At 37.1% G+C, this 243,657-nt stretch overlaps 7 protein-coding genes and 2 long non-coding RNA genes across 12 annotated transcripts; 5 read left to right on the forward strand and 4 right to left on the reverse strand.

Annotated features, from left to right (window-relative positions):
* Positions 1-2,541: 2,541 nt before the first annotated feature.
* On the forward strand, positions 2,542-26,247 carry cds1 (CDP-diacylglycerol synthase (phosphatidate cytidylyltransferase) 1). The gene is made up of 13 exons (XM_051894106.1): positions 2,542-3,004; positions 15,155-15,303; positions 16,732-16,828; positions 17,113-17,210; positions 17,604-17,743; positions 19,127-19,185; positions 20,725-20,807; positions 21,124-21,211; positions 21,332-21,400; positions 21,504-21,656; positions 23,332-23,451; positions 23,567-23,670; positions 24,041-26,247. The coding sequence occupies exons 1-13, from the start codon at positions 2,939-2,941 to the stop codon at positions 24,174-24,176; spliced, it is 1,362 nt and encodes a 453-aa protein (XP_051750066.1). The 5' UTR covers positions 2,542-2,938; the 3' UTR covers positions 24,177-26,247.
* tmem175 (transmembrane protein 175) lies at positions 26,075-31,875 on the reverse strand. Its single transcript, XM_051894105.1, has 10 exons — positions 31,575-31,875; positions 31,330-31,368; positions 30,930-31,027; positions 30,778-30,829; positions 30,622-30,657; positions 30,375-30,458; positions 30,117-30,281; positions 29,092-29,173; positions 28,342-28,477; positions 26,075-28,129 (listed from the first exon to the last, which is right to left on the reverse strand). The coding sequence occupies exons 1-10, from the start codon at positions 31,773-31,775 to the stop codon at positions 27,460-27,462; spliced, it is 1,563 nt and encodes a 520-aa protein (XP_051750065.1). The 5' UTR covers positions 31,776-31,875; the 3' UTR covers positions 26,075-27,459.
* A 4,854-nt stretch (positions 31,876-36,729) lies between these two features.
* Positions 36,730-42,845, forward strand: LOC127512928 (uncharacterized). Its single transcript, XR_007930283.1, has 3 exons — positions 36,730-37,042; positions 37,989-40,186; positions 40,772-42,845. It is a non-coding gene; the product is annotated as an uncharacterized LOC127512928 (long non-coding RNA).
* A 5,774-nt stretch (positions 42,846-48,619) lies between these two features.
* On the forward strand, positions 48,620-132,371 carry rasgef1ba (RasGEF domain family, member 1Ba). Of its 2 annotated transcripts, XM_051894028.1 has the most exons (16): positions 48,620-49,001; positions 63,521-63,568; positions 77,850-77,900; positions 116,068-116,250; positions 116,780-116,902; positions 117,061-117,198; positions 120,653-120,865; positions 121,024-121,098; positions 122,142-122,237; positions 122,552-122,654; positions 124,456-124,535; positions 125,938-126,033; positions 127,709-127,804; positions 128,048-128,171; positions 128,638-128,710; positions 130,798-132,371. In XM_051894028.1, exons 1-16 carry the CDS (start codon positions 48,933-48,935, stop codon positions 130,820-130,822), a joined length of 1,593 nt encoding a protein of 530 aa, XP_051749988.1. In that variant the 5' UTR covers positions 48,620-48,932; the 3' UTR covers positions 130,823-132,371. The 2 variants fall into 2 exon arrangements, with proteins under 2 accessions (XP_051749988.1, XP_051749989.1); XM_051894029.1 differs by lacking the exons at positions 48,620-49,001; positions 63,521-63,568; positions 77,850-77,900 and adding an exon at positions 111,883-112,154.
* LOC127512774 (uncharacterized) lies at positions 91,941-97,603 on the forward strand. Its single transcript, XR_007930256.1, has 3 exons — positions 91,941-93,102; positions 93,395-93,434; positions 94,156-97,603. It is a non-coding gene; the product is annotated as an uncharacterized LOC127512774 (long non-coding RNA).
* Positions 132,372-136,182: 3,811 nt separating the features above from the next.
* prkg2 (protein kinase cGMP-dependent 2) lies at positions 136,183-152,130 on the forward strand. Of its 2 annotated transcripts, XM_051895434.1 has the most exons (19): positions 136,183-136,310; positions 138,046-138,542; positions 139,789-139,955; positions 140,989-141,102; positions 141,776-141,881; positions 142,511-142,574; positions 143,934-144,011; positions 145,149-145,243; positions 145,477-145,545; positions 145,628-145,726; positions 146,392-146,545; positions 146,665-146,801; positions 147,089-147,178; positions 148,123-148,264; positions 148,337-148,500; positions 148,597-148,719; positions 148,833-148,895; positions 149,368-149,434; positions 150,278-152,130. In XM_051895434.1, exons 2-19 carry the CDS (start codon positions 138,061-138,063, stop codon positions 150,371-150,373), a joined length of 2,310 nt encoding a protein of 769 aa, XP_051751394.1. In that variant the 5' UTR covers positions 136,183-136,310; positions 138,046-138,060; the 3' UTR covers positions 150,374-152,130. The 2 variants fall into 2 exon arrangements, with proteins under 2 accessions (XP_051751394.1, XP_051751395.1); XM_051895435.1 differs by lacking the exon at positions 136,183-136,310 and having other exon boundaries at positions 137,655-138,542.
* A 1,152-nt stretch (positions 152,131-153,282) lies between these two features.
* On the reverse strand, positions 153,283-158,881 carry bmp3 (bone morphogenetic protein 3). 2 transcript variants are annotated; one of them, XM_051895436.1, is made up of 3 exons: positions 158,173-158,881; positions 156,037-156,935; positions 153,283-154,986 (listed from the first exon to the last, which is right to left on the reverse strand). In XM_051895436.1, the coding sequence occupies exons 1-3, from the start codon at positions 158,438-158,440 to the stop codon at positions 154,795-154,797; spliced, it is 1,359 nt and encodes a 452-aa protein (XP_051751396.1). In that variant the 5' UTR covers positions 158,441-158,881; the 3' UTR covers positions 153,283-154,794. The 2 variants fall into 2 exon arrangements, with proteins under 2 accessions (XP_051751396.1, XP_051751397.1); XM_051895437.1 differs by lacking the exon at positions 158,173-158,881 and adding an exon at positions 157,245-157,774.
* A 2,809-nt stretch (positions 158,882-161,690) lies between these two features.
* On the reverse strand, positions 161,691-221,214 carry cfap299 (cilia and flagella associated protein 299). Its single transcript, XM_051894992.1, has 6 exons — positions 221,049-221,214; positions 218,468-218,592; positions 196,631-196,721; positions 174,276-174,418; positions 165,472-165,601; positions 161,691-162,125 (listed from the first exon to the last, which is right to left on the reverse strand). Exons 1-6 carry the CDS (start codon positions 221,157-221,159, stop codon positions 161,997-161,999), a joined length of 729 nt encoding a protein of 242 aa, XP_051750952.1. The 5' UTR covers positions 221,160-221,214; the 3' UTR covers positions 161,691-161,996.
* Positions 221,215-222,967: 1,753 nt separating this feature from the next.
* fgf5 (fibroblast growth factor 5) lies at positions 222,968-232,721 on the reverse strand. Its single transcript, XM_051894993.1, has 3 exons — positions 232,328-232,721; positions 230,087-230,190; positions 222,968-223,942 (listed from the first exon to the last, which is right to left on the reverse strand). The coding sequence occupies exons 1-3, from the start codon at positions 232,542-232,544 to the stop codon at positions 223,580-223,582; spliced, it is 684 nt and encodes a 227-aa protein (XP_051750953.1). The 5' UTR covers positions 232,545-232,721; the 3' UTR covers positions 222,968-223,579.
* Positions 232,722-243,657: the final 10,936 nt, after the last annotated feature.

The raw sequence follows: 243,657 nt of genomic DNA on the forward strand, positions 1-243,657 counted from the left end.
CACATCTGCTATGGCACTTTATAATATCCTTTTTACTACAGTGTTAAAAATACAAATTAATTCATGTATATATGATCTAAAATACAATACAGCATCATGACATTTCTATTTGAATACACAAATTAATAAAAGTAAACTAAATTGCTGTTTTGTGTGTACACCAATGACCTACATAAATATACACCGATCAGGCATAACATTATGACCACCTTCCTAATATTGTGTTGGTCCTCCTTTTGCTGCCAAAACAGCCCTGACCCGTCGAGGCATGGACTCCACTAGACCCCTGAAGGTGTGCTGTGGTATCTGGCACAAGATGTTAGCACCAGATCTTAAGTGCGAGGTGGGGCCTTCATGGATCCGACTTGTTTGTTCAGCACATCCCACAGATGATCGATTGGATTGAGATCTGGGAAATTTGGAGGCCAAACTCATTGTTGTGCTCCTCAAACCATTCCTGAACCATTTTTACTTTGTGGCAGGACGCATTATCCTGCTGAAAGAGGCCACAGCCACCAAGGAATGCCATTTCCATGAAAGGATGTACATGGTCTGCAACAGTGCTTAGGTAGGTGGCACGTGTCAAAGTAACATCCACGTGGATGGCAGGAACCAATGTTTCCCAGCAGAACATCACACTGCCTCCGCCGGCTTGCCTTCTTCTCATAGTGCATCCTGGTGCCATGTGTTCCCCAGGTAAGCAATGCACACGCACTCGGCCATCCAAGATGTAAAAGAAAACGTGATTCATCAGACCAGGCCAACTTCTTCCATTGCTCCGTGGTCCAGTTCTGATGCTCACGTGCTTACTGTTGCCGCTTTTGGAGGTGGACAGGGGTCAGCATAGGCATCCTGACTGGTCTGTGGCTATGCAGCCCCATACGCAACAAACTGCCATGCACCGTGTATTCTGACACCTTTCTATCAGAACCAGCATTAACATCTTGAGCAATTTGAGCTACAGTAGCTCGTCTGTTGGATCAGACCACACAGGCCTTCACGTGCATCAATGAGCCTTGGCCGCCCATGACCCTTTTGATAGATACTGACCACTGCAGACCAGGAACACCCCACAAGAGCTGCAGTTTTGGAGATGCTCTGACCCAGTTGTCCAGCCATCACAATTCGGCCCTTGTCAAACTCGCTCAAATCCTTACGCTTGCCCATTTTTTCCTGCTTCTAACACATCAACTTTGATGACAAAATGTTCAATTGCTGCCTAATATATCCCACCCACTAACAGGTGCCTTGATGAAGAGATAATCAGTGTTATTCACTTCACCTGTCAGTGGTCATAATGTTATGCCTAATCGGTGTATATCTCTATTATAGATCAGTGGTGTACACAAACTCATAATGGTTGACATTGTAATAACTATAGCAAAGTTTTGGTAACTTGGCAGTAAACAAGATACATGAATGCCAGAAATTTAACCCGACTGATGTTTTTTTTTTTAAAGACACATTATCTTCTGGCACTGCTTTATCATCTGGGCCTATTTGGTTGGCAATATTGATTGAATTCGGATATGGATTTCACTTGTAAGTGAACTCTGTGTATATACAGATAAACAGTGAAAAGACGTATTCATTGTAGCGGCAATGTGTACATGGCCTAACTGCCATTACAAGACTAAAGTAAATATTACATTTCTTAGTATAACAGATCTTGCACTTTATTCATTCTGATCATTGATGAAAAAAAAAATCACCTCATCCAAACACTTGTGTAAAATATTGTGTAAAAAATAAAAGTATTGTAAAAGTATTGTGTAAAAATATTATGAGGACAATATTTCGCTTCTGTTCACTCTTCCAAGGGGTGAAGTTCAGAAGAAAACAAGATGGTTCCATGCTTAGAGGGTACCAGAGAAAGCTATATACAGCATAAGTGAGAGTACTGTAAATAATAAATAATGATCATTTGTTTCAAACCTGCATGATTTACTTTCTTTTGACTGTCTTAGTCATCATTCACTTTCACTATATGGGAAAAAGAGAGTGAAAGTGGCTGAGACTGTCATTTCATGTTAAACAAGAGAAAAGGGTTATACAAGTTTGGAACAACATGATGGTGAGTCAACGATGAGAACATTTTTACATGTGGATACATGTAACAGTAATCTTTCTATTTCTGCATGCAAGTTACAGAAGACTTTTTTTTATTAAGATCAATTTACATATTTTCTTGTATCATACAGGTAAAACAAGTTCTACAGACTACCTTTCTCAGAATAACAGATGTTTTTTATACATTTCTTATTTCTAGTAATTGCATTCAATGAGTCATAAAATATTTGTAGATCTCTACTGAAAAACTTAAAGGAGAACATAATAGACATTACTTTATATAAATGAAACTTCCCATGGGGAATTATTAACTTTAATGTGTTAATAATTATAGGAGAGCCAGTATACTGTAACAGTCCAAAAAAAAAAAAAAAAAGACTGTGTGGGAGTTTTAGGTTCAAGGTTACAAAAAGAGCATTGTGGTGAGATGTTTTGACTTCACAATATAGGCTACAAATGAACTCATAAGTTCATCATCAGGACGACTTCACATCATCAACAACATTCACAGAAAGTGTCCCATTTGGACTGTCGTAAGTTTGAGAAGTGAAGTGCGCTTAACTCCAACCGCAGAGTGGAGCAGTGTTTCCTCTTTATGTTGAGTCACTGAGTGAGTGAGTGAGAGAGGGAGAGAGAGAGAAAGAGGTTGGTCTGGTCTGTCACTTAACTAACAAAACAGCAGCATATCTGCGGGCATAAACAAATGCACGCAGGTTGTCTGTCCCTCCACCTGCCGCGGGAGACACTTTAATGGTCGCAGTCGGTTAAATTAACCGGATTACTGAGACTGACACGAACCCCGCTCTGCTTCATTTTAACGCGGACCTCCGACGATATCTATGTATAATTTAGACTGAAATAAGCAAAAATGACGGAGCTGCGACGGCGAGGAGGAGGAGGAGACCCTGACAGCACGGAAAACATCAGTGACAAGGTAATTTATGGAGCACACGTTCATTCAGGAGGCTTTATTTCTCTCAGTCGATTGCCAATGACCTTCTAGCTAATCAGCTAACGAACAACCAGTCAGACCGCTTCAACTTGACCAGATATTACACAAAAACAACTCGCTTAAGGTAATATTAGGATTATATGGGGTGACATTTGTGTTATGGTACTGTCCCTTTAATTTATTTTGTCTTTAAACTGTCGGTTGCCTCATATGAAGTTGCTGAGCCAAACACGCTGCAAAGCCAGAGAGTCAGTGACTGTGTCGCAAAACCTAGTGAGCTGCCTACCTAGAGAGCATTTTTGGCCATCATAGTCGCGTCTGGAACGTTCTGAGCATTTTGACCATCAAATAGGTACGTTTGTCATGCCCAAGGCAGCTCATTAGGGTTTGAGACACGGTTATCTGTCAGAGTCAGCTGGTGTGTCATACAGAGCTGTTTAATGTAATTTAAATTCGAGTTCAGAAACCATTTATTTAAAGAAGTAGTCCACACAAAAATAAAAATTGACGATTATCACCCTTATGTTGTTACAAACAAGCATGGAACACAAACGGAGAAGTTGGCAGAATCTCAGTCTCCACTCATTTTCATTGCTTCTTTCTTTAAATTGAAAGTGAATGGTGACTATCATCATCCTTTTTTTGTGAAAGAAATCGTGCAGATTTGAAAGGAGGTGAGGGCGAGTTAATGAGGACAGTTTTCATTTTTGGGGTGAATTGTTCTTCTAAGGTCAGCCAAGATCTTTGTTGCTGTTGTTGTTTTGTTTGAGCATCACTTTTCTGTATTCCGTTGTATATCAGAGAAACTGTAGTGTAAAAACATTTTATTACTGCAACCGTTTCAAATGACCAACATTAATTTATTGTGAAACATATTGGATGCCTTTGAATGTGTAACAGTAACAGGAATAAAGCTCCAGAGTGTTTTTGCAGGATAGTAAACTCATTATGCACTCTTGAGCTGAAAAATCAATTTAGTTTTAGAGGTACATATATTTAGTATACTGGGAAATATTTATTTAAGAGCTGAAAGATCAGTTTTGAGGCATGTGCTTTAGTTCAAATTGTATCTAACACAATCTATTTACAAAGTATGTTTGCTTATGGAGTATGCTCTTTGTGTATATGGTGTATGTATCTGGTTGGCTAGAGCCGTTTCCTCTTCTCTAAAATGATGTAGTGATGATGATGGCTGAGCGTTGGGGTTGGGGTCACATGTGACAACAAATCACTTGGTCTGTTGGTCACAGTGTGGAAAAGTTGAGAAGGGAGTAAATGGATGATTTGAGCTCATGACTCATGACTCCCTAATTACAGTTACAAATTTTTTTAGTCACAGACAAGGCTTTTGAATGAGATCTTTGTGTGAAGGCTTCCTGTCATGTCTTTGTACTCTCGAACTGTCTCACGAAGACCATATACTGTTTTCCCTGGAAATGTTTCCTATAAATGGGGGTGGGAAAATTAAGGGACCTAATTGTGATTGTGATAGTGATAGTATAGGGCCAAGAGCATCAAGGGTCTTCTTCAACCCAAAACTTTACATAAGAAAACCAAATTTGATAAATATATATTTATACTTATTTATTTCAATAATAATAATAATAATAATAATAATAATAATAATAAATAAGCATATAAAATTATTTAAATTACGTCAATAACATTATTTACAAGTATACAGTTATTATTTTACTTTGACTGAAAACAAAAGTTTTATTTTCTTAAAATGTTGTGACCAAGACTCTGGAGACTTCAGCGTATTCAGTGTTGATTATGCAGAAAATATTTTGAGCTTTTGTTTATTCACAAATACTTCTTCAAGGGCAACTGGTTTATCCTTTTATATGGAAATAAATGCCACAGATTTAGTCAAAGAAACACAAAGGCTCTGAAAGAACATTGTGTTTTTGTCCTGGAGACCACTGACCTCATAAGACTAACGCCGATGTCGCACAGGCCGAGCTGTCTGTCCATCTAGAGCCCCTCAGCCAGTTCTGTCAAGGTCAGTCTCTTTCCATCACTCATAGTAACTAGCAGTATTTACAGCCCTTCACTTTCACTGAGAGCTGAATCTCATGGTTTGCAGTTAATATCTTGTTTTCTTTTCCCTTAACTAAGAGAAGCATCATTAGCCTGAGTCTCTCTGGGCTTTAGCATGGTGCTCTGCTCAATGTACCTCTTCAGAAGTGTTTGGAGTTCAGTGGACCATCATAACCTCAGTGCAGCACGTCCTCCAGCCTGGCCTCAGCTGTAGTTTGACTCTCTTCTCATGTCCTACTTCTGCAATTTACCACAGAAAGCTGGTTACTCAGCATCTATTATAAACGCACAATTCGGTTTAGGCCTGGTAGTGTACATTATTATTATTATTAAACATTATTATGATTTCTTAGACTGAAATATATTACAATTGTAATACAGCTGCACTGTTAAATACAAAACTAATATTTCATAATAAGTTATTTTACACTACAGCAGTAAAATTACAAAAATTATGTCTTAATTTCTTTACTTGCAACAGTTAAACCCTCAAGGAGAACTGCAGGTTTACAAACGCTTCGCATTACAGTTAGTTCTCATTAGTTTGCTGCATTTGCCGCTCTTGAGCCACTGAAAACACCAAATCTCAGCTGACTATACTTATTTAATTCAAATACGGTACACACTGCGGTGTTTGTCAACTTGATGTTGGAGAGAAGACAGAATGAGAGAGCACAGCTGGTACCAGTGTATAAATTAGGGCTGTGTGCCGGCAACAAAGTCATGTTACAATATGTATCATGATACGGGTCAGTACTGAACAAAAATTCTAAGCAGAATTTAGTATAACAGCTGTTTATTGAACACTGCATACAGGGTTTTTGCTAACTATAGGCAGAGTAGGCAGTTGCCTAAGACCTCTGCAGTATGCACAGTAATAGGGCAAATACAATAGAGAATACAATAGATACAAATTAAACAATGCTGAATAAAGTTTTTCATGTAAGTCTATGTAACAGTGTTGTATTCAGCTAATAGCCTACTACAAAAATTGATTAAAGTAATCAGATGTAAACAAAGACTATAGATATAGAAAGACTGTTCACTTCTATTAGTTATGAATGGGAGAAACTGCAACGCACAATATAGCAGAATAGGTCCCACCTTCAAAGTAAAAGAGCCAATCGCTGATTGATAAAGTCATTGTGTCACTGCAGCTTCTGTTAGAAGCTCCGGTTCCTATAGAAACCTGAGACTCGCGCTTAGGACTGCACATGCGCATTGGCTCGTCTAGCCTGACAATAAGCTTTTTTAACTCTATTTGAGCATAAGAAACAACATTTATGGGACAGTTCATGTCAGATTTTGTTGCTGATTTGAAATGTTTTTTAATTGTGAGTTCGCCAAGCAGTTTTTGAGGTTTCAGGATTCCTCCATTCAAATAGATAGGACTTGGTCTTGGATGCCTGAAATAGCTGCCCCGAGGCGTTGCAAATATGGCCGCCAAGTGAACAGACTTTCCTCGAAAGGGACTTTGATGTAAATCCTCGCCAAGACGGCCATTTTGACATGTTTTTGTGTGTAATTGACCGTTTAGGTGTGCACCCATAGCTCTAAGTATACTTTGCTTGTTTATGTTTCGATACATTGTGCACAAAAAAGCCACCAGGGAAAAGCGCAAGATCTCTTTTGCAGCTTAATGCTCTTTTTGTTATTATTTTGCAGCAGACTTCACATTACAATAGTCACATTACAATTTTTGACTGATCTGGGGGACTTAAGTTTTATTTCCCAAACACTCCCCCATCTTCCATTGTTAGACCAAACAGGTAGTCTCACCCCAAACTCATGGCTTTGGCAGAGAGTATTTTGATTGGATAACACATGTGGGCCATAGTCATTTCTCAGGACACATCTTTCAGTTTAATCTGTCTGGTAATAGGGACATTTTATGTGTTGTATTCTTCAAACCTTATGCTGGTGAGCGACTGCTGGTATTTTTAGCAGTGTTTTTCTCCCATAATGCAACAGTGGACTAATTAGCACAGAATACAGTGCGCGATGCTGCTTTAGGAATTCTGCTGCATCCACTCGCCTTCATCCGCTTTTGACATCAGCAGTGAGTGAGCGTGTCCATTTTGGTATTTGCTGCAACAGTATGAATTCCTGATCAGACCGTTTTTTGCCACTGCTGTAAAGTATTTAAAGGGACAGTGAAAACTGGGCCAAGCTGTCAGTCATCCCTGGGAAAAAGTCTGCAGAAGATATCGTCCTTTACTGACACTTTATTTTCACCCTTGAAGCACTTCAGAGAGGATTTAATAGCCTGCTGAAGTGATGATTTGGCAGGTTATTTGGCATTTCCTCTGTTCATTGGTTATATGATCTGTCTGTTCAGCACGTTCTGTTACAGATACCGGCTCTGCATGTAGAAACTGAATATTTGTGTTTTGGTGTGTGCAAGGCCTTCTGGGGCGGAGCTGGACTGGGGCTTTTCCCTCGTTCTCTCTCGGGGATTAGTGTAGTCTCATTTATGGAGTAGCTAATCAGCAGGCTAGTCTTCTTATCCCCTCACTTTCAGGACTCTTGTAGGTAGGAGGATACATGTGCGGAGCACACAGCTCTCAAGGACACATACACAGCCATTTCTCCCTCCCTCTGGATTTTCTTCACTTGGATGAAATAAAAGAGTTCATTGCTGTGTAGAGACATACTCTAAAGTTCACAATGCAAAGCTGTCCCCAAGGCCATGCCAGACCTTTACTGAAACAAAAAAAACAAAAAACAAAAACAACAGGCAATTGAGAATTTGTTGCTGGCGTACAACAAGAGCGAATGTAATATTATTATTATTATTATTATTATTATTATTATTATTACTATTATTAATGTATTTTGAATATAATAATATTTTGAAAAGTTAAAATAATAAAATTACATTAATAATAGTAATACTTAATAATGAAATTAATAATAATAATTATTATTATTATTATAAAACCATATTGTGTTTTTAAAATTTAGTCTAATGTAGTTATTGTGTCAAACAACAGAAATAAAAGAATAACTAAAATTGGACACTTGAACAAAAATAATCTATAATCTGTATTGGTAACAAAATCTGTAATTTACAGTGATTTGATGCAGCAATACACTTTGACTAACATTATAAGTATACTTTAGGGAGCAAAATAAAACACTGACAATGTAAAATAGCCTATTTGAAAGTACTCTGGATGATTGGTTTTAAGAGCTGTAGGTATAGTGTCCTATTGACCTGTTGAGTGCCATTTAAAGGGTTAGTTCACCCAAAAATTAAATTCTGTCATTAATTACTTACCCTTGTGTCGTTCCAAGACCTTCGTTCATCTTCTGAACACAAATGAAGAATTTTTTTTTGATGAAATCTGAGAGCTTTCTGTCCCTTGATAGATGCAACGCAACTACCACTTTCAAGGTCCAGAAAGGTAGGAAAGATATCATTATAGTACTTCATGTGACTTCAGTGGTTTAACCTCAATTTTATGAAGCAACGCAAGTGCTTTGATCATGCAAAAAAACATAATTTACCACTTTATTTATGAAAATATTGATCTGCAACTGCAACACATGTGTGTTCAGGCTTGCTTCAACACAACGACGCATGTGCTTTGTGTTCATGCGAAAGCTGACGTTGCGTGAACACACTTTGGATGATATTATTTTGTACATAAAGTGGTTATGTTTTTTTTGCGCAAACAAAGCACTCGCGTCACTTCATAAAATTGAGGTCTTTCCTACCTTTCTGGACAATGAAAGTGGTAGTTGCGTTGGATCTCTGTAGAAGGACAGAAACCTCGGATTTCATTAAAAATATCTTAATTTGTGTTCTGAAGACGAACAAAGGTCTTACGGATGTGGAACAACACAAGGTGAGTAATTAATGACTGAATTTTCATTTTTGGGTGAACTAACCCTTTAAATAGTGAAAATATCAGTGCACATTCATAAACACTGATTCTTTTTCTTGAATGGACTGCAGTATGCTACTAGGCTGCCATTTAGTGTAACCCTCAGGATAATAATAGGTCCACTCATCTGGAGCATTAGGAAACTCTCTCTTCTCATCTGTCTATTGTCCTGACAGTGTATAAATGGGATAATGTTTCAGATTGTTGCCTTCAGTTTTCTTTTTTAGAAATAACTGTTTAAATTTCAAATTGCACAAAATCAGTTTGACTACACTGATGTAGCTGATAGCTGGAATGAGTGTTGCTCAGGTCTGTAAATTTCCATGAATGCTTTCTGGGGGCTTGAGTGTGCCCTCATTAAAAAGTTAGCAGAGGGTTTCTTTTACCACCCTTAATCTGAGCCTTGTTTCAGACATGAGTGACCTCTCTGCTCAACGCAACTTCCTCCCAATTACCTGCTCAGCACAGTTTTTACAGTCTTGGTCCAACGAGTTTGGCTAATTTTGGAAATTATACTGTGTTCGTCTTGTTCTTACATGGCCAAATTTGGTTGTCAGTAAGGGATTTGACAGAAATGCCACACAAAAGCTATGAATAACAGAGCCAACATAGACTCACAGGAGTTTGACTGGCATAAAGTCTGGAGCACATTGTAGCTTATTCAGGCCATAAACCACCTACATAGACCGGACAACAGTGTGTCTTTTATGTGACCTTTAGTGTTAGTTTCTGTAATTCATATTTATACATTTCACAGACACTTCTACCCAAAGCCTGTCCTTACATTGTGTTTAAAGTGTACAGTTCATGCGGTTCCTCTACTATTTGAATTACAGAAACACTTGTTGATGTTAAGATATATAATATGTGAAAACATTGTGGTCAGAATTTGTCATTTCAAAAATAAGTAGTAGCATATAGATGTGTGCCTGTGAAATAACCTTTATGTTAGAAGAGTAACATACCAGTAATGTTATTTTTTAGAGAGTTTGTGTAGGCCGTAGAGGAACATTATGGCTATGCAGTATTATATATATATATATATATATATTAACCTTTAAGGGTGTAACTTGTTTTCTATGGCCCTTTTTACATTTAGGTGCTGTAAACAAGCTGCTGAGTCTTTTTCTTTTTCTTTATTTATATTTTGTTTTCTAGTCTGAAAGGCGGATCAGCTACTTTGTAAACCACTCAGTGATCGCAGTGGTAGACTGTCGGCACAGCATTTAAATCCAGATTACAGATTTATTGCAGATTATGGGACAATTAAACATCAGGCTTGCTGGGATGAGGCCTGCTGATGCTGCAACCACATGTAGAGGCATACAAAGTTGCAATGATCGAACCTTGTTAGGCAGCAACATTCCCCTGTGATGATGTTATCCGTGAACATTAGGGCTGGGCATTGAGACAGATTTGACAAATAGATTTGATTCCTATTCACAAGCTCTTGATTTGATTTCAATTTGATCAGTATTGATTCATTTTGGATATATATCAGATACACATGTAAAATACAAAAGGAAAAAATCTTTCTCAACTGATGCTGTAAATAAAAGGAACCCTGTCAGTTGATATTACTATAAGATTAAAGGTTAAAATTAACAAATTAATAAATCTTGTAATAATCAACACTAAATTACAAACATTTAAATTGCACATAGTGTAGTTTTTATATTAACCTTTTAATGATATAATTATGTTGTTGAAATATAAACATTTGATAAATGCTGTGATAAAATTGACAGAATTTGAAAGCAGAGACTGTTTCATATCAAGAAGCAGTATGTAATATTAACTTATCCTATTTGTTCATAAAATTAAAAAGTAATCAGGTCAGGTCAGATCAAATCATAAAACAAAATGGCTAGAACTATTTTATATTTAAAAATCTGTAAATTTATATGTAAAAAGTCACTGAGTGACTGATTTGAAAAGTTAGTAATAAAATGTACAACAAAGTAACACATTACATAGAAAAAGTGTCCGGTCTTTTATTTTACATTTACACTCCAAGACTTAATGCACAGATTATTTGACGTACAGTATCAGATTGTTCTGTCAAGCGGATTTAATCACACATTTAAATACGGTGTTAATCCAGAAACTTTGCAATGTATAGTTAGCAGCATGAAAATTCATATTATATACAGAAAGCTATGGAATTATGTTTGTGTCTTTTTTTTTTTTTTTTATTCAATCAAACGTGTTTGAGAGCAAAAATAATTATATTGTAATTAAAAAAATAAAAGATTGCAAATAAAAAGTCTTCTTAAAGCTGTTTTAATCGCAAAAATAAAGTAATTGATAACAAAACTCTTTGCAGTGCGAATAAATGTTTGTTTATCTTTGTACAGTTTTCATTACACACGCACAAATTTGCACTCTGTTCTGCTGTCATTGTTAGTGACTCTAAAACCTTTGCTTGCGAGTTGAAACGTTTTGAATTCAAGTGAAGCTGCATTTTTGTGGCCGGTATCTAAGCACCACCATGAAAGACCTGTTTCTATCAGTCACACTCGCTTGGCACAATAATTTGGCCACACCCACTACGCGGTCCGGCCGTGAGTCAGCTCTGACAGAGAGAGTGGGTTGTATCATGGAGAGCAACACATGATTTTCTAATGCCATAAACCATTATAAGAACACTCTAAAGTGCATACAGCTAGATAACCAGTTAACTTTAAAAGATCTCTAGTGGCACAGGTTATTGTTGTTGTTTACCTTTAGGGCAGTAGCTTTGATATTTGACCACTGTTTATGATAAAAATGGTTAACCTTGACAGTAATTTTTAATTTCTGCCAGGAATACACATCAAACATGCAAAAGCATACCAGTAGTTATGGTATTTCAAATGTAATAACGAGACATCCATATTCAACCGCGTCTGCTCCATTTTATTTGTGATCGTACTAAACAACGTACATTAGGGCTTTGGTCCTAATTAAATCCATTAGAGTGTGCAGATTTCTGAAAGTTTTATAGCTTATTTTGCATCTGTTACCAGGTGCAATTATGTATAACAGGATGAATTTTGGCAAAATGAATCAACATAAAGCCATAACAAAAAAGTTTTGTTTTCTAGTAAGACATCTGATAATGTGGGTAAATGTATATTAGGATCAAAGGCACATGGCCAAGAAAGCCTGTTCCAAAAGGGCAGAAAGTGCAATAAACCAGCTGATATACTATCACCTGTGTAGAGTTTAAGAGATCATAAAAATACAGTGAAATAATCAAATTTTGGATGTTGTTAGGCCATTATAGTGTGTGTCATCAGCCACGGTCATATTTAATATGGCTGATAATATAAATAATATAATGTTAATGCAAATAATGATCAAAATTTATATTTCATTAGGGCATTAAAGGGTTAGTTTACCCAAAAATGAGAATTCTGTCATTAATTACTCACCTTCATGTTGCTCCAAACCCATTCATCTTCAGAACACAAATTAAGATATTTTTGGTGAAATCTGTGAGCTTTCTGGCCTCCGTTGCAACACAACGACCACTTTCAAGGCCCAGAAAGGCAGAAGACACATCGTTAAAATAGTCCATGTGACTACAGTGGTTCAACCTTAATGTTATGAAGCGACGAGAATACTTTTTGTGCGCAATAAACAAACAAAAATAACAACTTTATTCAGCAGTTTCTTCTCTTCCATTTCAGTCTCCTACGCAGTTGACGTAGTAAACACAGTGCAGTGCTTCCGGGTTCTAAGTCAGAACGCCGGCTCAGTATTGGCCGACGCTGTTTACATTAGCACTACAACGCGTGTGTGTGATGCTGACACAGGAGCTGGCCAATACTGAGCTGGTGTTCGGACGTAGAACACGGAACAAAATGATTCATCAAAATGAAGATTGATTAAAATCAAAAAATTGATATTGCTAACCCAGCCCTTGTGATCATGATGATTTATTCATCACTTCATAACCACAATCTGTTTGTTCAACTTTTCAAAGTTCCTCTTTTAGTACTTTCCCCACCACTTGATCCATTAGCTTCCTCTGCTACTGTTACCAGCCATATTTTATTCTGTTCTTTAGCTCGTAGTTGTGGTGTGTTAGCCAAGACAACAGTGAAATATGAGAAAGCAGCCTCTCTTCACCTTCCGAAGAGCAGACGGGTATCTTCAGTCTAATGTACTGCACCTACTCAGGTGCCATGTCCTCAAGCCCGATTGATTTTCCTCAGAGGCATTTGTGTAGCATTTGCATAAATGATGCTGGCTAATATCCCGTCTTCCATCGCTCTTCATTACTTTGACTGGTAAATCTGTGATTTCCATGAAGAGCTGCGTTTCATTGTGATTGCAAAAGACTACTGGTTTATGACATTGTGACTTGTGTGTTTTGTTTTTGTTTCGTCTAAGTGTCTGGCTGGTCTCTCACCTAGTGAGTGTTAGCGATGTGCAACACTACATATTTTCAATACCACAGGTGGGTTACCTGAACAATCAGTCGACTAATCAGTCTTTTGCTGTTTTCGGACATGTTTCTTAGTGGCAGTTTACGCGAGACTAGGGCTTCAACTAATGATTTTGAAACTATTAATAAACAAATATAGTGAAAGTATCTATGTAGGCTATGTTATACATTATTTGCAAAAAATGGTTAAAATATTTTAAACCAAAATACAACTGATAGCTTACCATTTTAGAGCAAAAGTTAAAATGACTAAATTAAAATTGATAATAAACAAACTTGTACAAGGTATGAGGAACACACACATTCACTCATTTGAACACAGAAATTATATTATGATACTCCAACAATAGTGTAACTGCTCGAATAAAAATATGATTACTTGTTACATATATAACTTTAAACCTACATTTAATCTCTAACATGAAATATTTTCAGCAAAATGTATATTTTAGTCAGAATTTGATCCGCAAATTGGAAAACATTTCTTACATTTACAGATAAGGATATAACCATAATTTGTAAGTTATGCACTGAGGAAAACATGCCCCAAAAGCATTAAACAGCAGATGCATCTGTCAAAGCACGCCAGGGTAAGCCTCGGTAAAACGTTTGAACCGTGAAGAATGAAGAAATATATAGCATTCTCATGTTTCAGACATCTTGGGTCGTGTACATTTCCTACAGCAGATCACTCTGTGTTTCGTTATTTTTTTCCATAAGCATTATGTCCATACAAATGTGTTATTCACTACTGTAAAGCGACGTGACTGTATGATCGATGAAAATTTGTTGTAGATTATTTTTTTTTATTATTTATTTATGATCGATTTAATCGTTTAGTTGTTGCAGCCCTTCGGCAGACATACAGAGAGACGTGTTTTTAAATGATTCTGAAGAAAGACATAAGAGGCAATCAAAGACTATTTAATACTCAAGACCGTTTACCCATATTGCTACGAATGGGAGAAACTGCAACATGCAATAAAGTGCTGGAGGGATGATCTATTTTTGTAGGATACCTGAAAGAATTTAGCACTTAGACTTCCATCGTCTTAAAGGTATAGTTCACCCAAAAATGAAAATTCTGTCATCATTTACTCCCCCTCAAGTTGTTCCAAACCTGTATAAATTTCTTTGTTCTGCTGAATGGTGCCACTTTGGGGCACCACTGACTTCCATAGTAGGAAAAAAAAATACTATGGAAGTCAATGGTGCCCCAGAACTGTTCAGTTTCCCACATTCTTCAAAATATCTTCCTTTGTGTTCAACAGAACAAAGAAATGTATACCGGTTTGGAACAACCGGAGGGTGAGTAAATGATGACGGAATTTTCATTTTTGGGTGAACTATCCCTTTAAAGTCAATGGGTTTTTGGTTAAATGTTGTAATAAGGTCTATGGTTAAGTTGACACAAGCTCAGGCTATTGTCACGTTTTATTCTATTTCATAAAATACATTAGTAATACCCCCTTGTGATGTTTTTTTTTTAAGCTTTTACTTGAAAAAGCATTGCTAACGAGTGGTTAAATGGGCCTACGGAGGTTGTCAGGGACCTCAAACGTCATTACAGGGAAAATGGTTTTAAAATAAAGACTGAAAGAGTTTTTGGAAGCTTAGTGATGGTGACTTTGAGGTAATTTGACCGATTGTATTTACACTTCAAAATTATAATTTAGCAAAATATAATTATCTGCCTTGGAGTAAGTGCATGAATTATCTACTTTATGTTTTTTTTCTAACTGTGTGTGTGTTTGCACTCTGCAGGAGGCAGATGGAGACGACAGGCTTGCTTTTCCAGGTGAGGGGGAAGGAGAAATGGAGGGCGACTCCAAAGCGGAAACACCAGACATGCCACCTTCCACAGATAACACTCCACAGTGTCTCAACAAAGCCCTGGAGGGCTTGTCATCTAGGTACCCAATGACACTGAGCTCATGAACAACTCCCCAAACAGTCTATGTCTGCATTATGTACCTGTACGTACGTTTAGGCCCCAGTACAATGCACACAGGCAACTATGAGTCTCTGAGATCTCACAAACTAGTTGAACCTGTTTTCCCTGGGAAAATAGGAAACCAGTGCACTAATATTCTCTAAAAACAATCCTTTCAACACATGAGGGATTTTTCAGTAAAATCAGTACCTTGTAAAAATGTATCCAGTTAATCTTTGACAGCAGACACGTAACCTTACAACACATCGTATTGTTCAGTTATTCACTTTGATTCTGATCAATAAGACAGACTCAAGTGATATTTGATATGCAGATGAGGTTAGGGGGTAGGTCAGGGGGGTAAGATGCTCCTAATCCTCATCAGTTCTGCTGCTCTGTTGGTGGGATTTGCTGCAGTCTCTTTAAAAGACCGCAGAGGCGCTGGTCCAACACAGGGCGACATGCCTGAATGCCGGCGCCTGGCTGCACTTTGTGATGATGCTGCACTTTTTCCCCTCTCCCTCCCCTTTCTCTTCCTCTCCATTGATAAATCTCCTCTCATTCTTTTCAACGGCATGCGTGAGTTGTGGCACCTGCAAACAGTTTATTACACTCTGGGCCAGAAAACGAAGAATTCACATCTCTCATGGAGCCTCATTTATTACATTTATGGCGCCATCAGCATAAATCGATCCCATTCGTTTTGTTCTTAGAAATCTCAGAACATCAAAAATACACCTTGAATGATCAACAGTGGAAGCTTAAATAAAACTGAAATCATTGTTTTGTTATACAATACATCATTCTGTTCGTGCCATTTCATTCAGTTTAACACACCTACATTTCAACAGTGGGGAAAACCACTGGGTCATCAGTTTAACATTTTACACAGCTTAAAGGGATAGTTCACCCAAAAATGAAAATTCTGTCGTCATTTACTCACCCTTAAGTTGTTCCAAATTTTGAGTTTCTTTCTTCTGTTCAACACAAAATAAGATATTTTGAAGAATGTTGGTAACCAGACAGTTGATGGTAGCCATTGACTTCCATAGTATTTTTTTCCTACAATGGAAATCAATGGCTACCATCAACTGTCTGGTTACCAACACTCTTCAAAATTGTGTTCAAGAGAAGAAAGAAACTCATACAGGTTTGGAACAACTTTAGGGTGAGTAAATGATGACAGAATTATCCTTTTTGGGTGAACTATCCCTGGCTGGATTTTAGTGGCTTTTATTTGTACCTTTAAAAGTGGGGATTTGCCAGCACTTATAAATGTATTTTTATTATACAAATCGTCTCAAAGGGTGTCCTACAAAACTGTTGATTCTGTAGTTTTGATTCAACTGTTGATTCCTCATTCAAATTGATTTTTATGATTTATAAAAATGTATCTCGATCTCGGCAGGTGGAAGAACTGGTGGATAAGAGGCATATTGTCAATGACAATGATCACTGGCTTCTTCCTCATCATCTATTTGGGACCCATTATGCTTATATTTGTGGTAAGTATGAGTACAAACCATATGTGTACCACAATTAATATGACTAACACACTGACCACTGGCTAGCCAGCATTTGTAGTTCCTAGACCAAGCATTTACACAACATCCTAGCTGCCCTCCCAAAAACCCTTTTGGGCCACATGATGTCATCTAGCTCATTTATAACCTCACCTGAACTGACATAATGTATATATTTTCAATTAAAAGTCACTACAATGATTTTAAAAAGACATTTGACTCTTACAACATTTATTAACCTACATTTTTGCAATTCTTTTTTATAGGTTATGGGTGTTCAAATCAAGTGTTTTCATGAAATTATAACCATTGGCTACAGAGTTTATCGTTCCTATGATCTGCCGTGGTTCAGGACTCTTAGCTGGTAAGTAAAATGCAAATAAGGCACCGGTTAAAGCTTCTCTTTCACCCCCTAACTCTCACTATCTCTCTAACCTTTCTCCCTTCTCACTGATTTGTGTACTTTACATTCATGTACAAACACTCAACTAGAAACAAACACACCCACACTCTCACGTTTTACCAGTCACCTTTTGTCATAGATAAAGTAGTGATTAACTGGACTTGAGCAAAGTGCACTTCCATGTTGGAACCTAGCATAAAGTACACCCCACCTGCAGGCTTTGTCCAAACAAAACAAGACGACAGCCAAGCAGAAGAAAGTGCCATGTATTGTTAAAAGCCAACACGGTTCTGTCAAATATGTGTCTTGCACTCAAATCATCAGATCTTGACACAAATGCACCTTGTATTTCAGGTACTTCTTGATTTGTGTGAACTACTTCTTTTATGGAGAGACAGTGGCTGATTATTTCGGCGCACTCGTCCAAAGGGAGGAGCCTTTGCAGTTCCTTGTGCGTTATCATCGGTTTATTTCTTTTGCACTGTATTTGGCAGGTGAGTGTAACCGAGAGCTCGCATAAAACACTCCAAGGAAACTATCAGAGACTTTTATGACTCTAGGTCAAAAGACAATAGTCCACAATTAGCTTTTTTGTATAATTTATTATTTACTGAATGATATTCAAAGCATTGTTTTTATGAAATGACTTCATGAGAGCTTGATTCTTGGTCACATTTACAAATGCTTCAACATGTGAATATGCTGCAAGCTATTGAGCTGCAGCTATGCTATTGTTCAAAGGTTTGGGGTCAGTAATTATATATATATATATATAATTTTTTTTTTTTTTTTTTTTTAAATAAATGAATACTTTAATCCAGCAAGGATACATTCAATTGATCAAGTGACAATAAACACATTTATAATGTTACAAAAGATTTTTATTTTAAATAAATTAAAGTTCTTGTGAACTTTCTATTAATCCAGGAATCCTGAAAAAAAAAAAAAAAACTGATTCCACAAAAATATTTAGCAGCACAACTGTTTTCATCATTGATAATAATTAGAAATGTTACTTGAGCACCAAATTAGCATATTAAAATGATTTCTGAAGGATCTTTGCCATCACAGGAATGAATTACATTTTAAAATATATTAAAATACAAAATAGTAATTTTAAACAGTAATAATATTGCACAATACCACTGATTTTACAGTATTTTGATCCAATAAATGCAGCCTTGGAGAGAACAAAAATCTTACCGACGCCAAACTTTTGAAAGGTAGTGTACAGTATATTCACAATATAGCACATCCTTGAGCGCCACAACTATTTGAGTAAAAAGTTGACAAGTGAACATTAATTTCAGAATGTCTTAATATTTGGCTTGGTGCCCTTCTGTTTTAATGACAGCATCACTCTGCAGGAAAAAAAATCATGAGTTCGGACCAGCTTAGGGCTGCGACAAAGTCACTGCAGCAAAATTAGATGTAAATGTGTGTACATATTTAGTACCAAAGGCGCATGTACCTCTGCCTCTGTTATGGCCATAAATGCACAGCATGTTGGCAGCTGTTGCAGGTCTCCACCACTGCAGTCATTTTTTTTCACTAAACCTGGCATTCTCTCCAACACCTTTTAATGGTTGTCATCAAGATCACTGTATAGTAGTGAGAGCCTTGAGTATAATTATATAAACCACAGTATACAGTATAAGGTATAACTCAGTGTGTTTGTTCTAGTATTTTGTGAATATGAAAACAAAATATGTCATAATGTTGTGTACTGCTGTCATAACAGTGATACAGAATCTTTCCAAAACAAAATTAAACTTATAATCACTCTATACTGACGAAAAACTGTTAATGCTTCTCTGCTGTCTGTCAATTTCTCCTGTATTTTAGGAAATTAACTGCATGTTATTTGCTTTTTACAGGTTTCTGCATGTTTGTACTGAGCTTAGTGAAGAAGCATTACCGCCTGCAGTTTTATATGGTGTGTATCAGTCATTTCTGTGCCAGAACTAAACTGTCCATTCCATTCACAGTCATGTGCACATCATATGCTGGACAATTAGATACTCGGTAGTCCCATGTCATGTCATATTATCGCATTTAAAATTATATTTCTGTATAGTTAGTTAATATTCAGATATGTTGGGTGTTGTGAAAGTATTTCAAATTATGTTACAATTATTTGTTGCATGATATACATTTATAGTGTGTGCAAGGCAGCATTTATATTACTTTTATTATTATCCGGTGCTGAAATAGGGGGTTTCATGTCCTTTAACGTACAAAATTTATACAAATGTTTTATTTGTTTATTTATTTATTTGTATTAGGTGCCCATTTAAAAAAAAAAAAAAAAACTATATACACTATTGTTCAAAAGTTTAGGGTTGATACGTTTTTTTAAAAATTTATTTATTATTTTTTTTAAATGTTTTAAAAAGAAGTCTCTTACGCTCACCAAGGCTGCATTTATTTGATAAAAATACAATAAAATCAGTAATGTTGTGAAATATTGTTACAACTATTTTCTGTTTTTAATATATTTTCATGTTCTTTGTTCAAAAAACAACACCTATTTGAAATATAAATATTTTTTAACATTATAAATGTCTCTATAGTTAATATGATCAGTTCAATGTCTCTTTGCTGAATCTTTTTATTTTTTATTATTATTTTTGTTAAAAATGTAACTGCAGTGATGATGCAATTGCAATATTTGCATACTGAATTTGTCTTCTTTTTTCTTGCATTTATTTGCATAATTAAATATGATTGGTGTTTTTATTGCACTCTAAAGATGGTGTCTCGTAAAGCCAACTGAAAACAAAATGCACACTTAGCATCATGACAGACAACCCCCAAGTCTAAATTGAAGCCTACCTAAAACATTAACACATTAATTATGTCTACCTAAGCCTACCTAAAACATTAAAACATTAATTAGTCATCTGCTGCCTTGCTAGCACTGATACTTTCTTCAGGACATGCAAACATACTTCTGATGTAAGTTTCTGGCTATTTATTAACCACAAACTTGAGTGTTGGGCTGCTGGGTTGAGTCCAGCCACAGCAGTTCAGGAACTCTAATAATAGGCATAAACTGTGACTTGCTTCACTCAAACTACTGATGTCATCAAAATGTCATTTTCTTCGTGTGGTAACACCCATAACATCTTCCATTGCCACTAGAAACACTTGGAAGCAACAAAATACTTTTTGTTCCAGCCAAGTTTGCTTTAACAATTAGTAGTCAAGCACTTAGATCAATTGTTTCTACTTTAGTTTGTTTTATTTGATAGCCTTAGTCTTCTAAATTAACATTTGAAAATTAAAATTGTCTATCAACATTTTACTAAATCATGTTGTGATTGTGTTTGTTTTAATATGTGCTGCATTATACTGTATATCATCATTGTTTTGGTGAATAGACAACATTTCAACCGTTCACTCTGAGTTTGTGTGTGTGTGTCTGTATGTGGGTGGCCATTGTGTGTGTGTTTGTTTGTGCTTGGCATTTCAGTTTGCTTGGACCCATGTGACCTTGTTGATTGTGGTGACTCAGTCACATCTGGTTATTCAGAACCTGTTTGAGGGAATGATCTGGTAAGCCCACCTGACCTGACAGACCTGTCTGAGGTTTCACCTCATTCCTACTTCAGTTTCTCAAGCTGCATTCCTGTGTTTCCTGATGTTCCACATGATAACATATCTGGCCGCTCAAGGGAGAGCAGAAGTACTCATTTCTGTTCATAATTGTTCATGTTTTAGTTAACTTTATCAATAGTTCTCTAAAAAAAGTAAATTAAATAAATTTGAACCTTCTTCTCTCCCTTGTTTCTTTATACTTTGTTGTTCACTGCATAGTATCTTCTCTCCCACAGTAAGTGTTTGTAAAATGAAACTATAATTTGTTCTCTAGGTTTATTGTTCCCATCTCTATTGTGATCTGTAATGACATCATGGCCTACCTGTTTGGTTTCTTTTTTGGAAGAACGCCACTGATTAAGGTGAACCTGTGATATTTACATGGTAGATGTTTTTGTCCCTTAATTTTCTAAAATGACAAGTACAATTTCCATGATTTCAATATGAATAATCTTGTCTCAAACCTTTTTGCACTCTGTCAGCTCTCCCCAAAGAAGACCTGGGAAGGTTTCATTGGGGGATTCTTTGCAACAGTGGTCTTCAGTTTCTTTGTAAGTCACCATTAGACTTGTAAACAACACCAACAACTGTCATACCAACACATAACCCTCATGATATGACAACTAAAACCTTGATGTCTTCCCCTTTTTCCAGTTTGCATACCTGCTGTCCCAGTACCAGTACTTTGTTTGTCCAGTGGAATACAATAGCGAGACAAACCGCTTTGCAGTAGAGTGTGAGCCCTCAAATCTGTTCATGATGCAGGAATACACACTTCCTGTAGTGGTACAGAATGCAGTTAGATGGGTGAGTACTGGACAGGGCAAAACTTCATACTATAACTGTTAATAAAGCTCTGCTTAAAGGGATATTTCAGCCAAAAATGAAAATTGTCATTACTTACTCACCCTCAAAGTGGTTTCAAATCTGTATGGGTTTCTTTCTTCTGTTGAACACAAAAGAAGATATTTTAAAGAATCTGGGTAACCAGACAGTGTCTTCCATAGTAGGGGAAAAAAAAAAAAATACTGTGGAAGTCAATGGGTGCTGTCAACTGTCTGGTTACCAACATTCTTTAAAATACACACTATATTGCCAAAAGTAATCCGTAGGGTTTAATATGGAGTTGGCCCACCCTTTGCAGCTATAACAGCCTCAACTTTTCTGGGAAGGCTTTCCGCAAGGTTTAGGAGTGTGTTTATGGGAATTTTTGACCATTCTTCTAGAAGCGCATTTGTGAGGTCAGGCAGTGATGTTTGCGAGAAGGCCTGGCTCGCAGTCTCTGCTCTAATTCATCCCAAAGGTGTTCTATCAGGTTGAGGTCAGGACTCTGTGCAGGCCAGTCAAGTTCCTCCACACCAAACTCGCTCATCCATGTCTTTATGGACCTTCCTTTGTGCACTGGTGCGCAGTCATGTTGGAACAGGTAGGGGCCATCCCCAAACTGTTCCCACAAAGTTGGGAGCATGAAATTGCCTAAATTGTCTTGGTATGCCGAAGCATTAAGAGTTCCTTTCACTGGAACTAAGGGGCCAACCAACCCCTGAAAAACAACCCCACACCATAATCCCCCCTCCACCAAACTTTACACTTGGCACAATGCAGTCAGGCAAGTACCGTTCTCTTGGCAACTGGCAAACCCAGACTCATCCATCGGATTGCCAGACAGAGAGCGTGATTCGTCACTCCGGAGAACACATCTCCACTGCTCTAGAGTCCAGTGGCGCCGTGCTTTACACCACTGCATCCGACGCTTTGCATTGCACTTGATGTAAGGCTTGGATGCAGCTGCTCGGCCATGGAAACCCACTCCATGAAACTCTCTACGCACTGTTCTTGAGCTAATCTGAAGGCCACACGAAGTTTGGAGGTCTGTAGCTATTGACTCTGCAGAAAGTTGGCGACTTCTGTGCACTGTGCGCCTCAGCATGCGCTGACCCCGCACTGTGATTTTACGTGGCCTACCACTCTGTGGCTGAGTTGCTGTTGTTCCCAATTGCTTACACTTTGTAATGAAACCACTGACAGTTGACCGTGGAATATTTAGTAGTCAGAAAATTTCACAAATGGACTTATTGCACATCACGGTACCACGCTTGAATTCACTGAGCTCCTGAGAGCAACCCATTCTTTCACAAATGTTTGTAGAAGCAGTCTGTATGCCTAGGTGCTTGATTTTATACACCTGTGGCCATGGAAGTGATTGGAATGCCTGAATTCAATGATTTGGAGGGGTGTCCCAATACTTTTGGCAATACAGTGTATCTTCTTTTGTGTTCAACTGAAGAAAGAAACTCATATAGGTTTGGAACAACATGAGGGTGAGTAAATGATGACAAAATGTTCGTTTTTGGGTGAACTATCATAATTATTAGGAGGGGTTGTTTTATTTCTGAATTCTTTGAAATGATAAAAAAACATGAATGTTACTAAATGATTATGTTGTATTGGCTGATGATCTGCTTCTTTCTTGTGTCTGCAGAAAACGGTGAACCTTTACCCATTTCAGATCCACAGTATTGCACTCTCTACTTTCGCCTCTCTGATCGGACCATTTGGTGGATTCTTTGCCAGTGGCTTCAAACGAGCTTTTAAGATCAAAGTTAGTTCACATCCAGCAGAAGTCACACATAAACCTTTGAATTTTTGTCTTTACACAGTCTTTACCTACTTTGAGTGACCGTTACACTGTGAGCTTGTGCTTTTTTATTTTGTAGGACTTTGCGGACACCATTCCTGGTCATGGTGGAATAATGGATCGTTTTGACTGTCAGTATCTGATGGCGACGTTCGTTCATGTTTACATAGCAAGTTTTATCAGGTGAGGAAGTCAGGTGATCTCTTAACATATTTGGTGCTTTTGAAAGAATATTACCTTTACAAATCCATAAAACAAATTAAACTGGAAGTATGACAATAAAATAATTGAATTAAACACATTTGAATTAAACACAGGATCCAGAATTAACAGACCAAGTGCCAAATGTGTGTAAACATTGGCTTTAGCCAACAAATAAAATAGATTTATTCATCAGTGGGCTGTTACTTTTATAATTACCTTCAACATAATACATGGGTTTAATCAAGCAATGATAGTCTGATCCTTCCTGATTTAAGTGACACAAGCAATTAAAAATCCTGTGATGAAGCATGTCTGACACTGTTTTGATGATCGTTTTTCTCTTCCCCAGGGGGCCGAACCCCAGTAAGGTCTTACAGCAATTGCTCGTCCTGCAACCAGAACAGCAACTCAGCATCTTCAATACACTGCGCAATCACTTGCGAGAAAGGGGCATGCTGCCCCCTGCTGTGGAGGAAGCCCAATGACGGACAACTCCACCATAGCAGACAAAAACAGTTCATGTCCTGTTGAACTCTGTAACCATTCACCCATGACTGTGATCACACGAGCACACTCCCAACCGACCGCAGGAGCTCCCGTACAATACGAGAGCGTGACGCCTGCTGCAAACCAAACTCTCACTTTTAACCCATTAGAGACTTAACAAATGCAGGAGGAAAATAACCACAAGAGGGTGACATTGTTCTCCTAACCAGATTCACTGTTTGGGAAATCAACATCAGAGGTCTTCCGATCAACAAACATGCAAAACAAAAGATTCAAGCACATGGTAAGTGAATGTATAGCACTACAAGAAAGGCGCTTCAGCAGAGCGACATCATTGTACTGTTTTTGATAGTGACTGTGGCCTGATATGAGCGTATGATTTGCTTTGCGAATGCAATAACTCATGGTGGTGACTTTAGGTTTTCGAGATGCCATCGTTCTCATGGTTAACATTGAAATGTGAGCTTAATTTATAACAGGGGTCCTGAACTCAAAGCATTAGAAAACGGAGTCTAAAACCGAAGCATGTCCGTAAGTCCTACTGTTACTGCTTTTTCCATTCCACATTACTGAGTGTGTTTGTGTGAGCGCTAGAATAACTCACTTGCGTGTGTACATATCATCATATGTATTATTGTACATAGATATGATATACTAGATCAAAAATAGAGAGAGATTAAACATTTATTAAAATAATATATAAGGCTTAACATATTCTATATTATAGTAAGTTATGAAAATGATATGCAAGAAGACCTCGACTTGTCTTATTTTCTTAAATACAGCATGACTAAACTTCTCTATGGGTGAAGAATAATTTGAGCCGGTTGTTTTTGGGGGAGAAACAGCCTTTTAGAGAAGGGGATTTGCTGTTCCCCTATGTGACCATTTGTTTATAAGTTGCACTGTATCTTCACGAGTCGAAAGATTCACTTTGAACTGTTTTCAATTTAGCTTTTAATATCAAAAGGCACTGGTGCTTTGAGCAGATATCCAATATTTGAAAAAATGTAAACGTGTTTAGATTCACAGAAAACTGTTAAATTGTTTATATGCTTTTTATTTTTTTTATTTTGTTTTTACAATATCTTCCCTGCGATATTGTTTTTAGCTGCTCTTGTTTTTTAAAATCCTGAATTTTCGTGTTAATTTGGTGAATTCTTTACCAAACAAATGTGTACCAAAGCACTGTCAATTTTGCTGTGAAAAACAAAACTAAAGAAATATCACACAACTAACATTGTCAAATGCTACAATAATAGCAATAATATCCTGCAACAGATTAATAAACCAATTGAATAAATTAGGTATTTATGGTAATTAAAGACCCTTAAATGAACAAAATTAATAATAAAGTTTACCTTTTTCAGGTTTTCAGTTCTTATTCAGGTTTTAACTTTTTTTCCCATAACCCTAATTGCACATCGGGGACTCAGTATAGTAGTTTTGGACCAGTTGTGTGTATTGTAAAACCTAAAAAAAAAAAAAAAAATAGTGATTGTGACCCCTTACCTTATTCATTCCTGTCTGCAATAGGTTTACATGTTTCTTTCCTTCTCACGTCTGCTGTCCTGTAGACAATTTGCAGTCATGTGAAAATCTTGTTTGTAGAAATTTGAATCCTATCAGACCAAAAAGAGAATGCATCTCCAGGTGGCTATAGCTTATTTTGTGGATGTCACAATTGTATTAGAAATGTAGTTTTTTTTTTTTTTTTTTGAGAGCTGCTGCACAATTTAAGTTATGTTACCCGATATATAATATTGTGCAAGCTTATACTGTTCAGTTTAGAAGAAAATGGGTTTAAAATTACTTATCACGGTTTGTGTTATTCATTGTTTTTAAAAAATGGGAACCATTATTTATGTCTGTTTGATTTTTTTTTTTTTAAATATAAATCTAAGTTTTATTTTAAGTAGATATTTACCAAAAGACAAAGTAACAAATTATGGGCAATACTGGGAAAAAGTAAGAATTATTATTATTATATGTTGTTATTATTAATAATGAAATGCTACACTTGGTGAATAAACTTCACTTTTGACCTACTCTCACTGTGGTCACATTTATTACATGATTTCAGTTTCCACCAAGAGTAAAGTATTTCTGCAAGCAGCAATTGAGAGTTTATTCTCAAAATTACATCTTTGTTTGTTGTTAAACAGTAACATTTTAACTGACAGCTGATTCAAAAAAACAAAAAACCAAAGCAGACTGCTTACAGACTGTTAGTCATCAACAACAACAACAATGAAAATGGCAATTAATATGTTCGACAAGTGCATTTTACATATAACATCTTGCAGTCAGTATGGTAATAACATTTATATAAAATACAAACAAAAAGTAAATCTCAAACACCACAAACAAAAAACAATCAAAACATCTTATAATGGCTTATGCATCTTGATTTTCATGATCTCTACATGCTCCATCCAGATCAGCCTTTAAAGTGCAACATTATTTTGTCTAAGGTGCATCACTGGTTTCATTGTCACATGAAATGAACAGATTTAGAGCATTACAAAACATTGACAGAGCATTCAACTCAACCTAATGCATGACGTTTTGGACGTTTATGCAGCTATATGAAGGATTTCTGCCACCAGAAGCAGCCGAGACCTGAATCACAGCTCCATCAGAATAGGAAGCCACCATTAAACCACAAAACCTAAAAAAAACAACACAATCCTACAGGCTGCAAATCTACTCTCCTCCCAACTCCAGCTCTTTATATGTGATCGTATTTACATCGCAAGAAGCTCAGTACAAAAGTCAAAATAATTAACTAATTAAAAAATGATAGTAATAAAACTATAGTAGTAACTAAAACCAACATAACATATCCTGGTCTTAAAATCTCTGTAGTTCTTTTTGTAGTTCTTACTGTTTGAATTAAGTGAAAACCTCACATTAAAATATGAACATAAAAACAAAGACAATGTTTTAGCATGCTAATAAAAACTGTAAGATGCTTAAAAACCTCTGTGCATTTCTGTAATTAGAAAAAAAAAAAAAAAAATCTCTTCCACATCCTACGACATTGAAGACTCATCATGATGAAGACCAAGCGCTTATCACACTACATCAATCATTTCCATTGTCTATTATGCTAAATGACTGGAGAGATCTGACCGATATGGATGCCTTATACAGCACAAAGCTGTCAGTTGCAGCATTAATTATAAACAATGGCGCTGGAAAGCTAGCCTAACCTTGATCTTAGGTCAAACATCAAGGTGTTTCTTTCTTCGTTCACTGCTAAGTCACTACATCGATAATAGGCAACTGTGAGTCCTCCTCCACTACTGGAACATTGTCCAAATCATTCCTTGCAGAACAGAAGAGCCATCTGAGTAGCGCCAGCGCCACACGGACCAGAAGCCTCAGTAAAAGAAAAGCGAACGGTACACCTATCTCCATCATGTGAAAGATGGACGCGCTGAAGCGGCTCAGGATGCAGGTAAGAAAGAAGGTCCCGAGTGCCACGCAGGGGTAGAGCGAGAGCTTGGCTAGCATAAAGGTGTGCTCTCGACCGCCATAGCGTACGTACGGGTGCAACGTCTCACGCTCTGTGAAAAGCGCCACCACCCATATCGCTAGCTGGAACAGACCGGCGAAGAAGATTATGACGCAGCTGATCTGCACGGCCTCCAGCTCATTGCGGGAGCCTCTGGGAAACTCGTGCGTGAGCTGGTAGGCGAGTGGCAGGCCACCCACGAAGGCTAGGGAGAACGTGTTGAAGAGGCCCATGAGGCGATTGGCCTTTATCACGTGCAGGAAGAGAGAGTGATGAACGAACCAAAGCAGCCCAACTGTGGCGAAGGAACCGAAGTAAGCCAGATACTCTGGGCCGTACTGCTGGAGCGCAGTAACAAGGCTGTTGTTGAACTCCTTTTTCACCATAGACGGATCAGGCACGTTGTCTTCACTGTGTAAGAAAACAGTTTATTAAGCTCTCAAATCTACTTTTGACATTAACAAAGCTTATGTTTAAAATCATGTGTCAAAGAGCAGCACAGTGCAACTTCATTTGATGCTGTCACACAACTAGTAGACTGTCCAATGGAGCAATGACAAAATCAGTGCTGCTGACTACATAGTAAACTGTCTTATTTCCTTTGGAGGATAGTAAATACAAACCAAATGTCTAAGATGAGCAGCGTAGCTACGATTGCGTACACCCCATCGCTGAACGCCTCCACTCGCTCTTTACTCAAAGGTTCATTGGGCTGATAGGTGTAGAAGAGCACTGAATCTGGACTGTCTTCCACCTGACCTGAGTTTATTGAGAAAGTGAAATAATGCAGATTACAAATTACATTACTGTTCAAAGGTTTGGGATCAGAGAGATGTTTTTAAAAGAAATTAATAATTTTATTTAGAATGCATTATATTGACCAAAAGTTACAGTAGACATTTATAATGTTACAAAAGATTTCTATTGCACATTTCTGTATATCAAAGAATCCTTAAAGTATATTAAACATAAATATTAAGTAGCACAGCTGTTTTTAAGACTAATGATAATAATAATAAGAAATGCCTCTTGAGCAGCAAATCAGCAAATTAGAATGATTTCTGAAGGATCATGTGACACTGAAGACTGGAGTAATGTTGCTGAAAATTCAGCTTTAACATCACAGGCAAGAGTTACATCTTAAAATGTGTAAATATAGAAAAAAGGTATTTTAAATTGTAATAATATTTCACAATACTACCGTTTTTACTGTATTTTTCAAATGAATGCAGCCTTTACTTCTTTCAAAAAAACAAAAAACAAACACTGAATCGCCCCCAAACGTTTGAACAGTAGTATGTACGAAAACAATGACAAAACACTTATCCCATGTAAGTATGAGAGAGTGAAGTGTTGTGACATGTTGCTCTCACCACCGATGGCTTTATTCCGGATCCATTTTAAACACCCAGAGATGTAGGGCAGGAATATGACAATAGCCAAAATGACGTAGGACTACCAAGGGAAAAATATATAAATAAAAATAATTAAACAGTCTATTTATAAATTGATATAAGGTTAAAAAAAAAAAAAAAGTAACACATTTTTATATACATATATATATACACATTATATATATATATCTTTGATGCAAAGCTGAATTTTTATCAGCCATTACTCTTCAGTCTTCAGTGTCACATGATCCTTCAGAAATCATTTTAATATGCTGATTTGATACTCAGTTATTATCAATGTTGAAAACAGTTGTGCTGCTTAATATTTTTTTGGAACCTGTGATACTTTTTTCAGGATTCAATGATGAATAAAAAGTTTATTCATATTAGGAATATTTTCTAACAATGTAAGTCTTTACTAAAACATCCTTGCTGAATAAAAGTATTAATTTCTTTCAAAGAAAGAAAGAAAAAGAAAAAAAAAACTACTGACCCAAAACTTTTGAACGGTAGTTCATATTGTTACAAGAGATTTCTATTTTAAATAATAAATACTGTTCTTTTTTAACTTTTTAATTCATCAAAGAATCCTGACAAATGTATCACACGTTATAAAAAAAAAAATATTAAGCAGCACAAATGTTTCCAACATTGATGATAAATCAGCATATTAGAATGATTTCTGAATGATCATGTGACACTGAAGACTGGAGTAATGATGCTGAAAATTCAGCTTTGCATCACAGAAATAAATTATATTTTGAAGTATATTAAAATAGAAACCATTATTTTAAATAATATTTCACAATATTAATTTGTTATTAATTAGTTTTTTTCTGTATTTTTTATCAAATAAATGCAGGCTTGGTGAGCATAAGAGACACATTAAAATATATATATATATATATATGTTTATTTATTATAAGTAAAATGTATTTGTTATCTCTAAAAAGACTTGCTGCCTTAGATCGTACTAATATACAGTTTAGGGTAAATTCACGTACCAATTGGAAGAAGATGACTGAAAAAATGCTGGCAAACAGGCACATGATAGGAACCTTCACGATGACTTTGAGGATGTGCTGCTTGTAATAAGCCTGATTCTCAGACATTTGGATCTGGTCATTGAGGAGGAAAGGACGGCTGAATCCATACAAGACAATCAAGCACTATGGACACACACACAAAAACATCATGGAGATGGCGTTATCTCAAAGCATCTTATGCTGGTTATGTTGTTCAGCACATGCAAACATTCTTACCTGAATTAAACCGATCACCATGACACAAGCACAGAAGAGGAGGATGCCAAGAATATAATTAGGGAATGTTGCCATGAGAGAGAACTATGAGAAGATAATGAATAAAGTAAACATTAAAAACAATAATGAACAGGCAGAGAGATCACTTTATTTCCCTTAAAAACATAGAAGAAGGCAAAACAGAAGTTCAACATCGTCTAATTGTGCTGAACTAAGCAATCTTTCAAACATGAGTGTAATGACTCACTGTGTATGGTAGAAAGGTTATAAGCATCATACATGCCTGAAATAGAATAGAAATGAGATGTTGAAAAGTCATTACACACTTTAAAAATGAATATTCAGTTACTTTACATTCATTATTCTCGTAAAGTTTAGGCAATGCTTTTGTTGGTGTTCTCACCAAGTTAAGCAGTGCAAGATTGTCATCAATGCGTTCAATGACTTGAAACAACCTGAAGACAAATACTTAAATGAGTTTTCTATGCAAATGAATAAAAGGAGCAGTTATATGAAGTTATTACTTGACAGACTGTAACGCTTGAATGTTCTCACCGGATATGTGCAGCCCAAGCAACAGTGACAATCAAAAAAGTCATCAAGTAGACAGCAACCTTGGTGGTGAGCAAAGCTTGAATACTCTGTTTCAGTTCCTGATTACAGAAAGATCATATCAGTTAGAAGATAAACATACAACAAAATGTTTTTCATTTGTATTTTGTCTTAAAGGAACGGTTCACCCTAAAATGATTTATACGCCCTCATGTTGATCTAAACCCATATGACTTTCTTACCTCTCTGGAGCACATATGTACAAGACACATTTTTATTTTTTGATGTTCCACAAAAGAAAGAAAGTCATTTTAGATCAACATGAGGGTTTGTGAATGATTACTGTATTTTCATTTTGGGGTTAACTGTCACTGTAAGGCTATATTATGACATGTAGTTTTACCTCATTATCCTGAAATTTTGTATGTGCAACAGGCAGTATCTGTGAACACAAAAATTCATGACACGTTTAGGACGTTCTCATAAACCAAGGGATTTTAAAGGGATCCCAGAGAACAGGTGATTTATGGAAAATGACAGCGGTTTGTCATTAACGATCTGTCATCTATCAGTTTAAATGTGCAATCGAGACAGCAAATTCAAGTCCCACCCTTTCTGTCTAAAGGCTCACTGTGAGGTTTTCCTCACCATTACAGTGGCGATGATAGAGATGAGCGCATCACTGTAGGCGAGCAGGCGGTGTGAGGACTGCGTGCTGCTGTGTCCGTCCCTCTCCGACGACGAGACGCTTTCCAGAAAGGAATGGGAGTGATTCCTCGGCGTCCGTCTCTTCTCCATCTCCTCGTCATCGTGGTGCTCGATTATTTCGCTTCCATCATTTTCTCCCATGACCGCGGCGGTGTGTGGTGTCACTGGACGGTGCAGGCATGAAGCCACAGTAGTTCTGTTTGCAAACACCGATGATTCACTATCAGCTGACCGGAAGTTGTCTGTTTCGTGAACGAATCGTTTATTTGATTCGGATCTTTTTAATGAAGTAATTGAACCGGTTCACAAATCCGGACTGAACAATTCGTTGATGTGTAGGACTCAGACGGACTGAGTGGTATTTTTTAATGATCAGAAAATCGATGTTTTTGAAGTGAACCTAGGATTTTACTGAAAGGGCGAAATGTAGGTTAGGTTATGTTCGCTTAGGTTACTTTAATAGCCAATTAATAGAAATGTCAGTATTGTTTAATGTAAATATTATATAATTATGTTTAGTTTCTAAATATATGTATAAAGCATAATATAAATGTATGCTTTTATTAACTAAATAGGGCGTGAAACAAACTGAACTTGAAATTGACGTAAAAGCACTGATCTATTTACGTAAATCAGTGCGTAAAAGCACCACTGAATCATTTTTGAACCGGTTCTTTTATTCGGACCTCGCATCACTAAAATGAATGGTGAATGAATCAAATAAAGAACTGCTTCCCGGGAAAAGTGTCGACTTCAATCCAGTTCAATTTCGCACAGTTATTTACTTTATATTAACCCATGATGTTTTTTAATTCATTACATCTTACACAAATAAGTAAAATTTATATAAAGGGAATATTAATATTAATGTAAAGTAAGTGACGCAAAATAGACGCACCCTTCTATGCGCATGTGCATTTCCTTACATTAAAGGCGAAGCGATCTTATTTGTATATCAAAGTACTATTTCTTTTTACAGTTTTTTTCTTTAATTTTCAAACAAAATGGCTTACCACTCAATGTGAATAAGCATGTAAAAAAATAATGTTACTATGTCAGATATGGTCAAAAATAGCATTAAATTTTAAGAATAAATTGAGGAAAGGCTATGGTTTCAAATGGATTTTAGCGCGTTTAATCGTCCTAGAATAGATGGTTTAATGGCTTGTTTTCACCATTGTTTTATGGTTTTACCTACAGTAGATAAAACTTCCAAATGAAATAAAATTGCAAAGTACCACTAGAGGGAGACAAAACTTTGTTTACTTTGATGGCAAAAAGGACTAACCTGACCGCCCTAGCCAGACCTTATAGACACCAAATCACAACAGCTAAATCACTGTGTTTGCAGTTTTTATAGCCAGTTTTATGTTTTTACCAATTCTTCATTACAATGGAGGCATCAGAATTTGCCTGCACTACTTGCATAGTAATTCTGCACTTTAAAGATTAATTTGACAATGTATGTTTTTGCATTGCCACAGTGTCACAGTAAGAATTCAGTGAAATCCAAATCACGAGGCACATCAAGGTAGGACTACATGGCATGCTCTTGTAACCCTGCTTATTTGAAAGATAGAAAAAAACAGAATAAGACAAGGGAGAAACAGTCTGTTTTATGATCCGTTTTATTCCCCGCAAATCAGCACAATCCCAAACAAAATATTGGGAGGCAGCAAGGGCTTCTTTTGTTTTTAATGGAATTTCAATCAAAGTGGCCAATTACAGAATGGAACAGTAACCTAGCAACTAGCAGTCAGTCATTCTCATTATCAAATAACTGTACAACCAAATATCACATTATACATGCTCATGCACACATGCACAAAGCATTTGTGTGAGAGAACACAAATTATTTTTTAACATTTTACATAAATAGGCCATAAGTCAATAAACCATTACAAAGAGGTAGAGTCTGAATAAATCATCTATTAATAATAAATTTGTTCTACTGAAAACCAATCAATTCCTGAACATATTCCAAAATTATAAGCGTGACCAAAGCGATATTTCCACAAAGACATCCATCCATCTGTCTGACTGTTGTAGTGTCTAATCTTCATCTCTATTCAAAATAAAGCTAATCAATTTAACCTGCATTGTAATTCTCTGTCGGCAGCTTATCCATCTGTTCCTCTAAGTAATTTGCCACCACTCAACAACAAGCTTATAATTTTTTACAAACATTATATATATTTATTTATTTTTAATTATTATGCATATATTCTGTCCCAAAATTAAATACAAAGCCTTTTCTAAGGAGACATCTGTTTACACCATTCATTTAAGTATAATGTTTATTCAGTACAAATTAAAGACCTTTCCAAAATCATTAAATGTTTCAATGCCTTTCTGTTGTTCTGCTTTTTGTTATTTAAGTAACTTATATATCTGACAGAGAATGAGGCATTTTTGCCATCTTAAAGAATGTACTTTTACATAAAATTCCAGTAGGCTTTTTTTCAGAGTTAAACATTGGGTTCAACTGCACTATATTGCCAAAAGTTTTGGGACGCCTGCCTTTACGTGCACATGAACTTTAATGACATCCCATTCTTAATCTGTAGGGTTTAATATGGAGTTGGCCCACCCTTTGCAGCTATTACAGCTTCAACTCTTCTGGGAAGGCTTTCCACAAGGTTTAGGAGTGTGTTTACGGGAATTTTTGACCATTCTTCTAGAAGCGCATTTGTGAGGTCAGGCAGTGATGTTGGCGAGAAGGCCTGGCTCGCAGTCTCTGCTCTAATTCATCCCAAAGGTGTTCTATCGGGTTGAGGTCAGGACTCTGTGCAGGCCAGTCAATCCCCCCTCCACCAAACTTTACACTTGGCACAATGCAGTCAGGCAAGTACCGTTCTCCTGGCAACCACCAAACCCAGACTCGTCCATCGGATTGCCAGACAGAGAAGCGTGATTGGTCACTCCAGAGAACACGTCTCCACTGCTCTAGAGTCCAGTGGCGCCGTGCTTTACACCACTGCATCCAACGCTTTGCATTGCACTTGGTGATGTAAGGCTTGGATGCAGCTGCTCGGCCATGGAAACCCATTCCACGAAGCTCTCTACGCACTGTTCTTGAGCTAATCTGAAGGCCACACGAAGTTTGGAGGTCTGTAGCTATTGACTCTGCAGAAAGTTGGCGACTTCTGCGCACTGTGCGCCTCAGCATGCGCTGACCCCGCTCTGTGATTTTACGAGGCCTACCACTCCGTGGCTGAGTTGCTGTTGTTCTCAATTGCTTACACTTTGTTATGAAACCACTGACAGTTGACCGTGGAATATTTAGTAGTGAGAAAATTTCACGAATGGACTTATTGCACAGGTGGCAACCTATCACGGTACCACGCTTGAATTCACTGAGCTCCTGAGAGCGACCCATTCTTTCACAAATGTTTGTAGAAGCAGCCTGTATGCCTAGGTGCTTGATTTTATACACCTGTGGACATGGAAGTGATTGAAACAGCTGAATTCAATGATTTGGAGGGGTGTCCCAATACTTTTGGCAATATAGTGTATGTAACTGTTAAACTGTTGTTCACATAGCTCCTTAACCTTTATTGCCATATTTAGCATCCCATTACATTGTGATGGCATGTTGTTTTTGTGCTATAACTCAACTGTGCAGCGTTACAACAGCACAACGCTATAATATCACTGAACATTGACATATTGTGGCATATGTTACAAAACTGCTTTCTGCAGTTGTGTACGGCAGTCAGTAAAAGTAGTCAAACTGTGAAGCACAATGTTGGAAACCTTATAGTGCATGTAAGACCTCAGCAATTCTTTACAACAGTGCAGGAGATGCATTGTTGTTTCTTTTCAAAATGGATTGTGAAGTGGATATGAGTTCTGTTCTGTTTGAGAGAATGATCAAGTGCAGATTAAAAACAACCTGACAGATGATAGGACAAATCTAAGACAGCTCAGAATGACATATAGCAAATTTATGAATGACAACCTTGATTGAAACAGATTTATTATTGCTATCTTTCCTTGTTGACGCCAAGGCCTCCTACTGTCCACAACAGTTTAAAGGCCCCAAAACCTCTCCAATTTGGTTTTCTTTTTTTTCTTGTGTGATTTAGTAGATAAGGATGGCAGATAAGGATATTTAACAATATTTTTACTTAGAATTTTTACCCAATACAATTTTTAGAGCTTTGCATATCTAGAAAAATTTAAGGGTTAAGTTAAGGGGGTTAAATAAATTAAGAAATATGTTGATTTTGATATTTTTAATGCTTGTTTTGTCTTATTTTAAGTTATTATGAGGCTCCCTAGTGGGCCTCAGCCCTTTGGTTGAGCACCAAAGTTTTTTTTATCTTGATACGTGAATTTGATTTTTATGTGATTCAGTGCAAAATTCAGTGCTAGTTGATATCCTGATCATTTTTTTTTTCTAAGCACATTTTACAAATTCCAAACCACAATCTTAATTCATCATTCATAAGTGATACATAAATGTTAAAGAGGGCTGGGAGTGAAAAATGCCCTGTATTCAGATGTGCATAATTACTATTAAGCAGGTTTTCTTTTACAGGTAAAATAGGCCAAAAATAAAAAAGATTTAACACACTGAAAAATTAACAATTATTAAATACCCACGAGAAGGCTGCAATACTATGCAATGAGCAAAATTAAGGTGTGACCATTGGACAAGAAATGCTCAATGGGGCAGCAGTGTCACAAAAAACAGGTTGAGAAGAAAATATTTTAACTGCAAAAGACTTTTAAGAATTAAGGTGAAGAATTAGAGGTGAAACCATTAGGAACCCTTTAGTCTCTAATGTGCCACCATTTTCATTATTGCATCCGTCTCATGGGCATTTAATAATTTTTGACTTTTCAGTGTTTTTGGCCCATTTTACCTGTAAAAGAAAACCTGCTTAACCTATTAGCGTTCCACTGTACCGCCCGTGGTACACATACCTTTCAAAAGAGACCAAAACCATGCATATACTCCAAATGGTTCAAGAACAGCAAGGGGTTAATAATTATGCACCTCAGAATATAAGGCTTTTTTCACTTCCAGCACTGGTTAACAATATATCACTTATAAATGATTACATACAAAATTAATAGTAGTTAAGATTGATGTGGTTTGGGATTGATAAAATGTGTTTGGAAAAATAATTTGATCAGAATATCAATTTACCTTATAATTATGAACACACTGTAAAGTATTAAGTGGTGCTTTTGGTATGGTTTGTGTGAATGCCTTGGTTTCTGTATCAACAGCAGCTGAAGAACAGAGCTGAGCCAAAATAGTCCCTCTGTCTCCTTCTGGAAGTACAGGTCAGCAGTTTTCATCCCTCCAGGATAACAACATGATGAGGTGTCATACACATCCGTGGGGTCTGAAACACAGGGACCGGATGCAAGGAAGATGCTGAGCTCTGTAGTAGGTCTGTATTCATTCATTTATTTGTGAATTTTCACTGCATTTGTTATTTAAGCCTGATCTTCTCAATGTCCCAGCCAGTAAAGAGTGTTGTTATTGTTAACTAAAACTATTAAAAAGGTGTTCGTTATTTGAAATAATGCTGTATTCTATTTAATATAAATGTTAAATAGAAAGTTGAAGTACTAAAAATACTAAAACTGTAATACAATACAATAATGGCACAATACTATAAGCACATAACAAAATTACTCAAATTAAAATGAAATCTGAAAATGTAAAAATAAAAGCAATTCAAAATATTATATTACCAGTTTGAATAAGTAAGTTTGCATATAACACTTACCAATACGTTTTCATATTTCAGCTGGATAAAAGCTATTCAAAATATTATATTACCTGTTTGCACATAAGTAAGTTTGCATATGACACTTATCAAATCCAATCCAGCTGAAATGAGTCACTCAGACTCGTCTGGAACGCACCACAAAACAATACCATTTCAAAAAAAATATATACTGTATACTTAAAAACGCTACTAATAACATTTATAGACTAGGTCATTAAAAAATAATGAGTGTTGTCAATGACAGTCTAAATTATTCTATTGATTTGGCATAGCCTATTAATCATCGTAAGAAAAAAGCCTACAAAACAAATTGAGACAAAGTAACAGCCGGTGCACTGATTACAGGGACTGTGTCTGTCTCTTGTCTATGTTAACTAATGCCAGCCCAACTTGTCTACCTGTCAAAACAGGAGTTAAAAACTATTTTTGTACATTCAACTAGAACCCGCAACCAGACATGTGTTCATATGTCACCAGCATATCAACGTACATCCCACATGTGTTTTTTTTCTAATAATAATCCCTGTTACATAATATTAAAGAGCATCCAGTGAGTGTTTTTGATTTCCTGAGAGATTAAAAAATCATTGTAATAACTTAGATTCATCTTCAATGAGAGTGACAGATTACAACAACATAATCCCTCCCTGATGACCCGAGGTCAGGCCTGCACTTCAACACACTAAGTTCAGGTTAGTTCATTTCACTATCACAACACTTGTGGAGGTTTACAGGATTAACATTGTATCCAGACCACAAGATGTAGAGCAAAATTGGACCGTTGCTTTAAAAAGTCAAAGTTTCCTCATTTGTTTTCTAATCCATCTCAACTAAGGTCTGAGGGAAGAATATAGTCATTTTATCCTTATAAACTGTTTTGAATGTGTCACTGGATCATTTGATCTCATGAAAGTGGACGGCCCTGTACAGTATCTTTCTCTCTGGTTTTTGAGAAAAGAAAATGTGCAGTAATCACGTGACCACATCAGACTGACCATCAAATGGAAGAAAACTTCTCGCTGTCCGCCATCAAATCTCATCCTGCTTTTCTGAGCCAGAGATGGGACAGAAGTAGGTCAGCATCACATCTACCTCCTCTCCTGTTAATCTGTAATTCGTAGAGTGGCTCTTAATTGCTCTTCAATCTTTACACGTCATGCAGGAGCAGCTGCAGAGGGAGGGGCTGCGGCGATGCTCTTTAAGGAGCACAGGCTGCATTAGCAGGCTAGGCAAATCCCTTTCTGTCTAAGTGAGCAGCAGAGATGGATTAGATCTGATCAGAGAGAGGCCAGCAGTGCAGAAACAGAATTAGAAAAGCTCAAGCCATAACAGAGGACCACAGTGCTGGAGAGGTAGCATCGCCATCTGACATATGACTAGGGGAATGTTAGGTTATTGATTTCAGTAATATTTTGTATTTGTCTGAGTAGATTGTGGAGTGACATTAGATATAGCAATCGCATAGACCTGTTAAGTAGAATCTACAAAATATTAACTTGGTTAACAACAAAAACAAAAACAACATAATTTAGTATGATTTATAAGCTGTTTTTTCTCATGGTAACCAAAAAATGCCCCCACAAAATAAAAAATGTCTGGTATTACTATTCTTGTGGGGAAATTTGGGCCCCACAATGTAGGGTTTATCAGGGTTATGCATACACGCATGTTTGTTTTGGTCTTTATTCTAGACTTGCTATAGACTTCTGTTGTTTTTATGCTGACATAATGGTATTTTCTATCCCCTAACCATACCCCAAAACCAAAAAGCATCATTGAGTATATTTTTATTAATTCATTTCCCTCATGGGGACCGTGGGCCGGTCCCCAGAATTTAGGTGATCTCAGGTTTTATTATCCTTGTGAGGCCATTTGGTCCACACAATGGAGGCTACATCTGTACACACTCATACATGTGTCGTCAGAATTATTGGCACCGTTGGTAAATATGATCAAAGGCGGCTGTGAAAATAAATCTGTATTGTTTATCCTTTTGATCTTTCATGCAAAAAATGAGCAAAAATCTAACCTGGTGCAGATTTATTTTCACAGGCTTCTTTGTTCATATTTACCAAGGGTGCCAATAATTCTCTCCACGACTGTATGTGTGTAGTACACTCTACTAATATTCACAAATCCAGTTTGGAGTTGTTAAGAGTTTTATTTATTTATTTATTAAAATAAGTCTCTTATGCTTATCGCTACTGGGAATGTTTAACTCAAAACTGAGAGGAATATACTGGGAATGTTTAACTCAAAACTGAGAGGAATACACAGGTCACACAACACAGCAACGTAAAACAATGATGTAATGGTATTAACATGCGTTAAAGCCCTTAATAATATGAAGAGTCCTGGGGAGTGAACACACACACATATGTTTGTTTCACTATATTAGTGAGGACCATTAAAAATGTCATAATATTTCACACGCACGCAGCACAGGTAAGAATTCAGGTTAGGCTTGTGAACAGGATAACGCTGGAGAGCAGGTAGCTCTAAGTATCATATGGGGTTGCTGGAGTACAGGTAAGTAATTTAGAAGATCACTGGAGATAAGGTTAGCATTTAACAAAGATGAATACGTTTTCCACATTGGAGACCAGACTTCAAACGAGCTCTGTTATCAGCCCCACAGTTGAAAATGAAACCATGTCCGTACCGGCTGGGCCAGATCAGCACGGAATGGACCAGTTAAGCAATGAGAACAGTTTGGCCCGATGGTGGAAAAGCAGCTGAAGACTGAGGAGTATGAGGGACTTATAAAGGAAGGCTGATTGGCGTGATAATGGGCTGCAGGTGAAAGTGAGCGCTCTGTGTGTGTCTGTGTGTGTCTGTGTGTGTGTGAGGAAGGAGAGCCTGGTTCTGTATGTCCGTGACAATGCTCAAGGCTGCATTTATATGATCAATTTAACTGTTTTCTATTTTAATATATTTTAAACTGTAATTTATTCCTGTGATGGCAAAGCTGAATTTTCAGCATCATTAGTCCAGTCGTCACAGTCACATGCATTCTAATGCGCTGATTTTCTCAAGAAACATTGAAACATTTTTCTTATTATTAGTTCAGGATTTGATTCTGGATTATTTGATGAATAGAATAAATGCTGTTAAAAAAAGATAGATCTTTTGTAACATTATAAAAGTCTTTACCATCTCTTTTGATCAATTTTATGTGTCCTTTCTGAATAAAAGTATTAATTTCATTTAAAACAACAGATATCACTTGACTTATAATTGTACACACCCATCTGTGGGAGACTTCATTTTGATAGATTTAATTAGTCGTGGTGAATTTTAAAAACCTTTAATCTAATACAATCAGTGGGATATTCTGTGGTTATAAGTTTCTCACTATTTTTCTTATCACTTTCCTCTGTGCAGCCTGTCAGTGGCATGAAGGCTCTGGTAGCAGAACCAGTAATAATTTCTGAACTGGGATACCACTGTCTCCAGAGGGTCCCACCGAGTCCTCAAAGCTCTGCTCAGAACGGTTCCAAATAACAGCCATGTAATCACCTGCGACCTGACCGGACTAGCAGAGCTCTTTCTATTTCCCCAGTTGTTTGAAGCTGTCAAGGCCTGGAGCTTTTAGAGCTTTTAGATGAGTGTGAGAAAAGGAGGGATAATCATTCTCTCCAGGGCTAGTGTACTTGAAATTCTGACTGTTGAGGAGCTGGTGGCAAATAGGAGCGCTGTCTGGAATGGGCCAGTAATTCATCATTAATCTGACTCAATCAAAAATGGAATGATGTGTGTAGTTTCTGACTGACTGTTTCACCACTATCCATGATAATGATCAGAAAACTTTGTCAGTATCTATTCTCAAGCATTTTAATACAATAATATTGAAAGGGGGTGTATCCTTCTAGGGAGATTCTCCATGCCATTGCTCTCTTGTTGTTTAAAGGCACAATTCTTTGTAAATATTTTCAATATTTTCTATATTTTAATAATATTTTCTTTGTTCAATGATAATATAAAGGCCAGTTAATTTACGTAGCACAAAATGTATTTAAAATATATTGCATAATATTTTTTTCTTACATTAATAAATGGGTCTGTTTACATGAAAAAGATCTGCCTTAATGTAAGCATGTCCCTTGCTAGGGTATTATTATATTTGGGGGTCCCTGCCATAAAAACGTTTAAAACCTAACTATAAACTATAAAAATTTCACAGTTTGGAGAGGTGTTTTCCTCTATTATGACCAATTGTTTGCATACTTATATCCCTGATTTCCTCCGCGGCATATCTTTGACATTATTCATTAATGCAGTGGAAGTATCCTTGCAGATGATGTGGGCTGCGAGTCTCTGAATTATTGAAATAAATTAAGATGCAGCACAGATGTGAAGTGTGCCGTATGTGTGTTTATCTTAGTGTGTGGACCAGGATGTGGGTATTTGGCTACATTAATATTAATAATGTTTTTCCCCTTCTTTCTCACACACACACCCTGCATTTCAGCTCACACATGCCTTATCGGTATGAAAGTGAAGATAAAAAAGCGTAGCTGCCAAAATTCATAGATAAAAAAGATCAAAGCCAAAAATACACATCACAGCTGACAGTGAACACTAAACTTCAGAAAAGCTCAAAGACGCTCTGCCCAGAGACTTCATTTGCCCCTTACATTCAGTCATATTTGTGTAACAGCTACAAGCTTGTCTTCACTTATTGCCTGAGTATGTGCCATCAGCATCCCTATAGTGGTGAATAGAGAACGAGAATTAAAGAGAGAGCAGTGTAAATTAAAGCTCATTTGCTAATGGTCCTATCCTCACCCTGAGAGCAGCTGGGGGCGGTAAATCAGGTGCTGCTGCACTGCAGCGTCATTGCTGCAGTCACCACTGCTTTATGGGCCTATCCGAATGCCAGTTTGGCACACGGCATATCCGCAACTGTGAGATAGAAAAAGAAAAGAACTGCCGTTGTAAGTGCCGGGCACTTTGCAGCATCATTAAGCATCTCAGCAGGATGTGAGGGATGAGAGAGAGAAAGCCGGAAAGAGAAGGATGCCTGAGTTCATCTCTACAATCTCCCACATGACAAGTTTTTACTGTCACATGCAGATGCAGGCCTTCAAAATTTCCTTTCATCTTTTTTTAACCCTCTTGAACTCATCTACCAAGAGATTTTATAGCAGGGGGTCAGTCTGTGTGCTGTGAGACATGATATCCTGCACCCTACAGCTGTGAGACCATATGGAGCATCTTCAGGGCACAACATGGAATCTGTCTAAAAGCCCTTTATTAAAATCACTGCCTTCTTATCAACTGCTAGGTGTAAAGAGTACCTGAAAACCATACTTGAGTAAAAGTACAGATACCTTACAGTGAAAATGACTCTATTTCAAGTTACAAGTCACCAATTCCAATACAACAGTACTGAAGTATTTTACTCTTACTGAATGTAAGCTCAAAGACGCTCTAGTGCTCAAACACCTAAGAGACATGCCAGTGAAAAACAAGGAACAGTTGATTTGTGAGGAGAACATTTAAAATAATGCAATAAATCAAGGTGGACACAGCCTTTTAAACGTCTACAAACGCTTAAGTGCTCAAAAAGGGCATAAGTAAACCAATATAATGGATAAATAAAATGTTACGTAAAATTAAATAGTCAAACCCTACTTGCATTGGACACTGGTTTTGGCCTCATCACGTCTCATATCTGAAACACCTGGGATTTCTTTGTTCTGTTGAACACAAAGGAAGATATTTTGAAGAAAGTTTGTAACCAGGCCGCTTTGGGGCACCATTGACTTCCATAGTAGGAAAAATAAATACTATGGAAGTCAATGGTGCCCAAGAACTGTTCAGTTTCCCACATTCTTCAAAATATCTTCCTTTGTGTTCAACAGAACAAAAAAAATCATACAGGTTTGGAACAACTTGAGGGTGAGTAAATGATGACAGAATTTTCATTTTTGGTTGAACTGTACCTTTAATGCACTCACATTCGCGTAAAGTAGCCATGTTGACAAGTTGGGGTGAGTGAAGCCCAAAGTACACTTCTCTTTTTACACGTAGGCGAGGGTCACACGCACCACCAGATTTTTGTAACCGCGCGTACATGTACACGCAGGTTGCACATGCGCATTTAAATTTCTTTTTTTGCATTTAAAAAGATAGAGATATTTTTGCAGTATTACTTTATCCACAAGGTGGTAACCGTGCCCAGACGGCGTCAATTCACAAGGTAGTCAAAGAAAAACTGCATAAACAGAACAGACCGGAATGCATGCAAGCTACAGCAATGATGGAGGCCTACATAGACGAGAGATTGTGTGAAGATGTTAGAAAGTTCCCTCATCTGTACAACTCTAGCATGAAAGAATATAAAGATGTTTACATGTGTAGTAACTCGTGGCGAGAGCTTGCTCAAAACCGTGCATGCGTCAAACTCCTGTGTTTGCGTACGACTCAACTGAAGTATACTTTGCAAGGCTGTGCTTTCGACTGTGCGTGTACACTAGCGTACGCGTAAAAAAAAAACAAAGTATACCCAGGGCTTAAGGGCAAAACGCGCAAGATAAAGTACTTTCAATGCCCTGTAGGGGGTGATTTCACTTCTTTTGTAGCAGAAATAAACTGCTGCAGAAAAAGTTAGGTGCCATGCAAAAGAGAGGTTGCGTCCGAAATCGCATACTCTCTTGGTCTTTATATTGTTTGTTCTTTCATTTATTTTTCTGTTCTTTTTGTTCGCTCCTTTTGTTAGTACTTATTTATAGAAAGTAATTACTTCACGACCGCTAAAAAAGTATGTTCTATATAGTATGAATGTGTGTAGTATGAATTTAATCTGGACATACTACATTTGCCATGTTTTCATTATCATGTGACCTACCAGAATCAGTTACGTCGCTTCACTGCCATTCATAAATCCTCTCCCGTGGCCTCATGGGATAGTAAAGTGTCCATCGTATGCACACTTCAGAATCTCGCCGGAAGTAGGAGGTCATCTGGGTACTTTTTGCCTACTCTTTAAAGAATACTTTGAATTTGGACATACTTATTTTGTCACATACTGTTTTTCGCCTACTATATAGTATGGAAGTATGCGATTTCGGATGCAGCCATTACAGATGTATTGGAGTAAAGAGTACATATACTTTTTCAAAAATATCTAGTAGAGAGTAAAAGTTGATAATATCTTCAATAATCAGTAAAACTTCAAAGTAGCCAAGAAGATACTTAAGTACTACAGTGACTAATTACATTTACTAAAATAGGTCTACTTTCCACCACTGTAAACTACAGTGTTTGGAATTGTGGTTGATCATTTCAGTCAAGCGACTTGAAATGAAGCTTAAAATGTTGAGCGGTTTAGTCAATGTTTGTGCATATGTGTTTGTGTAATTAGTCAGCGGCAGCCGGTTGAACAGCAGGCCACCTGCACATGAAAAGCAGAGGCACACCTGTCTCTACAGGGCCAGTTCCCTTCAGTGAGACCCACTAGAGTCAAATCCATGACACCGGAGACTCCACAGACAGGACGCACACTGATGAAAATGAAAGAGAATTGTTTTTTAGTGTATTTTGTTGTTTTCTTTGTCTGATGTTTTTAGTTTAGCTGTGTATTTAGGCTTGGTTCACAAACTACCAGGGGTTCATGAGGGAATTGCAGGGGGATTATGATTGAAATGCCAATGTTGAATTAAAGTTAATAAATAAATAAAGCAAATAAATAAATAAAAATGCTAATTTAAAAATACTGTGTAAAAATTTGATCGAAATAAGAAAAACAGAATCTTAAAATTCATATTTCGAAAGGTTAACTGACACATTATCCCACCTACTATACATACTTATATACATAAATACTTGAACATAAAGTTTTTTTTTTTTTTTTTTCATAAAAATATTTATATAGACTTATTGATTTATTACTTGTATAATATATATATATATATATATATATATATATTTATAAATAAATATCTGAACACAGAACAGCGCTTTTGACCAATGAGAATTCCAGCAGTATTCCAGAGAGTCGTGTAACAATGTACTATAACGTTATACAAATAAAACGAAAAAATTCAAAATCACAGTGTAATTGATGTTCTGAGGAAATGTGTGTTTCTAAGGAACAGTGCGATCTTGGTAATATCACAGTCAATGTCACGGGAAAGCAAATGCAGTATTACCATGGAGACCTCTTTCAGCTGCTTGGATACCAGAGAATTTAAAGCTGAGTACATGACAAAGCTTTCTGACAGTGAGTTGGATGCCTACCTCTGACACCACACACTAAAAAATATTCACACATCTACAGAAATAGGACAGGTTCATAAATACACAGATTTGTCAAATCCAACAGTCTTAAAAGTGTTTAACAAATGTTGATTATATCAGATTTATTATCTAAACATACAGCATATGATTGATAGCTGTTCAATATAAGACTGACAGGACGTCCTCACAGGTTTACAAAAATGCAACACTAATCCCTAACATCTGAGAATAAAAAACTCTCTCATCAGCTCATACATGCATATCCAAACAACAAAACTGAGGTCATGAAAGGTCACTGTTAACAGATGGGACCCTGTTAACCCAGGGTGTAAGAGTGAATGAAGGATTAGACGACATTAGATACCCCAGATCCCTTTACCTTTACAGTTCTGGGATGCAAAATGTAATTTATACCTGGAAATAAACAATTAGAATTACGAAAAAAAACTTAAAAGAAAGGGATGTTATGACCTATAACACATTTGATTAGCAAGAACTCAAAATAATAAACTTTATTAACTAAATCTTTTATGTTAATTGCTATCAAAATGTATGAGTTCGCTAACTCAGTCAAGTTAGGAGCAACATGCATGAGTACTACAAACTCAAAACTTGATAGCTCTGCTTACTTAAAATTGGGAACATCATAACTCAAAATGATGTAACTGATTACCTCAAATTTTTTGTTAGCCCAACTTATTCGGGTTTACAGTGTAATATAAATATTTCAGAATCTGCACTTTATTTGTGTCATTGATCATGTGACTGTACAGATATAATGTTTTTTCCTCCACTGAAGCACAAGATAACAAGATCATACTCAAATCATGCTGGAGAACATGATCATCAGCTTTTACACAAACTTGGGGAGTTCCTGCAGCTCAAGTGCTGCTGTCAATAAAACAGAAGGGAACAAACTGTAATAGATGTTAAGTGAAGGTTTTTTTCAGAGGTGCAGCAGCTCGAGCCTTAGGACATGTGATTCTGGATTTCTGACAGTGATGGCAAAACACAATTTGCATCAAATGTGCCTAATCACAGACCGCCAGCACTGCCACACACATGCTTATGACCACTGGGCAACCATTTGATTTGTGATTCTCAGTCACATTTGATAAACATTAAAGTGTGAATTATGATTTCATGCCAGGGACAGACTGAGTGCGAGTCTCTTTATCCTGCTGTTCTGTTTGCATTATGTATGTTCACCAGTCCATCAGTCAATGTTAAAATGCTCTGAACACATTTGGGAGCACATTTGATTTTAAGCAGGGTTTTTATACATTCAGGTCATCTCCAGGACATGAGGAAAGAAAGTCTCCAGAGACCCCAGCCACTCATGGACTGCTCTCGCTGCTTCCATCAGGCATCATGTCCCGCATCGGCAGGCTGTTGAATTACAACTTCAAATGGCATTATGACTGAACACCAGCCAACCTCTCAGCACCACACTCGAATAGTCACACTCCACTGTATAAATAATGCTATTTATTATCACCTCATCACAAACATTATTAACCTAATTACTGAATCATGCTCCATCTGTATAAATCGCCAATATTTATTCAGTAATTTGCCCATTGCATTCTACTTTGTTTTCTCTTAAAGAGAAAGTTAAATGAAAATTCTGCCATTCCAAATCTCTTTATTTTTCTTTTGTTTAACACAAAAAGGAGACATTTTAATAATGTAGGCTACTATTTGCCATTTTTCCATGCATCACAATAATTGGGGATTAGAGTATTTAGGCTTCAAAACTGACAGAAGAGGGCGGAGCTTTAACAGCTCGCTGCTCAACAACAAAGCTGGAGAGTCTCACACAGCCAAAATGATGATTTTTTCAGACACTGATGGAGAGACTCAGGAAGAAGTTACAACATTATAGAATGCATCTGGACGTTTCTGAGCAGTTAGACATTCCAGATTTCTATGACTTTATTTTTCTTTTGTTTAACACAAAATTTTTGCTATTTTTCCATGCGTTCACAATGATTGGGGATTAGAGTATTTAGGCTTCATAAAAGCACCATAAAAGTATCAAACAGCTTCTCAAATGGGAAAAAATGTAGGATGGGACTGGGACTTGATCTTGTCCATTGGGAATTGATTGGATCATTGTGGTTTGCTATGGTTGTGATCTCATGTGAGTGACAGGTTGTCCCGCCCTCGCGCCAGTAAACACTTCATTCAAGATGAGAAGAGATGTCACTGCAAGTGGGAGGTTATTTTGATTAAAGAATACAACATGCACATTAATTTATAAAAAAATAATGATGTGTACACGGATAAATCATTTATAAATAGGCTACTCCAATATTACATAGAAAAATAAGAATTGTCAATTTTAATTTCATAATGACTTTAAGTCATTAATCACGAATAAATTTCCCATCCAGTGAGTTGTTAACCGCTGTCTGACAGTGAGTTGAACCGAATTTTGAACGAATAATTCAGGGCTGCGTTTCTCAAAAGTATAGTGAGCTTGATTGTAGAGACCATTCGTGGCAAAGGTTGTAAAAGGTTGATCTACTTACTGGCTTAAGATGCTTTTGGGAAATGCAGCCCAGATCAATTCCCGTGTACGGATCGACTAATTAGGCTAGCTGAAAAGATTTGACTCTAAAGGACGATGCATACTTGCATAACTCATTGGACAAGGGAAAGGGGGCTCACCCATAAAAAAGCTCTCACTAAAATCAAATAATTTTGGACTCACTCCAAAATTGGCACTAATAAGCATGTCATCTAATCTAATATATGATCCTAAATAGGCCTATAACTTTTAACAGGTTTATAGCCTATCATTTGTGTGCTTTTCTCATAAGGCATGTGCTTTGAAGGCTTCGACGTGCAAGTGTGGTCTCGGTAAAACAGCAGCATTTGTGATAATGTCATACTAGTATTATAACAGCCAGAAAACTTCCTTTAGATTTCAGAAAGAAGCAACCTGTCGGAGCTTTACGTGTATCTGGCGTCCCCTCACCGGTCCCTCCCTCCTTCCCCTACACGAGGATTACAAGTGGCGTTCAATGAGCTCGACTCCACCGCGCTCGCGAGCGGCTGTATGCGGATACACGCGCTCTTCACTAGACAAAGACAATGAGCTGTCACACCTTTAAAATGACTCCTATGAGTTCAGAGTGAAAGAAATGCTGAAAGGAAAATCCAAGGAGCGAAAAATCGGTCTGTTGTGCTGTAGGAAACCGCTACTGGAACAAGACTACCTGTGGGCACTGTAGTGAGAGTAACAACAGCCAGCGGCGTTTTCAATCTACCGGTGAAACACACAACACATATTTATATGGCAAAGTTCCTCGCCGAGCTGCTGGGATGTACACTGCCCGAAAAAGGAGCATCTCCCATGTTCGAGGTGAGATTAAAGTCTGTTTCTTTTCATGTTACTAGTGTCAGTGTTAGACCAAGCTCTTTATTTTCTGAGATCTTTAAAGGTTTAATGTTACAGTGATTTGTGTTTGTTTACTTGCCGTTTAATTAAAAAAATGCATCTTGTAGTAATCTGGTTGTTTAAGCTATTAAAGCGATGCTCAGTTTAGTGGAGGCAGATTGGTCCTTGCACAGTTTGTTAATGCTGCTGCCACACAATGGGTGGCTCACCTGAGCAGTGAAAAATAATGGTTAAAGCATATATATTATATCACTTTTACCTAAACAAATAGCCTACATAAGAAGATTTTCATGTATAAAACTGTGTTCAGCTGGATCTGAAACCTAAATTGTTAAAAGTTAATGAAAGAAGTCATCCTTAATGTCCTTAAGAAGCTCCAGATTGTATTTGGGTCAGTGTGTCAGGGGAAATTGCACTTTTACTCAAAACAGCATATCTGGAAGCTCAAACACAACAAATGACGAGATGGATGGCATGAAATGTAGTTACTGAAGTCCAAAAGGTCCATTTAATAGTCAAAACAAAGCCTACCAACCAATATAACAAAATTCACTTTAAATCATGTATGAGCCTAATTGGACTATTGTTGTAATAATAAAAACTGCATGTTTTTTTGTTTAAAAGTGTGCTTTGTGTTGTGCTGCTTCTTCAACTGTGCAGTCAATGGATTATGAATTAGCACAAATACTTTGTATCCTGCCTTTGGTAAACCCCCACATATGCATGCACCTTGTGAGGGCAACACACTCCCTGTCTTGTGAAAATATGTTTGTTTGGATGGTTTGCTTGGATCATGTCAGCTGCTGCTTGGCTTGATTTACTTTATAATCCCCAGATCAAGCTATTTCAAATCAGTGTGTGTGAGCACCCGATGAATCTATGCTTTCAATTATCTCTCGAAATGTGTTGCTGATGGTCATAATCGGCCTGTAATGGCAGTACATTGAATGAAGAACAACTGCAGTACAGTGGTGTTGAGGGATTAGCGCACGGGCCGTTATATAAGAGAATATTCTGTTTGGATCTGCACAAAGCCATCAGATCAGCCTTTGCCTCTAATCTCATGATGCCTTTATTCCCCTGTGTTGCTGTTTATATTTTAAACACTCTGTGTATCTTTTGTCCTGTTGTTTTGCATTTCTCTTAATTGATCTTTAACTTAAGTCGTACATTTGATTAGGGAATGTTGTAAGAATAACCGGCCTACAGAGTTGTTTAGGTAGTTGGGTTTTGTCAAATTTAGGTTTAGGTCTGTTGAGTGCAGTTTGTTTTGGTTTGTTTGGCTTGTATGTGTTTTAGGTTAGTTTGGGTTAGAGCACTGGTTCTCAACCAGGGGGCCTCAGCAGACTTCAAGGGGGCCACAGGATGGCTAAATTTACCTCAATAATTATCATTTTTATTGAAAAACCAAAATCAGAATCTTGAATCTTATAGAATCACAAAATTATTCTAATAATAATCTTTTAATTTTGTTTAAAATAGATCAACACTCATAGTAGGCCTGTCACGATTTGGCTGATGAGTAATTGTCTGAAAAATAATTGGGGTTATGCTGATTAATTGCCAGTTTTAGGGCTTTGACGATTAATTGTCTGTTTTAGGGCTTTGTCATACAGTTTTGTGTGCTTCATTCATTAAATAATTGTGATATTTAATCCTTTGTAAGTTATCATTGTGCAGTGTAAGATTACAGTTAACACCTTTTAAATATTAAAAAAATGTATTCAGTTTAGTAAATGACTGAAACAATCACAACAAACTGGCCAATCACAGAAAAGGTGATTATACAGAGTATGAACTAATGGTCACTTTTTTTATTTGTGACCCTGGACCACAAAACCAGTCATAAGGGTCAATTTTTTTTAAGGGTCAAATTTATACATCATCTGAAAGCTGAATAAATAAGGATTGGACAATATTGTTAGGATTGGACAATATTTTGCAGAGATACAACTATTTTAAAATCTGAAGTTGTCCAAATGAAGTCCTTAGCAATGCATATTACTTACAAAAATAAAAACTGGCTATTGCTACAAATATACCTGTGCTACTTATGACTGGTTTTGTGGTCCAGGGTTACATTTGTTAAACATGATCCATAATCCACTAAATACACACTATTTCATTATAGAGAAAACAACATATTAATAAAAATATATAATCATAAACTATGACAAAAAATGGAGTGTAATTCATAGTTTCTGTTAATAAAAAGTTTTAAAACAAGTGGTGCTGTCATAATTTCCACAGAGATACTTTAGGAAATGTGGGGTGCCTTCAAGTAATGTGTTGGACAATGTGGGGCCTTCAGGTCAAAATGCTTGAGAGCCACTGGGTTAGAGAATAGTGGTTAGATTAGGTTTGGGTTTGTTGTATTGGTTGTTTTAAAGTTTACATGGTTTGTGGCTTACTTAGCTTTCTAAAAATGTTCAGTAAAAGAGTTGAAATGATTTGAGAAGGGTCAGATTGTGGTGTGGAGGGTGTAGGTGTTGAATGTTGAGTTGGCTCAGATCTGGTCCTCATTAGTGTCCTGTGGTCACTTGTTTGACACTCAGCATGAGATTGAGTCAGGCAAGGTGAGCACACATGAACACGCACAAACATCACACACACCCACACTTTACTCCCCCACATACATATGGCTGCTTGAATTATTATTATTATTTATCTAAAATCATATAGTTTGTCTAATTTGTACTTGCAAGGATCCTAACCTTATTTTGATACATTTTATAGCAAAGTTTTATCTTTTTTTAATTTGATTAAATCTAAATGTTGTTTTATTAATTTATCTGTTTTTATAGCATTTAAGCCCTTTTACATACATTTTTCCCCTCAAAGGAAACCTACTCAACACATTTTTATTGGAATCAAGCATTTGTGTTAAATTAATTTAAATTAATTTATTTATGAATTAATGATGTCCTCTTCCTGAAACAATATAGTATAGCCTAGGTCAAGATAACCAAATCACAAAATAAAATGCACCTCTGCTTCAAATATATATATAATCTGATATGCAGAGCCATGTGACTTTTTTTTTTTTTTTTTGTATTTATAAGCGTGTTTCTCTAAATCTAAAATCTAAATTTTAGTATTTATTCTACTCTAAAAATCGTTGGGTTGAAAATAACTGAATTCGAGTTATTTTGCAACCCACTGCTGGGTCAAATATGGACAAACCCAACTGTGGGTTATTTAAACCTAGCATGATGGGTTGTTCATTTAACTCAGCATAATGGGTTGATTTATGCTAGTTAATCTTTACAGAAATCTTATTTTACCTCATACATGGGTTCATTTTTTTTTTTCAGATTAACTTAAAGGATTAGTTCACTTTCAAATGAAAATTACCCCAAGCTTTACTCACTCTCAAGCCATTCTAGGTGTATATGACTTTCTTCTTTCTGATGAACACAATCAGAGATATATTAATAAATATCCTGACGCATCCGAGCTTTATAATGGCAGTGAGCAGGATCAACGAGTATGAGCTGAAGAAAGTGCCTCAATCCACATCTATCCATCATAAACATACTCCACACGGCTCCGGGGGGTTAATAAAGGCCTTCTGAAGTGAAGCGATGCGTTTGTGTAAAAAAAAAATGCATATTTAACAAGTTATTAAGTAAAATATCTAGCTTCCGCCAGACAGCCTTCTGTATTCAACTTATGAAAAAGACGGAACTGGCATCGCGTCAGTTAAGCTTTTTCCGTAAGTTGAATAGGGAAGGCGTAGGATGTAGCGTAAGCTTTTTGAACTGCGAGAGTTTTACACTTTCTTCGTAAGTACAGTACGGAAGGCGGTCTGGTGGAAGCTAGATATTTTACTTCATAACTTGTTAAATATGGATTTTTTTTTTTTTTTTTTTTTTTACACAAATGCATCGCTTAGCTTTCAAAGTGAACTACTTCTTTAACCCCCCGGAGCCGTGTGGAGTATGTTTATGATGGATGGATGTGAATGGAGGCATTTTCTTCAGATCATACTCGTTGATCCCGCTCTCTACCATTATAAAGCTCGGATGCGTCAGGATATTTATTAATATATCTCCGATTGTGTTCATCAGAAAGAAGAAAGTCATATACAGGATGGCTTGAGGGTGAGTAAAGCTTGGGGTAATTTTCATTTGAAAGTGAACTAATCCTTTAAATCATGTAAAAAATTGTAAAATACACTACACAACCACTGTGTGGCCCAACAGGCTCAACCAAGGACATGGGTAAAAAAAATAACCCAGTGTATTTTTGAATAGAAAGGGATTTTTTTTTTTTTACAGCAATAAAACAGTAGATGTACCGTACCATAATAAAAGGATTTCAACATTGTCATCCATGTATGATCTTGCCAAGGGCACCATGCAAATCAGGGCTGCCACTATATCTTTCAAACATTTTTCAGTTGTCTGAAAGATGTGTAGAGTAATAGCACCCAAACAAATGTCAACTTTATAAATGGATTTTGAGATATGGAGGGATGAGAAAGCAGAATCCCATCCTGAGAGGAGTTTTCATTTAGAGGGCATATGCTCTCAGCTTCACTCCTAATCAGAACCACGTCAGGATGTCAGTGTTCCCGACAGGCTATTTCATAGTGGACGCTGAAATGCTGCCAGCTAAAACTGAACCCATTTCTTCCCTTAAACTGACAATTGCTGGGTAATTGACTCTGTTGGTGTGAGCTTAGAAACGACTGGACCTTATGACAAGGATTTATGCTGCAATCTCTGTACTTTTATCCAGAAAGTCGCAGCTTTCTCTAAAGCTAAATCTAAAGCTGGTATCAATTAGCTTTAAACACACTTTATGTTCACTAGTTTGATATGCAAAATTACAAATGTAACTAAAAAACTAGTTCTCTCAAAGTGTTTTTTCCCCCAATTTCATTCATTCGAACAAGGCTAATAGACAACTTGATTGTTAATATAGGTTTTGATATAGTTTGTCATGAGCATTGAGCATGCATAGTCAAAGCATAGTGTTTATTTAAAGTTTTTGAATGTAACCTTTTTCACCTAGTGTTTCCACTGTGAGGCAGTGTTTAGAGAGGCAATTTCAAAAGAGAACCACTGTTTACCATTCAGTTTTGTGTGTGTCTTTTGTTGTTTTGACACTGAAATCTGCTTAATATGTTGGTTTCATGCAGAAGTGTCTAGAAGAAAACGTGCTGCTTCATCTTTATCAATTTAATGAAAAATTGCTAAAGAGAACAATTGGTCATGATTACTTCCTTTACAAAACCATACATGTAGAGATGAGTGTGATCAGTGCGGTTATTAGTTGAGTTCTCAAGGATATGGAGGTTACAGATAGATCAGCATAAACATGCAGGAAAGATGATGCCTTACCCATTCTCAGCCTGATCAGCATATTTCACTTGTAATTTCTGCATATATTTTAGGGATAACACAGGGACATTTACTGGAAAATAACAAGATTTCCAGATAGTGGAAGCAAGTGACCTTTAAGATATCAAAATGTTCACAAAACATCAGTAAGAAATGTTGCAGATTCAACAGAATATGCTGCTTATTATTTTTACAATGTCTGTAAAAAGGTTGTGAAAGATTGCACATTTTTCTATACACTCAAATGCTTCGATGAAACACTTCTGTGTGACTGATGTCAGTTTTATCATCTGTTTGGACAATAGACTGACATTTATGCTTGTTCCTGAGTGTTTTTTTTTTTTTTCTTTTTTTTTTTTTTAAAAGTTATATTTATGGGCTTTTTTGTGCCTTTATTCGGCGAGGACAGTAGAGAGCAGACAGGAAAGCACTGGGCGGAGAGAGGGGGTCGGGATCGGCAAAGGACCTCAAGACAGGAATCGAACTCGGGTCGCCGTGAACGCATTTGCGCCTTATGTCGGTGCACTAACCACTAGGCCATCTGCGCCGACTTGTTCCTGAGTGTTGACATTTTTCCTTGTCCCTCGGTCATCTTTAGAAAGAAATATAAGTTGTAGGATAGAAAGAGACGTAAAGCAGCTAGTTTTTAATGGATTTTCAGTTTGCAGCACAACAGGAAAGTGAAGGCCAGACCTTTGAAACATGCGACCTACCCACTCTTTCAGTCAAAAGTCTTTTGGTGGTAGGTAAATTCATAGACGATTCAATGTCCTTCAGCATTGAATGTGCTGTGTTCTATGGCTGGATAGCTGAAACTAGCATGTTTGTGTTTAAACATGGTTGACTCGCAGAAATAAAATGCATTGCAAAATAATGTGCAACGTAATGGCTTTCACTGGCCACAATCAGTCATGAGGTAACCACAAAACCTTTTTTTTTTCCTAAGCGGAAGGGAATATAGTTCATGCTGAGTAGTACAGAGTTGTGTGTATTTTGTTTTTTGTTTTTTTTCATTGTATTTTGTTGTTGTTGGTTCAGTTATGCATTTTGTCTGTGCTCCTTTACATATACAGCTGTCTGTATCACTATTGTCTTTTTCTATGGTGTATGTTTAAGTTAGAGATTAATTTGACCCTATTTCCTTTTTCACTGCCTTTATGCTGATATTTTTTTTTCTTTTTTTTGTCAAAAGCGTGTTGATAGTGCTACTATGTGCTATGCTATTGTTATCTTAAGTTCACCTAAAAATGAAACTTCTGTCATTTACCTTCATTCATGTAATAACAATTAGTATGACTTTCTTGCATGGAGCACAAGAGGAGTTATTTAGCAGAAAGTTATTTAACATAATAAAGTTATATAATATAATATATGTATTAAGTTGGTTAAATCAATGGATAAATCGACACAAGATCCAAGCAAAATTTTAAAGTATCACCAATCGTGAATTTCTCAGACCATGAAAACATACTTTATGTATTGTTAACAATTTATGGCTTCATTTACATGATTATTAAGTAACATTTGTTAGAAGCCATGTTTTAATGCAAATTATTCATAGCAGCTTTAAACCATTAAGGTTTACAATGCCATCATAATTGCATTTTTGAAAAATATGGAAATCTGTTCAGACAGTAATATGGCTTATAATAATTATAATCTTGATAACGGTTAATATAATGGTTTGAATTAAGTTTTTTTTTTTTTTTGTTATTATGTGCTTCCCATGTAAGAATGATTTCATTTTCATAAATGTATTCTCTGAGGTCTACGTTTGTCATACAGTATGTGCAGTTATTTTCTGCTGAAAGGGCTTTGAAGGCTTTATCTCTTTTTGTGCCTATTAGAGTTTTTAATTGACCTTCATTGACTCTTATCTGAGGCAATTTCCATTTTAATGACAAATTTTTGACTTTGGGGTAATGGATCCCTCTTTCTTGGGCATTATTGTGGCTTTTCACTTGAAGACATAAGCATACTGAGAAGAGAGTAGATATACCCAGTCCATTATTGTTTATTGATTGTTTCTTTTAAAATGTTTTTTTTTTTTTAAGCCGGTCCTTGTATGCTGATTATGATGATCATGATGATCAACCATTAACATCACAATTATTTCCAAAGCTACACAGAAATGGTTGTCTTCAGATGCTCTGACACACATTCAACACTTTTTTTTTTTTTTCTTTATTAATTTCCTCTTTCCTCTCACAGTGAATTAATTTGAAGGATTTTTTTCCCTGGGAAAACAGGGAAAGCCTCAGTTTTGTTTCCACAGCATAATCTCATCAAACAACGCTTCCCTTGGAGACCTTCTCCTCCCGATGCCATGTGTCAATCTTCTTTGTGTCTCGTTAGTCATGAACAAAGGCTCCGTTCAATCCACCTGCTGTTTGGAACAAGGAATCATCAGGCTCAAGGTCTCAAAAGAGAGACATGTCACTCACACATAACAAGCTAATCAGCAGAGATCTTGGCGGCGAATTAAGCGAAGGGACTTACAATGGAAAAGGTGCTTGCCAGAAAGATTTTTAATGAACGCTTGGTTGCCTGCATATTGTATCTAATGCCTCTTGTGCTTTCATAAGCAGCTGTGTTTCTAAATCATGGGAAGCTCCCTCAACCTAAATAATAAGAGGCTAATTTGCACAAACCTTGGTTAATTTGTATAAACTCTGTTTCAGTTGTTTCAAATGTGCCACAAGGGGGCTCTGTACATTTCTAAACCCCGTCCAAAGACCCACTTTAAAAAGTGGAAGTAATAAATTTAATATATATTTTAAATAATTTAATAAGATCCACAGTACAATTTGTTTATAAATATAAAACATCTGATTTTTTTGTACAAAGGGGTTCATTCACATGGTCAGTGTGAATTAACTTATTTTATTGGTGACCTAGAAATAATATGTAGTTAAATCTAAAAACTTTATGTCCAGGTTTCATTTAGATTCTGAATGCCAGATTTTCAATGTGCTTTCAGACCTTGTATATTGAAGACATGAATGATATTCTCTACCATCTTCAGTCATTCAGATTTCCATCTCTTAATGCGATTGTTTTTGAATATGCCTTAAACATGGCTTTTGTAATTATATGAAAGCTCCAATACTCCAGTGAGCCTTCAAAAGCAAGACTGGGGCAATAAAATATCATATTGGCTTTCTTTGAAAACCTTTCTCAAGATGTCAAGGTAATTTATCCTGAACTGTAAAAAAGAACCTCTACGTTATTCATTCCTTTTGTTTTATGAGGCATGTTCTCTGCATTAGCTGCCTGTCACACACTGTGAGAGAGGACTCGCAGCTGGGCGGGCCAGGGGTGAGCAGACACTGTCAGGACATCAGATGTTAGTGCACTGATGGGACCTCAGCCTGCCGTATCTCATCCCCATGACAGCCATGCACTCAGTCACCCTGGTGCTGATAAAATGGATGCCCGCTGGATGGAGCGGCTGCCTCTGTGCTATCCACACTTTTACTAGGCTCGACCGGCTGCCTTAGCCAAGGTCAGCGTTTTGTAAGTGCTCGTGTGTTGAAAAGAAGGGAACGGAAAGGGATGGCGTGTGATAATGTGGTAATATGCCTCTTGTTTAGACAGTTGAAATGCTTTAAAGAAAATATTTATATTAATTCTGTCAGCGAATTCCAAAAGTCCTCAGAAATACTCTGCATAGCTTTGTTTGACCCTGATGAAGAAACACTTTGGTATTTGATTGTCTACAAGTTTCTCCAAAGCAGCTATTGCTATGAAAGCATTATTATCAACAGTTTTGTTCCTTGAAATCTCTAAAGTTCCTCAAGTGAAAGTAGGGCGTATATACACTATTCAAAATTGATTCTTTTATGTAAGAAATTAATAGTATTAAATTGATCAGTACAGACATTTATAGTGTTACAAAAAATATTTTAAATAAATGCTGTTCGTTTGAAGTTTGTAATGATCAAAGAATCCTAAACAAAACTGTATCCACAAAAATATTTAGCAGCACAACTGTTTGCAACACTAATAATAATAAGAAATGTTTCTTGAGCACCAAATCAGTATGTTAGAATGAATTCTGAAGGATAATGTGACACTGAAGACTGGAGTAATGACTGCTGAAAACGTAAATTGTAATAATTGGCTATTTAACAATATTATTGTTTTTACTGTATTAAAATAAATGTTCAAAGTTTGGCAGGTTAACATGACCCAGTTAGCCTAATGGAAAGATACAATCTGGATCTAAAAGATGACAAATCGCCTATTTCTTGCCGAGAAACTACCATTGAGATGATTGGGAATGTTAATGGATAACTCTCTATGTATTACAGGCCTTGAATTAAAATAATGCAGTGATGTTATATAATTATCACTGTGCTAAAGAATTGAATGTTTACATTTTAAAGGAGCTGCATTTGTTCACACTGATCATTTGTGTGCTATAAAGGCAACAGCTTTTTGAGATATTTAGTCCACAAATACTATGAATTGTACTTAAACATTTGTTGTCTTGAGTAACAGCCACTGAACTATTACTCATGCTGCATTTGACTTTGCTTTTGAGAGAATTTGATTGTATTAATTACAGCACTTTATTGGGTTTCTTTGCCATTTACTGTAATGACATTCTGCTCATATATGCCCATTTGATCCTTGCCGTCCTTGACATTTGTGTCTTGCATATAGATGCTTTTACTTCATCATCTCAGTCTGGGGTTTGGTTTGATTGGCACTTGGCATTAAATGGGTTAATGATGTCAGCACCCCCTCCCAATCACACCTATTTAACGAAAATGTTTAAAACATAAGCTGAAGACTTCTTTCATACAGCCTTATTTGTCTTCTAGAGGTGCATTCAGTTTGATCTAATGTGGCGTGTTTTCTTTCCAGGGAGTACTGGGTAAAAAGCAGAGAAAAATGTTTGTATTGTTAGTGAAATTTTGCAATCGAATGCAAATGAAAATTTAATATGGATCAACGTCAGATTCAAAAATACTATTTATTATTTTAAATATCGACAAATCAAGTATTTGCATCAGAGTCTAAAGAATTCATAATTATTTTCAACTATTAAACTCACCACAGCCAGACAAAAAACAAAAAACAAACAAACAAAAAAACTTAGTGTTGACAATTGTGTTTTGGATATCACATATGTAATGCAGGAGCCCTTTCGATATATATATATATATATATATATATATATCCGCTGTATTGCTGTTCTAGATTCACCAACACCATTTTATCTCCTCTCCTCTCCTTTTACCAGAGATGTAAGATCAGAGACTAGTTGTCATCCACCATGTCCTTGAGATAGGCTGCTGCTCATTGGTTATCAAGTGTCTTTTGAATACCTAAAGCACAGCTTCTATAAGAAGGTGCATGAACAATGCTACACTGCAATACTGGAAAAAGTTTAAAAGGAAAGTAAGGTTTTGTTTTTTTTTTCTTTTTTTTTGCTCTTTTAGAAACTCTGTGCTGCCTTAGTAGTCAGTTGATTTTTGTCAGAGCTACTTGTCAGAGTTTTGACTTTCTTTAATCAAAGTTAAATTACTGTTCTTACAGTACAAAATATATATATAAAAAAAGATTGGTCATCATAACTGTAATGAACCTCAGAAGTGATTTGGACTGGTCTACGCTGGACTACATGGAGCATTAAACAAACAGAGCTCCTTATGGAAAGCAAATGGCACTCTACTCTCATTTGATTTCATTAGGGTTCACTGTTAGCATGTTGCTAAGCTAACAACACGATACTATAAGTGTTTGTTTTTATTTTCCTTTCAAACCAGTTCAGTGCACACCCTGCCTACATACTGAAATACTAGACACCTTAAAAGACCGCATTACTGTTTGTCGTGACCGGACTGATCCAGGATATTTCTGAACTCTGAACTGAATCCATGAAGTCTTATCTTTTCTTGAAAGGTGAATACTTGACTGAGTTGAAAATGAAATCGGCTCTGGGGCAAGATTTGAGGAAAAATTATGCTACTCTAAATTTAAAAATACATAGTGCACACAAATTTTGAGTGAAATTGTCATTAGATTGGATGATTTTTTAAAAATGCTTTCTGGTATTGAATACATTATCTTTATATTCAATATTGCTCTTGCATCATCCACTGTTTTTGACGGATTGTTTCCCTGAGCTTGGCGTATTCTGGAATTCTTCATGAAAGACACATGCGATGCTGCCTTATAATGTGGACAAAATGGGGCACCTTTTGTAACAGCCTTCATGTTAGGAGTTCTCTTATGATGTCTTAAAATAATGCCTAGGTAGGCAGCTTATATTTTTGAACAAAACTAACATGTATTATCCCCTGAATGCAGATATCAGTTGAAGCCTTCTGCACGTAATCACCCACGTTACCCAACTAGCAGTTAGCCACTGGGTAATCAGTCTTACTTTTAAGATTCAAATAAGACCAATCTAGGTTTTTATATAACTAACTTAACTTTCACCCAAAAATTAAATTTCTGTCATTAATTACTCACCCTCGTGTCGTTCCAAACCCGTAAGACCTTCGTTTATATATGGAACACAAATTCAGATATTTTTGATTAAATCCAAGTTTCTTTTTTATCCCTCATAGAAAGCAATATAATTACAGTAATTTAAGGTCAATTAAAAATTGATTAATTAATAATTAATCAATTAATCAATTGACTTTATTCAACAATTTCTTCTCTACCCTGTCAGTCTCCTTTGCTGTTTATGTTGTATAGACAGTGCAGAGCTTCCGTGTTCTACGTCAGAATGTCGACTCTGTATTGGCCAGCTCCGACGTCAGCATCATATGTATGCGTCCTGATGCTCATGTGAACAGCGTCGGCCAATACTGAGCTGGCGTTCGGACGTAACATGGAAACCCTGCACTGTTCACTGTGTCAACTGTGTACAAGACTAAAAGGGTAGAGAATAAATTGTTGAATAAAGTCGTTATTTTTGTTTTGTTTTTGCACACAAAGTATTCTCGTCGCTTCATAACATTAAGGTTGAACCCCTGTAGTCACGCTGACTATTTTAACAATGTCTTTAATACCTTTCTGGACCTTGAATGACGGTAATTACGTTGCTTTCTATGAAGGATAAAAAAACCAAAAAAAAAACTTGGATTTCATCAAAAATATCTTAATTTGTGTTCCGAAGATGAACAAAATTCTTACAGGTGTGGAACAACATGAGGGTGAGTAATAAATGACAAATTTCATTTTTGGGTGAACTAACCCTTTAAAGTTATGACCAGTCGTAAATAATAAAATTAGATGCTTACTTGACTACAGTAAAACTAGTCTAAGCATTTTGTGCAACGGCCCCTTTGGGCAACTGTAGACCTGGAGAACGCTCTGTGTCTTATGTCATAACCTTACCTCCCACACACACAAACACTCACATGCGTTACTTGGTGGAGGCGTTTAGCCTCTCAGGGAGCAGTCACAATGGACTGTGACAGATTCTGTAGACCAGCCCAAAAACGTGCACATAGCAGGCTGCTGTGGTAACTAGGCAACCGGGCTCCTTCATAATGAAGAACTCTTATGTGACGTGGTTTCTGTTTGCAATTGTCTGTCCTCTCTCATGATTTGTGCATGTGTTTCACTCTCAGATATTGAGTTTACTGATGAATTTACATGGGAAACAGTTTTCTGTGCTTTTGGATTGAAATGGCTTATTTTTCATTGTATCGTTTTAACTCTTATGGAAAGGTCCATCATCTTAAATGGTTTGGAGCAGGTGTTGTTACCCCAGGCCCTATGTTTTGTCTACATCAGCTGAATAAATTCTCTCTAGAGTCGCAAAATCAACAGGTAATTGCTTTGTTCCATGGAGAGTGTTGGTCTCTGCTTCAGGTCAGTGTTTAAATCTTAGATTTAGACATTTAATTGAGTGAGGTTATCAGAGTGGTTTGTGTGTGTGTGTGAGAGTATATGAGGTTATTTTTTGGTTCTGTGAGGAAGCATCATGATTTGAGTGAGCTAAGGTGTGTGTGTGTGTGTGTGTGTGTGTGTGTGTGTTTTAATACAGCTGGTGAAGTACGGGCTCTGAGCAGTGACAGACTCAACTTCAGACTCGTTTTGAGGCTTGTCTTTGGAATGAAAATCCAAGCTCATTTGCTTTCACACGTCATGTTTGAAATGTGGCATACATGTTTCAAAAAGAGCACCACATACTCAAAAAAAAGCTCCCACACACTTCTAAGGGTGGAATACTCTGGGATATGATTTTGCCCAAATTTGCCCTGATTAACATTCTGGGCGAGTCTACCAGAGTTGCTGAAAGTCAGAACAAGTCTGAAGATTTTGAGCAGCTGTAGTTGACTGATTTTCACAGAAAATCATGTAGTGAGATTCAGACTATCTAGTCGGAGGATATCAGTCATGTTTGAAATCCACACAACTGATTTTAGAACACTTACTGTTTTTGTTTGCTATGTGTCACCTAGCAATGAGGCACAAGTTTCTGTGTGAGTTTGTGATGTTCGGATCGACTAGATCGACTAGTCATTTACTGAATGATGCTCAGATTTTCCCCGTAACCATTTACAAAGTTGGCAAGTGCCTAGTGTCTGATCAGATTTGTGTATTCTAGCCTCTAGGAACATAAAAACACATAATAAAACATAAAAATATATATTGTTTTTTTCACGTTAGGTCTCATTTAATTTTTCTCAATTATTTTTAGATGAAATTTGTGAAATTGTGGTAATTTTTATACTCACTTGAGTATTGACAGGGAGTACCTATCAAATGTCTGGTTCCTTATGATTCAGAAACCATTTAGTTAAGGAGTTTAAAAAGCTGCGGACTTAAATTGTTATTTCCGTATCCATGTAAATCCATGTCCACTGCACAGAATATTGGATACTTTGTTAAATTCTCCTGGAATAAACTGTGCTGTCAAGTTTTGTAATGTTTTCTGTTCAGATGACCTTTGTGTGGTTGCCGTGTTTGATTTGTGTTAACAACTGTCATGCAGTTTATAATACTGTCTTCTACAAATATCAGTTCTGATTATATTCACTGAAGCTCTCTGAAACTTTTAGAGAGTGAGAAAGCAAAAATCTGAGTCTTTTAAGCTGTAGAAAAATGTGTCTCTGTGTGTGTACTAGAGCAATAAATTCTCTTTTTTTCCCCCCTCTACAGTGCAGGAGTCAGCCGCACATCGGACTGAGGCATGTCACCAAACAACGGGTATGTTTTCCATTTGTGTTTCTCCTCTGTTTGCCTGTGTTATGTCCTGTATGGAACCGGAAGTATTGATTTTGGAGCTTAAGCTGCAGTTACCCTGAGGAAGGAAACATCAATGATATTTTCCCGCAACTGCTTTTTGACAGTCAGACCTACAATACACCAAACATACTTTATATATATATATACGTGTGTAACATATACTGTAACACACGTCTGATTACTTGAATAGCATTGTGAACTTAAATAGTGTTTAATTTTAGGTGTAATATATATTAATATATCAATACATCATTTTCATAATGAATAATTAATAATAATATATTAATCCGATAGAGAGGTAGTTTTGCAATGGATCTCATTCACTAACTGTGCACATGCACATATTTTGCGTAAAATCTATGTACGAGCATTTTCATTCAGAAACGATGATTCATTAATTTTGTGCTAAAATTGAATCTAGATTTACAATACAGATTAGAACTATTGAAATGACACACTCAATACTAATTCATCAACAATAAAATGAGGATAAGAACAAATTTATGTGTGTACATACCTTTTGTAAATCTAAGTGAAATTGTGTGAGTGCTTTTTTGTGTAAAATTATTAGTGAATGATGCCCAATGTTTTGAAAAGCATCACAGAACCACACAAATACACTCTCAAATAATTCTGTCATCACTTACTCACCCTTATGTCATGTACAGTGGGTACGGAAAGTATTCAGACCCCCTTAAATTTTTCACTCTTTGTTATATTGCAGCCATTTGCTAAAATCATTTAAGTTCATTTTTTTTCCTCATTAATGTACACACAGCACCCCATATTGACAGAAAAACACAGAATTGTTGACATTTTTGCAGATTTATTAAAAAAGAAAAATTGAAATATCATATTGTCCTATGTATTCAGACCCTTTGCTGTGACACTCATATATTTAACTCAGGTGCTGTCCATTTCTTCTGATCATCCTTGAGATGGTTCTACACCTTCATTTGCGTCCAGCTGTGTTTGATTATACTGATTGGACTTGATTAGGAAAGCCACACACCTGTCTATACAAGACCTTAAAGCTCACAGTGCATGTCAGAGCAAATGAGAATCATGAGGTCAAAGGAACTGCCTGAAGAGCTCAGAGACAGAATTGTGGCAAGGCACAGATCTGGCCAAGGTTACAAAAAAATTTCTGCTGCACTTAAGGTTCCTAAGAGCACAGTGGCCTCCATAATCTTTAAATGGAAGATGTTTGGGATGACCAGAGCCCTTCCTAGAGCTGGCCGTCCGGCCAAACTGAGCTATCGGGGGAGAAGAGCCTTGGTGAGAGAGGTAAAGAAGAACCCAAAGATCACTGTGGCTGAGCTCCAGAGCTGCAGTCGGGAGATGGGAGAAAGTTGTAGAAAGTCAACCATCACTGCAGCCCTCCACCAGTCGGGGCTTTATGGCAGAGTGGCCCGACGGAAGCCTCTCCTCAGTGCAAGACACATGAAAGCCCGCATGGAGTTTGCTAAAGATGGTGAGAAATAAGATTCTCTGGTCTGATGAGACCAAGATAGAACTTTTTGGCCTTAATTCTAAGCGGTATGTGTGGAGAAAACCAGGCACTGCTCATCACCTGTCCAATACAGTCCCAACAGTGAAGCATGGTGGTGGCAGCATCATGCTGTGGGGGTGTTTTTCAGCTGCAGGGACAGGACGACTGGTTGCAATCGAGGGAAAGATGAATGCGGCCAAGTACAGGGATATCCTGGACGAAAACCTTCTCCAGAGTGCTCAGGACCTCAGACTGGGCCGAAGGTTTACCTTCCAACAAGACAATGACCCTAAGCACACAGCTAAAATAACGAAGGAGTGGCTTCACAACAACTCTGTGACTGTTCTTGAATGGCCCAGCCAGAGCCCTGACTTAAACCCAATTGAGCATCTCTGGAGAGACCTAAAAATGGCTGTCCACCAACATTTACCATCCAACCTGACAGAACTGGAGAGGATCTGCAAGGAGGAATGGCAGAGGATCCCCAAATCTAGGTGTGAAAAACTTGTTGCATCTTTCCCAAAAAGACTCATGGCTGTATTAGATCAAAAGGGTGCTTCTACTAAATACTGAGCAAAGGGTCTGAATACTTAGGACCATGTGATATTTCAGTTTTTCTTTTTTAATAAATCTGCAAAAATGTCAACAATTCTGTGTTTTTCTGTCGATATGGGGTGCTGTGTGTACATTAATGAGGAAAAAAAATGAACTTAAATGATTTTAGCAAATGGCTGCAATATAACAAAGAGTGAGAAATTTAAGGGGGTCTGAATACTTTCCGTACCCACTGTATGTATATATACGTGTGTGTATGTATGTATGTATGTGTATATATATATATATATATATATATATATATATATATATATATAATATATAAAAATCTTCATTAGTGTTTTGAGGATGAACAAAAGTGAGTTTGAAACGACATGAGGGTGAGTAAATGAAGACAGAATTTCCATTTTTGGGTAACACAATCTTTAGGCTGGAATAAGAGTATTTTAATATAGAGCAAATGAAATGGTTTTGTATGAAAGGTACATCTAATCTCTTCTCACATCAATCAGTCAGTCTCATGATATCACCTGTCTTAATGAAGAAGGTGGTCTTTTTTTACACCTGTGTGAACAGCATGACACCACAGCACTCCATATAGCGAGACTGTAGCCTGATCCACTGTCCCTGCCCTTCAGACAATGCAGCAGTGACGGGGGATCAGGCACAAGCTCTCCATCAAAGCCCAGAGCTCTTCCCTGTCCCCATTAACACAGGGACCTCGGTGGCCCCCACACACTCCACCATCAGCCCGGGACTGGAGGCGAGGCTTTGATCCTCGCACACATAGACAGTCACGGTCCTTCTGAAGAGAGCGTCTAGGAATGCTTAAACATGACTTTCATCTTCCTTAATTCAGATTCTCTTTCTGTCAGCATGTGCTCCACTTGTTCTCAAGGCAGTCATGCCCAGGCTTAACCGCAGCCGAGGTCGACTGGGTTTATCTGACTCTTTGATACTATGCATTTGATGCCAATTTTTTTTGAGGCAAGCAGCTGAGTTCAGAAAGACATGCTGATGGGAATGTGGCATATGGATTGTGTTGCAAAAGCTTTTGATGATACTCACCTAACTTTTACACTTGGTTCACAGAGCCAAATTGTAATAAAAGCACTTCATTAAAAAGTTACATGAAGGGGAATTTATGCAGTGAGAACAACAATTGGAACCAATGAAATCGGCCTCCAAACTTAAATTACGATGGAGATTAAAGAAAAAAAAAAAGGATTTTGTTTTCACAGAAGGAAAACAAGGGCTGTGGTCCTGAGACGGGTATTTGAGACAAGCATTATGGGGGTCTTGTGTTTCATTGTGTGGTTCTCTTTGACATCAAAAGGCTCCTTGGACTACGCTTGTGTTTTTGGTTGCACCCTTTCTTTTATGAGCACACTCCTTTTTACCAGTGGAGAGTTAGCATGACTGCTTTATACCTGTATGGTCAAAACATATTTCTCACTAATCAAGAAAAAAAGCAGCTTTATTTTAATACCTGCATATTTTATTCTTTGATAGGACCATGATGCTAGATTGCTCTTAAAAAAACAACAACATAAGTTTGGAATCTCCCTAGGAAAAGTGGGGGTTTGGTTAAATCAGCATAAATCCTTACTTTGTGATGACTTCACGTTGATAAGGGGGAACATAAATGATGAAAACATAATGAATAAATATGGGCTACTCTCACATAAATACACTACCATAAGTTTGGGGTCAGTGACATTTTGTGATGTTTTTGAAAGAAGTCTCATATGCTCATCAATACTGCATTTATTTGATCCAAAATACGGTAAAACAGTAATATTGTGAAATATTATTACAAATTGAAAATAACAGTTTTCTATTTGAATATATATTTTTAAATGTAATTTATTCCTGTGATGGCAAAGATTGATATATTATTATCAATGTTGAAAACAGTTGTTCTGCTTAATCTTTTTGTGGAAACCATGATGTTTTAATTGAGGAAAAAAAAAAAAAAAGTGAGCTGAGAGGATGAAAGGATAAAACAAATGCTTCAATCTCTGGGATTTGATTGATCAAATCTCTTTCCTTTATATTAATAAACAGTATAAGTGGATTATCTATAGGTCACGCCAGATGTGGTCCGCTTATGTCTAAATGATGACACATTGCACTCAACTAATAGAGAGGACAGAGGGCACATGAGGGAACTATGGGGCCAAACTAAGGCCCTGTCCACACGAACATGGGTATTTTCAAAACCGCAGCTTTTTCTATGCGGTTTGGCGGTTCTTCCAAACGCAAACACAGTATCCGGTAACTGAAACCGAATTTTTTTGAAAACTCCGGCCAGGGTGAAGATTTTTAGAAACTTAGAAACTTTTTAAACGGTTACAGCGTTGCCGTGTGTGAAACCGGAGATTTTGGCTTTGAATGAGTACTTTGAATTAATATGTCTCATTGTATTGTTCTGGTTTATGTAATTAATAATAATAATAATAATAATAATAATAATAATAATAATAGTAATAAAATGCTTAATAAAATAACAGTGTTGTTAGCCTACCGGAACCGGTAATAAACTTTTTTCCAGGCTTCTGATTGGCCAACATGGCTTTTGACAGCGTTTCATTTTGTGGATGGAGATTTTTTATTTTTATTTTTTAAACCTGCTTGTGTGGACGCAATTTCTTTTAAAACGTTGTATATAAAAATACCAGTGTATGTGTAGACTAGGCCTAAGCAGGGGTGTTTCTTCTGAGGAGGCAAGGGAGGCAGTGCCTCTTCAAAAAAAACTGGATGAGAAAATGACTCCATCGCACTATGATTGGTCTTTTGCACTGTTCATTCGCTAAATCATTTACATTCTCATTCCACATTTGCAAATCAGTCTACTTATTTATATTTATTAATAATGGTGTTAATAGGAAGACTGTCATGTCACATTCAAACTTGAAATGACTTGAAAATTTGATTTGTGATAATTACATTGTTGCTGTTGTTGCTTTCATGATAGTAAGTGTTTATTTATTTAACATAAAAAATGTGTCAACATTAAGTGTAACTGGAACATGAATTTACATAAAAAAACAGTGAGGTGTTTGCCTCCTCATTTCAGATCCCCAATGCGCGTCACTGCATGCTAGTTATATTAGCATCTTTAATCTACACATTAAAATGACAGCACACACAAAAGCTATACATCACTACCAAAGGTTGCTGAACAATGATAACTGCATTGACCAGTCACTGGAACTTTAATTAACCTTAAAACATAAGCATGTCTACTAGGCCTCATAAATCAGGCCTGCGCTCTACACAAACGTGCTTCGCTGAGAGGCTAAAAACAGGAAAGCTATTGATTTTCTCCTTTTTCAAGTCACAAGGGGATGAGGATTTAACGGACCCTCATTATGCCACTGCATGCAGTTGTGGTGTTTCACGCACGGATCTCTGCCAAGACTCTACTCCAGTTGATGAAGAATGGGATGGCTGGCTTGATTAGCTTGCACAGAGCTCCTGCTGCCTTCATTTGACGTCTGCTGCTGTGGCCAGAGCTAAGATTAGCTACAGCAACCTGTGGTAACTGAGCTATGTGAGATTCCCTGCCAGAGTGAAACTGTCTGACCAATACACCTGTCGTCACCTATTCAACATAGGCTGTTGGTGTCCAGTTCAGCCAATTAAGCATGAAAATAGGTCAAAGGGACACGGAACTCTGGACACTGTCCCAGGGGCCCTGCGACGAGAAGCACAGGTCAGTTTCGGGATGATTGTACCTTTTATCTAAGCCGTTTTGCTGAAAAACACACTTAGAACCGACCTAGAACCCTGAAGCTCTGGATCCCGATTTGGATGCCTTTGGTGGTCGACTGTGTCGAATTTCGAGGTCCTGCGACCTTTTGACTCCTGTATTTCTGACCGACCACGTGCAACTTATTCAATGTAATTTTCACAGGCGCTTCCAGGTCAAGTGGGTCTTTTGGGGCCAATTAAGCAGACGTGGACTTGGAACTCTGGACACTGTCCCAGGGGACCATGACGAGACATATGTCAATTTCGGGCCGATCTGACCTTTCTGTCCCCCGTCCACGAAGCACCTATTAAATGAATGTTGCATGTGTCAAGGGACCTCATTCGGCCCCTAGAGGTTTTAGGGGCCCGAAAATTCACAGAAAGCTGTGTCACATGGCCCCCGACAACATACAGAAAGGGCATAGTCTAGGAATGCAAAGAAACACTTATTGTGCAGTGTAGAACACCTATGAAAATGAATAGGATAAGTAGTACATGGGATGTTTGGCCCCAGGTCCCCTAATGTTATTTTAATGTTATCCTAATGTTATTTTAACGTTCCCCTAACGTTATTCTAATATTCTGTGACCATATTTTAAAGTTCCTCTAACGTTATTCTAATGTTCCTTTATCGTTAGTCTACCCATTGTTTTAACGTTCCCTTAACATTTCCCTAACGTTATTTTAACATTATTCTAACGTTCCCCTAACGTTACTTAAACGTTATTCTAACGTTCCCTTAATGTTATTCTAACGTTTCCCTAACATTATTTTAACATTATTCTAACATTCCCCTAATATTATTTTAACATTATTCTAACGTTCCCCTAACATTACTCTAATGTTATACTAACGTTACTCTAATGTTCTAACGTTTCTTTAACGTTATACTAATGTTCCCCTAACGTTATTCAACGTAATGTTGTTTCTCTATTACTCTGATATCATTACTCCACTGTACATCAGTAATCATAAATATTTTTATTTGTAAATGAATGTATATAGTATATATTGAAATGTAATGTGTGTATTTACATAACTATGGTATGTCACAACAATTGAAAAGCCTACTCCAATTGTTTCCAACCATGGTACTGGAGTACCCGCAACACCATCTGAGGTCTTGGAGTAACGAGCTGATGTGTTGAATCAGGTGTGTTTGATGGGACATTCTAAGCCAGCTAACAAATTGTGGTTCCCAGCACGTTCTTTTTTTCTTTTTTTTTTTTTAACATTCTTTTAACATTAGAATTACCTAACGTTATTCTAATTTTATTTTAACGTTCGGCTAACTTTATTCTAACGTTCCTCTAACATTCTCCTAACATAATTTTAATGTTCCTCTGAATTTATTCTAACGTTCCCCTAACATTATTCTAACGTTTTCCTAACGTTATTTTAATGTTCCACTAACGTTATTCTAACATTCCCCAACCTTATTTTAATGTTATCCCAACGTTATTGTAACATTCCCTTAATGTTACTTTAACGTTATTCTAACTTTCCCGTATTGTTACTCTAACGTTATTGTAACGTTCCCCTAATGTTATTTTAACAGTCTTCTAACTTTATTTTAACGTTCTCCTAACGTTATTTTAATGTTCCCCTAACGTTATTCTAACGTTTCCCTAATGTTATTTTAACATTATTCTAACGTTCCCCTTATGTTATTTTAACATTACTCTAATGTTCCCCTAATGTTATTCTAACGTTTCCCTAACGTTATTTTGACATTATTTTAACATTATTCTAATGTTCCCCTAACTTTATTCTAACGTTTCACTAACGTTATTTTAACGTTATTTTAACGTTATTTTAACATTATTCTAACGCTCCCCTAATGTTATTTTAGCGTTACTCTAACTTTATTCTAACGTTCCCCTAACGTTATTCTAACTTTCCCATGATGATATTTTAACATTCCTCTAACTTTATTCTAATGTTTCGCTATTGTTATTCTACCCATTATTTTAACGTTCCCCTAACGTTATTCTAACATTTCCCTAACGTTATTTTAACATTATTCTAACGTTCCCCTAATGTTATTTTAACATTTCTCTAACGTTCCCCAAACGTTATTCTAACGTTTCCTTAACGTTATTTTCACGTTATTTTAACATTATTCTAACGTTCCCATTATTTTAACATTACTCTAATGTTATTCTAACGTTTCCCTAACATTACTCTAACGTTATTCTAATGCTCCCCTAACATTATTCTAACATTCTCCAAACGTTATTCTAACGTTTCCCTAACGTTATTTTAACATTATTCTAACGTTCCCCTAATGTTATTTTAACATTACTCTAATGTTATTCTGTTCCCCTAACGTTATTCTAATGTTCCCCTAACATTATTCTAACGTTTCCCTAACGTTATTTTAACATGATTTTAACATTATTCGAACGTTCCCCTAATGTTATTTTAACGTTACTCTAACGTTATTCTAACGCTTCCCTAACATTACTTTAACGTTATTCTAATGTTCCCTTAATGTTATTCTGACGTTATTCTAACGTTCTCCAAACATTATTCTAACATTTCCCTAATGTTATTTTAACATTATTTTAACATTATTCTAACGTTCCCCTAACGTTATTCTAACGCTTCCTTAACATTAAAAAAAATCTTAGATGCTGCTAAAGTGAACGCACGCACACACACACATACACCTTTGTGTTTTCAGTAGCAGCTGTTCTACACTCAAGTGGGAGTTTGAGCTCACCTTTGACCCAACTTAAATACGGCTGACATTATCACACGCTGGGTCATACTGAGTTACAGTAAGCAGCTGAGTCCCCTGTGCTTATTTCTTTTACTTCAAAAACACAGCTCTCTAGAAGGGACCGCGCTTTCATTTGTAGCAGCATGTATGGCGGAATGCAGCTATTTATTAGTTGTTATATGTTAGGCAGGGTCTGAAGGCTTAAAGGAAACTTTAAACTACTCAAGCTATGCTTGATCATGTGTTTCATAGCCCATAAGATGACAAAGCAAAATTCTGTCATGCAATCAAATTTTTTAAATCTAATTAAAGAATGCTTTAACTTTTGCAACCGTGTAAATAATAAGGCATCACATCATCTCACGTGGTCGTTGTAAGTGGGTGTTCTTTGTTTTTATGTGGTTTGTAGTCTTGCATGATGCCCACATACCCTTTTGAATGTTTTCTTACTGATGCCATTGTAGAAATATTTGCTGGTGTAAAAGGCTCCCATGACTATATTATGCAACCTGAAAGTGTCCAAGAAAAAGAGGAATAATATTTTACCATTTCTTTAAATGTTTTTGAAAGAAGTCTCTTATGCTCATCTATTTGATCTAAAATACAGTAAAAACAGTATTATTGTTAAATATTACATTTTACAAAAACTTTTTTATTTTATTTAATATATTTTAAAATGTAATTTATTCCTGTGATGGCAAAGCTGAATTTTCAGCATTACTCCTGTCTTCAGTGTCACATGATCTTTCAGAAATCATATGCTGATTTGGTGCTCAAGAAACATTTATTCTCATCAATATTGAAAATTATATTTAAGTAGCTACTTAAAATAATTTAAAACAGCTACTTAATATTTTTTTTCTGGAGAGAGTTTTACAGTTTTTTTTTTTTTTTTTTTTGAGGATTTTTTTCCAGGATTCAAATGAACAGCAATAGAAATCTTTTGTAACATTATAAACGTCTTCCCTGACACTTTTGAGCAATTTAATCCTTGGTGAATAAAATTATACTTTCATTTAAACAAATAGATGTGTAGGCAAGTATCGTGTCCCATACTCTGAATTTGTGCTCTGCATTTCACCCATCCAAGTGCACACACACCCGGAGCAGTGGGCAGCCATTTTTTTGCTGTGGCGCCCAGGGAGTGATTGGGGGGTTAGGTGCCTTGCTCAAGGGCACATCAGTTGTGGGTAATAAGAGTGGAAGAGAGCGCTGTTCATTCACTCCCCCCACCTAAATTTCCTGCCAGTACTGAGACTCAAACCCACGACTTTCAGGTTACAAGTCCAGTTCTCTAACCATTAGGCTATAATGACTAACTGTGCAGCAGTTAGCAGTTTAATTTTTATATATATATATATAATTTCACCACACTGATTGCTCACTAAAAACTCTGCAGTCATCATGTTTTCTGCCATTTCAAGTTTGCTTTTGACGTTACATAAAGTGGTATCTAAGGGGGTGAGTTGTTTGTTTACTTTTTAATTAGTCTTCCCATTAACGCCATTGGTGTCTTCATTCTGGCCGACATTCGAAGAGAACGAAAACAAGAGGCGGGATTTATCGCACAAACCAATCATTTCCAATCATAACGGATTATATCTAATCATAGTGCGAAGGAGGCACTGCCTCCTCTCATGTGACTTTCCCCCATTCATTCTCAATTACTCCCCACTAAACCCATCGCACGCTTTAGTGGTTCTGCTTTTTTTCTATGAGCTGAAGGGAGGCACAAGAGATGCGAACTCCCTGCTGTAACTTCACCTGCGGGTGTCGCTGTTGGATAGTGTTTCTTTTAAAAAAAAAATTAGTGACTTTTACACACTTGTTAATGTCAAATTTTGTGACATTTGCGTTGTTTTATTTTTGTAATATCGATTATTTTCTCTCGTTTTTTTTGAGGAGGCACTGCCTCCTTTAGAGGAAACGCCCCTGCTGTGTGGTGTATTTAAGCGCACCTTTAAAAGGGTCTGTTTCTGGTCTAAACACCAGGCTTTAGCCCTAAGCTTCTTTAATTCTCTATTCACATGATTTTAGAAATATCTTCAGTTTGAGCAGCACAATTGCAGGTTTAAATTCCAGAAGAGAGACAACACTTCAAGATGACCTGCCAGACATCCTTCAGCTGTCTGCTCTCAGACAGAGATTTATAAGTCAATGCTGAGCATTGATTCAGACCTGTCTGCCTAAAGTCTAAATATGAAAACAACTGGAGATCCATTCAGTTGAGAAATCTCTCTTTGACCCTTTGCACTTGTTATTAATTCCATTCACATTGTATAAATTCCACTTCAAACCACCAAGTTTGCTCAAGGTTCACATTGTTAAAGGCATCAATAATTTATTTAAAGACCCCCTGTGGTGAAAATTAAGTTTTTGATGTTGTTTATATGTCTATGTGGTGTTTTTAATATGCTTTACGACAAACCATGTGCAAATTCATATGTCAGCACCATTGCTGAGTATTTTTTGTTTAATACTGCAGTAAAAAAAAAAAAGACCGTCTCAAACCAGCGGTTTGAAATCGCTGGTGTCTGTGACGTCACAAACTACCTTGTAAAAAATCACGTCAACGTGCCGGCGGGCTTTAGAATATCATTAACAGCAAACTAGCTGGGGAGCCTCGAGAGAAGCCAGGTTATCCCAGTATATTTTCCTGTTGATATGAAAAATCGTGTGGATTTAGCAATATGGTGGGTGTATGATGTATATTGCGATGTTATGATGATCTATATGCCTTTCTCCACTGACTGTCTGAGTTGTTGAAAGCATTTGTAAGGATACTGATTGTTAGAAGGCAGCTGTCTGACTCTGGAATGGCGAATGTGAACATGGTTTGTGTAACAAGGCAACACATTATTAGCTGTTTGATAATGTAGTCAAGTAAAAGACTAATCATATTAATTACAGTTATGTGTCCGATGTTGTAAAGAGTGGTACAATTGTGCAGCGTTTACCTCAGTAAGTTGACCGAGTGGATCTCTGAGCTGGCATGAGTGAGTGGGGGCGGCAAATTAGCATATTCATTGATCCGACCAGCGATTTCTAAATGAAGCAAGGGTGTAGAGTTACATTCAAGCTATTTTAATGCATGAAGAAATTTTTTTCACAGGAAAAAACGTTTAGATATGTAATTTTGGTGATCAAAGATGAGTTTTAAGGGATACAATTATTGACTACAGGGGGACTTTAAAACACACATAAGGGGCCAACAGCTGTTTCATGCATTGCCTCATAGTTTCACCTGATAAACTCCTAATCAACCTGATGAGTTGGATTTATGCTTTGACAGTTTAAGTGGCAGTCGAAGAGGGATGATTTCATTATGCTTGTCTTGTCTGTCACTATATTTGCAGCGTTAATAGTCGATTCTTGAATTATAGGGAATGCAATTTCCTGAGATAACATGTAGGTGAGCATCTGTTTTTCACACCGATGTCACCGTGACAGAAGAGGCAATCATCTGTGTGATTAGAGGGGTCTGGTGCACCTGTGGCAGCAGCATGGATTCCCCCAGTGTTTCCATTAAAGCAGAAACCTCAGTAGACATGGTTTGGCTCCTTCAGTGCCAGGGACTGATGTTCCAATGAGCAAACTGAGTGTGAAATGTCTGGTTCTTGGCACATGAGGATGCCAGTTTCTCGTTCTGCCCTTCAGACTGTGTTGTTTGCATGGTTGAAGATTATGAAGATTACCGGAAAACTTGAATCTTTCCTTAGAACAGCCCCGGACATGCTTGGCAGTTGTTGAAGCAGACACAATGTGTTAAAGCCAAGTCCTCTAAGCATTAAGAGCCATGTTGGCCTGAAGTTAGTCTCTAAATGCATTTGTTAACACTTTGCTATAGTATATACAGTAGATATCACGAACTAATGAACCACAATTCTTTACAGCATTTTTTAATTTCGATTATATTATTGAAACCGTAATGTATCGGTACCATATAACATCAGTCAATATTAGAAATGTTGGTAACACTTTACAATAAGGTTACTTTGTTAACATTAGTTAATGTATTAACTAACAAACTAATCATGAGCAATACATTTGTTACTGTATTTGTTAATTTTTGTTAACATTAGTTAATAAAAATACAGTAGTTTATAGTTTGTTCATGTTAGTTTACAGTGCATTAACTAATGTTAACAAATACAAGTCTTGATTTTAATAATGTATTGGTAAATGCTGAAATTAACATTAACAAAGATTAATAAATGCTGTAGAAGTGCACTTCATTATTAGTTCATGTTAACTAATGAATCTTATTGTAAAGTGTTACCGAAATTTTTAAGTGTATTGTTATTAGTTTTATTAGCCTTACCATTAATTCTGAGTTTGACAATGTAGTATTAAAAACAGGATGTGGAACAGAAGACGGATTATAATTAATAGGCCGATGAATGATTCAGCCCTCAGATTATACATGAGATCACATTCTTTCCAGCTGTGCCAAACTCCAAACATCCTTCCGATTAAGTCAACATGGATTACCTGTTTGACCCAGCCAACTACAATATATGCAAGACAGGACTTGCAACTCAAGTAGTTTGCTGGGGAAGAAGGATCGTTAGTGTGTATCCCATTATGATTCCAGCCATTTTATTAGTGGAATGGCTTTAATTACATGCATGACTTGCTTTGCTGCCTATTCTGTCATTTTCTCATTCTCTGCCGGAGCCAGCGGGTGCTGTAATGCAGCACTGTTGTTTTGTTAATTGCTTTGGATCACTGACCGATGGACTAGCAGTGCGAGATGCATTTTGCCATGTTGTCTCGTTTGTTATTTGAAGGTCTAGACCTTAATTAGCCAAACAAGCTTCTTTTTTCATCTGTCTATATTACAGTCTCACAATTTCCATTTATCTTGACATAGACACCTGCTCACACAAGTAATGAATTCCGCTCTTTTATTATGGTCGTTATTTCTCAGCCACAGTCATTAAATATCACCGGGTTCGTTGGACTCGAAGCGTCCTGTGTTCTGGACAACAACCTCAGGAAACCTTGTTCTGTGGAATATTACTCCACTGCAGTAACACCGAGATCCCGGGATCAGTCTGATTTATTAATTATTCTCTCAAAGGTTGATGTTGGCCATAATGATTGCTTAATTATTGAACGGTTCAATAAAGCTCATAAAACAAATATTGCATCGTCAGCATCTCTCTTCTCAGTTTTATTATTGAATTCATGTTACTTTTGCAGTTTGTCATGTGTCGACGCAATGCACTAAGCATGGAAAATGATTTGGATACTAGAATAGGGTCCATAATATATGGTATGCAAAATATGATTAATAAATAATTATGCAAAGCTCAGTTAAAGGCAAACAATAATGCAACGGTCAACCATTTTAAGCTTTAATATAAATTTTGTATAAAGACAAGGAACTGTGTATTGACACAGTATTTTCTTTCAAATCAGTCATGTTCTAGTTCCAAAGCTTTCCTAGTGCTATGGCTAAAGGTTCAGGATGAGCTCTTATATAACTTGAGTTTGCAGTAACTAACTTTGTCTAATGAATTTGTGTCAGCTTCTAATCTGGCTTTGCTTATCTGTGAGCCACCTGAATTGTCTGTGATCATGACAACTATCATGTGATATCTATACTGTAGAAGGATACTTAAACTTGTTGCACTTTACTCATGACCTGTGTTTTTAACTTTTGTGTTCCTCTATTTATTGATTGATTGATTTTCTACTTTCTTTTGCAGCCTACCATATTTGGGACACTGATTGAAAAACCGCTGGGGGATCACAATGCGGTAAGCAAATCAACCTCTCTTTATTCTGTGTATTAATGTTTGAAGAAAAAACACAAGCCACAAAAGATGTAATGGGTAAAACATGGTTTTGACACATGTAACACATTTAGCTTTCATTCAGTTTCCTCAGTGTGTTATTCGTATGGTTTCAGTTCACCAAGCATCTGAACATTACAAAACAAACAAACCTGCTGTTTTTTTACTGTCACCGATAAAGTAGCTTTTTATTAACATAAATACTTGTTTCTGTAAATCCTGTGATTGTTTAACCTTTGAAATGGAGAAAGTATTTTTGCTCTAGACAAAAGTTGGCCAGCCAGCGGCAATATTCAGTATAACACCTGATTATTTTTAGCAGATGTAATTAAATGTTCCTCTTGACAAATTAACCACATCAGACAGAGTTAGTACAGAATCAGGAGGAGGAATGCAAAGCTTACCAAGTAGCAAGTGACTCATGGATCCAAGTACATGAGGAAACCGACAGCTATTCTTCATTCATCAAAAATAATCAATTTGTCATATTGTTTGTCATGTTGCTTCCTTGCCCTTTTATGGCTTATGTTCTTTACTGATCTGTCATTTGTGTGTAACAATGATGGTCAGGACTAGTGCAGGATGCAAATCAATACCCAGAGGTGAACATTTGCACTACTTTTGTGTGTGGTGTTTACAAAAAATCTGCATTTTATTAATTTATTCAAATTTTGCCTGCATTTTCATATGATGATATTTTTTATTAAGTTTTGCGCAAACCAGTATTCAATATTCAAGTATTCATGTTCATTTAGGTTTATATTCAGGGCTATGCAGCAGATGAACAGTTGCTCTTTGAGGCAACTCTCTCTGAGTCTTGAGGATGCTCACAGTTGGAGATCATATTGTATTCAGTAAAGTTTTGGGCACCAGGCATGCTTTCTCTGCCTAATGAAACCTGGGAGAATCCAGCTTGCCCACAGACACACAGGAGGATCAAGGCCTAATATTATGCTAACGTATGCGTGTCGAACAATGGCTTTCTCCACGGGACTGTGCACCAGAGTCAGTCCACACATGAGATCAGTGCAGAAGGCTTAACTCCAATGAGATGAGCTTTAAGGATTAATGCAATTACAATGTGCCAAAGCCAAATTGATTTTTTTTGCAGTGCTTTTGTTCTCTGCAAACTTACGTTTTAAGATCTCTCATCCACCTTCTCTGCTGTAACGCATGATCTGTTTGCTATAGGGATGAAGGCAGTTCATGGGTGGTGTGTTTTTTAAAAAAAAAAAAAAAAAAAAAGTCTTAAGAATGATTGTATTTGGCCTTGTACTTCATGGTGACCTTATATTCACCTTATGTGAGTGCAGGAATTTTGACTCAATGACATGATATTATAGACAACATGGATTTTAAATGATTTTAGCTGTGACCTTTTACAACAGTTAGTTCCGGTCCTCGAATTTCATTGGCTGAATGGTGTTTCAAACGTCTAGCAGCAAAACATTGATTCATTCAGAAACTAAACACATCAGTAGCTGTGTCCGAAATTGCCACCTATACCCTCATTCACTATTCCCTACATCAGTCCACTAATATAGTCCACTTGAAGGAGTGAAAACGAGTGAGTGAATCGGACACTGAGTGCGCCGGAAGGGCTGCCGCTTTTGCATAGTTTGTGTTTGCTGTTAATAATTTAAAAACTTAGCAAACTGACAGCTCCAGTAGTAAGATGAATAGATTTATCTTGAACTCTGTCATAGAAACTATGTATAAATCTTAATTAATAATCAATTAAAATGGAATTTATACCTGTATGATATTACGCTGTAGCCACATTGGACCAGCAGTTTGAAAAAAATGGATGGATAGATGATTCAGCTGCGGGTGGCGTCTTCTGGTCAGAAGCGGGAATTCATTCAGTGCGACTGTCACAGTGCATTATGGGTATTCCCTAGCCGTTGTGCATACAACGGTTGTACACTCGTTATTGCGGAGCGTTGTGGGATTGAATGAGTGCACTCGATAATGTCCACTATGGTTTTGGGCAAATTATTTTAATTCAAAAATTATTTTTATCCCAAATTATTCATTCAAAACACTGATTCATTCAGGAACTTTATTGTGTGTTGCTTGGTCAGTGTTTAATTAGGCTAAACCGCAAATTTTCCTTTGCCTTTCTTTTGGAATTGGCTGAGCACATCTGTGATTATCTGCGATCTCTGCTGATATTCAAAACAGCAGGATTGGAAGTGTGAGATTACCATTTCTAAAATACTAAATATATTTAGGCAGTGTATGAAAAAATAGCTATGGTATAGGAATAGACAGTTATTAGTCTGTTTGTTGCTAAATGCATAACAGACCAGGCAAATATCTGTTGTTGGTGCAAAGTTTCTTTCTAAAGTGATTTTTGTTGTTGTTGTTGTTATAAGAATCACATGCACAATAGTCATAGCAAGTGCATCAGAAGAAATGGACAATTTGTGTTGCATTAGTGTATCATGAGCATTTGACTGATGATTGACTAGCTGCCCGAGGTTGTTAATTTTGGTTGGTGTCCCATGACAGTGGCAGGGCAGCTCAGCTGGAGCTCTGGAATTTTAATCAGTGTTTTAGGAGTTTTGAGGGGGAGGTGTCTGATTCACAGGACCAGTTAAGGACAAGCTTTATATTTAGAACACATCCGCACACCGTCTGAATAATACAGTAGTGACCACCAGCATAATGAGCAAACTCTGCAACAGACAGTTCACTGCATGACAGGGTCTTATAAGCTCTACAAGAAGAACCTTTTCACTTTATTATAAGATGTTAACGTCATAATGTGTTTTAAAGAGGGATATATAGTATAGTAGGGTTATAGTTTAATGCATTATACAATATTTGGTCTGTTGCACGTTTATCTATGAAAAAAAATTATATATACTTTTTGACATCTCAAGATGGCAAAATGTTTTTTTTTTTGTTGTTTTTTTTAAATAGAGTATTAAAGAATATTCATGTTTGCTTTTTTTGTTTGTTTTTTTTCTTCTGTGAGTTATTGGTTTTGATGCTCTGTGGGTCCTCGTATTCAGTAGGTTTTTCTAGGTCACCAGTAGCTAACGTCAAAAGCGTTTATTTGATGTCATGAGGCTGACTGCATTGCTATGGCAACAGAAAAAGCTTTTATGCCCACATGCATCCTTTGAAACAGTGTGTCTTCAAAAGAGGAGAAATCATTTTCAGGCAATGTTGCATTATTGATAATACCTCTGTGTTTTCTAGGCATATGTTAGTTTAACTAGTGACGTTTTACTCATTACCTCTCATGTTGAACAGTTCTGTATTTCACATGAATCATGATTGTGTATGTTTATGTGAATGATTCATTTTTGGTAAGGACTTCGTATCTATTTTGACACAAATATGGAAACTCATTTCTGCCACATAAGAAAAAAAATCATGCTTCTTTAATCATAATTTTTACATAAATGTTCATAGAAATTGAGATACTAATTATGAGATAAAAAAAATTGAAATTATGACAGTTGAAATTGACAAAAGTTATGAATGTCATAATTTATACTCTTAATGTCATAAATATGACTGTCATAATTTTGATGTATTTCTTGACTTATGTCATAGATATATTATAGTTATTATTATTTTTTTTTTTTTTAGTTAATAAAAACTTTTTGGGAAGGATATAGGACAAGCAAATTTCATGCTCAAAACAGTTAACATCATGCAGAGGTCTATTTCTCCCATATTTATACAAAACATATAACAAAACCTATAGCAGATTATATCACGTTACCAATGAGCATCAGCAATTTTATAAATGGCAGAATATATAATGAAAAATGCTCAGAATGCTTTATGTAATGAAGTATCTGTCCATTTAATTTTTGTAGTAGGCACACATATATGTCACACATGCTTCAGCTGGTTGAGAGAAATCCGAGAGGATTATCATGGAGTCTGCCAGGCTTTGGTGCACTGCCAACTGATGCAATGCCACTCAGTCAATCTAACGATGATGCATTACGTAACGAGTCAGAACTTGTTATTAAGTCCTTCATTTGGTCTATATAGCAGTGCTTCTCTCAAATCATGACCTAAAAAGAACTCTGTTCTGATGTACAGAGGAAAAAAAAAAAACAAAAAAAAAATGCTAAATGCAAATAATAAGATGCAACTAACCATACAGTACTACATCATTTGGATAACTTTATCAGAGAAAATTATTCCTAATTTCCCAGTTTTGTTGCAAATTCTGTCACTTGAAGCTGGACAAATTGCATGACATACCAACATCCTTTATGATAAATAATAATGATTTCTGTTGGGTCAATTTATATAAATAAACAATTTAAGCTACTGTTCAAGTTTGTGGTTGGTAAGATTTTTAAATGTTTTTAAAAGAATTTATGATTTTATTTGATCAAATTACAGTAAAAACAATATTATTGTGAAATATTACTATTTAAAATTTTCTATTTTAATATATTTTTAAACATAATTTATTTCTGTGATGTGAAAGTTGAATTTTCTGCATCATTACTCCAGTCTTCAGTGTCACATGATCTTTCAGACATTCTAATCTGCTGATTTGCTGCTCAAAAAAACATTTCTTATTATCATCAATGTTGAAAACAGTTTTGTGGAAATTGTGATGCATTTTTTTTCAGGATTCTTTGATTAATGGAAAGTTCAAAAGAACAACATTTATTTGATATATTTTTTAGTAACATTTATATAAATTATTATACAAATTATTAAATAAATAATAACATTATTTCTTTTAAAAAACTCTTACTGAACCCAAACTCTTAAATAATACCATATATTAATAAACATACACTGAAAAAAAGTTGCTGTTCAAAAAAGGTTGCTGTTTGGATTTAAATAGGTGAATACTTAGAGTCTATGACTGGATCATTATTGCTCTGATTATTATTATTTTTATTTTATCATATTGTGATTATTATATTATTATGTTGACAATGCAAAGAGTCAAGCACTTTGTAAAGTCTACTCCAGCACATCCCAAAGACTTTCAATGAATTTAAAGTCTGGACTAAGAGTGTGAAACTGATTCTTCATGCTCCCTCCCAACTATTCTTTCACAATTTGAGCCTGATGAATCTTGGCTTTGTCATCCTGAAATATGGCCATGATGTGTCTTCCTACATGGTTGTTTAAGAAGTGAAAAGCTACTCACTCCATCATTTAGGGTTAAAAGAACTGTTCCCAAACATATAACACACTAGAAACATAATAATCACTGCAATAATGATCCAATCATAGACTCTTAAAGGTGCTGTATGCGATTTCTCAAATTCGTTGTTGAACACTGTTGATATTTGAAATCAACCCAAACAAACCCACCCCTCTCTTCATTGCTCCGCCTCCAAAACTCAATCCTAACCACTCCAATCCTAACCACCCTGCTCCGAGTCGGTCTCAAACCCCGGCCCGATCGCTGCTGGCATGCGAGGCGAATGCACAATCAATGACACGAAGCACCACATTCTCTAGCGGTTGTCAGTGTGCAGCAATTTAACTGCAAAACTCTCACTGTTACACACGCAATGCAAGTGGATGTCTGTTTATCACAGCTGACGCGCAACAAAATCCTTCACGAAGCGCAGATGATGAACGAACGACAAAGAAGCACAAAAAATGAACATACAGTACACAAGAGTAAATACAAACAAGAGTTTGTTGTTAATCGCCAACAGCACAGCAGCTCCAGACAATCAAAACCATGTTACTCACATGAATAGCGGGATGAAAGCAGTCTCTGCGTCTGTTTTCAGGCCTTCCCGCTTAGCTCTCTCCAGCGCTGGAAAGCTTTTCTAATATAAACGCGGGTCCTAAAGCGCTTGCTCAGTCATAAACCTTCATTCCAGTGATATTCTTTTGAACTGTTTTGTATTGTGTCCCATCTCTCATTCTGCAGTTTTTTTTTTTTTTTTTTTTCCTACTTATTTTCAAATCTCCCCCTTGCTCGTTCTCTCTCCTCGACCGTCATACGCCCCCTAATCTGATCGGTTAGACGTTTGTTGTTGGAGTCGGCCTGACTAACTTCCAAACAGTGTTGTTGGAAAAATGCATACCTTACCTTTAAGTATTTGCCTATTTAAATTGAAACAGCGACCGGGCAGTGTATATTAATAAAGAAAGAATTATTATTTTTTTGTTACTTATGTATGATAAACAAATTTGGTGTTGGATCACCACTTGATCTCCCAAAAAATAAAATAAAATAAAAAAATAATCTAGCTTCTGAACCAAACCAGTGAGAAGCAATCACCCATGTTCCTGTTGTTCTCAGAGTGAACATTCCTGTGGTAAGCTTCGTGGAAGTTAAAGAGAGATGGTTGAAGGTTTATTTATGAATAACCTTACCCGCTTGTATGAGCGTGCTTCAGATTTAATGCAAGCAGATTGAGGTACTTGAATGTCAAATGACCATCTGGTGCTTCAGCACAATGTGATACACTGTGATCAAGGAAAGCAAACAAGTCTTTATCTTGCTCATAAGGTGTTTGGCTTTTTAGAAAGGAGGTGGCACGCATTCTTAGCTTTTTAATTCTAAAGCCTGTACTTGAAGTTACCTGAAATAACATTTCTGTGTTTTTCTATGTTTCCTTAATTCATCTGCAGATAGCATGTGCCCTTTTATCATTAACAGTGTTTTTACAGACAAAATGCAGTACTCCCTTTGGCCCACAGCCTTTATACAATAAAGTCAATTTATCCTCTCGTGAAAAAGATTTACGCGTCTGTCTCTGACAGCAAAGCTTTTGTATTAGTTATAGTGTTGGCACAAACACACTCTGCAGCAGATTGCATCAGCACAAAGATGCATAAAAAGAAGCGTCTACACAGTGATTCGACCAACCCCATGTCAAAGGGAAAAACAAAATAGGAAGGCTTTAAATTTACTCTGCACTGACATTGTGAAACAAAGTGTTGGTTTTGTGTGGGGGGAAGCGCCTACACGCAAGCTGCTCTGCTCGTAAACATGGGGCCGAGTGACCTTCCTCTGAGGATGTTTGTCTTCCAAGGAAAGGCTGCTTTGATGACTAACTGACTCAGCACTTTTGTACAGGCTGTGTTATGCCCATGTTATGGATGGGCTACAACAGCCCCCAGCTCCCCCGGGATGAATTTCTCATGTTTGAAATGTAATAACAAACAACCTTTTGTATTTAATGACCTAGAACACCGTGACGCAGTGCATCTTTAATAATTTACATCTTTGTTCAAAATGCGTAAGTGTTATGAAAACAGAATCGAGGTCAGGGGACCAATGAATGGATGAAAACAGTGTACGTTTCAGTGTATTCATGTATGTTTTATACATTTTATAGCCATTGATACGTTCCAGTGCAAAACTAGATCTATGTGATCTGTGACTCCAAGTCATTTTGAAGACAAAATGTTCGTTTATACATTTGGCTGATGTTTTTATCCAAGCTGTACATATTTATCACAGTGCATGTTATCTAGGAATTGAACCCATGACCCAAGCGCCACATTAGATGAAGTATGGAAATTTCCTAACATGGCTTAGCAGTCCTGAAGCTCAGCGACGGTCTTCACCTCATGTGAAATGGCCTTCACATAAGGAATGTCTGGGAGTATCCTTCAACCTCTTCCAACTTGCATTCAGCAATCCAGAAGGAAATGACTTTGGCTTACAGACTTATGGTCCTGGCTTAGAAATAACACTGGCCAAGATACCATTGAACAGTTTAAGAGGATTAACTAAAATCTGAGGGGTTATCTAATTGTGTCATGAACCTGAGGCCCAGGCTTTCCACTTACAGTGGCCCCAAAAAGCATTTGGACACTTAAACCACACTAAAAAATGCATGAATTTAATTGCATTAGGTAACAAAATATTAAACCAGGTGGCAAACAAATTGATGCCAGAGCTTTTTTTCAGAACTAATGTGACTTTTCTGAGTGTTTACAATGACAATCAGAATTTGACAATCAGAAAGTATCCAAGTACTCTATATGTTTTCCGCTTCCTTCACTGAGAATCATAGGAGATGTGGACCCTTGCCTTCTGCATCCCATTTAGACATTGTCCCCAGACAACCATTATTTCCCTCCGTAGCATAATAGTTCCTCTGCCCCAGATCAAGCACATATGGCTAAGTGTTTTAGTAGATTTCTTTATACAGCCAACGACTGCTGTTTAACAAAGCAGTCGGTTTTATTACTGGCAGTTTTTTCTATCCATGTCATGAATTGTTTTGTTCAATTTATATCAACTGAATTTCTAAAAGGAAGTCATATAGTCTTATAGTCTGGCAGATTGAACTGAGAAAGAAATGAAAAGTTAAATGATGTGAAATTCACTGCCTTTCTACATCGACTGGTTTCACCTGATGACTGTCACATGTCCATCAGATTGACTTGTAGCACATTATCATTCTTCAAGCTCATAGGAAAACCCCTTACTCCCACTAGTTTTTAGGCTCCTCCATCTGATAGATGTCATGTGTCTGATTACATTGTTTCACAGAGAGAAATAGTAACTTCACCCTTGTGAAATCCCCACATTCTGTTTCCATTTCCTCTTTCTTTTAATTCTAAGAGAATTATGTTGTAGATAATGAAGTCAACCAAAATTAGCTGTAAACCAGCAGTTTGGAAACCTCGGGACATGGCATTATTGCATACATTTCTCTGTTGAGGGGAGAAAATAACTTTCCGTGATTCAAAATATACTCAATCTGGATGAACTTTTGGGTGAACTTCTTGTATCTAGGAAAACCCTTTTAACAAGAGAAATTGCAGTCTAGAGGGTTTATTCATGAATAATGTAGAATTTGCAACATTGTGTATTAGTATAGATAAACTGAGGTATGGCTTTACTTAACTAAGCAGTGTAAGCCTTAGCCGAGACAAAAGGTACTTTTAGCCTGAAGGATTTGTTAAAGATTTCTTTTTTTAGATTCTTTGCCCTTTTCTTTTCAGTAAAAAGAGAAAGATAATGTTTTATTCATGCTGTACCGTAGCCTGTAGCAAGCTAAGAATTTTTCTTCTAGGTGAGATTAGATATGTTAAGTCATTTGTTAAATTGTTCAACAGGATAATAGGCTTCAAATTTGCATGCGAGCATTGCCTTTGATTGCTTCATGTTTACAAACCTTTCAAAGACAAACTGTAAGTCTGCAGCAGCAGATAATCACTTCCTTCTCCTGTGGGAATGAAAAGCTGACCTGTATGGAAATGTGCACTTTCCATCCATTATTATTTTTTGAATTTTCTCCTCCTTTAATTTTAACGGCTTTTTAGGTCTTGTTTGGTGAAATGGAACAAATTAATTCTTTATTATAAACAATTTGCCTCAACTATGTACACGAATGAGCCAAAACATTATGACCACCTGCCTAATATGCTTTTGGTCCTCTGCGTGCTGTCGAAACAGCACCGACCCGTGGCACTGAGGTGTCTCGTGGTAGCTGGCACCAAGACTTTAATAGCAGAATCTACAAGTGCTGTAGGTTGTGTGGTGGAGCTGACGTGGATTGAACTTATTGGCCCATCATATCCCACAGATGCACAATTGAATTGAGATAAGGGGAATTTGGAGGCCAGGGCAACACCCTGAACTATTCATCATCACTGTTCCTCAAGCCATTCCTGAACAATGTGTGTAGTGTGGCAGGGCGCCTTATCATGCTGAAAGAGGTCACTGGCATCAGGGAATACCATTGCCATGAAGGAGTGTACCTGGTCTTAAACAATGTTTAGCCAAGTAGCATGTGTCAAATTTACGTCCACATGAATGGGCCCGACTCAGGGTTTCCCAGCAGAACATTGCCCAGAGCATCACACTCGCTTGTCGCCGTCCACCGGTGCATCCTGGTGCCATCACTTCCCCAGGTAAATGGCATGCATGTACATGACCGTCCATGTGATGTCAAAAAAAAAACAGGACTCATCGGACAAGGCGACCTTTATCCACTGCTCAGAGGTCCAGTTCTAATGCTTGTGTGACCATTGTAGGCACTTTTGACGTTGGATAGGGGTCATCATAGGCACTCTGTTCTGCGGCTACACAGCCCCATACGCAGCAGAGTGAGATGCGCTGTGCGTTGTGACACATTTCTCCCATAACCATCATTAAAATGTTGTGTGACTTGTGCCACAGTAGACCTTCTGTTGGGTTGGACCAGACAGGATAGCCTTTGTAGCCCTTGTGCATTGATGAGCCTTGGGCACCAAACACCCTGTTGCCAGTTTGTGGTTTGTCCCTCCTTGGACGACTTTTGGTAAATTCTCACCACTGCTGACTGGGAGCAACTCACAAGACTTGCCGTTTCAGAGATACTCTGACCCAGTTTCCTTGTCATAACTATTTGGCTCTTGTCAAAGTTGCTCAGATCTTAATTCCTAACCATTTCTCATGCATCCAACATGTTAATTACGAGAACTGATTGTTTGCTTGCCATCTAATTTACTCAGACCTTAATAAGTAGCCTTGTTAGGAGATGATCAACGGTATTCGCTTTACCTGTGACTGATCATAATGTTTTGGCTCATCAGTGTACATTTTATTCATATGTATACATTAAATATAAAACATAGTTTTGTGTTTGTGATTATCCCACCAAAATCATTAAATAAAACGTTAAATACAATAGTGTTAGTAAAGGTATAAAAATATATTGTCTAGTATTACAATTTCATGTCTTTGTTATATCGTATCATTATTTATATTTGTATTGCACCACATTTTGAGTTCTTCATGGTTATGAACTAAGACCAATGTATGAAGAGTGTCCAGTTGAGGGACAGATGTTTGTCTTTCACTCAGGAGACTGTGACTTCAGATATGCAGTCTTTTATCTTTGGTGTAGTTTTAATGTCATGCTAAGATTGTGAATGTGATAATCTCTATCCACCGAATAAAATTTCCTGCTAAAAAAGTATGTTTGCATGGAAGTACTGGGAGATATAAAGAAGGCCCACATGTAAGATAAATTATGACTTTTGAGTGATTCTAATGTTCAGTTTGAAATGCACAAATGTCTCTTAACTGGTAATTGCTGTTTAAGAACAAGTAAATTAAATTTGACTTGAATGTGCTGCATGGGAAAACTAAAATGATAAACATAATAAGGTAATTAGAAACTAATCTTATGTGACAATCAAGTTCTTATTGACCGTTCGCAAAGACCCGCCCCTTTTAGTTACTGTTGCTATGTCTGACAAGCCATTCAGATCTCTCACGCAGTGAAAAATACATCGCGGAGCAAAGAGGACACTGACAACGCGTCGTCAGACAAGACAGCAGGTTACTTTTGATATGAAACAGTCTCAAATTTCAAATTTTGTCATTTTTAAAAAAAAAAGACAATAAATACCGTTTTGTTGCTCTTTGATGAGTCGTGATAGATCGCTGTAGCTCAGCTCAAGCGGCTCTCTTCCTACTAGTTTATTTATAGCATCAAATAAACATGAATGAACATCATTAGGAATGTTGTTTCAATCGCGGAAAGACGTCAGTACACACCATTTTTCAAGTTCAAATCCACCTATGTTAATCTGCTAACTCCCTGACTGCTTTGTCGGATTAAATGGCGGATTCAGCGTTATGATTGGTTAGATCGCCTGTCAATCAAACTTATGGCGAAGGGTCAATTGCCATGTTTATGCCATATTTTTTTATATTTTATGCAATCTATTGTGTTGGAATCCATTTAAAAACACTTTTGATCGGCTTTTATTTTTTTTTACTGAACCAGAGCTGTGAAAACTTAAAAAAATGTTTGCTCTCATAAATACATAATTGTTTGCCTCATTTGTTAACTGTAAGCAAAAAATGTGAACTATGACAATTGAATTCAACTCAGAGTCAGACAAAGCACGCTTTCTGATACATCAAAGAAGAGAGTTATAAGATGATATCCCATCAACATCGTCTACTATTGAGTGACAGATCAGATTTGTGGTTATTTTGCCCAAAACACTTTTATTTTAAAAGGGCTTAACCAGTATAGTTTATCTTTTACAATGTGAGAGACTCAACTGTATACGTTCACTAATAAAATGAAGAGAAAAAAAAAACCATCCCATTTGAGTGAAAGGCACACATGTGACAAAGCATTATGGGTAGTCATAAAAGGTGTCAATTTCAATTACATTAAACTGACTGTGACTTCACATAAATTGATGTTTGAAGGAGATGAAGGTAATGGAGCACCTGGGTCTCATGAGGTTGTCATTTTATACATGCTACAAATTAGAAAAAGATGAAAGATGAAAAAAAAGATGATTTTTTGTTGCTAAAAATTGTACAGAGATGTGTAACAGGACAGGTGTAGCAGTCCTGATATTCTCTGTACACGCGTGAGTGTGTCAGTATGTGATGGAAGGATGAAGAGAGAGCAGTCGAGCAGACGACTCTTCCCAAGGCATTAACAGTTCCCTCGGGTGTGTGAGTGAGAACAGGAGAGGACAGGTGCAGGGGCCGACTGCGCTCTCAGCACTGTGACTAATGGAGCTGAGAGGCAGAGTAGGACAGAGACAAGAAAGAAATGATGAGAGGAGGATGACTGTGTGGTTGAAGGGGAGTTGAGTGACTTTGACTCGTGGGAGTGTGTCTTTCACTCTACACCCCGCGTGAAGTGACTCTCACTGTCAAGTGATGGACAAATTACATTGTTACAGTAAATGAAATCTAGGACAGCATCTATGGGTATTTCAACATCAAGTACTTATAGAGAACAGATTTTTAGGAATGTTTTAGTGGTGTTTCCCAACAGGGGTACACAAGGTTCCAGGAAACTTAAAGATTTAAATTTTGCTTTCTTTAAAACTGTAAAAATAAATTAAAATACATTCAATAGAAAGAAATGAGAAAACAATACATTCAAATAAACTATAATCTCATAATTGCTTTTGGTTTGTTTTTAAGAAAAAAAAAAAAAAAAACTAAATATATTTATGCATTAATGTGGAAGACACTTTTAGAAGAATTTATGTGCTTCTCTGAGTCACAGTTATTGCTTGACTTAATATTACTGACTTGATTATATTCATATTACATAATCATAATTCATATTTATTAGAGTTAAAAATATCAGCCATATGAATATACAAGTAAAAATATATTCTGTTTTCTTTTCTATATGTGTCTATATATATCTGTCTGAAATTCATCGAACATTCACTCTTATTGTTGGGAGAGAGTGCTGAATATCTCCAGTGGTTTTTTTTGCTTAGACTTCAGAGAGTATTCTCACTGGGGACACTGGCACAGCTTTTACTGCTGTCTGAATAGCAACAGATGAGAGAAGGGGGAGACTCAAAAACGATTACTGTCAAGTGTGTGTGTGTGTGTGTGTGAGCACTTTGTCTTCAAACCTACTGAAGCATATACACGCTTCTCTTCTCAATCCTCTCTGTCTGTCTGACTCATAATGAGCTCATATCCAGTTACATCATAGCGAATCAGTCCTTTGAATCCAATAGGTAGCCGCTGGCTGAGAAACTCATTCACCCACCAACTGCTAAATTTGTGAGAGATTTATTGGCTTTCTGATATGTGGAAATAATTCTCACGGGTTCCATGCCACAAAATCGACACCGGGTGGGAAAACATCTTTTTTCTTCTCCTCTCTGTTGAATCTGATTGACGTGCTTGAAACTCTGAGCCAAGTGGCTATTGTCAAACATTGCTTATGATGTCTGTTTCTACAGGTTTTGTGGTAGGGTTTGTTGTGTTGTGCTGATGCAATTTGGGAAAGTTCAGCAGAAGGCCTTAGTTATGGGTTTTAAAGCCGATAAATGAAAAAGTAGATTCGCTTTGTTACTCTGATAGTCTCTGTTGCTCTTTAGTTTTATTGATGTTTGACTTAATATTTTGTTTTGTTTCCATGCTACAATTCTACAAATAAACATTAATGTAAAAATTAAATAATGACTGAACTAAAAAAAAAAAATGCACTAAAAAGTATTGTATATTAGATCAAATTTAGTTTTTGCATAAATCATGTTATAGATTTACACAGTGTCTAACAATGCCACAACATGAAGCTTAAACATTCTCAGGAAGTGAAGGTACAGTGTCAGTTTTATGAACAGACATTTCTGTGTTGTGAATATTGACAGTTGTTAACAATATTATTATGTTCATCAAGTCTGATTCACTGAGTAATGGTTAGAGAGGCAGATTTACTCAGACTGCCTATTTTTAGATTCACTTTTTTTCCACATGCTTTACCAGTTTCAAACGATTCAAAAGTTTTTTTTTTTTTTTTCGCTTTTTGTTTTTTAGATATGCTTATGTTATTTATTCTGAATAATAGGAGTTATGTAAGCAACTTCACCTCTTAAGATTTTCTCACCTATCAATTGAAATTGGTATGTTGCTCTTTAAGACTGATCTCCGATGATTTTGTCAATTCATATTGTTACATGTTGTATTGTGGATGAGCATATAAACAGTGTCTGAGTATTGCTCTGTAAACAACTGTCAGAGAAACGTTACCCAACAGGAAGTCGCTAAACAGAGAGTGTGGTCACCACTGGTAACCGTTAATAAAACCACAGTTAGTTCCAAAACACAGCCAAATAGACAAAAGGAGAGGTCAGTGTTGTCATCAGACAAATATTAAGCATTCAGTTGCCTGGCACTGGAAAAAGTTCTTCTCTCCTCAGATGGTCATGATGTCTAAGCCAACGATTTTGCATTATCACTAAGTCATGTTAGCTATTTCTAGCCTCCTTTATAACTATACTTACGTTCTTAAAGAGTCATGTGTGTAATAAAGCTTTAACTTCATAAAATAATGAATTATTAATTATTTGTTGAGGAGCTCTAGAGTTGCAAAAGCACAGTGACTGCATGTACAGCCCTGCATGAGTCACTTTCGTGACAAGTTTCCTTTGAATGCAATAACCAGGAACTTTATGGCCCAGGTAGCCTGTACTTCATTCTCTGTGTTCGCTCCGTCTTACACACAGTTGAGTGCACAAGTCTTTCAAAGTCTACTCCTTTGGCTGTGAGTAGGGACTTTGTTTTTAAGTCGCTCAAGTCATTTGCACATGTGCTCTTAGAATGGATTAAAACATTATCATTAGCGTTAACATGAAGTTTCCATAATAATACCATACATACTGTTACATTTAATGCTTATCAAAAATATCTTAATTTGTGTTCTGAAGATGAACGAAAGTCTTACGGGTATGGATTGACATGAGGGTGAGTAATTAATGACATCATTTTCATTTTTGGGTGAACTAACCCTTTAAAGGAATCCATCTATGGGTGGAAAATGAAGTAGCATTGCTGTAATATAAACTTATTTACTATCATTGCAATCTAAAGGGATAGTTCAACCAAAAAATCATTCAAAAAGTCATCATTTACCCACCCAAACAGTTGATGGGCCCCATTGGCTTCCATAGTATGGGAAAAAATACTATGGAAGTCAATGTGGCCCATCAACTGTTTGGTTACTGACATTTTTCAAAATATGTTCTTCTGTGTTCAGCAAAGGAAAGAAATTCGTACCGGTTTGGAACAACTTGAGGGTGAGTAAATGATGACAGAATTTTCATTTTTGACTGAACTATCCTTTAATACAGAGTGAGATATTAAATCAGTTGCTGGAAAGCAACACTTGTTAGCATAAAGATATTTAACATTTTGTCACCTTGGAATTATAAGGTTTTATCTGACATTTTTGTCAAAATTGAGTTATTCACATATTCTTATTCTGTGACAACTTATTTACATTATGTGATGTTTTTATATGTTATGTACAATTTGGGACTTTTTATTTAGAAAACAAAAAGGTTTTATCTACAGATTCAAATGGAATGCAAAAACTATGAAGCTCAATATCTCAAAACTGCTCAGAATGCAGAAAGAACCTTATAATTCCAAGGTGGAGATTTAAATCATGAATTTGATCCCTGGACAAGTCTATTCTAAATATTTTACATAGAAACAATGAACAGTTTATGAAAGAAATTGCCATCATTCAAAACAGCTGCATATGATCTTCTGATGCTCATAAACGTATTGGTCCATTTGAGCGCTCCTTAAGCAGCTGTCAACACTGTCACCCGCCATTACATTTTACCCCGCATCTGCATGGCCAATATGCACTCTAATGGTAAAAAAGTATAATATTTACTCAGAAAGAGCAGATGAGCATTATACAGCACTGACTGATATTTCAGTGCATCATGTAATGACTTCAACAGCTGTGAAAAACATGCTTTCCTCTCCTTACAATTTTTATTACAGCTAGACATCTCTTGGTTGTTAAAATGAAGTTGTACAGACATGCATGCTGAGAAGAAGTGAACACGGGCAGGTGTCTTGACTGACAGCACAAAAGCCAGGGTTTGAGTCCCGGCAGAGATGGGCTTTGAATGCCTTTGGTCAACATTGTGCTCTTCAGCCAGGAGCCCAGTTTTCAGGGCTACAATCCCTGAAAGCAGTTTAGTTCACTATGTACCTGATGCATGACAGACAAACTGATAAAATTGTATGTATAGTTTTTAGGTCAGGAACCCCATGGTGGATAGAAACAGAATAGGGAGTGTTGTAGTACCATATTATCTAACTAGTACCATATTATATTATTACCATATTTCCATCAATTTTGTTTTTACTCTGTATACCTGGTGATACTATTGTCTCATGTTTACTGTTGTCTTACTGTTACTACTATGTCACTGTTGTTGTCAGCAGTATGATTTTTATCAGCTGTGGGCGCGATATATGAATATAGAAAATGAAACGATGGAAAAAATATAATGAAACTAAAACTGTTAAATATAGTTATAAATTTCGGCTACTGGATATGGTTATGGGTTGGGTTAGGGTGTGGTTTGACCTTCTACATCTACCCATTACACCCAGATTACATCCAGAGAGGGGGAACTGGACATCCAGGATGGGGGAGCTGGATATCACACTCCACCCATTGGCTCTGCAGTGAGCAGCCTCTTATAAAAAGTGATAGAAATTACAAACATGCCTGATGTGCAAGACCAACAGTTAAGTAGAGATGTTTAGATAAAGAGGTTTGAGTGATTAATAATCAGTATCTAACCTGACGAAAACATATTTATTCAATGTTATCCACATTATATTTCATCTGCAACAGCATTGTGAACTTTTATAAAGATGTGTTTGGTTATTAACTTTTAAATGCATCCTTAACACATGAAGGGAGTTCTCCACATGAAAGACCCATGACTAGCAGGTCAATATGCTACTACATTTTCTCAGATATGGTAGGAAATTAAATTAAATTGAATGTGGAGGATTTTAACTGTGACAAGATGATTGACAGGGCAGTTTAAACAGTGACAGGATTCACGTAACTAAGTGAAACAGCGGTCCATTAAAGACGCAATGATGGTGAAGTAGCATGTCCCAAAGCTTGCATACTCTTCTGCTAGCTACACACTCAGAAGTATGTACTTTTTCTTCACAAAAACATACTTAAGGGCATATAAGTAGGTGAATTGAAGCACAGCATTAGACAACAAATGCAAACATACTTAGAAACCATGACAACGAAGGAAACAGAAAGGAAAAACAGGAAACAATAAGAAATAAATTAGAGGTCCATGAAACACGAAACAGAAACTACACATTACAGTTGTTTCCTTAAAGGAACTGTTTAGTTTGCATTGCATTGTGCTAAAAGTGAAAAGGTTGACTTTGACTTTGATATTAATGTACTTGCATACTTTGTTTTGATGCTCACATTAAAAAGCCATTAAAATACTTATTACTGTGCTATTATGTTTTGATTTTACTACATTGTAATGTGAGAAAGGCAATGAAACATCTGATCTTTAACATTAGCGTTGGTTGAAGTACATTGTAATTTTGTTTAATGGATATTTTAATTAGTTTACAAACATGAGTTCAAACAGTAATTGGTAGACTCCCTGCAGTACTGCTCCGGACCCCCTGTTGAACACCCCTGATGTAAGGAGGTAATCCTGATTCTACATATAGGAGCTTATGCTCATGTGTGTATTACATCATGGCAGCACTGAGAATCATTTGATTACGATTGTACATGTGGAAGATTATCATGATGAAACAGTCATTGTGTGACTGTTTTGAAAAGCAGCCTGAGCACACAGTTGCATCATAGTTTTATTAGAATAGATCCAGCACCACATTCATAAATAATGAACAATTCATGTCAGTGTCATACGGTGATCACCTATTGCAAATAAATATTTCATGCGACCTCCACGACATGATGGTGAAGGCTTTGAATTTCTTTTAAACAAACAACCATTTTAAACATGATCTATTATTGTTGCTTTAGGTGTTTCACTGAAGTATAGTCAAGTCAAGTCAAGTCACCTTTATTTATATAGCGCTTTTTACAATGTAGATTGTGTCAAAGCAGCTTTACATTGATATCTGGTACATTGTTTGACTGCACAGCAGCTCTTAAAGAATAGTGTCAATGCAGGCAGATCAAAAGCACTGTTGAATATCAAAATGTCAAGTCAAGTGTCCCCAACTAAGCAAGCCAGAGGCGACAGCGGCAAGGAACCCAAACTCCATCAGGTGACATCAGGTGGCAGACAAGTGGCAAATTGGTGTTAAAATGGAGAAAAAAACCTTGGGAGAAACCAGGCTTAGTCGGGGTGCCAGTTCTCCTCTGGCCAACAGTGCTTTGTTACAATTCAGGTTGCTATCATAAGTCCAATAGGATCGCAACATTAAAAGTATTTATTTCAGTTCCATCCAATTGAGGATCGTATTCATCACGCCGGTATGGACGGTTGTTGAGGAACTGTGTCGTGGCTGTCGTGTCGATGAGGCCTTCACAGGGGATGATCTAGTTGACTCAATCTCTGCTGATACTTCAGGGCTGCGTTGTGGTCGTGTCAAGGTGCAGGTCCTTGGTCTCACCTGGATACGGCCCGGATCCGGTTGACTACGGTGAACCTCGGGATAAACAGAAAGACTAATATTAGCGTAGATGCCATTCTTCTTCTGATGTAACGAGTACATCAGGTGTTATAGGAAGTGTTCCCGGTTCCGGTTGACCTAATTTATGCAGCCTAATAATCCTTTAACGGATTTGGAAATATAAATTGGTAATGTGTTATGTGTATGCCAGGTTAAAGAGATGCGTTTTTAGTCTAGATTTAAACTGACAGAGTGTGTCTGCTTCCCGAACAATGCTAGGAAGATTGTTCCAGAGTTTAGGTGCCAAATAGGAGAAGGATCTACCACCTGCAGTTGATTTTGATATTCTAGGTATTATCAGCTGGCCTGAATTCTGAGATCGCAATAGACGTGAAGGACTATAATGAATTAGGAGCTCGCTCAGGTACTGGGGAGCTAAACCATTTAGTGCTTTGTAAGTAATTAGCAAGATTTTAAAATCTATACGATGTTTAACAGGAAGCCAATGCAGTGTTGACAGAACTGGGCTAATATGGTCATACTTCCTGGTTCTAGTAAGAACTCTAGCTGCTGCATTTTGTACGAGCTGTAGTTTATTTATCAGGCGAGCAGAACAACCACCCAGTAGAGCGTTACAGTAATCTAGCCTTGAGGTCATGAACGCATGAACTAACTGTTCTGCATTTTTCATTGAGAGCATATGTCGTAGTTTAGATATATTTTTAAGATGGTATACAGTAAATCTCCTTTGGGCTATAGTTTTTAGCATGATCTGAACCTGTGAGTCTGTCTCTGTAAATAGGCTTTAACTAAAAGATGGGTTGTCATTCTCACTGGTGCCTGCTCTTCCTCTTTTAGACTCTTTCTACACAAGAAAAGGATATTTCATGATTGATATAGTTTTGCAAAGCTTTTTAAACAGATCCATCTCCTAGTGTAGTGTTTTTATCTAAAAATATTAGTCATTTTATCAAGAAAATCATGTAATATAACCCTTACCATAGTAGTTTTTAACAAGACACGTAATTTTACTGTAAAATATTTTTTGCCAAACATCACCATATAATTGTGTAATTTTATTCTAAAAATATGTATTCCTTTTTTCTAGTTATGTACATTGTGTACTTTTACTTTTTTTATTTAGTTATGTTGTTTTTACTGCATTACACTAAAAAAAGCCTTTTTTTAATATTTACGAATTTAAATTAATAGTAAAATTCCATCAAATTGAATAGAATAATCCTAATGTAATGATGGGTCGACAGAATGTGGATCCATTTGCAGCTAGTTTATTAAAAGGACTTACAGAGTAGACAGGGCAAAGGCAGAGGCATAAACAGTAACAGGCAATGGTCGAGGCAGGCGGCAGACGAACAGAATCAGGGTACAGGCAAGGATCAGGGCAGGCAGCAAACAATCACAGTCCAGGAAACAGGCAAAGATCAGGGTAGGCAGCAAAGGGTCGCAGGGAATAAACAGTCCAATCGATAACAGGTAAACAGTCCACAGAAAAACGCTCAGAAATGATCACCAAGGCAAATCAAGACTTTGCGATGTGTGTGTGTGTGTGTGAGTGTGTCTTATATAGTGTGAGTGTGATGCGGTGCAGGTGTGTGTGCAATCAGTCCCAGGAATGAGAGCCCATGGGAAACGTAGTCCGAATGAGAACTGATCAGTATTCCGGTGATGGCTCCCTCCGGTGGTCCGGAGGAAGGGCCAAAGGAGCCACATTCGTGACAGAGCCCCCCCCTGTGAGCGGCTCCAGACGCGAGGAAGTGGATGCCGGGGTCTACCACGTGGTCGAGGGGCCGGTCTCTCCGGGTGCGTCCGATGAAATTCCTCTGTGAGTGAGGGGTCCAGGATATCATCCGCATTGACCCAGGATCGCTCCTCCGGGCCGTACCCCTCCCAGTCGACTAAGTATTGTAGTCTCCTACCCCGGCGCCTGGAGTCGAGCAGCTCTCGTACTTGATAGGCTTCCTCGCCTTCAATCATCAAGGGTGGGGAGGAGCGGACCTCGGCTCCCTCTGGCTCCCCTCTCGGACCCCCGGAGGGTTTCAACAGCGAAACATGAAAAGTGGGAGAGACACGGTAATTAGCAGGCAAGTCTAAACGAAATGATACTGGAGTTATTTGTTTGATCATTTGAAAGGGCCCTACAAACCTGGGACTGAGTTTTCTGCATGGAAGTCTTAGCCGGAGGTCTCTGGTGGACAGCCAAACCCATTGTCCCACGGCGTACTGGGGATTGGGACGTCGATGACGATTGGCCTGCATCTCCTGCCTTCTTACGGTGCGTTGTAGGTGATGGTGAGCTTGGTCCCAGGTTTCTTCGCTTCTTTGCATCCATTCAGTAACAGACGGTAGATTGGATGGTTCCCCAGACCAAGGAAATAATGGAGGTTGGAAGCCCAAGATGCATTGAAAGGGCGTGACACCAGTGGCAGGTTTCTGTAGGGAGTTTTGGGCGTACTCCGCCCAGAGCAGATAACGGCTCCAGTCAGTCTGGTTGCGCTGGCAGTAGGTGCGTAAAAATCGTGTTAATTCTTGGTTCATGCGCTCTGTTTGGCCATTGGATTCTGGATGGTACCCTGAAGTGAGGCTGACGTTGATATTGAGATTCTTGAAGAAGGATGACCAGACTCGAGATGTGAACTGTGGGTCCCTGTCTGATACAATGTCCTCGGGTAGTCCATAGAAACGGAACACATAGTTGCATAGAAGCTCAGCTGTTTCGAATGCTGTGGGTAGCTTGGCCAGTGGTATGAGTCTGCATGCTTTTGAAAAACGGTCGATGACTGTGAGTATGGTGGTGTGGCCCTGGGATTCTGGGAGATCCGTGACAAAATCAATGGCTATGTGAGACCAGGGACGTTGAGGAATGGGTAATGGTTGTAACAGTCCCGCTGGCGCTTGGTGTGAAGCCTTGGTGGTTTGACAGGGTGAACAATTAGTGATGAAGCGGGTAGTGTCGGATAACATGGAGTCCCACCAGAACTGGTTTTGTAGCAGATGGAGAGTGGTTGTAACACCCGGATGACCAGAGCTTGGGAAGTCGTGCACGTGATGAAGTAGTCTGTCCCGAAGCTGTGCTGGGACGTAGGTGCGGTCCGGCGGGCATGTTGGAGGAGGAGCGGTCTGTTCGTTGGCATGTGTGATCTCTGTGATAATGTCCCATTGAACTGGAGCCAGCAGTAAAGCGTCAGGGATTATGTTCTCTGCGTTCTCTGTCCGTTCCACCTCCTCATGCTGCCGTGACAGCGCGTCTGCCTTGGTGTTCTTAGAGCCTGGTCTATAAGTTACCGAGAACTGGAAGCGTGTGAAGAACAAGGCCCATCTAGCTTGCCGTGGATTTAGACGCTTGGCGGAACGCAGGTATTCCAGGTTTTTATGGTCTGTGAGAATGGTGAACGGATGTTTTGCTCCCTCCAGCCAGTGACGCCACTCCTCCAGTGCTGCCTTCATAGCCAGTAATTCCCGATTGCCCACATCGTAATTACGTTCAGCCGCCGACATTTTCCTTGAATAAAAGGCACACGGGTACATCTTCTCTGGGTTACCTTGGCGCTGAGAAAGAACGGCCCCTATGCCCGTGCTGGAGGCGTCCACTTCTACAATGAAGGGGAGTTCAGGGTCTGGGTGACGGAGAATGGGTGCTGACGTGAAACGCTCCTTTAGCTCCTGGAAAGCCTGTACTGCCTCAGAGGACCAGATGAGACGTGAGGACTGCCGCTTGGTCATGGACGTTAACCTGCCTGACTGAGTTGTTCGAGGGCTGGAGGAACTAGAGGTAAGGGGTACCGGAACTTGATGGTGATGTCATTGAGTCCCCGGTAGTCGATACAGGGTCTTAATCCGCCGTCCTTTTTCTTGACGAAGAAGAATCCTGAGGCTGCCGGTGATGTGGACGGCCGGATAAATCCTTTGGCTAGTTCCTCCTCGATGTAGGTTTTCATGGCTGCTGACTCGGGTTGTGACAGGGGAAAGATCCTGCCCTTGGGAGGTGTGGTTCCAGGCAACAGGTCGATGGCACAGTCCCCGGAGCGATGAGGAGGAAGTTCGGTGGACTTGTTCTTACTGAAGGCCACAGCCAGATCGGAGTATTCTTCGGGTATGTTTAATTTCTCGGTGTCAGAATCGTGGAGTGCAGCGGCTTGAACTGGCAGGGGAGTGATTTGTTTCAAGCAGTTTGCATGGCAGTTAGCGTCCCATTGTACAATCTGGCCCTCCTTCCAGGAAATGTGTGGGTTATGGGTTCTGAGCCACGGCAGACCAAGGATCACGGGGTTGTTGGGTGAGTGGATAACGTAGAAGCGAATGAGCTCATGGTGAAGGGCCCCTACTTGCAAAGCGAGTTCGTCTGTGATATGGATCACTTTGCCTCCGCCGATGGGCTTCCCATCTAGCGCCTCCACTGTCAACAGGGAATTACAGTCTGTTAGTGAGATGTTATGATCTTTGATGAAAGCATCAGACATGAAATTCCCAGCGGCTCCAGAATCCAGCAAGGCGTGAGTGGATAGACGTTGGCCATTTACGATAATCTGAATGGGAATTTTAAAGCAGTTGGAGTGTTGTGCAGAACTCACCGCTTTGGGATTGGAAGACTGAGGTCGTACGGGGCAATTAATCTTGATATGGCCAGCCTGGCCGCAGTAGAGACACAGGTGTAGTTGTCGTCTCCTTTCTCTCTCTTCGGGAAGTAGCGAAGTGTAGCCGAGTTGCATGGGTTCCAAAGCGGGTCCGGCTGGGGCGGATAGCCGAACGGGTCATCGGGTGCGTAGCAGATTATCAATGTGAATGGCCAGTTCGATGAAAGCGTTGAGCGAGCTTCCCTCATCCCGGCACGCGAGTTCAGCTTGTAATTCCAGTGATAGACCCCTTCGGAAAAGCAGTTTTAATGTGTCCTCAACCCAGTTTGTCTGAGCGGCGAGAGTGCGAAAGTTGAGCGCATACTCAGCTGCTGTTTGTTTACCTTGGCTGAGAGATAGTAACTGATCGCCGGCGCTCTTGCCTCCTTCGGGATGTTCGAAGACCTCTTTAAAGCCTCGCAAGAAGTCCTGGAAGGTGGGGAACGCAGGGCTGTCATCTCTCCACACCGCGGTGGCCCAATCCAGTGCTTTGCCAGTGAGCAGGGAACACACAAACGATATCCGACTGGATTCGGTGGGATACAGAGACGGTTGTTGGTTGATGAACAGGGAGCATTGGAGAAGGAACCCCTTACATCTGGCGGGAGTGCCGTCGAACTTTTCTGGGAGCGCTAGGCGAGGGTTGACTGCAGGGGAGGCCACAAAGCCTGGATTGGCGGGAACAACGGGCAGCGGCGTGGTGATTTCGGCAGGGCTGAATCGGAGGCCTTGGAGCGTTTTCACCAGCTCTTCGGTAAGAGAAGTCAAGCGGTTAAGTTGATGTTGATGCACCGCTAGCTGGTTGGCCTGGGCAGTTAGTTCAGATGAAATCTGCATGAGGGCTGCTGGATCGCTGTTTGGCGAAGTCTTCTGTAATGATGGGTCGACAGAATGTGGATCCATTTGCAGCTAGTTTATTAAAAGGACTTACAGAGTAGACAGGGCAAAGGCAGAGGCATAAACAGTAACAGGCAATGGTCGAGGCAGGCGGCAGACGAGCAGAATCAGGGTACAGGCAAGGATCAGGGCAGGCAGCAAACAATCACAGTCCAGGAAACAGGCAAAGATCAGGGTAGGCAGCAAAGGGTCGCAGGGAATAAACAGTCCAATCGATAACAGGTAAACAGTCCACAGAAAAACGCTCAGAAATGATCACCAAGGCAAATCAAGACTTTGCGATGTGTGTGTGTGTGTGTGAGTGTGTCTTTTATAGTGTGAGTGTGATGCGGTGCAGGTGTGTGTGCAATCAGTCCCAGGAATGAGGGCCCATGGGAAACATAGTCCGAATGAGAACTGATCAGTATTCCGGTGATGGCTCCCTCCGGTGGTCCGGAGGAAGGGCCAAAGGAGCCACATTCGTGACACCTAACATATTTTATTTGAATAATTGTTGTTCAATTATTCAATTAAAATACGTAAGGATTATTCAATTAAATTTGATGGAATTTTACTATTAATTAAATTGCGTATATCTTAAAAAAAGGCTTAAAAAAATTTGTATTTTAGTGTCATGTGAGTTACTTTGGAGTTTTGTGTTTAAAACTGTCTATACAAGTTTTGCATTACTTTGTCTGTTATGTGTCTTTCTATTTTACCTTGTATTATTGTGATGACTGACAGTATTATTTAAGATAAAAAAGCAGATTTTACTTCAGACAGGTTGGTACATTAACATTATATAATTTAATAAAATATATGACAATGAACTGTAAAAATGCAGGCACCAAAATGCCATCCTGTAAAACAGTGTCAGTGTGTGTTTTTTAAAGCGAATTTCTTCTTTTTTCTTCTTCTTCTTTTTTTTTTTTTTTTTCTAAAGCGAATAACTGAACCTTTTCAGACATGTGTGCTATATGGTTGATAGACTTGAATATATGTTGTTAAAGGAAATGCTATATAGCTATACAGCAATAAAGTATATCAACCGTACAGCACACTAGAGAAATCTAGAGAAACAAGATAAAATGTTTTGGAAGCAGAAGGATTATGATAGGAAGGTGTGTGTTGATAGCTTTGTGTGGTTGGGATGGGCTGTGCAGCTTCCGTTTCACTCGTCACCTCACAGGAAAACAGCCTGAGCACACACAGGCCTTTGAACGTGACTGGAATCACCAAATCTTCACTTTTTTCCACACAAAAACCACAGAAACCATTCATAAGATTTTTTTTTTTATCACACTGTAACAATCCATTTTAAACTGTACCATCCACATTGATTCAAACTAAGAAGTGTTCGATACATAGCAATGTTTAGGTCATTGGGTCATGTCACAGCTGGACTGTGCTCAATATTTTCCTAAGAGTTGGATTTCAGGAAGGGTTTTCATCACTTTACCGCTCTTGATAAAGTCTGTATATTAACTGTGGCATTTTGTTTAATTTGTGATTTCACAGTGTTATGTTTTGTAATTATAATCATGTACAGATGTCAGAGAAGTCTTTCCCAAGATTTTTACATTTTATGAGGAATAATAATCTTTTATTTTTCTGTCACCCCCATCTTGTTAGGAAAACTTGTGTAGAGAAATACCTTAAATTTTATTCTACATGGATGTGGGATGCCAAACAACTGTGTTTACTGATAACTTTGTCTCAATGGCTATTTTGAGAAAATCTATATTAAAAACAAATGTTGACAGTGGCTGTGACAGCTGAATAGGAAGGAGAAAAAGGGCTCATGCTCCTGTCTGAGAATCCAAAACTGTACCAAAGTGCATAATAGTTGCATTGTCCACTCCAACTTCCCCTCCTTTTCAAGAGATTTTGTACAATCTGTCCCAATTTTCAGGTCATTAGCAGATCAAAAAGAGAATTTGTCTGGAAGAAAGAAGTGAGACATGGTTGGAAGGTCTCGTGTACATAAGAATTCTTACACAGATATTTGGCTATTTTTTGAATCACCAAAATGTACAATCTCTCCATACCTTTTTATCAGGCAGATAAATCCTAGGCCGGCTCCATCTGGGACTGCTTTGTGTGGCATTTGGCGTGGCATGCCTGCCATCTGCGCTTGCATTGTTTCAGGCACTGGTGGCATGATGGAAAAGGCTGTGAGCAGGGTCAGAGCAGACAGTCTAGCTGCCTGTTTGAATAGGCAAACAAACTTTTGCGGAGACCTGTTCTAATGTATGACTACATGCTGTTGCATAAATGGTCTGAATTATGCCATCTTTACTTTTCCCCTGCTTCAGAGCGGCCAGTTGAGCCCCAGGCTGAAAGCGGGGGCACTGGGGTTCATCTGTTGACTTGGACGGCCATGAAAAGGGATAGATCTTATGTAATCTGAACAGATTAGCTTTTATGTGGTGGACTATTTTGTCCTTATTATGCCAGTGACATCATATCTGACCATTCCCAAGCGATGTGCGATTATTCAGTGGACAACTTTGAAAAATAGAAACAGCAGCTATGCAGCCAGTTGACTGAGCAAGTGTCCGCTGCACTGGTGGAATTAATGAAAGAGTACAAACACAAGTGGGCCTGTTCAGCTGTTCAGCATGGATGGTGGAAAGAGGCATCCACCCCCAGCCTAGGAACATCATTATGACCGATAACAACATCATCTAGCCAGCTAGCATTCTCTGAAACCTGTGGGTGGATCTCATGGTGATTTTCTGTGGAATGTTCGTTCTGATAAGTGGGTTGCTTCGTTATAATGTGACCCATGTTTATATGCACATCATTTTCTGATTAAAGGGATAGTTCCCCCCAAAAAAGAAAATTCTGTTCTTTTACGGTTCATATTCTGGTTAAGAATTGTTGACTTGCACACAAGAGAAATGTTGGTTAAAACAAAAAAGACTTTCTCAACAGCTAGCCTTTTCATTGATGCATGTATCTAATACCGTTCAAAAATTTGGGGTCAGTAAGATTTTTTTAAATTGTCTCTTATCCTCACCAAAAATATGCAAAAATACAGTAAAAACAGTAATATTGTATTATCAGCATTGATCATTACTCTAGTCTTCAGTGTCACATGATTCTTCAGAAATCATTCTGATATGCTGATTTGCTGCTCAAGAAACATCTCTTATTATCGTCAATGTTGAAAACAGTGTGGTCTAATGTGTTTTTGTGGAAACTGTTACACATTTCTTTCAGGTTTCTTTGATGAATAGAACAGCATCTGAAATAGAAAACTTTTGTATCATTATAAATGTTTTAACTGTCACTTTTGATCAATGCAGTGCATTCTAGATTAATAAAATTATTAATTGCTTTAAAAAAAAAAAAAAAAAAATCTTACTGACCCCAAACTTTTGAATGGTAGTGTATAAGCTACCTTTTACCTTTATTTAGACATGCAGATATAATGAATGTTCAGTAATGGTGAATATTTTAAATAAGGTGACCCAATGACCCAATGTTATGATAAGTAGGGGTATATTGTGTGCCAGCTGTCTTGTTCATATTTCTAGAAACCAGAATGGTTTAATCTTGGTTATTGTTAATATTGGTTGATGTGTTTACATGACCCAAATTCTGAATGTTCGTGTGCATATAAACGTGGTAATTGACGTAATTCAACTAACTACAATGTTTGTGCCATTTGTCCCAATGCATTGCATAACACTGAGGAATCCTTTTCTATGAAGTGCATAATCTCCATGGCCCTTGTTTATGAAAGACAACACCCATAAGACAAAAGCCGGACAAAACAAACTTCTGCCAGTATTCCTCCGTTCAATGCAATAATGTGTCATACTTAGAAACATAGCTATTAATAGAATATCAAGCAATGGTTTCTCATGTGTGTTGTGTACCCAAAGGTCTGAAGTGTAATAGGAAGGCATATAAGTGATGTGGGCCTCTGACTGGTTAAGATTAGACCCTTGAAAATGTGACAAAACAATTCCTTTTCCTCAGGTGGTCTTCTTGTTTGTTTTGACAGAGGGGGGCAGGGATGGAATGTCAGCTCTCAAGCCGTCTCTACCCAGAAGGTGGAGGGGAGACGGGGGAGGAAAAGGGAGGGTATGTGGGTCACAGGGAGTTTGTCTGGGTGTTGTCTTCTAGTTTCCTTCATTTCCTAGCCTTCCCCCCATACTTTAATGTCACTCCACATGCTCACATTCAATGTCTTCCAGCTGCTCTGTCTCATATGCTTTAGGACCCCTCCCAAAGCACATAACTCTGTTCTTAGAGCTCTTTTCTAGGATGCTTATTATGGGACTTGTTGTAGACTATTTAGGGTATTTGAGTCCATTTAGTAATTTGTTATATTATATTTGAGATAACAAATTATTTAATTATAGATAATTATATAATTTTAATGTTTGTTATATAATTACATTTGAACATTTTGAGAGTTAAATATTCCATAAGTCATCATTGTTTTTTTTTTGTAAAACAGTCAGTGTAAAACCCTGTGTTTTTTAAAAGCTTTTCTATTTATTTATCTGACGTTTTTTTGTCTAACTTTTTATTGGGCATCATGCTTACACCTACATATGTCATTTCATACGCCTCTCATTTAGACAGTTTTATAACCCATTCTCTTTTGTAGGCAGTTTTTTCCCAGACTGAGGCCTCCCATCTCTTGCCTCAGTCAAAGATAATTAAAATGTCAGCGCTCCTTCCGACAGCCAAGTCACAGATGGACACAAGACAGTCCTTTGCCCCCTAAATGACTTAACAAACCAGCAGCCCATCCTACTCACTGTAGCATCCAGATGGCAACAGGAGATATATATATATATATATATATATATATATATATATATATATATATATATATATATATATATATATATATATATATATATAATAGAGAGAGAGAGAGAGAGAGTCTTTATATGTAGTTCAGATATGTCTAAAGGTGGTCAGTATGGTGATGGCTGGGAGCAGTTAATGCTGTTATGTGTCGAAACTGACAAGAAAATGTTGCATAATTTATGGAATGCATCCCAGTAGTGTGAACAATCATACTGCTTAAACAATATAGTGTGTGCTTTATGTTGTAATCCGGATGTGTTTGCATAATTATTTATATGCAACCTACAGTAAAGTCTGAGCCTACATAATGAGATTCTGTTTACCCTGAGATACATGGGTAGGAGATCATGTTCTTTGGCCTTCAGTGTGTGTGGGAGCCGAGAGAACATGGAGTATTTTCAGGTTTCCTGTTCATTTTGCTGGCAGCCAGTCTCCCACACACCTGCTGGGCGGAGAGTGTTGTGTTTATGCTTGTGTATGCTTATATATGCATTAAAATATATATTATAAAGGCGTATATTATATTATATTATATTATATATTATATTATAAATTGTATATATTGAAACATACTTGTACAATGACACTTTCAGCAACAACGATAAAATTATTTGGCCTTTAGTAATTTGGTGTTGATTCTCTCAGAATACAAGCCAAGTCTCTGTTCGCTGTTACACCTGTCCTTTGATCTTATCCGCTCCATCTGTGACATGTTGTATCATATGGCATCTAGAATGGGACGGGAGAGGCGATATCTTTGTGACCTTCAGGGCTGAGTTCAATGGGTTATTATCTGCCGCAGTATCCTAATGATAAGTTTTCAGTGCTGAGGTCACCTCAGAAGAAATGCGCATCTCTGTGACTGAATTTTTTCACTGATGTTGTTGAGCTTTTTAGGGGGGAGATTTACTGAACTTCACATCAAGGTTTCTCAAAAGTCACTTCCCGCAGTTAGAGATGCCCTATTTTTTGGTTTCTGGGATGTGAGTGGTTTTGTCAGAAAGAAACATAAAGGCTTCTTCTCAGGCTCATGCAAACAGTGAACTAGGCCAACTGTGAAAAAAAATTTGTGCTGCAGACATTCCTCTGGAAACGTATATATGGACCACATTCTTGACAAATTAAATCCAGTCATATTTCCATACGGTTTTGATGATCAGGTTGCATTTGACTATAACTGGTTTGTGTAGTTGAGTCCACTTGTGTGGTCTGTATCAGTTTGCAGACTGTAATGTAAAACTTGAATCCATTAAGAAAATCGACTGGGAAAGTGCTACACTCATTACTTGCCAGTTGGGGTTTCCCTGGTATGTTTGTGAATAAGTCTATACATGAGTAAAATTGATTGTGTCTGTCTCAGCATGTTTTATAGATGTTTAGAAAAGTGCTGGATTTAAGTGGCTGAACTTCAAGGAAAAGGTAAAACATAGAGGTTTATGGATTAATCTTTTATAAAGAGGAATGTTCACTAAAAAGTTCAATACCCAGAGTGGGATACTACATTAATTATTAATTAAGCAATTCAGATGTTTTTTTTTTTTTTTAATCAAGAAGTTAAAAATCAAAATCAGAATGATGAATAAATAAGTGTAAATACCCATATACTAATTTAAAAAAAAAAAAAAAAAAACTTTTTACAGTGTTAAGTTTATGAGAACTATACAGAATCATATATATATATTTTTTTTTCACAAAGTTTTTTTGGGAACACATTAAATGTCAGGAAGCAACACGCACGCATATCTTGTTCCTCATTTAGAAGCTAATTCTGAGCATTGAGTCACATTGGTTTCCATTCTTTGACTTTTCCATGCATGTGATCTTCTGACGTAACATTTAAGATGCTAATGAGGCTCTATGAATGATGCTTGAGTAAAGAAGCAGTAGACTGTACTGACCTACTTTTGCCCTTTGTCTGGAATTGGTTGCCACCCATTGTTCCTGATTTGAGGCCAGTTTTATTTTATTTTATTTTATCTATATATTTATTTCATTAGGGTCAGTACATGTTCTAGCAATTGATTTGTTGGACATAAAATATTTTGGTCAGAATTTATATATGATGTAAGTCTATCTTGAGTGAGATATTGGTATGTCTGGAAAGGGTCAGGTTGGTTTGCTGGGGTACTGAATGTCTCCATCTGTTAACATTGACTTACACCCAACGTGGCATAATATTATTTCTTATAATTGGTGAAAATGGAGCATTATAAATTATTTTAATGAATGGGCTTGTGAAATGAAGTAGCTATTAAACAAGATGATAACAGAGTCAGACCAAAGATCAAAAGACAAAGCCGGTTGTGACCTCCTTGCCCTCCAGTAATGGAGATTCAACACACACGTGTAACCATATGGTATACTAAAGTTTCTGCAGTACATTAGCACTTTGGTTAACTACAGCTAACTATACTGTTGTTTTTAACACCATGCCTGATCATCTCTGTCAACTGTAGTGCATTTGTTTCCACAGAATGGATGTGCCAAAAATGTTTGAAAGTATCTGGATGAGAATTTACATGTTTATCATTCTTACGTGTAAAAATGTACATACTGTACAGACTTTTGGTACATAGATGTGTTTTGCAAGACTCACTTTGTTTAATTAAGTAAAATGAATTTTATTAAAATGTATTAAAATGCTTAATTGGGATAATCAACAAATTTAACTTTCAGTATACATTTTTAAACTCCTCCTGTTTTAAGGATCTTTGAAGTCAAAAATTAACATGTAACAACAGGCACAATATTCATCATGCATTCTTTTTAAGCATTTTAAACATCTAAATAATTCATGCTGTCTCTCACTTTTCACATTATAATGCCTCATCTAGGACTACAAAACAGGGGTGTGAATACCTCAGGAGCAGAAGGGAAGCTAAGTCAGACCGTCTGTGCTGACTAAACTCAAATGTGTATTTAACGGGGTGCACGATTGGACTTGAATGAACTTGTAGCTTTCTCTCTTCAACTCTTCAACTTTTTTGTTTGTTTGTCGCTAGTATTAACTTTCGCAGAGAGCTCAACTGTTAGCTCTTCATATCTTTACAAACACCTCCACAATTTAGCACTTAACAATGAACAATGACTTTCAATGCACAGAGGTTATATAACTGTGGGCCCATTGTGGAGGTGTTAGCTGAGATGTGAAATCTGTGAATGATTATTTTCAAGCATAACGCTTCCCATATTCATATTTTATTCAAAGGAATTTGACCTTCATTTTCACACCACATTTGAAGAGTCTTTTGTGATGCAGATTTTAGAGATGATTCATACACATCTTTTATGTGAAAGCTTTACAAATTTGTTCTATTTTGCTTTTTAACAAATGTTTTCACTGTATGTTTATTCTATCTTCATGGTAGACTCCCTCAGTTAAAGGGTTAGTTCACCCAAAAATGAAAATAATGTCATTTATTACTCATCCTCATGCCGTTTCCACACCCGTAAGACCAAAACACTGCTTCGTGAAGCTTCGGAGCGTTATGAATCGTTTGTGTCGAATCATGATTCGGATTGCGTGTCAAACCGCCAAACTGCTGAAATCACGTGACTTTGACACTCCGAACCGCTGATTTGACACGCTTATTCATAAATTCACCAAAAATATTCTCGTCACTTTATAATATTAATATTGAACCACTGTACTCACATGAACTGATTTAAATATGTTTTTAGTACATTAATGGATCTTGAGAGACGAAATGTCATTGCTAGCTATGCAGGCCTCACTGAGCCATCGGATTTGATCAAAAATATCTTAATTTGTGTTACGAAGATGAACGAAGGTCTTACGGGTGTGGAACGGCATGAGGGTGAGTAATTAATGACATTATTTTCATTTTTGGGTGAACTAACCCTTTAAGGTGCTGTTTGATATTAGCTAATGTCTTCTTAATATGCTTGATATTTTAAAACACACACTTATTGAAAATATGAATGCTATGTAGCAAATTGATCTTTTTTTTTTTTTCTATTTTCAGATAAATCAATTTGTTCTGTCAATTTAAAAGACAGACAGATTGATATGTTGTTAAAACATGCTACTGAAGCTCAGTTAGCACACCTCATGAAAGTGAGAGAGGTGATGACCTCTCGGCCCCCTGCCCTGCAAAGAGAGAAGGAAAACCTCTCTGTGAACTGTTTCAGGTATTCACTGTAGTATCTGATGTGGGGGTCCTGCCCAGTTTCAGTGAAAATCTAAGTCTAAGCATCCTGCAATCATGTGTAAATGGCACATTAGCAAAACACAAGAACAATTCTAAGACAATGAGACAAGGTGGGTCTAGAAAATAATTAATGTAATGTGTTTTACAGATTTAGTTGAAATTAAGCCAAAGATAATGCAGGTAAACATTACAGAAAAACAAACAAACAAAAACACATTGTAATTATATTATCAGTTTGTACTACTAGAGTGTTATCTGTCGCTGTCTTCAAAAAAATTAGAATTGAGGGAGATTCCCCAAAATATTCCCATTGAGAAAGATAGCTGTCTTTCTGAAAATAGCCTAATGGCAAATTTGCAGTAACCAAGAAAATTATTTTCAGGGGATTTTTGCTGAGACAGCCATTTAGTTCTTCTTTCAGTTGTCTTAATTAGTGATATTGTATTATGTTTTCGTTTTCAAGTAAACTGATGAGCGTGCGCTGGCATGCACGCGGGTGTGTGGTGCTGTCCGCTGATTGGCTGCCTCGCATTCTACAGCTCAGCCTACTATCATTTACTATTCGCGCGCTCAGTGGATCCGCACACTTGATTGAGATCGTGAGAGAACAGCACGTCGCACATACTCCCTGGATATATTTATAAGGAACATACGCTTGAATGTCACAGTCTGTATTCGTATGACCTGGGAATACGCAGCGTTCTTTAAGACTTCTTAGTTTCATATGGTTTAAGACTCTGTGTGTGATTATATGTCCGGAGGTTCTTGCTCAGCCATTCAACGCCAAACTTCTGCAGGGCTGATCTACAGCGGAGTCTCTGTCCCTTTCGAGGTGAGAAACTCAAGCAATGTTTAATGCGCTTTAATAACAAAAGCGCCTTTAAGACGCCGCTTGGTTTGCAATGCATTTTGATATTATTTCACATTAAGACCTGCTCTATCTATCGGTCAATATATTACGTGCAAACGAGGCGGAATCCAGTTTCTTTGTATATAAACATACCAACAAATAGCCTAATATTCGGTGCTGATAATATTCATTGCTGTTTTATTGACATAAGTGTATTAATAGAGAATCTAATCTGTGGTATTAGTATGTTGGCGGTCTTGAATGGGAATTCTCTCAGCTGATTTGGTATGCACAACAAATTCAGTGCCATGTACCATCTTGAATGATTACTATACTATTAGTTATTTGTGGTATTGTTTGTGTAATTAAAATTCTAGTCTTGCCTTTTGACTGGTCTGATAGTTTGATGGTTGAATTTATTTAATAATTTTATTAAATGTACGGGTCATGTGGTATTACAATGATACCTTGATGTATACTATTATACTAAATGATTGTAATGTTTATATACCTTACTATTGAATTGCTATTCCAAGCCTGGAAAACCCATGGGGTTTAGTGAATTCTTAAAGTATCATGGAAATCTCTATGAAAGGCCACTTAATTGTTTAGGGTGATAAACAATTACAGTAAATTGGCTCAGGAATATAGTGTGCTTGATGTGTTATAAACAGATGGTGTGCACTGCAGAATGAAGTTGGCAGATCTATGGAGTTTTGATTGTTCAGTGGGGAAATCATTTTCATTTCTCCTATGTTAGTGTAGTAGTGGTCTTGTGGTGGGTGGGTATGGGAATTGGAGAGTTGTTGCTGAATATTCCCCTGTTGATTTCAGATGATCCTTACCCATGTGTTCCTCCCCACTATCAAATAAGTAAGCTATTTTGGGAATTAAACAGATTGTCATATCTACTTGATTAATCTGTGTTGTTTATTGTACTTTATTGAAATAAGGGCTTCTTGTCAGATCACGAATGTGGAAAGAAGTGTGTCTGAGACATTTGATTCTGTTTTGAGATACTGATCTGTGTCAGGTCACTGTGATTTGGCTGGACTTTGCCTCTCTGATACCAGTCATGCAGGTAGCTCAAAGTGCTTTTACAGTGGGAAGGACACTAAGCCAAGCCCTTTATTTACTCATACACACTTGAGTAGTTTCAATGAAGCAATAGCTCCCTTCCCCCATCGTCTTACACACAAACACACACACAGACACACACCTGCTCATTTCCCAAGGATAACATGTAACCCACTTTGAAAGAAACCAACAAAAACTAAGACTCAGTTTGATCCTTTTGCTCAATTTATTGAAAGCTGGCAATGTTGTGTCATGCCGACGTCTATGACAGTGTCTTGAACAGACGTGTTTATTTCCTCGTTTCATAATATTCGTACGTCCTAATTTGTCATTTTACATTGAACTCTGAGAGAATGATGCGTGGACCATAACAAACAAAGTCATTTGAATACGGAAGACATTTGTTTGTTTGGATCTTTTAGAAGAATGTTAGTGGGAATCTCGTCTTTCTGTCAGCACAGCAGTGAACCGTCCTTCCTATTTGTTAGCGCTTAATCCTTGGTTGTTTTTATATTCAGCATGAAGCGACCTTTAAAGATGAGATTTGCCACAACAACTTTACAGCTCCTAATAACATGCCAATGAGTTCAACACACCCTGTTGTTGAGGATGCAGTTTCAAAACAGTCCAGAACATTTGGGTTTTGTTGTTTTAACCTCTACATTTGCATTAGACAGGGTTCCCATGGCTGTGGAAAACCTGTAAATATCAAGGAATTTTAAAATTCATGATCTTAAGAACGTACTTAAGAAATTTAAATATTGTAAATAAGAATGTTATTTAATCTATTCTATTTTATCGACTTTGTGAGTTCAATCTTAATATAAAAAGAATATTTAAATTCCTTAAGATAAATGAGTGGAAAAATCATGGAAATTATTTGGTCAAAAAGTGTGGAAACCCTGAAGATCAGACAGCTTATTTATTTTGCTTAATGTTTCTTTATGCTTGAGGAAGTCCGTTGTGATCTAGAGACGCAGTAATCAACACTACAGTCAACATGTGGGTGGGACTGAATGCTTTCAGCTTTCTGACAGTCATAACTATCTAAAATGCAGCCGTGCATGGATGCCAAATATTCTATATAGTCAAAATAAAAGCTCTGACAAATACAGTGCAGTAATTGTGTGAAAGCAAGGACCTTTTGTTTGCTTATTCGCTATACAGTCCCTGTTGTGAAGGCTGTGCTCAGTGTTTGTTTAAATGGGAGAGGGGAGAGGACATGTGGTTGGCCATACTTGACACCTGCAACCAAAAAATAAACACATCCAGATTCCCTGCTACTAATCAGCTTCGGCTTTGTTTTATTCGCTCACAGAATTCAATCGGGCTGCAGCTGGTGTGCCTAGTGAGTTTAAAAGGGCTTTGGCTTTTTTGTTGCAATTTTCAGCAGATTTGCATTGTGGCCTGGGGGCTTCGCTAATAGGTTTGCATCGGCAGATGCGCAGGAGGATCCTGCTTTTTGTCCATATGAGTTGAGTGGGCTTTAGTCAACACTGGTTGGTCGAAAACAACAAAGTGGTTTATTTTTCAGGAAGTTTTGGCAAAAGCTGTCAAAGAAATTGAGACAGAATAAAACTGTATGTGATTCCCAGAGGCATCGTTCATACAGGACTTGACAAATTGTCAATTTCTGGTGATGAGCGCAAAGTCACTCATGACATCATTTGGCCTTCCTTGATTTCAACTCATTGACTTGCTCAGATGGTATAACACATGGTAAAGCAGATGCGTGGGGGGGCGTTTGCTGCTTTGACCTCTTGGGCCTCCATTTTGATGCTAATGTCTATGGTTTTATGAAGGAGGTCTCTGAGGGGGGCTGTGGACTGAGGATATACCTCATCATACGACACCCCCTCCCTTCTGCGCACTCCCGTCCAACTCTGCCACCCAAACGCCTGTAGGCCTGAATAGGCAGGCGGCCATTGGGGCCACACATTGTTTGGGGTGTCCCTTGACGCCCCGTGCCGTAGCTGTGAATGCCTCCATTGAGGGGCCCATATGCGCTGTGTCCAGGAATCTCACATAAAGTCACGGGCTGAGCTCTGAAATGGCACAGAAGCTCGTGCTGGCACACTGGAGCCACCCGCATGATTAGGTGATGCATTGACATGTGCAAACTCACTTTCTGTCTTTCCACGAGAGCCTGGAAGATACAGAAGTAGGAGGGAGGGAGGCAATGTGAGCCAGAGCTCTTTGTGTGGGTGAAGAACTGCATTTGGCTGCTTATCACCTCTAGCTAATGCTGACCGACTCACAGGACTCTCATCTGTAACGGGCCACGTTTTGGTTTTGAGGGGGAAATAAGAGAATCCTTCTTTTCAGAAGCACTAGATCTCATAGGTCATCATGTTTTTTTCCTGTATCAAGACATAGTTAAAAAGAGCCTCTGTTTTGTACATCCACGTGAGGTAAAAGCAGCATGAAGATTAATTTGTTGGTGTTTGTGAGTGAAAACCGCCGGTGGTACGTTCAGATGCTATTATGGTGGATTAAAGCTAGCGAGTGCGAGTCTGAAATGCCCACCGAATGGAGATTAAACTCAAGTTCTCACAGGTTCAATCAGGGAAGGTGTTTGCACATTGAGATTAATCGCAACGTATTCATCCCCATGAGTCGTCCATCCGAGGAAGAGTAATTTTCCACTCAGCTTCCTATAATGATACTGGGGACTTTGTGTTTTACACAAAGGTAAACAAAATTTTCAGAGGAGGATGAAGGCTCAGCATTAACGAATTGGTTCATGCGTCAATGTCTGTTTTTGATTGTGTTTGCATTTATCTGAGGCTCATCAGACTTTCTTTATGTCCTTCAACAGGACAAAATGCCTCAAACTCCACCCTTTCCAGTGATGTATGGGTCTAATGGATATAACAAGAATATCTATAAGGCCAAGGAAGAGGACTACGAAGGCCTGTATTACCATGACAACAACCTGGTGTCTGGGTCCTTGGAGGCTCTTATTGAGCACTTGGTCCCTACAGTGGCATACTACCCTGATGTGAGTATATAGAGTATCAAAAGTATTCAGCCTTTTTCTGAAATTGGATTTTGAGTATTGAAAACACATGCACGCTCATTTTTATATCTCAAATTAATTTTTTGTCAAAACACTGAGACCACAAAACTGTCCCTAACATTCACTAACATACACTGCCATTCAAAAAGTTTGGGAGCACGATTTTTTTAAAAATGTTTTTAAAGAAATTAATACTTTTATTCAGGAAGGACACATTAAATTGATCAGAAGTGACTGAAAGTTGTATATAATGTTACAAAAGATTTCTGTTTAAAATAACATTAGTGCTTTTTGAACATTCCATTCATCAAAGAATCCTGAAAAATTAATTTGGTTCAAAAATTCTTTTGGGAAAAAATAAAATTAAATTAAAAAATTGTACCAACCACAAACATACATATAAATAAATTGTATGTAGTTAACACTGATTTTAGTCCAATACTAGTTTTGTTTAGAATAATGAAAAACATATTATTGCACCAATATTGATCTAATTTTTATTGACTTGCAGAGGACATACATCTTCACGTTCCTGCTCAGTTCCCGTCTCTTTATTCACCCATATGAGCTGATGACCAAAGTGTGCCATTTGTGTGTGGACCAGCAGAGGCTCAGTGATCCTCAGGCAGACAAGGTACACTGGCAAAAACATCATGTATCATTACAGTGACTGTCAAACAAGGTGTCTTCAGTCATCATGGTTCCTCTAGCATTAGCAAGTAACTTTAAGAATCTGGGGACAATAATTTGCAATTACAATTATATTGTTGTTTTATTTTACTTTATCTATAGGCAAGAGTCAGGAAAATTGCTCCTAAGATCCTGCAGTTGCTGACTGAGTGGACGGAAACATTTCCCTATGACTTCAGGGATGAGAGGATGATGAAGAGTCTGAAGGAACTAACACATTGTCTGAGTACCGGAGATGAAGTAAGTCTGCCGCTTCCAAGTGTTGGGTGATCATTTCAGCAGGAACAATGAGCTTTTCATTCTTAAGGAAGTGTCAGCTAAAAGGCAACACCGTTTTAAAGTAATGTCACCTGAAAGGTGTGAATAATTGCGTCAATGACATTAGCTTTTCTTTATGCCTTTAGTACCACTATTAGCATAGACAGAATAAAACATCTTTGCATAAGTCTTAACATGGCTTCTTTAACATTCGGCTGCTTAAGACCCAAGATGTAACACGTTGGGTGAGAAGAGTGTCAACACCTGGGCAATGGGGAGTGAGATTTCTTTAGACCTGAAGTGCTTTGACAAGAGGAGCGAGAATAAAGCTTTTTTGTTCAGTCGCTTTTGTCTTCACTGCTGCTTTTCCACAGGCTGCATTTAAATAGTTCCATTAGCGCTGACTCGTATGTTACAGTGTTCTGGCTTAGCACTTTTTTCCTCAAAGGGACTTTTTCACCACATTTGGAATCATCATTTATGCTAGATTCTTTTAAAACTTCCCGGACACAAAAAACCAAAGCGACACTCTTTGGTTGTGTTAATTGATTAGATTTTATTTTTTACTTCAGGTTATCGTCCTTCTGTTGTGCTCACATACTTTTGTTGTCTATCGGCCAGAGCTGAGCCTGTCACTTCCTCTTAAATTTGAATAAAGTTGGCAGCTCTCATCAAGCTTTGTCCTTGAACGTCCCTCTGGGCGTTTTTCTCCATAGTCCGCAGTTGAACAGTCATCCTTTGTCGCCAAATCTTGATTTTTGTTAATGTACAGTGGAATAAAAAAGATTTGCTGGAGCAAGATCTGGTTATCTCACATGGTTGTGAGCATTAGTGTAATGACTAACAGCAGGGAGCTAGTTAGAATAGTTTGAAGATGGAGGATGCTCACCCATTAGATCCAAGCAAATGATGTTTCACTAACCTGAAAAGACAAGCAGGACTCATCCTCCAGTGACTTGTGTAGTAAACACATGTGTGGCTATTGATCTGCTTCATCCCGACTCCAGAGATCGATGACCTTCTGCGGCTCCACTAAGCTCATGGAGGAAATATGTGCATGTCATATCGCCTCCTCAATCTAGTGAAAGGGTGATAAACTAATAAGACTGCATGTACACTCAAAAGTGTATTCCAATGTTAGAATAATACAATGGTCTTAATATAATAAATAAAACAGCCTCATTAAAGGATGAAAGAACACCTTTACACAACATATTTTAAATTGAAACTTTTCTTAAAATGTTACAAGTAAAAAAAAAAAAAAGCATGAAACCAACATGAATACAAAGAGCACTATTAAAGTATATATTTTCCCTTATGTATAGTTTTACATGTCACTGACCCATGATGAGGAAATAAAATGGTTACACCATTTTGTTTCAAAACTCAACAAAGTCTCTTTGATGTTTACATCTACTACATTGGCGAGACAAACGAAATCTGTGTTTTGAGTTACGACTGTCTGGTAGATGTGTATCTGTGCATGAGAAGAGCGTCTCATAGCGTAAAGAATGCATTTGTTCAGACTATCAATATGTTGTCTGTATTATGTAATTCAGTCCCTGTGTTTTTCCCCTTGTGTACGGCATGTACTCGTATGCCAATAATGAGAGTGGGGTAATGAGTGTCTATTACAGTGGAGCACTGACTCTACATTGATGGGGGATTCACAGCAGTCAGAGCTGAACAATGGACAATAGGAGTATTTATAGTAATATATGAGCCCATCTGAGACAAATGTGGTGTATTTTCAAATGTACTCTCCAGTGCTCGCAGCCCATCATAACAAGATCACTATGTAGTGATTTCCAGTTAGGCCTTTTATGTTTTGACCTCTTCTGGACCTCATCGGTCCTGATGAGTTTGCCAGCAGTTTGTTGACCTAGTGTTTTCTCTCTTTTTACTGGCAATTGCATCTCAGATCTCTTGCTTTCGGTGCAGGAGCTGAGAATAGATGTCGTAACATCTGTCTCCAGACCGCAGTTTGGTATTCTTCTGGTCTGCTTAGATTGTCATTATGCATGTGGTCTTCTGTATAGGAAAGGCAGGGCGCAGATGCACATTTGCAGATTCAGGCATTTGGTGCACATTTGGACACCTTTTGCACAAATTCTGTTTATTGGGAAAGTAATGGAGAGCATTCACTCTTGGTGTGGTGTGTCCATGCCAGAGTAATCTGTACGGCTGTCGCGCCAGGGTTAAAAATGTGGAGGCAGCACACAAGCAGCTTTCTTATTTTTCCACAACAAGTGAGTTGTCTGATTTGCTGCTTAAATGTCAAGCAGTTATCGCCAAGAACTCCTGCTAAAAATAATCTTCTATTCCTCTGTTAGTGTTAACATGGTGGACCTTGGAGAGGGAATTTAGACACTGTGATCATTTCGAGTGCTGCAAGGTCTTGTCTCATTCTGTTCTCTCTCTCTCTCTCTCTCTCTCTCTCTCTCTCTCTCTCTCTCTCTCTCTCTCTCTCTCTCTCTCTCTCTCTCTCTCTCTCTCTCTCTCTCTCTCTCTCTCTCTCTCTCTCGTCAAATCATCAATATTCTTGAATCTACACAATGTGCTGGAGTGCACAAGAATGCAGGTTGTTCTGAGTCAGATGGATTTATGTGCCACTGACCTCCTGCACAACAGATTAATGGCCACTTTTTATTTTCTATGCGTCAGAAAGGAGTACAGAAGCTGATGTTTTGTACATCCTGCACTCAATCAGGAAACAGCTATTACTATATCTACATGGTTAAATGGAAACCTTAAAGGGCCGTTCGCACCAAGAATGGTAATCATAACGATAACTACATTAGCGTCCACACTAATAGACAATATTGTTCTTTTTATTATAAGCACACACTGTAGTTATGTTTTCTGCCTCTTTAAATGCTCAAGCTCTTTAAAAACAGGTGGGTTCTGATTGAATCTACTTCTTAAAGCCCAATAGTTCTCGAGAAGGCAGGGGATGTAGATATTTGCCTGACTGATGTTGAGCAACAGGGCATGACCGCTGATGTCCTCTTCTTATGCAACAGAAGTCCAGAACTGTGTCAGGCTCTTGTTATTAGATAACTCAACCCCATCTTGTGTTACGAGGGGACATGGGAGGCATGCAGGAACTCTTTGAAGGACATGAATGAAGTGCTGCTGTTTCGTAATCTTGCATTAACTGTTTATGTAACATACTCAAGACTCTATCTTGGAACCATTTGAGCTGAACCAGCATCATTGCTGACCAATCAAGAGGAAAGGGCTTTTTTTTCCACCATTATATGCCTGAAAATCCATTAGATGTTTGCAGGGAAAATACTCATTCCCTCAGCTTTCTTATCAGTGCAGGACACATTTTGTTGTCAGTCCTTTTAAATGAAGGATTACCAGGTAATTCTCATCAATAAAAGCATGGTTGTAATTAAATCCACAACTTCTGTCTCCTGTCTCTCTCCAGCTGTATCGTAAGGCGGTGCAACAGATGACACAAACGCTGATCCGTAAGCTCACCACACTGAGTCAGTATGAGGAGGCCCTGGCCAAGATCAACTCCTCTGTGACCGACAGACTAACTGTACTGAAGACCAAACCTCAGTCTATCCAGAGAGACATTCTGACCATCTGCAATGACCCCTTTACCCTGGCACAACAACTCACACACATTGAACTGGTGAGAGGAACTTCCTCGGTTTACATGACCTTACATTCCTCACCTCCCTGTGGGTTTGGATTGATTCATTTACAAAATCAATAATCTGTGTAGTTATTTTCAAGGTGACCATTTGGACTTACTGCAAAGGTTACATTGACATCATCTTTATTTTTTAGGAAAGACTGAGCTACATCGGACCAGAGGAGTTTGTTCAGGCATTCGTTCAGAAAGACCCTCTTGATAACGACAAGGTAACAGTTTCATCCTGTTTATGGTCAGCAAGGTCATCTAAAAATACATTCAACGCAAGTGTTATGTCTTTTCGCTCACTACAGCAAATATCCAACTTTGCAAATCAATACGCACAATGTTTACGTTAACTCTCGGGTTCAACGCAGTGTCACCTTTTTCACACAGCGTTCACAGCACATTCCTCGTCTAATCTATCATTGTCCAGGTTTCCCTCGTCACGTTTCTCACCATGTCCTTTTGTGGCCAAAGCCTAGCAACTGGTTTCTCACAGTAACCCGCCAAAAGTTTGCTTAGCCCTCCCTCGTAATGCCCATTGCCGTCTGGCTGCTAGGCAACAGCTCGTGTCAAGGCGTTACTGGTGCGATTTTCTTTTGTTTTGGTCGCCGTCTCTCCTGAGGGTCCTTGTGCACCGTTGTCGCTCTCTGATGTTGTCCGTCAAAGGTAGAGTGGATTGTGCATTGTGTGACGGACAGCACAGTCAGACTGCAGGAATGCGAGGAATGAAGGGTTAGAGTGACCCAAGCTTTCAGACAGAGCGTCTGCATACATTCCCTAAACAGATAATAGCACAAACTCTCTGATTGAATGTGCATTGTTGGAGATCATCAGTCATCTCAGAGGCCTTTGTTCTTGGGTTGGGAATGTAGGAATCACATATCCCAGCATGCAGAGTTCTGTGAGATCACTTAAAGAGCAATATTTCACAAATGACTAACTTTTTAAATGCCTGTCAAACTTTTTGCAGTCAAGAATTTAGGATAAAAACTACTTATATTGAAACCTATATTGAAATTCTGGCTGATACCAAAAAAGTCGATAATTATTATCTTACGACTGCAAACCGTTAAATAGTCAAATTATATATCTATACATTGGCTGATACTGATAAATAAAAAACAGATAATAGCAGATAACCAGTATGTTGTCTTTTTCAAACTAGAAAACATTGTGACGCGACGTTCTAAATGAAGCTCTTGAATAAACTCAAGCCTCAGTGTAATTACAATGTTGAAATTGATCTTTGAAATTTTGATTCTTGCAGAGATGCTTTAGTGATCACAAAAAAGCAAGTAACCTGGAGGCTTATGTGGAGTGGTTCAACAGGCTCAGCTACCTGGTGGCGACGGAGATCTGCATGGTAATTATCTGCGTTTATTGCTGACTCACCTAGCAACTTAAATTCCTGTACATTTATTAGTTGTGTTGCACAATTAGTGTTTCTAATGAGATTTTAAATATAGGCTTTATAGAAAATATACACTACCTTTCAAAAGTTTGGAGTTCATGTGGTCATGCTGTTATTTCTATTCATAAAACACCCTGTTAAACTATCAGTTTACACAAAAATGTTAAGCTGCACAACTGAAAGAAAGAAATGTTTCTTGAGCAGGAAATCAGTTATAAATATTCCTTTATTGATGATCATAAATATTGTTTGTTTTTCTTATGCAGCCTGTAAAGAAGAAACATCGGGCTCGTGTCATTGAGTTCTTCATCGACGTGGCACGAGAATGCTTCAACATTGGCAACTTCAACTCGCTCATGGCCATCATTAGTGAGTGTTTTGCCGTCCTTTGCAACCCTTTGCTCCAGTTCTAACAGCTACAGAAAGCTCTTTTGTTCCTCACAAATCTGTTTGGATAAAACAGTTTGCTGTTTTGGCAGGATTTGGTTTGCTTTTCTAATCCCTGCTCTTGTACGCTTAACACACACAACAATGTCAGATCTCTTATAGACTCTGCAAACAATTTATCAGTTTGTGTTTGTTGAGTGCTGCAGAGAGTCTTCTTTAGCTGTGCGTCAAGGTTTAGATAAATTTCAACCTTTACTGTATCTTATCTGTGTCTTTTCATTGTTCGATAATCTACAGATAATCTTTAGCTATATTATAGAAAATATATTCCCAACATTTTTAAATTGGTTAGATTTCTAATAAAATATGATGCATTTTATTATTATCAATAATAATGATTAGCTGCATTAATCATCCACCCAGGCCTGTGCCTGAGGCATTATGGGTAGGAGACCAGGAGTGGAGAGAGCCATGAGATAAGGCAGCTGTTCAGCCTGTGTGAGTGAGAGCTGGAACGAAGGAGCAGCATCCTTCAGGCAGATGGTCGGTGCTGACCAATCCAATAGACTGAGAGAGGGACCGACTCGTTGAGAGGGGGATTGTGGGAGGGAGTGGAACCAGCTGTCCTTTCCCTGGACATTCCCTGGAGACGAGCCTGTGGGCCGGGACTCTTGCACAAGCCTCTCTCCCTAGAGATGGAGGGCTGATATTAAAGTCACTGGAACAGAACAAACAAGTCATGGGAAAAGTTGATCGCTCCTGCTTGTGTTTTTGGAGGCAACGTACATTGTGTGACGTGAAAGGAGTGTCAGCGCGTGGCTGGGATTGAAAGATTATTCGCACTAGTATCATGTTAGTGTGACGGAGGAGCTCTGGGCCTGACACCTGTACAGACAGATTGTTAATGGTACTAAAGCCTCAGATGGCTCTTTTGTTGATGGATAGATAGTGCTGCTATTGTTCAGGCTTAAAACTGTTGTATTTGGGGAAGAAAAGATCTGAAATTACTGTTTTTTTTTTTTTTGTTTTTTTGTTTTTTTTGTTTTTTTAGATGTAGGCCTAGATCACAAAATATTCAGTAAAATATTCATGTATGACCTACAAATATCAATGTTTTCGTTCTTCATCGGTTAATTCTAATGTCTTTCTAAAGTCAATGTGAATTGATATTTCCAGACCATTTTACTTCTGTAATTTAACACATAATAACTGTTAAAATGCTTTTTTTTTTTATAGGAAGAAATTAATATTTTTCAGCAATGATGCATTAAATTGACCAAAAATCATAGTAAATTTGATTTGACTTGATTTAATCCTTCTGGAATTGTTTATATTATAAACATTATATTAACCCAAATGGACTGAATGATAAAACAATGGCTAAACAATACAGAGAATTTGCGTTAGGAAAAGAGTTGAGTTGATTTTTGATTTCACATTGATTTTAAAGCTTCAAAAACAAGTAGATTAACATCTAAGCAAGGCTTAGTAAGAAATGATTCTGTCATCACTACAGAGAAATCCGATTGGTTGACCCACCCCTAGTGATTTCCAGTCAAAACTCTGACCTCATCTGGTCATTAGTGCTGACTGCACAAGCCCATCGTGACCCTCGGCACTCTAAGCTGAACTTATTGTTGGAGGGAAATGATGCTCCTGCTAATGCCATTGTTCATGTGGGCTCATGAGCCTAACTGCTCTATTTGCTATAGAGAAACTGCACCTCTGACAGGAAACGAGGTGTTGCAGTGTGCTGACCTGTGTCTGTTTCTGTGTCTTTCAGCCGGGATGAACATGAGTCCGGTGTCGCGGCTCAAGAAGACCTGGGGCAAAGTCAAAACCGCCAAATTTGATATACTAGAGGTATGTGTTTTATCATGATGGGATTGATGCTGTCTTTTCTGTTTACAGCAGTGGGTGGGTGTGATTCACTGGAATGAGGGAATATGTACGGGATTGAACACGAGTGGGATTGAATCATGGTGAATGCAGTGCTGACATGGCACTAATCACATTAAGTGTTCAACCCTGGCTCTTGTCCCCGTGCATGCATGATGCTCAAACCCCTGACAATATGGACGCAACCTCTTGCCAATTTTAGTCTCTAGTGGGCGAGAATTGTTGCTTTTGTATCATCGTTTTTCTGAAGCGCAGCTATTCTCCCTTTGAGTGGGTGTGCAAATGTTTACAAAGCTTTTTAGACCACATTTTAGAGGGGTTGAGACCTTTAAGATTTTAATTTTGAATTTACACACTGTGTTTACTGTCTAAAAAGGGTTTGTTTGGGTCTTTTTTTATCTTTATAGAGGCAGATGCCTTGAACTTGATATATGACTTATGTGACACACACACCTACACATGGTTCAGTCTCACCTTGTGGCTTGCAGCATTTTGATGTGTAAATAAGGGACTATATGTTTAGTCTTCAGGGAGGTTCAGCCTCTGTATCACAACACACAACACCCTCTTTTCCTTTTGTTTTACTCTCAGACAATGGAGGATTGTAGGATAAAAGGCTTAGTGGGTCTCTTGCCTTCCCTGTTGAGTTAAAATCTTGAATGTTTAAGATGCAGATATATATTTTTTTTTTTGCCTCTAGTCCCTAGTAAAGGTTTGCTTACCTGAGAAAATAATACTTTTATTCAGCAGACACAAATTAACTTTATCAAAAATAACAGTAAAGACATTTATAATGCTACAAAATATTTATATTTAGAATAAATGCTGTTCTTTAAAAAAAAAAAAAATGTATCAGTTTCCACACACACACAAATTGATAAACATTAATAATAAGAAGAAATGTTATCATGTGACACTGAAGACTGGAGATAATATTATTTCACAGTTTTACAGTTTTTAATGTTATTTTGATCAACTAAATGAAGCCTTGGTGAGAGTAAGAGACTTCTTTGACCCCAAACTTTGAACCATAGTGGACCTACTAAAACTGCTGCTCTAAAGCTGGTTTAAGATGACCGAACCTTTGTGAACGTCTCACCTTCAGGCGAAAAGTTTAATGAAGTTCAAAAGCACATGAAATGTATCATCTTACTTGGTTCCCATGAAAGAATGTCCCATGCTGAATAGTAACTAGAGTGACTCATGTTGCCTTTGGTAAATCAGTAGTTCTGACTAAGATGTAACCATGTCAAATGTATTTAGGGCTTATTAGAAACTTCAGTTTGTAGAAACCACATCTACATTTTTCAGGCCAAGACCTAAGGTTGGTGCATAAACCTTTTTCTTTTTTTGTCTCTATTCTCAGCACCAGATGGATCCCTCTAGCAATTTCTACAACTACAGAACAGCGCTGCGTGGAGCCACTCAGAGATCCATCACTGCTCATAGCAGCAGAGAGAAGGTAATGCACTTCATTTCTCCTTCCAGACGTTTTCTCACAGAAATCCTGGGAACATTGGTTTCATAACCCTGTTTGGGTTTGGGTGTTGTTATCACACACTTCAAACACTGTTTGAAATGTTGTATTGATGTTAGCAAGAAACGTAATGGACAATGATAAAATCAGATTCCTTACGTAAAAGATGCCAGTAAAAAAAAAAAGTAGCTTGAAAATGTAGAAGCTTTGTATTTACAGTAAATTGAGTTTGGCCTCTTTGGCCGGGAGTTATGTAATAATGGTTGGACCGCTTGTGGATGGTTTTCTCAAATGGGACATTCTGTTTCCTTTGCAAAATATGCTTCATTTTTGTTCTAAAAAACATGGCAGTCGGCCAGTTAACAAAATGTTCTGATGCTCTTCAGTGTTTTCTGTGAGCAAACTCGCCCAATAAAATCCATCCGGCATGAGACTGCCAAAAGGATGCTCGATATTGTTAATGTCTTCGTTAAAATGCTCAACTCTTTTGTGTTCTTATCTTTGTTTTAGATTTGTTTGTTTTTGTTAAGCTTCGTAAGGCTTGTTTTGCATCTTTGACTGGTTAGGGAGGAGATGTTTGCTGTGTGGGTTTGGGTGGTGAGACAGAATGTTCCAGAGCAACTTTGGAATGCTCTGCTTTCCGTGGGGGGACGTGCTTTTTTGCATCACAGTGGCCCATGTCACTTGTTTTTTCCCTAAAATCAGATGTTTTTAGACTTTGGCTAGTGTTGTTACTTTAAAGATATAAGGGACAAAATAAGTGCATGTTCCAGGGCAGGAATTTCCACTGTAAACAAATTAAATCAGGAATGTATTACTGCTCCCTTAATGTCCTTAACTAATCAACTTGTTTGACTGCTCGTATTTTTGACCCCTTGTTTTGTTCACTAGTGGTTATTACACTTATTTTAAGCTCAATTTGAACTTGAGGTCAATTAGTCACATGGGACTTTACTGCAGTTTTTTTTGTTTATTTATTTGTTTATTCATTTCTCAGTTTTGTGATATTCTGGTTTAAGAAAAAATAAATGAAACAAAAAAAAAAAAAAAGATTTTGAGAGTGATGCTGCCATGGAATAATTTACTGTATTAATATTATAAAGAAGTATTTATTTTAATTTTCTACTTTTCAGAATGATGTTAATTTTCAGGTGTAAAAATGTTTTATAAAATGCAAAAAACAAAAAAAAACATGGCACTTGTTTTTACTTGTATATGTTTTGCTCAGCGTGCCCTGAATTTTAGTTCTTCACTATTTTCCACATCTGCTGCATATTTATGCATCAAAGCTTGAACTGCGGATTGTTTTATTGTGTTTTGAATACAGGAGTGACATGTCTATATATAGAGACAGCTTTGTTTATCATGTTGTAGCTGAATCTGCTACTATAGACTGTAGATTTCCTCACGTACATGCACTACTTCCTTGCGTCGTGAATCATTGTTATTGCCCTCCAAAGTGGTAGATCCAGTTGTGCTCTGCCCTGTAGGCTTTTAGAGGCTGTTCTAAAACAATGTTGCCTAATGCAGTCTTACTGTGAAGATAACTCTCAGATGGCCTCCAGTGAGGCTGTTCGATTTGGTTGGTGTTTTTTTTTTTTTTTTTTTTTGGTCAGCTGTAGCTGTTGTGTAATCTTATGTTCCCTTTTTTGTCTTCCAGATTGTTATTCCTTTCTTCAGCCTTTTGATCAAAGACATTTACTTCCTCAATGAAGGATGTGCCAACAGGCTCCCAAACGGACATGTCAATTTTGAGGTAATGCTTTCTGTTTGGCTTGGCAATACATGCAAGCATGGAAACAACTGCCGTCACAGCTACTGAATAACAATAGATGGTTGAGAAAACACTGTCACATAGCAACAGAAGCATCCAGATTTAGTTCACTGACGTATGCATCTGTTGAAATGAAGTTTCAAGGGCATCAATTCAGTGTGAAAGTAGCTACACACGAAACATAGGCGATGATCTCTAACAGAATCAATCTTGACTGTGCTGCAGAAATTCTGGGAGCTGGCCAAACAAGTGATGGAGTTCATGACATGGAAGAAGGTGGAGTGTCCTTTTGAGAGAGACCGCAAGATTCTGCAGTATCTCCTGACAGCACCAGTCTTCAGTGAAGATGGTACAGATGTTATGTGATGCTTTTCAATGCTAGCTTATTAAGTACACTTCTTTTGCATGTTTTTGTGGTGTCCCCCTAGCAGTATTATTGGCGATCATCTACTAAAATCCCAGACACATAATATTATTGATGGTAGACTGTTCTTTTCCTGATTATATATTATTTCTACATTCTGTCTTACTTGTTTACTGTCAACTTGGGCTTCCTGTCTAAACTAAAGCTCTTCTGTGCACTAATTTTCTGCCACTCACGTCATAAACCTGTTCTAATGACAGTTGCGAAAGAAGCACACACGAAAGCAGACACAAAGACAGTTGCGCTTGTCATAATTTATCTCGGGTGTAAAATGCCGTCATGCTAAATAACTAAGTAACACGAGTTCAGAACATTCCTCATGAGTAAAAACAGGTGGCTTTGTTTTCTGTTGCTGACACACTCGTCTCATCTCAATCTGATCTATCCACAGCTTTGTATCTGGCTTCATATGAGAGTGAAGGACCGGAAAACAACATGGAGAAAGACAGATGGAAATCTCTCAGGTGTGTATGATATGATTCATCAGGACTGTTGATTGACGCTCTCTTGGCAAGTCTGAATGCATTCAGATGTTGAGATTATTCCTGAAGAGCTGTCTGAAAAGTAGTGACTTTTGCTGATAGAAATTGTCTGTTAGTAATTGAGTTGCTAATTAACAGGTTTCCCACTGTCAGAGAAATATCACAGAATTTAAATTGTGTTGTCCATTGAACAATAATTAATACAATTAAATATTAATGCAATCTTAAAAGTCATGGAAATTTCTATAATAAAGATACTTTCTTCTAGTTATGCTATTCATCTAGTTGCAAGCCAAGTAATATCTGATTTATAAGCAGGTTGTTCTTTTGAATCTGTTCTTTTCGGTGAATTGTTCACAAAGTAATCTGAATGATTCATTGGCAAGTCGGTCAGAATGTGATTGATTTAAAAAAAAACATCCAATAACAAACGGTCATGGAAATTAAAGGGTTAGTTCACCCAAAAATGAAATTTCTGTCATTAATTACTCACCCTCATGTCGTCCCAAACCCATAAGACCTTCGTTCATCTTCAGAACACATCTTTTTGATGAAAACCAAGGGTTCCTACTACGAGATCAGCGTAGGAGAATGACAGGGAAGAGAAAAAATTGTTGAATAAAGACTTTTTTTTTTTTTTTTTTTTTTTTTTTACGTACAAAAAGTATTCTCGTCGCATAATAACATTAAGGTTGAACCACTGTAGTCACGCTGACTATTTTAACAAGGTCTTTAGTACCTTTCTGGACCTCAAAAGGTGCAATGGCATTGCTGCCTATGTGTGGATCAGATACCCTTGGATTTCATCAAAAATATCTTAATTTGTGTTCCGAAGATGAACAAAGGTCTTATGGGTTTGGGTTATGACAGAAATTTCATGTTTGGGTGAACTAACCCTTTTAATTAGTGGAAAAACTGTATAAACCTTCAATTAAGCACATTATTTTGTATTATTTTTATATTTTTTATAGCCATAGTTTTCCTTTGTCTCTCACTGGAACATTACACACTAACTAAATGGTGTTTTGAGAATTACTTCATGTAGCCTTAATGTTTTAAAGTATTTAAGAACACTTATTACACTTTATAAAGAAGCACATTATCTGTTTTTGATCTCGCGTTCATTTCAATCAATTATTTTCAGTATGTAAACAAACAACTGACAAAAACATCTTCCATTAACGCTTGCCAAAGACCACGCAGTGATAGATACACACACGTGTGCTTGGAAAAGGGTGGGACCTCTTGGCTCTTGCTAAGTCACGTTTCCTGATAGCTTTACAGCTCAAGAGATGGATAGAGAGAGAGAGAGAGAGGGGGAGGAAGAAAGGGATTGCGGAGGCTAACGGTGGGCTGCGTTTTTTTTTTTTTTCCTCTTCTTTCCACTGCGACAGGATCTGTCACAGCACAAGATTCTGTCTGTATCAGCAGTTCGTGCTCCACTCCACTCAGCACTCGTATGACTCTCAATGTCTCAGCGTGAGGATAGTAGCCCACCAGGAAACAAGGCAGAGCAGAGCAGAGAGAAAAGACAATCCAGCTGATGTGTACTGTAGACAGAAGAATAATGTCCTTAGGGCAAAGTTGCCTTTTATTGCTAGTCTGAAACCAGCTTATACTTGATTTATCAAGTGTAGGGCGGTGGACTTAGATCAGCACACAGGACAGATACTGTACAGCGTGTCCATTCAGTCATCACGTACCCAGTCTGCTTATACTAAAATGTATATGAGGGGCTCATAATATAAACTCAAGATTTAGGGATTAAAGTCGGCATAGTATTATAATTGGACCTTCCGGTGAAAACACCTTCTCTCTGGTGGCGTATCCAGGACTTTTTCAATCCTTTAGTCTGCTTAAACTCCGCCCTACATTTTTTTTTTTTTTTTCTCTCTTTTTTTAATCGGATATACATCACAATATGGAAAAAAATATGTCACTACTTCTGTTTCATTGTGGCTAAGTAAAATACATTTAACATTTATGTATTTTTGATGGATGGATCATTTTGAATCATTATATTTGACTCTTCTAATCATTAAACGACTCTTTTGCTTCATTTCTTGCAGGTCATCTTTGTTGAACAGGACGTAATCCTGTGAGGAGCTTAAAATCAAGTGAACCTTCTAACAAGCAAGCTGTGTTCCCCTTTTGTCCCCTCCAAAAGTGAGATGTATCCCTGTTTTTCAAGGGAGATGACAATCCATATTTTGCTGAACGGTGCATTTTTATGTTGGAAAGAGAAGCATCTTTTTACAAGGCCCTTCTCTTTCTGTCTTTCATACTGGATATTTCAGGCTTTTTCATGTCTTTGTGCGGACTTTTGTACTCCTTTTTTCCCCTCTTTAAAACGTGGTTTGAGCTGAAGGAGAGATGTATTGGATATGTCACTTGACTACAAACCAATTCCAATCTATGCTGTCGTTCTTCTCTATTGACTCTGTGAGTATGCCGCTGGTTGGCAAACTCAGTTAGAACAGGTTGGGGAAAAGAAAAAAAAACAACGAAGCTATAAACCAGCATTATGTGTACTGGGTTCCAGTACTGTATATTTTTATTGTACCTGAAGCATTAATTTAAGTATAGATTTATGTTGTCACTATTTTTTGATATTGTGTTTTGTCAGTTTTTTTATGCATATGAGATGAGAGTAATGCATTGCTTTAACCTCTGTGAGTGACCATTGGTGTGTGTGCGTGACAAACCCGCTGAGGGTTGCCAAATGCACTGGATGCTTCTGTGAATAAAGATGTCAATTCCTTTCTTGTGTAAACTCTTGTGTGATAATTCTGCAGCATAAAGCTCCCCTCATCCCTTTTACTTGTCATAACGGTTTACTTTCGCTAAATGTTGAAGGAAAAACAGTGTTTGTTTGTTTGTCTGTCAGTGTTACAGTTGTAATGCTGTTTCTTACACAATGAAGGTGATATTTATTGAAGGACAGCTCACTGTGTAAGATAATTCTCCCAAGTGCTGTTGGCCATAGTCTGTGGTGTATGGTGTTATGTCGCCCTCTGGTGGTGAAGTGGAAAACTACATCATACAGACTAGTGGACACTTGTTCTTACAGGGAGGAGTTAAATACATGAAGGTTTATCATACCTGTGGTAGTTGGGATTTGAGTCCACTTGTAGGATGTATTAGTTTTTATTAATGTTATTATATTAATATTTTCTATTTTCCTTTGGTTTTATTTATTGGCCTCAAAAATATCTGTAGTTGTCCTGTTTTTGCCTGCTTCATTGTTTTCAAATATTTTAAAGATTTTTAGAGACTTTATTATATTCTGTTATTTTGTACTAGGTACATGTTTTATAGTAATCAGATATTGCCCTATCTAATATTTTATAATGTTTATAAAAGTTTGTATGAGGAAAAACTAATATTTGAAGGTACTAGCACACAAGTTAAGTTAATGTATGTCGGATGATGTCAAGTCTACCCTTTTTTCCCTTATTGGAAACTTTCCACAAGTACATTGTTTTGTTTTTGTTTTGTTTTGTTTTTATATGTAAATATCATGTCTTTTCCTCCATTCTGTATATTGGTATGTATTTTAATTGTTCGGGCAGATTATAGAACCTCATTAATAGTGGTATGGAGTGAACAAGAAAAAAGGAATTAAAGAATGCCTATGAAGCTATTTGAGTCTTTTGTGTTTGTGTGTCATAATTTTGTTTGGAAATTTAAATATTAGGAATATTGCCATTGAAAAGATTTGCTAAGTGAGCAAGATTCTGAGGGGATGAGTTATAGGTTTATTATAGCAGTATACTTAAAGGATAATTGGTCTCTTTATGATACTGTTCAATAGTTTTTTTTTTGTTTTTGTTTTAGGGCTGCATTTATTCGAACAAAATACCATAAAAACAACAATATTGTTTTCTATTTGAATATGTTTTAAAATGTAATTTATTCCTGTGATGGCAAAGCCGAATTGTCATCAGCCATTACTCCAGTCTTCAGTGTCACGTGATCCTTCAGAAATCATTCCAATATGCTGATTTGGTGCTCAAGAATAATTTCTCAACAATGTAAAAAACAGTTAATATTTCTGTGGAAACCATATTTTTTTCAATATTCTTTGATGAATAGAAAGTATTTGAAATAGAAAACTTTTGTAACAATGTAAAAGTCTTTACTGTCACCCTTGATCAATTTAACCTTTAAAAAAAATCCTCTGTAATATAAATAGAGGTAGGATGGTCCAGATCCAGTAACTTCTGTAAGCAATTTTAGTTTGTAATGAATAAATGTAAAATATCAGTTCTGATGTTGTAGAGCATAAATCTGCATGACCGGGTTTGAAGTGGACTGTGAAGTTCGGCTGGTCATCAAACAGTGCTCCAAAGTTCCTGACTGACCTGGATGATGTTATTGTTGATGAGTCCAGCTGAACAGTGATGCTGTGAGGAATTGCTTGGCTGTGTTGAGCTGGAAGTGCTTGTTTATCCAGGCTGAGATTTGTGCAGCCCACTGTAGGATCACCAGGGTGGAATGAGAGGTAGAGCTGTGAGTCTTCTGCAGTAGCCTATATTGTGGTCGCTCAAAGCAATGTTGTGTATATTGATAAGAGGAGGGCGCAATGAAAAATGTCAGAGCACGCCATTTTCTGACGATGGCTTATTTTAAAGATGTTAAAACAAAAATCTGTGATATGGAATCAATTTAGATTTATTTATGTAGATTACATTTCCGTACCATATGCAATATATTCATAGGACTTCTAATTAATGTTCTGACATTGTTCAAAAAACCATGAGGTATAGGCCTATTGTTTTGGGGATGGTCCAAATTCAAACATTAATAAAGGAGAATAATGGGTCTCTGTCTCCATCTACTGGTCAACTGCACACACCATCAGTTATCACACCATCAGATTTCTAAGACAACTTTAAATTTATTTCATTAGGGTTGGTATAGTTCTTGGTCACGTGCAGATATTGGTAGAATTTTGTACATTATATTTTATTATATACAGTATATGAGTACACCCCTCACATTTTTGTAAATATTTTATATATTTTCATGTGACAACACTGAAGAAATGACACTTTGCTACAATGTAAAGTAGTAATTGTAAAGTAGTTAGTGTGCAGCTTGTATAACAGTGTAAATGTGCTGTCCCCTTAAAATAACTCGTCACACAGCCATTAATGTCTAAACCGCTGGCCACAAAAGTGAGTACACCCCTAAGTAAAAATGTCCAAATTGGGCCCAATTAGCCATTTTCTCTCCCCGGTGTCATGTGACTCGTTAGTGTTACAAGGTCTCAGGTGTGAATTGGGAGCAGGTGTGTTAAATTTGGCGTTATCGCTCTCGCTCTCTCATATTGGTCATATTGGTGCTGCCAGCATTGCTGCAGAGGTTGAAGGGGTGGGGGGTCAGCCTGTTAGTGCTCAGACCATACGCCGCACACTGCATCAAATTGGTCTGCATGGCTGTCGTCCCAGAAGGAAGCCTCTTCTAAAGATGATGCACAAGAAAGCCTGCAAACAGTTTGCTGCAGACAAGCAGACTAAGGACATGGATTACTGGAACCATGTCCTGTGGTCTGATGAGACCAAGATAAACTTATTTGGTTCAGATAGTGTCAAGTGTGTGTGGCGGCAACCAGGTGAGGAGTACAAAGACAAGTGTGTCTTGCCTACAGTCAAGCATAGTGGTGGGAGTGTCATGGTCTGGGGCTGCATGAGTGCTGTCAGCACTGGGGAGATACAGTTCATTGAGGGAACAATGAATGCCAACATGTACAGTACATGTTGGCATTGAAGCAGATCATGAAGCAGATCATGATCCCCTCCCTTCGGAGACTGGGCCGCAGGGCAGTATTCCAACATGATAACCACCCCAAACACACCTCCAAGACGACCACTGCCTTGCTAAACCCTATTAAGCATCTGTGGGACATCCTCAAACGGAAGGTGGAGGAGCGCGAGGTCTCAAACATCCATCAGCTCCGTGATGTCGTCATGGAGGAGTGGAAGAGGACTCCAGTGGCAACCTGTGAAGCTCTGGTGAACTCCATGCCCAAGAGGGTTAAGGCTGTGCTGGAAAATAATGGTGGTCACACAAAATATTGACACTTTGGGCCCAATTTGGACATTTTTACTTAGGGCTGTACTCACTTTTGTGGCCAGCGGTTTAGACATTAATGGCTGTGTGTTGAGTTAATTTGAGGGGACAGCAAATTTACACTGTTATACAAGCTGTACACTCACTACTTTACATTGTAGCAAAATGTCATTTCTACAGTGTTGTCACATGAAAAGATATAATAAAATATTTACAAAAATGTGAGGGGTGTACTAACTTCTGTGATATACTGTATATTAGGCTATTATATAGCCCATATTATGTAATGTTTGCTGAAAGTATGTGATGCACAGTTCATGTGAATGACAGCTTTGAATAATATATTGGTCATTTCCATTGCCAGAGGCTTCAGGCACTCTGATGTAAGTCACTGGTTCTGATTTACATAAATGCAGTTAAATCAATTCAACTGACTATGGGATTGCTGTAATAGCACTATATGTGCAAAATCTTTCTCTCTTGGTCTAAATGATGGATACATGAATGTGAATAGAAACGTTCTACAGCACAGACTCAGTAAAGTCGAGAAGATTTTGAGATAGGCCTACAGTGACGGGATGTCTAGTCTGTTCTAAACAGTTTACATTTTTACTCCACTAGAAACTGTTTATGTTTTAAATTTTATATATTTAATTTTCTTATTCGTATATTATTCATTATATGATAGCACACATACATCTTGTAGACGTCTATTTGATGTGTGAGTTTACATCTGGAAGATGTATATTTTAGAGTGTTTGCTCATCTGCAATACGTCTATAGGACGTTTCCTGTCAGATGTCAATTAGACGTTTAAAAGATGTCTTTAAGATGTTTATGATTTAGAATGTTTGTGAAACTGACATCTTAAAGACGTCTATCAGATGTTTGTACACAGCAGATGCTTTCCAGATGATGTGATCTTTAACAGACATCTTGCAGATGTACGCGTGCTATTATCTGCTCATATATGCATTTAATTTTTTTTTGTTCCACTATACGGGGTAAGTTGTCAGAATAGAACCTGCTGTTAAACTTCACATGCTTTTCAGCAATATATAATGAAACAATTATGAAACACAAAACAATAGATGAAACAGCAAAATGTTACATTTATAACATGTAAAGCGTGACATTTAAAACAGTATTTCATTAAACCATTAACACTTCAGCAGGCGCTTCAGTAAACAAACCAAAAAATAAATGAATAATTGAGTAGCTAATGACATAAAAAATAAAGAGAGAAAGAGAGAGAGAGAGAGAGAGAGAGAGAGAGAGAGAGAGAGAGAGAGATCAATAAAATATCCTGCTGTCATGAAGCCATCACGACTGCTAAAGGGATTGAGTGTAGTTATTGTGGAGAAATGACACATGCTGCCCAGTGTGTGCGCGTGAACAGAACAGTGCTGCTGACCGGGGCTGCTGCCTCAAACACAACACTCTCTTTCAACCGTCTTCTTTTACTTTCCAGAGAAACGTCGAAAAAGTGTTCCTGTACACGAAAACGGTAGGAGTTTTCTTGTCATTTAAAACTTAACTTTCTGCCTCTCACTAGCGTTTAGTTGTTAGGTGATAAAACGGAAGAACAGGTGTAACGTCCTCATGGCTTATGCAAAAGCGCGAAATTAACGTAAAAGTAGGCTATATATTATTTTAAAATATTGACATTTTTGTCATTCATGCATCGTTATAAAAAACCGTTTATTTATTTCCCATTTCCGATTTAGCTTAGCATGTGGGTTACGTAAAATATGTATTTTCCTTCTGTAAACATCCTGTCTAAATTAAATAACACATCTCTCATGGATGTAAGGACATAAAGCTAATCAAATTTCCTGTGAATTCAACATCAGATTGGATGCAAACAAAATAACTGTCTTATTGAGTTGCATTGGCTACTTTGTGTTTAACAAAGTTTAAGTATGGAGATGTAGGCATCTGTATGAGGTCTGCTGGTGCTGTAAATACTGTGATTGTGCTCAAACATTCTTCTCTGTGGTGGGAGTGTCCAGTGTCCATTGTATGTTTGTAACCCAAAGTGAATTACAAAACATCCTATTTCATTTTTTTCCATCAATGAAAAGAATGACAAAGAATGACATCACCAGGAAAGAGCATACTGCACACTCACGGGGTGCTGGTGCCATCCGGTATTACTGTGCCTCTAAATTATTGATTAGGTCTAAATCACTGGGGCCAATCTCTGGTAAAACGCTCTCTCTCACTCTTTATCTGCGATGATATGAAAATATGAACGAACATTCTGTGTCTCGTGTCCCTCATAATGAGAGACATGACGGGCAGATGAAAGGCTTGGGAGGATCCCCTAACCTTTACCATCAAAGCTGTGTTCTGTAGGGCACAAATGCCAGCATCAAATCTGACAACAAAAGATCAGCACACACCCAGAAGGACCAGCAGCATTATCTATATTATTTATCTAGAAAACTGTGTTGCGGCAGGGACTAAATGGCAATCTTGGATTCATTATTAAAATTAATACACCATGCGCAATCACACACGTATTTAATCCTCAAGCTTTGGTTGTCCCTGAGACCTTCTTGATGTACATGTAAAAAAAAAAAAACTAATTTAACTCAAGTGCTTTATTAAATTTATTTGACCTTATTAAAACTCGGAAGGCAAATATTATTGAATCTGTATTCCAGGGTTGTTATAGTATATTAACTGAAATAAAATAATAAAAACTTATTTTATTTTAGTTGCCAAGCAGCATTTCTCATGTTCATTTGGTTTAAGTTGAAGTACTAAAATAACTGAAACTAAACTTAAAACTAAAGTTAAACTTAATAAAAACTATATAGACAGTTAAAAAAAACTTTAAATTAAAATGAAAATCAAATATTATAAAAACTTATAATAGTATCTCAGTGATAATAAAATAACTAAAATAAAGTATTCATATGTTTTACCACAAAGTAGAGCTCCACTTTTCAGAAATGACTGCATATTGTTACATTGATATATTGTTTTTTTTTTTTTTTTTTTTTTATGTATGGGGTCTCTGAGATGCCATAAAGGAGTAATGTAAAAAATGTTTTCAATTTGAAATGTTGTTTATAATCACTTTAGTGTTAAATAAGTTTTTCAAGCCATTTAATTGACTGACAGAAAAAGAGAGTTAAGACTGAAATATAATAATAACCTTTAGTTATTTTAATTATATTGTGTGATGTCATCCACAGCAAATTGAACTTGAACTTGATCATCTTTTATTGTAGAATAAGAGTGCCAAAATGGGAAATGGTTCTATGAAGCTGAATCCTCTCAAGCAGGTCAGTGGCTCGGCCAAATCCAAAAACAATGGGGAAACAAGCTCAGTTCCTCAAGTCCTTAGAGTTAGAGTGGAAGAGTTAGAGAGTCAACTGAAGAAGAAGGATGAAGACCTGAATGCCAAGGAGCTTCAGATCAAACATCTAGAAGAGCAGCTGACCCAGCAGAGACAGGCCATCTCAGAGATCTCTGATGCTTTGAGGAACAAGTGTTTCCAACTCAACAAACTCCAGGACGCACTGAAGAATCAAGGGGAGCTGGGTCTCCTGCCATCACCAATCAAGGAAAAGGTCAGTCAGTGTCTCACAGGCCTGCTCAGAGATACCCTCAACAGGAGGAAAGGAGCAAAAGCTGGAGTTTCTGCAGAGCCTTCATCCAGAACGTATGATTCCAGCGGTATACCAAAGTTCTACTTTGAAAGTGCACGAGTCTGGAAAGAGCAAAGGTGAGAAATTTGATTAATTTTCTGCTTTTGAGGCCAAATTCCTTCCAGAACTTGATTGTCAATAGTGGTTATGGTAGTATTTGTGACTGGGTATATTTAAAGGGTTAGTTCACCCAAAATGAAAATTCTGTCATTAATTACTCACCCTCATGTCGTTCCAAACCCGTAAGATCTTTGTCCATCTTCGGAACACAAATTAAGATATTTTTGATGAAATCCAAGAGGTATATGACTTGTCCATAGACAACAATATAATCAACACTTTCAAGGTCCAGAAAGGTACTATAGACATTGTTAAAACAGTCAACGTGACTGCAGTGGTTCAATTTTATGAAGCAACGAGAATACTTTTTGTGCACAAAAACAAAACAAAAATACTGACTTTATTCAACAATATCTTCTCTTCTGTGGCGGATTTCATCAAAAATATCTTAATTTGTGTTCCAAAGATGAATTAAGGTCTTACAGGTGTGGAATGACATGAGGGTGAGTAATTAATGACAGAATTTTCATTTTTGGGTGAACTAACCCTTTAAGAAATATGCCTTTAAATTATTAATGAGTAACTTTTTAGACAAAATATTGCCAGTTACTTTGTATATTTTTGCTCCGCCAACAGAAATAGTTCCATGCGAAGTCGAAGCAGAATTTGTTGCATCTCTGAGCAACAGTAATCTGTACTTTTAAATGAATCGTTGAATGAATGAGAGTTTGATTAGCTATTGGCTGATATCATAAGGAATAAATATGGTTTAAAGCTGTATGTTTGTGAACTTAAGGTTACCTTAGCAGGTCATGTTATGTGTTTTGTGTGTGTATACTGTATGTGCGTGGGTTTGAAAAAGAATATTCAATATTGTATCAAGCATCCTCAAAGAGCTAAAATAGATGTGCCATTTTTTCATGTTGGTAATTAGTCTGTTTTTCATATGCTAAGCTCATTATGTTGGGAGGCTTAAGTTGGTCTAATCTGCTTGCAAAACACCATGCTGAGATTCATTATCCTGTCTCTATTCTAACACTGAAAATGAAACGACTGGTGCCCATCATAGCGAGAACTGTCCAATTAGTCCATCTTGAATAATTTGTTCTCAGTCAACCCAAGTGACAGTCCAAGAGTAACAATATCACAGCAGTCACAGCTTTAAGCAAAATAGTATTCTGAATATTTCATAATCTTTTTTTAATTTTTGGATCGCAAATTAGACAACTTCAGCACAGTTTTGTTGACCAATATCTTTAACAGTGTAAAGAAGCTCCTCACAGATGCTTTGAATAAGAACCAGTATCTAAGGAGACTGGAAGTGCAACAGGTCAAAGACATGGTGGAATGCATGTATGAGCGGACGTACCAGCAGGGAGAATACGTCATAAAACAAGGAGAGCCGGGAAACCACTTATTTGTGCTTGCAGGTATGAATCAAGTAATTAATTGTGCTATTCTATTATAATCTCACTGGTTATACTGTCAGATAAAATGTGAAAAATATTACCTTTATGGGGCCACAGCTTGTCACAGGGACAGTACCCTTTTATCTACCCCTAAAAGGTGCATATTATTACCTTAGAGTAGTAATGTGTATCCTTAAAGGGATAGTTCACCCCAAAATAATTTTTTTACTCACCCTCAAGTTGTTCTAACAGTTGTTCTGACAGAATTTTTATTTTTGGGCGAACTATCCTTTTAAGGTACTACTATGCACCTTATAGGGCAAAATAAGGTACAAACATGCTCCTTTAAGGGTACTGCCGCAGTGGCTGTTGTTCACCTAAAGGTAAGTGTACACTCTTAAAAATGCTGGGTTAAAAACAACCCAAGTTGGGTTGAAAATGGACAAACCCAGCAACTGAGTTGTTTTAACCCAGCAGTTGGGTTAAATGTTTGCCCAACGTGCTGGGTAGGTTCCTTTAACTCAACTATTGTTTAAAAATGACTGTACTGCTTGCTTAAAATGAACCCAAAGTATGTTGGAAATGAACATTTATTAATAATGAATCAATAAACATTTATTAAATTGCTTATTAATAAATGTTCACCTTTTTGATTATTATTGTTGCCTCTAGTAATTATGTGTCTGATTTTTAATTTCCAACCTATTTTGGGTTCATTTAAACCAGCCATATAGTAATTTTTAAACAGTATTTTTTTTTTCAAACATTTAACCCAGCCGCTGGGTTAAAACAACCCAATTGCTAGGTTTGTCCATTTTCAACCCAACTTAGGTTGTTTTTAACCCAGCATTTTTTAGAGTGTAGGCATTAGTAAAGATAATATGAGGAAATCTATTCATATGTCATTAGTTACTGCTATTAATGCTAGTAAATCATAATAAACCCATTTTTTCCCTTTATAAATGGACAAACCATTAAAAGTGAATTAAGGTGCAAATTCAATCAGAATTTGTTGCAAAAAAGAAACAATTTCAAGTACTGTTTCTTCTTACAGATGGCAAGCTGGATGTCTATCAGCACAACAAACTGCTCACATCAATTGCAGTCTGGACCACATTTGGTGAATTAGCCATCTTGTACAATTGCACCAGGACTGCATCGGTCAAAGGTGAAGTTCTTTCTTTGTGCTTCATTCTATCTCCCACATTAGATGTGTATGAGTAGTATAGTTCTGTTTCTGACAAATATATTATATAATTGAATTGAAATGGTCCCTGCATGGCGGCTATTTGTGCGTTTAGTTCATGCTGTGACCATAGATTGGCCTCATGTAGCCACAGGCTATCAAATAAACACCAGTGAGAACTGAAACACCATTGTTTTGTCTTGTAGCGTTAATCTCATTGGCTTGTCAGTAATTTTGTTTGCTTGTTTGTGTGGCCAGATGTACCATCTCAAATGCCTTCCCTCATAATATCTTTTATTTACTATTATTTACTCTTGAAAAAGCACTGATGTGTGGTAAAATATGGTTATCAATAATGTTAAATTATAAATCAGTGTGGTGCATTCTTTCAGTGGGTAATTTTTAATGTGACCATTAAGAGTCTTAATGTTACAATAATTTTATTTCTTTACACTTGCACTGTAGGTACTTTGATATTTAAAATATGTTCTCTACCAAGTCACCATGATAAAATTTAACCACTTCCTAATGGTCCTATTGGAAGCAGCTGTTTTTTCCTGGTCACTGAACCACTGAAGTTTAAATGGACACCACTCAGTGAGGAACGAGGAAGCTCCTGGTATTTCCCTTACCTGCTGTTTTGTTATGATCACAGCGGCCAGCAATGTGAAGACATGGGCCCTCGATCGAGAAATCTTTCACAACATCATGCGGATGACCGCAGAGGCTCGACACGAGCAATACCGCAACTTCCTGAGGAGGTAATCCAAACTGTTCATCCCTCCCGCTGTTTACTGTGGTGTCCTACTACATAATGTGTAGCCAAGCATTAGCTGGACCTGAAAACATCAAAGAGCAGGTTTTGCATGAAACGTTGTGGAGATCAAACAAACATTTTTTTTTTTTTTCCGTGGCATTAGCAATGCTATTGATAAATTAGGTCAGTTCACGGTCTGGTTGAAGTGACCTCTGTGACCTTGCTCATAGAACTATCAGTTTAAATAGCAAACATGAAAGGAGGAAAATGAAATAATTCAATTTGAGGACTCTTGAAGACATTCTAATAAGAAAGGATTGAGAGACATTATCTTATATTAGATGAAATAAACACAACTGTTCTCCATAACCATCAGTTCAATCCAAGTCAAAGGGGCAATCTTAAATTGTTTGTATCAGTTTAGTCATATGAAATTCATAGATCAAAATTTAAATCAATATTTTTTAAATAAGACAAATGAACACTGAGCTAAAATTGAATGTTGATTAAATGTATAAAAGGCAAAAATGCCAAAAAGTTATATTTAGAAAATCAAATGATGCTTGATTGCTTGTCACCTACAAATGTCCTAACATTTTTTATTTTATTTTACTTTACTTTATTTTTTTTTAGTGTTTCACTTCTTGCCAGTCTACCTGGGGATAAACTAACTAAGATTGTGGACTGCCTAGAGGTGGTAAGTACAACCTTTTAACATTATTAAAATCTGGTGATTCAAAAAACTAACCAGCCCCATCTGATCCAAAATATCCATCTGTAGTGTGGTTTTCAGATGTCTAAATCCAAATTTACAATTTCGAACAAGCAGTGTTGATATTGTATCTTTCATCGCTTGGCCCAGTATATTGTTACCATAGTTATTTGACTAAGGCTGTGCGAAGTGTTCGCTCCAATCGAGAGGACGAGTGATTTGTTAAAGATGTTTGTAGCAGCCAGTGTAGGCTGCTGACTGATTTATTCCATTACTCCATGAGGGGCCAAAGTGAGTTTTTCTAAAAGAGTGTGGGCTTTGTCAACTCAACGTCAAATAAGCATCCTCATGTTCTTCCATGCTGAAAAAACATCAAGGACATTCTTCTCGATTGTCGGCCCCTGTGGTCGAATGGGAGAATGTCGTTATTCAATCACTCCGATGGAGTTGATTATATTCCCCTCTCTAGGGGTAGGGGAGCAATGTAACCCAATAGTGGCCCAGATGTTTTGGACTGAAACATGCAGATAATGTGGAACTCCATCATTAAACAGTGGGGAATGGAATGCAGACGGGATGCTAGAAGCAGACAAATGTTTTGAGACCCTCAGAGGAGCGTGGCATATCTAGAGAGCTTCTCTAATGAAACAGCAGAGCTCTGTCAGAAAAACAGTTGGGGATGGAGATCAGTGGAGAACATGGACCAGAGAAATTAAGACTCAAAGAATGTCTTGGAATGCCTCTGACAGACCACTAAAATGTTCTAGAATGATTTAATGATTCAGTTTGGCAAAACTCAGATGTAAATCTAATTTGAAAAATTCTAAACAAGATTTAAACTCAAATTTCAGGTGAATCATTCCATTCCACTGTAAACAGAACATTATTTTAGCAAATCACTCGAAAACATTCTTGTTCTTCCGCTGAACTGGAGGGATATCAGTTCAGGTACAGAGTTCTCAAGCTCTAGGCAACAAAAGTAACAACAACAGCAAAAAAAAATAGTCATGTAAACAGCTTATTCTAGAGTATTAAAACCAGTTTCAAAATGCTATTTTTTTGTTATTGTTATTTATTATAAAGAGATTGAACTGTTTTAATGGTTAGTGAAGTGTTACCTTAATGTCAACTGTACAATTTAACTTCTTTTAATGAAGAAACACATTTTATGAAGTATGTAAGTAAGCAGTAAGTGTTGGAGATGTATCTTCTTATATCATTGTGAAAGCAGACATGGCGGCCTTCCTGTTGTCTCCCTCGGGGAGTCTCTCCGGGAACATGACAGCAGTGGCTTGATGGTAAAATCAATAGCTAAATGAGTTTTGTCTTGCGTTTCCTGATCAGGAGTATTATAATAAGGGAGACTACATCATCCGGGAGGGAGAAGAAGGAAACACTTTTTACATAATCGCCAATGGAAAGGTAATTTGCGATATATTATCATCAATTTGTTTTGTCAAAGCTTTGTTTTGTGTATTTACTGTATTTAGTGTACCATGCTTAGCACTGAATCATGTCTCATGAGGTTACATATACTAAAAATGAATTACTACTATAATTTAAAATGTAAAAAATGATATGCCTTTGTGATAATATTAATTTCCTCCTTTCTGGGAACTTTTAGTAATTATAAAGTGTATAGCCCTTTATCATGCCTACTGAAGATGACAGTGTATACATAATTTTAGGTATATATAGGATCAATTCAGGGTGATTGGGACACTTTTTGCCATTGAGATGACTTGGAAAAAGTGTCCCAATTAACCTGAATTCACCCTTCTACCCAGGTTATGCTATGTACTCACACCATTCAATGCTAAAGCAAAACCATCAAAAAACAAATGTGATTTATCCCATTTTAGGCACCATTTTTCCACTCCACAAATCCTCATGGACTTCACTGCAGACACTGATCTAGGTCTGTGGGAGGTCGAATGCGTTCTGATAAATCAGTAATTTGACACTGAAGGGGTTAAGAGACAGGACTCTCCACTGGGAAGCAACAGGAACTGTTTAGCATGAGCTAGTCAGGCTCGGATCCCCTGTTGATTTCTGCTCTACTGTCGCTCAAAATGGGGGGAAGGAAGATGTTTTACTGAGAGGGGAGAATTTAATTACCGGAAATGATGGTTCTCGTCAGCCTGTCGCCACCATGTCCGAGAGCGTGTTGGGAATAAGACCATTAGTGCTGGCCACCAAAAACTGCCTATCGGAAAGGTCAAGAGGGTCATTGTGGTTTAGTGGATCATTTTACAGGATTGAGAATGAATCAGAGTTCAATGAACTAACTCCATTTCTACAATATCATTATTATTGAATACTTGTTGCCTAGAATTGAAGGATTTTAATCTGTGAATGTGGTCTACTCTGCAGTATATATGTGATGCATCATTTCAACACACATGAATTCTTTATAATAAAGCATGACATCTATATAATTAAAAATAGTTTTGGATCATGAAACCAAGAAAAAAGACAGACCATAAAACATATTGTTCTCTTAAACTGATATGGTTTGTACGTTTTGAAATGCAACTTCTGTCTTTCTGTGTTGCCCAGATTAAAGTCACACAGAGCACACAGGATCATGAAGAGCCTCAGATCATCAACACCTTGGGGAAAGGGGATTATTTCGGAGAGAAGGCCCTCATCAGGTGCTGTCCTTCAATCCCCAGCTCAATTCTCATTTCCCCACTTTAATCCTGTTTCAATAACCTCTTGGAATATGGGGACTTTTAGTATCACTGCAGTAACAGAGAGCAGAAACTTTGTCCTGTCAACGTGTATATTAGTTAATAGAATATTACAAACATATGCATAGAACTGTCATTTTTAGCTCACTTTATGTCTAATGCACTTAATGTGTTCCTGTTTTGTCAAACTGCAGTGATGATGTCAGATCTGCGAATATAATCGCAGATGAGGATAGGGTGGAATGCCTTGTCATTGATCGAGAGTGAGTTCACATTTTAAGATCATCATCATTCAGTTGATTATGATTTTTGTAGTCTGTGAGAATAACAACGGTCTTCTCTTAGAACTTTCAGTCAAACCGTCGGAACTTTTGACGAGCTTAAGAAATACCTCCAGAGCTATGTCGAGAATTTAGCACGAGACGATAAGAAAAGAAATGCTAAGTAAGTTTCTTTTATAAATAACTTTATATGGGAAACAGTGATAATCTTCTTGACTTGACATCTTACCACTTCATTGTGCTTTAAAATAGCACTAAATTTTGTACTATAGGCACAGTTCCTTAAAAAATAAACAAAAAAGTGTTTTGACATAAAGGTAAAAACTAGAGGCTGAGATTTATCACCAATCCCCAATTGACAGAATTTAAGAACCAACCATAATTCACAATTGATAATTCAAATATTTGGATATTATGTAGTGTGAATTTAAGAATATCTCAACTGGTCAGGAGCTATTTTGAAAATGCCAGATTTAAGCATTTGAATCTCCAATCCACCTATTTATCTATATATATTCAGTGGAGTCCACAAGTCTGAGACCACTCGAGAAACTGCTTCTCTTTTGCATGTTTGTTAAATTTTATTACTTAAACTGACTTTATTAAGAGAAAAATGGTCAGTGTCTCAAATTTGCTTATTTGTTTAGTGGCCAAGAAGTAATGCAAATTTTAAATGGAAACAAAAATCCCAGGATTTCAATGTGGCCAACTGCATTTTTTCCTTTTCAGATGTTTAGTAACCAATTCTAAAATTAGATAAATTTGCCACTCTGTATAATTAAATAATGACAATCTCCTATCTCTGAAAATCCTTACTTATTATTTTAGGAGGTCAGGAAGCTGCACCCCACCAACCACACCAGTGTCACATGATATGATAGAGCTGAAAGAGAGAGAGAGCAGCTTTGCATCCACTATACCCTTCAGCTGCCTCGAGGTTATTGCCACGCTGGGAGTTGGAGGCTTTGGCAGAGTTGAACTGGTTAGAAGCTTGTTCACAATAATCACACTTCTTCTTTATGATATTAAATATTCAAACAGAAATCATTCCCACCAAGTGAGTTAGTGAGATGAGCAATAATGATGCCTGTTTTGCTCTAGGTGAAAGTGAAGAATGAGAATGTGACGTTTGCTCTGAAATGCATCAAGAAACGGCACATCGTGGATAACAGACAGGAAGAGCACATCTACTCAGAGAGGAGGATCTTGCTTGAAACAAACTCTCCTTTCATTGTAAAGTATGTTCATCTTGTATATGATCAGACTGTTTTAGTAAAGCCTATTTAGTCTTGTTTAGGAAATATCAGAGGATCTTAAAGATAATGTGATCATTGAATTTCACTGTTCATTGCTTTTGAAGAGATATTCATGAATCCACTTAGTGCCGACATGATTAAATTAAGAGAGAAGGATCCTACCTAAAAGAGCTTAATTTAACCAAACATAAGAGAAAAGCCAGTGGCAGTGAATGTGAATTTCAAAACTTATTTATGTCTTGATCTGATCTGTACATTTTTACTCTTAGAATGTACTGCACTTTCAAAGACAACAAGTATGTATACATGCTGTTGGAGGCGTGTCTGGGTGGAGAAATCTGGAGTCTTCTGAGAGACAGGTGAGCTCCATTTTATGCTAGGGTGACCAAAGCAGGACAGTCCCGGAATTGGGAGCTTTGTCCTGCATACCGCAAGACGTGAGCAGTGTCCCGCATTTCAATGTATTTTTTTTTTCTTCCCTGAAATCTACAATACCACAAATAGAAATTTAAAACTAAAAATGTTATTGCCGTTTAAAAAATTAATTTGCACAGCCATCAAGTTCTACCTAGAGTGGGAAAATTACCAACCAACACATTCGTAAAGAGGGATTTTTCCACTGATGACAACTGAAAAGAGTATATGATGCCAGGATGTTCTTAACCAGTATGTGTCTAGAGGACTTCCTCTAGACACATACTGGATAAGAACATCTTGATCAAACCTAGTTTGAACAAAGTTCAAGATGCATTGAATCTGGTAAAACACATTTAATGCTTGCATAGTCTAAAAAAGGAAAATAAGAATGAATCAGAATCAGAATGAGCTTTATTCGCCAAATATGTGCAAACACACAAGGAACTTGTTGTGGCTTTAGTCACTTTTATACAAAAAATGTATTTTTGTATAAAATGTGATTTTTACCTACTAGCCTGTTACTCTGTTCATTATATTTAGCAAACTGAATAGGTCCTGTAGGGTAAATTACATTGTATCACTCGAACCTGGGCAAATTGAGTGCCAGTCATAGAGCTGGTCACAATTAACAAAGCTTATTGGCGATTTAACCTTTTCACCCAACGTGATGGCAAAAAAGGCTTTCCAACTAATGTAAATCAATATTTACATAGTATAGGCTATAGTAAATTTATCTCTCACACATGTCCCGCATTGTCCCGCAAAATCACATCTACTGTCCTGCAACAGTACAATAATCAGGTGTTCACCCTATTTCATGCAGCCAGATCAGCTACAGTTTTACTGATTTTATGCTTATGCTAAAAATTTCTCTGTTTTGATACAGGGGGAGTTTTGATGAGTACACTGCCAAGTTCTGTGTGGGCTGTGTGACAGAGGCCTTTGACTACCTCCACAACAATGGCATCATATACAGAGACCTGAAGCCTGAGAATCTGATGCTGGATACAGATGGATATGTCAAATTGGTGAGTAGAAGTCAGGAAACTTCACTTATTAAACTCAGTGCGGTGATACTGATTCCAAACATCTTTTCTCAGGTGGATTTTGGCTTTGCTAAGAAGCTCAAGTGTGGCCAGAAGACCTGGACGTTCTGCGGGACTCCAGAGTATGTTGCGCCTGAGATCATTCTCAATAAAGGTCACGGTCTCAGTGTGGACTTCTGGTCTCTTGGAATCCTGATCTTTGAACTTCTTACAGGAAGGTTTGCATCAGCTCAAGTTTCTGGTGGAAAACATTTCATAATACAGATGCATTTGAAAGACCTACTCTAATGTGTTTGATCTGATTGTTCCTCAAGCCCCCCCTTTACTGGCTCAGATCAGATGATTATATACACATTCATTCTGAAAGGAATTGAGAAAATGGACTTCCCTAAAAAGATCACCAAGAGGCCAGGTGACCTTATTCGAAAGCTGTGCAGGTATTATCATGCATCCTTCCTTCTTAACTTATTCTTTTACTTGTTTTCTGAAACTCTTTAGGTCTCTCTGAAAAATATCATAATATGATTTTGCTGTTCTCTTTTTTATGAAGACAAAACCCTTCAGAGCGACTGGGCAATCTAAAGAATGGAATAACTGACATTAAAAAGCACAGGTGAGACTAGTCACAGTCACAGTCTGATGCTGTTTGACTAAAGAATATCCTCAGTTTCATAAATTTGACTGTCTTATCTCATATGTATTTACACAAAATATTTTACTGTAATATCTAATGTTTTAACACAAAATATTGCTCAGACTTTGTACACTCAGTATACAGAACTATGTATATAGTGCGTTTGCAAATATCACTACTTATATTTTACTTGTTTTTGTCTTTGCACCATCATTAACACGTCACTCTGAGAAAGTTTAATCAAATCAGTCAGCAAATTTGAAGAGATTCTAATCTTGACTTTTTTTTTTTGGCCCCTAAACAGGTTTCTGTCATGTTAGAAAACATTACATTTGCATTCACACTGTGAAAGTGGGCATCCATAAACACTAACTTTGAAATCTGTGTCATTGTCAACTACATACATTTTACAATGGTTATTTAATTCATGATGTTGTTCTTTGGTGTTTAGATGGTTTACAGGGTTTAGCTGGAGTGGTATGAAATCCAGAACTCTGATATCACCACTTAAAAGAGAGGTAAGACACACATTTATCATACAATGACATGTACACTAACATTCAAAAGTTTGGGGTCAGAGATAGAAGTCTCTTATGCTCACCAATGCCGCATTTATTTGAACAAAAATACAGTAAAAACAGTAATATTGTGAAATGTACAATTATAAACAACCCCTTTCTATGTTAATATAATTTAAAATATAATTTATTTCTCTGATAGCAAAGCTGATTTTTTTCAGCAGCATCATTACTCCAGTCTTCAGTGTCACATGATCCTTCAGAAATCATTCTAATATGCTGATTTGCTGCTCAAGAAACATTTCATATTATTATCAGTGCTGAGAACACTTGTGCTCCTTAATATTTGTGTGGGAAGGAAACCATGATTTTTTCATTTTTTTTCTAAGTATTTTTTGATGAATAGAACATTAGATAGAGAAAGAAGAAACTAAAGAAGAGCATTTATTTGAAATAGAAATCTTTTGTAACATTATATTTTAATGTTTTTATAAATATTAATTTTTTATAAAGTTAAATATAATAATTTATAATTTATAAAGTAATTATAAAGTATAATTTATAAGGTTTATAATTTATAAATGTATTATTTATAAAGTTATATATATATATATATATATTAATTATTTAAAAAGTTTTGAAGATACATTAAAATATTAATGTCTTTAATGTCACGTTCAACCAATTTACTGCATCCCCACAGAATAAAAGTATTCATTTCTTTCAAAAGAAAAAAATCTTACTGTCCCCAAATTTTTGAACAGTAGTGTATCAGAACATCATCTTGTTATTCCTTTCTGTTTCTCTCACTATTTATTTGATCTATCTCTTTTTTTTCTCCAGGTGAAGGGACCCACTGACCACAGTTACTTTGACAGTTATCCTCCTGAAGAAGAAATCCCTCCAGATGAAATGTCGGGTTGGGACACCGACTTCTAACTGACCCCTCGATGCACTCATGTGCTCAAACATTGTGAGTTAAACAGAACTCTTCTGCCATTTGCCATCTCCATCATGCCAGCCTTTTTTCCAAGGAACCTCAGACCATGAAGCCAACAGAACCAGTGTATGTGTCGCAACAATGGACTCCTTGACCGAAGGCTGCTGTTAGTGCAGTGGGAAGCACAGCAGAGGAGGAGACACATAAGAAAGGAATTGTTTCACGATGTACTCATACATTGCAATTATAAACATTGTTGAATTTGACTGAAACTGTACCACTGAGATGTCAGAGCAGGATCAGTCTGTGAGAATGATGTAACCGGGGCATCATAGAGGAGGATGGTGTGAAACCACTAGTAATATTTACCTTTAGACATGTGGAACGGTTTGTGGTTTGGCAGGAGGGTGAGATGTTCCTTGTTTTAGAAGCGTTGGTGATGTCACGTATTTGAGCTCCTGAAGGTAATAACCACCTGTGACTGTGAATGCCACTGATGAGGTTTCAAAGGTTAACCTCAGCGGGTGACTGGCACTGCAGTTTGTGCAACTCAAGCAGAGTTCTGTGTAAAGTAGTATTTTTAGTGACTTTTCCTAAAGTCTAAGTACCTCAGGGGCCTCATTTATAAAATGTTGTGTAGAAACGGTCCTACATTTGTACTACATTACGTATGCACAGAAAACAAGTGTACACCTCTCTTTTAGATGAGAAATGATCTTGAACTTGCACGCAGCCGAATGGTTTCAGTTCTCCGCCTTTGTAAGCGACTCCTAATTAATATCATTAACATTTAAAAACAAAAAAAAAACAAAAACAGTCATCATCCAAATCCTTTAATTTAGAATGGTGAACTGCAAGAATAGCTTAGATTTCCAAAAACCTGCAGTACACTGACAAGGAAACATTGTAACAACACTGAACAACACTGTACTGAACAAATGCAATCCCTGAATACATTTGTACACTATTCTATTTCTTGCCAGACATCTGGCAACGCTTCTGCTCACACAGCTGAGCCACATTTGTCCAAGATGCCGTTTGAGCATCGGTAGCATTTATTGGTAGCATCGGACGCGTTTTGGTGGTTTAAATCGATGCTCGCGACTTGCGCGAGTGCTTTTACTGTAATTTAGGCAAGCGCGCTCATAATAGAAGCGGCGTGGTTGAAACGCGCATGCGGTGCAGCGCGCTCGTTTTTCCAAAACATCTCAACTTTTCATGCGACAAGTACCAACCGATGAGCTTCGGCCTTTACTTAACAACATCGAAAGCTATGCCGAACAGCTGATCATAGCTGTACAGGGCGGGTTTTTACTTCTCATCTCCATGAATATATCTAATAGTAGATCTAATGCAAGGACTAGAAATCAATTTTTGTTTTGTTGAAACTTCCTCGTCATCGTGGAGAGCGCGGTTCATGGTTGCATAGCAACGACAGACGCCACGGGAGCGAAAGCGCTTTGGAAAGAAGGAGAAAGCGGCGCGGGCGCTTATGTGACGCGATATGTGAATGGCCCCTTAGAACGGCGATTATGTTTTATTTTTGAGATCAGTTGTGGGCCGGGTGGAAGGGGAAGGGGAAGGGGGGCCGTAAATGGCCCGCGGGCCGGCAGTTTGAGACCACTGCTCTAATCTGTCTGTACACACGCTTTATAAATGAGGCCTCACGTGATTCAAACCTCTGCATCTGAGCCAGAAATGTTTGTGCTGATGTAATGTTTGACGCTTGCTTACACTGTAAAAAGTAATACGCTCTGTCTACTCCATAAAATTTTGGCAACAGATTACAAGCAATATTATTAATTAAATTCAACAAATAGAATTGAGTTAGAATTAATCAAATTTATTCCTTAAATGTCAACCATTTAAAAATGTAAGTAAAATTTAAACAAAAATATCTGAATAACAGACAGACGTCAAAGGTGAATTTAGAACCCTTAATTTTTTATTGCTAACATCGAAGATACCTGATGATAACAGAATCACTGAAGGAAAGAGAAACACATGAATTAACAGAGGTTTAGATGTTGATGTTAATTGTATTTAAAATGTTTGGCGATCAGTGTTGTTTATTTGGCCAGTTTGACACTTTGCTTTTTATGTCAGTTTGTGGTTTTTGTAATGGTGTTTGTTAATTTAAATGGTTGACTTTAAGGAATTAATTTGATTAATTCTAACTCAATTCTTATATGTTGAATTTAATTAATAATATTGCTTGTAATCTGTTGCCACAATTTTATGGAGTAGATAGAGCGTATTACTTTTTACAGTGTATTTTATCCTTGTGAATAAGAAAAATGTTTTTCTTTTTTGTGTAAGAATTTCGATTTTTTTTTTTTTTTTTTTTGAGTCATCCTGAAAGATTCTACAAAGATGTTTTACATTAATTGTATATTAAAATGTTAACTGAAATGGATAAACATGAGCATTTCTCCTTTTTTGTTCCCAGCACATTTCAAGTTCAGTGGTTGGTGCACACTGGCAATTTGTAAATATCTATTAAAATAATGGACTTTGATGTTTGTGTGGTAACTTTCCAGACCTTATTGACCCATTAAGCAATTTACATCATGTTCCATGATGCAACAGTCTCAATATAATTTTTGATTACATAACAATACAGTCAATACTCAGTAAAGGTCTGCTTTATTGCCAGAGGGTCCTTTAACCCATGACAAATAAACACATGGCTACATTATTCTTAAAACTTTATTGTTTTCCTTGAACAATCTGCCAAAAGGGATTCTTTCAACTAGGGAGATGTTACAAAAATAAGCATTCTCGCTTATTTGCCATGAGTCATGTGATTGCTTCCTTTTGCACCCCTTCTAACCTTTGAGCAGCAAAGCTCAATGAATATTTAATGAACCCCTCTGTGCTTCACAAAAATAAAATACAGAAGGCATCATACAGACAATAAATAAATGCTTTTAAAGGTCATTTCCATATACAAATATAATTTCTTATGAAGCTTATCATACAAAGCACATCCTTTCACCTACAGCATAACATTTACAAAACACACAGTGTGGTGGAAGCCTTCCAAAAATATATTACACAAATGCTAAAGGAGTGCTTTACATAGTGTGTCTTGACGTATGTATTATATATTAAGATAATAGCCAACTTTTACATGTTCATTTCTCTGTCAAAAAAAAAAAAAAAAAAAATCAGACTAGAACACACCCCATTATGAACATGCAGCTTGTGATATGTCATTGCTTTAGTTCTATGCTAATTTCAAAGTAAAAACAGTACAAAATGTATACAGAAAAAATATTGGAACAAAATATCACATTTTATCCAAATAAACTGATAGACAAAATATTCTGCCAAAATAAGACATTACATGTTACACTCATCTTTGTGAAATATAAATACTCTAATAGTATATTTATTTTATTTAATGTATGATTAACCTTTTAATGTAGTAAGGCACTTTATATAGGCATTGCTGTGTTAAAGAGACAAAGGCTAAATAATCTACATACAATTTTCATAATCACCTTACTGAATATATTTGAAAAATTGCTCATAAAATAACATCTGGTTTCTTGACACTACTTGCAGTTTTCAGAGGAATGACAGAAAAAAAATTACTGTAACAGAATGCGTGCATATACATTTTGAATTCAGCTAAATGTGAGGATGCAACCTTGTATTAGTAGGTCAGACGGAAACATCATTGAACATATTTACAAATGCAAGTATATTAAAAAAAGCCCGATAAAAGAAATTGTTTACAAAATGCGATGTAGCACTATTACATGTAGGCTTGTAACAATGCACCTTCTTGGAGAAAATAAATATATATATATATATATGTATTTTACGAGGATTGAAGACATTCAAAAACAGAGTCACCCAGAAATTAAACAGTTTTAAGCTTAATGTGGAAAACTGAATATGAACTTTATGTAACTTATATAGGTAATCATTTTAATATAATTCAATTTTTTGACAAATGTAACAAAAAGAGATTCCTTTTCTTCCCCCCCCCCCCCAAAAGTCCACTTTATAGCAGCCATAGAATATGAACATTGAGAGTCAATCAATGCCTCTGTAGCAAAAATATAGCTATAATAATGACAGATTATACAAACTGTACAGAAACATGATGGATGACAGCAAATATTTGTCCCCTGCCCTGTATGCTTAACTGCTGAGGTTATAGAAACATGAGAACATTCTGGTCAAACACAGACAGAGAGTCTCTTCATATGTTCATATCTCAACTGATGCATGACGCCTCCTGCTAACAGGAAGGAATTCCTTCTGGAAAAGCACTTTGCTCTTCACAATCCTTAAAGCTGTAGATAGTTCTTCAAGGGTTATGAAATGAACATCTTCAGTCTTTCTTCCAGTGCAAAAATTGGGAATCAGTTTAGGGGAAGGAGGCTGGTGGAAAAGACCAAAGCATTTACCGACAGGCACAGGAGTCCACTGTCATATTGGGGTAGACTTTAAGGACCACGTTCTTGTCTTCATCAAAGAAGAGGATGCTGAGGGAAGACATCTTCTCCGGTACACAGCATGGCTCTGGGATGCCTGGGACCACCCCGACCGCCCGCACGATGCTCTGGATGGTAGCGTGGTTTGAAGGTTTCAATGACTGTAAAAGGGTAAAAAGAGGTCAGAACCTATTACAGCTAAAGTTTGTTTCGCGATAAACCAGTGAAAGCACTAAAGGGTGCAAAATAGGTCAAAAACAGAGTGTGAAACGCACTGTGTATGGTTTCATGCTAATAACAAAAACTAATAAAAATGCAAAAATCACATACAATTACTAAAACTTACTGAAAACTGAAAATATAAAAATAAAAGTTAATTCAAAATATTAATAAATACTATAATAGTATATAAATAATAGTAAAAAAACACTGGTGATCCACCTATAATGGATACATTTTAAGATGTTTTACCATCTGAATAAATTAAGACTAAAACACTAAAAAACTAAAATCAATCATTTTAAATGCTACAAATGAATTCATGAATTACAATATACAGTCTTATTAAATGATTCATGTTTTTAAAGATTAAGTGACTGTTAGGCAATGGTAATCTATATGTAAATATAGACAGATAAATAATAATAATAAAAAAAAAAACTTATAATATCTGACATAACTGATTATCAAATTTATTTATTTTTTTATCTGGAAGGATGGTAAGGAATTCAGCCACATAAATTTTAGAATATGAAACAATTGGGTCTGGGTTTTCTATGATAAACTTCACTACAGAAACATAAAACTGTAGTTAAACTGAAGTAAATTAGATCTTATGTCTCTTAAACTTAATCATATCACAAAGGGAAAACCTTTGATGGCAATTTCTAAATGGAAATAGGCAGGTTTTGTGACATGCATAGTATAATGGAAGATGAATGAACTTCTGTGCTGCCCACAATGATTTACAGCTTTTTCTTCCACTAGGTGGTGCTTATATTTCACTTCTCTCCATGCCTGTTTCAGTCCCTTTTCCCACTGCTCTGGTTATTTGCTTCTGGAGTCGATTGTATCACAACAGATCAGAGTGCACAACTAAATGCTTCCTTTCAAAACTCATCTAGACTTTCTGCTAAATTAAAAATTAATTTAACAATTCAGTTTACTGAATTTGAGATTTGAGATTTTTGTAATCACACATAAATACATACCTTTGGCATTGGGAACTGACATGACCCCGAGCAGTAGTACGCATCAAAAGACTTGGGGGAGATAATCCACTCGCTCCAGCCGATATCTGCAAAATCAACCTTTAAATATCTGCGAGCACAGTTCCTCGGCTCGTTCCATTGCTTCTTACGTGCTTTCTTAATGGTCTGCTCATCAAACTGCAGGAGAGGGTTCTTGTGCCGTGGATTCTTGCGAGGTTTCTTGCGAGGGCGCTTGACTGGTTTGCTCTCCATTGGATCATACGGGCTGGTCTCATCCCATGTAGGTATCTCATAAGGGTACTCGGGGCCTGGAAGCTCATTGTTTTGTAGCGGCAGCAGGATGTTGGTGGACCGTCTGGTCCGATGTTGCGAGGAGGCACTGCGATTATGTATTTCGAGCATATGAAGATTAGGCACCAGTCTGCTTCTGTGTCTCTGCAAGGTGGACACGACACTTTCGGGTTCGGAGATAGCTGAGTCGTTGGCGTAGACCAGAATGTAAGGAGACCTATCTGACAAGAGTTTCTTCCAAGGTTGCTGTCCTTTTGAGTCAATGTCAATGCCTATGAGAAGCTGGTCGTGATGCTTGGCTTGGTTGACTACACGAGTAATGTCTTTCCACTGCCATGATATGAAATCCCGGTACATTGTGGAGATGTTAATGGAAAAATGGCCGATTGTTCTAGTGGTGTTATCCACAAAGCTGAAACTCCAGACATCAAGGTGAATATGACCTTGTCTTCTGAGATTATGGTGAGCACAACTCTTGTGCCTTGGGCATCTGTGGCTGCTGTTCTGCAGGTCACCAATGTAGTAGTGCAGCGTTGCTGAGAGAACATCCTCAGATTTGGTGAGGGAAGTGAGGTTGAAGATTTGTAACTGCTTATCATTTATGGTCCCTAACAGGAAAAAAAAAACACAAATTCAAAAAAAGCATGGCGTTATTATCACTCTTCACCTTAAACATTTCAGAAGGCAATTGACAAGCATAATAAGACCGGAACTGAACTCTAGAGGGCGGTATGTCCACTCATTTTAAGTAACTCTGAGGTGTTTTTGTTTTTTGTCTCTTTTGTTTTCTTCAGTCGCTTATAAATGTAGGTTGCACTTTTTGGGGGGATTTTTTTTTTCTGTGTACGAACAACCACTAAAAAACCTAAGCTGCACTCTACATAATGAATGTCATTATTAATCGCTGCAGTGTTTACCTTTCTTCCAGTGTTTCTGCTCTTCCCAGCGCCTTCACCATTTTAGTGATAAGTAAATGTGCAAGAAAGAGATTTATTCTGGTAATTAGATAACTAGTTTATTTTTGCTAAATAGTAATGAAAAGACTACTATTTTGGTGTGGCAAATTGCTTAATTTGAGCTTGTTTTGATGAGAAATCTGGCAATACTGGCGCAGACTATCATCCGAGCGTCAGCGTGAGCGAAGAAGCGTACTTCTCAACACGAGCAAGTTATTGTCATACCAGCGATTAAAGTGTATTAAACGAATACGTTTCAAACATAAAAAAAGAATTCAATTAAATACATCAGTATCGAAATCTAATCCACTTGCAAATACTGAGACGAACGCTCGCTTGTTTTACAATCAACGAGCAACACGCGTGTAAAAGTACATTTAATAACATCTAAAAGTCTTAAAAGTAACATCTAAAATGATTTATGAAACGCTACACGACGAGCTGTTCATCTTGATATGCGGTCTCACTCAAATCGAAATCAACAGGTGTAATTGAAGCGAACCAACTGCAACGCAAGCCGTCTTAAAGAGACAGTTCGCTCTAAAATGAAAACTTACAATTTATATACAGGAAAAGTTAAGGACTGACAGCCTCAGTCATCGTTACCATATAGGCTATGGGAAAATGATGCATTTAAAGAGAATTTAAACATCTCTATTTGTGTTTAACAGAAAAAGTCATGTTCATACAGATAGGCCTATAGGTTTATAAAAACAGTAGGGTGAGTAAATGACGAGAGATTTCATTTTTGGGTGAACTATCTCTTTCAAGCGCAAAACCGATTAACACTTAGCCTACACTTAAACTCACTTAAGAGAAAATGTGAGGTGACATTAACGAGTACATTACTACATTTCGTCAGTTACTATGGAATACATTGTACACCTACCCAAATGTCCTTTGAAGCTGCGGACAGTGTTCCCATCTTTGAGAGGGAATCCCGCGCTGGTGTATTTGGCGTAGAGCATCTGCATGTGTTCTGACAGCGTGTCCTGCTCGGTTTTCTTTGCATGCTGCTTATCTTGGGCTTCCACTTTTTGTCCAAATTGCACGTCTTTTGAGAAACCCATAAAGGGTGTTTTAAGCACAGCACAGTATCCACAGAACAGATAACCCCATCCCAACAGGAGGATAAACAGTCGTTGACAGCGATCCATGCTGGATGTACAGTACTATTGAAGCAGATTTAGGTGTAGTATATCAGTGCTGAATGCGTTTCCAAACTCTTGTCTCTTGAGAGGGAGAGCATCACATGGACCACCAAAATAAGGCAAAGAGAGCTAGAAGAATAAAGGGGAAATTTAAACAAGATGTCACTTTGATGTGCTCAAAAAGAATAGTCCAAATGCACGTTTCCAAAGATCGATATTCATGCAGCAAATATCACAGTCCTTGCGCAAAATGTACGAGGATGTCCGTGTGAGTTTGATCTGCTGATCTGTTGTCCTGATGGTCAGGCTTGATCCTCGGTTTTGTGTGTGAGCGATGCTGTTCTCAGCCAATCGCGCCTCTTCCCTGCGTTCATTGAAGGTAAAGCTTGTTGCGCTAGTAATATATAGGGCTTATGGGAGCAGTCGGACAGTGTTGGGAAGTCCGAATGATTTCCGCGAATCGGTTCTTTCGAACGGTTCATTTCAAAGAACCGGTTCAATAAACAGATTCTTCTGTTCTTTACGTCATTACGTGTTCCCTGCCATCTCGGCGAGGCATTATGTGACTACTAATTTTAAGTGTTTATTGTATGCATTGCTCCATTTGATGAAGCCATGATCCAGCTCAGAAAAACGTAAATTCATTTAGAAACTAAATATTTGTATTTACATTAAACAATAGCCTACTAAAATTCATTCACATCACTTGGTTGAAACCGTTTTTGCATTTTTAAATAAAAGCTAATTTATTAAAAGCTAAACTCTTGTTTCAAATGCGTAGGCCTATTAATAAAACTGTAAAACTGTAACGCAATTCGTAAACTTGTATCCAGAATCTTTTATTTAATTTTTGCTATAGCCTACAGCTAATGAAGTAGTAGTAGCCTAGTAGGCTACTTTTTGCACCAGTGGTCAAATCATGGTTTAGTTCCTAAGACGGTTCTCGATTAGCTGATTCGCTTGTTAACCCGTACAATTGCGAGTCGGACTTGAGCGACTCGGTTACAGAATCACTCTTATTCATTCAAGTCTGACTCAAGAACGAATAGACCGGTTTTGTTAACCTTATCAAGTGATTCATTGTTAATAAGTCCCGATACAGTCGGATACTATTCTTCACAAAAAGAAGAATGGAAGAGGAAAGTGTACGTGTGTAGCCTATTTGAAAGAGAAAGAAAGAAGCGAAATAGCCCCCAAAAATACAACACGTGAAAAAATGCCCTCTTTATCGTCTTAAAACGGTCGTTTAGGGCATCAAAACAAACCCAACAGACTTTTACGTCTTCATCGTAGCTACACTATTCACACTTTCAGCGCTCTGAGCGACTGCATGAGTCATGTGGATGTGTGTTGTAATGCTCGATAGTGAGATCCGTGAAACGTCTCTCAGCAAAGCTGTGTGTCTGGGTTGACGCGCTGAATGACATGGCTTATGGGGAGCATTAAAGGCTCTCTGTCCCATTTAGTTGAGCTCAATGGCGATGAGCAGACACATCCTGCACAGCAGAGTCTGATCCGGATGCTGCACCGCGTCCCCTCCGCACACCAGACCCGCGTGCACGGCTTCAATATCCTCTGTCACGGTCTCTCTTTCAGGATCATTGAGGAGGAAGTGATTGACTCCCACCCCAGACATCTGATGCCAGTGGACTTATTTTCAAGATATGGTTTTGTCAGATCTGTCTGAGGTGTAACTGCTGTATAGTGAGAAAATATGTGGTCTGCTGTCAATAACCTATATTTATCATGTTTTATTTCCCACTAAACTCTCTAGTCTACTTTAGGATAAGAACCCAGATTTTCACAAGCACATCTGCTATGTTGATTTGTAGGTGTATGAATGAGCTGTGCTTGTGAGGGACTGAAGTGGGCAGTTTCATCACACTGCCACTCCACCACATGAATAAGGACTGTGGCCGGTTAAGTTAAACAGTTATGAATGTGGGTGAATCACCACCCACTTCTTGAGCCCTCATCCTGGTGGTGATTAAACATAAACTTTATGTAGGGGTATGTATGTATGTAATATATATATATATATATATATATATATACATACACATACATACATACATACTCTACACACACACACACACACACACTCACACACACACACACACACACACACACACACACACACACACACACACACACACACAAAACCTGCTAGAATGGTTGTGCTCTAACCAGTATTGCAGACATGTGGGAGACAGTTTCATCAGTAGCCTATAATCCTGTATCATTAATTAGATTTATTAGTTATTAGTGATTATTAGTTTTTAGATTTTTTAAAGAAATTAATAGTTTTATTCATGTTCATCAAAAAAGTAAAATGATTTCCACAAAATAATAAGAAGTACAACTGTTTTCAACATTTATAATAATAATAAATGTTTCTTGAGCAGCAAATCAGCATATTAGACTGATTTCTGAAAGATCATGTGACAATGAAGACTGGAGTAATGATGCTGAAAATTCAGCTTTGCCATCACAGGGATAAATGACATTATAAAATGTATTCAAATAGAAAACGGTTAATTTTGTAATAATATTTCACAATATTAATGTTTTTACTGTATTTTTGTTCAAATAAATGTATCCTTGTAATGCATAAGAGCCTTTTTTCAAAAACATTCAAAAATCGTACCAACCCCAAACATTTGATTGTTAGTGTATTGCAAATCTAAGCATAAATTTGTATGGATTCAGTCACTGATTGTTACAATGACAGTCTCTTAGCATATATTCATTCTAGCATGTACTAAGGAAAAAAGTCCTTACTTTTTGTTTAACTTTTGTCAGACTAAGTGGTGTGACGTTCCTATTTGTTAATCAGTCTTTTATGAACTTTTGGCCAACAAATAGAGTAAACTAACCATTCAAGTACCACAATGGCATCAACAAGTACCTTGAGCCACCAACCTAGCAATATCTTTTTGACTTTTTGATCGTTTTGTAAATGATCAAAGACAGAATTATTGACTGATGGATATCGAATGCCGGAACTCTCTGCATTATCTTAGGATCTGTAATCATGTGGACTGGGTGTCCTTGTCTATTTCATGGAGTGTTTGGCAGCTTTTAGTCAAAATTAAGCTACAAGCAGCCGTGGGGACATGAAAGAACCCTCATGTTTCTGAAGGGCTTTATCTTTGATTTGTTCAGACAAACAGAGGAGTTGTTTTAGATAAGAGCACAATACAAAGCTCAGGTTCCCAAGTAAGTGACTGCAGCATCAGACATTCTCTGAAAGAGATTCTCTCAGTGCCTCAATCGTGTGACTGCAGACGATAATGACAACAGTGGTTAATAGAAATAAAAATAACACAACACAAATGAAATCAGTACATTGTTAAATTACTTATTTTATTCATTATTTTATATAATGATTAAGTCAATGTATTAATATAGCAACATTCTTTAAAAAAAAAAATCAAAACGTATTCTATACATTCAGATGTGCACAATATGAAGTCAAAATTATTATGAAATACTTACAGATTAAAACTGTTTATATGTTAGATGAAAGAGGCCCCAAGTTTAAAAACAAAAAAACAAAAATTTAATTGGAGAGTTTTGCAGAGGAAGTGGTGCTGTTCCCACCTTTTCTGGTGACATGGTCATAAATGACAACATGCACATATAGGTCAGATTGGACAGGAATTCGGATGAAGCCATCACCAGGTATTGCCTGTTGGGTTAAAGATATAGTAATTAGGATTAAACCAATATTTTATTTATTGAATAGTTTGTGCTACGTCAGTTCAAATCTACTTCAGTAGAACACAGTACACCACAACTGGATCTTCCATAGTAAGTTTAAATGGTTGTCAAACTACTAAATCTTGCCTACATAGAGGACTAAATCTTATATTTGAGAAAACATTATTCACTGCACTAATTAGTATTTCCACACTGATCTTTTACAGACATTGTGTTACCTATTTAATTATTATATACTGTATATATATTTTCAAAAGACTCCACAGCACAGAATTTCTATTTTAAAGGGATAGTTCACCCAAAAATGAAAATTTGATGTTTATCTGCTTACCCCCAGGGCATCCAAGATGTAGGTGACTTTGTTTCTTCAGTAGAACACAAATTATGATTTTTAACTCCAACCGTTGTGGTCTGTCAGTCGTATAATGCTTGTCAATGGTAACTCCATCTATAAGAGTCAAAAAAACATGCACAGACAAATCCAAATTAAACCCTGCGGCTCGTGACGACACATTGATGTCCTAAGACACGAAACGATTGGTTTATGCGAGAAAACGAACAGCATTTATATCATTTTTCCACCTCTAAAACACCACTATGTCCAAATGCCCAAATGCCGGTTGGTGAGGTCTGAGAACGTGTTCTGATGACAGAAGTGATGTCTCGCGCTTATACTTCAGTGAGTGCGAGACATCACTTCCGTTCACCAACCGGATGCGCAAGGCAGTTGGACATAGTGGTGTTTTAGAGGTGAAAAATTATATAAATACTGTTCGGTTTCTCGCACAAACCGATCGTTTCGTGTCTTAGGACATCAATGTGTCGTCACGAGCCGCAGGGTTTAATTTGGATTTGTCTGTGCATGTTTTTTTGACTCTTATAGATGGAGTTACATCTTGGATGCCCTGGGGGTAAGCAGATAAACATCAAATTTTCATTTTTGGGTGAACTATCCCTTTAAATGCTACTTAAATTTCTATTTATATTACTACAGTTGAGAAGAAAAAAAAACCTTGCAGAATAAGTGTGATTTGATGTTTAAACATCAGTTTGGGTGTGACTTTAAAATATGGACTTCATAGAGTGCCTCCACTGAGAATAAATAAGATCTTAAGCCAGCTGGGATCCATTATTAATGAGTAACTGTGTCATAAGATTTAGGTTTACATTCGTTCTATGTATTTAATGTACATCAATCTTGTCTGGGCTACCATACCAATTTTTTTTAGAGCCAAGATAAATGCAAACATATGCTGAACATTCCCCCAAAAATGAAATAAAGCAAACGAAAAGCATTAGCTGTTGATTTATAAGGATTGGTTATCAAACTAAACCACCAAGTGCTACTTTGGAGGGATAACCAACATATTTCCATCAGAAGCGAACACAACCCAAAGAAGAAGAATTTGGGCTTAAAATTTTGAAATGTTCACAACACTGGCTCTATCTAACAGGGCGATAAAACAAACAAACAAACAAACAAATCAAATCTAGGGTTTAATATGCCATGGTTCCACCAGTTTGTATGAAGGAATGCATCCACATGGGCAATGAGGTCATGCCTGGTGGGGGCCTGAGGTTGGATTCTGGGTGCACAGGCGGTTTCAGTGTCTGGGTTCCTTAGCCTCCCCTCGTTTTTAATAGCCGGCCTGGTTGGGGTGTGCTCGACCACAGGCAATACTCGCCTCTGCCATCTCGCCCTCAACGAGGCAGCCTGGGCGAGTTTGTGTTCAAAGAGGCCGGTCTGCAGCGTTGCCTCTTTTCTAAAATAGCATGCACTCATAGCTCCTGGGCACACAGGCAAAAAAAAAATGTGGCACAGGTTCCAGGACTGAATTTTGCGGTTCGTTCTAACCCACTCTGATGGATATTTCGAGAGATTGGAACAAAAATGCTATCCAGGTGCAACAATACAATCTCTCCACTTCACACCGAGGCTATTTGATATCACGAAAGAAGGGTTTCACAAAGACTTTCAAATGGGATGACTCTTGAACATTGCTGTTATGCTTTTATGTGTGCATGATTATAAATTTGTCTTAATAATAATCAACTGATTAGACACTGCATCTAATAGACAATTATCACCCAGTTTCACAGACAAGGCTTAAGCTAGTCCTAGACTAAAGTGCATGTTTGAGCTGTTTTAACTGAAAGCAATTTGTACTGACATATCTTAAAATATGTCAGTGCCATTGTTTTGTCTTATGATACACACCAGCAATGTTTTTTTCTAGGGTATGTTTATAAAAACTACTTAAATATCCTAATTGAACTAAGGCCTAATCCTGGCTTAGCCTAAGCCCTGTCTGTGAAACCGGGCCACAATGTTCCTGTTTAAATCTTAAGTCTTCAGTCTTGAGTTATTCATTGAACAAATACTCAGTTTAACATAGTTCAGGGGCTGTATTCACAAAACATTTTATCTTACCACTAAGAGTTTCTCCTAAATTGCAGTAAAAGTTCTTAGCTAAGAGTTTTCTCTTATAACCTATTCACAAAGCTGCTGAGACAAACATTTACTAAGGAATAGAGAGAAGTCTTAAGCTAAGAGTAAGGGCGGGGTTGACCTCGTTGCTATAGATGATGTCAACACGCTTACTTAGCTATGCCCACAGTGATTGGCTGATAGGGGAGGGGTCTCTGTCTGTGATTTAATCATAGAAATATTGTAGAATGAGGTATAATGTTGCCAAATTCAAATAAAGATTTTAAAATAAAAATTATTCGGGAAAGGTCCACGAGCTGGAATTCGAACTCAGGTCACCCGAGCTGCCCACAAGGCTATTAGCGCAGGCGGTAGGATATTAACTTGACTGCAGTGTTTTATTCTCCATCATTCAATACATTTTGCCTGTACATAAATGAACCTTTATGTCATAGCAGATTAAAATCTATAAATCAAAATATTTATTGCATTTATGAAGAAAAACTCAGCACCCAAGGCTCCATCGCTTTATTGCCAGCAACAGCCATTTTAGGATTGTTTGATTTGGTCTTAGTGACATAGGAGTCCTCTTGACTACTCCTAACTTTTCACAGGTTTAGGAGCTAGATTTAGAGCTAAAATGCTTTGTGAAATACTCATAGAGCAAAAATTTAGGAGTGCTAAATTTAGGACTGACATACCCATTATTTTTAAGAGTTTCTCCTAAATTGGAAAGTTAGGAGCTACTTTTAGCCTTAAGATGTTTTGTGAATATGGTATTTATTTACTTATGGATGTTAAATGAGAGCTAAAACATGACTGAGAGAGGTCAGCACTCTCTGTTTACCAATGTATCACAAGTTCTGCTCATATCAAACATGCTCACCTCTGGGTCAACATTCAAGATTTTCAGATCTTTCTTGAACTGGAAGAGCAGACCGCTTGGATTCTCTGTGATTACCTCATAGTTTGAGCTGGCATTATGTTTGGCCATCTGTGTTCCCCAGTTGTAGAAGCTGAAAAAAAGTTAGGGTTAATATGTTTAGAATAGTTTAGAGATATCAAAATGCATGACTTAAAAAAATTGACAGAAAAACACTGCATAGATGAATAGCTTTGGTGAATATAGTGAAGAACATAAACTACAAAGTAAAACGAAAATGTTCACCTTAAAAAATGTCAGGATGTCTTGTGTGCTATTCATAAGAAGATAAAATAAAAGTTTGATAAAACATGCACTTAGAAAGCCAGGTGTTAAGTTTTAAGTATATAAGGAATCTTGTAAAGAGCCAGTTATCCAATTGCATTCATTTTGTTTCTCCATTCTTGTTCTACTTATTGATGCAAGTAAAAGACAGGAGAACAATCATACTCTTGATATTCAGAATCACATTTATAGAAGCTTTACATTTACCTCTATGCATGTAATTCAGATCTTTTTACACCTTTCTAAAAATGTCAAATGACTGAAAGCAGACTGGCTGCAGAACGTCTTCAATTAAAAAAAAAAAAAAAAAAAAAAAAAAAAGAATCAATACACTACTAGTTTAGGGACTAAATGCCTTCTAATAACTCTGAGAGGAAAGTTTAACTAACTATTAAATGTATTAACCACAAATGACTTTTTGGTTTCAGAAACGGTCAGAAATACAGGTGCATGTATTGTAAATGTAAACAATGATAAGATATATATATATATATAAACAAATTTGTCAGTTTCTTTGCTTGGGCAAATACACTCATGGTAAAGGCTGTAAAAATAGGGCACAATGTACTGTGTTAATATGAAGGATTTTTCTGAATAGATTTTTTCACAGGTGTTCTAACCATATTTTGAATTACACATTGCACTGCGTTCTAGGGCTGAAGGAAATGTCCATAAACTTAACAAATAATGTCCTGGGTGTAAAGGAGTTTAGGCTTTAAGGGATAGCTGGCTTGAGTCCAGCAGGGATGTCGACAAGAACACAGAGTCCAGTACAGTTCCATACGACTATTGGTTCCATTGGAGCAGACAGAACAAAGATGAGCAGGGAGCACATCATATGAATAGGAGTAGGGGTATGTATGGGTATGTGTGTGGTCTCTAAACAAGAACAGAAATACCAACACTTAAAGGTAACACTTTACAATAAGGTTAATTAGTTAACATTAGTTAGATTAGTTAACTACATTAGTTAACATGAACTAATAATGAACAGCACTTATACAGCATTTATTAATCTTTGTTAATGTTAATTTCAACATTTACTAATACATTATTAAAATCTTGTTAACATTAGTTAATGCACTGTGAACTAACATGAACAAACATTGAACAACTGTATTTTCATTAAATAACGTTAACGAATATTAGTAAATACAGTAACAAATGTATGGTTAGTTCAGGTTAGTTAATACATTAACTAATGTTTAACTAATGAAACTTATTGTAAAGTGCTACCCACTTAAATGAAAATAAGCCACACAAATTAACAAATCAAAATACAATATGTAAAACCCAAAAGAAACAAACTTATATTGCTCATGAATACGCACACACATTACAAGCATCAGGCAGCTCCAAATACTCAGTCTATCACGCTTCACTGCAGGCATCTATAAATCAGGACTCATTAGTACATGGCTTCAGTGATTAGCTAATTAACAGAGGGCGTATACTAGTCAATGAGCAACTAATTAGGGAGGAGCCAGGATTGAACAAGAAAAGTTGGGGCATATTAAAAAAATAAACAAAATAACAGAGACCAAAAATAAACGTTCAAATAAAGACAAAAGAATCTTTAAATGACTGGGAGAACTGAACTTTTTTAGTTTTTCTACAAATTTCTTAAAGGGAAGCTTTGTTACTTTGAAAGGTATAGCCATTTTACTATTTTAGCCTTTGGCATGCTTGTTAGACAGACATTTCACTGACCTATCAGTTTCCCTCTAACTGAATCCAGAGACTGTGGGACTTTTATTTGAATATGTTGAAGAATAGATACCCAGCTTCAAAAATCTTCATTCACACTTCAAGCTTCTACTAAACTTTCAAGACATTCCAGGCTAAAGGAAGTCTTTTTCACGGCTACAAAAAATTCCTCTTTCTACACTGATCAATATAATGATTGAGAACCTGCAGGCCATTTAAAATGGCAGTGAGAATAAGTCTAAATGTAATTAATGCACGCAATGAGCAATAATGAAAAAAAGAGACTGTCTGGCCTGTGTTAGTGCTTCTCAAGCTCAACTGCTGGGAGACAGCTGCTTTTGCAGAAAAAGAAATCAAAATGTCACACTCTAAGGCAGTGAGGGTTGCTCCAATGGACCTCAGCTTTTCCCAAGCAGTAGTTTATGGTCCAAGAACAAAGCTGGACTTTGGGGAGAGGCTCTTTATAAATCTGAGGGAGAGGCACATGGATGCAAGAGCATTTTATTCTCCGTTGTGATAACACTGTGGACGTCAGCCAGCGCTCTATACATTTTGTATTGCTGCAATGCTACTTAACAGTCCAGAAATTCTTATAAACAGCATCTGTATAATGTTTATGACCTTAACCTTAATTATATATATATATATATATATATATATGTATAATATTTTGTGGATTCTGGGATTATCGAATAAATTAATGATAACTCTGACTATCAGGGATTAATGTCATTGTGGTGTTAAGTATTTATAGAACTGGAAACACTGTTCTGAGTCTTTAAAAACACAGGAAGACAGCTGCCGGTATCCCTGCAGCGCTTGATCTGGATCAGCGCTTCTTTACACACCCAATGTGAGCAAATAATAAAAAAAAAGGACATGATTGAAGTCCATTTTTAAAGTTCCATCCTATGGCTGTACCATTTTGAAATATCTCCAGTTTATAATAATTTATTATATATGGCTCTGAGTGTAAGAGAGAGAACGCATGATGGAAAGACACCTCAAACTTCCCTGACCGCTATTTCCTATCAAGGTGACCAGAAACCATGGTGCTGGTCACCAAAGCAAACAAAATTATGCTTGAAACGAAAAGACTGGCTAATAAGATGTAAATAAAATGTAATGGTCTGAATCAAACATCCTTGCTGGGTCTCCACTTGCCATTTTGCATCACAGGAAAGACATCCTTCAGTTGCCATTGGAGTGACTGCCGTCACGGTAAACATGGCAGACCCACACAAAGAGACAGATTCTGTGGAGAAAGACAGTGATGCATGAAATGACAAGTTTAGCCCTTATTCTGTTTGCCTTTTGGATTAAACTTTGTAGTCCTACATGGATTTCTCTTCACAAAAAATGTTAAGTCTTCACTTTCTTCTCTTCATATGGTTTGTAACATATACAAAATGTAAAACTTTGTGAGGGACTTAGAAGCAAGGATGCATATTCACTTCCTCCTTTTTAAAATAAGGTTTGACAGCATTTTCTGTGTCTATTTATACTGAAACGCCATATAGCAATTAGCATTTTTGGGTTGACCACTTTTATGCAATGGTAAACCACTTACTTTTGGTCAAAGAAACAGGACAGATGTGAGATATTTTAACAGAGAACATGAAAAGATGGGCAGAAAAATGCTCCAGAGCCTTTAAATTTTCGAGTCACAAGAAGCGGGAAGACCATCTGGGATCTCTGAGCATTTGGTCTATTTGTTTTGTGATTAAAAATGCATAAGTGTCATTTGGAAATGTTCTTTGGCAATTTTCGTCCAATATTGTCCCTACAGACATATCACCAGGTAACGTGAAATGCTTAATATTCATAGTGCAGCTGGCACCCCACCCACACTAACTTAGCAACGTGTGAAAAACCTGGACTTTGTGGAAACAATTATCGTTCTGTTAATAATACGTCTGCGTCTTTACCATTACACTATAAAACACTGAGAGAGAAAAGGATGTTTGTGTACAGCAGTGCTCCATGGTTACCAAACTAAAGCCTGATGGAGTGTTTTGAAAACGTTTTAAAAGCTGTAACTCTATGGATCAATAAAAGCTGTAACTCTATGGATGAACGAGAAAGCGAATAGTCCAGTTTGTAAACTAGAATTAGTGAGAAATCTGTAAATGTGCTGCTGTGAGTCAATATAACCAAAGAAAGCAGCATATCTATCTATCTATCTATCTATCTACAATCATTATGACACTATTTTAAAACATTTAGGAATTCTATGTAATTTTATATGTAATTGCATTCTGGTCATATTATTATTAGTAGTATTATTAAATCAGAAACAATGTTTTCTAAGAACTAAATTCAACGTCTTGGACTTTCTATATTACTAAAGATTTGTCTAGAAATTTAAAAAAGTGTCACTACACAGAGAACGAAATTGTAGTTATTATTAAGGTTAATTTAACTTTTGTCAGCCCTTTTTAAGATTTTCTAAATTGAATGTGATTGTCCTCAGCTGGTGGCCATGACTTTTGTACACTTTATTTTTGTGGTGAGGCAGTCAAAGTCTGTCAGCTGTAGTGTGGATTCATGCATCTGTACGGGAAGAACACAGCATCTGCTCCATCTTAGTGGCAACCACAAGCACTGCCTGTTATTGTTCCCGTGAGAAGGATGGTGGAGGAAAGAGAGAACACAGAGAGAGAAAAAAGGGACTAAAAGAGAAATAGGGAGTGAAAGAGAGATGGGGCTGAGAGTACACAGGAAATGAGAATGCTTAAGCTGTAGTGTACTTCCTTTACTTACTTTGATTAGATAATGTGCTGGGGCAGTTAGGATGTGGATATAAAAACACAAACATGCTTTAGATGTCTTAAAATCCTAATTTTAAATGATTACATTTAATTACATTTTTGAATATATGTATTTAACAGACTGCATACTTTCATCACAGTATTTTATTAATATTAATTTGGGGTTCACTGTTTTATATTTCCTGTTTTAGCAGAGAGGTCAAGGCATTCACAGGAATGCACACCTGATGGGGTCATTTTTGTTATTTATGAAAATGTGTATTTCATTGTGTATTTTATCTGACCTGGTCTGTGTAATGCTTCACAATTCAGTTTTCAGACCATACAGTGCAAATGCAAAAATTAAAAAATTAAACCAAACATTCATTTTTAATTTTTTTCCCAGTTACTTCATCAATGTATAATTGCCATTATCTATCAATTCTTTTAATTTTCTGAAGTCACAATTTAGCAAAAGTAAAATTGAAAAAAGGACAGAAAATGGCATTGATCAAGTAACATTACTGATGTAACCCTCATTCTCTGATGGAGGGAATGGAGACGTTATGTTGACTGACAAATGGGGTCACACTTGGGAGCCCTAATCACCTCTGAGTTTAAAAAAAAAATGGCCAATGGAATTGGCGAGTGGAATTTGCATGCCATGCAACTCCCCCGTACATATGGGTATATAAGATGGCGGCATGCATCCACTCATTCAGGTTTGTGCTGAAGAGCCGAGACGAGTCATATGGACTGATTCGTTTGGCAGTGCTATATATGGAAAGATCTCTGCGGTAGGTACTGCCAAGACAGGGATGGAACTACTAAAGATGCAGAGACGGGGCAAAGCAGAATCTGCCCAGAGAAAGACATGGGTTTACCAACAGGGAAACCATTCCATGGAAGAATACACATATGGGATTACCAAGAGGGAATCACAACATATGGGGCGTCTAGCCCAGTACCAGGGCTGACCGACTGGGCATGCATCTCGAGTACCAGACCTGGCGTCGGACACTGCCATGTCTGAATGCTGAAGGATGCTCAGAGGAAACTCAATACAGGGTTCACCAAGTGGGGAACGCACCTGGAGAGCAAAGAAGGTGCTCGTATTCCCACTTAGAGGGGATTGGTGCTGCAAGCAAGACACAGAGGCAGCCTTCCAGCACATTGCCTGTTTGTACCCAACACACAGGAAGAAACCGGCTCCACCCAGAGATTGTAGAATCTCTCGCAGCTCTGAAGATGTGTGCCAAAGAGGCTCCGCATGCCAACACCCAGGAGGAGGCAACACCCTGAGTGGAGTGAGCCCTCATGCCGAGGGGGCACGGCACGGCTTGGGATTGATATGCCAAGGTGATGGCATCCACTATCCAGTGAGCCAGTCTCTGCTTGGAGACAGCCTTTCCCTTCTGCTGTCCTCCAAAGCAGACAAAGAGCTGCTCAAAGCTTCTAAATCTCTGCCTGTGCATCCACATAGATGCACAAGACGTAAACGGGACACAGTGATGCAAGGGCTGGGTCTGTTTCCTCTGGGGGTAGGGCTTGCAAGTTCACCACCTGGTCCAGAAAAGGATTGGTGGGAACTTTGGGCATGTATCTGGGCCGGGGTCTCAGCATCATGAGAGAAAAGGCATGCCTAAACTCAAGGCACAACTCGCTGCCCGAAAATGCCTGCAGGTCCACCACCCTCTTGATGGAAATGAGCGTGAGCACAACCATCAAGACCTGCCCCTCATCCTCCAAGAACCCCAGGGCCAGCTGTGTGCCAACGCGTCCATGCCGAGGATTGTCTCGGTCAGGGAGTAAAAAAGCAGGCAGTGAGAAAAAGAAAGCGCACTTTGTTGCCATTCTGCATCTCTGCAAGTTATAACCAGAGACGGCTCTCCTGGACCACCAAGGTGGACATCGTCTGGTCGAGGGCCGGGCTGTGACTTTCGTCAGTCGTTGTGCGCAGTTCCTGCATCAACCCCAGCTCCGAACTACCCTTGTGCAGTTCTTTTAGTGCTTTGGCCAGATGAACTCGCAGGATGGCCATCACATACAGGGTGGAGACGGCCTGTCCAGCGGCACTGTAAGCCTTAGCAGCCAGGGCTGCCGTCGTCTTACAATTGCATGCTCCACCTGATGAATCTCCACGTACCCCCTGGCGGCCCCACCATTGAGCTCGATGGCACATGACACGCTAGAGGAGTGGGATGTCCGTGGGGACTGGCCCAGCGGAAACGCTCCCATTGTAACCCACAGGTCCCCCAAAGTGTCCCCCAGATTCACGGCCCTGCTTTGTGCAGAGGCAGTGGGCTGGGTAACAGCAGAAGGGACTCTGGCCTTCATGAAGAAGAAGAGTTGCGACCACAATGTCGACATGGTCATGGTCTCGCAATGATAACATGAACCATCCATGAACGCCGTTTCAGAATGCTCATGGCCCAGACATGCGAGACAGCAATCATGGCTGTCAGATGAGGACAGGAAACGACCACATCCAGAAACACACGGACGGAAAGGCATCTTTAAAAAGAAGCTTGCTGCCCATGCTTGCTCTTTTAGGGAAATCTGCTTGTTTTTGTCGAATCGCTGCACACACCGTGCAATATGCTCTTTTAAATACCCCTGAATGCGCCCTTCCACCGGCAAGAGAGATCTCCTCTGTTGCATGCTCTTTCTTCTTTACAGGTGACTGGAAAGTGTGATCGCTGCATGCAACCACTCGGCTCCGAAGCAAAAATATGAATGAGTGGATCAGTGCTGCCATCTTATATACCCGTATGCATGGGGAAGCGCCTCAGCATGCAAATTCCACTGCCCGTTTTTCTAAAACTAAGAGGTGATTGGGCTCATAAGTGAGACCCTATTTGTCAGTTGACATAATGTCATAGTGACTGACAGACAAGGAACCAGAAAAAGTGAAAAATGAACGTTTGGTTTCATTTTTTTATTTTTGCTTTTGCACTGTATCTGAAAACTGAATTGTGAAGATTTACACGGACCCATCCTATTTATTGACATTTGTTTTAACACTTGTTCTTAATAATCAAGTCTATGTAATGGAATGAGACAAGAGTTAATTTTTTTAATGTTGTTTTATTTAGTAAAAGCGGGAAAATTGTGTATATAAGGTAGCCATAGTAGTAGTTAGCATTAGGTTATTGTTAGCGCTGCTTAAATGAGGTTCTATTCTGGCATCGGTTGTTTAAAGAGGAGAGTTAGTGCTGTTTTTAGCACCGTAGACTTTTCGTTTAGTAAAAGTAGTGCTATATTTTTAAAATGGAATTTATTCCTTTGATGGCCAAGCTGAATTTTCACCAGCCATTAGTCTAGTCTTCAGTATCACATGATCAGAAATCATTCTAATATGCTGATTTATGAATGTTGAAAATGGTTGTGCTGTTTAATGAAGTGTAGAAAGTGTTTTTTTCTTTAATGAACAGAACGTTTGAATATTTATTTAAAATACACATTTTTTTTTATAACATTATAAATTATTTTACTCTCATTTTTTAAAATCATTTTATTGCATCTTTGTTAACTTTAAGACCACTAACTAAAATATATTTCCCATGGAGGTTATTTATCTTGAATGAATCTTAGCCAGTTAAGTGCTCTTAAAGGAAACCTCTATGAAGATCAGTGACATAGACTTTCTTTTTGGATGGTTATGACTTCATAACTTTTACAGAGGATCACCATTTGACCAATATTAATATCAGAGGATGAAAAAGCCATTATTCATAATGTACATACACACTTCCCCTTTAATGCACTGGCCAAGGCAAAAAGATGCCCGCTCTTCCTAAATTTTGACGAGGAAGTCTTTTTGGTTTTCATGATACTTTGTGCACATAATTTTTTTTGGAGAGGATATCCTTTTCACAAAGACAAATGCTTTAGGGATCAGATGGATACTGCTTTCATGCACATAAATCTGAGAAAATCTAACCTTTGAGATGTTCAGTAGCACATCTATTAAAACAATAGTCACCAGAAATCATCATGGATGGGTCATAATATAAGCAGGCTTACCTTAAGTCAGTTGTTTTTGGCAAAAGCCTTTCCTTTCCACTGAAATATGGTTCAAAGTCTTCGAATTTGAGTCGGTGGGAGTAGTCTATATACCCAGATATTTCCTGTCCACGAGAATTTCGGTCCCTTATGAAAATGATGGACTGCAAGAAAAACAGGAGGACATACTGTATAAATAATCTGGAGTGCAATATGCTATCCTGAGAAACTAGACAACGGAGAGGTATAAATCATTGCAATAGAGAAGATTCTGTTACAAATACACCGTTAATAAAATTGTGTAACAGTCCATACCATTAATTTAAAAAAGAAAAAAAAAAGAAAATAGGATTGCTGGTGTGCATTTCAGAATGGAGGACAGAAACAATGCACAGCTCAGTCAGCAGTTGTTTTGTCTGGATGGTAATGATGAAAGAATAACTTCCAACCACATCTGCTGTGAAGAGGATCTTTGTTTTGGCTTGTCTGTTTACCTCTACAAGACAGCGAGAGAAAGACTCACACTTCTTTTGTGAAATCATCCTTTTTTTGATAGCAGAGTCATTGATATCACATTTGCATTTCTATCAGATCCCTGGCCATCTGTGGATTTTCCTTACATGTGCAGGATAAAAGTGAGATAACTAGCAGTGCAGACTTGAAAAGGAACGGTCTTCCTTTAGATGCTTTAAACAGATGCTATCGGGTTCACAGCTGGCCAGGGGCTGATCCAGCTACCTTATCTGTGGCTTTTGCGCTCCCCCGTCAATCTTGAAAAGAAATCATCAGGCAAAGGCGAGGAATTACAGTGGGCAGAAAAAGGATTGGAGATCATCTTTCGATTGCAGAAGAGGAATCAAAACCCTCTAGCCCACAGTAATACAATGGCAGAAAGGTTTCCTCTCGCCCTCATAAGTCCACAAGCCAAGTGATAAAACAGATCTGTTTCCAACAGTTTCCCGTAGTTTAACAGAACAGGTGCTTTACCTTCAACAAGTTTCCTCTGTTACTGTATCTGATATAGGAACAGCCTCTTATAAGCAAACATTGCTTAAAAACTATTTCAGTTATGAATGAACTAAAAAGGGGTGGAAATTGTAGAATTTGTGCATTCTTCCAGCATTAATAAGGGTACACAATATATTGGTACCATACTGGTTATTGATAATGATATTTTTAAAAAATCAGTTCAGTTTGACTAAAAAAAATTTAGATAAAATTTTATTTAGATAAAATAGTATACAACACCATCTTCAGTGTCACATGATCCTTCAGAAATGTTAATTAGTTGTGCTACTTAATTATTTCTGTGGAAACATTTTCAGGATTCTTTTATCGACAAAGTTCAACAGAACAGCTTTTTATTATGAACAGCACATTTGAACAGGTAGTACTCTAACTCTTGAGCAGTGTGGTATTAAATGAAGAGAACAAACTGAACGGCTTTTATCACTGGTCTGGCTGGTTCATGAGGATGTTTTCTCAGGTAGGATTTACCCAATGACGCATTTCTTTTAGGGCTCAGACGTGTGTGTCAGGGTGGTATGGTGGCACCCTCTTGGATGTATAACACTTCTTTGAGTGGAAAGCAGGGCCTCTTGGTGCTCTCCGGCCTGGGAACAATCCTGCACTGTCAGGGAGGCTTGCAGGTGTCTGAGGGTGTCAGCTGGCCTCTGTTTATTATTGGTGGGTTGTGCTTTAGGAGGAATCCCAGGCCATCACTAACAACTGTGTAAATTTGTCGGGGTAATGAAAACATGACCTGGATGAGAGGAATGCTTGAGGTCGGAGTCCTTTTTTTTGGCAGGCTTACCCTTGTCCCTCTTTAGGTGTTCCTTGAGGGGGGGAGGGGGGTTGCTTATTTGACTTGGACATGACTTCACATATGGGGTTGTGTAATAGATGCAGCGGTGAGTCCAGATGTGTTGAGGTGTTCTGCTTCTGTTGGGATCAGCCAGAATCGCATTTGGCCTTTAGAAAACTGACTAACTAAGAGGGTCTGGAAGTACTCTACAGGACTTCACAGGGCTTCAAACAAAAATACTCTAAACTGGCAACACGATGCACATTTTTTTCTTTTTAGTCAGAACATAGAAATTCCACCACCTCTGAATTCACATAACCATCCACCTGCCATTATCCTAGGGCTAAGAATGCACAAATGAAATTGCACGAATGAAATGTGCGAAGAAAAAATACTAAATTGAGTATATTCTAAAGAAAATAAGATATATTAAAATATTAATATATGCACTCGTAAAAAAAGGTCTGGGATTCAATATTGAACCCTAGGGTTCTTGACTCAGTGTTAAAGAACCCTTTATGCAAAAAAGTTATATATAAAGAATATAACTATATATCTATATATAAAGAAATGTCTGATTACATAATACTTTCATGTTTAATGCTCTTTTTTCTTACTAGTGATAAAGTATAATACAATTTATTTAAAATGAAAAGAAATTAATTAAAACTAAATGCATAAAATGATCCCATGTTGGGAACCCCTAAAATATTTTAAATATGAAGTGCCTATCAGAACCTTTTAATGTTCTATATAGAACCTTTCCTTCTAAGAGTATACATATACACACACGTTTCCTGAGGAATTTTTCAAACCTGCATGAAGAGAAGGCTGTAATTCTGAAATGTTAAATGTGGCCAACATTTGCATGAGATTTTGGACTATAGAGGACAAATCAATGAAGTAAAAATGTATAATGCGTTTAATAGTGCTTGTTGAACAACTGGTGTGGTGGTTTTTAAAGTTTTCTGACCATTTTAAACGTAGTCTGCTCATATAGCCGAAAATCAATGTTTAAAATGGTTTAAAAAAAGCTCAATACAGGACAACACAGTACAGCTACAACAAATGATTTGAACTTGGCGGTCATAATGTTTAACATCTTTTTTAATGTCTTTGACAGACTTACTGAGTTTCTGTAAAAATGTATGCAATACGAATGAAAATAATCAAAAGATGCTGCTTCCTTTTTCTTATAATGACAGGGTGTGTCAGAAGACAGATGTCCTGGCACGAGGAACAAAAATGTACAACTTAACCATACTGAAAGACGAGTTGCTCATTTTGGCAGCTGGACATTCAAATCTGGGTTTACTTTGAGAATTTTAAAATAGTTTGATACATATTCAAAAGAAGAAACTGAGAAAAGAAAGAAAAGAACGTAATCAAGACTTGTTACCGTGGGACAGCAAATTCAAAGCAGGTGGTGGAACTATGACAGGACTTTTTGGGAAATACAGAAATAGGATTGTGTCAAGTTATGTGGTTGTGAGAAGAAAAGAATGTATGTCAAAAACTCCTGAAAAAAAAAAAAAGGAAGGAGGAAAGGACAAAATAGGGTTGTTTATACAGAGGTTGAAGGGGAGATAGGATTTAAGCAAATGTTTACTCATGTGCTTGGCTTTTCCAATCATAAACACATTGCTTGGGTGTTTGTGCAAGAAAATAAACAGAGCCTGCACAGGTGTCCTCTGGCCATCTACAAAACACCCTAGAAGAGCTGGTGTTCCATTCTGAGGACTGAGATGGGGCCTGACAACTGTGGACACTGCCAAGGGTGGAGGAAGTGAAGTGGGCAATCAGTTGGGCAGGAAGCTGAGCAAAAAGACTGCGCTGGACCAGAATTTGAACAAGTAGAATTTGAACCAAACCACAAAATATGTGGCTTTAAACAAGGGGTCAAGATTTGGCTGGTTAGCAGCATGGTTAAGATAGCCCCTGCTGGTAAATGTTGTAACTACACAATGGTGGCAAAAAGCATCTTTCTCAGTTGCGGCCGTTGAAAATTAACCAGATTTTTTCCAAGCAACATATAAATTGCAAATATTTCATTTAATGAACTTAGATGTTTTGCCAGTGACCATTATTGGGGGCTGTTAAAAGTTTGACATGTTCTTTTAAGCTGTATGGTGCAATCAAGAAAAAAAAGTTTTACTTTCATGCAATGCTTAAACAATCTGAAAACATAATAACATGCATACTCATGCATTGTTTAAAGAAAAAATTGCAGGAGGCACAGCTTTCAAATTCCAAATGACTGCAACAGGTGGGAAATGTTTCAGATAGTAAAATCCATCAGAAGTTTACATTAATGAGGGAAGTCATTGTATCTACTGTCAAGGGAAAAGTGTCCTAAATTAAGAGCGCAGCTAAGTTTTGCTGAGAATTACAGCCTCAAAAACTAGCACCTGGGGTCAACAAAAGTGGCAGCACACAAATCAGTTGAGTTTAGGTCTCTTTTGAGATTTCCTACACCAAAGTGATTCCACGCAGACAGCTTTCCCCAGCAGTGCTACTACTACAACTATTTTCCACATTCTTTTGGCTTCCATGTTACTTTTGGGAAAATTTAAGTTTATCTGAAACATGTGCAAAGCAGCACTGCCCTCAGGGACATAGACGTCCATATATGTGAACCTGTGAGAAAGCTTTCCAAAGACTGACATTTATGGATTAAGTGCTCATCAATTTAATCAGACACTTTCTTTTTCCTAAGTCATAACATTTTATGTTTCTTACACGTTGTGGGATAGTACAAAACACAGACAGGAAAAAAAAAAAAAAAAAAAAAAATCACAAGCCATGGACTACTTACATTTTCACAGTGTTCGGCTCCTTAAATTTGAAGAACTACTATTTACTTGGTATAACTTTCGATGGGCTTACAAAAGCTTCCTCAATCAAAGTGTTTAACTTAACACACCCTATTTGAGAAGGCATTGAAAATGGCCAGAATCAGGTCGGCCTGCTTATGTGAACCTAGATCCCTTTTGCAAACTAATGAAGCATTCTCTTCTGGCTACAGAGGAAAACAATATTGTGTGTAAAGCCTGTCTTTATTACTGAAGGACACCACCTGCACAAGCGCATGAAGTGAAGCAAAGCAGAGGTGAACCAGAGGTGACCGAACACATGCAAAAATGCTAAACCTTGACCAATGTAAAACTCCTCAATTCACTGCATGAAAAAGAACTTACTTTTCACTGGGGATCTCATTAACAAAATGTATTTCGCAATTAAGATAATTGGCAAATAAACATAACTGCTCGTCTGCATATTCCTCATGCAAATACTGCAGGGCTGGAGATTTGAGCCATCTGAGTGAACAACACACCCACAAATGCACTTTACAGTTCATTTATAAGGGAATTACATGCATTAAAATACTCTTTTCCCACTTTTAGATTAATCAGATGTTATGGCAGAGACTTAGGAGACTAAAATCTACATGTACATACAGTATGTTGTCCTTACTGGTTCATAGTGCACATGATTAGGGATTTGTCAAGATGAGAAAGCTTATGAGTCTGATCAAATGCGTGACACATGGTTTGTTTTCTTTATGACCTCCCCCTTGATTTTTCAGGGGATGATGCTACATACTGGGCTCTGTATTTCAGTGGATTGCAGCTAGGTAACCAGATCTTTGTTGAACATTTACTTAACAAATCACTTTTGTTAAACAAGGGCATGCAAACAGTAGCCGTGTTTAACAATGAGTTAAAATCTAATCTTTTTGTCCTGGACATCTGCAAGGCCGTTGCTATGATTTCAACTTGGTACAATATTACAAGTTTTCCACTAGTGTTGAATCAAAGAACTGGGAGGAAAGTCTGACGCAATCGACCTCAAGATTTCTATGAATGGAGTAGAATGATAAATGAGTCACGTTACTAAAACTTAATGTTCTAGGGTTGAAACCACACTCACAGCTACCATCTGTCCCCTGCCTGAATGCAGCAGGAGCTTCTGTGTAAAATTAAGTTTGTTGAATTCTTCAGCTGGACATAAAAGGTGACCACATACAACTTTATTTTGGAATGCACTCCCTTCCTGTTATTTAAGAAGGATGTGTTAAACTGAGAGCAGAAAAAAAGAAGCTCATATAGTGTGTTGTTGGATGTAATTTAAATTACATTATTTTAAACTCTCTACCTTATAAAGTTCAGTACTTCATTTTTAAATTTTTTATTTGTCCATTTTTGTTAACATTAGTTAATATGAACTAACAATGAAAACTGCTGCTACAGCATTTATTAATATTATTTTATGTAATGCAGCAAGATTCTCCAGAGTCTGATTGTCAATAATTATCAAAAAAAAGTTGAAATTTTGATTCATGGTCCCTAAGGGCCGCCAAAACGTTCTAAGTGGGTGGAGCCACTTTCACTAAAATGGCTATAACTTGTGAATGGAATGAGATATTTTTACCAAACACATTCTGTGGTCACGTGAAAAAGGACAGGGTGACTGGCCACTTATAACAGCAAAAAAATATGAAAATGGCTATAACTACTTCACTGAGGTGCCATGATTGTTTATGAGGACATTGACGTATCTCCAAAAACATTTCTGCCATTGGCCAATGAAGTCTGAGCAGCTATCAGACAAGGTTAATGGAGGCTGATCGGAACGCAACTCTCTGGGCTTGTTTGACTTACGGCCCTAGAGGCCTGTGAGAAATTCGAAAAAAAAAATCGGCCATCGGGGGCACCTTTGTGTTTTTCACATGCGTAAAGGAGTGTGTATCACGCGATTTTTCACACATACCCACGACATTCGTACCACATGGCAGAACTCCTCATTCTGAGAAACTTTGCCACTAGGACTGCCTCTGTCCATCGAATCGTTCATTAAATATAGGAGATTATTTTGAAAACCAACTTTGGTGAACTAGTCCTAGTTTTTTGGCTCAACCTTGATAAAACCACTGTGGCACAATTCTCGGGACTCTCTAGGTCAATATTATCAAAAAAATGTTGAACTTTGGCCTTTAGCAGCTATAGCTATAGCAGGGTCATTTAAAAAGCAGGCATGTCCAAGTCTACCAAAAAGCCTATCATTCCTAAATGGAAACCCAGAACTTCCCATCATTAGGTGAGCACATACGGCACATGATTCTAAAGAAGCATGCATACTTTTATGGAGATCGGTGCATAGTTGTGGTTGTTAAAAAGGTGTAAAAAAACATATATTTCCTATGGGAAATTGCCTGTATTTGCTGTAAATGGTCTTTTCCATCTATGCTCTAAGTAGTTACATGCTTGCTAAATAAAACATAATACCTTTTTACACATGTGCTTAAAGGCCTTAAAGTGCTTGAACCCCGACAATTGCTGCTCGCAGCTATATTATTTAATGGACCTGAGCTAACATGAGATAATATAAATATAACTGTTCATTGTTATCTAACATAAAAAAAATATCAGTAAATACTGTAACAAATGTATTACTTATTGTTAGTTAATGCATTAACTAACATTAATGGAACATTACAGTATAGTGTTACCAATCAAGTTACACCCAAAAAAAAAAGAATGAGAAAACAATTAAGAACTTCTTTGCAACCTTGCAATGACAATACGCAGGGATACTTTCTAATAACTGGGCTGCTGGGGATATGCTGAACATGATAGTTTACTTATCATCAGATGATTTTTATTCATTTCCACACTGTACTTATATATTTATTTTACAGAATCTGTTGCTATTTCATTGCACATTAGGAAGATTTTAAATATATATCCAACACGCGCTTCTCACTTTAAAATCCATCAATGAAATGGCATTGCACTGCCTGTGTTAAAAAAAAACAAACAATGATTACATGCACAGCATCCTATAAAATTCATAACTGCTCTGCCTATGTCCTCTTTAACAATACGAGGTACACATTTAATATAGTTAACACACAGTGTGTCTTTTCTGGGCCTCAATTCTTCAAAAGGAACTGTAGGCCAGGATAGACTTATGTCTAAAGCATTGCAATCATAGTAATTACACAGTGCCTCTGGCCTAACCAAACTTACCCTCCTGTAATTAGGAGGACCAGTCCCAAATGCACCGTGATAACATTCCTGCCTCGCACAAGGCAGTCTTCTGCACTGCAGTGGTGAACTCTCAGCAGAGAGAGGGAAGCTGCTCATCATCATCATCATCATCATCACAATGCTCTCCTGGCTACTTGAACTGTATATTATAACAGTGGTTCATAATTCTCAGCCAGTCTGAAAAAAGAAAACACCAACTCTCTTTATCACAGATGAGATCTAATATCTTTGCTCAAGACAGTTCTTGGACACTTTGATCAGAGGGAAGTGTCATTATGAAATGCCATGGGAGGTGTTAAAAAGAGCCCACACAGGTGCAGGCAGCTTTTTTCCTAGGAGAGAGAGGAAGAGAGGGTGAGAAAGAAAGAAAGAAAAAACAGTAAGGGGTAGTAGGGTGTTGTCCGCTCTGCCTCTGTCAAAAACCCCCAGAGAAGCAATTATTTTCTTGGAAAATGCTTTGCTTCTCACTACAGCACCGTGTAAGGGTTTAACATATTCCTCAAAATCCCACATTTTAATTTACTGCACGGCTACTCAGAACAACCCAGTGGAGGATTCTAATGTTTTTGAGAGATATTCAGTTATAGCAAAGCTGAAGAGGAAAAGGAAATAATGGCTAGTTAAGAAAACATTACTTTATATTTCATCAGCAATTCATAACTACTAATGCATTTTGATGAACAAAACAGAGGACTATATTAGTATATTAGTTAAATATTATACAATAAACCCGAAAAATAATCTAATAAACTTATATAAAAAACATAAAACATATATAAAACAAGTGTTACTGTCCATCTCAGTGGTGCATAACTGTCTGCCTTCATTTACTGACAGTGTGAAGTCATTTTTGCGATGGTCATACTGGTTTTGAAAATAAGCCATTGGAATAAGTTTTTTTCCAATGTGGTTAAAGTCATCTTTGATGTTCTTGACCGTAAATTACACAATAGTGATGAAATGGGGTTGGGTGTTGTGATATTTACTGTACTGTTAGAGGTTAAGGAATGCTTTTCATCTGCCCATTTGGGCCTGGGGGATTCATTTGGGGAATGCTAGGACTGCATTCAGAGTGGTCAAGTAATTTAGCTGCAAGCAAAGATTATTACAAGCTATGGCACGGTTTAAGCCCTGTGTGATTACCCTAATCGCAGACTATGGCCACAGGGAAACTATATGGAAATCTTTAGTAAAATTTTTCATCTATCTGTGCTGGGATATAATGAAGCACAACCACATTCCACAAACTGTTGACAGTTAATGTTCATAAAAAATTGTCAGCTCAACTTTTGACATAAGCAGTAACAGACAGTATATCTAAGCTCTAAAGATCTCATTATTAGATGAAAGAAAGAAAGAAAGAAAGAAAAAGAAAGAAAGAAAGAAATTTGTTGATGCATGCAAAACAAATGATGCACAGCTTCAAAGCACTGGGTGGAGTGTAATGTGTAATTTCCACCCTAAAATGTTTATATCACTGTCATCTTAACAAGTTTTTTTTAAAAAAATATTCCTCTTTTGTCAAGCATCATTAACTATTATGATGAAAAGTCTTGATAAGACATGAAAATCTGATAACACTAAAACACATTTGAACTTGAGGTAAAACTAAAGAGCTAAGGTTTTTTTTTAAATCTGTTATTAAAATGTATTTTAAATAACTTGACAAAAGTCAAACACATTCTTGTTTATTATTCTATATCAAATTTATCTAACTGTTGCTGTTGTTCTAAACTACCCAAACAAACTTAATAACATTTCAAGATTGTCCAGTTAAAAGTCAAGCTAACTGGCTTGAGAACAGGTATAAATTGTGAATATAAGCAAATCATTAAAACAGCTCTTAGTTCAAAATTGTCTCTGTAGCTTCTGGTCAGCTTCCCTAAACATTCTCACATTCACTAACCTCACATGAATTTCCTTGCATTCCCCTAACAAACATTGTTCTTGGACCATTGGAGTTTGCATTAAATGCATCTTTGGAAAAATTGCAACTTTGGAACCCTGCTTTGAAAGCCGTTTATCTGCTGTTTAAAAGAAATGCACCACACTATGCTATAACTACAACAATATTTTATATATATATATATATATATATATATGTGTGTGTGTGTGTGTGTGTGTGTATATATATATATATATATATATTATAGAAATCCTCACTTTAAAATTATATTAATCCTTTAATTAATTTTCAACAGTTTGAAGCTCAAATGACCACACCTGCTACACGGTCTAAAATAATGTTAGTTCAGGAATGTTTTCACGGCTACGATTTTCTCTAGAGCTCCACTTTGTCAAACTGACACAAAGTTTGTCTACAGAATTTCATTTTAGTCTGAATAGGCTCCTTATCATTAGACATTCCTAAAAAAATCGGCTTTGGATTAATTCATTGGTACCTGTTACATATTACTTCTTCTGCACAATAAGAAACAGTATTCTTAAAGTCAGATGCCAAATCACCTTTAAACAATTCTTTCAAACAGACTATACCAAAAGTTATGGTAAGGAAAGAAAAGATTATTATTTGAAAGCTTGAAGTAATAAAAACGCTTATACATGCATGATTTTATCATATACTAAAATGAGAATCTTGTTGCCACACATCTGTAAACACCTTTACAGTTTTCCATAAAACTCAAAAGCATGCAGTTAAGCATAGGGTAACTTTCACTGGACTGCATGTGGTTAGTGGTGCTATTTATATTTACTTGGTGTGACAGAGCAAGTGGCATAACAGTGTGAGGCTGGCAGGGCGTTTGATGACTAATTCCCATATCTACTTGTGTGGTACAATCTGCACATAAACCCTCAGTTCAAATCCATGCTTTGAAAAGATCTCTTTGCAGATGGTACGCATTTAGCAATAGTCTTATAGAGTACTTAGAGTTAACAATGAAAGAGCATGAAGAGATATTTTCTTTAAGATAAAGTTACAAATAGATAAAATCAACTGCAGACACACTGACTATCCCACCACCATGGAAACATAGAATAAGATATTAATGTAAATCCCTACACATTCCACACTTAATAATTTTGTTCAAATGAGTGACAAACCAAATAACATAACATTTGAAGATTTAGAAAAAGAAACCTACTTTACTTAATTGTACTTTACGTGCAAACACCATTTGTTGTTGGGAACATATCAGAGATTGCAGGGATAAAGTTAAAGAGCATAGCCTTTGGTTGTATTATGTTTGCACCAATATACAAGTTTGACATAAATCATGTAAGTAGGCCTATAAGCTAATTATTTTAATTATTATGTATTTCCCATTCTGCAACAATCTAAATCCTAAACCATCTGCAAGCTTCTTACAGAAAATAAAAGTTGAAAAGGAATCTTATTTGTCTGCATAAGTGCTTGCAAATGTGGTAACATTTTATTGGAGGCTAAATACAGATAATAATTTCAGTGGTCAAAAACAATTTAACAAATGAAAGACCTGTTAAAGATTGATTCTTAGCTTGGTAATTAAAGGTTAGAAAGACAAAAATAAGCAGTAGAGAAACAAGGTTATGATTAGACCTTTGAAAAGCATGATAGGCCTAAGAAGGAAGACAAGTTTGCCCTATATTTAAGACTGAATCCATTACTTCATTCAACTTGGCTTCTTCCTAGAGTGAAAATCACTTTCAAATGAATGTATAAGACACAAGAGTGATAATAATGAGCCATATAGAATATGAGTTTGTATGAATGTAGTAGACTGTTATTGTGTGAAGACATGAATAACTTTATTAGCACTATGACTAATGTGTAAACCAGACTAAACCTCACCAACCACAACCACAGCTGAGCTGTACCACCACCACCACCACCACCACCACCACCCACTGAAAAGGACAGGCTATTGAGTCTAAAGTGATGATTTAACTGTATTAATACCAATAACTTTATGATGCACATATATGTATGTGATATGTTATTCCATGAATATTTACAACTGCATATTTCTTTAGAAGATTTGCAATATCATTTTAATTCACATTGATTTATTTGATATATGCCATAAATATACAATCCACTAGCCTAAGCATGTCACTTTTTCTGTTTGCTATATTTTTGTCTGCATTTTTGGAGTTCATTCATTAAACATTCAATTAAATGATAAAGTAACTCAACATATTTTGTAGATGGTATGGTGAGTATAAATTACCAAACAAATGTAAATTGTTATCTATAGATTTTCCTCTCTACTAACACAGCACGGAAACATTCTTGAGTATGCCTAAGTATCCTGAAGTGTTTTCCTGTTGATTGGTTTCATAAACAATGTCCATTAGTTTTTGTTTGTCACATCTAGACAAAATGTATACACTGGGTTTCTGTTGGATTATAGGTGTTCAGTACAGTAAACAATACGTAATCACATTCACTGAAAACAACTATGAATAAGAGCGGGTGTCATGTACTGTTACTAAAAGAAATGTATATTAGTTCACCAATACTCTTATGTTCTATGTCGTGTTTCTGTTCTGTTCTGTGATGTGATTCTGTCAAACGAATTGTCTTTTGTATTTTATCTATAAGATTTGCTGATGATACCATTGTTCATCTTACTCATCCCATTCATAATGGCTGCTAAAAACATCAAAGCACACTGGGCTGATGGTTGCAGCTGAATGTACTCAAAATAAAGTGATGGGCTTTCTGGCTCCACTTAAGACATAAAGTTTAGCCTCTGGTTATTTAGTTGCTGGCTTCAAATTTATTCAGAGACTGAAATTTAAATACAAGATGAAGTAGCTGCCAGAACACAACCCGGGAACACAAATGAGTAACAATATCCCATAGCATTTATATGTATGATATGTAAGTGAAAAAGACACACCATTTTTGCCCTTTACTACAACACACTATTTGAGAAGACCAAAACAGTTTGCAAGATTCCTAAAATGTGATGCATCACAGAAAAAAGCTAAACAAATCACACCTGCAGCCTCTGATGACTGAAAAACTGTAACCCTGGAACGACTGTAATCTGAAAGCTATTACAACCCATTAACATGAACTGCCCTTTGCAATCTCTTTTTCAGTATCTGTTTTTTTTCTGGTTAAGTCTGTCTTGATGCTGCACTGGAGTCAGTCTGAATAAGTAGCAGCTGTATATGACAAGGCAAAGAAAACATGCTCCAAAGGCTGCTTGTGTGAGTTTCCTTCCGAAGGATCATGGACTACTCCAATGTAAATATTACAATCTTCCTTTTGCTGATCATGTGCTAAATGGGAAGTTGCAGCTAACTCCTGTCAAATTAGTCGCAGCTGACAAAATGCAAATGGACTTTCACTGTGTTTATAAATACCTTAAATTTTTTAACGTAACATAAGATGCATATTCAAAATATAGAATATGGTTTAATAATTTCTGTACAAATTACGGAAGAAAAATCATGTGTACTTCTGATGTGTAATGACTAATTTAGCTAATAGTGAGTTAAAAGCTTTTGCAGCTTTAAATACTTGAGGCACATTTCACTCATGTTAAATTATCCTCAAATTACACTTGAATTGTAATTTATGTCCAAGTAAGCAGGATTTGAGCTGCTTTGCATGGTAAACTCTCAAGTTTCCCTCTTCCTACGCTTGTGCAAAACTTTGCAACTGTGTTATTCTAAGAACTCTCATCCATGACACCTGTCAAGAGACCTTTTGCTGTTGTTGGCCTCATCGCTAGAAGCTTCTCCAAGACAAATATTATTGCCCCACCACTTTGCAGGACTCTACCGTATCCCTGCCCCTCTTTAGCCAGGGGGGTCAGAAGATTATGACAAGAAGTTGGAAAATGAATGGAACGCTGCATACATACATACTGGAAAATCATTAAAAAAAAAATGAAAAGAAACATTTTAACTGACATCGACTTTACCACACAACACAAGCTGACGACTGTTATCTGCAGCAACACTCCAAATCATGTTTCCAAGGCAGGATCAAAGTGGATGACATAAGCCATTACACCCTTTAGAGAAGTAAGATAAATGTTCAGCGAGGGTTCTTATCAAAGGCCTGGCTGTTTTAAGATTCTGATTAAAGTCCTGCAGCCCTTTTTTCATACTCCCAGGGGAAATAGGTGTACAAACATTACACTGTTTGCATTGGCCTGAGAATTTACTATGAAGCTCCCTCCAGATTGCCCATGAGACCCAAAAGCAGTTTTTCTGATGCATTATAGGGAAAAGGGGTCAGTGTTTTCTCTGCTTTTTCTGAATCAATGTCAAATACTTCAGTGGCGAAACAAAATATTCAACACTACTGAGCAGTAACATACTGTAAGCTGGATATGTTGTTCCTACATTAGCTATTTAATCAGATCAGTCTAATATTACTTTTAATCCTGGTCTTTTTCTCATTGTTCTCAATACTAAATAAAGTAAAACCTTAATGGCTGCAAAAAAACAAAAAAGTACTTTGAGTGTGTATGGTGCAGAAGAGATGGGAATCTAGTACCTTATGCTCACAGCAGTGTCATCCCTGTTGAATGAGCACCACAGAGTGAAGGCAGTCAGAATATGTTTATTTTAGCACGCCTGTCAGTCTCCTGCAAAAGATTATAGGTCTTCCGCTTGTCTAAAGAAGATGAACAGATTCGGGTTTGTCAGGGAGCAAAGACATGGAATGCATGGTGATATCAACATCGCCAGATGGCGGCTGGAAGTAGGAAGTTGATAGGTGAAATTCAAGAGGGCAATGATGACATTTTCACTCTGGGGGATATAGGAGTGAAGAGAAACTTATATAACGCCATGGGTTTTGTGGATGGCTGATGATCCTCAAAAATTTGCAAAAAAAGATAGAAAAAAGAAAAAAATTACAACAATAAAAAAAGTGTAATTAAAGGGATAGTTCAGCAGACTTCAGCAAACATTATAAGCATTTTTCTAACAAGGCAACCGGCTATATCAAATACAATCATCATTTTGGCCCAGATAAAACATTAATTCCTCACCACATGATCTATATACATCTTTAAAACATTACTCATGTTCTCCTGGTTGCAGAAAATTGTTTATTAATGCAGATATTTTAGATAAAATAGTCAACCTTAGTTACAAAATAAATCAGAATACAATAATTATTAAATACAATCCATGTGATGTATTTAATAACAATTACATTGTTATTACATCTAAGCTTTGCCTGATGCATTTTGATGTAACCAAATTCCATGTTCCACAACAAATATTAGGTTAAATGCGTAAATTTAATACCCTTCAGTTTTCTGGCAGGTGAAACATCTCTTTTTCATGCCAAGATGACAATCCATCTGTACACCAGCTATTATAGAGTACAACTAAATGAAAATATGAGAAGAATGTCAAGTGTTTTGAAATGCCAAGTCAATAAACCAAAATCATTGGTGCGCACATGTACTATACCTATAATTCATTGGGAGGTCGTCAGTCACTGTTCCTAAATTAATACCTCTTAAGGAAAAAGCTCTGCAAAGATGGCATTCCTTGAGCTCGTCAAAAAACGGAAAAGGTTTAATCACATTTGCATATGGTTAGAGAAGGGTAGAGAGAGAGAGAGAGAGAGAGAGAGAGAGAGAGAGAGAGAGAGAGAGAACGAGAGGGCTTTGTGGGTGAAATGGTGTGCAGTATTTGCTCAGGTGGAATAATACACATCCAAGCAGGCAACTATGTATTGATAAAACAAAGAGGATTCCAAAGAATGTGCTTTGTGAGCTCCTGAGCCTGCTCGAGAATAATTGCATTTCCCAGTTGGATGGGCAGCCATGACCAACAACAGAGGTCCACACAAAACCCCAGCCACACGTCCGCAGTCACTGGGATGTGCCTGAACACTTAAAGTACTCAAGATGAAATAATTGATTGCTACAGGCCAAGTATTCTCACCCAAGTAATTCCACACATCATCTATTTTATGTGTTTATTGCTTGGACGTCTTCAGCTGTTGAAACAATGTCCAGCTTATGTTGAGCTCATTCTTGACGTGAGCACTCTACAGCATTGGTTATAAAGGTTATAAAGCTCCGGAAAGGAAAAAGAAGGCCTTGATGGAGCAGGTGTACATTCCTCAGAAAGAAGAGCCAAGAACCCTTCAGCGCAAAGAGGTTAAATGGTTCCTTACAAGTAAGAGAGCACATGTCATGTGTCATGCTGAAAAATGATGTCTGTGGATAGGAGTATCAGGAATAACAACCTCACGATGTCGGTAGGTGGACTAGACAGAATTCCATTGCCGCGGCTGATAAACAGGTGCAAGGAGAGAACGTGAAAAAGAATGCATTGGAAATGATAGAAATAACTTTTGATTATGGCATGAGTCTCCCATAATGCTTCTAAACACTTAAGGAGCCCTCTGATTTATGGTGTAAGGACCAGATCAAGCTGTTATGTTATATGTTTCACGGTAAAACTGCAGGACGCTGCAATTCATTTAAACCAGTGAAGCAGAACCAGAGAACTTTACATAAATTCTCTGGTTCTGCTTCACTGGTTTAAATGATAGTTCACCCAAAAATGAGGTATACTCATCCTCGTGTCATGTCAACCCGTATGACTTTCTTTCTTCTGTAGAAGCCATTCTGAAAAATGTCTTAATACAATGAAAGTCAATGGGGTCCAATGTTGTTTTAGAAACATTATTCAAAATATCTTCAAAATAAAGTCATACAGGTTTGGAATGACATGAAGGTGAATAAATGATGGCAGAATTTTCATTTTTGGGTGATCTTTCCCTTTAAAACATTTGTGATGATTTATGTATAGAAACATGCATTGTTAATTAAGCCAAGACCCTAAACGTGTTTACCAAAAACTCTTTTACATTGTCAGATGTAATAATACAAAGCACTTATCAGTGATGTACATCTTCAAGAGAGTGAATCCAGATGACAATTATTACACCAGTGTCAGTCTACAACAGTTTTTTTGGAAAACGCACCAAGCAGACGAACAAACCCAGAGACTTGAGAAATTAGATTAAGTGTATCCTGTTTCATCTCCTCTAAAAATCTTCCAGCACATATTTGAGAAGATGGTCAGAAGTCCTTGCAGCTGTTCATTAGAGAGGCAGGCTACAGGAAACCATTAAGGATGCCTTCCAGCCTTGTTAGCAGGAAAAACACCATACCATTTGTATTTTGGCAAATATGTATTCAAACTTGATCTTTATTCTTTCTCTTCCATATTGATTTAACTCATATAGACATATTAATCACAATAGCTATTGTTTACTCTCTTTTTGACCACCCATTTTATGCATAGAATGGTGTGTAAAAATATTTTGTGTCAACACACAAAATGAAGGTCCCTTAACAGAATACCAAGCATATCTAAATTCATTTTACAAAGGGAAGTCTTTGTCTATTCTATGAATGAATCCAAACTTAGGGGGGTCAGATACCCCAACCCTCAACCCTTTGAAAGTCTTTGTGGGGCTTTCAAGGGGAGGTCACATGATAGCTCTGCATGACTGTTTTCTAAGGGACCTCCACCTTTGGTCAAGTGCTTTGAAACCAACATGCTATTGTTATTTTACTGGCCATGACAAGGACAAAGGGCCGACTGACCGGGACACACACACTCACTGTAATGGTATATGGCTGGGAAATTCACTCATTTCTATGCTTCTTAATGTGATCTTTGAACTGCATGACTGACCACAGTATCTTCTATACATGAACACAACTTATCAATATAGAACTTACTGGGTCTGTAGACAAAGGACAAGCACCTGCTTTGTATAAGAAAAAACACAACAATAAAACTTTTTTTTCTTAATTTTTTCATAATAATAATAATCAGAATTTCCATCTTATGAAATCGCAGCCTTCAGAAGGAGTAATTATTCTCCTATCTCGCCTCAGTAATGCAAGAAATGTTTGCTTAAGACAAGAAAGTAAGTCTGTTCATTAGCAGGAGAAATTTGACTCCGATAAAGGGCATTTAAGATATAATCAAACTAGCTTTTGAAGATTTTTGAAGCTTTTTTAAAGATTCAATTATTTTTCCCAATTTGACCTTTCTTGTTTTAAATGGTCCGGCGGCGAGGCAATGGGTAGAAATACAAATAATGTATATGTAATTATTTCTCAAATAAGGGTCATAAAGGTAATCTTGATTGACCACAAACATCAATAAATCAAGAATTTCAGCTCTACAGCTTAGTTAGCAAATGTGGTTTGACAAGCATGTGCAATATTTCCTCTGCATAACTAACTGCATGAGGGGCAACACCACCAATCCAACAGCCATTCATTTATTATGTGACTGTTTATTCATCACCTCTAAAACATGCTCACACAATGGCAACAATATGACTGAGGTTGCAGATACTGTTCTCAGAACCACCCACGATGCACTTGCATGACTTAATTCCATCATGAAATTCAAACTATAGAGAAAGAATAGTACAAAATCAACTCCACTGGCTGTGAAATTGAAGAGGGCACGAATGCTGACATCATTGTATCGCTGGCATAAGAGCAAAAACAAATATCAGGAGGGTGGGGTGGGGTTAGGGGTTAGAGCACCTTCAGTTTCAAATGTGTACCACCCAACAATAGAGCCCCTCAGGCATCCAGCACAGGTGTGACCTGGATTTGATAAAAAAAAAAAAAAAAAAAAAACTTAACTTCTTACCCAGAGTAAATAATGCCAAAGCTGTCCAGGTGCACCTTTTGTTTGTGTGTGACTTTTGGCAGCAGGGCAACTTTCGCAACACCAGCGAGGAGGAAAAGTACAATGTATGCTGAGCTGAGTGCTTTATGAGCTCAGCTGATGGAAGAGATAACACAAACCACAAGACTCAAGAACGCCCTGCCTGGATGGTGCTGATAAGAACTTAAATGACAGTAGCATTTACTTTGCCCCTGTTTTTGACTAAATCTGAGCCCATAATTAAGTTAAAACCCAATTGCACCTCTTTTCGGTGAAATGTCACATCAGCAGATTTAAAACAAGTTGGAACATTTATTGGACACTGTCCACACAACTGAAACAAGCAAGCTAAACTTTACTGTCTGTTTCCAACATTAGAACTGCATTAAAAAAAAAGAGAAAAACACACTGGATACATTGTTTTGAGAGAAAAGCAATACTCATAAAAATGTGTTTTGTGTTGTTGTGTAGCATATCAACTAAAATTACAACAATCAAAAGAGTCGGCCTAAACGTGCAGTTGGTGTCATCATATGGCTTCCTCCAAAAAACTATTTTCTCCTAAAACACCATTTGCACAGTGGCATGCTAGCATTTCTTAACATTGTGTAAACCTCACTAATGTGTAAAAATTCATTTTAAATTATGTCCAGGAAGAGGATCTCTGCTACTGTATATAAAAGAACGAAAAAAAATAATATGCGTCTGTCAAAATTCGTTTTTATCATGTTTTCCACTTAAGCTTGGGTGCAACCAAGTTTCAAATCATAGTTACACTGTAGGTGCATTACATATACTACAACATAGACTAAACATTTATTTTTGTTAATTTACTCTTCTTCTTCTTTTTTTGACCCAGGAAGCCAGAGAAAAAAAAAAGAAAAGAAAAAAAAAAAAAAAAAATCAACCTGCAACAATTCTGTAAATTTCCATACAGATATGTCTGTTCCTCATTTTACATGTCATGCCTTTCAAATTTGAAACATAAATGAAAATATGTTATTTTCATGTAAGAAAATAAAAAAAGTGCACAGCATTAATGTAAACTCTGTGAATATGGATTAATGAATGCATTTCTCCAAAGCATAAATTAAAGAATCACTTTAGTGTGAATGTGAGGTACACCACATCATATTTTTTCTTTTTTATTTATGAATGCAAGAAATTTTCAGAAAGATTTATTTTCTCCACTAAAGGAACAAGTTTTGATACTCTTTATATAAACCTCAATTATACTGGGTTATAACGGAATTGGGGCTTTAAAATAGCACTGTTTACAAAGTCAACAATTAGTGGGAAAGTCTGTCAGCAGGCGCTGGCTCAGCTTGCCATGTGCTGCTCATTTGAACGTAAAGTCACACATCTCAGAGGGGTTAGTACATCAGGATCAGGTAAAACACTTTTGTATCTGGTTGTGACAAGGTGAGTGCAGAAAAACATTTAGTCTCTTGGCTGGCCAGAACAAATATGATTGGAGTTTACATTCCATTTTCATTTATTTCTCTGGTCTTAAGTTGCACTGACACAGATTTATTAGAATTCTGTAACGCTTCCACTATTTGACTCATGAAGCAGTTATAATAAACTATTTCTCCTGTGTCGGAGGTGAAATCCCCCAACAAGTTTTTTTTTTTTTAAATCACAGATTTATTAAATAAAACAAGGCCGTTTTGGACATCTATTAGGGATTTCAGAACACAGGGCCACGACACATGGCGATCAGATGTCTGTCTGATATTGTGATAAGGCTCCAAATCAAACTATTATAACACATAGGCCATGTACAATTATAAAATAGTTGAATTATGCGCATAATTCGCAGTCCATGGACTGTCAGTTTTTAAATTGTAACAGGACTTACAGGTCTCATCAATACAGCAGGAGGATTTCATTTCACATTAAGTAAGAACAAAATATGGATGTCAGTTAAAAACAACTGGACTTTGTTATTGTTTAATTGTACGTTAGCAATGAAGCTGCTTGGATGAGTTAGAAATATCCTCAAAAATAAACATTAACAGGAAACAAAGTCAATTTCGACCTGCAACAATAAAAACTACCACAGTACACTGGTTTTATGGGTGAAATTGTCTTATTTGTCCTATTTATAACTATTGAACAAATGTAATGATTGACCAGATACTGAACCATTGTCATAAATCAAAGCTTATGACCCAAATGTTTAAATCAATACATCCTACCAAAGTATCTGGCCTTTGCTCACAAACCGCAAGCTTATGTTGTTCTTTAGTATATGACATATGCAGTACAGAAGAACATGATTTTCTATATTTCTGCTTCTCAATTCGCCTACTTATACTATGCCCTAAAAGTATGTACTGTTTTTGTGAAGAAAAAGCACATACTTCTGAGTGTGTAGCAGAAGAGTATGAAAGGTTTGGGACATACTACTTTGTCACAATTGTGTCTTTAATGGACACTCTGTCACTTAGTTACGTGCATCCTGTCACTGTTTAAACTGCCCTGTCAATCATCTTGTCAAGTTAAAATCCTCCACATTCAATTAAATTTAATTTCCTACTGTTTCGGAGAGAAATCTAGTCACACGTTGATCCGCCAGTCATGAGTCTTTCATGCGGAGAACTCTCCTCATGTTTGCATAATGATGCATTTAAAAGTTAATGACCAAAAGCATCTTTATGAAAGTTCACAATGCGGTTGCAGATGAAATATAATGTGGATAACATTTAATAAATATCTTTTCATCAGGTTAGATAGGCTACTGATTATTAATCACTCAAACCCCTTTATCTTAACCTCTCTGCTTTACCGTCGGTTGCGCACATCCGTCATGTTTGTAGTTTTTTTAACACTTTTTATTCATGTTTGTAGTTCTAATCGAATCCTCGTCCACAGCGCAATGGGTTGAGGGCAATATTAGCTGTTAGAGTATACAGGGATCTGCACTTCGGATTCTAAGCAGAAAAAGTAGACCATCCGGATCTTTGGAATACTCATTTCAAGATACTATGATTTGGGACACACTAATTCTAATTTTGAATACTATTTAGAATGGATAGTATGCGAATTGGGATGCAGCATATGCTAGAAAGTTCTCAGATTTTGAAAGGTTTCCTGATATTAAGGAAAATCTGAAAACCAGCTCTTTCCAGATCAAAACCCAGATCATTTTAACCCAATTCCACATAACCGAACATACATCTATTGATCAGAAACTAAATGCACAGGAACTGCTGTCAAGTACAAAGGAGCTGAACTAAATTCAAAACATTCACCAGCATTTTCAAAAGTTTATCTCCCCAAATTTTCTAAATTCCATTCATTACTACACAAAGAGTAATGAATGTAGCGAAACGATAAACGGGAGCTCTGCAGTCTACAGCATTGTAAGTGGTGAAAAGATTGGATATATGAAATCACAAGAGATGACAGCAGCAACCAGCAGAAAAAAAGCAGTCAATAGGAAATGCTATTGGCTAAATTAAACTGCTAGAATAGGTTATTTACTGTATTCTGGTAATTATTAGGTAACTGAACACACAGGGAATGGTTTATACCTACTCATTGTTTCTTCCTAATAAGTAGATAAAAACATTCCCTCTGCCTATTCCCACAAATGTTTTATTTGTTAATTTAAACAGTCTTGGAAAACTAGAACAACTGAAATTGGTGAAATACGACATCCCAAATATGTGTGTGTGTGTGGGGGGTGTCTGTGCATGGTCTGTCCTCTCTGAGAAAGAAGGCTGCAGGTGGCAATATGGCAAGGTGTGAGAGAGAAGGGGGGTTACCCTCCTGAATTTGACACAGTGTGGATTGTGTTCTCGTCCTAATAGAATTGCAGAAATATTCTAGGGGAATCCCATTACGTAGCAAATGGAGTGCTGTAATAATGTACTCACAGTCGTTTCCCCACTGCGGTTAGCCTCCTCCCGCTCCGCCAGGGCTCTCAGGAAGTTATCTTTGAGTTTCTTTCCTGTACTTGCCAGCTTCCTGGAAAAGACAACATTTAAACAGTTTGAAATGTCTCTTAAAAATCTCTTTCAAGCTTAAATGTTGTCGGTTTAATTTGTTCTCACAGGCAAACATTGATGCTTACTCTTTTTGATACTGATGCATCATAGCAGTAAGCTTTGCTAGTCACTATTTTTTTTTTTTTTTTTTTTTTTTTAAAGAAAACTGCTGTATATATCGAAGTACTACAATATGACAATACTTGTAAATTTGGATGTATTTCCTTTTATGTTTACCTCACAGAGTCAAATCACCTTTTAAAAATTAGATATAATATATCACAACAATATTTTTCTTTAAGAAATATTAATAATAGTACAACATACAAAAGATTTGGGAGAAACAAATCATCCTCTGACTAAAATTACAACTAAACTGTAAAATACACCAAACCCACCTATAGTTATTATAACAATGATACATATTATAAAAATATCCAGAATAGCTGGTTCCATTGAAAATATGAAATATGTTGCCTGAAAAATGTAAATAATCTCAAGGAGTGATTTCCGACAAAATTATATCTTCATAAAAATAAATCATACTGCCTCCACCCTAAACCTGTGGGTAATTAATCACATTGGGAATTGCTATTAAATAAATCCTCCCTTGAATTATTATCTCAGTCATTTCAGGAAGGTTTTTTTTTCTCTCTGTGCTATTTGGCCCATTTCCATGAAAGCAAAGATTTGGCAAACTCAAGCCTGTACACCTGACATAACACTCATTGGCATTCATCTCTCAGACGTTTCACAGTGCAGTACCAGCAATAGCGCCTTGTCATTCACCCCAAATTTGCTCAACTTTCATAATGTCTGCAGTATACCCGCAGAATCATCGACCTGCCAGTAAACAAGTATTTGAGAACTTTTTTTGCTCAGCTTTGCACAGAGCAACTGCAGGTAAAAAGGGCAGCAGAGATTACCCTCTCCTAATATCACAGAAAAACATAACATTCTGCCTCATTTAACCAATCAAAAAGTCAATGTTAAAGGAATAGTTCACACTCATTATTTTTATAGGTAACATTTTAGAATACTGTTCCCTCATTAATGAATAACTACACAGGAACAAATGAGTAACACAATATTAACATTCTAGTAACTACTATTAACTAACAAGAAACTCTGATTAATTAATTATTAGTAAGTAATAGCACTCTGTTGAATGAGGTAATTAATAAGAGTAATGCACAATGTATAATTAACTCTAAAGTAAAAATCATGATAATCTACTACTAGTGACCCAAGTATTACCAAATCCTTCAGAAGGAATTACCAATTATTTGGAGCAGCATTCTAAAGTGAAAAGCATGATAACTCCCTAGTAATGACTGACGGTACCTCCCAGAGGCTTACTAAGAACAGGTTCATAATTAATGTGAATCATACATCATCTATAATTAATTTTAAAGTGAAGATCATGGTAACTCACTAGTGATGACTCAAGTATTTCCAAATCTTTCAGAAGGAATGATAAGCACGATAACTCTCTAGTAATGACTGAAGAGGTTTTGAGGATTTTGTAAGGTTTTGGATAGTAATGGCTCAAGTGTTACTACATCCTTCTAAAGGAATTACTAATTATTTGGATCAGTATTTTAAAGTGAAGATCGTGGTAACCCACTAGTAATGACACAAGTGTTACCAAATCCATCAGAAGCAATTACTATCCAAAACCTTACAAAAACCTCTTCAGTCATTACTAGAGAGTTATCGTGCTTATCATTCCTTCTGAAAGATTTGGAAATATTTGAGTCATCACTAGTGGGTTACCATGATCTTCACTCTAAAATTAATTATAGATGATGTATGATTCACATTAATTATGAACCTGTATAGTTCTTAGTAAGCCTCTGGGAGGTACTGTATTCTAAAGTGTTAGGCTACCTTTTTATATGTGGAACACAAAAGGATGTCAGGCTAAATGTTCGGGCAGTTCTTAAAATAAAAGTGTCAAAACAATCAAACAGATCAAAACAATACCTTAAAATAGTTCATACAACTTTTACTAAATACCTCTGAAATCTCATGTTAACGTACATGCATGAGAACTAATGAAGTTCTGTGTCATTGTTTTTCTCCACCCATTGAGTCCACTCAGGACCCCAAGGGGTAGTTGTTTGCAATGCCTGATAAAACAAAAACATTTTTAACATATAATTGAGCCTTTGTGAAAGGTATAGGCTAATCTTGCAGGCTGTTCGGCTAGTTCTATGCTAAGCTATAGCATGCTGATTGGTTAGCTAGAAAAATCTTAGAAAGTTCTCAAGTAATGTGACCACATCACACGTTTTGGTCATCATGTGTGTGAACAAACACCATCTACTTGTTGAAAAGCAAGTCACAACGAGCAATGTACATTTCAGTCTGATAAATGATTGACTTAATGACTTACCCTTACAAAAAAGAATATGTGCTTCATGTTCATTTTAAGCGAACTTAAGTAAAGTTCAAGATTATTTTCCAAGTAAATTTTATGTAGTAAGTACAGTATACTAATATCATTGTACTAGTCTATCTGTATGCATACTATTTTAATGCTTCTTGAGACTAAATCGGCTGACTTTTAGTTTATAAAAATATTCTGTTAAGTGTAGTGTAACAGTAGCAAATTTTGAGTACTAGTTTACATATAAGTTTTTCTTTAATATGGTTACTACAAGTGAACTTTAGGTATGCCGTTAGTTTACTATATAATTTTAGCTGACTTTTTAGTTTATAAAAGTACACTTGACCTGTAATGAACAGGTGACCTGTAATGATGCCTATTTGTTATCTGTCAAATGGCTGTGAAATCAAAAAGTTATGCACCTGTATTGGCCTGAAGACATAATATTCCTAATGAGACCCCGCACCCCTCCTACTTTCAGACACGCTCTGTTGCCATACTCAGGTTACAGGGTGGCAGGTGGGGGGGGTCTTTTACAAACAGGCTTGCTGCTTAGAAAGGATTTAACAGACCATGATGCACTTGGGGCCCTGCTCTGTTTATTCTGGATGATGAAAAGAAACTGGGGGGAAAAGCTCTAAGTAAATGGAACACACACATGACATTTATTTTGGTCAACTACTCGGCTGCCTGTAGTTCATAAACGTGCAGCCAGATGCCAGGCACTGTAATACTACCATGAGAGGCCTTTGTTACAGTTCCTCGGTGTATGTGGGACAGGGGCCATAATGCTGTCAGAAATGATCTGGGGCTCATGTCAACCACCATGCAAAACTTCTCCAATATACTTTCCTTTATATACGCCATATATACCTGGTCGTTCTTTTTACACAACTTCACAAAATTCTCACTTCTTATTTAGGGTGCAACATGAAATGTACCGAAATGCTTGAGACATTACTTGATCAGCTACGTGACCACCCAAGAGAGTTCTTGTTAAAATAATATCTGTTATCAACAAGCAGAAGTGTTAAAAAAATATGGCCAGCATGTTTGAGTACATCTCAGGAATAACTTCATTGGCTATCTATTTAAAGAATGCAAACCACAGGGTCTTCCAAGATTTCATGCACCCATTCCTCAACACATATGGATGACGTTACCTACCAAGTATATTCTAACATGTCACTGTGCATCAACAATCAGGGCTGTGTTGAATTAGGAAGACAATGGTTGGAATAGTAGTACCATGAGCAAGTATAATAATAATGCAAACAGAAAGCTCCATCAGTGATAGACAGCAATATGAGAGTAACTGTGTGTGTTCTTATTATGTAAGAAGTAATGGGAAGAAATTTGGAACACTTCAGGGTGTAACTCAAGCCAAACTGATCTCATTGTTCACTGTAGACTAATGTTCTAGCACAAGTATTTCAGATTAGTCCTGCATCGTTTAGCAGATGACTGTAAAATGGATAGTTAAATTTTACAGGCCTAAAAAGACATATCCATCATCTAAAGTCTATCTTGTTCTATTATTACTTCATGTATTCACACACATACTGTATAAACATACAATGTGTACAATAAGGTTCAACTTGCTGACATTAGTTTATGCATTAGGTATCATAAACTAACTATGATACTCTCAAAGCATTCTTTTAGGTTCATTTTAATTTCTACATATACACTTTTAACATTTCAAGCTGTGTGAATAATTATTTATTGTTTATAAACATTAATTCATTTTTCATATTTATAAATGTACATTTTTAAAAAGTTCATTGCACATTAACTAATGTTAATTAACTAATTTAAACTTATTGTAAACTGTTCTTAACAGAAACTAAAACTATTAAAATAGTTCGGTAACTGAAATAAAGCTGAAATAAAATAGCAATATACTAGATGAAAAACAAACTGAAAATAAAATAAAATTAGAATATCTTGGCAAAAAAGTTGAAGTTGAAGTAAAACTATTAAAACTAAAACTGATCTTGTCCTTTTAACAGTTAAGGGGTTTTCCCATGACTGACAGCGCTAGTCAAAGCATTTCAGTTGCGTCTTGTTCCGTGTTCACAACAATTCAGTCTTTTCAATGTAAAAGTCTTCGCTACTGACTGACACTAGAGGTCGACCAATTGATCGGCTGGCCGATATATCGGACGATTTTTGGCATTTTTTTATTAATCGGCATTAGCCGATTGTGCTGCAAATTAGGCAGATTAATAGGCAGGCGCGATTGCCATTCCACCGCATAAAGGCCAGGTTATACTTCATTTTCCGCATTCCGCTGCATCTTACGCACAGTTGAGCGTGCAAGCCTTTCAAAGTATACACCTTTGGCCGTGGGCGCGGAAAAACGCATTCGGCGTGTGCGCACTATCTAGTGGACTGCTGTTTTCAAGTGCTCAAGTCACTCACACATGCCCTGTTGTACACGCGGATCGTCCTGCACGTGGACGGGGTGTGCGAGCCTTCAACCAGCTGTAGTTTAGGCTACAGGTAGGCACGGGTACCAAAACCTGGTAATGAGCCCAGCGGCTAAATTATTTTACTAGTCTGCATTGTATAGATAAGCTCTGACGTTATCAATTCTGTTTCTATATGTTACTGGAGAAGTTCTCTCCCTCTGAGGCTGCGTGTGAGACGGAGTAACTCTGCAGCCGCACCTCATTCACACACAGCTTCAGCTAACGATAGCAGGGGAAAACAGACCATTTCGAAAGTTTAATTACGTTGTAGCCTACTAGAATTGATGCTGGCCATGCTTATCATAAGTGCAACAAGTCATTTGCATGTGAAAGTAGAAACACATGAAATTCAGACGAAACTTCTGGTTAAACGTGGATGTTAACTTTCCTCATTAAATGTGTCTGTGGGTTTGACATGTCCTCCACAACGTCATCGCTCGTGGCCAGTCAGTGCACCCTAATGCAGTGATGAGCAGCAGGCTGTGTAATATAGGTGAACTCTTTTATTTTTGTTATCACTTATATTATTGGCCATTTGACAGTATAGAAGTGTCTGTCAACAAACAAAATCGGCCAAAAAAAAACGGCATCATATATCAGCCATTGGCTGCCATGATTTCTAAATATCAGCATCGGCATCAGCCAGAGAAAAACCCCTATCAGTCTACCTCTAACTGACACACTCATAAAGACAGTCTTTGCCGCCATCTAATGGCGTAATAATGTAACTTCTGTTGCTGTTCACGGTCAGGGACTATTTTTTTCTGGCGGAAGGAAGGCTTTTAGTAAAAGTTTACTTCATGAAAGGTGCATTGATACATATTTTAGGCTTTAATATTTGTATTGTGTGGTAACCGTTTTATAAAAGCAATAAGGTACTCGAGGCTAGTGCTGTATCATGAATAAATCACGGCTGAAGGGTTTGCAGGCACAATGCCCCTTCAGACGTGACTTATTCACGATACAGCACATGACATGATTATATATATATATATATATATATATATATAAACAATGACAACCGTATCACTGCTGCTGATGCATGGGCTATTAAACAGTAAGTCTATATTTCCTAAATGCAAGCAAACTACTCTAGAATTTACTTTAGAAACACTAGAGGTTTCCGTTGGTTTAGTACTTATGATGAAAAGATACTCACAGCTGTGTAATATTTGGATTCAATGTGAGTGTCAAACAGATGTGTCTCAATAACATTTTTACATAGCTAATTGGAAAGTACACATTTATTCATTTGCCAGATGCCACACATAAAAAAAGTTTCTGAGAAAACATAAATTATGTCCAACTAAATTTACCACACTGTGTTCCTTACATCCTGCATACTTTTAATATTCACAAATTTCTGGCAGTGGCATGTGTGGTGAGGACAGAGGCAGAGCTTGTGTCTCTGCATCTAATTGTGTTTCCAACTCAATCTGTGCAAGGTTGTCAGGACAGATTTATGTGCAAAGTTAAAAAAATAATGTGAAGTATTACTGCATAGTCAAAATACAAGATAACATGCGTCTTTATATTGAGCATAGACGGACTGCCAGAACTTAGGTTTTGGGGGAGAAAGGTTTCTTTTGGCTTCAGCAGCCTAGACACACAGTTGCAAAGAAACCAAGCCCCCATTTTTATTGGACTATGATAAATGGCCCTTAGAGAACAAGCCTAAGTGCCCTTGAAATATGGTGTTGATGCACACAGAGGGTTTGGTTATTTACATTCAATTTAAGGGTGTTTCGGACATAAGGCATGACAGTCAGCTGGTCGACATCAAGTCAAAGACAGAGGGCACAATGTGTGTCAACTGTGTGTTTGCGCATAGGAGTGAGAAAGGTAATTTCATTGTGCTGCGTTTGCTCTTCTGAAAATTTCTGAAGCATCAAAACAAGTTATGTATATCATAATCAGCTGTTTACACTTAAATGAAAATTGAGTATTTTTGATGTTCTTTTTGACCATAAAGCATTCATAAGGTTTTGTGTGTTAATGAATACATGTGAGTTGGTCAACTTGAATTCGTGACCACAAAAGAGAGGAATCATTTGGACGAGCCATGCACCCACAGAAGTAATTAATCACAGTGTAGGATAATAAGAGAGATTCTTTCCCAAAATGGAGTACAGATGGTCTTTATTCTTGATATATAGCCCCTTAGTGTAACTGTGTCAATAACAAGGCAAGTTAAGGAAAAGAAAAGCACACATAACCACTTTATCATCACTGTGAAATAGTCCAAAAATAATTACATGACAAGAGAATCTGTAAGTCTTCGTAAGTTTTAAATCACAAATTTGCTGAATAGAGAAATGTAGTTCATAAATGTAAATTGAAAGGTTCCTAGTGTTAGCTGACTCCAAAAGTGTACGTTACAGTTTAATACCGGTATCCAACCCCCGTCATGAAATTTATTAGCCCCGTCAAAAGTCCTTAGCTCAAACGTACGGTATTCCAGATGTTTTGAGTCTCAAAACCATTTTCGAAAAAAAAAAAAAAACATGAAACATGCTTTCACACATAGAATAGAAATGTATAAGTTTCACTTCTTTCATACAATGCAACTTTTTAGTTTAGGTTTCTAAAGGCTATGAACACAATGCTGTACATGTAAATGTTCAGGACAGATACTGTACTTTGACAAGATTTGAGTTCCAGGAAAATCATGGCTCTACCCATATAGAAATGTAATGTATATGTACATATATGTTTTTACTTTATATGAGCATATATTCCATTTATTGATATTTCATATATGTACACATATACATTTGCGTATGGGTAATGTGAATGATCTGACTACAAAGTCAGTTCCTCTAAGAATATTTTGTTTTATAAAAATATTTCTCTGCCTTGACCATTAAAGATGCTGTATTGTTGACATTGTAAGCTTTGCACAGATTTTTGGCCGAGTTCTTATGTGTTCAGTGATGTTTGAGGAGGTACAAGAACACACACAAACAGCACATATAGGATGGTGAAAGTTTCCAGAATTTTTACCTCATCAAGCCTGATAGATTTATTAAAGGGTTAGTTCACCCCAAAATGAAAACTCAACACAAACGGAACACGGAAACGGAACACAGATAAAGATATTTTTGATAAAATCCGATGGCTCAGTGAGGCCTGCATTGCCAGCAAGACAATTAACACTTTCAATGCCCAGAAAGTTACTAAAGACATATTTAAAACAGTTCATGTGACTACAGTGGTTCAACCTTAATGTTATGAAGCGACGAGAATACTTTTTGTGCGCCAAAAAACAAAATAACGACTTTATTCAACAATATCTAGTGATTGTTTCGGAGCGCGTATCGAACTGCCAAGTCATGTGATTTCAGTAAACAAGGCTTCGTTACGTGATAAGATTTCTCCGAACCACTGATTCGAAACAAAAGATTTGTAATGCTTAGAAGCTTCATGAAGCAGTGCTTTGAAATTGCCCATCACTAGATATTGTTGAATAAAGTCGTTATTTTGTGTTTTGGTGCACAAAAAGTATTCTCGTCACTTCAAAACATTAAGGTTGAACCACTGTAGTCACATGAACCGTTTTAAATACGTCTTTAGTAGCTTTCTGGGCATTGAAAGTGAGCCATTGGATTTTATGAAAAATATCTTAATTTGTGTTCCGAAGATGAACGAAGGTCTTACGGCTGTGAAACGACATGAGGGTGAGTAATTAATGACAGAATTTTCATTTTTGGGTTAACTAACCCTTTAAGGAACAGGGCACATCACCATCCCACCTATGAGACTGGGATTAAGGTAATGAAGACTGAAATCAAATCCTTAGCACCTTCCTCCAATAAGATTCTGTCATAACAAGACCCCTTTTACATCTCACTAGTGGTCATCTATATAACTTTGATAACAGAGTGGCGGATATAATGTAGCTATTTATGTATTACAATTTGATTCATGAAATTAAATGATTACTTTTTTAACAATGTACACAAGATTAACTAAAAATAAAATATCGACTCTAGAAACAAAACTGAAGGGAGAACCAAAAATGCAGAAAACAACCTGAAGTGAAGTATCTTGAACAGAAATGTAATGAACTGAAATGAAAGCCACTCATACATTCAATAAGACAATGTGCAAAATTTATGCTTTCTGTTTTAATTACCACCATGAAGACAGATACTTCTCCAGCAATATGCAATTTGCAGAGATGATTTATGTGTTAGCAGCCTGTGGTGCTGGTCACACATAAAGACAAAGAGAAGTATAAAGAAGCCTTTCCCACACTCACATTGCAATAATATGGTGCAGCTTGTCTTTGTTTTCACCCCCTTAGTGTTCAAATAAACTCCAATATGAAGGAGGAATGTAACCTATACCTCTCTACTGCCGATGCCCACAATGAAACTCTTAGAGGAATTGCACAGTGGTGAAAGTGCAGGAGCAGCATATATTTGAGAGCTGGGAGAGCACCTCATCTTTGGTGTGAGTGAGGGACTGCTGCTAGGTCATGGGGGCCGAGGCCCCAATGTAAACACAGGTGTTAAGGAGGCAAGAAAAAGGGGTTACCCCAATCCAGTAGCTAGGGAAACAGCAAAAGTCACGCTTGGAGAGTGAGAACTACCCCTACAAACGATGCCAAATGGAACATTCCCCATCAGTCTGACATGACTCTTTATTAGGCCTCATTTGAGAGAATTAATGTGGCCTCTGCCTTCACACAGCAATTGCTGTAGCTAGTGATCAGGTGCAGCAAGACGTGAAACTTGGGTGTTTTTGAATCATTTGGATAGTGTTTATCATTCATCTTCTTACGTGTTGCAGTGTTTGTCTTGGTCCCAGCACTGAATTAATGTGCTTTAATGACCCAAAGATCTATAATTGAGGAAAAATTGGTTCTTCATATTTTTTCAGCATTTAGAAAATATACCTTGAGGAACCAGAGAGAAGTAAGCTTGGTGTATTTATAATAATCAAACAATTTCTCACTGTAACCTAATTTAAGCTACAAAGACACAATGTTTAGCTATTGTTAGAGATTCATTTATGTACAGTGCTTCCAACACATAGACTTTTGATATTTGAGATATTTGGAGACACATTTATGCTTTTATTATTTTTATCCTCTTATACTTTTGTATCCGCCCAAGATAATGAAACCATCCACGATCGATTAACTAGTGGAAAATCTCCCCTGACCCTACGCGTTTCATACCTGCTCGTTCTGTGCGCGAGAACTGTTTACTCCCGCTAATTGCCACGTGCGCTGCAGAGACACGGTGGATATTTCACAAAGAGCGCTGCATGTTGCAAAGTCACGAGGCGAAGGCGGCGCTGTTGCACGTTCTACACTTCTACAGGCTCGCGCAAAAACGCTTCAGACTGCTTCAAAGCGATTCTCAATCAACAAAAAGCGCAGATGTATGCCAAACGATTGCTAATGAGCTCAAGTTGATGAATTATGACAATGTCTACTTTAAGGCCTTTATATAATATGTTTTAGACGGTTGTAAGAATCGGAAGGATCAGCCCGCAATTGTGTAGACATTTCAAAATAAGAGTCCTGGTGTATTTCGGGCTTGTTTATAATTAAAAGTCACACGCTAAGTTTTTTTTTTTCTTCTTCTTCTGGGCATTATTGGTATTTTGGTCACACAATAAATTGTATTTAATTTGATTTCCATTTAATTCATAGTAAATTACTGTAGTCTCCACCACAGGAAGAAAAGACTAAGAACATTATTTGACCTGTATATTATTCATTATATAAATTTTACTTGTAAAATCTATGTCCCATTCACTGAGAGAGACACTATATGACCTAGCAAGGAGAACATAGGAAAAGGATAATCATTTAAATGCTGTAATTTTGCATAATTTACAATGCATAATAATGCATAATATTAGTATGTAATTAAATGTAATAGTATGCTATGTAATTAAAATTAATTTCAATAAATAAAAATACTGTTAAAAATCACACATTATTTGTTGTTTGTCACATGTAGTAGACCATTTTTGTGCCGTGGGTATAGGAGGACTTTTCACCCGGCTACCACCGCAAGTATATTTCAAACCTGTGGGAAGCACTGATGTGTATGTATATATATATATATATATATATGGGCAAATTATGTGTTTGCTGTTGTTAATTTTATTTTAATATATATTGCCTAATGTATTTTTAAAGGGTTAGTTCACCCAAAAAAGCTTCGGAGCGTTATGAATCTTTTGTGTTGAATCAGTGGTTCGGAGCACCAAAGTCACGTGATTTCAGCAGTCTGGCGGTTTGACACACGATCCGAATCATGATTCGACACAAAAGATTCATAACGCTCCGAAGCTTAATGAAGCAGTGTTTTGAAATCCGCCATCACTATATAAGTCATTATTTTGTTTTTTTTGGCACGCCAAAAATATTCTCGTCGCTTTATAATATTAATATTGAACCACTGTACTCACATGAACTGATTTAAATATGTTTTTAGTACATTAATGGATCTTGAGAGAGGAAGTCACATTGCTGGCTATGTAGGCCTCACTGAACCATCGAATTTCAACAAAAATATCTTAATTTGCGTTCCGAAGATGAACAAAGGTCTTACGGGTGTGGAACGGCATGAGGGTGAGTAATAAATGACATTAATTTCATTTTTGGGTGAACTAACCCTTTAATTTGCCATAAAAGCTGAAAATGTTTAATCTTGAAAAAACATGGGGCGGTAGAGTGTTGCAAGGTTGCAAAAAATATCTGCAAGAAAATAAAATTAACAACAGCAAGCACTGTAAAAGTCACAAAAAAATGTACTTTGTGTCTTGGAGAGATTGATTCAAATATGGCCACTGATGTGCAGTTCATTCTTGGTCATATCGTTCTCTCTTTCGCTCTCGCTCTTGCATGAAAGCACAAGGTAAACAATATTCAGAGGGAGCTGCTTGCTTTGGACAGATGACCACTGGCATGAGTAGACCCAAGTTCCTAATAAGTGTTCCTATCCAAGCAAATTGGGAGAAAAAAAACAATATTTCCCCCTTTCAAATCCTTTCCTATGAAACAGAAACATGGCTTAAAGCTCATGTTCCACTACTCAACAACAATGCAAGTCAAGTATGAGAAATTAGCAACTAAATTGTTGAATATGGCAGCAAGATATTTGCCTGCCCTTCAGCTTACTGCATAAATTTTCTAAAATTCAGTGTCTAATCTATAAAAAAAGAATGTGCTTACCATACTCATACACTAAAGACCTCTGGGACTATGGACGGCCAGCAAAATAATAAGCTTTTTATCAACCACAGGACACAACGTGTTCCCAGTGGTGCACTCTCTGCTATGCACTGACCAACACTACGAATAATGATTTATCTTCTAGCTGCTCTTGAGCTCAATTTTACTATCTGTTTGTACAGCTGAAAGGAGAGGCAGGCTTTAACATTTGGAATATAATAAAAGAAATTCAATACCAAACACTGCTATGAGCTTTAGCCTCTGGCCATTCTATGCCAAATAAATCTGAACTATACCAACTTCTAATTATCAAATGGCTGATGTTTTGTAAAATAATTTTGACCATAATTGATGGAATTTCATTAAAACCTTCTTGGCCTAACTCACATTTTACAAACTCAGCAACTGGCCGAATTCTCCTTAAAAAGGATCCTTGACGAAAATTAAAAAATCTCTAAGAACAACAGATGTTGTGTTGAGAATTTAGTCCTTTGGTTGCTTAAAATCTTTCTTGAAAAAGAAGAAAAAAGAAACATTATATTCTTACTGGCCTGGCAGATGGCAGCTTTCAATAGTACAGTGATTTCTAAAAATCAGCAGGTACAGTTCGTGAAATATTTTTCCTGCGGGCACTTGGAGAAAAAGAATCTTATGGAAAATATTATTTTGGGCTGTTGAACGTCAAGGGAAATTCCACCCAGCATGACAATTTACTTAACTCCTTTTTTAAAGAAATTCTCTGTCACCTCTGATTATATTGAGTCAAATGTATCAGTTACACATACTATACTCTCTATTTTACAGAGGCTTTCTCATTGTTAACCATTGACGTTTGTGGTAGAGGAAGGCCTGTAAATGAAACATGCTGCGTCATTAAATTACACTCAGGATATATTTAATATGATTGGGGTTCTGTCAGAATGTTACATTTTAACCTGTTCTGTCAAGACAGTATACACATCGAGCAATAAATTGATTTATACTCTGCTTTAAATTGATTAGACATAAACTCATCATATGAAATTTATGAACTAATCTTTGACCCAAGCTGAACTGGTTTAATCAAGTATAGCCATTTCTGTTAAAACCTTTAAATGCCAAAAAATTATGTACAAAATGTAGGAGAAGGTGTTTCAGTGACATTTAAATACATTCATGCTGCATGGAATGAGTTGTTTAATCTCATTCTGACATTGAGCAGGATTCCTCCATCACAAGCACTGTGGTCCATTAGATTAATCTGCTTTGCACATGTTAGGCTTGTGGTTCTAACCTCATCAGTCTGCAAGACCTTCTAATCATACAGCAAGCTGAAGTGGCTATTAACCACAGACAGACTAAGAAAACATAAGGACTGTACATTACAAAATGTTCTGACCAGTGGAATTAAGCTGTCTTCCTTATGTCTTTTGATGCATTGTGTAATCGTCCACAGTCTTTGTACTGCAGTTACAAATCTTAATTCTTATAGTTTTGCAGTTGCCAAAAACAGACAAGTATCAAACACTGCAATTGAGATTTGGCGTTATTTTCACAAACACTTTGGAATGTACCTTCATTTTGTTTTCAGTATAATGCAGAACAGTCATTTCTCATCTGTTCCCATCTTGTTCCGCCACTAATATGGGAGTCTTTTGGAAAATTATCTACACATTAAAAGTTGGTCCTGTTCAATGTCTCTGCGCTGACAAAGCTATTAACATGCATTTAACATAATACCTCCAGGTCACTGCAGAATCCATCATATACATCCGGCATTTGTGAGGAGGCCAAACTACAAAGCAGATGATTGTCTAGTATCTTTATGGCAAAAGGCTATATAATGTGAAAAACACTTCCACCTCTGCACTAGGATACTGCAAGCCACATCACGAGACATGAAACATCACAGGCCTTAGAGCCCAAGGTAAAGGACGTAGGGGGAAAAGGTGAACTCATACATACCTCCACAAAGTCACTAACCACTGTAACAGCTCATAATAAAAGCGTTTTTCAAAGAAGAACAGAGCCTGAGCAAACAGGACCTCTCGACTAAAAATGCTTGCATGACAAACAGCATACAGAGAGGAAATGGCTAAAAGTAGAACATAACAAAACAATGGTTTCATTAAGAACAAAACTGAGCCCAGTTTTATTTGATATTCCACTGTTGTTGATTATCCGGAAATATCTGGTGTGAAAGTAACTTTGACAAATCGTATAATTCACTACTGATATTAATATTAATCAGATACAAAGAAGACTAAATCATGCAATTCATGTGTCTCTATTTAGAGTTTGACCACACAGTCGTAACATGTGGTGGTGAGAATAATCACAAGAATATAAACATTAGTGATTGCATGACCAAACCGGGGCCTGGTCATTTGGCAATCACATCTGCATTAATTCAAAAAATTCAGTCAGAGTAACATTGTACCATATAACAAGATGCTGTGTGATAAAGCAACAAGCCAGGAAAGGTATCTCATCCATGTTAAATCAAAGTTTTTGGCTAAACCGCCACTGCAACAATTAAACAGCTTGGTTTCTATTTTTACAATGTTGCCCGCCCACTCAGAATATACTGCTGCTTATGTATATTAAATATCATACATAGGTGAGAAGAGACTGAAAGCGAACATTTAGATTTGGATATTATGTCAAGTTGAAAAGAGTGTTTGGCCCGGTAAAGGACAGTGAAAGCCATAAAACATTACTTTTCTGAATTTGTCATTTTTTAGTATTGAATTAGTAAGGGATTAAAAAATTAAAAGTAAACTAGGATTATCTATGTTTAATTTTTTTCTTTCATGAATTTGGTAAGCTAGAGATGCCCAAACCAGGGCCAGCGGGCCAACGTTGGCCTGTGATGACTAGGACTAGGTATCGTTTGAATTTATGTGATTCTGATTTCGCTTATCGATTCTGATTCTTATCGATTCTCATTTAGATATTCAGTCAAGAGCTGAAAATATGATTTTCTCTTTTTGTTTTGTTCTGTGATTCATGGCCAGCGCCAATGGGGGTGGGGGGTGGTTTGGGTGTCGGGAGGGCCTGGGGGGGCATTGCCCTCTCACCTGGACTATCCTGCCCCCTTAGTCAAAGTGCATATTTCTAGCAATAATATTATTAGGCTAATATAGCAACATTTAGTTAAGGACTGTCTGTTTCACAAAGTCATTTTAATTGGTACATTTTACAAATTAAAGGATTAGTTCACTTTCAAAATTACCTCAAGCTTTACTCACCCTTAAGCCATCCTAGGTATATATGACTTGCTTCTTTCTGATGAACACAATCAGAGATATATTAATATTAAATATCCTAACGCATCCAAGCTTTATAATGAGTGATACCAACAAGTATGAGCTGAAGAAAGTGCTTCCATCCACATCCATCCATCATAAACGTACTTCACACGGCTCCGGGGGATTAATAAAGGCCTTCTGAAGCGAAGCGATGCATTTGTGTAAAAAAAAAAAATCCATATTTTGCAAGTTATGAAGTGAAATATCAAGCTTCCGCAGAATGCCTTCTGTATTCAACATGGGAAGAAAGTGTAAACTGGCATCGTGTCAGTTAAGCTTTTTCCGTAAGTTGAATAGGGAAGTCATAGGACGTAACGTAACGTCATTTGAACTGCGAGAGTCCCTACACTTTCTTTGTAAGTTGAATACGGAAGGTGGTCTGGCGGAAGCTATAACTTGTTAAATATGGATAGGCATTTTTTTTTTTTTACACAAACGCATCGCTTCGCTTCAGAAGGCCTATTAACCCCCAAAACTCGTTTTCTTTCTCAACTGTATGTGTTCACTTAAGTGTTTACAAGGATATTCTGATATAATTTTATGTGAATTTGTCTGTTCAAGTGCAAGAAGGTGCAAAAGAGAGCACAATTCAGTATTAGTATTATATGAGAGGCGTCTTTCTGTGCACACACTTTGGATGTGCACGCAGAACAGAAAACAGTGTGCAAGTAAGGAATTGAGTTTTCTTTGGCATCTTTTGAAAGGAAAAACATATTAAAATGCGCACATAGGACTTGAGAAGAGGAATTGAAATTTTAATGATAGCAAGTATCTAATTCCTGACCCTAAGTGTCTGATTCCAGAATTGGAATCGATTTTCATTTTTATCCCTTTGTATCCCCTTTGTTTTTATCCCTTTGTAGTAAAAAGTTTGGGCACCTCTGTGGCAGGCTATATTGTGAAATTAAAAAACAAACAAACAAAAAAAAAACAATATACCACCTAGACGCTTGAAATGAAAGGAAGTCCTTTGGGAATAGAATGACTGTGACTGTGTTCTTTGTCTTTAGTTTTTTAGTGCTAATCCACTTCAGCATTGTAGATTCTGTACAATTGTCTTCCCTGGTCTCAATCATTTAGAGCACAATTCAACACCAGCTTCGTAACAAGATCCACACTATTAAAATGACTCCACATGTGCCCAACTAATTTTTGAAAAACCTTCTTTCACTCAAAACAACATCCGTAGCACATCCAAAAGTTTGCCTGCTTCATGACAAGTAATAAGGATGTGAAAAAGTAAAGTGAAAGTCAGTGAAATAGAACATTAATTCCAGATTGCATAAATCCATCGTAAAGCTCTTTAAAGGAAACTGAAATAAGATCTTGTTATTCCTGACAAATCCCATTTCTTTTCAATGCTAACATGCTGAGCAAGGAAGCTGGCTTTTTATTCTGGTGAGTGAGGATATTTGCTCAGTTGATTTGAATATAACCCAAAATTCAGTTAGCATAAGTTAAAATCAACTAAACTAAGCTTAGATTTTGGAAATGGATGGTGGGAATAAAAACCTATCCATGCCAAGAAACCTTCTATTTCCCTCTATAATTATGAATGTAGATATATTGTGCCATTAACAGTTATTTATTGCTCTCCTGTTGAGGTAGATGGATGATCAGCTATGACAGATTGCTGGCACACAGACAGGTCATATTCACCCTCAGCGAACATTTCGTAGATGAAATTGCTTGCACGTCACTTTTAGGTTTTCTGTGGTCTGAAATGTACAGTATTTCTATAAAGCAAATGTGGGAACAGTGGGGACTGCAACTACCTCCTAAGAAGCCTCACCTGTTAGTGCACATCAGGTGGGTTGTTAAGTCTCATGTACTGCCACAAAGACCTTAAGAAAGAGTTAGTCCTCCAGGAAAAGACAGACCCTAATAAACATCTGTTTTAAGTCACTGCTGAAGTAAGGTTGCTGGAAACAAAGCAGAACTAAATGCAGTGTTGTACCCTGTGTAGATGCAGAAAGGAAGTAGTTGCAAACAAACCTATTCACCCAAAAATGAAATCTCTGTCATCATACTCTCCCTCATGTTGTTGCAAACCTGTGTGCATTTCTATCTACTGCAGAACACAAAAGGTAATGTTATGTAATGTGATAATGTGAGTAATATTACAAGGAATGCTAGACTCTTGGAAAGCGTATGATATGTCTCAACTAATATCAATTTCAACAGTACACTGATGGCCATTTTTTAAACTAAAGCATACATTTTCTTTACATAGTGGTTTGTGGATACAATCGAGCAATTGAAGCACTTGAATAGAGAGTAGAGAATAGAATAGAGATCTGCTTGACAATTCTTCTGTATTAGATATCACTGCCGCAAGCTATTCTTCTCTTTCCAACAAAAAAAAATACTATTACAAAACATTAGTACCATGGGAAAAAGTGGTGTTGACATGGCAACATAAATGATGCCTAGGTAAACCATCTCCTGTTCACTATGCTTATGCTGACTGATGCAAATCTCAATATATAAATCTCAGGTATTGTTATAGTCTTATATACTGTATACTGTTGTGTCCAATCAGTATACTACCGTCCAATCAGCTTCATTTAGCACCTCATATGATGGGTCGTTGTGGGACAACCAGCACAGGCCAAGACATCCTCCTGACCGTGCCCTGAAAAACAGGGCTGAAGGTCTTATTTCAGCCTATGTGAGCGAGGGATTAACACTGCGGTGCATATGTACAGTCTGTGTTCACAGCAGGGTTTTACTTGGCTAGTAAGCGATGGCTCCAACCATCAATTTCGAAAGGGGTGAATTTGTGTAGAGTGGCATTTTTTCGAAGAAGCCAAACAATGGACAAAGAGCATGGCTGTGGTTGTGCTGGGGGTTTCGGGGGAGGGTTCAAGCTCGAGTCTCCAGAGCCTGTCATGAGCACGCGAGGTCAGGACATCTGCTGACATTTACTGCTGGGCCCGGGCCAGGCTGCAGGTTTCAGGGCTCCTGCCAGGGCCTCATATCAGGCCTGCGTAAAACCACCAGGCTCCCTCGCCTCTGAAACTCGCACCAGAATGCTCGGAACCTGCGTGACCTTATGCTTTTTGATCCAGACCTAGTGGTGCAGCATTTATGAGGACACTGTGAATTGTAAACTTGCTGAGAGGGCATGAGCCGGTTTTCAACATGGCCTCGAGGCTGATACAGGAGAAACAGATTATGCGACTATAGTGTTTTTTTTTTTTTTTTGCATGATCCATTTGCTCAGATCCGAGCCAAACTCACAATCGCTCCCATTCCCTCTGTATGGACCTGATTTATTAGTGGAAAAAAGTAATGCCTTCACTCATCTGCTTAATTCACATTCATCTTGAAGAAGTCACAGATGCAGAAAGAAAGAAAGAGCATGAGAGACAGTGTTGAAGGAGTCAGGCATTCAGTCAACCCCTTGTCTACTTTTAATCACATAAAGAGACTTGCGTTTACTGTTGTCCATTATTTCAATGCAGTCATAAGTTATTGTGGAACCTTTTCACCACAATAGCCATCTTTCAGTCAACCATCTCTTTCATTCAAGCTTTTCCCATTGCGTCAAGTATTGAGTTTCTCAGGGCGAAATCCCTTCGTTTGTTCAATTGTGATTTGTTGGCAGGATACCACAATGCCTATCTGTCAAATGAAGCATGTTATGTACTAGCCTATAACAGGGCAACAAAAGGGCAACATCTGATTAGCATTCATAGCACAGTCTCCCTCGTCCTTTGGTATTTTATTACCACAGGTGCAGGGGCATTCATTGATCAGATGCACGCTACAGGCAAAGCACGTTTTAATTGAAAACATCTCTATTTATACACCTGCAGGCACTAAAGGTCTCAGAAAGCAAAAGGAGGCCTGAAAAGGCAGCTAGAAAGAGTGGAAGGCAAAGAGAGAGAGAGACAGAAAACGCACGCTAGAAGATAGAAATTGAGAAGGAGTCACTAAAGGATAAAGATTTTTTTTTTTTTTTTTTTTTTTTACAGGTAACCACAATCAAAGATTTTAAATAATAAAAAAAATTAGTCACTCGTCCTTCACTTCTACGTATTGTTACACTAACATTAAACTGATCAAAGGTGACAGTAAATGTTACAAAATATTTCTATTTCAAATAAATGCTGTTCTTTTAAACCTTCTATTCATCAGAGAATCCTGCAAAAAGTACAGAAATATTAACCAGAAAAAGTATTTCTTGAGCTGCAAATCATATTAGAATGATTTCTGAAGGATCATGTGACACTGAAGACTGAAATAATGGCTGCTGAAAATTCAGCTTTGCCATCACATGCTAAAATACATTTGAAAATATATATAAAATGGAAAACAGTTATTTTATATTGTAATAATATTTCATAATATCACTGTTTTTACTGTATACTGAGCATAAACCAAAGCTTTTTTCTTTCAAAAACATAAAAAATCAGGTAACAAGTTTTCACCAGTAGTGTGTTACAACATTTTTTTTTTACACTTTTAGTGCAACAAAAACTTGAACATATATATTGACATATCAACATTATGTCAACATATTGTTAACAAAAACTGTAAATTCAATGACAACTAAATGTTAATAATTATAATAATAATATCATAGAATGAATGATGCTTGGCACACAGATTTAGCTTAGATTTTTCCCTTTTCTAAAATACACTTTGCATTAACTGAACAACAGTGAAAGAGGTGGAGTGAATATACGGCTATACAAGGACAAGGTTACCTTCATTGGTGCTTATTTCAGCCATTATAGTCATTTCATTTATCTTTTCATGATGCCTAACTTTGAGGCAAAACACCTGATCATAGTATAATAGCTGATTGCTATCCAGGATCGTGTGATCAAAACAATGAAATTATTTCTTTAAAAGACTATTGTCTGTACACTAACCACACAGTGGAAGAGAATTATATTGCTTGCTTTCATTTGACAAAGTCACTTCCCCTCCCCACAGTGCCCTTCAAGGGTGCAAAAATGCCATTTGTTCTTTCATTACAAGTGTTTGACTTTTCTTCCCAATCAGAGTAATGGGTCATGTGCATTGTGATCCTGCATACAAGCGTAATGATTAAGAATTCTAACAATATCCAAAATGACAGGAGACTATTCAGAATTCAAGTAAAGTAACTTTGTAGCATACAACTACACCTAAAAGAGCTGGACTTGATAGGCATAGCTATGGTAACCTTTACCTAGGAACCGAAGTGATAGGGCCCTCGTGTGGAGGACATAGGCGGTGAGAAATGTGGATATGTCAACCACATTTAGATTACTCTTTACTAGCATCAACTTAGTAACCAAGAGCCACAGTTAACTGCACCAGAGCAATGACACATATACAATATTTGACTGTTTTGGTGTATTTAGAAATGCTGTTATGTTAAGTTGAGAGCTATTGAGTCAATTAATCTTTTAAATCTTTGAGGCCTGCAGTCCAGACACTCACTGGCTATATGAGCTTCTTGCTAAGAAAGACACTATCAAAGAGTTTATTGGCACGAAGTAAACACAATAGCCTCTGATAGTGCTTTACATTGCAAAAGGCTGTATCAAATTATGTGCCTAAAGAGTTATTTTCTTATTTGACTGCAGTTTAATCTGAAATAGACATTTCTTTCGAAGTATTATTTTACTTGAACTGAGACCCAGAATTTCTGAGCATTTTGACAAGCACTGAACACCACAAAGACACGTCTGCAGGTGGTTAGGCAGGAGAGCTGCCACAAGCAGCCCGAGAAAACACAAATATAGTTCTCCAAAAATGTTTCCTGAAGCCTCACCACACCAACTATGTAATCCTCGTCCAAGTCAGAGTCCGAGTTTACAGCATCCCAAAAACTCCCACAAACATACATAAACACAACTTTTGCCTCTCACACTGAAGGGATTAAAGATCTGCGTTTAAGAAACACATGAGCCGTCAGGTGCATCTATAAAGAGCATTCACGTCATCAGCAAAGTCCATAGTGCTTTTAGCCAAAATTGCTCTAAAAAGAGGCTGTTGTGTCCTTAGACTTTTAGATCCTATAATCCAAGATTATTTGTTACCATCTTACTGTCATTTGATGTCTTTGATATTTACAATGAATGTGCGTCATTAATTAATTCATTCTCCCAAGTCAATGGGCCTCATTCATGAAACTTGAGCAGAATGAATCACTGTATAAATTGTTCGTAAAACCATTCGTACGTAGAACGCAATTAAATTGAATGTGACAGTTTACGTCAGAGTGGTTTAACAAATGATTTATGCAGAAATTCATTCTGCTTGTGTTTCATGAATGAGGCCCAATGCATTTACTGGAAAATACATGTTCTCGAGGTCACATACTGGTGTGAAATCTGTCCCCTTTTCATGGTCACTACACAAAAACCTTACTTCTGTTGGCTCCCTGAAGCAAGCCTGGAGGCCTCGGCAGCTGCTTTCCTTGTCTCAAATTCCTCCCTTTCCAAACTGCTACCCTTGTGGCCCAGCTCCACCAGCTGGCGGGCCAGTTCCTGATCCTAGAGGAGCAATAACACAGATCTGCTGAGCTGGGGGTGGTTGAAGCTGACTGAATAATATGAAAGTAAAAAAAAAAAAAAAAAATCATGCAATTCAACAATCTGCTGTGGCATTTCTGTACAAACAGGCCAGTGTATTTATGACACATTTGTGCTAGTTTTGTGCTCATGTGCTATTTATATCAATCCAATTTTAGTACACATGCTATTTATATGGCAAAATTACATGAGCTGTGCTGACAGTTTCAAGGCTGCCAGGATCAAGGATTTTTGCCACATGTCACTACAGTCTAGTTAAAAGTGGACAGTATCATTTCCATATGATTTAGTGAAATTCCTTATGCCCTCAAAAGGAGAAGCTGCTTTCATGTGGTTATAGGGCATTAAGTTTGTAGAGAGCTGCTGCCTAGAAAAAAAACCTGGGAAGCTGGCAAAATCCATTTGTGAAGGGTTAAACTCTCTGTTAATATGACTGCATTTATAAATACACTAAAAGTCAAACAGTAGAAAATTAAAATGTCAAGTAAAAATAGGTAAAAATGTTTTTTTTTTCTCTCTGAAACTGACACCATGTGTTTGCTTAATACTGCCAAAAAAGAGATTTTTTTGTAACATGTCACCAAAGAATCTGAGCCTAAATTACAATTTAAAACAAAGATCAAAGATAGATGATAGAAACATGTAATACTTAATCGTATAACATTTTATACACTATAATTCAAAAGTTTGAGGTCTGTAATAAAAAAAAGTCTTTGAAAGAAGTCTTTGCATTTATTTAATCAAAAATACAGCAAAACAGTAATTCAGTAATCAGTATAAATAATTATTTTCCATTTTATATTTTGAAATGTAATTTATTCCTGTGATGGCAAAGCTGATTTGCATAGCAATCTAATAAACTGATTGGGTGCTCATTTCTTATTATCAACTTAAACTCAAACAGTAGTCGTGTATAACATTATTTGTTTGTACTGCTTATTAATTACATTTACTACCTAAAAACATATAGTTTATTGTGCTACAAAAAACACCTATATAAAAAAAAACAAGTGCATTTAAATTTTGAATCAGAGCTCAGCCACTGAAAATTACTGAATGTGTAACCACTCAAGTCACATAACACCTTATAGCTTAAGACAGGTTCAACCAGAAATGAGCCCCCACATTGTAGCAGTTATGTCATTGTGTTTGATTTTCCCTGTCTGCCTGCCTGTCTGTGTTCGTTGTTCCGTGGTTGTGTATTATATCTCCTGAGATTTCCTGTTCCAGTTGGATTTATTAATTAAAGACTGTTTTTGTTGTATTTCCTGAGCCGTGTGATTATTGCCGCAACCCCTTTGCTTTCACACATATGAAACAAAACTATATTATGTTTCTGAATCTATCCCTAGAGTCCTCTTTGCTAGGAAAACCCACACTGGCATTTATAGACTGTTACACTGACAATTCATACTTAAGTTCTCAAGTTTGATTTATTTATAAACCTCATCTTCCAAGCACTTTATATCAAGTAAATCAGATGGAAAAATGTTAACTTCAGTCCATGTGGGGCTTTCTGTGAGTTTACATTAAGTGTCTAATATGTAGTAGCCTATTCAATTACTTTACCTCACTCAAAATGACACAGTCTTATTGCAAATTCCATCATTTGTTTAATTATATCCAAAGTCCTAAAATTGGTCTAAAGGAGATACACACTGTAAGGCCCAATGTTAATTAAAAACAATTAAGCTGTCCTAATTATTAACATTATTTCAAATGTCATGTTCTGTGAGCCAAATACTGAATCTACATTACTTAAACTTATTTGGCTAAAAAAATCAGGAAATTTAAATTGTTAACAACCCAAAGTGATCAACTATAAAATATCACATTTCATCTTTGATCTGATCAACCATGTTAAACTGTTTAGTCTACAGTGCATAACGTTACATAAATATTGTATGCTTTTTTTTAAACCGACTAAATCAGACATAGTTAAATTACAGCAGTATAATAACAATGATGATTATAACTTAGTTAATACGAATCAATCAATCAACTAAAGTTACTTTACTAAATGGCTAAGTGCACTCTTTGGGAAGACCATACAGTTAATTAAGTTTGGTAAGATGACATTAATGTAATTCGTTTGAGCTTAGCATACAGGACAGAAGTACCATGTCGCCATCTATCGTTACACTGCTAAAATTTCACAGGCCATAGTTACTCCCTCTGTGCACAGCACACTAAAAGACTAGTCATATTGACTAATTAAAAATGGTGAAATAGAAGTTAAACAAAAGACAGATTTGTTTTCTAGATTAATCCGAACCCACAGTGTTTGTGAGTTTCATAACGTCACCTGACATAAACGGTTTAACTTACAGGCGGTAAATTAAAAATGTTTATTTGCATTTCGAGAAAATATCTGATTTGCGCCCCGGTACCAAACAACATTAATTTTGATGCGTCACCTCAAGGTAAAATAGATCCAAAGGTTTTATCTGAGAATCCAAGAAGTCTTCATAGGTGCGAAACTTCTCTACTGTTTCACCAGCAAAGACGTCGTTGTTGTCGTCCTCCATGTTGTTTACCTTGAGATATTTCCATGGCAACAGATAGAGTTGTATAGTGGCGGGACTGTGATAGTAACATGTTTTCCGGTTGTAATCCAATCATGAATTCGCAAGCTCCGCCCAGTTAAACAATCACAATTCACAAAGCCTACTCCATAAGTAATGATTTATTGCAGTCTTAGCTTCCATGGCTAAACATATAATATAATATAATATAATATAATATAATATAATATATAATTTAGAGAAACCGCATTGTACTTTGTTACAAATTCTACTCTAAAAGATGACCAGAAATAAAGCATTCAAATTTTTCATTCAAATTTAAAATGATCTTGAGACATTATGTATAAAGACAATGTGACTGATTCATTATTAACAGCAAACATTAATTATTAATGTTTTAAGAGTTACTTTACGTAATCTATTTTAAAATATAACAAAAAGCTTTTTCCCCTTGTCCTTTAAAAGTATTTTGGGGGTATTTCTTTCCCCAGTAAAATCTACTCTGTTTTTAAACTGACATAGCCTACCTAATGATCAAATACATGCATTTATTTTAAAGGATGTGTGATGTAGAAAAAATATAAACAAAATTACCAATATGTTGATGAACTTTTTTTTATGTTTTGACTATATGAATAATGGGGTTATTTCAGGTTTTGTGGATCTTCACTGCATCAAACATTAGTGGATTTAGTGGGAGTGAATTTTTTGATCGAATTGAACAATTCGGCTAAAGCACAGTTTTGTGGGAGTGGCTTGTGTTATTTGTTGTCTCATTCAAAACTGTTGAACTTTTGAACATGGCGAACAGGTCTGTTTAATCATGTTTTGCTAAATCAGGCCAACATGTACTTGGAGCCAAGCTATTCATCCTGAACCACTAGGTGGCAGAGCTCATTAAACTTTCATCAAACTGTTCTCAGGGTGGAAGTTGTATGCATTTTGCCATCATTGTTTTCAGTTTTAAGGAATTTGAATGGCAAAGATTGTATCCCCAGACAATGTCCATAGTCTTGGCAATGGATGTATAGTCTTAGCATATATCCAAGTAGTATGAAAAAAACTTCATAGCACTGTTCAGGATTATGGCTTATGCAGACACCATTTGATGTGGATTCCTTGATGCCTTGACCCCTGTATTTCAACCTATTTGATGAGACACTGTTGCAAACCATTTTCCAATGGAATGTCTGACCTCCACCAAACCCTGACTTTACCCCTTGGATCAGCCCAACAGGATAATGGCACTAGACAGCTGTTATAGCAATTGTAATGGGTAAGTCTTCAGACTTAGACATTCACTACCACCACCTTGCATTCACAATATGGGTTTTGGCCACATTGTTGATTGCAGGAACATCTAATGCAGAAATAACAAAGTGTGCAATAATGGTTGTTGTGATTAAACTCCACAAAAACCTTTATGTTCTTAAGGATTTCTATTATTTCTTAATATCCAAATAAATTTCTCATTCCAAATAAAATGCCCAAATACAACATTTTTGTGAAACAGACGATGGCCTCAGGATAAATGTAAGAATTGTAAACAGGATTTTTTTTAATGACACTATAGTGAAATGTTTATTAGAAATGAATTGTGAAATGTTTGTAGAAATGCATTAATAATGGTTGCTTTCCCTTGTAAACACTAAAGATGATGTTCCACACCGTTTCAGTGTGTCCTGCTTGACAGTTTTGTTAAGGGTCATACCATGACTGTCTGCCATTTGATACACCTATGAGCAGAGCTCATAAAATCACAGGACAGTCTCAAGACATGTTTATCCTTTTGAGACATCGCTCTTCTGTGGAATGCACTGGGGTCATTAAAGGATATCATTTCCATGACAGTCAGCAGTTAGACTGAAAGTTTTGATGGACAGACATCTAGTTGTTCAAAGAGCAGAAATATGGACGTTCTGTTAAGCAATTAAACAATCCATGTGCATAATTCAATCCAGAAGCGTTTAAAATATTCATTCTTTTGCTTGTATTGTTGTTCACCTTTTGAAAAAATATATTTACCATCACAAACATTATAATCTTAGGAGCTGGATAACTGTTTGTGCAAAAAAGCTTGAACATAGAGACATAAATATTGTATAAATACTGTGAGGTAAATTATATAAAAAATGTAGTTATTTTGTAAAATCACTGAGGATAACTATGCAAATCCTTTTGTGAAGCAATTTTAGTTCAAATATCTTTATGATATCCACACCAGACTTCAGAAGTTCATTCCATCCTGAAAATGTGTCGTGATTGGCTCATTCAGCCCATGTGATATATATGATGACTGGAATGCTCTTGTCAAAGTTAAGCAAGTATAGCATCTCAAAGAGAAAACTTGTTACTTCAGCAAACCAGCTTTTTCCCAGCTTGTCGTTTTTGCAAGATTAGTCCATGTTTAAGACAGCACTGGTCTATCCGAATCGAAACTTCGGCCAGTACTTGACTATCGGTCGATTCCTCTTTCCAGTGATGACTGCGACTTTTGGTATAGAGGGCTTTGATGGATGTGGAGGTGGTTGTTTTTCCTGCTCATTGTCTGTTATTGAGAATCCTTGTTCAGTTTTTTCATGTAGATTCATCCTCGGCAGAAAATGTGTAGATACGTGTTGTGACTTCACTCTCGGACTGGACCCCATTTTTGCTTTACCTCTCTTATTAAGTGCCACGAACCACTCTCTACCAGTGCGATGGTTCTTGTGGATCACTGAGGCGTACGTGTTGTAGCTGTTCTCCTGAAACCGCTCCCTGAACTTACAGTCATCTGTAAAGCTCTCCTGGGGAAAAGGACAGGAAAAGGGGGAATGAAATGTTACAAAGATAGAAAATCAACAAGTTGTTCAGCCTGATACTGATACGCCTGTGCATGTTAATGGTTATGTTAATATATCTTGAATCTTGGCATTTAACAGAGACAGTGAGTGATACTAGATCCCTCTGATGATCTTTGTTTGTACTTCAGCTAGAGTCCAGCTGCAATGGTGTTTATTTAGTGTAAGGTTTCCTCTAATATTTGTACATCTTACTTTTAAATGAGATATTTACTTAAACTTATACTGCCTTTTCTAACCTTTTTCTGTAAGCTATCCAGCACATTTTTAATGTGTGCATACAAATAAAATAAAATAAAAGAAAGTATGATTGCATAATTCACCATGGAATTAAATCACTCTTCTTAATTCAGACTAGCAGTTTGTATAATACTAGATACCACAAAACACCAGAGGACATGTTCAGTGTACCAGGTATAGTTCTTCTACATCTAATTGCACAGACTGAGAAACAGAAAAAAAGAAACAAAAAACAGAGTGAATGCCTATTCTAATATTTATTATTTGTATGGATTCTGTACTGGTTTGGGCTTTGTTTTTCTGTATTGCAAGGATAGAGATGGCAATGATGGTATTGACACCTATAAAAAAAAAAAAAAAAAAAAAAAATGTACCAAATGTACCATGCTGATACTGTATACGGTCTTAAATATACACTAAAACTCAAACTAAAACAAATAAGAAGCTGAACCATTACAGCTATGCTCATAAGTTTACATACCCTTTTTAAAATATAAAAAAATAAAATAAAAATAAGATCAGATATTTTTATTACTGCGCTGAAGAAGCTGCACAAGAGTTTTTTTTTTTTTTTTTTACAAATATTCCACAAGAATTTTTGATATTATAATTTACAATATTATCCTGTTCATAAATTTAATTAATTAGTTAATACATGCTCACTGACTATTAACGACATTTGGCATTTTATGTAGTTGTGTATGAGTCCCTCTATTGTCCTGAGAGGAATCTTGATGTCAAACATCATATACAGGGAAAAACATGTGTGCAGAGAATGCTGGGAAATCAAAGAAATTGCAGGACCAGAGACTCATCCACAGCTATCACAACAGGCAACAAACATTAACTGATGTTTGTGGAGACAACAGTCAAATTCATGCATTATGCTGTATTGTGGAATATATGTAAATATCATTATCTCAAATACTGTATTTTCATCAAGGCAGTATTGAATAAGAAAATGACACAATGATGAGCATAATGATGATGATTCTTATTATTATCATTATCATTATTATTATTATTATTATTAATCCCTCTTATTTAAAAAAACAAAAACAAATATTTAACAGATTCAGCAAAGGGGATGTACATTTATGAGCAGACTGTATCTGTGTATGTAAGTGATCAGCTTTCGTATCATGCTTCAATTTATACCACAGCAATAGACAGAGCCACAGCACATCAATAAAGCTTTAACACTTTGGGCACACAATAAGTAATTACTGTGCACACACTTTGTAGGATGCCACATTAGCAGCTGCTGGAGAGAGAACACTTTGTGGCCTGATTGAGTTAGCCCCTCATAAAGAGAGCTAATGAAAAGCAGCAAGCAGATTATAGACACTGAGCCCCAGAAAGAAGCATTGAGGGGGTTACAGGATAATTGCAAGTCTTGCTTTTATCTCCCAGCTCAAAGTCATCAAAACCGACTTTCCAATCAAAGATTGTGGTGACTGACAGAAGCAGAGCTTTGTTTGTGTGGGCTGAAAACTCATTAGGCTGTGAAACAACTTCATCCTTCCAAGGCAGAGGAAAGCAGGACACATGCTTTTTCGTTGGCAATCTATGGTTATGTACTGTGAAAACCCTTCCCTTGGGTAGGGTTTTAGAAATGCAGCCATACCCTGACAAGACCAGACGTCCATTAGATCTCTCTCTAGTAAAAGCTCAGATGATTCAATCACATGAATTTGATCAAATCAACACTAGATAGCAGGCATGAAGCATGCTTCAATAAGACTACTTCATTATTTGTCTATAATTGTTTCTTCAAGTTGATGTTGTCTATAATTGTCTGTAATTGTTTCTTCAAGTTGACTCTCCTATGTGTGGTTATCTTTTATAATGGATGGATGCACTTTTTTGGGCTTCAAAATCTCGTCCTCTATTTACTGCCATTATAAAGCTTAAGAGAGCCAGGACATTATTTAATATAACTCCTACTGTATTAGATCTCTCTCTAGTAAAAGCTCAGATGATTCAATCACATGAATTTGATCAAATCAACACTAGATAGCAGGCATGAAGCATGCTTCAATAAGACTACTTCATTATTTGTCTATAATTGTTTCTTCAAGTTGATGGCTCTTTGTCAAATGTGACTTTAGACTTCTCTAGGTATATCTAATACCCAGCGTTGTCGTCGAGACCAGCTCATTTAAGTCTGAGACCAGAAGGACTTGAACTTGGCTTGGACTTGACTCTCCTATGTCTTGAGGTGGTTTTGACTACAACACACTGAACTGTGTGCACCAATAAGTATTAAGACATTTAAAGGGTTAGTTTGCCCAAAAATAAAAATTACCCCATGTTTTACTCACCCTTAATCCATCCTAAGTGTATATGACTTTCCTCTTTCAGATGAATAAAGTCAGAGTTATATTAAAGAATGTCCTGGCTCTCCCAAGCTTTATAATGGCAGTAAATAGAGGATGAGATTTTGAAGCCCAAAAAAAAAATGCAACCATCCATCATAAAAGATAACCACACAGCTCCAGGGGGTTAATAAAGGCCTTCTGAAGTGAAGCCATGCATTTTTGTAAGAAACATATCCATATTTAAAACTTTAAAAACACAAATAATTCCGACAGATAGCCGTATGCATCGATTTATGGCTAAAGAGTGAACTCTGACCTGACGCATGACGCAATGACGAACGCGGAAGCACAGAGGAGAGCAACACAAAACGCTGGTCATGAATTAGAAGTCTAAAAATTTAGAATTTTTAAAGAGAAATGTCAGAGGATTTCGATATAAGAGAAGAGGAGCTGGAGTTTGTTGCACAGCCCTATTTGTTTAAACAGCGAGACGCGTCAAAGCTTACGCTACTCCTACATCGCGTAAGGGGTTAGTCTTTTGGCGTAAGTTAACGTGCGTACGGCTGTCTGGCGGAAGCCAGTTTTAAGTTTTTAAAGTTTTAAATATGGATATTTTTCTTACACAAATGCATCACTTCGCTTCAGAAGGCCTTTATTAACCCCCCAGAGCCGTGTGGTTATCTTTTATAATGGATGGATGCACTTTTTTGGGCTTCAAAATCTCGTCCTCTATTTACTGCCATTATAAAGCTTAAGAGAGCCAGGACATTATTTAATATAACTCCGACTGTATTCGTCTGAAGGAAGAAAGTCAAATACACCTAGGATGGCTTGAGGGTGAGTAAATCATGGGGTAATTTTCATTTTTGGGTGAACTATCCCTGTAAGCCTTAGCTACAAATGTATGAATGTGTTGCATTATAGTAAATCAAATGGCCTTTATTTAAAGTCTGCATTAAGTGAATTAAGTATTTTGTAAACAGCAGCTTATACCAACAACCGTACACAACCACCATTATTAAGAATTTTGGCCTCACTCTCTAAAAATACATTTGGTGGGAAACTATATCATGACTTTAATGAGGGTCAGTACCAAGTAAGAGGTCTTGCATAATTCCCAAACTCTAAAATAATAAAACTGTTCTGGTTTGCTGAAGAGTGCAGCAAAGCAGAAAATGGTGCCATTACAATATTTTCTAAACATGCCAGTCACAACTTGACCCACCATAACTTCACAGGGGCTCTCTCCCCTAAATGTGGTAATTTGCCCCAAAAACATCTGAACGTTTGTTTGATTAGGGTACATGGTTTTTGTCTTCTGGAAGTGCCTCATGACCTTCATTTTAAAAAGCAGCCAGCTGTTGAGGATACATCCTTTTATGACATTTTTTGGGGGTTATTTCAATCTATGTTTGAGGAGATACAAGAAATCCCTTATGTCTGTTGTTCGGTGTCTGAGAGCAGAAGACATTTTATTGTCAAGTCATGAACTTGTACAGCTGCTCGACCTGTGTCTGTTCTCTGACAGCTTTCTTTCCCAATATTATCCACAAACAATCCTCTCTCAAGATTTCCCATATACTGTGGTACCGCCACAGTTCAGCCTTGCATCACCAGCGTTATACTGTTGTAGACACAAACACAAGTCATTACATCTTAGCACGGCAGATTTAACCCCATTCATAACTGTTGCTGTATTATTCAGAGTTGTTTTCTTTATCTTTAGAGCATGTGAGCAAAATTAAATTAATTTGAAACACACCCCTGGTTCTTGAGCAATTGCTTTTCATGGAATAGGAGACGTTTGCATCTCCGTTTCCCTCTTGGTTTCTCACCCGCTCCCTATTGTTTTCTCAATAAATGCGGTGACCTCTTAAGCTTTGCAAAGATTATGTTAGTAATGGCTTGCTGGGTAGGTCACACGGCATAATGTACATCTGTCTTCCTTGCCATTATCACAGCAATAAATTGCCACTATGAAAACATCTAAATATTAAATATGACAGACAGTGCAACAAAAATCAGACGCTAAGTCATTTGATACTCCTTTGGTTTGACCGACTTGTCTACGGAGTGAAGTGCTTGGGGTTTAAAACCCAAGCTGACAGCTATTAAATAAGCCTGTGCAACTGTAGCTGGTCTGAGGAAATGAAACCCAATTCAAGTCTGACGGAGCCGCTGCAGCTGCTTTAATTACAGATGATGTCTGCAGCAGTTTGGAGGCTAATCCTCAGATTTATCAGACTACTTTATTATCCATCCCTTACGAGATTTTTCTAAAATTGTAAAACTTTAATGTGAAGTAGGGTGCACATAAATACAGAACATTTTATATATAAATTTTTATATAAAAAGAACTTAATTCTTTTATTCAGCAAGGATACATTAAATTCTTTTTGTGACAGTAAAGACAATTATAATGTTACAAAAGATTTCTATTTCTAATAAATAATATTCTTTTAAACTTTCAGTTCATCAAAAAATACAAAAAAAAAAAAAAAAAAAAGATCAAAAATGTTAATCAGCCCAATTTCAACTGTCATAATAATAAGAATTGTTTCTTGAGCAACAAATCAGCATATTAGAATGATTTCTGAAGGATCATGTGACACTGAAGACTGGAGTAATGACATTTTGACAAGAATAAATTACATTTTAATTAAAATATATTAAAATAGTAAACAGTTATTTTAAATTGTAATAATACAATTTACAATATTACTGTTTTACTTTATTTATGGTGACCTCAAGAGACTTTCAAAAACATTAAAAAATCTTACAGAGCCCAAGGTTTTGAATGGCAGTATGTATAATTTTATGTACATGTGACAGATACTTACCAAGTGACCAAGTATAAGTGCTAATAAAATATATATATATATATATATATATATATATGTAAAATGTAAAGGTGAAAGCTGAATAATGATAATGATAGATTGGTTTGAATACATTGGTTAGATTGAGTTTGGGGTTTTGTAGTGTTCCCTAAACCGATCCTTTATGATGATTTTTTTTCTCTCTCTCAAATTAAAGATAAACTGGAAAAAAGGCAGTTCCTATTATGCAAGAGTATAAAGCTAAAAATGAATATAGATTATTACTGTTTCTTTGTATGCATAAATCCCTATTCTTGCTGTTTGCATATGAAGTACCCTTACAGCTGCCCAACTTTATTTACACACATATTGATTCCCTTCCTCTTCCTTGCAAGATTATCAACTACCCCAGACTCGTTTTAATCTGCTCTTCCCATTAACACATGCTAATAAGCTCAGCCTTCTATCAGACAGCCCAGACCCCTGCAAAGCCAGATTGCTCTGAAACTGCAGTGTGTCTCTCCACTGCTGTGTGCTGTACAAGTCTTTGTAGAGATAATTTGCAAAGGCTCACAAATATCATAGTAAGCCGAGATTTCCCTCAAAAGTGTGTATGGGGAGTTTGTTTAGCACATTTGGGTTGGTTTCCATTTACTTTTAGTGGATATATAAGTTTATATTGTGTTAAAATAGTGTTGGATCAGACTCACAGTTGCATGAAGCCTCCCCCTCTTGTTCATGGCTAGAAATCGGTTGCTGAAAACCCCTCGGATCCCTATGACCCCTTGAGACACGGCAAAAAGCTCCAGCACACCTACAGATTGAGAAAAACACATTGATTGCAGTGATGACTGATGACCTTTATGTCCTAAATGTCAAAGGTCAAACAATGGCTATGTTCACACAGCAGCAGAATACAGTTGTAATTCCTGTTTGGAGTGATACATACTGCTCTGTTTAGTTATTATTATAAAAGAGAGTGACAAACGCGTTCTATAACCAAAGTGTCAAAGTGTCATGACCGAATTTTGAAAGCAAGTTCATGTGATATGTGCAGGTTGTTGTGTCATTGACATACGTATGCCATGAGACGTGCACTGTTATTCTTTGCTGTCATCACTAATGTTAGGTCTATCAACCTCTCTCATCTAATAAAAATGGCAAATTTAAGTCTTTGGGCATGCAGAGAAGAAGAAAATGGTTTACACTTTATTTTAAGGTGTCTTTGTTACACTGTAATTATACATTTAAGTACTGAGTAACATTATAGTTACTATAGGGTTAGGTTTGGTTTAGGGTTAGCTGCATGTAATTATGCATAATTAATAGTTGTTACTATCGTAATTACAGTACATGTAACATACTGTATGTAACAGTGACACTGTAAAATAAAGTGTTACCAAAATGAACTAGAGTTTTTAGCTGCATATCTAGCAGGACAAAAGTAGGGGGTGTTACACAGAAATTAGCTAAAAAAACAAAAAACAAAAACAACTTAAAGACACAATATATAATCTTGATATTATATTCTGTCATTATGGTTACAAGTATTATTCGAGGCTATCACAGGTTAAAGAAGAGGATTGAGTTCAGTTACAGTTCAGACAATATTCTATTTACTCCTGTCTGCTGCTGAATGTACACAACAATTTGAGAGTCACATCTGTTAGTAAATACATTTAATTCCAAAAACTGACTGTGTGACTTTATTTTTACAGCGCTTTATACAATAGAAATTGTTTCAAAGCAGCTTCACAATAATGCACACTTCGTTAAATATGCGACAAATTCAAATTCTGCTGTAAAGGAACAGTAGCAAGATAATAATGTCATTATTCAGCTCAAATCAGTTCAGTGATGATTCAGTTCAGTTCAATAACTGAACTGTAAAGTTCATTCATTATGAAACAAGTTCAATTCAGCTATAAGCATGCAGCGACAGTGTTCAGTTCAGTGTTGATTCAATAAACATAGCCTCTTTGTCATGTCTTTTTTTATTAGACAGGATTTTAGATGCTTTTATACAGTAAGCAATAAAGAAAATACAACAACACATACTCTAAAACACGCAGACATCGTAAAAACAACCACCCAGAAAATGTGACTTTCTGTTGCCAGTCCTATACATTTGGGGTGCTTTCATTTATATTGTGTGCACTCTGCATATATATTCTTTTATTTTGAGTTGCTTTCACATAATTATATAAAACTGACTGCATATAAAACTAGATTGACTAGGCTGTTTTCTTTCAGAGAGATGTTTCAGGTCAATGATGTTCTAAATATTCTGTCTGGCATTTGGACTTAACACCCACAGCCAAACTCATAACAGTCCTTTTTACTTTAATCTAATTTTCATCATCTGTTTTACAGTAGACCCTCTAAATAGACCAAGTACTACGGCATGTGCACCAAGCTATTCAGCCATTAACAGAAATCTAGTGCATGGCATGTTAATGATGCCACTCACTCCAGCTTTCAGCTCACTAGCATTCTGATCTCAGCCGCTGCACCTGTTCCCCATACCTGTAAATAAACAAGCCGCTCCAAACGAGAGAGTCCAAAGAGGAAGCACTGTAGTTTATCATTCATTCAGCCAGGTCAATCTGCAATAACAGTTACTTGTGTCCTGTTGTGGCTAAAATTGTCTCAAGTATATTTGCACAGCTCATCAATAACCTGCTATGATTCTGTCTGTATGAGAATGAGCTTCTCTATTATGCAAAACTGTTTAAACATACAAGCTTTTGAAGCTTTTCAATGATTACATTGGGTCATTTTAATAATTTATCAGCGTTTTGGATGTAAATTAGCACAGTGGCATTCGTATTGAGTATTGGTAAGTTTATTTATCAGAAATCAATCAATTAGTCACTAATTTCTCCACACTCTCACTCTCCACATAACCAAATGTTTGTAAGTCCATAAAGATATGGTAAATGATAACATACTTAACGGATTAGGTTCGTGACTCCCGTTGACTCTTCCATCGAGGTGAATCTGAAGGTGGAAACCTATTCCAACTCTACAGTACAGTCTGCCAGTCCTGCGCCCTGATACGCGCCCTTCCTCGACAAGTTGGTGCTCCAAATACGCGCGTTCAGATCCCGTAAGCACTGCAGAGCGAGGCAACTGAAAGAGGAGTAAAAGCAGGAGAGGAACGTTCATTCTTTCCAGAGAGCTGTCTGTGCGCGTGTTAGGCCACTTCCAGCATTTTGCTGTTGTTCCAGCGCTCTGAGGTAACTCGCTGTTTCACTGGTGGGCATTACCCTCGGCTGCAGGAGCTGGAGCAGATCTGCTGGCAAAGAGATATTTATATCACATATGATCTCACTGCTTGATGCGTGCCTGAGATGTGCAGGACGCTCTCTCTCATCCTCAATTTATATCGGACGAAACATTCAAACCGCCCTGAGATCTATATATTGTTGGAGATGCAGCTCCAACAGCGCGTCTTTGAACAGGAACAGGAATATGCTTATAGAAATGCATACAAATTTAATTTATTCGAGATGATAAAATAGAGAAATCCTTTAGAAATCTAGTTTAAAACACATATGTGGCAAGTTTTTAGAAATGTTAGCTGTTGTGTGTTCGTGTTTTGTAATACTTTTGAAAAACGTTTATATCAGTAGCTCCAGATAATGTATTTAATGTCAAGTGATGTAACCGTTAAGTAAAAAGTACGAAACATCACATAGGATGCACGTGAGTTGGCTACATAACTTTTCACGCTTTCATATATTTTTCAAGGTAGGCTATATCATAATTTTTAATTGGTTTGGTGACTCCATTTGACCTGATCAAAACGTTCCTTTTCATTAATAAGGTGAAGATATATTATATAATCTTAATGACCTTGACATCGAGGTCCTTGATTTATGAATTTCTTGACTCCTGATAAAAATGGCCTCAAGCGTGTTTATTTTGATTTGATGTACAAACGTTTTTCTGGAATCTTTCCACTCCTTATTTTATTTTATTTTTATAAGATTAACCATTTTTTTATATAAGATTTTTGCCACTGATAAAACGTTAGATTGATAAAATGTGCACAGTTACCATCTATAGGCTATATTTTTAAAACCCCACATAATATGATTTTTAATACTGCTAACATGTTTATATAAGAAGTCCCTATATTAGCCTGACGAATTGAATTTTTGTATGGGCCTTACGTATTTCTGAAGAAATTAATCCGAAAAAGAGCTTCAAGTGAATTGAATGACCCACATACATACTCCTTCTTTATTTTAAGCACGAGGGAACGTGTATACCATTGGTGGACAAGCACATACTTTATGACTGGATGAGAAGCTATTGTCGAAGCTGTCTATCCGGAATGCTTACAGGTTCTAATGCAGCTCTGTAGTTTTGCGCACGAGCCTCGTGAACGTGTCTGCCACACAGGCAGTTGCATCATTATTGGAAATTCTGAGCACTGATTCTTACTGGGACAAGCAAGCAACAAAACTTAAAATATATAAATATAAATTTCATGTTGGAGGCTATGTGTATGAACCCTATGAACTCATAGAAGGTGAAATATGGAAAGAGGACCTTCAGGATGAAGACTGACTTTGATATTACAAGAACTAGGTGTGTTTTACAGCTGTGAAATCTTGCTATTTTAAAAACGAATGGTAAGTAAAATGGTCGGCATCCCTTAAAATTCAATGTGAGGTTTTCAAGAAAGTCTTTGAAAAGGTAAATTATATGTTTGTACTCTTTGCTAATTGGCATAATGCCAAGTTGTTACATGGATTAATTTCATGTAGCACATGTTAATGACAACACAGAATTAATCAAAATGTTACAATTTCATTGGAGCCTTTGAAAAGCCTCTCAGTTTGTTTTTCATTGGCCCTCTAATAATGAAACAATAGTGGTGTCGAGGCCAGTTGTTTTAATATTGCTATACCTGCTGAGAGAAAAGCAGCACTACACATTTTCTGTTTAAAGGGCCGCACAGCGGGAATTTCACTGTTCCTTTTAAAATGTCTGAAACATGAATTTCAATCATCTTCACACTATATTGTGTTGGATAGTTAAATGTGGACTTCATTCCCGCCAGTATAATTTCAAGATGACAGTAAAATTCCAAGAAAAGTTTACACCTTTAAAGGAATATTATAAATAGCACAGTCTAAACTGTGGCCCTTTATGCTTATTTGAAAAATGAGAGCAAACCATCTAAATACAATATCACTGAGGTTTTAAGGTATAGAAATACTCACATAGATACTTTTATGGTCAAATTTTACTTTTTAAAAAAAAAATTAATATCATAGCAAATGAAGCTAATGAGATACAGTATACTTGCATGCCATTGTGAGCAATTAGTTAAGCAATTTGTTGTGTAGATGACGAGGCCAATATGCATGGTATATGCTCTTGTTCTCTTATATGTATGAATTTCCTAGAGCATTTTGCTCACAGAATCTTGAGTTACCTTTAAAATGTGATGGCAGCCTTCAGTAATTTGAAAGGAATGCGTTCTGAAAACATTACAAACTTAATCACTAGATAAATGACTTGAGACATGGAGGTCTGTGATGTAGGTTCCTCTTTGTTTCACTTGCTGCACAACATGGATTGATCACTTTAATGTAAACAGTGCAGAACTGTTTACCTCCCAAATTGTAAAGGCCATTTGTTTGTGTTGGACCCTCCAGTAACTGCAGTGAGGTAATACCCCAGATGAGTATAAACACCAATGATCCTGATTGATTCATCAATGATCCTGGCTTTTAACAACTTTGTAGTATCATGCAGGTTTTTCTCTCCTGGGGAAGAATCATTTGTTACCGTTTCGTTGATCATTATCTGTGAATTAAGCTTTTGAGTAACATGGGAGGAGATGAGTTTTCAGGTACTGCCACGAATGACAGCGTCTGGACAGTGTTAAATGATTGCATAATACTTTTTACATTTAACAGTTTTTTTTTTCTAGTGATAAAGTATGTTTTGAGCTGTTTCATAACATTTAATCAAAATAAAAAAATTAATTCATTAAAAGTAAATCAATAAAATGATCTCATGATGGGATGAGTTTTATATACAGCATGAAGCACCATGTCAGAACCCATTAAGGTTCTATATAGAATCTTTTCTTTTAAGAGTGTACTGTCATTTTGGTTTCTCTTCATTGAAAGCTTATGTTTTTAGAAGTTATGCGTTTGTTGTATATTAAACTGCAAAAGTTTTTTGTAAGCAGTCATATATTATATGAATTCTATGACTTGCTTTATGTTTTATATAATGTGGAAGCTAATATTGGGGGGGGGGGGGGGGGGGGGGCTTTAAATTGCATTAACAGTATTAACATTTAAGAGATGAAACTTCTTTAAAATAGAAAGTTCTTTCCTAATTTCCCTCTACGTGTGATTTGTGTTGTTTTACAAGCTCTTTTACAGCCCGCTGATTTGGGAATTACTGTTATTTATTTTTAAGTCACAATGTGACAAGGTAGTTTCCATTTGCTTGAGGGTGTTTTTCTGATGATTTATGTAGATTTCCTATTGGAATAACAATCAAGTAGAGTATGCGTTGTGACCCCAGAACCACTTTCTCAACCTTAGTCCTTTGCAAACGTGCCCACAGTTAGCTGAAACATTCCACCACAGCAAGGCGGAACAAGAGAGAAGGTTTTTGCTCTCTGTCTTGAGGTTTTCTCAAACCAGAGACATATTTTTGAGCTGTACTCTAAGGGTCAAAGATTCTCACCCTATTCCCTCCTCCTATTCCTGAGAGTTGGAGCATGAGGCGACGTGAAAATGGCCACACATTTCAAACACGTCCTTTCAAAACAGCCCACAGATCAGTCAAGCATTTAATCTGTAATAGATCTAAACATTTGCTTTGGACAAAGTAGTCCCTCATTCATTTATGAGAAAGCCGGCGCTTTGTTTTTGCAAAGTGTCCAAGGGCATTTGGTGAGGAACAAAGAAGCACCTGTTCACTTGTTACAGACAGAGTTGCCTGTCAGTGAGCACTGAAATCGCTGACGAGACGCTGTCAGTGTAGAGCGATCAGTACCTACTGACAGATTTGGCAAGATAAAAGCGAGCAGGGTAAGCTCTGCTTCCCCCCTCGCTACACACACCAGTCAGAGGTATAAATGAAATGTTACCAATGTACTTTTAAAAAGTGTCAGTGAGTATCATCAGTGAAGTTTGCCTATGTTTGATTTGATGCAGCAACTGATTATGCATAATTAAATGCATCATTCACCTTTCTAATAGTTATATGATAGTTTGATTACTCAAGAAGTTGGTGTAATTGCATGTGTATACACAATAATGTATTTATAATGGTAATAAACATTAGCAAACTCCAATATTATTCTATTTATATATAAATAACATGAAATATTTCAAGTGCTTAGACATTTTATGTACATTATTTATATACGTTACTTACACTCAATACATTATTTTGTCCATAAAAACTGGGAGATCATGCTTTTGCCCTGAAACTCTGGAATAATTTTCCTCTATATGTAAGGCAGTCCCAAACACTCTCTGCATTTATCTCTTTTATCTGCTATTTAATCAAGACTTAAAACTTAATTGCAACTTGATGTTGGAAGAGAAGGCCTGGCTTGCAGTCTCTGCTCTAATTCATCCCAAAGGTGTTCTATCGGGTTGAGGTCAGGACTCTGTGCAGGCCAGTCAAGTTCCTCCACACCAAACTCGCTCATCCATGTCTTTATGGACCTTGGTTTGTGCAAACTGTTCCCACAAAGTTGGGAGCATGAAATTGTCCAAAATGTCTTGGTATGCTCAGAGTTCCTTTCACTGGAACTGAGGGGCCAAGCCCAAGCCCTGAAAAACAACCCACACCATAATCCCTCCTCCACCAAAAATTACACTTGGCACAATGCAGTCAGGCAAGTACTGTTCTCCTGGCAAGACAAGATTGCCAGACAGAGAAGCGTGATTGGTCACTCCAGAGAACACGTCTCCACTGCTTTAGAGTCCAGTGGCGGCGTGCTTTACACCACTGCATCCAACGCTTTGCATTGCACTTGATGTAAGGCTTGGATGCAGCTGCTCGGCCATGGAAACCCACTCCATGAAGCTCTCTATGCACTGTTCTTGAGCTAATCTGAAGGCCACACGAAGTTTGGAGGTCTGCAGCTATTGACTCTGCAGAAAGTTCTGCGCACTGTGCGCCTCAGCATACACTGACCCCGCTCTGTGATTTTACGTGGCCTACCACTCCATGGCTGAGTTGCTGTTGTTCCCAATTGCTTCCACTTTGTAATGAAACCACTGACAGTTGACCGTGGAATATTTAGTAGTGAGGAAATTTCACGAATGGACTTATTGCACAGGTGGCGAACCTATCACGGTACCATGCTTGAATTCACTGAGCTCCTGAGAGCGACCCATTCTTTCACAAATGTTTGTAGAAGCAGTCTGTATGCCTAGGTGCTTGATTTTATACACCTGTGGACATGGAAGTGATTGGAACACCTGAATTCAATGATTTGGAGGGGCGTCCCAATACTTTTGGCAATATAGTGTATATATTTACATTCATGTAAAAAAAATAAGTACAAAAACTTTTTAAAAATGTCATTTTTTAAATATACATAATTTGAATATACATAAAATAAGGTACAAATATATTTATTTATTGTAATATATAATATTTTTTAAAATGTTCAGATATTTATTTATATACATATTACATTGTGTTCAAGAAATACAGATTTCGATTATAGAAAACCTGGTGTCCGACGGGTATTTCAGAAACTGCTGATCTAATGGGATTTTCACGCACAACCATTTCTAGGGTTTATGGAGAATGGTTAGAAAAGGAGAAAATATCCAGTGAGTGGCAGTTCTGTGGGTGAAATGCCTTGTTGATGGCAGAAGTCAAATGAGAATGGCCAGACTGGTTTGAGCTGATAGAAAGGCAACAGTACCTCAAATATCCACTAATCAAGGTATGCAGAAGAACATCTCTGAACGCACAACACGTTGAACCATGAAGCAGATGGGCTACAGCAACAGAAGACCACACTGTCACTCCTGTCAGCTAAGAACAGGAAACTGAGGCTACAAATTTGCACCAGCTTACCAAAATATTGTTCGTTTTTCCTATCTTCTATTGTTCTGTGAATCACAAAAGAATTTTCAGTGTTTTTTAGAATATTGGAAAAATGGTGCATGGACAGATGAGTCTCTATTTCTGCTGCAACATTTAGATGATAGGGGTCAGAATTCGGTGTAGACAACATGAAAGCATGGATCTATCCTTCCTTGTATCAACGGTTCAGGCTGAGTGTGGTGTAAAAGTGTGTAGGATATTTTCTTGGCACACTTTGGGCCCCTTAGTAACAATTAAGCATTGTTTAAACACCGCAGCCTGCCTGAGTATTGTTGCTGACCATGTCCATCTTCTGATGGCTACTTCCAGCTGGATAACGTGCCATGTCACAAAGCTCAAATCATCTTGAACTGGTTTCTCAACTGGTTTCTTGAACATGTCAATGAGTTCACTATACTCTGCATATACAATGTTGGGCACTGAAGATAAATTTAAACAAGTAACCCTTCATATTCTGAAATATATAATGCTATTTAAATGAAAGTTTCAGTATTTACAATATTAGTAAAAAAATAATTTAACATGTTTACATGTTTACATGTAATAAACTTTTTAAAGTCAGTTACATAAAAATGTATCTGTTTAATTTAAATGGGAAAAATGAGACTGTTTGCGCTTTGGTTAACTGCTACTTAGTCAAACTAGTTCTGAAGTTAATATGCAACTATGCTACGTTCATGCAACTGGCACCAGAAGACAAAGCTGATACCTAATATATGAGACATATAAGAGAATAATCAGCCTTTAGTATCCTGAGCTTAGAGAAAGCTCTGTCAGAACGATAGCTTTGTGGGCAGCACATCAACATTGAGGCACAGCAGCACCTCAGACAGCACGAGTTTGAGTCCCATGGTACTTTCCTGCTCATGTTCCCTTCTCGCCTCTCCCATAGTTTCATGTCTCTCATCATACGGTCCTATCCATTAAAGGTGAAAAACCCCAATGTCATAAAAAAAAAAAAAAAAAAAAGCAACCTCTGAAAATATTTTTATAATGGAGTCTTGAAAGAGATTACTGCAAGACAATAAAGAGATCTCTTCTTTCTCATTTTGAACTCCATTCTCTCAGAACTTTCTCATGTCACAGTTGTGTCTACTTTTATATCTCCTAAGGCATTTTAAGATAAAAAAAATCTGCGACACTGTTGATACTACAATGAGAGATATATGAGAATCACAGCTAAGTCTCACGAGCTTAGAAAACTTCTGAGCAATAAAATATTCCTATAATGGAGTCTTGAAAGAGACTGCAGCAAGACAATAAAGAGATGTTCTATGTTTCTCCCACCACTCTCTCAGTTTTGACTCTTTTTCTCTAAGATATTTCTCATGTCTCATTTCTGTCTACTCTTATTTCTCCTAAGAAATTTTAGGAAAAACATGTGAAAGTCTGTTTATACTAAAATGAGGGGATATATGAGAATCATAACTAAGTCTCATGAGCTTAGAAAAAGCAACCACTGAGCAATACATTTTTCCTCTTGGGGGAAAATCGGGTTGTTATCAGGTTTCTATTTGACCCGATAGCAAGGCGTACCTAATAAAGTGGCTGGTGAGTGTGTAACTGTTGTGACATTTCGCACAAGGGAAAAATCTGAAATTTAGAACAGTATAACATGAATGTATCACATTATATTGTTAAGAATTTTAACAAAAATACCAATTTTGTTTTTAGTAACACATATGCACTGATGTGAGCTAAGACATACTCAGCCTCTTTTTTGAGATTGTCTCTTATTGACCACCTACTGTGTAGTCTCTGAAAAACCTCAAAAGTTCAGCAACAGCCCTTTTCCAATACATCATCCACATCTGCTTCTCTCTGGACTCTCTGCATCTTCCTTTGAGTGCCAGGCTTTTGCACCAGCCTCCATTCCTCCAGGTCATAGTTGGGGCTACGGAAATTGCTGGACTCTCTGATGTAGTCCCATATCCCTCTTGTGGACTAGAGAAATACATCTTTTGAAGTCTTCCCATCCTCCCCCTTCTTTTCTGTCTCTCGCCCTTATTCCTATCTAGTAAAACCAACAAACAGTCACCATTTCCTCCCTCTCACCAATCAACAGGGAGTTTCCTGTGCACTTCCCGTGGCATAAATCCACCTTCAGGCCTACCTGACTGCTCTGGCTCAAGGCACAGTAATCAGAGCTGGACACTCAAAATGCCTGCACAGCATTGAAAGATTAGTTCCGTATAGTTTTACAGTGGCTTTCCGAAGGCCTATATTTTACCTCTGTGCTTAAAGTGGCCTCTCTCTGAGAGCAGAACCCTGTGCACTCTGACAAATGGTCCAGAGCAAGAAACAACAACAAACCTGGTGGTAGTCAAGATAAAATATGTGACCTGTACACTGCATTCGTAAAGCTTACAGCTTGTTCCAGTTAATGACCTGGCATGACCCAACAACGACAACGTGATGGTGCTGGTGTCTGTATTAACAGTGCATGAATGACTGGTACATCTTTTGTCCGGTTGTATAATTTATGTTCGATTGCGGTTCACCCCATAGCCTTAGCGGAGTGAACAACAGCTGTGTCTGACATTGTTAGCGGCTGAGCTACTGACACCTGCGTGCTCAGTATAACTGTAACTATGGAATGTGAACAAGAGCGGTTTACTTTGATTTCATATGCATGCAATATATAAATCTACTTCTAAAAAAAATTTAGCTCATAAGCATCGAAGATAATGAACAATTCATTCACTGAAATCTCATTTTCAGCACAATAATATCATTCTTCTACTAGAAATAGGAAGAAACCACTTAAAGGGATAGTTCACCCAAAAATGAAAATTTTGTCATTATTCATTCCTGTCGTTGACCTGTGTAAGACAAAAAAGGATGTTTTTTAACTTTTTTTTTTGTCCATTAAGTAAAAATGTGGTCACAATGAGAAAAAACAAACAAACAAAAAAGAATAAATTGTTCAAAATATCGTCTTTTGTGATTCACAGGAAACACTACAATAAGGTCCATTTGTTAACATTAGTTAACTACATTAGGTAACATGAACTAACGGTCACACTTTAGATTAGGGTCCAATTTTCTCTATTAACTAACTATTAAATATGACTTTTGCCTCAATAAACTCCTAATTACTGCTTATTAATAGTTAGTAAGGTAGTTGTTACATTTAGGAATTAGGTAGGATTAAGGATGTAGAATATGGTCACGCAGAATAAGGCATTAATATGCGCTTTATAGGTACTAATAAACAGCCAGTATCCTGGTAATATGCATGCTAATAAGCAACTTAAGATTGAGAATACAAAACTAACAAAAAAAATACAATAATTTATCTTAGTTAATGGTTATTTCAACATTTACTAATACATTATATAAAATCAAAAGTTGCATCTGTTAATATTATTTAATGGTACTAAGCTAACATGAATTAACAAAGGAGTTGTATTTTTATTAACTAACATTAACAAAAATTAATAAATACTGTAACAATAAATGCTTGATGTTAGTTAATGCATGAACTAACGTTAACTAATGAAACTTTATTGTAAAGTGTTACCAATCTTGAATTTTCATTTTTGAGTGTGTCACCAAAATGTTTGATATTGTATGATTATTGGTTAAAATACCCTAAAACAAAATATTTAAGGTATATAAGCAAGAAAAGAGAGTCAGCAGAAGATCTTGAGATGCCTAAAATCAATTGATAATCTGTTTCTCTTTACTTGAAGATTTAGAGTATGACCCATGAAGGACAGAAGTTTGAAGAGAAGAGACAGGTGCAGTTTACATTGCCCACTCTCAGATCTGTCTATTACTCTCAGCAATGCTTAGAATTTGCAAGGCAGACGCACAGAAGACAGGTACAAACAGTTGAGGAGGACAGAGATCATGCTAAGTGCAAAAGCATGTCTATAAAGTGAATCTGTTCATCTTTGAAGTGAACGCTAAGTGTAAATTTGTCCATGTCAGCGCGGAGGAAGATTGAATGTGTGCTGCTTTAAAATAGCAGGCTGTTGTGTAGTGCTTTTTCATATACAGTAGATAGGTTCAACCAATGGTATGACAATCTAATTCATGGAATAAACAGGCTTTGAAAAATAGAATAAACTGTTAAAGACAAATTAGATGTTCAAACAAACAAATATATTAATCATGCTAATTACACCGCATTATAGAATATTTGACTCTTCGATCACACCATTCATTTGTCTGATATTTCCTAATATTTGCCATCTTCTATGGCAGCGCTGAGTATCAGACCGTGAACTTTCACACTTCTCGTGTCAAACCATGGACTCATTTATTAAAGTCTGCATGAAACAGATGATGCAATCAACTTTTCTTCCCTATTGTGGCATATATCCGAGTGACACAGCTTCTCGAACAAGAAAAAATGAAAAATTATGATGTGCATGGATTTCTAATAAACATTCACTGTAAAAAAAAATTATTTGTCGAAGTTATTGGACTGGAAAATACTAATTCAGTCTTTCTACTTTTCAAGGTTAATTTAATGAGTTGCTTGCTATTTCTTTGTTATTATTTGTGAAATTTACAATTGTTTCTATACCATTGTTTTTTTCACCTCTGTAATATTCCATAAAAAAGCAACAACAACAAGAATTGTCAGTTTTGATTTCATGGCGACTTACTTTAATATCTCTGTAATATTGTTGCAGTGTTCCTGTTGTTAGGCTGACTATTTTGTACACTGTAATATTTTTTGCATCAAGATAATTTTGTATAAAAAGATATTTATTTGGTAAGTAGCGATTTGCAAAATTACACAAGTTGGCCTATCTGTTATTGTTTGGAGGAATGCAAACAGTAAATCAGCAGTTATAAATCATGCATTTGGCTTTCTCGTCATGATCTCGGATGTCACTGAATCGTTAGTGTCAATAATCTATAAATACATCACTCGTACATACTGTTTGAGATTGGTGTGTTTCACACAGATCTATTTTGATGCAAGGACCCCATTGCCAAGATGTTACAGAACAACAGGAAGATGAAGGGAAGAGACAGATGCAGAAGAGCAGTTTACCACAGGACACAATCACACGTAAAGTATGAGAAGCGGGCCAGCTAGGTTAGCCAAGGGTGACCACATTGGCCACATGTGAGAGGGGTATAAACTGAGACTGACGAGAGGTGCTGAGTGATACCGTGACAAATGTAACTGGAGATTATG

This window comes from Ctenopharyngodon idella, chromosome 5 (genome assembly GCF_019924925.1).
Source record: "Ctenopharyngodon idella isolate HZGC_01 chromosome 5, HZGC01, whole genome shotgun sequence".
Taxonomy (NCBI): Eukaryota; Metazoa; Chordata; class Actinopteri; order Cypriniformes; family Xenocyprididae; genus Ctenopharyngodon; species Ctenopharyngodon idella.

Bases quoted from the DNA above. Each gene is read 5' to 3' on its own strand.
- cds1 (XM_051894106.1), top strand. From the start codon at position 2,939: ATGACGGAGCTGCGACGGCGAGGAGGAGGAGGAGACCCTGACAGCACG. The intron at 3,005-15,154 runs GTAATTTATGGA...TGCACTCTGCAG, and splicing joins CGGAAAACATCAGTGACAAG to GAGGCAGATGGAGACGACAG. The intron at 21,657-23,331 runs GTGAGTACTGGA...TTGTGTCTGCAG, and splicing joins TACAGAATGCAGTTAGATGG to AAAACGGTGAACCTTTACCC.
- tmem175 (XM_051894105.1), bottom strand. From the start codon at position 31,775: ATGGGAGAAAATGATGGAAGCGAAATAATCGAGCACCACGATGACGAG. The intron at 31,028-31,329 runs GTAAAACTACAT...TTCTGTAATCAG, and splicing joins CAAAATTTCAGGATAATGAG to GAACTGAAACAGAGTATTCA. The intron at 30,459-30,621 runs GTGAGTCATTAC...ATCTTCTCATAG, and splicing joins TAACCTTTCTACCATACACA to TTCTCTCTCATGGCAACATT.
- rasgef1ba (XM_051894028.1), top strand. From the start codon at position 48,933: ATGGCAAAGTTCCTCGCCGAGCTGCTGGGATGTACACTGCCCGAAAAA. The intron at 63,569-77,849 runs GTATGTTTTCCA...TTTCTTTTGCAG, and splicing joins GGCATGTCACCAAACAACGG to CCTACCATATTTGGGACACT. The intron at 117,199-120,652 runs GTAAGTCTGCCG...GTCTCTCTCCAG, and splicing joins GTCTGAGTACCGGAGATGAA to CTGTATCGTAAGGCGGTGCA.
- prkg2 (XM_051895434.1), top strand. From the start codon at position 138,061: ATGGGAAATGGTTCTATGAAGCTGAATCCTCTCAAGCAGGTCAGTGGC. The intron at 138,543-139,788 runs GTGAGAAATTTG...TATCTTTAACAG, and splicing joins CGAGTCTGGAAAGAGCAAAG to TGTAAAGAAGCTCCTCACAG. The intron at 147,179-148,122 runs GTGAGCTCCATT...GTTTTGATACAG, and splicing joins TGGAGTCTTCTGAGAGACAG to GGGGAGTTTTGATGAGTACA.
- bmp3 (XM_051895436.1), bottom strand. From the start codon at position 158,440: ATGGATCGCTGTCAACGACTGTTTATCCTCCTGTTGGGATGGGGTTAT. The intron at 156,936-158,172 runs GTAGGTGTACAA...TTTTCCTGTTAG, and splicing joins CAGCTTCAAAGGACATTTGG to GGACCATAAATGATAAGCAG. The intron at 154,987-156,036 runs GTATGTATTTAT...ACCCTTTTACAG, and splicing joins GTCAGTTCCCAATGCCAAAG to TCATTGAAACCTTCAAACCA.
- cfap299 (XM_051894992.1), bottom strand. From the start codon at position 221,159: ATGGAGGACGACAACAACGACGTCTTTGCTGGTGAAACAGTAGAGAAG. The intron at 174,419-196,630 runs GTGAGTACATTA...TTTTTCTTGCAG, and splicing joins ACCGCAGTGGGGAAACGACT to TCCATCATTTTCATAAGGGA. The intron at 162,126-165,471 runs GTGAGCATGTTT...TTAACCCAACAG, and splicing joins TCTTGAATGTTGACCCAGAG to GCAATACCTGGTGATGGCTT.
- fgf5 (XM_051894993.1), bottom strand. From the start codon at position 232,544: ATGAACGTTCCTCTCCTGCTTTTACTCCTCTTTCAGTTGCCTCGCTCT. The intron at 230,191-232,327 runs GTATGTTATCAT...CTCAATCTGTAG, and splicing joins TCACGAACCTAATCCGTTAA to GTGTGCTGGAGCTTTTTGCC. The intron at 223,943-230,086 runs GTGAGTCTGATC...CCTTTTCCCCAG, and splicing joins GGGGGAGGCTTCATGCAACT to GAGAGCTTTACAGATGACTG.